Source organism: Cetorhinus maximus, chromosome 2 (assembly GCF_964194155.1).
Source record: "Cetorhinus maximus chromosome 2, sCetMax3.hap1.1, whole genome shotgun sequence".
Classification (NCBI taxonomy): domain Eukaryota; kingdom Metazoa; phylum Chordata; class Chondrichthyes; order Lamniformes; family Cetorhinidae; genus Cetorhinus; species Cetorhinus maximus.
The window spans coordinates 3,234,778-3,523,135 of NC_135880.1; the positions used below are offsets into that span (position 1 = coordinate 3,234,778).

At 44.9% G+C, this 288,358-nt stretch overlaps 1 protein-coding gene across 2 annotated transcripts; it reads right to left on the reverse strand.

The window, feature by feature from the left end:
* Nucleotides 1-34,071: 34,071 nt before the first annotated feature.
* LOC144691754 (growth hormone receptor-like) lies at nt 34,072-233,851 on the reverse strand. Of its 2 annotated transcripts, none has more exons than XM_078560196.1 (13): nt 233,758-233,851; nt 166,217-166,304; nt 96,118-96,235; nt 93,386-93,540; nt 92,362-92,540; nt 85,023-85,185; nt 82,090-82,219; nt 67,085-67,254; nt 54,508-54,701; nt 53,596-53,749; nt 51,329-51,419; nt 38,184-38,253; nt 34,072-35,885 (listed from the first exon to the last, which is right to left on the reverse strand). In XM_078560196.1, the coding sequence occupies exons 2-13, from the start codon at nt 166,284-166,286 to the stop codon at nt 34,911-34,913; spliced, it is 2,469 nt and encodes an 822-aa protein (XP_078416322.1). In that variant the 5' UTR covers nt 166,287-166,304; nt 233,758-233,851; the 3' UTR covers nt 34,072-34,910. The 2 variants fall into 2 exon arrangements, with proteins under 2 accessions (XP_078416322.1, XP_078416312.1); XM_078560186.1 differs by lacking the exon at nt 233,758-233,851 and adding an exon at nt 232,687-233,031.
* Nucleotides 233,852-288,358: the final 54,507 nt, after the last annotated feature.

Genomic DNA, 288,358 nt, shown 5'->3' on the forward strand with positions numbered 1-288,358 from the left:
GTGTCCAAGCCATTTTTCTCATTCGATTTTGGATAACAAACAGGCTATTCCAGCACTGAAGCATCACAGTCAGTGAAGTTTTCATCACCTGGCATCCACACACGAACACTTTACAAATCAGGGACAGGTCCTCACTAATCCTGGGGCCATGAGACCAATTTTAACACAAACAGCTGCTACCCTGGTTTATATGATTGAAATCAAACCTTTGATCTTCTGGTCCTTTTGTGACTCACTTCCGTGTAGCTGTTACCAACTAAACCAATGGGCTGGATTTTGGTGAGCGGATGCACTGGGAATGGGGGAGATCAATAACATGAGAGACCAAAAAATATGTAAAGTGGGCCTGTCTATGGCTTTTTAATACAGCTATGTTATTAACATCTGATTTCTGGGTTTCCCATCCAAGCGGGGTCATCACGTGTGATGCGAACCACAAGGCTCAATCTCCACTTCAATATTAATAATAAGGGTTACTATAAAAACAGAAAATTCTGGAAAAACTCAGCATGTCTGACAGCATCTGTGGAGAAACAGAGTTAACATTTTGAGTCTGTACGACCCTTCTTCAGAGCTCTGAAGACTCGAAACATTAACCCTGCTTCTCTCTCCACAGATGCTGTGAGACCTGCTGAGTTTTTCCAGCATTTTCTGTTTTTATTTCAGATTTCCAGCATCTGCAGTATTTTGCTTTTATCTTAATAATAAGGGCAGTCACTCTCACCTCATCTATTTAAATAGGTGAGGTGAGAGTGACTGCCCTTGATATCATAAGAACATAAGAAATAGGAACAGGAGTAGGCTAGTCGACCCCTCAAGCCTGCCCCGCCATTCAATAAGATCATGGATGATCAGCCTGAGACCTCAACTCCTCCTTCGTGCCAGCTCCTCATAGCTCTCAACTCCCCGATATTTCAAAAATCTATCTACCTCCTCTTTAAATACTTCCAGTGACCTAGCCTCCACAACTCTCTGGGGATGAGAATTCCAGGCATTCACTACCCTCTGAGAGAAGAAATTCCTTCGCATCTCAGTTTTAAATCAGTGCCCCCTTAATCTGCAACTAGGTCCCCTAGTTTAAGATTCCCACACGGCAGCATTTGACCAAGTGTGGCATCAAGGAGCCTTAGCAAATCTGGAGTCAATGGTAATCAAGGGGAAAACTCTCCATTGGTTGGAGTCATGCCTAGCACAAAGGAAGATGGTTGTGATTGTTGGAGGTCAGTCATCTCAGCTTCAGGAAATCACTGCAGGAGTTACTCAGGGTAGTGTCCTCGGCCCAACCATCTTCAGCTGCTTCATCAATGACCTTCCCTCCATCATAAGGTCAGAAGTGGGAATATTCGCTGATGCTTGCACAATGTTCAGCACCATTCGCGATTCCTCAGATACTGAAGCACTCCATGTCCAAATGCAACAAGACCTGGAAAATATCCAGGCTTGGGCTGAAAAGTGGCAAGTAACATTTGTGGTACACAAGTGCCAGGCAATGACCACTTCCAACAGGAGAGAATCTAACCATCTCCCCTTAAACTTCAATGGCATTACCTTCACTGAATCCCCAACAATCAACATCCTGAGGGTTACCATTGACCAGAAACTGAACTGGACTAGCCATATAAATACTGTGGCTACAAGAGCAGGTCAGAGGCTAGGAATCCTGCAGCGAGTAACTCACTTCCTGACTCCCCAAAGCCTGTCCACCATCTACAAGGCACAAGTCAGGAGTGTGATGGAATACTCTGCACTTGCCTGGATGAATGCAGCTCCAACAACACTCAAGAAGCTTGACACCATCCAGGACAAAACAGCCTGTTTGATTGGCACCACGTCCACAAATATTCACTCCCTCCACCACCGACACACAGTAGCAGCAGTGTTTACCACCTACAAGATGCACTGCAGGAACTCACCAAGCCACCTTAGACAGCACCTTCCCAACCCACCACCACCTAGAAGGACAAAGGCAGCAGACACATGGGAGCACCACCACCTGGAAGTTCCCCTCCAAGCCACTCACCATCCTGACTTGGAAATATATCGCCATTCCTTCACTGTTGCTGGGTCAAAATCTTGGAATTCACTCCCTAGCAGCATTGTGGGTGTACCTACACCACATGATACTGCAATGGTTCAAGGAGGCAGCTCACCACCACCTTCTCAAGGGCAATTAGAGATGGGCAATAAATGCTGACCTAGCCAGCGACACCCACATTCCATGAATGAGTGAATAATAAAAAAATATTTAAGGAGGCACTCCAAAGGTGCAAGTTGAAACAGTTGAAGTTAGAATGGAGAAAGAAGTGTTCCCATAGAAGGCAGACAGTTGAAGGCTGTGCCCCAGTTCACTGACACCTCCCAGGGAGATGTGAGGACCAGAAATAGATACTGTTCCCTAACAATGAGAGGATTAAGCTGCCTGAGAAAATGAAGAAGGCGAGGCTGGAGGTGGCAGTGAGCAGCCGGAGCGTAGCGACATGTTGCCAGATCCAATTCAAGAAGCAATTCAATTGTAAGCACGTCAAGAAAGTTGAACGTGAGGGCTCATTTATTTATATCCTGATGTACATATCATCCTCGCCACCTCACTTTAAAGCCTACTCCAACGCATCACTCCTTGTAACATTTACCTTGAAGATGCGCTCATCCATCTCTGTCTATGCACGTCCTCAAATTCACCACATACACTCACACGTCTTTATGCAAAGTCATGCCTCGAATTCAAGGCCACCCTCAGCAGTTGCTATGCTATCAATCAGGTGAACATATGCCATTGCTCTTACTCACAGGTCTTTATTTTTCTCACTTTATTTTTTCCTGCAATGTGGGAATCACTGCAAGGCCAGCATGTATTGCCCATCCCTAATAGCATCTTGACAAGATGGTGGTAAGCCAGCTTCTTGAACCGCTGCAGTCCATGTGCTGTAAGTACAACCACAGTGCAGCTACATGGACAAATGCAGGTAAATTAAAGAAAGCCAGCATGGATTTCTAAAGAAAAGATCATGTTTTACTAATTTGCTGGAATTTTCGATGAGGGTTAATGAGGGAAATGCTGTTGATGTGTTCTAGTGAGCCACATAACTAGGGAAGTAGAGAGGGCTTTAAACTAAACAAAGAGGGTGAAGGATCAAGCTTGGCTAGATGTTGCAAATCATGGGGTAGAGGTAAAGCAGGAGAGCAAAATAGCGATATGGGAAATGAGGGTCAGAGAATGCTAGGAATGGAAAGAGAGAAAAAGGGCAGGATTTTTGGGTCGTCAGGCGGGCGGGCCCAATGGGTGGGTCATGGAGCGGGTGGGAAATGGTCCGCCACCTGCGATCGGCCCCCTAACACGATTTCACGCTGGCTGGCCAACTAATGGCTCAGCGCTGCTGGGGTGGGGACGAGAGGAGGGCAAGTGCAAAACTCTGCACATGCGCGGTGACGTGTGCACTGAAAGCTTCCTGAAGGCTGGGAGCTGAAGAATTGTAAAAACAAAAATAAAGATTTTGAAAATGTGAAAAAGATGTCCCCACATAGGACTCACTCACATGAACATAAACATAATAAAAATTATGTCAAAACATTTTTACTTTTTAAAATTAATGTTGGAAATCTCACCCCGCCTGTGGGTAGAAACATAGAAACTAGGAGCAGGAGTAGGCCATTTGGCCCTTCGAGCCTGCTCTGCCATTCAATATGATCATGGCTGATCCGCTATCTCAATGCCAAATTCCCGCTTTCTCTCCATGCCCCTTGTGCCCCTAATATCCAAAAAAATTATTAATTTCTTTCTTGAATATATTCAGTGACCCGGTCTCCACAGCCTTCTGTGACAGAGAATTCCACAGGTTGACCACCTTCTGAGTGAAGAAATGTTTCCTCATCTCAGTCCTAAATGGCCTGCCCTGTATCCTGAGACTGTGGCCCCTGGTTCTAGACTCTCCAACTAGGGGAAGCATCCTCCCTGCATCTAGTCTGCCTAGCCCTGTTAGAATTTTATACATTTCAATCAGATCACCAATCATTCTTCTAAACTCTAGTGAATACAGGCCCAGTAAAACCAATCTCTCCTCATGTGACAGTCCTGCCATCCCCGGTATCAGCCGAGTGAGCCTTCACTGCATTCCCTCTATGGCAAGTATATCCTTTCTTAGGTAGGGAGACTAAAACTGCATGCAATACTCCAGGTATGATCTCGCCAAGGCCTTGTATAACTGTAGTAAGACATCACTACTTCTGAACTGAAATCCTCTTGCAATGAAGGCCAACTAATTGCTTGCTGCAGCTGCCTCTTTACTTTCATTGACCGGTGTACAGGGACATCCAGATCCCTTTGTACATCCACATTTCCCAATATATCACCATTTAAATAATACTCTGACTTTCTGTTTTTCACACTGAAGCGTATAGCTTCATATTTATCCATGTTATATTGCATCCAGCAAAACTGGAGTCAATGGGAATCAGGGGGAAAACTCGCCGCTGGTTGGAGTCATACTTAGCACAAAGGAAGGTGGTTGTGGTTGTTGGAGGTCAGCTCTAGGACATCACTGCAGGAGTTCCTCAGAGTAGTGTCCTTGGCCCAACCATCTTCAGCTGCTTCGTCAATGACCTTCCTTCCATCATAAGGTCAGAAGTGGGGATGTTCACTGATGATTGCACAATGTTCAGCATTGTCCACGACTCCTCAGACACTGAAGCAGTCCATATCGAAATTCCGCAAGACCTGGACACTTTTCAGGCTTGGGCTGACAAGTGGCAAGTAACATTCACGCCACACAAGTGTCAGGCAATGACCATCTCCAACAAGAGAGAATCCAACCATCGCCCCGTGATGTTCATTGACATTACCATCACTGAATCTCCCACTATCAACATCCTGGGGGTTACCATTGACCAGAAACTGAACTGGACTAGCCATATAAACACTGTGGTTACAAGAGCAGGTCAGAATCTAGGAATCATGCGACGAGTAACTCACCTCCTGACTCCTCAAAGCCTGTCTACCATCTACAAGGCACAAGTCAGGAATGTGATGGAATACTCCCTGCTTGCCTGGATGAGTGCAGCCCCTACAACACTGAAGAAGCTGGACACCATCCAGGACAAAGCAGTCTGCTTGATTGGCACCACATCCACAAACATTCACTCCCTCCACCACAGTAGCAGCAGTGTGTACCATCTACAAGATGTACTGCAGGAATTCACCAAGGTTCCTTTGACAGCACCTTCCAAATCCATGACCACTACCACCTAGAAGGACAAGAGCAGCAGATAGATGGGAACACCACCACCTGGACGCACCCCTCCAAGTCACTCACCATCCTGACTTGGAAATATATCGCCGTTCCTTCACTGTCGCTGGGTCAAAATCCTGGAACTCCCTCCCTAACAGCACTGTGGGTGTACCTATACCACATGGACTGCAGTGGTTCAAGAAGGCAGCTCACCACTGCCTTCTCCAGGGCAATTAGGGATGGGCAATAAGTGCTGGCCCAGCCAGCAAAGCCCACATCCCATGAATGAATTTTAAAAAAGAAGTTAAAAAACCTGCCATGTGTTTGCCCACACACACAACTACTCTAAATTGCCCTGAAGCCTCCTTACAACTCACAACCCTGCACAGCTTCGTGTCATCAGCAAACTTGGAAATGTTGCATTTGCCTTCCTCTTCCAAGTCATTTATATATATCGTGAATAGCTGGGGCCCAAGCACTAATCCCTGTGGTTCACCACCAGTCACTGCCTGCCACCTGGAAAAAGACCCCTTTATTCCCACTCTCTGTTTCTGGTCTGTCAACCAATTCTCAATCCATGCCAGTATCTTGCCCCCAATCCCATGTGTTTTAATTTTGCCCACTAGCCTCTTAAGTGGGATCTTACCAAAAGCCTTCTTGAAATCCAAATACACCACATTCACTGGCTCTCCCTTATCTATTCTACTAATTGCATCCTCAAAAAACTCCAGTATATTAGTTAAGCTTGATTTCCCTTTCATAAACCCATGCTGACTTTGTTTAATCCCATTAATGCTTTCCAAGTGTTCTGTTACCACATCTTTTATAATAGACTCTAGCATTTTCCCCAATACTGATGTTAGGCTAACTGGTCTGTAATTCTCTGTTTTTCCTCTCCCTCCTTTTTAAATAGTGGGGCTACATTTGCCACCCTCCATTCTGTAGGAACTGCTCCAGAGTCTATAGAATTTTGGAAGATGACCACCAATGCATCCAATATTTCCAGGGCCACTTCCTTTAGTACCCTGGGATGTAGATTATCAGATTATCCTGGGGATTTTTCAACCTTTAACTCCATTAATTTCACCATTTTTTTTACTAATACTGATTTTCTTCAATTCCTCCCTCTCACTAGATCCTTGGTCCCCTAACGTTTCTGGGAAATTATTTGTGTCCTCTTTTGTGAAGACAGAACTAGAATATGTGTTCAATTCTTCTGCCATTTCTTTATTCCCCATTATAATTTCACCCGTTTATGACTGTAAGGGATCTACGTTTGTCTTTGCTAATCTTCTCGTCACATTGTTTAGGTTTCCTAAAAATCCAAAGGCCGCCTGGCTGATTCGCCCACCTGCCAACCATAAAGTTGGATGGGCAACGAAAAAGAGCTTTTATTTAATTGATTGAGGGCCTCAATAGGCCTCTTAATTGTCGGCAGGCACGCTGTCAACTCTCGAGCATGCTCGCCGACCGAAATGTTGCGTGAGAAGAACCTGTCCCCGCTCAAGAGGACATCAAGAACTACAGGGCGCAGATTCAAAATAATTGGCAAAAGGAGTAAATGTGATGTGAGGAAATTTTTTTTTCACCCAGAGGGTGATTGGAGTCTGAAACAAACTTCCTGAAATGGTGGTGGAGGCAGGTTCGATCGAGCTATTCCACAGGGAATTGGATTGGTACCTGAAAAGAGAGAATGTGCAAGGTTATGGGAATAAGGCAGGGGAATGAGATCAGGTCTCATTCTCATGGCCTACTTCTGCGCTGTAAAGATACTGTGACAAAAGTGGTGGCTAATGAGGTAGTAGATGAGATGACGTTAATTTTTCAAAATTCGCTAGATTCTGGAAGGTTCCATCAGATTGGAAAGTAGCAAATATAACCCCTCTATTCAAGAAGGGAGGGAGGCAGAAAACAGGAAACTGTAGACCAGTTAGTTTGACATCTGTCGTGGAGAAGGTGCTAGAATCGATCATTAAAGAGGTTATAGCTGGGCATTTAGAATAGCTCAAGGCAATAGGGAAGAGTCAACATGGTTTTGTGAAAGAGAAATCATGTTTAACCAATTTATTGGTGTCCTTTGAAGGAGTAACTTGCACTGTGGATAAAGGGGATCCTGTAGATGTACTTTACTTGGATTTCCAGAAGGCATTTGATAAGGTGCCACATCAAAGGTTATTGTGTAAAATAAAAGCTCGGTGTAGGGGGTAACATATTAGCATGGATAGGAGATTGGCTGGCTGGCAGAAAACACAGAGTATGCATAAATAGGTTGTTTTCTGATTGGCAGGATGTGATAAGTGTTGTCCCACGGGGGTTTTTAGTGAGGCCTCAATTTTTTACAATTTATATCAATGACTTAGATGAGGGGAGTGAAGGCATGGCAGCTAAATTTGCAAAGGTCACAAAGGTAGGTGGGGAAATATGTTGTGAAGAGGACAGGACATAAGGAGGTTGCAGACGGATATAGATAGATTAAGTGAGTGGGCAAAGATCTGGCAGATGGAGTTTAATATGGAAAAATGTGAAGTTGTTCACTTTGGCAGGGAGAATAAAAAAACAGAGTATTACTTAAAAGGAGAACAATTGCAGAATCCTGAAGTGCAGAGGGATCAAGGTGTTCTAGTACATGAGTCACAAAAAGTTTGTATGCAGGTACAACAAGTAATTAAGAAGGCTAATGGAATGCTGTCCTTTATTATGTGAGGAATTGAACATAAAAGTAAGGATGTTATGCTTCAGTTATACAAGGCATTGGTGAGACCACACCTCGAATACTATGTACAGTTTTGGTTTCCTTATTTAAGGAAGGATGTAAACGCATTGGAAGCGGTTCAGAGGAGGTTTACTCGATTGATACCTGGAATGAGTGGGTTGTCTTATGAGGAAAGGTTAGACTGACTGGGCTTGTTTCCATTGGAGTTTAGAAGAGTGAGGGGTGGCTTGATTGAAGCATATAGGATCCTGAACCGTCTTGACAAGGTGGATGTGGAAATGATGTTTCCTCTTGTGGGTGAGTACAGAACTAGGGGCCACTGTTTTAAAATTAGGGGGCACCCTTTTAGGACTGAGATAAGGAAAAAATTTTCTCTCAGAGGGTTGTGCGACTTTGGAACTCTCTGCCTCAGAAGGTGGTGGAGGCAGGTCATTGAATATTTTTAAGGTGGAGGTAGAAAGATTCTTATTAGGCGGGGGTAGATGGGAATGTGGAATGTGGAAGATTAACAGGTCAGCCATGATATTGCTGAATGGCGGAGCAGGTTCGATTTCGTATGTTCGTATTTGGTGTTCATGGAGTTCCAAATGCATTTGATACAGTACCACACAAAGCCTTGTGAGCAAAGTTTATAGTCATGCAATAAAAGTGACAGCAGCAACATTGATTGGCTGAGTGATAGGAAACAGAGAGTAGTTGTTAATGGGTGTTTTTCGGGCTGGAGGAACGTTTGTAATGGAGTTCCCCAGGCGTCACTGTTGGGACTCTTGTTCTTCCTGATATATATTAATGACCCAGACCTTCGTGTACAGGGAACAATTTCAAAGTTTGTGGATACAAAATTCAGAAGCATTGTGAACTGTGAGGAGGATAGTGTAGAACTTCAGAGTATTTAAAGGGGAATTAGACTGTTATCTGAAATTGAATAATGTGAGGGGTTACAGCGAGTAGGCAGGAAAATGGCATTAAGGGAATTGATCATTCGGAGAGCTGGTGCAGACACAATAGGCCAAATGGCCTTTTTCTGCACTGTAACAATTCTGTGATTCTGTCCTATTGGGAAGGGAGTTCCAGGATTTTGACCAGCGACAGCAATATAGTTCCAAGTCAGGATGGTGTGTTACTTGGAGGAGGACTTGCTCGTGGTGGTGTTCTCATGCTTCTGTTGCCCTTGTCAATCTAGGTGCTGTCGAAGGAGCTTTGCTGAGTTCCTGCAGTGCATCGTGTAGATGATGCACACTACTGCTACTGTACACTGGTGGTGTAGGAGTGAATGCTTAAGGTGGTGGATGGGGTGCCAATCAAGCAGGCTAATTTCTCCTGGACGGTGTCCAGCTTCTTGTGTGTTGTTCAAACTGCACTCATCCAGGCAAGAGGGAAGTTTTGCATCATGCTCCTGACTTGTGCCTTGCAGATGGTGGACAAGCTTTGAAAAGTCAGGAGGTGAATCTCTTGGTGAGCTGGTGGTGTAGTGGTATTGTTGCTGGACTAGTAATCTAGAAATCCAGGTTAATGCTCTGCAAGACCAGGGTTCAAATCCTGCCATGGTGGAGTTTGAATTCAATGAATATCTGGAATTAAAATTCTAATGTCTGTTGCACAAAAACCATCTGTCTCACTAATGCCCTTTAGGGAAGGAAATCTGTCATCCTCACCTGGTTTGCCCTACATGTGATGTCCAGACCCACAGCAATGTGGTTGACTTTTTTTTAAAAAAAAAATGCCCCTCTGAACAAGGACAATTAGGGATGGGCAATAAATGCTGGCCTAGCCAGCAACGCCCACATCCCATGAGTGAATGATAAAACAAAACTTGCTGCATAATTCCTAGCCCCTGGCCTGCTCTTGGAGGCATAGGCATGGTATTTATATGTCTGGTCCAGTTCAGTTTCTGCTCAGTGGTACCCCCAGGATGTTGACAGCAGGGGATTTAGTGATGGTGATGCCATTGAATGTTGAATGTCAAGGGGAGATGGTTAAATTTGCTCTTGTTGTAGATGGTCAAAACCCGACACGTGGTGTGAAGGTTACTTGACACCAAGTTGAATGTTGTTCAGGTCTTGCTGCACACGGGCACAGACTCTTCAGTATCTCAGGAGTCGTGTATATTACTCAACATTGTGCAATCATCAGAGAGCATCCCCACTTCTGACCTTATAATAGAGGGAAGGTCATTGATGTAGATGGCTGGGTCTAGGACATTACCCCAAGGAACCCCTGCAGGATGTCTTAGCATGGAGATGATGGGCCCCCAACAACCACAGCTGGAGAAGATGGTGGTGTAGTGGTAATGTCACTGGACTAGTGATTCAGTTTGATTCTCTGGGAACATGGATTCAAATCCCACCATAGTAACCGGTGGAATTTAAATTCAGTTAATAAATCTTGAATTATAAAGTTAGTCTCGGTAATAATGACCATGAAACCATCATTAATTGTTGTAAAAATCCATCTGGTTCATTAATTCCCTTTAGGGGAGGAAATCTGCCATCGTTACCTGGCCTGGCCTACATGTGACTCTTAAACTGCCCTCTGAAATGGTCTAGTAAACCTCTCAGTTCAAGGGAAATTGGGAATGCAGAAGGAATAAAAAGAAATCTTCCTTTGTGCTAGGTATGACTCCAACCATTGGAGAGTTTTCATTTATACTGAATTACTCAGTTTTCTCGGGCCCCTTAATGCCACATTCACTCAAATGCTGCCTTGATGTCAAAGGCAGTCACTCTCACTGACCACTTGAGTTTAGCTCTTTTGTCCATGCTTGGACCAAGGCCTAGAGAATATGAGCCCAATTTACTCAGCCTCCCATCATAGGACAACCCCTTCATCCCAGGGACCAATCTAGTGAACCTGCACTGTACAGATTCTCTTCTTAAATGTGGAGGCCAAAACTGCACACAGTGTTCCAGATGTGGTCTTACCAAAACTCTGCACAACTGTAATAAGACTTTTTTATTCTTGTACTCCAATCCCTTTGCAATAAAGGCCAACATGCCATTTGACTTTCTAACTGCTTGCTGCATCTGCATGCATTCCTTGTGTAAGCACACCAAAGTCTCTTTGAAAACCTACAGTTACATGTTTCTCACCTTTTAAAAAATATCCTGTTTTTTTGTTCTTACGATCAAAGTGAATAACCTCACTCTTCCCTATATTGTATTCCATCTGCCACCTTGTTGCCTACTTACCTAACCTTTCTATATCTCTGCAGCCTCTCTGTACCCTCCTCACAGCTTACCTTTCCACGATGATCAGCAAACGTAGATATAATACTCCCTGTCTTTTCATCTAAGTCATTAACATGAATTATAAATAGCTGAGGCCCCAGCACTCATCCTTGTGGCACTCCATATTCGCTGCCTGCCAACTTGAAAATGTCTCATTTATGCCTACTCTCTGCTTCCTGTCCATTAACCAGTCCTCTATCCATGCTAATATATTACTGTCCAGGACATACCCTGGGCGATTTTCCACATTGCCAGGCAGATGCCAGTGGTGTAGCTATATTGAAACAGCTTGGCTAGGGATGCAGCTAGCCCTGGAGCACAAGTCTTCAGTACTACTGCCGGAATATTGTCAGGGTCCGTTGTCTTTGGAGTATCTAGTGCCATCAGCCGTTTCTTGATATCACATGGAGTAAATGGAATGGTTGGCATTTATGGTATTGGGGACCTCAGGAAGAAGCCAAGATGGATCCTCCACTTCTGGCTGAAACTGGTTGCAAATCCTTCAGCCTTGTCCTTTGCACTGATGTGCTGGGCATCCCCGTCAATAAGACTGGGCGTGTTTGTGAGCCTTCTCCTCCAATTACTTGCTTAATTGTCCACCAGCAATATGACGAGATATGGCAGGACTTCAGAGATTTTATTTGATTGGTTTGTTGTTCGGTTGCTTAGTTCTGTCTTCTGCATGCTACTTCTGCTGTTCTTTGTTTATTCTTTCACAGGACACGGGCGTCGCTGGTTAGGCCAGCATTTTTATTGCCCACCTATAATTGCCCTTGAGAAGGTGGTGAGCTGCCTTCTTGAACCACTGCAGTCCACGTGGTGTAGGTACAGCCACAGTGCTGTTAGGAAGGGAGTTCCAGGATTTTAACCCAGCGACAGCGAAGGAACATCGCATTAGTTCCAAGTCAGGATGGTGTGTGACTTGGAAGGGAACTTGCACATGGTGGTGTTCCCATGTGTCTGTTGTCCTTGTCCTTCTAGGTGGTAGAGGTTGTGAGTTTGGAATGTGCTATCGAAGGAGCCTTGAAGTTGCTTCAGTGCATCTTATAGATGGCACACACTACTGACACTGTGCCTCACTGGTGGAGGGAATGGATGTTGGAGGTGGTGGATGTGGTGTCCATCAAGCAGGCTGCTTTGTCCTGGATGGTGTCAAGCTTCTTGAATGTTGTGGGAGCTGCAGTTATCCAGGCAAGTGGGGAGTATTCCATCAAACTCCTGACCTGTGCCTTGTAGATGGTAGTCAGGCTTTGGGGAGTTAGGAGGTGAGTTATTTGTCACAGGATTCCTAGCCCCTGACCTGCTCTTGTAGCCACAGTATTTATATGGCGAGTCCAGTTCAGTTTCTATTCAATGGTAACCCCAAGGCTGTTGATAGTGGGGAATTTAGCGCTGGTAATGCCATTGAATGACATGGGGAGACGGTTGGATTTTCTCTGTTGGAGAAGGTCATGTCCTGGCACTTGTGTGGCGTGAATGTTACTTGCCACTTATCAGCCCAAGCCTGGATATTGGGCCGAGGATACTACCCTGAGGAACTCCTGCAGTGATGTCCTGGAATTGGGGTGACTGACTTCCAACAGGCATAACCATCTTCCTTCGTGCTAGGTATGAGTCCAACCAGAGGAGAGTTTTCCCCCTGATTCCCATTGACTCCAGTTTTGCTAGGACTCCTTGATGCCACACTCGGTCAAGTGCTGCCTTGATGTCAAGGGCTGTCACTCTCACCTCACCTCTTGAATTCAGTTTTAATCCATGCTTGAACCAAGGCTGTAATGAGGTCAGGAGCCGAGTGACCCTGTCAGAACCCAAACTGAGCGTCAATGAACAGGTCATTGCAACTTCCCTGTGTTTGTACTCAATACCTCTATTTATGAAACCCAAGATCCCATATGCCTTGCTATTCACTCTCTCAATGTGCCCTGCCACCTTCAAAGATCGATGCACTCTGTCCCTCTGTTCCTTCACACTCTAGAAATGTGCCACTTAGTCTATATTAAATTAATTATCTAAGTAGAGATGGCTGGGCAGGTGATGTGCTGTACCTGTATGATGTGGGAGCTGGCAGATCCAATTTCGAGCCGCAGTGACCACATCTGCAGCAAGTGTTGGTGGCTGGAGGAACTCCGGCTCAGAATTGATGAGCTGGAGTCCGAGCTCCGGTCACTGCGGCACATCCGGGAGGGGGAGAGGTACCTGGACACTTTGTATCAGGAGGCGGTCACACCCGGTAGATTAAGTACCTCAAGTCTGGCCAGTGGTCAGGGTCAGCAGGGTGTGACTGCAAGTGAGGCAGGTAGAGGGATCCTGTGTACAGGAACAGAGGAGCCTCAGCTCTTGACCTTGTCCAACAGTACGAGGTACTTGCTCCCTGTGCGGATGAAGAAGAGGGCTGTAGTGAGGATGAGCCAACTGACCATGGCACCGTGGCACAGGAGGCCATTCAAGAGGGGGGAGCAGAAAGACAAGTGGTAATTGAGCAGTGGGAAACCAGGGGATTGGGAAGCCTACAAAGACCAACAGAGGACAACTAAAAAAGAAATAAGGAGGGAGAAGATTAAATATGAGGGTAAACTAGCCAGTAATATAAAAGAAGATTGCAAGAGTTTATTTAGATATATAAAGGGTAAGAGAGAGGCAAAAGTGGACATTGAGCCGCTGGAAAATGACGCTGGAGAAGTAGTAGTGGGGAACAAAGAAATGGCGGAGGAACTTAATAGGTACTTTGCGTCAGTCTTCAAAGTGGAAGACACGAGTGACATCCCCAAAGTTCAAGAGAGTCGGGGGGGCAGAGGTGAGCATGGTGGCCATTACCAAGGAGAAGGTGCTAAGAAAACTGAAAGGTCTGAAGGTGGATAAATCACCTGGACCAGATGGATTACACCTCAGAGTTCTGAAGGAGATAGCTGAAGAGATAGTGGAGGCGTTAGTGGCGATCTTTCAGGAATCACTGGAGTCAGGGAGGGTCCCAGAGGACTGGAAAATCGCTAATGTAACTCCTCTGTTTAAGAAAGGAGTGAGGCAAAAGACGGGAAATTACAGGCCGATTAGCCTGACCTCGGTCGTTGGTAAGATTTTAGAGTCCATTATTAAGGATGAGATTTCAGAATACTTGGAAGTGCATGGTAAAATCGGGCAAAGTCAGCATGGTTTCATCAAGGGGAGGTCATGCCTGACAAATCTGTTAGAATTCTTTGAGGAGGTAACGAGTAGGTTACACAAATGAGAGCCAGTGGATTTTATCTACTTGGACTTCCAGAAGGCCTTTGACAAGGTGCCACACAGGAGGCTGCTCAGTAAGATAAGAGCCCATGGTGTTAGAGGCAAGGTACTAGCATGGATAGAAGATTGGCTGTCCGGCAGGAGGCAGAGAGTGGGGATAAGGGGGTCCTTCTCAGGATGGCGGCCGGTGACTAGTGGAGTTCTGCAGGGGTCAGTGTTGGGACCACAACTTTTCACTTTATACATTAATGATCTAGATGAAGGAACTGAGTGCATCCTGGCTAAGTTTGCAGATGATACAAAGATAGGTGGAGGGACAGGTAGTATTGAGGAGGCGGGGAGGCTGCAGAAGGATTTGGACAGGTTAGGAGATTGGGCAAAGAAGTGGCAGATGGAATACAACGCGGGGAAGTGTGAGGTCATGCACTTTGATAGGAAGATTAGAGGCATAGACTATTTTCTAAATGGGGAGAGAATTCAGAAATCTGGAGGGCAAAGGGACTTGGGAGTCCTAGTCCAGGATTCTCTTAAGGTTAACTTGCAGGTTGAGTCGGTAGTTAGGAAGGCAAATGCAATGTTGGCATTTATTTCGAGAGGACTAGAATATAAAAGCAGGGATGTGATGCTGAGGCTTTATAAGGCTCTGGTCAGACCACATTTAGAATATTGTGTGCAATTTTGGGCCCCATATCTCAGGAAGGATATGCTGGCCCTGGAGAGGGTGCAGAGGAGGTTCACGAGAACGATTCCAGGAATGAAAGGCTTAACATATGAGGAATGTTTGAGGACTCTGGGTCTATACTCGATGGAGTTTAGAAGGATGAGGGGGATCTGATTGAAACTTACAGAATACTGAAAGGACTGGATAGAGTGGACGTGGGGAAGATGTTTCCATTAATAGGAGAGACTAGGACCCAAGGGCACAGCCTCAGAGTCAAGGGAAGACCTTTTAGAACAGAGATGAGGAGAAACTTCTTTAGCCAGAGAGTGGTGAATCTATGGAATTTATTGCCACAGAAGGCTGTGAAGGCCAGGTCATTGAGTGTATTTAAGACGGAGATAGATAGGTTCTTGATTGGTAAGGGGATCAAAGGTTACGGGGAGAAGGCGGGAGAATGGGGTTGAGAAACTTATCAGCCATGATTGAATGGCGGAGCAGACTCGATGGGCCGAATGGCCTAATTTCTGCTCCTACATCTTATGGTCTTATGGTCTATATTGCCTCTTTCCATTCCTTCTGCAAAAATGTATCACCGCACACTTCCCTGTATTAAAGTTTATCAACCACTTACCTGTCTATTCTACGTTACTCTGCAAGACATTTTTAAAATTGAAGTGTTTGATAGAATGAATAGAAAAAGCTTCTTTCTTCTGGTTGGGTGACTAATGACAAGGTGCCATCAATTTAAAATTCTCACTAGGAGGAAGAAAAAGGAATTTGAGAAAAATGCCTTTACTCAAAGGGTGTTGGAGCATGGAATGCTTTGCCAGAGGAAGTTGCTGAGGCAAGGAACATTGTATTTTTAAAAGGATAAACATTTGAAACAGAGGAAGATACAAGGCATTGAGGAGAGGGCAGGGTAATTGGATCATTTTCACACTGTACTACTCAAAGCAGAGCTGATGGGCTGAATGGTTTGACTGCTAATTGTTCATTGCTTGTTCTTATTTCCACTTCTTGCATTCTTTATCTTTGTTGCCAAGACTTGTTGGTGCTTTATAAAGATGATCCATCGGGCCTGAACTTCGGCAGAGTGGTGATCAGAGTCGGATTGTCACTCCACTCCTAGTTCCTTACCTCGAAATCCAGACAATCCTTTCTCGCCGGACTTTCCGACTCGGGCCAGGCGAGAACTGTGTAGGGCAGCGCACTCCCGGGGCTTTCAGTCGAGGGCTGGAAAGTTGGACTTAAGGAAGCCATGTCCCTTTTTTATGGCGCTAGCTGCCGTAAAGCGGGTACATTTATAGATCCAGCCACTTTCAGAAGTCAGGGAGAATGTAGGTTTGTCAGGAAAGTGAGTGGGATTGGGGTGTGGGGGGTGGCAGTCGGTCAGTTGGATGGGAGAGGTTGGGTGGTCATTGGTGGAAGGGGGGTAAGGTGATCAGTGGGAGGGTCAGTCATAAGGGAGGGAGTCAGTTGGCCATGGGGGAGTCAGGTGGTCAGAGGCGGTAGGGGTCAGTTGGGGGCCTGAGGGTTGGGTGGTCAGTGGGGGGAGTTGGACAGGGATTTTGGGTGGCTAGTGGGGGTGGTCAGGTTGTCAGTCAGGGGGTCATGTGATCAGTGGGGGTGCTGGTTGTTGGGTGTTCGCATGGGTGATCACTGGATGGGTGGTCAGGTGGTCTGGAAGAGTCCCATGGTTGGGGTCAGTGGGGGAGTGGCAGTGCTCAGCATTATAGTTACCCAGGAGTTAGAAGTGCTTTTAATTCTTCTAACTTTTCCTGAGTAATTATTACTGTAAGACAGTCAGAACCATCTGAAGTTTGCGATTTAAATTGGATTTCCGGATGGTTCTGATTGCAGGGCAATTGCCCAGTGGATGTTTCAACTTCCCAGACAATGGTCATACAATCCTTGCCTGGGAGCCTCCTGGGGGCTTCCTCAGCACATCTTTGCTGTAGCCCCAAGTTACACTGTCCTGGAGCCTGGAGGTTATGGGCCATTTGAGTCATCAAGGTAGAGTCTGATGTACAATTTCCAGTGACATTTAAAAGTGTGATGCTTTATGTCATGTCTACGTGACACGAGATGTAGTAGAAACATACTAGAAGCTAGATTTTTATTCTGATACCATCAAACCCAGATTATCTATCATTGCTTATTATAATTATGCAAATATAATAACACTCAAATGCTACTTGTCAGGAAAGACTTGAATTTCTACAGCACCTTTCAAAACTTCAGGATTCCCTAAACCCCTTTCAGCCAATGAAGTACTTTTGAATAAAAGTAAAATACTGCGGATGCTGGAAATCTGAAACAAAATCAGAAAATGCTGGAAAAACTCAGCAGGTCTGACAGCATCTGTGGAGAGAGAAAATCAAAGTTAATGTTTCGAATCCGTATGACCCTTCTTGAAGTCTAGTCACTGTTGTATTGTAGGAAACACGCAGCCTATTTGCGCACAGCAAGATCCCACAGAGAGTTTGCATTCAATTCAAAAAATTTCCAACTGTTCAATAAAACTGTTCAGGTCTGTGCTGAACTCGCTATGTTGAAAGCACTGTATTCATCGCTCAACCCCAAATCTTGATGCATTCCATTCATTCCTGTTAACCCAAATCTGGATTAGAAGGTGAACTTCAACCAAAAAACAAACACTTTGACAGGCTGCTTAAAATTTTGATATGACGTGCTGTTCAAAAGCTAAGCAGCACTGATTGAAAAACTCCAATGAGCTGCCCAGCCTTTCCTCCCCTCTGCAGCACAATCCACACAGTGCACAGAACACACTCGACACTGCGCAGCTACGTCAAAGTAGACATCAGACCTGCCTTATTTGAGAATTTATTGTAAATTATCTTTCTCCTCAGAATGAGAAAGTAAATGCAAGCTGCAGGAACCTGGATCTAATTTGTTGACGTTAAACTTACTTAAGGATCTCTAGAAGCTGCAAATTAACATGGGCATAAATCATTCCCATGCTTCAAATATCTGTTTGCAACAGGATCCACTGGACTTTGAAAAATGTGAAACTTGGCAGTAGATTGCTTGCACTAATTGCACCCAGAACTACAATAATGACATGTGTGGAATGCTTTGTAAAGGGCAGGGCTTAGTACTTAAATTATATATTTGATTACGGAAATTGCCAGCCAACTAGCAAAGTTGTTTACTGATATAGTGAAAATTAATTCAGATTAAATAAATTGAAGCTCTTCACATCAATATTTAGACATAAATGATATAAAGAATAAAAATGAAATTGGTGTGAAATGTTGTCCACATTTTATGTTTAAAAGTGTTTTTCTTCAAGTGAGGTCCCTCGGTCATCTGGTGCTAAAGGGGCAGTCATAGCCTCAAAATGGGGCTAATAGCATAAATGCCCCATTAGCCTTGACAAAAAGCATTTCCCTTCCTTCCTTGAACAATCTTTTTGATTAATCTTCTGTCCTGCAGTCACCGGGACTGTTTTTATCACTCCAACTCTCATTTGGAGTCAATGAAAAATGTGTGACAGCTAAAGAGTAACAGAAATGTTTTCTAAGGGTTTGTAGAAGGTGCATGTACTGAGGGAACGCAGAGGCCCGACATTGACCTCTGCTCTGGTAAGGAGCTTGTGTAGGCACAAGCAGCCTTGGCAGCTTGTGGCTGTTACAGCCAGAGGATTATCAAGCATCGGGCTCCTGGGAGTGTGGCAGTTCTGAACCTAAACAGATTGTAACTACTGTTATGGCAGAATTGATTTTATTGGAAAGTTATGTTGGGCAGAGTGTAAAAGACATGGCTGACCTCTGCTGGGCCATGAAGTCAAGTTAAAATGATCTGCTAAGTGTGATACAGGAGATGTGCGATGATGTCTTCCTAAATAAGGCCAGCTGCACTAGAAGGTTAGTGATAGGGGAGAATTATCACATCTCCAGGAGTTTCTTCATCCCAATCCTGGAGGAGCATCAATGGACCTGTGCCATGTACCACGTGGAAGGAGGATCAGCTTGCTAAACATCATATCTGAATCTTACTGGGGGCTAGGTCTGAAGTTCCTGAAACTTTTGAAGTTGTTTTTGTTCTCTATAAGGGGACTGGTGGGGCATGATTCCCCTGAAATGATCACTGACTGCAGCATTAGACAGGGCAGTGATGTAGGAACCTGCCAAAGACCTCTCCTTGACCCCATTGGCAAGCCAATATTGAGGGGTCATCTATGACCCCTGGCGCTTACACCAACTCAGGACTGTCAGGTTTTCAGGTTAATTAGCCTCATTATTAACCACAAAAATCGAAGGCTGACATCCTAGTGCAGTACCATGGGAGTGCTGCACTGTCTTGCGGATGAGACATGAAACTGAGGCCCCATCTGCCTGCTTGGTTGGATATTGAAGATTGCATGGCACTATTTCTAAGAAGAAAAGGGAGTTATCTCCACTGTCATGGTCAATATTTATCAATCAACATCACAAAACAGATTAGCTAGCCCTTATCACATTGCTGTTTGTGGGAGTTTGCTTTCACAAATTGACTGCCTTTGCCTTACTTTACAACAGTGACTATACTTCAAAAGTGCTTCATTGGCTGTAAAGCGTATTGAGACATCCTGTGGTTGTGAAAAGTGCTATAATCCAAACATGCTATATTTGCACCTGTTGCCATTTTGATGGTGGCAGATCATACGAGTGCAGGACACTTCATTAACATATTTAAATTGCCCACTCGGCAATGAAAAGGACGCGGGAGCTATCGGCACAAGGAAAGCATTCCTTGTGAACCACGTAAAGTAGGAGTGCTTCCCCTAGCCCAGCAAGGAGCTTTCCAGCCTCCCCTCTGCTGATTGTGGGCTCTCTCTCCCAGCCCCAACCCATAATCACCACTCAGCCCGCATCCCTCAAAATCCCAATCTCTCACTCCAACCCTTGATGTCGTCTCTTCCTCGCCCCTCCCCAGAGACTGGCCCCTAGCATTCTGCCTAGCTACTAACCAGCCTGTTAATTTGGCTAGCCACCTGGCGTGAAACTGAAGCAAAAAACTATAATGAGGTCCCCCTGTTGCCTTTAGCTGGGCCATCAAGTTTCCTGATCCTGCATTCCCCATAAATTTCAGGGTTATTATGCCTGATGGTTAAATTTATTTGCTCCTCCCTTCTATTTTCTGCTCCCCTGAAGGTGCTGACCCATGTTCCCAATTACCTCACCAAAGCATCTACTTCTTTACATCTAATCCTAAACTGTGAATGTTAGTGAGCTCATTGCCCACATGCAGGGTAACTGAATTCATGCATGTCCTTATCCAACATCCATAAACTTTGAAGTACCTTCACTGCTTATGAGTGCAAAACAGGCACAAAAATGTTAAAATTGGACCTTGCTGGCTTTCAGATGAGATGTTAATACTGTCTATCTGTCTAATGCTGTCTATCAAAGATCGCAAAGCACTGTTAGAAGAGTAGAGTGTTCTCAGTAAAATTCCTGCCGCAACCAGCACATTTGTTTGACTGTTAGGAGTCTTTTAATGGATTGATTTTGTGTTAAGGACATTGATGTTTAAAATGGGAAGTGGTGATGTCTCTATTGGGAAAGGTAGTGCATTTTCATATTAGCTCAGTCACTGCTTTTTGATCAGCACAGTTTTAGTTTTTAATCATCATTTAGTTACAGCAAATCAGGGCAATGCAATCCAAGAGTTTTACAAAACCAGAAGCTTTACATACATAGAAGGTTCAGCACTTTTAAAAATAGAACATGCAGCTTCTTTGGATTAGAAACTGGTATATAATCCATTAAATATTTCATAAAATTTTGATATTTGTACCCTTGCATCTTCTTTACATTTAATTATTAAAATACAAAATTAGGACAGAGAAAAAATACGTTCCGATTTTTACTTCTGAGCAAACAAAAGCTGATGGTTTGAATTGGTTTAATTTTATCCTCCCCTTGACTTAATAAAATTTAGCAGCTGTTGTCCTCAGTAAAACAAAAGCCTTAAATATTTTGGTCAGAGAGGGAGATGGAAGTTGGCGAGAATGTAGAAGATGATGAAAAGGTGAAGGAAGTAAGGCAGTTGGAAGGAGTCATGTGGTGATAAAAGAAAACATGCAAAGGATTGCTAACATTAACCAGTGTTAGAAACATAAGTGGTGACTGGCTCGCGTTGAATTTGGCCTTAAAGACAAAAATCATGCGTATTTTTTAAATCTACCTCAAATATTTTTCACGTTGTCCAACTTTAAAGAAAACTGTTCATGAGACATAACTTATTTCTATTTATATTCTTATAAATCAGATTCTTTTTGATTCTGTATGGAGCAATCTCAATGTCTGTTGCTAATATTCACCCAGAATCTAAGCTGCAAGAATATTCCATACCACAAGAATCTATTCTGAACTGAAAGTGGAGCTACTGAGCAGTAGCGATGGTGCTACTATTTGCAGCTACCAGAGGCAATGGGGTTCAGAGGTCAGGAAACTATTCATCAGCATTTTATCACAGCCTATCTTTCCAAATTACACAAGATCTCTTATTGATTTGAAGAAGCTATCAGCTAAGTTAGTGGGAGAGGTTCCTGCTCAGCCATATTGCAGAAGGCAATAGCAAACCACTGTAGTACTTTGCCAAACATAATCATGGACCAATCCATTGTAAGTCCATGGTTGCCAACGCCCTGTTAGGGCATGATACCTGAAGGAAGAAGATCGGTTATATTTGCATTGGTTGGGATCAAATTGCTGAGAATTATTTCATATTCTTACTTTCAAACCACAAATAGCAGCATATTAAACCCCCTAACAGATCAGCTTCTTTATTTTTGTAAAGGTGAAGGACATTAGTCCTTGGGACATCTCAGTGTCAACATCAGGCATTCCCAGATGAAGTAAAGCATGAGGAGGCACCAGAAATGTTCCTTTCACAGCCCAGTCATTTTTCTACTGCAGTAACTTATCAGAGTAAAATAGCAGGTTAGTTTCACATTGGAGCAGTTTGTGCTGTGGTCCAGGGATTGTGCTGAAACTCCAAAATTCTTTCATTTCAGATCCTCACAGCCCATGGCTAAGACCACCATCCCCAGTGTGGAGTGATATAAACCCAGAAGATCAGAGACCAGTCTAACCTAGGGCATTACCCAAGTCCCTTTTTTAAAAAATAAGGTGCCCTCTCAAGTCAGGGACTTCCCTGAATCTAAGGGCAGCATTTTCCCTTCCATACGTTAGGTGGGGTGGCAGGCGTGAAAATTGGTGTTTTTCCAGCTGGCCGCGATGGCAGGTTTTCGTGCCATATCGTCCGTTTCCCACCTTTTAAATATACACGCATGGGAAACACACCGGATCCCTGGCAGGTAGCCTCTGATTTGCCCTCCCCACAGTGAGCTCACCGCTTCCTCACTCCGGGCCCCATATTCAACAGCGCATAGCGTTCACAATGTCTGCAGCTCAAGCTCCACTGAAGACATGGCCCCGATAGCCAAGAAAGCAGCAGCCCCCAAAATTCAGTGATGCCTCACTGGAATGCGTTTTGGAGGCAGGGACATCAAGGGTCAGTGGCACTTGGAGGACTGCTGGAGGCCAGGATTCTGCTGAGTCTTTGTCAAATGATGAGCCTCCAGACTCGGTCCTAAATCGGTTGCTGGAGCTGCAGTGACAATTAGGGGACAATCAGAAAGGGATGTCAGCTGCATTCTTCAGATTTCAATGGATGATGAAGGAGTCTGTCCACATTCAATCTGAGGTGATAGTGCTGTCCTGCCAACGCTGGAGACCTTGGTCCAGGCATCGGTCCTGCGCTGGTGCAGGAACTGCACTTCATTGCTGCATCAGTGGCCACATGAGACGAGGGGTAGGGCACCCTGATCTCACTCCAGCTGCTCCTTCTCCTCAAGGAGTCAGCCAAGGGCCCTTGGGCACCCATAGGGAGGAGGATCAACACATGGACACCCCAGGGGTGATTCCAGCCAGTCTATTTTTATTCATTTATGGGATGTGGGTGTTGCTGGTTAGGCCAGCATTTATTGCCCATCCCTAATTCCCCTTGAGAAGGTGGTGGTGAGCTGCCTTCTTAAACCACTGCAGTCCATGTGGTGTAGGTACATCCACAGTGCTGTTAGGAAGGGAGTTCCAGGATTTTGACCCAGCAACAGTGAAGGAACAGCAATCGACAGAGCTGGGTTAAACGTTGCTGTTTTCTGGTGCCTAGGTCAATGCCAGGTGGTCTGCCCAGCTTCATTCATTTTTTAGCAGTTTGATACAACTGATGGGCTTGCTAGGCCATATCAGAGGGCATTTAAGAACCAACCACATTACTGCAGAGTGACTAGGCAAGCACAGCAGATTTCCTTCCTATTAGTGAACCAGATGGGTTTTTACGACAATGGTTTCATAGTCACCATTAGACTTTTAATCCAAATTTTTATTGGATTCAAATTCCACCATGGCGGGATTCAAACATGGGTCTCCAGAGCATTACTCTGGGCCTCAGGACAGGATTACCAGTCTGGTGACAATACCACTTCGCCACCACATCCCCCAACCATCATGCCCAGCTCCACAGCCGAGGACAGTGCATCTGCCCCACAGCAGGACATCCACAACAGGCTGGGGCCCTCCAGGTCTTGGCCCTTCAGAGGACACCCTCTAAAGTCACCACAGGCAATAGGGTGTAGCAGTCACCAGGGTGTCTCCCTTTCCGCTGTTGACATTGGGGACGCACCCAGATGTAGTGGCAGGGTTAGGAAAGGACAACAGTGGCACAGGTGTTCACAACATGTATAAAAAGTTCACAAATGTAAATAGAATTGCACCCATTTCACATCTCCTCCTTGTGTATGCCTCCTTGTTATGATGAGCTGTGTTGCTGTCAATCAGCTGTGACACCATGGTCCCTCCCCTGACTTATCGCAGATGTCATTATCATGGGCCTCTCGTCTTGTGTAGTCTGCTTCCATTTCACCACAGTGTGTGCTCGTTTTCAAATCATTTCCAACATCAGTGATGTCTTGTCCTTAATTTTAAGTGTGCTTGTGGAAAGGATGTCATTCACATGCTTTGCAGGGTTCATGTCATGTTCATTCTTGGCTGTGTAAGAATGAAGCAGAGGTGTTCTCCTATCTCATCTGCATTCTTGAAAGATGAAGGCGTAGTGTAGAAGGAGAGATGTGTTCATGCATGGAGAAGGGTCAAATATCCTGAAACTCCAAGTGATCTCTGTCATCCAGCAGGGTTTTCATGCTATAAGCCCATATTCAGAGCTCGTGTGCACTCCTGTCTGCCGACCATGTTTCTGACTTTCCGAGTATACATCTGCTAAACTCACCAATAAGTGGGAGCACCTTGCCACCTCAAGGTGATGAAGCTCTGCCCCTCTCAGCCACATCACTGTCCTGGCGCTTGAACCTATTAACATGAGCATCTTTCACCCTGTATTTGTCTGTATTGTGGGCACAAAGCTATCGTCACAATGTGGGGATGCAGCGTCGTGCATCCCCTCACCTGAACACTGGCTGAGGTCAGTGATGCTAATTCCGAATAGTGATTTCTGGTGGGCAGTGCAGCCTTTGAGAATGCTCAGGAAGCGCACATCATTGCTTTAGACAATGGTTTAGGAACGAGGATGTACTGCATCTGAATTCTGCTCTTTATTAGCAACGACTCATTGAGGGCTACATGGTGTCTGAGCATTTTGAATTCACAAGGGCCAGGTCTGGCCATGGGGGTACAATGTGTGTCCTTAAAGAGGAGGCAATTTAATGTCTGGCATGCAAGTGGTTGAATATCATCATCCTCAGGTGGTCCACATGCATAGTAAGGTGAGGATAAATGCACTCCAACATCCCGAACTGAGTGTGCCAAATGTTAATGTGATAGAGAAGAAGGTGACACAGCAATGGAGTCATCTCTAAATTGATGCACACCCACGGAACATTCTCGGCTGCCTTGGCCCATGTGTCACCCTGTCAGTTTCACTCTCGAGGTTACACAGAATGAATTGTCCCATTGCAGGAGATGGATCTCCTTGAGGAGCTTTGTCACATTGAAGGCATGCAGGTACAAGCCCACTGAGGTTGCAGTACAGTTCCTGCCTCTTGTAGGCTGCTGCTGTGACTGGGATGCTGGAGAGATGCCAGAAGTGGCAGCACCTTCTGCCACCTGACGCCATTCTCCAGTTAGTTCCTCATCTCAGCAAGGGCACATGCTCCTGAGGCTTCAAAGGATCAGGATAACGTGAGCCTGAGGTGTAACTATTCACTGTCATATTGAAGTGCTTGATTGAAAAGCGAGGAATAGCAATGTTGGTGTTCATGTTAGTCTATGATGGAGGGCACTTGTCCAAGAGGGTACCCACTGCAACTCGTCATCCTCCTTGTCGAATCTGGTGGCAATGAGGGCCTGACTCATCTAGTCTGTGCTATGGCCTCGTCATCTGCAGCCTTAGCTTCCTCGAACTTATTGCTCTCATTCCCTTCGAAGTCCTCCTCATTGGGGGAGACGTGCAGCTCCACCATGTCACCATCTGGAAAGACTTTCCCCTTTGCAGAGCCAGCTTGTTCAGCATGCAGCAAACCATGATGATCCATAAGGCCTTCTGGGGAGTGTACTGGAGTGCTCCGCAAAATCTGCCCAAACATTGGAATTGCGGCATTAAGATGCTCATGGTCTGTGCAGCCAATGCTTTGGTAGGGGCATGAGCATAATTATGCCTTCTCACTGCAGGATTCTGTGGCCCCCACATGGCTGTCATCAGCCATGTCCTTTATGGGCACCCCTTGTCAACGAGGAGTCAACCCTGGATCCTGTGTGGTCCCTTGAAGATATCCGGGATTTGTGATCTCGTGGATGCTTCCTGGGTATCTGGCGCAAACCTGCATGATCACCTCCGTAACAATCTTCTCCTTCTTCTCTCCTGCCTCTATGCGATTATGCAGCAGCAATAAATCCAGGTCCCATCTTCCTGATGCTCTCCTCTCTGCAGCATCAGTGAGAACCAGACATGAATCAGCATCAGCCTGCAAAGATCCTATTTCTGTCAATCACTCGTCAATGAATGTGGGTTCAAGGGCTTTGTTCCAGTGTCAGAAACTAATTGCCCCAAAAATCCAAGCCAGCACAGGGTTCGTTTCAAGGTGTGCCTTCCTCCATCCCCCTGCACCCCCGCCCCCCCACCTTTACATGGCTGACTGCTATGAGATTGCATTGGCCAGGCTGCCTTCAGCCCAGGTGCTTGAATCCTCATTCACTGCACTCTAATAATACACTGTTTGGAATACACATGAGGGAAAATGTCTAGTCAGGAGCTGAGACTAGTTGAGGGGAGCCTGAGGCTTCTCTTCTGTGAATCTGCCAGTGGCACAATTCTAACACACATCTGAAGCCTGTCCAGTCACCCAATTGCTCTGGAGTGTGTTACCACTCAGTGGAATCTTCACGCTGCAAACAAGGGGTTAATACAAGGAGATTGATTAGTGCCACCTTGCAGGATTATTCTCGCATTAGTACATATTATAGCTTCACTTTCCTGATTCCCTGCATTGTTATTGAAAAGCTACTAACATGTCTCAGCTTTGCCTCTCTCCTCATTTGGGAACACACAATTCAGTTTGGTGCCCCTTTAATCACCACACACACCACCCCCCCCACCCCACCCCGGCCCAGTGCATGTACCTGTCCGCCAATCAGCCCTCACCATCAGAGCTTCTCCTTATTTTAATTTTGTAACTGCGCTATCGCTGCAGGTTAGAAGATGGTGGTGCTGAGCTCTCACTGCCACCAGTTTGAACCCTCCCTGTGTGAGTATGGAAACCCTTCCCATCATCCTGGAGGAGTTTAATGTTCAGGTTTGCCTCCCTCCAAGAACCTCTCGATCCTCCCCCATATTCCTTGATCCCATTGTGATTGTGGTGGGTATCCCTTTATTAGCCCCTGGAACATGGTGACGTATATGCGCCTACGCTTTGTGTGGACCTCATCTCCCCCCATCTTGAGGTCACTTGCACAGTCTGACACATAGCCTCCCACTCCCGACACCCCTGAAGGCCCCCACAATATCTTTTCTCCATGTAAAGGCTGCAGATTCCTCCCCTGACTGAATGTGCCATCTGCGGCCCAGTGTGATGCTTGAAACCCCACGGACCAACACGCCCTGCACGCAACATTCTGGGAATGACTGAGACTGGACTGACAGGCCCTCCCCTCCCTGGACTCGGACAAGGACAGTCTTTACAAGCCCAACAGTGAAGTGCTTCTTCACTCAGCGCTTCTCCCATTCTGGCTCAAAGTCACTTGTGTCATTCCGTAACTGACTCTCCCCCAATCCTGGTGCTGAGGAGGCTTCCCTCCCACCCGCCCCCACCAAAGTCATGTGTCTGAGTGTAACCTTCCTCAATCCCCACCTCCCCACCCCCTACCCCCACCCCTCCAGTGGAGGCCTTGCCCTTAGCACATTAAAAGCAATCCCTGCCTTACCGCTGGTCTGCTAGGTTGGGACTTGCATGTGACACCCCCCTGAAAGCGATGTGGTGCTGCCTGCGAAACCTGGCGCTGAGTCCAAGTTGCCGCGAGCGCTGCGTCACACAAGGTAGAATGAACCTCGAAGTCTCAAGCAAAATGCAGCTCGCCAGGTGCACGTCACTTCTATACCGTTGTGAAACACGTCGGTCTAATTGGACGCTGTCTTGATCCAGGATGGTGGGGGGGGTGGGGGGGTGGTGATTGGGGTGGGCAACCCTTATAATGAGATACAAATGTATTAAAATGATGTTCCCGATGTACCACGGTGGGAAACGCGGCCCACCATTGATGGCTGAAACGTACGAGCCTGGGCTGCTTTTACAGCAGCGGTAAAATGATTTTTCCAATTACACGATATTTTCCGCTCCCGCCCACCACAGCGCCCGCCACAGGCAGGAATGGAAAACCCCAGCCTAAGTATTTTCTTGAAAGTAGGTTAGGGGAGAACAAGTTGTTAAATTCTCTGTAACTATCACTGGGCAGCCTGACTACATCTTAGCAACAACAAGAGGTACACTTACTGCAGTTTCCCTTAACCTCAACAATGGTTTGGACACAATATAAAAGCTAAAACATGAGCATGACTTTTACAAACTGGTGAATTACCACATACTGAATTAAAAAAAATATTTTAAGTTATGCTTCATGAAAATATCCCATTTACTGGTGGGATATATTATATATAATCTTGTTATCTGTACATCTCTAAAGGCAAAGATAGAAGATTGATTTCACAAAATGATGAAAATAGAAGACTGATTTCATAAAGTGCTAAAGGTTTTTAAGACAAGGTGAACTGTACGCAGCAAAAATAATACTCTCAGAGTTAGATTCTCTAGACTCTGACATGCGTTGCCATGGCGTCATGGAAACAAGGGCACTTCCTGTTACTAGACAACGAAAAGAGATGCAATTGATAGCTTTGACTTTCCCTGCATTTTGGAACTGATAATGTTATTTTTGTGACTGTTAAAAGTCACAGCCCATCAAATGAAGATTGTTGCCAGATTGCACTATTCTGGTAGAATTTGGAGGTATAGTCATATTGGGAGCAAGCTTCATTTTTAAGTTGCACTTCATCCGTTAGTTATATTGGTGTAGCATAATAAAGATACAATTCATTCGAATGGTATCATGTGGAATGTGTTTGATTGTCCTGCTCTGATGTGATATACTGAAGCAAAGCACCTCCCCAAAGAAAATGGGATAAGCCTGATGCCAGCATTGGCAGTGAGCAATGAGAGGCCCAACCTCTCAAACATAGGGCATGTATGACTTAGGCAGCCCCAGAAGGGGAAATGAGTGGGGGAAGAAGACATGGCAGTAATGGATTGAGGCCTTCTAACCGAAAAACCCATCCATCTTCATAACAGATGACCCTGAGACTACATTGGAGCTCATGCCCATGCTTTGGAAAAAAAATCAACAAATGAATATGTTATGTTTTCAATTCTTGTAAAGTTTGCACCAATTCTAGGCCAGAGGAAAGACTGCAAGACCCACAATTTGGTTTAGTATTTTGCATAGACTATAACATCTTACTCAAAACAGATGGGAAGTGGGTCTCTACCTAGAACACTTTTCAAAAAGCTCAGCTCCCAGAATGAATTGAGACAGTTCACCTCCTTATTCCCCCAGCATTACATTAATAGAAAGGTAACACTGTGCCTTATGAAACAACAATATACGTTGCTACAGCTCCAAAGTACTGGGTATGAAGTCCTGGCTATTTCAGAAAGTACCAGTTTCCACAATCCGTTTTTCAAAAATAATGTTTTCTAGCAACTAAGAACAAGGCCTAGTGAAAACAGGCCTTTTGGCACTCGTGAATAGTTTAATCTTCAGAACTGAAGAATGGCTTTGTACAAAGAAATGAACTGTCATCCCTCAGATCAGCAACTTGGATAGAGAATAAAACTTGTTTCAACTTATTAGAACCCTAAACAAATACTGCAGTGTTGACTAGGACCATGGTATATACATGCTGTACATTGTATGTTTACACCACACAGAGTTTGTGGAGTTCACATACACAACAGAACACAGAACCAAATATATATATTTACTTTTAAGGTAGTGTTTTCAGTTTGACAAAAATGTTGGAATATCTCTGTACTCAAGGGATGGGTGTTGGGTACTAAAGTATCCCCAGGGAGGGATGAAATAAAATCAACCTCGAGGTCCTGATTCATACCCAGAACTGGAATTGTGTATGTTTACAACAGAGCAAGAAGCAGTGGGCTCAGTAGTGACATTCTATATGTCAAATAACCTGCACTCAGTTCGTCCAAATTTTCATTTGAAGAACACCACTTGAATTAGATCGTGGGCCGCTTGCACCCATGAAACTGTACCGAAGCACAAGTCAGTGAGAGTTGAGTTAGGGAGAAAAATTGCACACTGCCTTTTTCTGGTTAGTGTCACACAGAGCCAATTTCAGCAAATACAAATAGAAATGTAATTTGTTTTTGTCACAGTGGTGTATTAAAGTCAGGGTAAGACTACACCCTCCAATCAATATTAGCTACCTGATTTGAGTGCACAGTTCTTTGAACATTTTCGTAATGAACAATCCCAAACCAGGTCAGGCACAACAGTCTCCAAGAAATGACCTCACAGCAGAGTATGGAGAAGAAATAAAACCTAACGTGAAGCAGTAGCTCCCTCCTTTAAAATGTTCCATAGCAGCAGGAAGATAAATGCTCTCGTATATAGCTAGAGAAAATCCCCAGAGGTACAGCCTTGTAGGCAGTGAGAGGCTGCCAAATGTCTCTAGGCCTCCTTCACTTTTAATATTCAACACCAATGTCTAATACGCTGTGGGAATATAGTTCACCATCGTTGTTTATTTTATACATGCTAGTTTCAAGCTTCATGTAATGTGCTCAGGCATATAATGTGCATTCTGCGGTTATCAATTTATTGTGTAGCTCTGACTAACATCTGGATGACTTTTGAGCAAAAGTCTTTGCCTCTGATTAAGGTCATGAACATGTTACTATTGTACATAGACAACGAAAACACTTCTGGTATTTAACGAAAATTAGACACAGAAAGGTATCTACTATAAGTACCTGAAAAATCTGTCATTCTCAATTGCCATAATTTGTCTCCTAGACTGGTTCCACACACCTACTCTCTAGAAGAGCATCAGTAGTTTGTGTGCAATGATAAATACTCAGAAGCTGATAGCGCGATTTCTGCTGAATGACTGAAGTCAGTATTAAATTGGCACATTCAGATGTTAGTTGCTTTGTTCTCAGTGGTCCAACAATTAGAGACTTATGATTGATTAACTGTAACTAAGTTTGGTTTATTTGTATTTTTCACCTTGACTGAGACGGCACCTGGTGCTTCCTGAAAAATGCTCACAGTATTCCTAGTGCACTGTTTGTTCGATTCTTTTGACTGGGAAACAGACACTGCATGATGCATGATGGGTATCCCAGTGAGTGAATGGAGTTGTTCTTTGAAGCCCCCAGAAGCACTGTTACATAATGAAGATATCACAGGTCCAACATGATCAGCAAAAATACGAAGCTGAACTCTAGGGAGGGTATTTACAGCATGTGCCAATTCTGAGTACCACATTAATTGGTGGTGTTAAGCTGTTGCACATTCAGTTTTTTAACATTAAAGGGCAAATGTCTCCAGCCTGCCACTGTTATAATGAGTACCTCAAATAGAACTGAGAAATAGCATCTAGGATTGGGGAGGAAAGCAATCAGTGTCCAACTCAATCCAGCCAACCGGAAAGAGGCTCTTGGTGTGTAGTCCCAGCTGGTACTTTCAAACAGAACTGGTCAATAAGGCTGTTTTCAAATGGATGTTATTGAACAGCTGCCTCCAGACAGCAGATTGATATTTGAAAAGAACCTGTCTCCATCTCAGCTAGGGTCTTTTCTGTTGCTAGTACCTCTCTTCCCTCTCACAGCAAAGAACTGATAGAAAGAACATTTTGAGCTGTGCTGGAGCATTTCTTATGAGCCGTCATTTTTTAATACAGTGCTCAAGCTTTTTTTAAAATTATGTGTTCAAATACAAATTGTATGTTTAAAGATAGGTTTTCTGAATGTGCTCTCCTGGTCTGAAGATTCACCTGCCAGGAGTACTCGTCAAACATACTGCCTACTTCTTAACGACAGGCAGCTGGTAAATCACAGGCAACGTGTCCAGCATTTTCTGAGATTCACTACTGAGAGAGTGAGGTACTGTCAGAATTGTATATTCAAAGAGAACGGTTCCTTAGTTTAAGGATCTGCACATTCAGCCAAGATCTGGGGCCTCTCAACTGTCTTGAATCATGCTGGAAGAGAGCCACTAGTACAGGCTCACTTGTCTGTTGGTTTCCCTGTACATCCTAGGTATTGGTTGTATAGTTATTTCACACTATACTGACACGGTGACAGAATAGTTGGTCACCTCCCAAAAATGATAATAGCCTGCCTAGACTTTAATGTGGTCTGCAGGAAAATGGCGCCAAGATCAAATAACTTAAAGTAACAATTTTTAAAAATATTCATTCATGGGATGTGGGCATCATTGTGGATGTCACTGACAAGGCCAGAATTTACTGTCCATCCCAAAATCATTATAACAAGGGTCATTCTTAGTCTTAAGTTTGATTCACATTTTTCCAGGGAGATAATTATATGCTACATTTGATTTAAAAAAAACCTTTGTTAGAAGTGTTTCACTATAACTGAACTTTGGGAAAAGCACTTCTTACTGTCCCTGAGGATTGTTTAAGCTAAAATATTCAATATTGTAACAGCCCTGATACTTTCTAGTTGGCATCGGATTGTTTGTTACTCAATACAGATATGTGGAATGGAAAGAAAGATATATATATATATATATATATAATATGAGTGTGTGTGTGTGTGTGTGTGTGTGTGTGCGTATTATAGGTTCCCTGCAAAAAGTTAATGCAATATTGACTAATGCAGTAACTAACAGGTTAAGATGGGATTGAAGAGTGTAAGTACCTGGTGCTTATAATGTCACTTCCCTTCAACTGTGCCTGTAACAGGCTTACTGCTCCCTATGACTGTGCATATCCATCCATGGCACACTTGGCTGTCGGATGTTTCTGGATTTACTGTTGTTTCCCCTTGGGAAAGCAAACTAATACGACTGGGGTGGGTGAGATTAGCACAAATTGGGGAAGGGTGGGGGCAATGGCACCATCCAGCAAAGGTGAAAGGGTCACTCCGATGTAGCGCAATTAAAGTTGAAAGCTCCCACATGGACCATATTTTCTCTGTATGTTAGTTTTGTGGTAAGAGGTATTTCCAACACTACTGAAAGTGATGGTCATATCTTGAAATCTGTTGATGAAATTTAGAGAAAATTTTAAAAAAAAACTCCTTTTTCTGGTTTAGGCCCATGAAGGTTTGGTTAAAGGCTAATTAAGATTAAGATCGTGAGGATTTCTGTAACAGGAATATAAACAAAAAGTGAGTCAGTAATTATACAAGCATTTTCATGTGTGTAAGTCCTTTGGGATGTGTGGTTGCTTTGGCTACAGAAACTACAATCTATTCCCAACTTCCAGAGAACAGAAAAAAAATCTCACTAAACTATTCTTCTGTATCATCTATTTGCAAAAGTGCACTTCTTACAATCAATTTGTTACTTAAAAAAAAATCTTACATTGTGCACGTGATTCCAACCCATCCTGAAGATGGTAGAAAGTGTTTGACTCAGTTTGGTGCATTATTTGGCCATGCATCGTATCACCCATGAATACACACTCACCTGTAGTAACTAATTGAAAAAAAAAGCAGGTAATTTTAAACAAAATTCTTATCGTTTATCGTATCCGCTGTTCCCACAAAGTCACAAATTTTGTTTCCTATTCATCAATATCGCTGGACTTTCCCCCTGAATTTTATCAATGTGGCCACAGTTCAAAATGTGGAATCAGCTTGTCAAGATCCTTCCCCACCCCACCTCACTAAAATAGACCAAGCTGTTTCAAAATAATCCTTTAGATTACAATGGTCTGAGAAGATTTATTTTCACATTTCAGTAAAAAATGAGGTTTCTTATCAACACAAAGCCCCTGGAGTAGGGGTCCACCGCACTGCTGGTTTGCTCTGCTAATTGCCCTGATAACCAAAGCTGCCCAATAGTAAATAATAATGGGATCAACTTCCAACAGGTCTGACAATCACTGCACTGTGTTCCAGTTCTATCATGTGGAAACTCTGAATCCCCTGTCTCTAAATTTGGAATGGAGTTACCTGCAATCAGCTCTGTAACATGTGGGTGTGCTCTGTGTATGTGCTCTGTGTGTGTGACTGGTAGGTTTGGAAGGGTGGGGGGACCATTGCCCTCATGAAGGTCAATGCAATGTCCATATTTGTGTTTACGAACATTTTGTGAGTATCTGTTTTACCTGAATCCCATGACTGGCAGGACACAAAGAGTTTCCTCCATTGCTTCTCAATACACAGCATTGGTGGTACATGAGTGATCATGTAAGGGAGGGTTTCTGTGCATTGGAAATTTTAACAAAATTTCAGAGGTGATATTTTGTGATAGCAAATGAATTTGTATTGTAATGTTATTTTCACTTATATTTAACATCCTACATACAAAGCTTAGGTGATGCCAAACGCTATAACTCTCGGTAGTTTGAGACATTCAGAATCTCCCTACCTGTCTGACCACACTGTGTGGCTTTCTATCAGGGAACAGTGAGTGAAAGAGAGTCTTGGAAAGGGCATTTCCTCTCTGTGAAGTGCTCAGTTCTCCCCTCCAAGGAGGGTGCGAATGATTACATTCATTAAAGGTTTTCACAATAGTGAGATTTGTTTGGTTGCTGAAAGCCCCCCTTTAAGGCATGATTTCTGTTTGAAATCCTGCCCATTCTGTCTGACTAAAATGAGGAGAATATTACAGCTCTTCATGAACTGTCATCCCATTTGGCACAAGCGGTGACGGACATTGGGCCTTTCTCAGTTCCTTTTGGACACAGTTTCGAGGAAGCAACACAGTTAACTCTGGAAATTTGCAGAAGTACAGACATTTCCGAGTGTTTCAGAAGATGGTTTGCTGAGGAACAGTGTTTCCAGCCTTATCGACAGAGAGCACTCTTCCAGACATTTTCAGCTCCTTTTAATATGGGGCTGGTTTAATTTTAGAAATTGTTTCCGCTTTTATAAAAATACAGGTTTTTATCTCATGCTAACAAATATAGCTGATATTTAAAATAATTATTAGTCTTAATTTATCAATCATAATATTTCATAACGATTGTACCATCTTGTGTATTTTGGGGAATATTATTCTTAAATCATTGTACGCAAAGTCTATGTGACGCCACTGTCAGAAGCTTACAATGGTGCAGCCTACACTTCGTGGCTGAAGTCAGGGGATGACATTACCAAGTTGTTCAGGCATCAGGTATCCAGCTAAGGCGGGTTGATTCTTGCTAGGCAGCACATTTGGGTTCAACAGTAGGCTCTGCTGAGAGTCCACCATGTGTATTGAAGTATAGTCTGGGACAGGTATTGTTGGCTGCCTTGTGTTTTCTGTTTGTTTACAAGAAGCAACCGTGGCACTTGCAAGGCTTTCTGCGGTGAAATAACTGCTTGTATTAAGGTTTTCGCCTGTATCTGGTAGACTCTCTTTGCTTGAGTTGATGGCACAGAATAGCTTTGCGTCAACCTCAGATGTGTAGGCGCTGTCTGATGGTTTGGTTTTCTGATTTGTCTTGGGATCCAGTGAGGTTTCTTTGGCCAGGGATACCTGCAGTTTATTCTGCTGCCCTGGGGAAAGGAGGACACCCCCTGTGGGGGTGATGTCACTTACCTGTGCGTAAAAGTCCATTCTGCCAAATGAGCTCTGGTTACTGAGTTGACTGTGTAGAGGTGGTTGATTGAGCCCGTTTTTAGTTACTGTTGACAATCCGTTGTCTGTGGTAACCATTTGCACTTTACTGCACTCGCACTCCTCACTGTTTGGTTGCTGGCTCCATTTGGTATCTGCACCTGAAATACCTAAAGGAACTCCAATATCACCCTTGAAGTCTTTTCTTTCATTGGCTTCCAACTGGAGGCTGCTTAATTCACTGACACTTTGTTTGCAAACAGTGACTTCCTCAGAAACATCTGGTTCATAACAGCTGTCGCGGCCAGAGTCATCGTCCTTGACACTCAGGCAGTTGTCGAACTTCAGGTGGTCTTGGCCAAGGAGTCTGTCTGTGTCTGACACCTCTGCCTTCCCATCTGGATCATCAAGATCAACATCAATGAACTCTACCCAGGGGTCATCAACATATAGGTCAGACTTGTAGCTCAGGTGGTTTGCAAAAATTGAGTTCACTTCATCTATTTTACCCTTCTGTAATAAAAAAATAAAAAATATTAGTAAAGATATATAGGAATGTTCAGAACACCAGAAATCAAAATAGAATCAGAAAATGGTGGAAATGGACAGCAGTTCCAGCAGCATCTGAAAAAGGAAAGATTAAAGTTTCCTTTGAAAAGGTTTGCAACAAATGCCATTCACCTGAAACATTGATTAACCTCTTTACAGATGCTAAGGAGCCTGCTTCTCATTCCTACTATTTGTTTTATTTAAATTGTATATTAGTAGGTTTAATTTTTATAATGTTTGGCCTTGCCCCCAGTGAAGGTTGAGCAGTCCAGGTTACATTGAGGTGAGCAAATCAGATTGGGGAAAGCCCAATGCAGGAGATGCTTATAAGGACTCACCTTGCCTCACATGGAAAGCAGATAAAATAAAATTTAACCCTGAATGCTCTGCTCTCCTTTGCTATATGGTGTTAAAATAAGACCAATCCTCTTTGTACCTTTGAGGTGACATCTTTGATTTCTAGCTTTGTGTAACTCATTCCTAACTATGTGCCATCTTCTCTCTAACGCATGCACCATAACGCATGTGTGCATCATTTTGTGTTTACACACTCCCAGTGTGCGTCACCTTGTGTGTTTACACACTCCCAGCCGTACATCATGACTCTGATGCACTCTCAGCATGGATCAAATTGTGTTTGATGTACTCCCAGCGCGCGTCACCATGTGTTTACGCACTTACAGCATGCATCACTGTGTGTTTACGCACTCCCAGCGTGCATCACTGTGTGTTTATGCACTTGCAGCATGCGTCACTGTGTGTGTTTTATACACTCCCAGATGAGGTGAGAGTGACTGCCCTGGACATCAAGGCTGCATTTGGCCGAGTGTGGCATCAAGGAGCCCTAGCAAAACTGAAGTCAATGGAAATCAGGGAAAAAACTCTCCGCTGGTTGGAGTCATACCTAGCACAAAGGAAGATGTGGTTCTTGGGGGTCAATCATCTCTGTTCCAGGGCATCACTGCAGGCGTTCCTCAGGGTAGTGTCCTAGGCCTAACTATCTTCAGCTGCTTCATCAATGACCTTCCTTCCATCATAAGGTCAGAAGTGGGAATGTTCGCTGATGCAATGTTCAGCACCATTCGCGATGATACTGAAACAGTCCATGTCCAAATGCAGCAAGACCTGGACAATATCCAGGCTTGGGCTGACAAATGGCAAGTAATATTCGCGCCACACAAGTATCAGGCAATGACCATCTCCAACAAGAGAGAATCCAACCATTTCCCCTTGACATTCAATGGCATTATCATCGCTGAATCCCCTACTATCAACACCTTGGAGGTTACCAATGACCAGAAACTGAACTGGACTAGCCACATGAATACTGTGGCCACAAGAGCAGGTCAGAGGCTAGGAATCCTGCGGCGAGTAATTTGCCTCCTGACTCCCCAAAGCCTGTCCACCATCTACAAGACACAAGTCAGGAGTGTGATGGAATACTCTGCACTTCCCTGGATGAGTGCAGCTCCCACAACACTCAAGAAGTTTGACACCATCCAGGACAAAGCAACCCACTGATTGACATCCCATCCACAAACATTGACTCCGTCCACCACCAACGAGCAGTGGCAGCAGTGTGTACCATCTACAAGATGCACTGCAGGAATTCACCAAGGCTCCTTATGCAACATCTTCCAAACCCACGACCACTACCATCTAGAAGGACAAGGGCAGCAGACACATGGGAACACCACCATCTGGAAGCTCCCTTCCAAGCCACTCACTATCCTGACTTGGAAATATATCGCCGTTCCTTCACTGTTGCTGGGTGAAAATCCTGGAACTCCCTCCCTAACAGCACTGTGGGTGTACCTACACCACATGGACTGCAGTTCACCACCACCTTCTCAAGGGCAATTAGGGATGGGCAATAAATGCTGGCCTAGCCAGCGAAGCCCATAACCCATGACTGAATAAATAAAGTACACGTCATCATGCGTGTTTATGCAGTGTCACTGTCTGTTTATGCAGTCCCATCACACATCACTATATGTTTGTGCACTCCGAGTGTGCATCACCGCATGTGTTTATACATTCCTAGTTGTGCATCATCTTATGTGTAACGCAGTCCTTGCTGTGCAATTATACACTTACACATTTTAGCCTCTCTATTATCATGTATTATCTTCCATTTCCCTTGTTCTTGATGCAACCTTTGAGATCTGTTTGTTTTGTCAATGGAAAACGGTCCTAAATAGTTAGGGTTCTTTCTTTCTGCTTTTGCTGAGAAATTATTTTGTTCTCAAAGACTCAGGTTACCTTAAGGAGATCTGGGTCAATTCCATTGATTTTGGGCACAGGAACAGGAGGCAGGAAGAACAGCTTCAATCTGAAAAGAAATATATTTAGGACGTCAATTCCGTATTTAAAATGCACTTTAGGGTTAATTCTCTCTTTTCTCTGTTTAATGTCACAGCTATGCATTTCATGTAAAATGGAATCCTTCACTCAGGATTTTACCAATGTCTCTGTTTGGCCGCTAAGAGGCACACGGGACCTCTGTCATTGGAGGATTGATGCTCCTGTATCATGGTTGAAATTGAGAACTCATTGTTTGGTGATTCATGGTGCCAAGTTGCTACACCTTAATAGGGAACTCACTGTTAAAGGGGAAGCATAGTGTAACAGAGAGACAAATGATAGGGGCCCTAACACTGAGCTGGGGAATGAGCACTTGACAGGGAGATAGGGGAAGAATAGATGAATGTTCATGATGAAGAGATGGGCAGCAGTTTAGGTATGATTGAATTATCATTTGTTTAAATACTAAAATGAAGCTCTCCCAACAACTAAAGAGTCTACGGATTCAAAATGTTGACTCTGTCTTTCTCTCCACAAATGCTGTCAGACCTGCTGAGTTTTTCCAGCAATTTTTGTTTTTGTCTCTCCCAACAACTACTGGATAAAGGCAATATCTGTCAGCATCAAGACAAGGAAACTAGGAAGACATCATTTGATTTCCAGCCTATGCCATTACCAATGAAAGGCAGGGCAACAGTTGAGGCTAAGGTGTTCAAACAAGGTTCCCATTCTTTATCATGTGTAGTCAGTATAGTATAATAAATAGGAGCAGAGTAGGCTATTCAGTCTTCCAGCCTTCTCCACCATTCAATACGATCATGCCTCTTTTCAACCTCAACTCCACCTTTGCGTATGATCCTCATATTCCTTAGGTGAAGTAGGTTCAGCTGTTGATAATAATTACATTATTATCCAAGACAATCCTCTCTGGCTACAGGCATAATGCTGGGGGACTGTGAACATTGTACCATGGTTTAGGGATAGCCCAAGTAATTACAGGCCAATCAGCCTAAATTTGGTGGTGGGAAAATTATTAGAAAGAATTCTGAGACGGTGGCCTGGATTTTCATCGATTCAGGAGCCCTTTAAAAATGGCGGGTGGGTCCTGATTCCGGGATTCCTGACCCCATTTCCGGGCTGTGCAATTTTCAGGAGTGCCTTTTAGGGGTGCAGGCTGGCTCCTATCAAATGTCTGCAACCAGCACTCCTGACCCATCTGGCTCCCTTGCAGAGAGGCATTGTCCTATTCCTCCACAATTTTCATGGATTTGGGACAGGTTTTTAAAGAGCTGTGGTTCACAGCCTCTCAGAGGAGTCGTAAGCCATAGTCTGCATGAGGTGACCTTTTAAAAAATGGATTGAAAAGGTCCTCCTCATGCCCTCTATGCCAAGCAATGGAACTTCCATGCTCATTGAACCGCTGTACACTCTATAGAAGCAATGAACCCTATAGTGACACTAGGATGTTAAAAGAAGTCATTCATTCATTTCTTTCCACTTTGTTAAAAAAATTCTACTACAGGGCAATGAAAGTGTCAATCATCCAGACACTTTAAAGTATCAATAACAGAAACTGCAGACAATTGAAACCGCTTAATCTTGTGCATATAAACATTGTGAAGTTTACAGCAGAGATCAGAGAGGGAGAGCAGTCAATCAAGCAATTTTTTTTTCCTGGGGCTCAAGTGTTTCATCAGAGTTATGTGTTCTTGGCTGACAGCCCAGAAATCCATTACTCTTGAGTAAGGGTCTAATATACGCCACTCTCCAATCCTCTGAGAATAACTAGGGAAAGATTGGAAAATTATAGCAAGCCTTTCTTCTTTCTCTATCCCCATTTCCTTTAGTAACCTAGAATGCAAGCCATCCAGACTTGGTGACTTATCCACTCTAAGCATAGCGAGCCTTTCCAGTACACCCTCTCAATCACTTTTCACTGCAAGCATTAGCTTCACAATCCCAACTTCTACTGATATTTTGTCAGTATCCTCTTCCTTAGTAAATACCAACAGAAAGTACTCATTATGAATTCTTTCCTTGCCCTTCACCTTTAAGCATTAATCACCCTCTTTGACCCTGACAGGACCAATCCTGCCTCAGACTACCCACTTACTATTAATATGCTCTTTTATGTTATCTGCCATTCCATTCTCATATTCTCCTTTTGCCAGTCTCATTTTCCTCTTCAAATCCTCTCTCAACATACTGTATTTGGCCTGGTTCTTGCTTGAAGAATTCAGTTAACATGCATCATATCAGAATCACCAAAATATTACATTGCAGAAGGAGGCCATTCAGCCCATCATGTCTGCACCAGCTCTCTGAATGAGCAACTCACCTAGCGCCACTCCCCTGCCTTCTCCCCGTAACCCTGCACATTCTTCCTTTTCAGATAACAGCCGAGTTCTCTTTTGAATGCCTCAATTGAACCTGCCTCCCCCACACTGTCAGGCAGTGCATTTCAGATCCCAACCACTCACTGTGTGAAAAAGTTTTTTTCCTCATATCACTATTGCCTGTTTCACTAATTACTTTAAGTCTGTTTCCTCTCGTTCTCGATCTTTTACAAGTAGTAACAGTTTCTCCCTATCTACTCTGTCCAGACTCTTCATGATTTTGAATACAACTATCAAATCTCCTCCCAGTCTTCTTTGCTCCAAGGAAAGCAATCTCAACTCTTCCAATCTATCTTAAAAACCCTGGAACAATTCTCGTGAATCTTTTCTGCACTCTCTTTTTAACGTCTTAACATCTTTCCTGAAGTGCAGTGCCCAGAACTAGGTGCAATACACCAACTGAAGCCGAACTAGTGCCTTATACAAGCTCAACATAAACTCCTTGCTCTTGTACTCTATGTCCCCATTAATAAAGCCTAGAATTTTATTAACCACTCTCTCAACCTGTTCAGCCACCTTCAATGACTTATGCACAAGTACCCTTTATTTTATATTGCCTCTCCATGCCCTTCCCACTGAAATGAATCTCTTCACATTTCTCGCATTGAATTTCATCTGCCATCTGTCTGACCATTCCACCAGCTTATCTATGTCCTTTTGAAGTTCTACACGATCCTCCTCACCGTTCATAATGCTTCCAAGTTTTGTATCATTTGCAAATTTTGAAAAAATACCTTATACACCAAAGTCTAGGTCATTAATATATATAAGAAAGAGCAAGGGTCCCAACACTGACCCCATGGGGAACTCCATTACAAATTTTCCTCCAGCCCGAAAAACATCCATTTACCATTTCTCCTTGAGATAAAAGCAAAGAACTGCGGATGCTGGAAATCCAAAACAAAAACAGAAACAGAAATACCTGGAAAAACTCAGCAGGTCTGGCAGCATCGGCAGAGAAGAGCACAGTTGACGTTTCGAGTCCTCATGACCCTTCAACAGAACTAAGTAAAAATAGGAAAGGGGTGAAATATAAGCTGGTTGGGGGTGGGGGGTGGGGGTGTGGTTGTTGGGACAAGAAGCCAGTAATAGGTGGAGTTAACCAAAAGATGTCACAGACAAAAGGACAAAGAGGTGTTGAAGATGGTGATATTATCTAAAGGAATGTGCTAATTAAGGGTAGAAAGCAGGACAAGCAAGGTACAGATAGCCCTTGTGGGGGTGGGGTGGGGTGAAGGAATACTAAAAAGGCTAAAAGATAGAGATGGAAATACATTTAAAAATAATGGAAATAGGTGGGAAAAGAAAAATCTATATAAATTATTTGAAAAAACAAAAAGGAGGGGGAAGAAACGGAAAGGGGGTGGGGATGGAGGAGGGAGTTCATGATCTAAAATTGTTGAACTTAATATTCAGTCCGGAAGGCTGTAAAGTGCCTAGTCGGAAGATGAGGTGCTGTTCCTCCAGTTTGCGTTGAGCTTCACTGGAACAATGCAGCAAGCCAAGGACAGACATGCGGGCATGAGAGCAGGGTGGAGTGTTGAAATGGCAAGCGACAGAGAGGTCTGGGTAATGCTTGCGGACAGACCGAAGGTGTTCTGCAAAGCAGTCACCCAGTCTGCGTTTTGTCTCTCCAGTGTAGAGGAAACCGCATTGGGAGCAACGAATGCAGTAGATGAGTTGAGGGAAGTGCAAGTGAAATGCTGCTTCGCTTGAAAGGAGTGTTTGGACCCTTGGACAGTGAGGAGAGAGGAAGTGAAGGGGCAGGTGTTGCATCTTCTGCGGTTGCATGGGAAGGTGCCGTGGGAGGGGGTTGAGGAGTAGGGGGTGATGGAGCAGTGGACCAAGGTGTCACAAAGGGAACAATCCCTACGGAATGCCGCCAGGGTGGGATGAAGGGAAGATGTGTTTGGTGGTGGCCTCATGCTGGAGTTGGCTTTGCAGAACACCTTCAGTCTGTCCGCAAGCATTACCCAAACCTCCCTGTCGCTTGCCATTTAAACACTCCACCCTGCTCTCGTGCCCGCATGTCTGTCCTTGGCTTGCTGCATTGTTCCAGTGAAGCTCAACGCAAACTGGAGGAACAGCACCTCATCTTCCGACTAGGCACTTTACAGCCTTCCGGACTGAATATTGAGTTCAACAATTTTAGATCATGAACTCTCTCCTCCATCCCCACCCCCTTTCCGTTTCTTCCCCCTCCTTTTTGTTTTTTCCAATAATTTATATAGATTTTTCTTTTCCCACCTATTTCCATTATTTTTAAATGTATTTCCATCTCTACCTTTTAGCCTTTTTAGTATTCCTTCACCCCACCCCACCCCCACTAGGGCTATCTGTACCTTGTTTGTCCTGCTTTCTACCCTTAATTAACACATTCCTTTAGATAATATCACCACCTTCAACACCTCTGTCCTTTTGTCTGTGACATCTTTTGATTATCTCCACCTATTACTAGCTTCTTGTCCCAACAACCACCCCCCACCGCCCCCCCACCCCCCCGCCCCACTTAAACCAGCTTATATTTCACCCCTTTCCTATTTTTACTTAGTTCTGTTGAAGGGTCATGAGGACTTGAAGCGTCAACTGTGCTCTTCTCCGCCGATGCTGCCAGACCTGCTGAGTTTTTCCAGGTATTTCTGTTTCTGTTTTTGTTAACCATTTCTCCTTGTTTCCTGTCACTCAGCCAATTTTATATCCATGTTGCTACTGCCCCTTTTATTGCATGAGCTATAACTTTTCTCACAAGTTTGTTGTGCGGCACTGTATCAAATGCCTTTTGGAAGTCCATGTTCACCACATCAATAGCGTTACCCTCATCAACCCTCTCTATTACCTCTTCAAAAACTCCAGCAAGTTAGTTAAACATGATTTTCCCATAGGAAATCCATGCTGGCTTTCCTTAATTAACCCACATTTGTCCATGTGACTATTAATTTTTTACTGAATTATTGTTTATAGAAGCTTCCCACTACCGAAGTTAAACTGACTGACCTGTAGTTGCTGGGCTTATCTTTACACTCTTTTTTGAACAAGGCTGCAATATTTGCAATTCTCCAGTCCTCTGGGAACACCCCTGAGTCAAAGGAAGACTGAAAAATTATGGCCACTGCCTCTGCAATTTCAGCTGTCACTTCCCTCAGTATTCTTGGATGCATCTCATCCGATCCTGGTGCCTAATCAACTTTAAGTACAGGCAGACTACCTAATACTTCCTCCTCTGTCACCATGACCTGGATAGCATCTTTTTCCTTGGTAAAGACAGATGCAAAGTATTAATTTAATACTTCAGCCATGCTTCCTGCCTCCATTTGTAGATCCCCTTTTTGGACCCTAATCAGCCCTACTTCTTTTATCACCATTTTGCTATTTAAATGCCTATAGAAGACTTTTATGTTAGCTGCCTGTCTCTTTTCATACTCCCTCTTTCCTTCTCTTATTTGTTTTTTTCACTTCCCATCTGAACCTTTTATATTCAACCTGGCTCTCAATTGTATTATCCACCCGAATTATCCACCTGACATTTGTAATATGCACACTTTCTTTGCTTCATCTTAACCTCTACCTCTTCTGTCATCCAGGGAGCTCGGGATTTGTTTACCCTACATTTTCCTTTCAAGGGAATAGACCTTGATTGTGCCTGAACAATTTCTTCTTTTGAAGGCAGCCCATTGTTCAGCTACCGTTTTTCCTGACAGCTTTGGACAGGATGGATAGGGAGCGGCTGTTCCCCTTAGTTGAAGGGTCAGTCACGAGGGGGCACAAGTTCAAGGCGAGGGGCAGGAGGTTTAGGAGGGATGTGAGGAAAAACTTTTTTACCCAGAGGGTGGTGACGATCTGGAATGTGCTGCCTGGGAGGGTGGTGGAGGCGGGTTGCCTCACATCCTTTAAAAAGTATCTGGATGAGCACTTGGCACGTCATAACATTCAAGGCTATGGGTCAAGTGCTGGTAAATGGGATTAGGCAGGTAGGTCAGGTGTTTCTCACGTGTCGGTGCAGACTCGATGGACCAAAGGGCCTCTTCTGCACTGTATGATTCTGTGATTCAGCCTTTGATTCCAATTTATTTAGCCCAGAGCCATTCTTACCCCATTGAAGTTGGCCTCCCCCCAAGTTAATTATTCTTATTCTAGATTGTTCTTTGTCCTTTTCCATAGCCAACCTAAGTCTTATGACACAATGATCACTGAGCCCCAAATGTTCTCCGACTGACACTTGATCTACTTTACCCACCTCATTCCCAAGAACCAGGTCTAGTAGTACCTCCTTCCTCATTGGACTGGAAACATACTGCTGAAGAAAATTCTCCTGAACACACTCGAGGAACTCTTGCTCCTCTCTGCCCTTTACACTAATACTATTCCAGTTTATATTTAGATAACTTAAGTCCCCCATTATAATTGCTCTCTACTTTTTGCACCTCTCTGTAATTTCCTTGCAAATTTGTTCCCCTACATCCTTCTCACTAGTTGGCGGTCTATAGACTACATTGAGCAATGTAATTGCATCTTTTTTTAATTCCTTAGCTCTCGCCAAATAGATTCTGTCCTTGACCCCACTGGGACATCCTCTTTCTCCAGCACTGCAATGCTCTTCTTGATCAATATCATTACTCCCACCCCCCATTTTCTTCCTTTTCTATCTTTCCTGAACACCTTGTCTCCAGGAATATTTAACACCCAGTCCTGTCCTTCTTTGAGCCAGGTCTCTGTTACAGGCACGATATTGTAATTCCACATTGCAATCTGCGTCAGTAATTCACCCATCTTATTTACTCCATGCATTCACAACAATGCACAGATTTAGACTGTATGACTTTCTCCCTTACTCAATCCCCGCCTATTAACTTACTATTCCCTATTCTAATGCTATCTATCGGTCCCAGTATTCTGGGCACCTTGGTATTTCTCTCTGATATTCTCTCCTGGTTCCCACACTCCTGCCAAGTTAGTTTAAACCATCCCCAGCAGCATTAGCAAAACACCCCGCAAGGAACTCAGTCCCGGCTATGTTCAGGTGCAACTTGTCCGGCCTGCACAGGTGCCATCTCCCCCAGAGCCAATCCCAATGTCCCAGGAATCTAAAGCCCTCCCTCCTGCACCATCTTTCCAGCCACGCATTCATCTGCCTTATCCTCCTATTTCTATACTCACTTGCATGTGGCACTTGGAGTAATCTGGAGATTACTACTTTTGAGGCCCTGCTTGCTAATTTCCTACCTCGCTCCTAAATTCTGACTGCAGGACCATATTCCTCTTTCCACCTATTTCATTTATATCAATGTGGACCATGACTGCTGGCTGATTACCCTCCCTCCTCATGGTGCCCTGCAGCAGCTCAGTGACATCCTTGATCCTGGCACCAGGGAGGCAACACACCATCCTGGATTCACATCTGCAGCTGTAGAAATGCCTGTCGGTTCCTCTAACTATCGAATCACCTATCACTATTGCTCTTCCAGTCTTCCTTGTACCCCCTGTGCAGCTGAGCCACCCGTGGTGCAATGGATTCGGCTCTGGCTGCATTCCCCAGATGAACCATCACACTCATCAGTATATGAATATGAGTTAGAGAGCAGGATGCACTCAGGGGACTCCTGCACTACCTGCCTGTTTCTATTTGACTGTCTGATGGTCACCCAGTCCTTCTCGAGTTGCATACTCTTAAGCTGCAGGGTGACCACAAATACCCTCTCTTTTTATTTCATCATATTCACCATTTCCCTTGTCAACTGAGGAGCCTGGGTTTGGTTCCTCTACCTGTCGCCCTTGTTGGGGTGTACCTAATCAGTGTCTCAAACATCTCCTCCTTTTCGATTGTTGCGATTTTCCTGTCAGTCTTTGGTTCCATTTTACCCTGGCTAGATCCCTTCTTATGGCATTGAAGTTAGCCCTCCTCCAATTTATAGGTTCCAATTTAGAAGACATGATGGGCCAAACGGCTTCCTTCTGTGCCATTAATCTTCTGTGTTTCTGTAACTTAAATTTATATAGTGCTTTTAATGAACAGAAGCATTCCTGATAAATGTGACTGGTCAGTCTAACAGCAGTAGTGGGCAAGATCCTAGAGGCCACACTACGGGATCAAGGCCAGAATTGTACATTTGGCGTGCAGGCATGCGCCCGACACGCCTGAGCGTAATGTGACACACAATGACGTCGGGCGTGTGTCCCGACGTCGTCACGCGCTCACACGATATTTCGTTCGGCGGGCACATGCCAGTGTCGGCTGCATGCCCGCCGATAATTGAAAGGCCTATTAAGGCCATTAACAGTCTAATTAAATTCAAGTTTACACTTCCCGACTGCCACCACCCACTCCCGTCGAGTCCGCCTGGCAAGGGAAAAATTCTGGCCCAAGTCAACATTTGATTAGAATGGCATAGAGCAATTACGGATGGCCAGACTTTGTGAAAAAAACACTTCCGATAAATTTAATAGCATGCTTTAAGGAAATAACGGCATGTATTGATTGAAGAAATACTGCTTATGGATTTTCAGAAGGTGGTGTACAGGAGGATTCCTGCTAAAATGAAAGATCAAGGGAGCAAATGAAATGTAATAGGAAGCTGATTAAAGGATGCTTGACGGATTTTTTTTGGACTGGTGGCCTCAGAGCTCAATGTTGGGAAGATTTCTCAGTATTCAGGTGACCTGGACTTGGGGGTGGGGGATGAAATCTGCAGATGATAGGGTGTGTTGTTCAATATGAGGTGAACTGCAAGACTTTAAGGGAACACATAGATTAGCAGACAATTGGCAGTTAAAATTTAATGAGGAGAAACTTGGGGTGATAAGTTTTAAGAGGAAGAATTAAGAGGAAATTTACAGTCAATACATATGAAAAGTAAAGGATCAAAGAGTCTTAAGAGCTCAGACATGATAATCACTAAAAGTGAAAAGGTAAGTTGTTTATCAAATGTTTGGGATCATTGAATCAGGAGTAAACACTTCAGTCCTTCTGCCAGCCTATTAGATCATGGTTCATTTATACTGCATCAACCTGCATTTGATCCATAATCCCTAAACACTCTTATCCAACAAAGATTTATGTGTCTCAGTCTTGAAATTTTCAGCAGACTCCTTGTAGCTATAGTCTTTTTGGAAAGATTTTTACAAGACATGGTGTAGAAAAAGGGAATCTGGGGCAGAATATTACGCTTGACGCTCACCTGACACGCCTAAGCATCAAAATGACGCGCGATAATGTCAGGCGTGCGTCCCATCGTCATCGCGCAGTCTCATGATATTTCATTCGGCAGGCGCACGCAGGAGTTGGCTGCGTGCCCGCCAATATATTAAAAGGCCTATTAAGGCCATTAACAATCTAATTAAATTCAAATCTACGCTGCCCGTCGAACCTAACGGTTGGCGGGCAGGCGAAAAGGCCAAATGGCCTTTACATTTTTTAGAAAACTTCATCCACGGGCAGGATGAGGTTTCCTAAGCAAATAAACATCAAATAAAAACTTTATTTTTGAATTAAAAACATGTCCCAGCTCATGTGACCGAGTCACATGAGGGGACATGTTTTATTAAATTTTTATTCTCTTCATTTTTTTACATAATGCTTCAATGTCCCTGAAGCAGCTCTGTGCATCAGGGAGATTGAAGCACTCTTTTGAGCGCATGCGCGAACTGTACGCTAGACCTGGCTCTCCCCGCCCCCCCCCTCCTCCTCCCTCGTCACAGGCAGTGCTTAGCGCTGCCGCTTGTGATCCACGCTTTAATTGGCCCGCCCGCATGAAATTGCAGTGCAGAGCTGATCGCTTCCCGACCCCCCCAGCTGCCCCCACCGGGCACCCCTGCCAATGGCAAAATCCTGCCCCTGATGTCACTCCTCTTCTGCTTTTAAGGTTGTGCCCCCTTGACCTGGATTCCTCTGCCAGCGAAAATAGTTTCTCAGTATCTAATCAATCAAACACTTTTATCATTTTAAACACCTCAATTAGTTCACCACTCAATTTTCTCTCCAAGGGAATACAAGCCAAATTTACAGCCATTACTTAACCCTTTAAGTCTTTGTATTATTCTGAAAACCTGCACTGAGACTCTTCCAAGGCCAATATATCTTAAGTGCAGTGTTCAGAGCTGAACTCAATCCTCCAGAGTGCCCTTGCTTTGGAAATGTAGAAATTAAGTACAAAGAAGAGATGCATATTCACACAAATTATTGGCTCAGCCACAATTAGAAGATCATGTCCCATTTTGAGTGGCCTATTTTAGGAAGGATGTTGAATCCCTCGCAGGGTTGTAGGATCTCCAAAACACTTCCATAAATGAAAGTTTTTGGTCATGAGGAAAAACTAAAGAAATTAGGGCTCTTTAATGTGCACAAGGTGAAGATATCATTGTGGTGTTTAAATGATGAGAGATTTTGGTCAAATAAATAGGGAAAATTATTTCCATTGATCAATGAATCAGTAATCACACTGAATAAATTTATTATCATCACCAAAGAAAAAGGGCAAGGTTAGGTGAATTTTCTTATTAGTTATGTAATAATTTTATACAAATGGTTGTTTGCCAGTACAGGGTTAGAAATTTGGACAAACCGATTCATGGTGCACACAAGGGGAAGGAAACTCATGGCCCATTCCCTGCACCTGAACTGTGGAGCCTGAGGAGCCCCTGATGTTTGGTCTCAGGCCTGAGTTCAATTGAGTTGGTGTGGTATGAAGATACAGGAGAGTAATTCAGGATCGGGCCACAGATACTTGAACTCATAGGCTGCAATATACTACAAGAAGCCATGATAACATTTAAAATATAACTGGATAAATATTTGTAAGTTAACATTTAAAAGCTGACAGGAAAAGGACAGGAGAATGGGTGAACTGGAGAGCTGCTTCAGTCAGCATACACACATGGATCAAATGGAGAAAGGTAGGGAATGGACTGAGTGGAAAGCTCTTTCAGAGAATCAGCGATGATCTTATCGAATGGCAGAGAAGGCTCGAGGGGCCGAATGGCCAACTCCTGCTCCTAATTCATATGTTCTTATGACAGGCCAAAATGCCTATAAGATCGTAAGACCATAAGACGTAGGAGCAGAAGTAGACCATTTGGCCCATCGAGTCTGCTCTGCCATTCAATGAGATCATGGCTGATCTGATAATCCTTAACTCCACTTTCCTGCCTTTTCCCACAACCCTTGATTCCCTTACAGATTAAAAATCTGTCTATCTCAGCCTTGAATAGACTTAACGACCCAGCCTCTACAGCCCTCTGCAGAAAAGAATTCCACAGATTGACTATTCTCTGAGAGAAGAAATTCCTCTTCATCTCTGTTTTAAACGGATGATCCCTTACTCTGAGATTATGCCCTCTGGTCCTAGACTCTCCTACAAAGAGTAAACAACCTCTCAGCATCTACCCTGTCAAGCCCCCTAAGAATCTTTTATGTTTCAATAAGGTCATCTCTCATTCTTCTAAACTCCAATGAGTACAAGCCCAACCTACTCAACCTCTCCTCATAACAAAATCCCCCCATACCTGGGATCAACCTAGTGAACCTTCTCTGGACTGCCTCCAATGCCAGTATATCTTTCTTTAGATAAGGGGGCCAAAATTGTTCACAGTATTCTAGGTGTGGCCTAACTAGTGCCTTGTATAGTTAGCAAGACTTTCCTATGTTTATACTCAATTCCCTTTGAAATAAAGCCCAACATTCCATTTGCTTTCCCTATTACCTGCTGAACTTGTATGTTAGCTTTTTGGGATTCATGCACAAGGACTCCCAAATCCCTCTGTGCAGCAGCTTTCTGCGTCTTTCTCCATTTCAATAATATTCAGCTCCTCTATTCTTCCTGTCAAAGTGCATAACCTCACATTTTCCCACATTATATTCCATTGGCCAAGTTTTTGCCCACTCACTTAACCTGTCTATATCCCTCTGTAGACTCTTTGTGTCATCCTCAGCACTTGCCTTCCCAGCTATTTTTGTGTCATCCGCAAATTTGGCGATAGTACATTTGCTTCCCTCATCCAAGCCATTTATATTGTAAATAATTGTGGTCCCAGCACTGTTCCCTGTGGCACTCCACTAGTTACATGTTGCCATCCTGAAAATCCCCCCCTTAGCCAATCATCTATCCATGCTAATATTCTACACCCAACACCATAGGCTCTTATCTTATTAAGTAGCCTTATGTGCGGTACCTTTTCGAACGCCTTTTGGAAATCCAAATGTACTTCATCTACTGCTTCCCCTTTATCTATCCTGCTTGTTACCCCCTCAAAGAATTCTAATAAATTTGTCAGGCATGATTTCCCCTTCATGAAGCCATGCTGACTCTGCTTGATTATATTATGCATTTCTAAATGCTCTGCTATTACATCCTTTATAATAGACTCCAACATTTTCCCAATGACAGATGTTAAGCTAACTGGCCTATAGTTACCTGTTTTTTTGTCTCCCTCCCTTTTTGAATAAGGGTGTTACATTGGTAGTTTTCCAATCCTCTGGGACTTTTCCAGGATCTAAGAATTCTTGGAAGATTACTACCAGTGCATCCACCAGTGTAGCTACTTCCTTTAACATCCTAGGATGCAACCCATCAGGTCCAGGGGACTTAACGGCCTTTGGCCCCATTAGTTTCCCAAGTAATTTTTGTCTAGTTGTTCCTGTAAGATTCTATGAGTGGATAGATTGAACAGGAAGGTCTGATGATTGTGTGTAATTGATGATATTTGTGTTACACCTACCGCTGGCTCTTGGTGAATAGGATCAACAGCAGCATCAAGGACATGCCCAGCAAAACAAAAACCAGGATCAGCCTGAACAACAGTCCTGCTTCTGTAAGAAACAACAAACAGAAATCCAACTTTATAAAATTGTGTGGAGCCATATGAAAAGGGCAATGTAGAATACTAAGGGACATTATTCAAGTAGCATCTTATTTAACAAACTATCAATCTGCTGTGGTGATATTCATGATGATTTTATAAAAACCGGACTTTATGCAAAGTAGTTTTATCAAGGACATACATTTATCAGTGATGCAGTGGTCTAGAACATGGAATAAGCTGAGAGGGCAGTGGAAGCAGATTCAATAATAACTTTCAAAAGAGAATTGGATAAATACACGAAAAGGGAAAATTTGCAGGGTTGTGGGAAAAAGGCAGGCGAGTGGGTTTAATTGGTTCTTTCAAAGAGCTGGTACTAGCACGAGGAGCCAATTGGCCTCTTTTTGTGTTGTACCATTCTACAAAGGAGGTAATGGGATGGAGTCTCAGCAGTTAATGGCATTTCAAAGTGAGCCCAGTCTCTCAGATCTGTGCACTGGCAAAAGGCTACTATGTGTTGGTGGTGAAGGGAGTGAATGTTGAAGGTAGTTGATGGGGTGCCAATAAAGCAGGTTGCTTTGTCCTGGATGGTGTCAAGCTTCTTGAATGTTGTTGGAGCTGCACTCATCCAGGCAAGTGGAGAGTATTCCATCACACTCCTGACTTGTGCCTTGTAGATGGTGGACAGGCCTTGGGGAGACAGGAGGTGAGTTACTCGTCGCACGATTCCGAGCCTCTGACCTGCTCTTGTAGCCACAGTATTTATATGGCTAGTCCAGTCAGTTTCTGGTCAATGGTAGCCCCCAGGATGTTGATAGTGGACGAATCAGCGATGGTAATGCCATTGGTGTCAAGGGCCAATGGTTAGATTCTCTCTTGTTGGAGATGGTTATTGCTTGGCACTTGTGTGGCATGAGTGTTAATTGCCACTTATCAGCCCAAGCCTGAATGTTGGCCAGGTCTTGCTGCACATGGGCTCAGACTGCTTCAGTATCTGAGGAGTTACGAATGGTGCTGAACATTGTGCAATCATCCCCACTTCTGACCTTATGATGGAAGAAAGGTCACTGATGAAGCAGCTGAAGATGGTTGGGCCTAGGGCACTACCCTGAGGAACTCCTGCAGTGATTTCATGGGGCTGAAATGATTGTCCTCCAACAACCGCAACCATCTTCCTTTGTGCTAGGTATGACCAGCGGAGAGTTTACACCCTGATTCCCATTGACTTCAGTTTTGCTAGGGCTCCTTGATGCCAGTCAGGCAAATGCTGCATTGATGTCCAGGGCAGTCACTTTCACCTCACCTCTTGAGTTCAACTTGTTTGTCCATGTTCTGACTAAGGCTGAAATGAGGTCAGGAGCTGAGTGGCCCTGGCGGAACCCAACTGGGCATCAGTGAGCAGGTTATTGTTTTGCAAGTGCTGCTTGATAGCACTGTTGATGACCCCTCCCGATACTTTACTGATGATCGATGGGGCGGTAATTGGTCGGGTTTAGATTTGTCCTGCTTTTTGTGGACAGGATATACCTGTGTAATTTTCCGTATTTCCGCCTAGATGCTGATGATTCCTTTCTAACTGGCAAGTTCCAGGCTTCCACCTCAGACCAGCCTTAATCACATTCCTAATGTACTCCTAGCCTATTTGCAGTGTCAAGCAACCCATGTCGTCAGTCGATTCCTGTCTTTACAGTCTACCATAAAAGTTGATAGACCATCAGTGGATATGATTATACACTCTTTAATAAACAAAAGTTACCTCATAAACCTTGCATTAGCTCCATGTTTAATATTTTAAAACAATGTATGCTTAGCACCCTATAATAGTTTAGAAGCAAAAGTGTTTTGAACTGAACTTTCAACATTTTGATCAAGCAAAATAAATGGTTTTGCAGTAAACATGTCACACACCATCCTGACTGGGAAATATATTACCGTTCTTTCACTGTTGCTGGGTCAAAATCCTGGAACTCCCTCCCTAACAGCACTGTGGGTGTACCTGCACCACAGGAACTGCAGCAGTTCAAGAAGGCAGCTCACCACCACCTTCTCAAGGGCAATTAGGGATGGTCAATAAATGCTGGTCCAGCCATTCAGTTCAGTAATAAATTTACAAATACATTAGTTACAAATTGTTCAGCACGGCTGTCAGAGAACATATACAGTTGTTCACAGCTTGTTCCTCTTACCTTCTACTGATCGTGGTGCAGGAATGAAGATGTACATCAAGTCACTGAACTCACTAAAATCCCCATTGGCAATCTGTTTACATCGGAGCCTGATTTCATAACTCTTGCCAGTACTAAGTGCATAAACTGGATGGGAGGTTGAAAAAGCCTCAATCTGTCATATGAGGGAAAAGCAATTCAATTAAGAATGATCCAATGAAAAAGTCAAAACGGTCATGTGGCATCGCACAGGGTGGAGAGCAGAGGACACCTGCTCTGCAAGGAAGGTAAATGTAGGTTACAGAGTAAAGCTCCCTCTACACTATCCCCATCAAATACTCCCAGGGCAGGTACAGCACAGGGTTAGATACAGAGTAAAGCTCCCTCTACACTGTCCCCATCAAACACTCCCAGGGCAGGTACAGCACGGGGTTAGATACAGAGTAAAGCTCCCTCTACACTGTCCCCATCAAACACTCCCAGGACAGATACAGCACAGGGTGAGACACAGAGTAAAGCTCCCTCTACACTGTCCCCATCAAACACTCCCAGGGCTGGTACAGCACAGGGTTAGACACAGAGTAAAGCTCCCTCTACACTGTCCCCATCAAACACTCCCAGGACAGGTACAGCACGGGGTTAGATACAGAGTAAAACTTCTTCTACACTGTCCCCATCAAACACTCCCAGGACAGGTACAGCACAGGGTTAGATACAGAGTAAAGCTCCCTCAAGATATCTATCGATTATAGCTGGAACTTTTTGTCGCTGAGGGCAAACAAAACCCCTCGCAACAAAAATGCTGCACACTTTTCAGCTGAAATGCATCAACTGTTTTGAAGTATTTCTTCTTGTGCGTTATCACAGGACTCACTCAGTTCTACAAAGCAGTGAAATTTCACTGAGCTGCAAAGAAAAAACACAATTGCTGACCTTGTTTGAATGTATCGAGTCCCAGTGGCTATTCTCGCTAGCTTTATATTGGATCTCATACTTGAGAGATATCCATCCATTCCTGATATCAGCAGTTGGTGGTGCCTCCCAGAACACCTGAATGTCAGCGAGCAGTCCTGATTGGCTGATATTCAGCAGCGTCCAGTTCAGTGCTATCGGAGGATCAGGTTTCACTGTGATGAGGAACAAGAAAAATTGAAAAAACGGATTCAGTTTATGATAGGCCAGCCATTTCCAGTGGCACAGTGAGGCCAGCAATGTTCAATGACACAGCGAGACCAGCAGTGTCCAGTGACACAGCGAGACCAACAGCGTCCAGTGACACAGCGAGGCCCGCAACATTCTGTGACACAGCGAGGCTAGCAGCATCCAGTGTTACAGCGAGACCAACAGCGTCCAGTGACAGGTTGGGCCTGTATTCATTGGAGTTTAGAAAAATTACAGGTGATATTATTGGAACACACATTATCCTGAGGGGACTTGGCAGGGTGGATGCTGAAAGGATGTTTCCCCTTGTGGGAGAGACTAGAACTAGGGGACACAGTTTAAAAATAAGGGGTCTCCTATTTAAGACAGAGATGAGGGATTTTTTTTTCTCTGAGAGGGTTGAGACTCTGTGGAACTCTCTTCCTCAGAGAGCACTGAAGGCAGGGTCATGGAATATTTTTAAGGTTGAGTTAGATAGGTTCTGCTGAAGGGTCATGAGGACTCGAAATGTCAACTCTTTTCTTCTCCGCCGATGCTGCCAGACCTGCTGAGTTTTTCCAGGTAATTCTGTTTTTGTTTTGGATTTCCAGCATCCGCAGTAGTTTTTTGTTTTTATTTAGATGGATTCTTGATCAACAAATCCATCGAGCGCACCTTTGGAACTGAGACCAGACCTGGGAGTTTGGTGAGTGGGGCAGTTTAAAGTGTTACTCTTGTTCTTGAAAAATCTAGTCTTGTCTGCAACGAGCAGTAACTGGAAAGTGCTGTGTAAGTAGACAAATTTTCTTTCTTTCTTCCAGCCTTAGGCAGGGTAAACACACTCTGCTGAGTGAGCTGAGTAGTTAATCAGCTAACTGGTTGAATCTGGTTTCTGCAGCTACAGTTCGGTTTACTCTAAATTGAGGGTTTTTTAGTGCAAATGTGCAGCTTGGAATTGAGTACATGCCTGGGAATTTAGTGAGCGGGAGAGTTGGGGAAGGAGGTGTTCCTTTCCTTTTGCTTTCTCTAACTTTTTCACCCTGTAGGATTTGGTTCTTGCTCCAATACAGGGAAAGCTAGCTAGCTGTTTGGTGAGTATCTGGTGAGTAGTTAATGTCTATTCTATTCCTAAGTTTTAAAATAGTACAGAAACTGGTGGCAAGGTTAATAAAATATATAAAGAAAGGAAATAAATAATTAATAAAAACACATTAAGGATGGCATACAGATTAGGAGCAGGAGTCGGCCACTCAGCCCCTTGAGCCACTCCGCCATTCAATAACATCATGGTTGATCTGATTGTAACCTTAACTCTACGTTCCCGCCTCCCCGATAACCTTTCACCCCTTTGCTTATCAAAAATCTATCTATCTCTGCCTTAAAAATATTCAGACTCCACTTTCACTGCCATTTGAGGAAGAGAGTTCCAAAGACTCATGACCCACTGAGAGAAAAACTTTCTCATCTCTGTCTTAAATGAGCGACTCCTTATTTTTAATCAGTGACCCCTAATTCTAGATTCTCCCACAAGAGGAAACATCCTTTCCACATCTACCATGTCAAGACCCCTCAGGATCTTGGAGGTTTCAATCAAGTTGCCTCTTACTCTTCTAAACTCCAGTGGGTACAACCTAGCCTGTCCAACCTCTCCTCATCAGATAACCTGCCTATTCCTGGTATTAATCTCGTAAACTTTCTCTGAACTGCTTCCTTCCTTAAATAAGGAGACCAATACTGTACACAGTATGCAAGATGTTCTCTATACAGCTGAAACTCTTTCGAGTTATCAACAGTCACAGATTGCAACTCTTTCGAGTACAATCACAGTTCTTGGTTTCCGGGAGTGGGACATGAACCCACAACCTTCTGATTCAAAGGCGAGGGTGCTATGGACTGAGCCACAGCTGACACCTCCTCTATACAACTGAAACTCTTTCGAGTTATCAACAGTCACAGATTGCAACTCTTTTGAGTACAATCACAGTTCTTGGTTTCCGGGAGTGGGACATGAACCCACAACCCTCTGATTCAAAGGCGAGGGTGCTATGAACTGAGCCACAGCTGACACCTCAAAAATTCTTTCGAGTTATCAACAGTCACAGATTGCAACTCTTTCGAGTACAATCACAGTTCTTGGTTTCCAGGAGTGGGACATGAACCCACAACCCTCTGATTCAAAGGCGAGGGTGCTATGGACTGAGCCACAGCTGACACCTCCTCTATACAACTGAAGCATGACCTCCCTACTGTTGTATTCAATTACCCTTGAACTAAACAATAACACTCTATTAGCTTTCCTAATTACTTGCTGCACCTGCATACTATCCTTTTGTGATTAATGCACTAGGACATCCTGATCCCTCTGAACCTCAGAGCTCAGCCATCTCTCGCCATTTAGATAATATGCTTTTTTTTTTATTCTTCCTGCCAAAATGGACAATTTCACATTTGCCCACATTATACTCCATCTGCCAGATCTTTGCCCACTTATTTAACCCATCTATGTCCTCTGTCTTCACAATAGAGGATACAAAAAACATTCCAGTGATATCTGTAAATGAGGAAGTGGAAGGGAAAGGGGAATTTGGTGAAATTACAATCACTAAGACAGTGGTACTGAGCAAACTGATGGAGCTGCGGGCTGACAGATGGACTTCATACTAAGGTCTTAGAAGAGATGGGTAATGAGGGAGTAGACGTGTTGGTGTTAATTTTCCAAAATTCCTTAGATTCTGGAAAGGTTCCATCAGACTGGAAAGTAGCAAATATAATCCCTCTATTCAAGGGAGGCAGTAAACATGAAACTTTAGGCCAGTTAGCTTGACGTCTGACATGGGGAAGGTGTTAGAATTGATCAATAAGGAGGTTATAGCTGGGCACTTAGAGAAACTCACAGTAATTGAGAAGGGTCAGCAAACTTTTGTGAAAGGGAAATCATGTTTAACCAATTTATTGGAGTTCTTTGAAGGAGTAACATGCGCTATGGATAAAGGGGAGCCTGTAGACATGCTGTACTTGGATTTCCAGAAAGTATTTGATAAGGAGCCACATCAAAGGTTATTGCAGAAAATAAAAGTTCATGGTGTAGGGGCTAACTTATTAGCCTGGACAAAAGATTGTCTGGCTGGCAGAAAACAAAGAGTATGCATCAATGGGTCTTTTTCTGATTGATAGGATGTGATGAGTGTATGATGATTGTGTGATGAGTGGAGTCCTGCAGGGGTCTGTGCTGGGGCCTCAACTTTTTATAATTTATATCAAGGACTTAAATGAGGGGAGTGAAAGCATGATAGCTAACTTTGCAGTTGACACAATGATAGGTAGGAAAGTATGTTGTGAAGAAGACATAAGGGGGTTGCAGAGGGATATAGATAAGTTGAGTGAGTGGGCAAAAATATGGCAGATGGGGTATAATGTGGGAAAATGTGAAGTTATTCACTTTGGCAGGAAGAATAAATAAGCAGGGTATTACTTAAACTGAGAACAGCTGCAGAATTCCGAGCTGTAGAAGGATCTAGGTGCTCTAGTGCATGAGTTACAACAAGCCAGTATGCAGGTACAGCAACTAGTTAAGAAGGCTAATGAAATTCTATCCTTTATTACGAGAGGAATTGAACATAAAAGTAAAGATGTTATGCTTCAGTTATATAGAATATTAGTGAGACCGCACCTCGAATACTGTGTGTAGTTTTGGTCTCCTTATTTAAGGAAGGATGTAAATGCATTGGAGGTGGTTCAGAGGAGGTTTACTAGATTGATGCCTGGAATGAGCGGGTTGTCGTTTGAGGAAAGGTTAGAGAGATTGGACTGGAGTTTAGAAGAGTGAGGAGTGACTTGTTTGAAGTATATAAGATGCTGAACGATATTGACAAGGTGGACGTGGAAAGGATGTTTCCTCTTGTGAGTGAGTCCAGAACTAGGGGGCACTGTTTTAAACTTAGGGGTCGCCCTTTTAGGACAGAGATAAGGAGAAGTTTTTTCTCTCTGAGGGTTGTGCGACTTTGGAACTCTCTGCCTCAGAAGGTGGTGGAGGCAGGGTCATTGAATATTTTTAAGGCGGAGGTAGTTAGATTCTTGTTAGACAAGGGAATCAAAGGTCATCAGGGGTAGATGGGAATGTGGAACTCGAAACACAAGAAGATCAGCCCTGATCTTATGGAATGGCAGAGCAGACTTGAGGAGCCAAATGGCCTACTTCTGCTCATATTTTGTACGTTCGTACGTCCCCTTGTAGCCTCCTTACATCCTCCTCACAACTTACTTTCCTCCCTATCCATTTTCTATCCATGCCAATATGTTACCCCCTACACCATGAGCTTTTATTTTCTGCTATAACCTTTGATGTGGCACCTTATCAAATGCCTTCTGGAAATCTAAGTACAGTACATCCACCTGGTTCCCCTTTATGCACAGCACGTGTCTCCTTCAAAGAATTCCAATAAATTGATTAAACATAATTTCCTTTTCACAAAACCATGCTGATTCTGCCTGATTACCCTGAATTTTTCTAAGTGCCCTGCTATAGCATCTTTAATAATAGCTTTTAACATTTTCTTTTGACAGATGTTAAGCTAACTGGCTCATTTGCCAGTTCACTTTAGCTAGCTCTGCTTACATGCACTCATAATTGCCCTTATTTAAGCTTGAGTTTCATGTCTTGGACCCACTCTGCTCTCCCTCAAACTAAATGGAAACTTCAAAAATATAATCACTGCTACCTAGGGGTGCCTTCATTATGAGGTTATCAATTAATCCATTAATTCATTGCTCAATACCAGGTCTGGGACAGCTGCTCTTCGGTTGGCTCCAGATGTGCTGTTCTAACAAACTATCCCGAAAACATTCTATGAACTCCCCATTAATGCTATCTTTGCCTTTCTGATTTCTCCAGTCCATATGTAGATTAAACCACGCCCCCCTCCCCCCCCCCCACCGTGATTATCGCTGTACCTTTCTGAAAAGGTACATGATCTCTCCCTTCATACTCTGTCCTACTGTGAAGTTTTTGCTTTATTAATTTACGGGATGTGGGCTTCGCTGGCTGGGCCAGCGTTTAATGCCCATCCCTAAATGCCCTTGAAAAGCTGGTGGTCAGCTGCCTTCTTGAACCGCTGCAGTCCCTGTGGTGTAGGTACACCCACATTGCTGTTCAGAAGGGAGTTCCAGGATTTTGACCCAGCCACAGTGAAGGAACGGCGATATATTTCCAAGTCAGGATGGTGAGTGTCTTGGAGGGGAACTTCCAGGTGGTGGGTTTGGAAGGTGCTGTCTAAGGAGCCTTGGTGAATTCCTACAATGCATCTTGTAGATGGTACACAATGCTGCCACTGGTGGTGGAGGGAGTGAATGTTTGTGGAAGGGTGCCAATGGCTGCTTTGTCCTCGATGGGTCAAGCTTCTTCAGTGTTGTTGGAGCTGCACTCATCTAGGCAAGCCACTTGTCAGCCCAAGCCTGGATATTGTCCAGGTCTTGCTGCATTTAGATATGGACTGCTTCAGTATCTCAGGAGTCGCGAATGGTGCTGAACATTGTGTAATCATCAGCGAACATCCCCACTTCTGACCTTATGATGGAAGGAAGGTCATTGATGAAGCAGCTGAAGATGGTTGGGCCTCGGACACTATCCTGAGGAACTCCTGCAGTGATGTCCTAGAGCTGAGATTACTGACCTCCAACAACCACAACAATCTTCCTTTGTGCTAGGTATGACTCCAACCAGAGATGAGGCTGCAGGGTAACATAGATTGGGACCTGACTATTGAAGGGTATATGATAGGAAGGACAGGAGGCTATGAAAAGGTGGTGGGGTGGCTCTGTTAATTAATGATGGTATTAGCACAATAGAGAGTGATGACCTAAGTTCAGGAAACCAGGATAAAGAAGTGGTTTGAGTTGAGATGAGAAATGATATAGGCGAAGAAGTCACTTGTGAGAGCGATATGCAGGCCCCTAAATTGTAACTGAGGTGAGGTGAGAGTGACTGCCCTTGACATCAAGGACAGTCTACTGTGCGTCGGTGGTGGAGGGAGTGAATGTTTGTGGATGTGGTGCCAATCAAGCGGGCTGCTTTTTCCTGGACGGTGTCCAGCTTCTTGAGTGTTGTTGGAGCTGCACTCATCCAGGCAAGTGGGGAGTATTCCATCACACTCCTGACTTGTGCCTTGTAGATGGTGGACAGGCTTTGGGGAGTCAGGAGATGAGTTACTCGTCGCATAATTCCTAGCCTCTAACCTGCTCTTGTAGTCACAGTATTTATATGGCTAGCCCAGTTCAGCTTCTGGTCAATGATAACCCCCGGAATGTTGATAGTGGGGGATTCAGTGATGGTAATGCCATTGTATATCAATGAACGTCAGATGGTTGGATTCCATCTACAAGATGCACTGCAGGAATTCACCAAGGCTCCTTAGACAGCACCTTCCAAACCCACGACCACTACCATCTAGAAGGACAAGGGCAGCAGATAGATGGGAACGCCACCACCTGGAAGTTCCCCTCCAAGTCACTCACCATCCTGACTTGGAAATATATTGCTGTTCCTTCACTGTTGCTGGGTCAAAATCCTGGAACTCCCTTCCTAACAGCACTGTGGGTATACTTACACCACATGGACTGCAGCAGTTCAAGAAGACAGCTCAGCACGATCTTCTTAAGGGCAACTGGGGATGGGCAATAAATACTGGCCCATGAATGAATAAAAGAAAATGGCTATCAGATCGTACTTATTGATTTCTATTTGCACTATTAGTTCATCTGTTTTGTTTCGAATGCCATGTGCTTTTAGATACAGAGCCTTTAGTTTTTTCCTTTTATTATTTTTGTAATGTCTAACCTTATCTGCTGATTTACTCTTAGACCTGTACTCTTTGTCCCTTCCTCTCATGGTCTGTTTATCATTGCTCACATTAGTACCTTTCTCTCTTGCCTTTTCTCTACTCTTTGGTTTATCGCATCTTCCCAAAGTTGATCCCTTGCCTGCACTATTTAGTTTAAAACCCTCTCTACTTCCCCAGTGATGCAGCTTGCTAGAACACCAGTCCCTAGCACAGTTCAGGTGATGTCTGTCCGATTGGTACAGATCCCGCTTTCCCCAGTATTGTTGTCAGTGTCCCACAAACTGGAACCTACTTCTCTCAAACCAGTCTTTGAGCCACACATTAATTTCTCTAATCTTATTTGCCCTCTGCCAATTTGCATGTGGCTCAGGTAATAATCCATATATTATCACCTTTGAGGCTCTGCTTCTTAATTTGGTGCCTAGCTCGTCATACTAACTATGCAGAACCTCCTTCCTCATCCTGTCTATGTCATTAGTGCCCACATGGATACAACTGGATTCTCACCTTCCCACTGCAACTTCCTCTCCAGCCCTGGGACAGAATTTTCTGTTCATCGGCCAGGCGCATTCCCGACCCAAATGAGCGTAAAATGACGCGCGATGACGTTGGGCGAGCATTGCAACGTCGTTGCACTCTCGTGCGATATTTTAGTTGGCAGGAGCACGCGGGAGTTGGCAACGTGCCCGCCGACCATTAACACGCCTATTAAGGCCATTAAAGCACCAATTGAATTAAATTTTTTACTGCCCGTCCAACCTTACAGTTGACGGGCAGGCGAAAAGGCCAAGCGGCCTTTGGATATTTTAGGAAGCTTCATCCATGTGCGAATGAGGTTTCCAACAGCTATTAAAAATTACATAAAAATGTTAACATTTCATTCATAACATTTCCCTGCTCATGTGACAGAGTCACTTGAGGGGACATTTTTTTTTAACATTTTAAAATTCTTTATTTTTCATTTGTTAAATCCTCAGCTTCGTGAGGCAGCTCTGTGCCTCAGGCAGCTTTCATTGCGTGTGCTCATTCTCCTCCTGCCCGGACCAAGGCAGCATTGAGCACTGCAGCACACATTTCACGCTGGGTAGGCCTTAATTGGTGGTCGGGGCCCAATCACGGATGATGGTCGCTTTCGCGGCCGCTCCCACTTACCCCACCGAACCCAACAAGGGCAAAATCCTGGCCCTGAAGAAATGCCCCAAACCCTGGCACCGGGCAGACAACACAGCCGTCTGGACTCTCGCTCTTTGCTGTAGAGAACAGTGTCAACCATCCTCACTATATTATGCCCTACTACCGCTACATTACTTTTTGCTCCCCCCACCACTTGAATAGTTTCCTGCACCATGGTGCTGTGGTCAGCTTGTTCATCCACTCTGCAGCCCCCACTCTCATCCAAACAAGCTGAAAAAACCTCTAACCTGTTGGACAATTGCAGTGGTTCACACTCCTGCATTCCTGCCCTCTGGGTCCTCTTACCTGCCTCACTCACAGTTACACCTTCCTGTCCCTGGCCACTAGCCAAATCAGAAGACCCTATGCTAAGGGGTGTGACTGCCTCCTGATATAAAGCATCCAGGCTTGTCCAATCTAATTGAATTTTTTAATGAAGTAACAGAGAAGGCTGATGATGGAAATGCAGTGGATGTTGCTTATGCAGGTTTTAACAAAGTTCCACATAAATGACCAGTTAACAAATTGAGATTCATGGAATAGAACGGTCAGTGTCAACTTGGTCAACGGCGATAAAACAGCGAGTAATGGTTGGTTGTTTTTCAAACTGGGTGATGGTAGACAGTGGTGTTCCCCCCACTATCAACATCCTGAGGTAGCCATTGACCAGAAGCTGAACTGGACTAGCCATACAAATACTGTGGCTACAAGAGCAAGTCAGAGGCTAAGAATCCTGCAGTGAGTAACTCACCTCCTGACTTCCAAAGCCTGTCCACCATCTACAAGGCACAAGTCAGGAGTGTGATGGAATACTCTCCACTTGCCTGCATGAGTGCAGCTCCAACAACACTCAAGAAGCTTGACACAAATCAGCCCGCTTGATTGGCACCATATCCACAAACATTCACTCCCTCTACCACCAACGCACAGTAGCAGCAGTGTTACCATCTACAAGATGCACTGCAGGAATTCACCAAGGCTCCTTTGACATGAAGCCACCCTACCCAGCTATACTTTCCACCACTTGCCCCGTCAAGACCGACGATGTGAAGGGGTCTCTCTATCACCAAATCGCACCTTGGCCTAATCCTCTACTCCTCTGGCACTTTCTTCTCCTTTGATCATCTTACCTTGTTCCACTCCCTCACCTCTCATTTTAAAGTCATCATTCTCCACAACAGTCCCACATAGGATAAAAAATTTCTTGCCGAGATACTTTCACTATCTTTCTTTCTCAGCCTCCGCACAAAGCCACTTCACATCCTTGGTGATTTCAACCTCTAACTCAACTTATCACACACTCTCTCCTCTGAGTTCACTAGCCTCTTATCCTCCCCAAATTTTTCCCTCCATGTAAACACTCCAACCCATATTCGCAGCTACCTCCTTGACTTTGCCATCTCATGTTGTCTTGCTAGCCCCATCATATCAATCTAAGGCCATCTCCAATCACTTCCCTGTATAACTCGCCACCCACACCCCTTTCCACATCCCATCCCTACCTCCTTCTCTTTCACTCACATCTCCAACAGTAAGTGTGAGGAGCTCATGGACTTCTTTGTCAGTAAGATTGAAACCATCCGATCAGCTGCCTCTGCCACATTAGGGAATCAAAGGATATGGGGAACAGCTGGAAGAGTGGAGTTGGGGTCCAAGATAGGCCCACAATGATACTTAATGGCCTGTGGGCTCGATGTGCTGTATGGTCTTCTCTTTCGCTTATTTCTTAGGCTCTTATCCCTCCCTTCCAGTAGCCCACTGGGCAAAACCTTCTCTAAAGCTCCCCCTGCCCTTTCCCTGATCTTGCATCTTTTTCTACTTTTTCTCTCTCTCTCTTATCTCCGCTCACGTCCTCTCTGAGCTCATCTTGTCCATGTCTCAATCCTATTACCACTAAACTGCTGCCCACGCAACTTCCCTTCCTGGTTTCCAGGTTAATCGAGATTGTAAACAGTTCCCTCCTTTCAAGTGTTGTACTCTCTCTAAATCTGCTGTTATCACCCCTCTCCTCAAAAAACCAAACCATGACCCCACCATCCTTGCAAACTACCACCCCCATCTTGGAGCTCACTTCTCTCTCCAAAGTCCTTGAACATGCTATCACCTCCAAATCCATTCCCTCTTCCTTGGAACTCCATGTTTGAATCCTCCAATCAGGGTTCTGACCCTACCTCAGGACTGAAACAGCTCTTTACAACGTCCCAAATGACATCCTTTGTGCCTGTGGCTAAAGTAAACATTCCCTCCTCATCCTTCTCGACCTGTCTGCAGCCTTTGACATGGCTGACCACACCATCCTCCTCCAACGTCTCTGCACTGTCGTCCAGCTGAGCTGGACTACTCTCACCAAGTTCCATTCTTATCTACCTTATCTACTTTTAGGATGGGAATAGAGGGATACGGACCCCAGAAGTGCAAAATGTTTTAGTTGACGGGCAATATGATCGGCGCAGGCATGGAGGGCCGAAGGGCCTGTTCCTGTGCTGTACTTTTCTTTGTTCTTATCATAGCAAGAGAATCACTTGTAATGGCTTCTCTTCCTGTTCCTGCACCATTACCTCTGGTGTACCCCCAGAATCTACCCTTGGCCCTTCCTATTTCGCGCTGCCCCTCGGCGACATCATCCGAAAGCACAGCATTAATTTTCACACATACACTGACAACACCCAGCTCTACCTCACCACCGCCTCTCTCGATGCCTCCATTGTTGCTAAATTGTTGCTTATCTGACATCCAGTACTGGATGAGCAGAAATTTCCTCCAATTAAATATTGGAAAGACTGAAGACATTATTTTCAGACCTCACTCCAAACTCCGTTCCGTAGCTACTGATTCCACCCGTCTCCCCAACAACAGACTGAGGTCAAACCAGTCTGTCCACAATATTTGACTCTGAGCTGAGCACCCGACCACACATTCATGCCATCACTAAGACTGCCAGTTTCAACTTTCTTAATGTCGCTCCTGTCTCAGCTCACCCTCATCCATGTTGTCATTACCTCTACACTCGACCATTCCAATGCACTACTGGCTGCTCTCCCACATTCTATCACCCATAAACTTGAGGTCATCAAAATTCTGCTGCCTGTGCTTAACCCTCACCAAGTCCCGCTCCCCTATCGCCACACTCACTGACAAGTCAAGCAACACCTTGATTTCAAAATTTTCATTCTTGTTTTCAAATCCCTCCATGGCCCTGACCCTCCTGTCTCTGTAATCTCCTCCAGGCCCAAAACACTCCGAGTTATCTACGCTCATCTAATTCTGGCCTCTTCAGCATCCCCAATTTTAATCGCTCCACCTTTGGAGGTTGTGCCTTCAGCTGTCTAGGCCCCAGGCTCTGGAATTCCCTTCCTACACCTCTCCACATGCCTCGCCTTCATCCCTGAATATACCTCTTTCACCAAGCTTTTGGTCATCTGACCTAACATCTCCTTTTGTAGCTCAGTGTCATATTTTGTTTTATAATGCTCCTGTGAAGCACCTTGGGGCATTCAATTCTGATAAAGGTTCTATACAAACATAATTGTTGTTGTTGTAATGCCAGAAAACCAGATATTGTGCATTTGAGTGTTCCCACTTCATCTCGTAGGGATTAATGTCTTGTTTAAAGGTGTGGTATTTTACAATAAACATAGGCGAAAATGGCATTCATGATGTGACTCAAACAGGTTCCAACGCTTCCCCAAATTGAGAAAAGTGTGCGTGAAGAGACAAAACAAACAAGAGAAAACATTGGACATTTACACCATCTTTCCCGAACTTTGGGACAGATTCTTCCGTAACACAGCAACAGAGGCCACATCCACAGGACACACCGACATGACATTTGTAGCTGACACTGAGAGTTCTACATTTAATTTAATGGGTCCTGAGAAACCAGAGGAATGAATCTGTCTTGGACAAACATAAAGAATTGTTCAGAGTTAGAGAATAAATCATAATCCCAGTCCTTTTATCTTGTTGAGGTTGTTCAATTCAAATTGTTCAATGTGGTGAAGGGTACAAATTCTAGGGACATGAAATTAAAAATTAAGTTAGGAACAATAAGAGAAGTCAAAGGGAACCTGTTCACCCAAGGGCAATGAAATTGTGAAATAAATAACAAGGAGTAAATGACATTGAAGTGAACAATGTCAATGGGTTCAAGAGATAGTTTGTCTTGTTTCTGGAGGGAGAAAGGATTGAGGGAGACACTGAGAAGGTTTGTAAATGAGGTTGATCTCTGACAAAGGGCCCAATAACTTTCTCCCATTTCTGAAGATGTTTGTGTTCTGTGTTCAAACTCTGCTGATGTAATAATTCCAACCTGTTCCATCACTACTCTCTCAAAGAACAAGAAGTAACTGTTTTGTTTTTACCGATGTTATCGATGGAGAAACAGCGTTTATCGAAAGTGATGTTCTGATCCTGAAAGTCAGATTTCAGCTGCACACAGTATGAAATCCAGATGGAGGTGTAGGTTTGGTTGAAGTAGCAGGAGTTTTCGTTGTGCATGTATTTGGGACATTCCTTCCAGTCAGCATCATTCCTGAAGGAACATTAATTTGTTAGTGTCTCTGATAAGCAGGAGTGCAAAACATTACACAACCTCGCATTAATCAAGTTCAATGTGGGTCTGGACTGATCATTGACTGTATTTTCTTAGAGACTGCTTTCAATACGAGATCAGTACTTTAACAGAGAGAATTATTAATGCAAAGAACATCGGTTTCAGTATAGCAGTCAGCCAGCACCAAACCTCGGCTCTCTGTATAAAATGCCAATCAAACTAAAACTGCTGGTGTTTGCTCCTGTATGTCAGACTCAACATTTAAATCTTCCTTCTATGTAATTCTAATTTTTTTAGGGGTTGTCGCTGGATTCACTGGTTGTCAGGGTTGTCTTACTTTGAATCAATATTTTGGATTTGCCCCATCTATACTCTAGCCAAGCTGTTCCAGTGCAGCTACAACACAGGCAACTCCCCAGAAATGTGGAAAATTTCCTAGGTGTGTCCTGTACACAAAAAGCAGGACAAATCCCACCCGGCCAATTACCGCCCGATCAGTCTACTCTCAATCATCAGCAAAGTGATAGAAGGTGTCGTCGACAGTGCTATCAAGCAGCACTTACTCAGCAATAACCTGCTCACTAACGCTCAGTTTGGGTTCCACCAGGGCCGCTCAGCTCCTGCCTCATTACAGCCTTGGTCCAAACATGAACAAAAGAGCTCAACTCAAGAGGTGAGGTGAGAGTGACTGCTCTTGACATCAAGGCAGCTTTTGACTAAGTGTGGCATCAAGGAGCCCTGACAGAACTGGAATCAATAGGAAACAGGGGGAAGTCTCTCTGCAGGTTCAAGTCATACCTAGCTCAAATGAAGATGTAGTGAGCACTGGAGCTCAAACATCTGAGTCCCAGAGTATCACTACAGGAGTTCCTCAGGGTAGTGTCCTAGACCCAACCATCGTCAGCTGCTTCATCAATGACCTTCGTTCCATCATAAGGTCAGAAGTGGGGATGTTCACTGATGACTACACGATGTTCAGCACTATTCACAACTCCTCAGATACTGAAGCAGTCCATGTCCAAATCCAGCAGACCTGGGCAATATCCAGGCTTGGGCTGGCAAGTGGCAAGTAACGCTCATGCAATATAAGTGCCAGGTAATGTCCAACAAGAGAGAATCTAACCATCGCCCCTTGATATTCATTGGCATTACCATCGCTGAATCCCCCACTATCAACATCCTGGGAGTTATCATTGACCGGAAACTGAACTGGACTAGCCATATAAATACTGTGGCTACAAGAGCAGGTCAGAGGCTGGGAATCCTGAGGCAAATAACTCAACCTCCTTACTCCCCAAAACCTGTCCACCATCTACAAGACACAAGGTCAGGAATCTGATGGAATACTCCCCACTTGCCTGGATGAGTGCAGCTCAAGCAACACTGAAGAAGCTTGACTCCATCCAGGACAAAGCAATCCACTGATTGACACCCCGCCCACCACCTCAAACATTCACTCCCTCCACCACCGACGCACAGTAGCAGCAGTGTGTATCATCTGCAAGATGCACTGCAACAATGCACCAAATCTATTTCAACAGCACCTTCCAAACCCACAACCACTACCATCTAGAAGGTCAGTGGCAGCAGATAGATGGGAACACCACCACCTGGAAGTTCCCCTCCAAGTCACTCACCATTCTGACTTGGAAATATATCGCCGTTCCTTCACTGTTGCTGGGTCAAAATCCTGGAACTATCTTCCTAACACCACTGTGGGTGTACCTACACCACATGAACTTCAGTAGTTCAAGAAGGCAGCTCACCACCACCTTCTCAAGGGCAATTAGGGATGGGCAGTTACTGCTGACCTAGCCAGTGAAGCCCACATCCAAGAAAATAAAAAAAAGTAAAGTCTTTGTCATATTCAATGTCCTGTACACTGCCTGACTAACATGGGTCAGGCACAGAACAGGTTAGATAGAGAGTAACGTTCCCTTTACACTGTCCCATCAAACACTCCCAAGTTAAATAATGGGTCCAGTGCACAATAAGGCTCTTTGTGCCCCAGGAATGGACTCTCAGAGACAGCCTTCTCTTCAATGTTCTCATTGACACTGTCAATTGTCCTTCCAGTCTTTCTGAATAATTGTCCACTTAGAGATCCAGTCCAAAAAGAAAGGAGGCACTGCTAGACCTGGTTCTTGGGAATGAGGTGGGCCAAGTAGATCAAGAGACAGTAGGGGAACAGTTAGGGTACAGTGATCATTGTATCATAAGGTTTAGGATTATGGTAGAAAAAGATATCAGTCAATCCAGAGTAAGAATAATCAACTGGCAGAGAGTGGACTTCAATGGGGCAAGAATGGAGCTGGGCCGGATAGACTGGTACCAAAGGTTGGCAGGAAAAACAGTAGCTGAACAATGGGCAACCTTCAAAGGGGAGATGGTTTGGGCACAGTCCAGGTATGTTCCCTCGAAAGGGAAGGGTAGGACAAACAAATCCAGAGCTCCCTGGATGACAAAGGAGATTGACATTAAGTCAAAGAACAAAAAGTGCTTATGACAGGTGTCTGGTAGCAAATAAAACTGAGAACTAAGCTGAATATAGAACATTCAGAAGGGATGTGAAAAAGCAAATTCAGGAAGCAAAGAGAGATTATAAAAAAAGACTGACAGCTAACATAAAAGGAAATCCCAAAGTATCCTATAAGCACATCAATAGTAAAAGGGTGGCAAAAGGAGGAGTAGGTTCGATTAGGGACCAAAAAGGGGATTTTCACATCGAGGCAAGAGGCATGGCTGAGGTGTTAAATGAATATTTTGGATCTGTCTTTACCTACGAGGCAGATGTTGCCCAGCCAATGGTGACAGAGGAGGAAACTCAGTCACTAGAAGTGTTTAAAATTGATAACGAGGAGGTATTGGATAAACTGTCGGTACTTAAAGTTGATAAGGCACTAAAACTGGATGAGGTGCATCTGAGAATGTTGAAGGAAGTGAGAATGGAAATTGCAGAGGCACTGGCAATAATCTTTCAATGTTTCTTGGATTCGGGGGAGGTGCCGGAGGACTGGAGAATTGCAAACATTATGCCCTTGTTCAAAAAAGGTTGTAAAGATCTGCCATGCAATACAGACCAGTCAGTTTAACTTCGGTTGTGGGGAAACTTCTAGAAACAATTATTTGGGATAGAAGTAGTAGTCACATGGAAAAATTTGGATTGATTCAGAAGAGTCAGCATGGATTTGTTAAAGGAAAATCATGTCTAACTAACTTGCTGGAGTTTTTTGAAGAGGTAACAGAGATGGTTGATGAGGGCAAGGCCATTGATGTGGTGTATATGGACTTCCAAAAGGCGTTTGATACAGTGCCACACGACAGACTTGTAAGGAAAGTTATAGGTCATGGAATAAAAGGGGCATGGATACAAAATTGACTGAGGCATAGGAAACAGAGAGTAATGGTTAATCGGTATTTTTCGGGCTGGAAGAAGGTTTGTAGTGGAGTTCCCCAGGGGTCGGTCTTGGGACCCTTGCTCCTCCTGATATATGTAAATGATCTAGGTCTTGGTGTGTAGGGGACAATTTCAAGTTTGTGGATGACACAAAACTTGGGAGAATTGTAAACTGTGAGAAGGACAGTGTAGAACTTCAAAAGAACATTGACACATTGGTGGGGCGGGCAGATAGGTGGCAGATGAAGTTCAATGTGGAGAAGTGTGAGGTGATACGTTTTGGTACAAAGAACATGGAGAGACAGTATAAAATAAAGGATACTATTCTAAAGGGTGTGCAGGAGCAGAGAGACCTGGTTGTATATGCACATAAATTAGTAAAGGTGGCAGGACAGGTAGAGAAAGCTGTTTCTAAAGCATACAATATTCTGTGCTTCATTAATAGGGGCATAGAGTACCAGAGCAGGGAGGTTATGATGAACTTATATAAGACACTGGTTAGACCTCAGCTTGAGTAGTGTTACAGTTCTGGGCACCACATTAAGGAAGGATGTGAACGTATTGGAGAGAGTGCAGAAGAGGTTTACAAGAATGGTCCCAGGGATGAGACACTTTAGTTATGAGGAAAGATTGGAGAAGTTGGGACAGTTCTCCTTGGAGAGGAGAAGGCTTAGAGGAGACTTGATAGAAGTTTTCAAAATCATGAGGGGCCTGGACAGAGTAGATGGGGAGAAACTGTTCCCGCTTGTAAACAGATCGAGAACCAGAGGGCATAGTTTTAAAGTGTTTTGCAAAAGAAGCAAATGCGACGTGAGAAAAAGCTTTTTCACACAGCGAGTAGTTAGGGTTTGGAATGCACTGCCTGGAAGTGTGGTGGAGGCAGGCTCAATTGAGGCATTCAAGAGGGCATTGGATGATTATCTAAATAGAAATAATGTGCAGGGGTACGAGGAAAAGGCAGGAGATTGGCACTAAGTTAAAATGCTCAGAGAGCCGGTGCAGACATGATGGGCTGAATGGCCTCCTTCTACACCATAACAATTCTGTGATTCTATGAGAGATGTTTACTTGCATCAACAAGTAATTCAAAGCTGTTGACTCAGAAAAGAAATTTTACCTTATTTGGTAAAGGCCCCAGGTCTTGATTAGAAAGGTCACTCTAACTCAAATTGTTCTTCATCCCTTAATAGTACCATCTATTACCTATAATCTGTGGTAGTGATTAAATCACCGTTTATTGGGTTATCTGTTTTGTTCACCTAGACCGCACAGCATTTAGAACAATTACGTATAGTTGTACATTTTTGCTACTAGTCATAGCTACAAAGGCAGAATGGCACAAGTGGTAATCAGATGGCAATATTAAGGATCACAGATTATTCCTGTGACTAAGAATTTGATTTTATAAAACAGAAAGGAGGCAGTGAATGAAGGTGCCAATCACCAGATAAGAAATAAACTGTCATCCAAGGAGAAGACGGCTCGATTTGGGAGCCGGAGAGGAGTGAAGTGATGGGGACCATGGTAATGTCAACTGATCAGACTTGGTTCATTAGTTGTTTCTCAAAGTTGAAAACAAAACTATAAAAGAACTAGTACATCACTTGTTAGCAAAATATTTTCTTGTAATGGAGAGAATCTGTCTTTTTTCTATCTGTCTATAGTTTTTTCTCTCTCTTTCTATCAGCCCATTGCACCTGCTGTCTCTTTTCCCCTGGGTCAGTCTTTCTCATGGGTAGCCATGTACACGGAAAATTTCCACTTAATTAATTTATTACTCACTTTGAGAAAAAAAAAGCAACATTTTATCTGAAGAGCAGCTTCTCAGGTTTGTAATGCATATTATTCTTAATTTCTCTGCTGCTGCGGGAACATTTCAATGTCCTTAAACATAAAGGATTGGTAGGATATGTTCATTTTTAAGAAGCATTTCACCAAGTCAGTCTATTCAAAGCAATAATAACTTGACTTTACAATAGCACCTTTAATGTAGAAAAATTAGCAAAAGTTCTTCACAGGAGCATTTTCGGACAAAAGTTAACACCGAGCCACAGCAGGAGATATTTTTGCTTAAAGGCCTGAGTTGTAAGAAGAATCTTAAAAATGGAGAGAGAGTGGAGGAAGGGAAAGGATTGGCGAGGTAGCTCAATTCACGGCCACCATTGATGTGCAAATGGAGTGGATATGGATGAGAGACCAGAGATGGATGGAATAGCACAAGTGTTGGAGGGTTGTAGGGCTGGAGAAGATTACAGAGATAAGATGGGGATGATACATTTGAACACATAAGATAATCAAATTGGAGGGGTTTGAATGACTGGGAACCAATGTTGGTTGAGCCCAGGGACGCCGAGGGAACAGGACTTGGTATGGTGAGGATATGGAAACATAGGGTAGAATTTCTCAGGCTCCTGCCAGCGGATCTGCAGTGGCACTAACTGGCTAGCTCCTTCACGGAACCAGCACAGTCATGATAGGCCAAATGGCCTCTTTCGATGCAGTAAGAGTGCACTATATAACCAAGCCTTTCGTAGTTTTAAACATGTCTATCGTGTCTTCTTTCAGTCTTCACTTTTCAGGAGAGAAAAGATACAAGAAAAAAGACACAAGGTTGTTAATCTCTCCTCATACGTCCTTCCCTTAACTGGAGGACAATGTGCTATGTTAAAGGCTACGAAGACATTGAGAAGGACAAAGAGGGACATTCATCACAGTCACAATCACAGAGGATGTCATTTGTTACTTTGATTAGAGTTGTTTAAATACTGTGACAAGGTGGAATCCTGCTGGGGAGAGATTCATTGAGTTCTAGAAAAGAGAAGCACAGGTTTGGGAAGTGACAACGTATTCAAGGGCTTGAGAGTAAAATGAGGTGGGAGGTGGGGCAGTTTATTCCAAAATGAGTGGGGTCAAGGCCAATGTTCCTCTAGGGTGTGCACATGCGCAGATGCGCAGGAACCCAGAAGGTACTGCGAAGATCGTTCACAAGTCGTCCTGCTTAAGATAATTCACATGCGCAGCTGTGAAAAAAAATTTAAAGGTACAGCATAATGAAATGAAAAGGCTGTGAGAACACAGAAAAAATTAGAGGGAAGATTGGTCAAGGGTTTTTTTTATCAGCTAGCATAGGGAGCAGGAAAAGAAGTTGGGCGGTCAGCAGATAGAGCTCTTATATCAACCCGCCCTGGCCATATACTCCAAGACCCCACAGTCACTATCAACATCACACTCCTATGTTCAGTACAGAAGTTTTGCTATCTTGGGTGTATCTTCTTCAATAACAAACACTGGATGACAAAATCAATCATTGTCTGGCAAAAACAAGCCCTCTGTTTTGCTGGCTCATTCGCAGACTTTGGAAAGAGCATGGAGTTTGTCTCAGAATAAAGGTCAAAGTCTACCAGGCAGCGGTTCTTATATCATTTCTTTATGAGTGCAAGACTTGGGCAACATGCAGGCATCACAAAAAGCAACTAAAGGCTGTATCCCAACACGTGGGTGAAAAAACAACCTTGGAGAGACCCAAATTAAAATGTCTGTGTCATCATGCAATTTCAATATTTGAGGAGAACAGAGTCAAGTACCTTCAGGACCAGTGAGCGCGGCACAAAGCCAATGCCTCCGTCCATCTCTCCAACACTGACTTCATATGTGGTATTTGCAATCAGTTAAGCAAATTGAGACATGGCGTCATGAGACACATCGATCCAGACTATAAATTGGTCTTTTATTTTACTTGCTGAGACTCATCCATCAAAGTGACAGGATAATCCATTTATGGTCAACAGTTTAGTGAGAACGGGGTCAAGAGAACAGAAGTTGGATTTCGTGTGCAAGTAGATCTTTCACAGAAATAAGAGGAAATAGGAGAAAAACTAATGAAAAATGTGGGTTGAGGGGTCAGCGCCAGGACCGCACTGGTGGGCAGGATGCAGGACAAGCAGTAGAGGCAGCTGAACAGATGGTCTCGATCTTAGTGAAGTCCATAAGTTCCTCGCATTTGTTGTTGAAAATGAAGGTTTAGGGTTGGGGGAGAGGTAGTTAAGGAAAAGGTTGATAGAGTGGAAAAGAAGCAGAGAGTTATCTTTCCATTTTAGTATGATCCTGGAGCAGAAGACATTTTTGGCAAAGCCTGATAATGTTTTTTGTGGCCCAGCCAGATCAAACAATGGGCAGCTAAACAAGTGCTGGATACATTCGTATCTCTGCTCCTTTGAGTTAAGTATTGAAATTGGAATTGACACCAGGATTAATGACCATGGTGAGAGAGAGTAAGAGCTTTACTGAAGATGTAGATACAGAGAGTGGATGGTGAGTGAGTAACTGAGCTACTGAAGTAATTCAGCAAATGGAAGTCTAAAGGCACTTGGGAGTTTGATGAGGTAACAAAGAGGGTTGATGAGGATAGCTTGTTTGATATGGTCTACATGGATTTTAGCAAGGCTTTTGATCAAGTCCCATGTAGCAGATTGGTCAGAAAATTAAAAGCTCATAAGATCTAAGCTAAATTGGATTCACAATTGATTAATTGGCAGGAACAAAGGGTAATGGTTGATGGGTGTTTTTTGACTAGAAAGCTGTTTCTAGTGAGGTTCCACAGGGCTCAGTACTGGGTCCCTTGCTGTTTGTGATATATATCAGTGACTTAGACTTAAATAGGCATGACAAAGAAGTTTGCAGATGATACGAGAATTGGCCGCGTGGTTAATATTGAGGGAGAAGGCTGGAGGAAGATATCATCGGACTGGCCAAATGGGCAGAAAAGTGACAAATGGAATTCAATCGGAGAAGTGTAAGGTAATGCATTTGGGGAGGACAAAAAAGGAACACATAATAAATGGTAGGATACTGAGAAGTGTAGAGGAACAGAGGGGCAGAATCCCTGAGATAGCAGGATAGATAGATAAGATGGTTAAGAAAGCATATGGAATTCTTTATTGGCTGAAGCAAGGAGTATAAGAGCAGGGAGGTTATGCTGAAACTGTATAAAGTGCTAATTAGACTGCAGACAGAGTACTGTGTACAGTTCTGGTCACCAGATTACAGGAAGGATGTGATTGTACCAGAGAGGGTATAGAGGAGATTTATGAACATGCTGCCAGGAATGGAGAAGTTTAGCTCTGAGGAAAGATTGGTTGTTTTCTTTGGAACAAAGGAGACTGAGGAAAGATTTAATTGAGGTGGATAAAATGATGAGAGGCATAAGTAGTGCTTTTAAAAAATTATTTCATGTCTCTACCTTCCTTTCAGGCAGTGAATTCCAGATACCCCCCCCCACCCCGTCCTCTGGGTTTAAAAAAAAAATTCCTCAAATCCCCGCTAAACCTCCTGCCCCTTATCTTAAATCTATGCCCCCTGGCTATTGACCCCTCCACTAAGGGGAAAAGTTTCTTCCTATCTACCCTATCTATGCCCCTCATAATTTTGTATACCTCTAACAGGTCCCCCCTCAGCCTTCTCTGCTCAAAGGAAAACAACCCTAGCCTATCTAGTCTCTCTTCATAGCTGAAACGCTCCAGCCCAGGCAGCGTCCTGGTGAATCTCCTCTGCACCCTCTCCAGTGCAATCATATACTTCCTATAGTGTGGCAACCAGAACTGCACACAGTACTCCAGCTGTGGCCTATCTAATGCTTTATACAGCTCCATCATAACCTCCCTGCTCTTGTATTCAATGCCTCGACTAATAAAGGCAAGTATCCCATATGTCTTTTTAACCACCTTATTACCTGTGCTGCTGCCTTCAGGGATCTATGGGCATGTAAACCAAGGCCGCTCTGATCCTCTGTACTTCCTAGAGTCCTACCATTCATCGTATACTCCCTTGCCTTGTTATTCCTCCCAAAATGCCTCACACTTTTCAGGATTAAATTCCATTTGCCACTGTTCTGCCCATCTTACGAGCCCATCTATATCATCCTGTAGTGTAAGGCTTTCCTCCTCACTATTTACCACACCACCAATTTTCAAATCATCTGCAAAATTACTGATCATGCCTTCTACATTCATGTCTAGATCATTAATGTACACTATAAACAGCAAGGGACCCAGCACCGAACCCTGCGATATGCCACTGGATACAGCCTTCCAGTCGCAAAAACAATCTTCGACCATCACCCTCTGACTCCTGCCACTAAGCCAATTTTGGATCCAATTTGCCAAATTGCCCTGTATCCCATGGGCTCTTACCTTCTGGACCATTCTCCCATGCGAGACCTTGTCAAAAACCTTACTGAAGTCCATGTAGACTACATCAACTGCACTAACCTAATCTACACTCTTAGGCCAGAATTTTTACCTTGATGGGTGGGCGGGCAGCCGAACTCCACCGCCAAAGCGAGCCCCGCCGCCATTTTAAGTGGGCGGGCCAATTAAGGCCTGCCCAACAGGAAGTACTATGCGCTTCCTGTGCAGGGGGGGAGGGATTCCCCATCTGTCAAAGTGCGTTCTTTTGTGCATGCGTGCGAAGGAGCGCACATCTCCCTGAGACTAAGTGCTGTCTCAGGGAGATTACTGACAGTATAAAAACCTTTAAAAATAGAAAAATATTAAAATTATTAACATGTCCCCCTCATGTGACAATGTCACACGAGATGGGACATCTTAATAAGAAGCACATAAACTTTATTGAAGTTTTTAAAAATGGACATGAAACCTCATCCCACCAGTGGATGAGGTTTCATGTATTATCAGAAGCCCGCTGGGGCTCCTGGCCTGCCCGCCAGCCTTAAGGTTGGATGGGCAGTGCATTTAACAAGCTTAATTATCATGTCAATGGCCTTAATTGGCCATTGACAGGTTGGCGGTGGGACAGCTGATTTCGCTGTCTTCCCGACTTCCTCAATATTTAAATGGACCGGGATGATGTCGGGGGTTCCTGCCAACATCATCCCGCCTCATTTTCCCGTTGGCGAGTGGGCCCCGCCCCCAAATCGCCGACAGAAAAATTCTGCCCTTAGTTACCTCCTCGGATAATTCAATCAAATTTGTTAGACGTTATCTCCCCCTGACAAAGCCATGCTGAGTATCCTTGATTAATCCTTTCCTCTCCAAATGGAGATTCATTCTGTGCCTCAGAATTTTTTCCAAAAGTTTCCTTACCACTGATGTTAGACTCACTGGCCTATAGTTCCCTGGTTTATCCCTACCACCCTTCTTGAATAATGGTACCACATTCACTGTCTTCCAGTCTTCTGACACCTCTCCTGTAGCCAGAGAGAATTTGAAAATTAATGTCAGGGCCCCTTCAATCTCCCCCCTTGCCTCTCACAGCAGCCTGGGATACATCTCATCTGGGCCTGGGGATTTATCCACTTTTAAACTCGCTAAAACTACTAATACCTCCTCCCTCTCAATGCGAATTTGTTCAAGTATATCATAGTCCCCCTCCCTGATTTCTGTACCTCCATCGTCCTTCTCTGCAGTGAATACAGGTGAAATGTAATCATTTAAAACCTCACCTATGTCTTCCAGCTCCTCACACAGATTGCCATTTTGGTCCCTAATGGGCCCTACTCTTTCCCTGGTTATCCTCTTGCCCCTAATGTACTTATAAAACGTCTTCAGATTTTCCTTTATTTTACCTGCCAATATTTTTTCATGCCCCCTCTTCGCTCTCCTAATTTCTTTTTTAAGTAACCCCTTGTACTTTCTATACTCCTCTAGGACCTCCGCTGTTTTGAGCGCTTGGTATCTACCATAAGCTTCCCTTTTTTTCCTTATCTAATCCTGTATATTCCTCGACATGCAGGGTTCTCTGGACTTGTTGGTCCCATCCATTTACAGGAACATGTTGGCCCTGAACTCTCACTATTTCCTTTTTGAATGACTCCCACTGCCCTGATGTAGATTTTCCTACAAGTGGCTGCTCCCAGTCCACTTTGGCCAGATCCTGTCTTATCATATTAAAATCGTCCTTCCCCCAACTCAGAACCTTTATTTCTGTCCTTTTCCATAACTACCTTAAACCTTGCTGAGTTATGGTCGCTATCACCAAAATGCTCCTCCACTGACGCAGGTTTTGTTCCCTAAAACTAGGTCCAGCACCTCCCTTGTAGGACTTTTTACGTGCTGGCTTAAAATCTCTCCTGGATAAATTTTGAGAATTCCGCCCTCTCTGAGCCTTTCACACTTTGTCTATCCCAGTTAATATTGGGGAAGTTGAAATCCCCTATTATTATTACCCGATTATTTTTACACTTCTCTGAGATTTGCCTACATATCTGCCCTTCCATCTCTCCCTGACTGGGGGTCTATAGTACACTCCTAGCAATGTGATTGTCCCTTTTTTGTTTTTATGTTCTTTCCATATGGCCTCATTTGGGGAACCTTCTAAGATACCATCCCTCCTTACTGCAGTAATTGACTCCTTGGTCAATAATGCAATGCCACCTCCTCTTTTACACCCACCCCCTATCAAGCCTGAAGATTCTATACCCCGGAATATTGAGCTGCAGTTCTGCCCCTCCCTCAACCATGTCTCTGTGATGGCAATGATATCATATTCCCATGTGTTGATCAACACTCAGCTCATCTGCCTTACCCGCAAGACTCCTTGCATTAAAATAAATGCCATTCAGCCTTGCAATGTTCTCTTGTGCCTTAACTTGACTACATATGCTCTGCCTTCCAGACTGACTTGGCTTTTCTTCTATATTTGTCTGTACATCATTCCCTACTATACCTCCACTCCGCATCCATTGACAGATTGACTGCCCTTGACATCAAGGCCGCATTTGACCAACTATGGGATCAAGGAGCCTGAGAAAAATTAGAGCCAATGAAAATCAAGGAGAAATCTCTCAGCTCATTGGAGTCATACCTACCACAAAGGAAGATGGTTGTAGTTGTTGGAGGTCAATCATCTTAGTTTCAGGACATCACTGCAGGACTTCCACAGAGTAGTGTCCTCGGCCCAACCATCTTCGGCTGCTTCATCATAACCTTCCCTCCGTCATAAGGTCAATAGTGGGGATATTTGCTAATGATTGCACAATGTTCAGCACCATTCACAACTCCTGAGATACTGAAGAACTCCATGTCCATATACAGCAAGACCTGGACAATATCCAGGATTGGGTTGATAAGTGGAAAGCAACATTCGTGCCACACAAGTGTCAGGCAATGACCATCTCCAACAAGAGAGAATCTAATCTTCTCCCCTTGACATTCAATGACATTACCATCGCTGAATACCCCACCATCAACTTCCTGAGGGTTAACATTGACCAGAAACTGAACTGAACTAGCCATAATAATACTGTGGCTACAAGAGCAGGTCAGAGGCTGGGAATTCTGCAGCGAGTAACTCCTGACTCTCCAGAGCCTGTCCACCATCTACAAGATGCAAGTCAGGAGTATGATGGAATACTCTCCACTTGCCTGGATCAGTGCAGCTCCAACAACACTCAAGAAGCTTGACACCATCCAGGACAAAGCAGCCGCATGATTGGCACCAAATCCACATACATTCACTCCCTCCATCACCGACACACAGTAGCAGCAGTGTGCACCATTTACAAGATGCACTGCAGGAACTCACCAAGGCTCCTTCAACAGCACCTTCCAAACCCATGATCACTACTATATAGAAGGACAAGGGCAGCAGATATATGTGAACATGACCACCTGCAAGTTTCCCCTCCAAGCCACTCACCATCCTGACTTGGAACTACATCGCCGTTCCTTCACTGTCGCTGGGCCAAAATCCTGGAACACCCTCCCTAACAGCACTGTGGGTGTACCTACACCACAGGAACTGCAGCAGTTCAAGAAGGCAGCTCACCATCACCTTCTCAAGGGCAATTAGGGGTGGGCAATAAATGTTGGCCCAGCCAGCGACACCCACATCCCGTGAATGAATAAAGAAAAACCAAGGACATGGGTTTAAGGTAATTTGTAGAACAATTAGAGGGGAGCTGAGGAGAAATTCTTTCCCCCAGAGGGTGGTGGGGATCTGGAGCTCATTGCCTGAAAGGGTGATAGAGGCAGAAACCCTCATAATATTTAAAAAAAAAACACATGGATATGCAGTTGACATGCCAGATCCTACAGGACTGAAAACTATGAACTGGAAAGTGGATTAGGCTGGATTGCTCTTTCTCAGTTGTCAAGAAACCCCAACTTTCCTGATTCCAGAAGTTGGGAACTACAAGTCCCGACAGGCCTCGGGAGTTTCCGCGTATTCATGGATTGGAAGCGGGCAGTGCATACAAGTACAGTACTTACTGTTTTTCGGGCTGGGGACAAGGGCCCAGTGCACCTGCGTTTGAAAGAAAACAGTGCGAAACACGATCATGGGACCCAAGAGTGGAGCGCCATACCAGAGAAAAATCCCAGACAGGGGACAGGGAGAGGTCCCAAAGGGGGAGCCCAGGCCGAGGTCCCAGAGGGAGGAAGAGAGAACCGGGGAAGGGGCCACCAGGAGGAGCAGACCACCGGTAGGAGGAGACCACTAGGGAGAGAGGCAAAGAAAGAAGCTCCAAACAGTAAAAGTGCTGCAGTTGGTAGGCTTCAGGTAGTGAGGGTTCGAGAGAAGCCCTGGAGATCTGAAAAGGCAGCAGAAGGTTGATGACTCCGTCCTACAAACCACTGGGGCAAAGGTAACCTCTTGGAGTAGTGTTCTGTTCTTTGGCTGCACAGAGCAGAAGTTGTGCTTGTGAGTTGATGCTGGAGTGCAGACTCGGATATCTGAGGGAACGGAGTCTTGGGAGACGAGACTGAAACCCTACGAAGTGGGCCATTGTTGAGGCAGTCTGAGTCGGAGCGACTTTTGGAGAGAATTCCAAGGATAGATCTTTGAAAGGGAAGAGTGAAGACTTGCAATTCCTCAAAGGGGAGACAGAGTTTTAAAGAGATTGTGTAACTCAATGAACATGGACATCTGGGTGGGTTGCTTAGATATCCTTGGAATCTGTCTTGGTCATATCTGCCATTTAATGTGTTGTGTGGGTGTTAGACCCCTGTTTGCCTGTTAATTCACATTTAACTTATATTAATCCTCAACATTAGAGTATAAGTTAGATATTGTAAATTGTTTTATCTTTCTGACCTTGTATTGTAAAGTTTATTTTGTTTCTTCAAGCCCGTGGAATCTTGTGGCTTTATTATCTTAGCAAGTATCTTGAATCCCAAACTTTGTATACTTTAAACAAAAGGTTATTGGACCCTAACTGGTTCGTACCAAAAACTTAGAGGTCTGGACCAGGGTCATAACACTGTCAATATGGACACAATGGCAAAATGGCCTCCTTCTGCAACATAAATTTTCTGAGAAAGTAAATGCAGGACTCCATGGTCCTCTCACACGTTTGTTAAGAGTACCTACACTTACTTCTCCTGAACACAAAAACATCACTCGTACAGCAAAAACGAATACAACAAAATGCAGAAATACATCATCATCATCATCAAACTTACCCCTTTGTGTAAAAGAACCTCAACCGCCTTCGTTCTGTCAGGTTCTGATAGTTTCCAACACTCCACCTGCATGTGAAGGTCTCCTGCTCTGGTGAGCGGCATTCTGTGATCCTAGGTCTTTCCAAAGGAACTGTAGCAGAGGAGAGAGATATTCAGGCACTAGTACATTAAACGGCACTGTAGCCATGTCCCAGGAAGGTAACCTGTTTTCTGAGACATTTGACAGTGCACAACTAACAGAACAGTACTGGAACCCTGTACCTCTTTTACCCTGAAAAGCAAGATCCTGCCATTGTACCATCTGCTTTATGATGAACCAATCAATAATGTGCCAATGCCAATACACGAGTCCTCAAAACAACAGTCAGGTTTAGCTTCTTCCCTACCTGAGTCAATCCCCTCTATTCTCCCAGTATCTGACCCATGCCAGGATAAGTTAATACACAATCACGCATTCTTCAAGTACAGGCCTTGGCATGGGCAGGGGAATGGAGAAAAAGTTGCCTTGCCCTGTTGCTCTTTCCTAGATCTTCTGAAAGCCTCTTTCAGACCAAGTCTCTGGGAAGAGATTTCCTGCTGTCAGGCAGGGAGAGTGTATGGTGCAGATGGGGGTTTACAATACAAGATTCCATTCAGAATGGTAATCCAGGGATTCTCCAGGGATCAATGGTTACTGATGGCATTTTTCACCTAAGAGTTTTCACTGCCCTTCTTCCTCTGTTGAGGATGTTGATTTCTTATTGTGCTACGATGCCACATGGATAAATCACTTTCTAAGCCTTAACAAGACTGACTATCATTCCCTTGTTATCTCAACATAAAGGGCCAAATTTTCAGGAAAACTCCCAATTTAGCAAACCCTACTCAGGAAAAAGTACCCCAAATAGGAACATAGGAACAGGAGTAGGCCATTCAGCCTGTCAAGCCTGCTCCACCATTCAATTTGATCATGCGTTTTTCAAGGGGTAGGTGCTAACTGGAGTTGGGCCCGCCAACCCCAGAAAGAGATTGGAGGCAGCCACAGCATTGCCGGGTGCTGAGTCAGGCTGTTTAAAAGGCTCGCCTCAGTGCATCCCAGTTACAATAAAACCAGCAAAACCAAAAACAGCCCCCTAGCCCTCACACCCCCTCACCCCCCACACACTCCCCATGCCCCATTCATGCCAGCTCATACTCACCGCCCAGCCCCCCAAGGCCCCTCATACCCTCCATGCCATTCTATGCCCTTCTACCATGGCCCCATACCCTACATGTAAACCCATGCCCCCAACTCATCTCCACAGCCCTTTATATCCCCAATGGCAACTTAGTGCTAACTCATGCCAACCCAAATAAAATAAAGTTCTAAGTGTCAATTGCAGACTTCGCTATATTAAAAATAAACTCTCATTGATACCATTTAATTCCCTTCAAATATTTAATCTGTTATAAACAAACATTTCCTTCAAGTACTTAATCCCTCATAAAACAAACATGTCATTCAAATACTTAATCTCTTATGAAACATGCATTTGTATTCATAGCCCTTCATCAAAGACAGCTAATCTCTTTATAACCATTTGGAGCTGCCAATCAAACAGTGAACTTTCAACCCCCACCCTCACTGTGATAATGGTAGGTTGTGGAAGCCGTCAAGCAGCACTAGTCTTTAGGTGACAATGAAATCGCAAGCACCATTTTTTTTCAACTGCAGGCTGGATTTTTTTTTCCAAAAATTTAAAGGGCTTGAGGATTTAAGTGACTTGACAGCTTGTCTACTTTTTATGCATATTCATGCCTACTCTTAACAATCCCAAAGAGGTACCTGCCTCCCAAGAAGGGTTTCTTAGCTCTCAAAGGGGCACCTTACCTCTCCAAATAACTCCAGCAGTTTTAGATCTTTTCCTCAAAGGTCTAAAGCCCACAAGTCATGTTTTGGAAATCCCACTAATGAAAATTCAATCTGTTTGAAGGCAGCTGCACTTTTACATGTGCAACTCCCTCTGTGAAATGGGGTGTGCAAAGCACCAGCCAGCCTGGATCCACCCCCCCACCCCCCACCCCCGACCAGTGAAAGTGACGGTTTCCCGGTTTTTGGGGGAGGACTTTTGGAATTGGGCCTCCATTTTGGCTAAGGTGCAGAGCCCTTACATCCCTGCAAAATTTTGCTGTCTGAAGACTATTCAACAATCAGGTCAACAATGGAAACTGCAATCCTGTTCTCATCTGACAGTGACAGAGAATGCCCTTTTCAGCCTGGGTCAGGAAGGCTGGTAGAAGGTGCAAACTCTATCCCAACTCCATCCCAACCTGTTGACATCAATATAAATCATAGTGCCCCTAACATCGTTACAGATGAAATCAGCTTAACTCAGTACAAACAGGGGATTTTCAACATATCTATTTATTACCTTAACCGTCAGTCAGTCACAATGGCGAGTTGAGAGTTAGTGAAAGTCAAACTTATTTTTAACTTTTTAAAACATTCTTTCATGGGGTGTGGGCACTGTTGGCAAGGCCAGCATTTGTTGCCCATCCCTAATTGCCCTTGAACTGGCGCTGCCTTGCTGGGCTATTTCAGAGGGCAGTTAAGATTCAACTACATTGCTATGGGTCTGGAGTCACATGTGGGCCAGACCAGGTGAGGATGGCAGATTTCCTTCCCTAAAGGGGAATTAGTGAACCAGATGGGTTTTGACAACAATCAATGATAGTTTCATGGTCACCATTACTGAGGCTAGCTTTATATTTAAATTTCACCAGCTGCTGTGGTGGGATTTGAACCCAAGAGCATTGGCCTGGGCCTCTGGATTACTAGTCTAGTGACATTACCACTACACCACCACCTCCCTCTCAGCTTGTTACTTAAGGGGAGTCTCTAAAAAATTGAAGAATACTGTATGTGCTCTCTCATGTTATCAGTTATCATGCTTCATTTTTAAAACTCAACTCACCTTCTACTGATTGCGACGTTGGAAGGAACACTTTTAAAATGTTGCTGAATTCACTGAAATTGCCAATGTTGGGATATGTACATCGGAGTCGGACAACGTACTCCTTCCCTGTTGCAAAGTTGTAGAGTGGCTGTGGTGGATGCTGGTTTGGCAAGGTTTCAATCTGTTAAGACAGGGAAACTCAGCAAAAGGCACAGTCCCAGTTTTATTGCACACAACAGGGTGAAACAAAGAGACAGTAAGGGCAGGGATTAAAAATTATTTGCTTTTGAGTACTTGCCTCTATTGCCTTTCGTTTAATTTTATTGACAGCAAAGCAAAACGTAAACGGTTAAATATCCGCCGTGTATAATGTACACATGGATTGCTGCAGATGCAGTGTTATTTTATATATTCATTCACGGGATGTGGGCTCGCTGGCTAGGCCAGTATTTATTGCCCATCCCTAATTGCCCATGAGAAGGTGGTGGTGAACTGCCTTCTTGAACCTCTGCAGTCTCTGTGGTGTAGGTACACCCACAGTGCTGTTAGGGAGGGAGTTCCAGGATTTTGACCCAGCAGCAGTGAAGGAACAGTGATATATTTCCAAGTCAGGATAGTGTGTGGCTTGGAGGGGAATTTGCAGGTAGTGGTGTCCTTGTCCTTCTAGATGGCAGTAGTCGTGGGTTTGGAAGTTGCTGTCTGAGGAGTCTTGATGAATTCCTACAGTGCATTCTGTAAATGGTACCCGCTGCTGCTACTGTGCGTCGGTTGTGAAGGGAGTGAATGTTTGTGGTTGGGTGCCAATCAAGTGAGCTGCTTCATCCTGGTTAATGTTGAGCTTCTTGAGTGTTGTGGGAGCTGCACTCATCCAGGCAAGTGTATTCCATCACACCCCTGACTTGTGCCTTGTAGATGATGAACAGGCTTTCGGGAATTGGGAGGTCAGTTACTCACCGCAGAATTCCAAGCCTCTGACCTGTTCTCGTAGCCACAGTATTCATATGTCTAGTCCAGTTCAGTTTCTGGTGAATGGTAACCTCCAGGGTGTTGATAGTGGGGGATTTAGTGATGGTAATGCCACTGAATGTCAAGAGGCGATGGCTGGATTCTCTCTTGTTGGAGATGGTGATTGCCTGACACTTGTGTGGCGCGAATGTTACTTGCCACTTGTCAGCCCAAGCCTGGATATTGTCCAGATCTTGCTGCATTTGGACATGGACTACCTCAGTATCTGAGGAGTCGCAAATGGTGTTGAACATTGTGCAATCAGTTCATTATGCAGTTGTGAATGATCAGGTCCCCACTCCACATCAGCAAATGTGAAATGAGAAAGTGCCATTCAGCCCATCACATCCACTTCTTTGAGCAATCCAAGTGCAGTTTCCACTATGACTTCCCCATCTACTTAATCTCCTGAAGTACATGAATCAAGGTGGAAGACCCTGAAATTACATTTGAAATTATCTCCGGAAAGTACCTCCGATCTCTCCACTGTCAACTGAAATTAAAAATAAAATGAAAGTTGACATTACAATTTTTGCAGGATCTTAGCCTGATGAGACCTGCTGTGTGGTTCCAATATTTATAATTTTTTTCTCTAAAATAAGAACCTACTCTATTCAGCCATATCCAGGCACATTCCATACAGAACAACCTAAATCTACACAGATCCTTGAGAAATGTTCCAAGCTGTCTTCACATAATGCAATGGAAACCATACTAAGGACAAAGTGATTTTAAAAATTGGCTGATGAAGTGGAGGAGGAGAAGGAGACGTTTTAGGGAGAGAATTCCGGAGCATTGGTCCACGACTACACACCACCTAAAGACCAAAGCCAGATGACCGGAGAGTTTGGGGAAATCGGAGAGGGTGCAGTAGAGTTGGGGACGGTTAGAGAAAGGGAGGGTCAAGGTCATGAATGGAATTAATGATGTTTTAAATTTGAAGCATTTGGTGACTGGTAGCTAATATAAGCGAGTGTAACCTAGAATATGGGTAAAATGATTTACGTTCACAGATGGTGGGGAGTGGGGGGCCAGTCAGGTGCAATCCTTTGATATTACAAATCATTACCTTAAGTCCCAGGATCCTGATACTGTAATATTACAAATTACCACGTCTCAGGGAGCTGATACCATGTTATAAATTACTCTCCCATGTACCGGGAAACTGATACCGTAATATAGCCGTTAATAGCCTCAGGTCACTGATACTGGAATATTACAAATTTCCATGTCCCAGAGAGCTCATATTATAATCCAAATTACTGTCGTAAGGGCTAATATTGTAATATTACAAATTACAAATCAGCAAGGATCACAACATTTACTGAAAATGGCTAACGCTCTGATACCTGGTCACATGTCTGAATGAGAAACTGAATCAAACATTGTTCGTGTTTATGACTGATAGGAAAAATGTCTTACATATTGTTACAAACAAGAGGCCCTTCAAACACTCCATGGCATGTTACTGAATCACACAAGCCAGAACCCCTGGTTTGTCTGTAATTTTTAGCAGTTGGGACATTATTTTTGGCTTCAGTTTGCCTTAGCTGGTGAGGATATGCCAGAGTTCCTGTTAAAGACTACATTCCAGTAACTGGAAAGTGTGAGTGCTGATGTTAAACAAACACAAAATCACATTGAATTATCTTACAACCTGCTAACCATCACTGTGAAGGTTTGAAGAATGATGATTGAAGCCCATCACTAGAGGACTGCTCGTGCCTAAGCACATCAGTGGGGGAGAGAAATAAAACAGAAAAGAGAATATCTTTCCCGTTAAACAAGTCTCTAGTAACACTTACTTCAAAACTGGACAGAGAATTACAGCTGGACCACATGACTACTCTAGCCTCTGTTCAGTTTGTTCTTGTAAAAGCAAACTTGAATGAGAGGTGGATTTGCTTATCTGTTACTTCAAGTACCACTCAACATACACGAGCCTCTTACTGAGCTGCCTCCCTGATGTAGCTCAACTGGCAGGAAATGCAGTTAACAGAATGAGTTCTCCCTTCAACAAGGCCTCAATAATTAGAGAACGGAGGATCCTCCAGCTGTTCATTAAAAGCCCTGCTTTATGCTTTTTTCAAGCCTCTTAGTGTCTCAACATTTGCTAACGCATGAACGTTAGTACATCGCATGGAGAAGATGAAATAAAACCAGGATGTTCTGAAGACACCCAGCAGATCAGTCAGCATCCGTGGCAAGAAGAGAGAGATGAACGTTGATGAGGGCATTTCTTCAGGTCACCAGTATTTGTTTATTTATGCTGCAAAGTCAGCAGAACTCAGTTCTGCTGAAGGGTCATGAGGACTCGAAACGTCAACTCTTTCTTCTCCGCCAATGCTGCCAGACCTGCTGAGTTTTTCCAGGTAATTCTGTTTTTGTTTTGGATTTCCAGCATCCGCAGTAGTTTTTTGTTTTTATATTTGAGCTAACCAGCCCCCTCCATCTTGTTACACGCATGCAATTAGAATAGATTCAATTCCGTAGGTGCCAATGCCTTACCTGTGAGGATCATAAGATAATTTCACAGCCGAGTTTAATCTGCCAAGCCCATTACCACACTCCCATCACTGCCCAAACCAAGATTAACTACCTCAGCAACCGAGCAAGGATGATGCTAAGATCTGGCTGATCCGCATGATTCAGCTCTCCATCAGTTGGAACATTTAACAACAGCTCATTGAGGGAGCCCTCCAGCTTTTTTTTGCATCTGAAATTCATAGTATTGCAGAATAATACAGGAAGCCATTCAGCCCATCGACCCCATACCAACTCTCTGCAAGAGCAATCCAGCTAGTCCCACTGCTCCACTCTTTTCCTCTTCAATCTTCTCTCTTCAATTGCTTATCCAATTCCCTTTTGAAAGCCACTATTGATCCTGCCTCCCCCACACTTTCAGGCCGTGCATTCCAGATCCTAACCACTTGCTGTGTGATAAAGTTTTTCCTCATGTCGCCATTGCTTCCTTTGCCAATTACCTTAATTCTGTGCCCTCTCATTCTCGATCCTTTCACGAGTGGAAAAAGTTTCTCCTTAACTACTCTGCCCAGACCCCTCATGATTTTTAACACCTCTCGCAAATCTCTAAGAACAATCAAAGTTTTTCTAATCTATCCAAATAACTGAAGTCCCTCCTCCCAGAACCATTCTTGTGAATCTTTTCTGCTCCCTCTCTAATACATTCACATCCTTCCGTATAGTGTGGTGCCCTGATATGGACGCTATACTCCAGGTGAGGCTGAACCAGTGTTTTGCACAGGTGCAACATAACCTCCATGTGCTCTATGCCTCAATTCATAAAATCTATGGCCTAGGTTTCCGCTGAGTCAGGTTGACATGGGAGGCCTTTAAAAATGGCGGGTGTGTCCCAATTCCGGGATTCCCGACCTCATTCCCAGGCTGTCTGATTTTTGGGAGTGCTTTTAAAGGGTGCGGGCTGGTTCCCCGACATTGCTGGCTCCATTCCGTAGATAGCCATACTCTACTCCTCCGCAATTTGAATGGAGCTTGGCCAGGTTTTTACAGAGTCGTAGTTCACCACCCCTCAGAGTGCTGAACCCTAGCCTGACTGACTTTTGAAAAGGTAAGTTAATGCCCCGTCCTACCCCCCATGGCCCCTCATGTCCCCTATGCCAAGCTCTGCCCTTCCACTGACCCCCTATGGCCCCTCATGACCCCCATGCCAAGCTAAGTCCTTCCATCTACCCCCTAGTGCCTCCCATGCCAGATTATAGCACTTCCAAGCCCATTGACCCACTATACACTGTCTAGGACCAATGAACCCTGTAGTGACAGTTGGATGTGTAAAAAAACATGCTTTACTAAAAGTAATTCATTCATAACTTTCTTTTATTTTGAAAAAGGAGTTATTTCACTGAAGGCTAATAAAAGTGACAAGCATCAAGTCGCTTTAAAGTATCAAAAACAAAAGTCACAAAACCTTCAAACCACTTAATGTTGTATAAACAAACATTGTGAAATTGACAGCAGAGATCAGAGTCCGAGCTGTCAATCAGACAATTTTTTTTCTGGGCTCAGGTATTTCAGTACTCTAATGGATGTCTGGGCTCTCAGCCAAGCATACATAAAGGGTCTGGACGATTGACATTTTTATTAGCTCGTAAGGAAATGACTTGTTTTTCAACATCGGAGAACCTTATAATGAATTGCTTTTTTAAAAGCCTTTTTTTTACATATCCTACTGTCACTGCAGGGTTCATTGGTTCTAGACATTGTAGAGTGGGCCGATGGGCATGGAAGTGCCATGGCTTTGCATAGAGGTCATGATGGATCATGGGGGATGGTTGGCAACTCAGAGCTTGTCACCAGGGCATGAGGGGCCATAGGGGGTGAGTGGAAGAGCTGAGCTTGGTATGGGGGCTTGAGGGACCAGAGGAAGTGGATGGGGGCATGAGGTGTTTGGAGGGTGAGGATGTCTGAGGGCTGGAGGGCCTTTGTGCTTTTAATTTAATTGTAACAAAGTCCCAAGGCACCATGGCGGGCCATTTAAAAAGCCCACCCCCACATCTGGCAGCCCCTGTAGCTGCCTCTGCATTTTTGCTGGGTCAGCTGGCCCGACTCTAGCCCATACCCGGCCCCCAGCGATGAAGATACCACCTTTGCGGGCACTTTCTCCTGAGGCGGGCTGGGAATTTTCCCAACTCCCCCTATCACCTCGAGGGTGAAAATCTGTGCCAATGATTCTATATGGTTTTTTTAAACCACTTTCCCAAACTGCCACCTTCAATGATTTATGCCCCCTGGTCCCTCCACTCCTGCACCCCCTTTAAGGTTGTACCCTTTATTTTGCTTTGTCTTTCCTCTTTTGTTTCTGACCAAAATGTATCCATTCACAATTCTCTGCATTAAATTTTATCTGTCACGCGTTCAGTATTCCACCAGCCTGTCTACATCCTCCTGAAGACTATCACTATCCTCCTCATAGTTCACAATACTTCCAAGTTTGGTGCAAATTTTGAAATTGTGTCCTGTACACCCAAATCGAAATAATTACTATAGATCAGGAAAAGCAGTACTGACTCCTGCAGAAACCCACTATAAACTTTCCTCCAGTCCAAAAAACAGCTGTTCAACATTACTCTCCATTTCCTGTCATTCAGCCCATTTTGTATCCATGTTGCCACGGTCCCTTTCATTCCATGAAGTCTAACTTTGCTCACAAAAATATAAGGTAGCAATTTATCAAACACCCTGTGGAAGTTCGGTGTCAGCTGTGGCTCAGTTCATAGCACCCTCACCTTTGAGTCAGAAGGTTGTGGGTTCATGTCCCACTCCCGGAAAAAAAAAGTCAAGAACTGTGAATGTACTCAAAAGAGTTACACCATTCAAGACAAAGCAGCCAGCTTGATTGGCACCCCCACCTACAAGATGCACTGCAGGAATTCACCAAGGCTCCTTAGATAGCACATTCCGAACCCACGACCACCACCATGTAGAAGGACAAGGGCAGCAGATAGATGGGAACAACAACACCACCTGGAAGTTCCCCTCCAAGCTACTCACCATCCTGACTTGGAAATATATCGCCGTTCCTTCACTGTCACTGGGTCAAAATCCTGGACCTCCCTCCCTAACAGCACTGTGGGTGTATCTACACCACTTGGACTGCAGCGGTTCAAGAAGGCAGCTCACCACCACCTTGTCAAGGGCAACTAGGGATGGGCAATAAACGTTGGCCTAGTCAGTGATGCCCACATCCCATGAACAAATATTTAAAAAAAGCACATCAACCAGATTGCCCTCAACCCTCTCTGTTACCTCAAAAGACTCAATCAATTTTGTTAAATCATGTTTCGCTTTTAACAATCCATGCTGGTTTTCCTTAATTAATCCATACCTGTCCAAGTGACTGTTAATTTTGTCCTGGATTATCGTTTCTAACAACTTTTCCAACACTGATATTAAACTGACTGTCTTTGCTTTACTCTTTTTTGAACAAAGGTGTAACATTTGCAGTTGCCCAGTCCTCTGGCATGCCCCGAGTCTAAGGAGGATTGGGAGATTATGGCCAGTGCCTCCGCAGTTTCCACCCTTACTGCCCTCAGGATCCTCAGTTGCATCTCAACCTGATCAACTGATATCTGCACTTCCAAGTACAACCAACTTTTCTAATACCTCTTAAATTTTTCCCACTGCTTCCTGTTTTACTGTGACTTTGGTAGCATCCTCTTCCAGTGAAGACAGCTTCACAGGACTCGTATGATTATTGCTGCTCTGAGGGAAAGATCACAGCCATGAGGCTGTGGAACCTGGTCAAAAGTTAAACAATCTGCTACCTCACAGAAGGAGAGCGGCTGTCTGTTTCACTGGTGCCTGGAGAACCTACCGATTCCCAGAGTTCAGCCTCTCGGGGTTTATACTGAATTTCATATTTGCGTGGGTTCCATCCTGAGCTGATGTCGGAATTGGCCATGTCCTCCCACCACAACTGAATGTCCATGAATAATCCTGATTGGCTGATGTTCAGGAGAGCCCAGTTCAAGGAGATTGGAGCATCTGGTTTGACTAACAAAAGGAAAAAGAGATTAAAAGATCTGATACAGCAAGGCATGCAACAGCAAGAAGCTGACACAGCGAGGGCGGGTAGGGGGAAATTGACACAGCAAGGGCAGGTAGGGAGTATTGACATGGCGAGGAACGGCGGGGGTGCAAGGTGTTGTCACAGCAAGGGGTACAGGGGTGTTGACACAGCGAAGGATGGGGTAATGGGTTGCTGATGCAGTGAGGGTGCAGGTAGGGGGTTCAGACACAGTGAGGAGGAAGGGGGAGCTGACAGTGAGCGGAGTGGAGGGGTGGGCAGATGCTGAAACAGTGAGAGGGGGTAGGGAGGTAGAGGGGTGCTGACACAGCAAGTGGGTGGGTGGGGGGTTGCTGATGGAGTGAGGGGGGCGGAGGAGGTAATAAAGTGAGGGGTGATAAACTGAGCGCTGAAGGGGAGATGACACAGCGATGTAATGATAGCTGAGCATTAATTGCCTCCTCACTTTTTAAAAAACTTATTCCTTCATGGGATGTGGGCATCACTGGCAAGGCCAGCATTTGTTGCCCATCCCTAATTTCCCTTGAACTGTGTGGCTTGCTAGGCCATTTCAGAGGGCAGTTAAGAGTCAATTACATTGCTGTGGGTCTGGAGTCAACCATAGGCCAGACCAGGTAAGGACAGCAGATTTCCTTCCCTAAAGAACATTAGCGAACCAGATGGCTTTTTTTACAACATTCGATGAAAGTTTCATGGTCAGTTGCCACAATGGGATCTAAACCCATGCCCCAAGAGCATCAGCCTGGGCCTCTGGATTACTCGTCCAGTGGCTTTACCACTACACACCGTCTCTGAACAGCTGTTTATTTACCAATATCATCGAGTGTAAAGCATCGTTGCTCATGTGTGATGTTGTCAGATTTCAGTTGCACACAGTACTCAGTCTCCGTAGTGTACGTTTGATTGAAGTAACAGGTGCTTTCTCTATTGATGTATGTTGGACATTCCCTCCAGTTGGGATTTTTTCTGGACAGAAATAGCATTCATTCAATAATTACCACACATGTTGGCACACAATTATTTCCTGTGTTAGGTGCATCATGGGTTAGATAGAGGAGTGGGATGTTTTAGTAATGATTACATACTAAAAAGAGTTTCAGTAATTAAGTTGGTAAGTCACCTGGCTGAATCCTAGGTTGCTGAAAGAAGCAAATGATAGAAATAGCAGAGGCATTGGTCACAACCTTTTACTTTGCATTGGATACAGCAATGATGGAGGATTGGAAGGAAGGCTGTTAATGTTATACCATACTCAAGAAAGCAGAGACTGATAAACATAGAAAACTACAAGCCTAACAATGGTGATGGGTACGTTATATAACACCACTATCAGAAACAATAAAAACATGCCTGGAAAGGGTTAATCAAGGAAAGCCAGCATGGATTTGTTAACGGTAAATTGTGTCTAACTTGATTGAATACTTTGAAGGGGTAACAGAGGAAGTTGACTAAGATGGTGCAGTAGATGTTCAGAAAGCTTCCTACAAAGTGCAATGTAGATGGCTGGGTAAGATGGAACCTCGTAGAATCAAGGGGAAAGTGACAAAATGGGTATAGTAGGTGTGGTGGTGAATGGATGTTTTTCAGACTGGGAGGTGCTTTGTAGGAGTGTTCTGCAAGGGTCAAGTTTGGGTCCATTACTCATTATTACAACTTACAATTTGCATAATCACCCTAGGCTCAGGTGTAGGTAGCAACATTATGAAGTTTCCAAATGATGCGAAATTGGGCAAGTAGATAATCATGTTGACGACAGCTATAGCATTCAGGATGACTTAGGCAATGATGAAAAGGGCAGATGAATGGTATTTGGTGCTCGGTGTAGCGAAACGTGAAGAGATGTACTTTGGGGGAAATAATGTAGAAAGACAGGATACTAGAAATGGTAAGATTTTGAAAAGTTGTAAAAGAGCAGAGAAGCCTTGCTGTCCACAAAATTACTAAGAAACTGTTTCTCTTTATTTATTATATCAAAACATTTCATAATTTTGATTGGCTCTACTAAACTCCTCTTAAACTTCTCCGCTCCCAAAAGAACACTTCCCAACATGTCCAATCTTTCTATGTAACCGAAGTTATTCTCATAAATAATGTTGGGCTCATTTTAGGGAGGCTGTCCAGCTCTTGAGGAGATTTCATAGAAGGCCCCTGGGGATAGGGGCTTTGGTTTCTGTCTTCCCAGTGTTGAGTTGAAGGAGGTCAAGATTTATCCAAGGCTGGATGTCGAAGAAGCTGTCTAAAAGCATGGAGCTGGAGATGATGGTGTGGGGAGTGGGAAGGGAATACATTGCTGAGGTCATTTCAACTCATAGACTTGACCCAAAGTCAAAAGTCCAGTTCAAAAATGAAAGTACAGTCTGCTATCCCACTGAACCACTGAGTCTGTGGCTATATTTTCTTTGTGTGTTGGGGATTGGGGATATCTTCTGCTTGTGTTAGCATGAAGGTTTTTTTAACACTCAATTCTCTTTCCTTTTCTCCTAAGGATTAACTATTTCCGCATGCAGTGTCCCGGCTGCCAAGTCCTTTCATCATATTTGCACCCAGAGAGTTATTTGACTGTCGGACTTCTATTTACATTGCACAGCCACCAAAACTGATCATTGGACAGCCATCAGGAGCTCTGACTTCGAAATTAAGGTCATTAAGGTTGAGATAATGCCTTTTGCTATCATAGAGTCATAGAGTAGAACAGCACAAAAGCAGACCATTTAGCCTATTGAGTCTGTGTCGGCTCTTTTGAAAAACATTTAATCGTCACATTCCTCTTATCCCTGCAATTTCTTTCCCTGCAAATATTTGTCTAATTGCCTTTTGAAAGCTGATATTGAATCTGTATCTACCAGCCTATCAGGCAACGCATTCCAAACACTCAACTGTGTTAAAAAGCTATTCCTCATACTGCCTCTGGTTCTTTTGTCAATTACCTTAAATCATTGGTTATCGACCTTTGACCCAGTGGAAACAGTTTTCCTTTATTAATTCTATATAATCCCTTCATTATTTTGATCAACTCTCTCAAATCTCCTCTTAGCCTTCTCTGCTCGAAGCAGAACCTCAGCTTCTCTAGTCTATCCACATAACTATCCTCAGCCCCAGAACGATTCTGGTCAATCTCCTGTGTGTCCTCTCTGAAGTTTCACATCCTTCCCAAAGTGCATTGCCCAGATTTAGGCACAATAATCTTAGCTGTTATTAGCACACAACCTGGAACCTCCCTGGTCTATAAGATTCAGTACTCTGTCTCACATCAGGGCGAATGCTACAAATCTCAAGATTTGCTCAATGTTGACAATTGGGGGATCTGTTGGAGCTGTGAATATAAGAACTTCCTACTTAATGTTACTGGCTCTGAAAGATTTAATCAGCATAACTGCTGCAAACGATGGGCTGTGCTTTGAAACTAACCTAGTTGTTGGATATTTCTAGAATTCCAGGTCTCCATTAGGAGAGGCTTTGCTGTGTGGGACATAGACACATCACTGGTATCAAATAGATTATAAAGACTGAAAAGTGCAGCAGTTGATTAGTGTTAAACCTTACCCCGTTGTATAAAAGAATTTTAGTTGGCTATGTTCTGTCAAGTTCTGGTAGTTTCCCACACTCCATCTGCACGTGAAGGTTTCCACCTCCAGTGAGCGACATTCTGTAATTTTAGGCCCTTTAAGAGGAAATAAGAGATGAAAGATTCACAGGGCAGAGATACAAGGTGCGAGATTTACAGCATTCCTGCTTTTTCTGTACTACAGTGTTTGTTGTGAACAAAACAGATTCCAGCAGAGTTCAAGGAACACACACTGTCCCCTTACAATGAAATCGGCACAGCATGGGTGCAGTCGCCAAAGGATTAACAAGTACCTTCCACAATCAAGTGATGCTGCCATTATCTCTCTCATCCCACAACACTGGACATCACCGACATCTTTCTCATCACTGATCTCTGCAGCAGTCATTCCTCCTTTTAATGCGTCAGCAGGGCCAGAATTGACAGCTTCAGTTTTTTTTTAAACTCTTTCACCAAATGTAGGCCTCACTGACAGGGCCAGCATTTGTTGCCCATCCCTAATTGCTCTTGAACTGAGTGGCTTGTTAGGCTAGTTCAGAGGGCAGTTAAGAGTCAACAACATTGTTGTGGGTCTGGAGTCCCATGTAAGGACGGTAGATTTCCTTCCCTAAAGAGCATTAGTGAACCTGATGGGTTTTTACAACAATCAATGATAGTTTCAAGGTCACCATTATTGAGACTGGCTTTTTATTCCAGAGTGATTAATTGAATTCAAATCCCACCAGCTGCCGTGGTAGGATTAGAAACTAAAAGGGAGAATCAGAGGGAAAACTGCTGACAGCCAAACCTCAGGAAACACATTTAGGTCCAGATTTTCACTCGGATCCACCTTGGTAAAAAGTGCTGCAAAACATGTAATTTTCACTTCCAGGGGATGGGTGCAGGATAGTCAGACACACCCACCTGGAAACAGATCCTAGGCAAATATGAGGATGAGCAAGTGCTGACACGGACTAGTTAGATGGCCCACCTCGGTTCTCTGGGACTTCATACCAGTTGTTTTAGGCCCTCTAATCCTCACCCCTCACCCTCCCGCCCACCAACCTATGCCATCCCATATCCTCCATGTCACCTCCATAGCCACTCATCAGTATCCACCATATATAGACCTCAGGAGCCATGTAGAGATGAAAAAATAAATTTCTAACAATCTAATACAGCTCTCACTCCTACAGACTTGATAATGAAAAAAATCCCATTCTTAAAATCCATTCAAAGCTTTTCATCTCAAGTGGTTAATCTCTTATAAAAACAAACAAACCGCTTCAGACCCCATATCAAAGGCAACTAATCCTTTAATAGCCTCTTTGAACTGTCAATCAAACTAAACTCAGAACCCATGCTGAGATAATTGTAGCTTTTGAAACTCAACCAAGCATTCATAATGACAATAATAATAATAATAATAATGTCAACAAAGAACTCTATTGAAATTGCATGACCAGATGCTACTGTTCTTTTCTAACCTGCAATAGATGGCCTGTCAATGAAAGCAGTCCAGTAGAGGTTTTTTTTTCTAAATATAAGAGGCTGCAGCTGTCACTGAGAGTGAAAATTTAAAGAGCAGGGGATTTAAAAATAAAAATCAGATCATGACAATTATACAGACCATCTCCACCCTTCAGGAAATTCACATCTATTCTACCACTTTGTGGCTGCTACACTGTAGGTTAAGGCTCTTGTAACAGCCAAAATGGGGACAGTTTGAGCTCAGCATTGAGTTCAAATGGCCCTTCTGAGTTCAGGTTTTGCTCCTGTGTGACTAACGCCTCTCCCCCTTTCCCCTAACGGCAAATGGGGACAGAGCATCTGCATCCAAGTCCTGCCCGCCATTCTTAAAGGTTCGTGGAGGCTTCTGGACTCCACAGAAATCCGGCCCCTAAGGGTTGGTTTCATCTCAGAGAAGGACTAATAAAAGTGAAGAGCTGCAATACTGTTTTTACCTTTCATCAAGTCTTTATCATCAATCCCAGAAGAAACAGTCTGTGCATTTAACCATATTAGAGGGGAACTGAAGGGTTTTAAAATTAGGGGTCGCCCTTATAGGGCAGAGATGAGGAGAAATTTTTTCTTTCAGAGGGTTCTGCGATTTTGGAGCTCTCTGTCTCAGAAGTTGGTGGAGACGGGGTCATTGACTATTTTTAAGGCAGAGGCAGATAGATTCTTGTTAGGCAAGGGAACCAAAGGTTATTGGGGGTAGATGGGAATGTGGAATTCAAAACACAAACAGATCAGCCATGATCTTATTGAATGGTGGAGCTAGCCTGAGGGGCTGAATGGCCTACTTTAGCTGCTATTTCGTATGTTCATGTGTTTTGGGATTTTCAGCCTTGAAAGGAGGCATCTAAGAGAAAATCTTATAAAGGGATATAAGAAAGTAAGGAGAGGTTAACCTGGATTAGTACTTTAAACAGTGGGAATTGAACTGGACATAGGTTCTTGTTAATGAGGGGTAACTTTAGAACTGCTCATGGAGGTCCCTCATGCAGAGTGTCAAAGAGAGAGATCAGCACTTAGAATGCACCTGGATAGTGGAACCGTTTAAGAAACAATTAGATGCAAAAATAAGGAGAGTAGGGTTAATCTGGTTGGATAAATTAAGATGGGCCAAATGGCCTTCCCTCATCTGTGAATAGCTTTTGATCTTGTGACAAGACAGCTGCTGGCCCTTAAACAGGCCTTGGATCCCTTTCTGCTGTCGTTCACTTGTTGATCAGAGGTGTCACTCTAGAACAGTGTAGAGAGATGAGTGTTACTGGCAGCAAAGTTGTAAAACGAGTTGGCTCACATCGAAGGTGACTGCAGATATAATCAGCTGCAGCTTACACACACGCTTAAAGAGGCACTATATATTCAAAATTCTGCTTGCCAAAAAGGATTGGCGTTTATTGCAAGGGGACTGGAGTATCGGAATAAAGAAGTCTTGTTACAGTCGTACAGGGTTTTGATGAGACCACATCTGGAACACTGTGTGCAGTTTTAGTCTCCATATTTAAGAAAGGATTTACTTACATTGGAGGTGGTACAGCGAAGGTTGTTCAGATTGGGATGAGAGGGTTGAATAAATTGGGTTTATATTCTCTGGCGTTTAGAAGATTGAGAGGCGACGTCATTGAAACACACAAGATCCTGAAGGGGTTTGATAGTGTGGAAGCTGAGAGATTGTTTCCACTGGTCGGGGAATCTAAAACCCAGGGCCACAGTCTGAGGATAAGGGGCTGATCATTTAGGACTGAGATGAGGAGAAACTACTTCACTCAAAGGATTGTGAATCTTTGGATTTCTCTACCCCAGAGGGTTGTGGATGCTCCATCGTTGAATATATTTAAGGCCGGGATAGACAGATTTTTGGCCTCGCAGGGAATGAAGGGATATGGTAAGCAAGCAGGAAAATGGATTTGAAACCCAAGATCAGCCATGATGGTATTGAATGGCAGAGCAGGCTCGACAGTCCGTATGGTCTATCCCTGCTCCTATTTCTTGTGTTGTTGAGTTCAAGCATTTTCCTGTTTGTTTACAAACACAACAATGTAATAATGACAATGCATCATTATGCCACTCAAAAAATAATTAAAAATTCCAACAAAGTACTAAGATAAAAAGGCAGAAAAGTTGAGTATACATCTACTGGAGTTATGTATAGTTTCATGAGGCACTGATCAGACCCACTTGGAATGACATGAGTAGTTCTGGTCACCATGCCACAAAAAGGTGTACCTATCTTCCAATAGATATCGACTGCAGCAACAAGACTAATTGCTGAAAGAAGAGACCATAAGACATAGGAGCAGAAATTAGGCCATTCGGCCCATTGAGTCTGCTCCGCCATTCAATCATGGCTGATAAGTTTCTCAACCCCATTCTCCCGCCTTCTCCCCATAACCTTTGATCCCCTTACCAATCAAGAACCTATCTATCTCCGTCTTAAATACACTCAATGACCTGGCCTCCACAGCCTTCTGTGGCAATGAATTCCATAGATTCTCCACTCTCTGGCTAAAGAAGTTTCTCCTCATCTCTGTTCTAAAAGGTCTTCCCTTTACTCTGAGGCTGTGCCCTCGGGTCCTAGTCTCTTCTACTAATGGAAACATCTTCTCCACGTCCACTCTATCCAGGCCTTTCAATATTCTGTAAGTTTCAATCAGATCCCCCCTCATCCTTCTAAACTCCATCGAGTATAGACCCAGAGTCCTCAAACGTTCCTCATATGTTAAGCTTTTCATTCCTGGGATCATTCTCATGAACCTCCTCTGGACCCTCTTCAGGGCCAGCACATCCTTCCTGAGATACGGGGCCCAAAATTGCTCACAATATTCTAAATGTGGTCTGACCAGAGCCTTATAAAGCCTCAGCAGCACATCCCTGCTTTTATATTCTAGTCCTCTCAAAATAAATGCCAACATTGCATTTGCCTTCCTAACTACCGACTCAACCTGCAAGTTAACCTTAAGAGAATCCTGGACTAGGACTCCCAAGTCCCTTTGCACTCCAGATTTCTGAATTCTCTCCCCATTTAGAAAATAGTCCGTGCCTCTATTCTTCCTACCAAAGTGCATGACCTCACACTTCCCCACGTTGTATTCCATCTGCCACTTCTTTGCCCATTCTCCTAACCTGTCCAAATCCTTCTACAGCCTCCCCACCTCCTCAATACTACCTGTCCCTCCACCTATCTTTGTATCATCTGCAAACTTAGCCAGGATGCCCTCAGTTCCTTCATCTAGATAATTAATGTATAAAGTGAAAAGTTGTGGTCCCAACACTGAGCCCTGCGGAACTCCACTAGTCACTGGCCACCATCCTGAGAAGGACCCCCTTATCCCCACTCTCTGCCTCCTGCCAGACAGCCAATCTTCTATCCATGCTAGTACCTTGCCTCTAACACCATGGGCTCTTATCTTACTGAGCAGCCTCCTCTGCGGCACCTTGTCAAAGGCCTTCTGGAAGTCCAAGTAGATAACATCCATTGGCTCTCCTTTGTCTAACCTACTCGTTACCTCCTCAAAGAGTTCTAACAGATTTGTCAGGCATGACCTCCCCTTGATGAAACCATGCTGACTTTGCCCTATTTTATAATGCACTTCCAAGTATTCTGAGATCTCATCCTTAATAATGGACTCTAAAATCTTACCAACGACCGAGGTCAGGCTAATCGGCCTGTAATTTCCTGTCTTTTGCCTCACTCCCTTCTTAAACAGGGGGGTTACATTAGCGATTTTCCAGTCCTCTGGGACCCTCCCTGACTCCAGTGATTCCTGAAAGATCACCACTAACCCCTCCACTATCTCTTCAGCTATCTCCTTCAGAACTCTGGGGTGTAATCCATCTGGCCCAGGTGATTTATCCACCTTGCGACCTTTCAGTTTTCCTAGCACCTTCTTCTTGGCAATGGCCACCATACTCACCTCTGCCCCCGGCTCTCTTGAACTTTGGGGATGTTACTTGTGGTCTTCCACCGTGAAGACTGACGCAGATGCTTTGAATTTTTTTGTCTTGTACTCATCAGGACAGATTTACATGAATACCACCATCTACAAGGCACAAGTCAGGAGTGCGATGGAATACTCCCCACTTGCCTGGATGAGTGCCATTCCCACAACACTCAAGAAGCTGGACACCGTCTAGGACAAAGCAGCCCACTTCATTGGCACCACATCCACAAACATTCACTCCCTCCACCACCGACACACAGTAGCAGCAGTGTGTACCATCTACAAGATGCACTGCAGGAATTCACCAAGGCTCCTTAGACAGCACCTTCCAAACTCACAACCACTATGATCTAGAAGAACAAGGGCAACAGATAAATGGGAACACTACCACCTGGAAGTTCCCCTCCAAGTCACTCATCCTGAGATGGTGCATGAGAGGAGGGTGCTGATTGGTGAGCAAGTGGACTCTGATTTTTTTTTATTCGTTCAGCATTTATTGCCCATCCCTAGTTGCCCTTATTCAGAGGGCATTTAAGAGTCAACCACATTGCTGTGGGTCTAGAGTCACATGTAGGCCAGACCAGGTAAGGACAGCAGATTTCTTTCTCTGAAGGACATTAGTCATCAAATCATTTACAACAATGATTTCATGGTCATCATTAGACTTTTAATTCCAGATTTTTATTGAATTCAAATTCCATCATCTGCCATGGTGGGATTCAAACCCAGGTCCCAGAGCATTACCTTGGGTCTCTTGATTACTAGTCCAGCAACAATACCACAACACCATGGCCTCTTGTAGATGATACACACTGCTGCCACTGTGTGTCGATGCTGGAGGGAGTGAATGTTTGTGGATGTGGTGCCAATCAAGTGGGATGCTTTGTCTTGGATGGTGTCTAGCTTCTTGAGTGTTGTTGGAGCTGCACTCATCCAGGGAAGTGGGAAGTATTCCATCACACTCCTGATTAGTGCCTTGTAGATTGTTGATAGGTTTTGGGGAATCAGGAGATGGGTTACTCGCCACAGGATTCATAGCCTCTGACCTGCTCTTGTAACCACAGTATTTATATGTCTAGTCCAGTTCAGTTTCTAGTCAATGGTAACTCCCAGGATGTTGATAGTGGTGAATTCAGTGATGGCAATGCCATTGAATGTCATGGGGAAATGGTTAGATTCCCTCGTGTTGGAGTTGGTTATTGCCTGGCACTTATGTGACACGAATGTTACTTTTGTCACTTGTCAGCAGCCCAGGCCTGGATGTTGTCCAGGTCTTGCTGCATTTGGACAGGGACGGCTTCAGTATCTCAGGAGTTGCAAATGGTGCTGAACATTGTGTAATCGTCAGTGAACATTCCCACTTCTGACCTTCTGATGGAAGGAAGGTCATTGATGAAGCAGCTGAAGATGGTCAGCCTTGGACACCACCCTGAGGAATTCCTGTAGTGATGTCCTGGACCTGAGATGACTGACCTCCAACAATCACAACCATCTTCCTTTGTGCTAGGTATGACTCCAACCAGCAGAGAGTTTTCCCTCTGATTCCCATTGACTCCAGTTTTGCTAGGGCTCTTTGATGCCACACTCGGCCAAATGCTGCCTTGATGTCAAGGGCAGTGACGCTCACCTCACCTCTATTTCAGTTCTTTTGTCAATGTTTGGAACAAGGGTGTAATGAGGTCAGGAGCTGAGTGGCCCTGGTGGAACCAAGATTGGTAGAGGTGTTGCCATAGAGAATGCACCAGGGAACAGTTAACTGACAAGCGTTTGTTTAAATTTGAACCTGGCAGGTCCACTCTTGATTGGTCAAAGCATTGCCATGGTCATTCTCCATGACAATGCCTCTACCAATTCTTTCTTATTGCTTAAATGTTGAGAGTTTGGGAAGTGTTGATGTGCAAAGCGACCAGGGTGTCCTTGTTCATGAGTCACTAAAAGGTAACATACATGTGCACCAATCAATAAGAAGCATAAAGTATATAATAAATAAGGTATGTTGGCCTTCATTGCAAGGGGATTTGAGTACAGGAGTAAAGATTTTTTGCTGCAATTGTATAGAACCTTGGCGAGACCACACCAGGAGTATTGTGTACGGTTTTGGTCTCCTTATCTAAGAAAGGATACACTTGCCATAGAGGGATCCAAAGGAGGTTCACCAGATTAATGCCTGGGATGGCGGGATTATTTTATGTGGAGAGATTGAGGAAACTGGGCCTGTCATCTCTCTAGTTTTAAAGAATGAGAGGTGATCTCAATTGAAACTTACAAAATTCTTACAGGTCGTGACAGGGTGGATGTGGATAGGACATTTGCCCTGGCTGGTGAGTCTAGAACCAGGGGACAAACTCTCAGGATCAGGGGTAAACCATTTAAGACTGAGATGAGGAGGAATTTCTTCACTCAGAGGGTGGTGAATCTTTGGAATTCTCTACCCCAGAGGGCTGTGGATGCTCAGTCATTGAGCATATTCAACATAGAAATCGATAGATATCTAGGTACTAATGACATCAAGGAATAGTGGGGAAAATGACGTAGAGGTAGATGATCAGCCATTATCTGTTAGAATGGTGGCGCAGGCTCAATGGGCCAAATGGTCCACTTCCACTCTTATTTCCTATGTTCCCTTCCTGGTCCCATGACAACTGATATTATTAATGGTTCCCTCTCCTCAGGTACTGTCCCTTTTCCCTTCACTCACCTCAAAATCTCCACCCTTGATACCCTGTGTCCTTGCAAACTACCATCCCACCTTCAACCTCCATTTCCTTTCCAAAATCTTCCCAAATCTGGACGCATTTTCCTGGACCTTCATGTTTGAATCCTTTCAATTAATTTTCCGCCCTGCCGTAGTATTGAAATGGCCTTATCAAAGTCCCAGGTCACATTTTATGTGACCATAACATAGGTACTCTATCCTTCCTCACCCATCTCAACTTGTTTGCAGCTTTTGACAAGGTTGACCACACCATCCTCTTCCAACTACCATTGTCCAGCTAGGTGGGACTGTGCTTACCTGGCCAGATGTAACCACTTGCAATGGCTCCTCTTCCTGCTTCCATTACCTCTGGCTTCCCCCAAGGCTCTATCCTTGACCCCTTCCTATTTCTTAACCAAACCCTACCCCTTAGCAACATCATCCCAAAAATACACCTGAATCCAGAAGTCTCTCTGCACCTTCACTCAAAGTTTTACTAGTTAGTGTATAAAGTAAATCAGAAAATAGTGTTAAGGATAAAGAAAGGAATTTTAAAAGTCCTTGAAATGTGTAGAATGTGTTCAGGGAACAGACTATCAGGCTTTTTTTTTGAGCCTCAATCTTGATGCAGTTCCTTGATCTTGTGGATTATGATACAATTGTTAAACTGAGCCCAAAAAAGCCAGACAAACCAGTCTCTGGGATTTACTGATAACATCCTGTATGTGTCTCTTTTATTCACTGTGTTGGATTCTGTTTACCTGTCCTTAGCTATCCACTTTTGGCTCCATGTGAAAATTGAGAACATTCCTGTGAAGCACCCAGAGATGTTTAACGATCTGAAAGGCACTGTTAAAATGGCAGTTGTTGCTGATATTTTGCCTCTGTTTTGTGGTTATGCTGGATTGCTCCCCTGGGATCCCAGAACTCTGCTCTGTCCAAATTGCTCTAATTGTGGCTCTTAATGACCTTTATTTGTCTGCTCTCCAGCTCGTGCTGCAGATTTGCAGAACAGTCTGTACCCAGCTGTGATCAATAGGTAATTAGAGAAATTGAGATAAATTAGTTGCGTCATGTTGATCCATCATGTATGATAATCAAGGAGCTTTGTGCTCTCAGGATTCTATAATCACAGTCCTGCAATAATCAGGGAACTTTGACCATCGCTCAGGGCCTTGCAACTACACAGTCCAGTGGGGAGTCTTGAGTGCTCTGGGCTCCGTGCTTCTGTCCTGCCGTCATGCCAAATAATTAAAATGAAAGCTCCCTGCTAGGCAGAAAGTGGAGGAGGCACATGTAGCAGTACAGACACAATTATCATTGTGCGATGGGTCATGGTGCTACCTGACTTTTAGCCCTGCTGAGCCTCTGATTAGGATTGTCAACTCAGCTTGGAGGTTTTCCTTGGCATTTGATCATGTGATGTTTGACCATGTATCTTTAGATGAGGTAGGGCAAGTGTTGGTTGTTGGAGGTTGGAGGGTTAGTGGTTGGTGGTGAGTAAATCTCAAATACTGCAGTAATTGATATCCAACTACAGACTGTGTAGACCCTATTTATCAGTTGATAGATATTACCATAAACCCACCAAGACAAGTAAGGAATCCGACTGATTACAAGAGACCTCAGAGACAGGGCAACAAAAGACTCCAAAGAGAGGGCAACAAAAGACCCCAGGGAGAGGGCAACAAAAGACCCCAGAGGGTGAGGTAACTTAAAAGAAGCAAAATGTGCAAAAAGTAAATGAACTTGTTCTACTGGAAAATGTTGGCATCAGAGTTGAACTGGAAGATTTGAAGTGTAAGATTCAAGCTGAGTATATACCTTTGAAAATGCACGATAAGCTGGTCTTCAATGAACAAGCTGTTCGAGATCTGAACAAACAAATTTCAGAGACCACACAAAAATATCAGGAGGAGATAATGATCCACAATTCCACAGTTGGCAAATCAAATCAAGAGTTGGGAAAACTCAACCAGGGATACAGCCAGGCAACACAGCAGGCAGAAAAGGCACACAAAGAAGTTGTGGCCCTGAAAAACCCCTTGAGGAATGAATATATAACCATGGGAAAACATGAGGGGGCTACATAGGATGTTGAATATTACTTCAGAAAAAGCTGTGTTGGAACTATCAGTAGCAATGAAATAATGCACTGACACCCACAGTGAGTTGGCAAGAGGTCAACAAGAAAATGAACAGTTGAAAGAACAACTGTTTGTCCTTCAAGATCAAATGCAAAAGGAATGCGTAACCATTCAGCAACATGAAGAAATGAAGACTGTCTTAAACAGTAGAATGGAAGAACAACAGAAGAAATGCGACAAAGCTAGCGAGCTTCGCAAAGGAAAGGAAAACCCTTTGAAGATTATTCACACGCTAGAAGGACACCATTGGTCAAAGTTTATTCCTCTGGAAAACTAACAAGAGAAGCAAAATGACTTTAACGTCACTCTGAACAAACTGAAGAGCCAGTTGGCAGAGAAGACTCAGCAATGTTCAATATTCCAGGAAGAAGCCGAAAGCTACAAGAAACAGATCAAAGAGCCAAAGAAGCAGTCAAATGACAATGAGGAGGCATTGAGAGGGAAAGCCGAAGAACTTCCAAACTGTGAGCGGATAATGAAGCCATGAGTAGCATAATTACAGAACTGAAACAATTTCAGGTTTCGCTGGAGACCAACCTGGCCAACAATGAAATCATAGTGAAGATCAAGGACAAAGTTCTGTTGCAGACAGGGAAAGAGAAGACGGAAATAAGATTGGAAAATATAAATCTGACACTGAAGCGCCAGGAACTAGAAGAAGAAAAAGCTGAGCTGAATAAAAAGATTCATTAGCTTGCAAATCGATTTGAAAATAAAACAGCAAATAAATGTTTGGCTGAGATCGTCAACCAAATGGAAATGAAGATTCCAGTTGCGAAATGTCAACATTCAGCAAGAACATGGCAGACACCACAGAAAATGAAAGTCGAAGTCCACTTTAGGAATAAACGGAGTGCACATTCCCCTTGGAAGGAATGGGACAAGCCCATGGTATCTGAAAAAAGCAGACAGGTTGTTAATAAAGAGAAATGCAACTCGAAGGAGTGCAAAAAGTGAATCAAATGGAGATAACCATGTACCAGAAACATAGAATACTGCTACCATTCCTCCACATGTGACAGACTGAGATGTGGAAGAACTGTCAAGCCTCAAGACCATCTGAATTTATCAAGTCAGAGACTTGAGTTGGGGAGCAGGGATAGCAAGTAAAGATTATATTACAAAACAAAAATAAAAATACCTGGAAAAACTCAGCAGTTCTGACAGCATCTGCGGAGAGGAACACAGTTAACGTTTCGAGTCCTAATGACTCTTCATCAGAACTAAGGAAAAATAGAAAAGAGGTGAAATATAAGCTGGTTTAAAGGGGGGTGGGACAGGTAGAGCTGGATAGAGGGCCAGTGGAGATTGCCTAAAGATGTCATAGACAAAAGGACAAAGAGGTGTTGACGGTGGTGATATTAGCTAAGAAGTGTGCTAATGGGGACATTAAGGGTGGAAAGCAGGACGAGCAAAGGACAGATAGCCCTAGTAGGGGTGGGGTGGGGAGGAATCGAAATAGGTTAAAAGGTAGAGATAAAACAATGGATGGAAATACCCCACCCCCACTAGGGCTATCTGTCCCTTGCTCATCCTGCTTTCCACCCGTAAAGTCCCCATTAGCACATTCCTTAGCTAATATCACCACTGTCAACACCTCTTTGTCCTTTTGTCTATGACATCTTTTGGCAATCTCCGCCTATCACTGGCCCTCTATCCAGCTCCACCTGTCCCACCCCACCTTAAACCAGCTTATATTTCACCTCTTTTCTATTTTTCCTTAGTTCTGATGAAGAGTCATTCAGACGCGAAACGTTAACTGTGTTCCTCTCCACAGATGCTGTCAAACCTTTTGAGTTTTTCCAGGTATTTTCATTTTTGTTTTTGTTTTGGATTTCCAGCATCCGCAGTTTTTTGCTTTTATCTTAAGATTATATTACAAGTAGTTACACTCCATTGGAAAGGAAAGTTTTCTCTGGAGAAGAAAGGGGGATGTTGTATAATGTGCCTGCAGGCTATTGTAATGTAAAGATGCTTGGCAGAGCAAGGGTTAATGTGGGATTGGCGAATAGTACCACTCACTGTATGATGCATGGAGTTACATGGTAATAGGCTGAGAGAGAACAGTCTAGAAAGTCTAGAAAGAACGCTCTGGAACCAGTCTGCATGGTGGTAACAGCACCATGCATGACAGTAACCTGCGATCTATAAAGAGTTAAACATTAACAATAAAGGGTTCATGTTTAAATATACAATTCTAAAGAACCCATAGTACAACACAGTGACAGCAGTGGGAGCTCCTAAAAGATATCACATCAGAGATAGTGCCATAATCCGACACGATGATCCACAGTGATATGAAAGGTGGCAGTTAAATGCATGAATCCAGAACTGCATCCCAAGTTATGAAAAATTGAAAGCAACTAAAGCCTAACTAGAGAGACGTGCACCCAGGAAGAAAACATGAAGAAAAAGTTGAAGAAGCTTCAAGGCATACAGTTATCCTCCGTAAATACTAAACATGTCTTGCTTTTTAAAAATTCTCATGGGAAACCTGGGCGAGCAAACAATCTTCAATTCAGAGATCCCAGGATTGAAATCCTTTGGTGTCCAGTTTCAGAGTGTAAAGGGAGCATTTCAGCCCTAACTCTCACCTGGAACTGACTCAGGCCCAGGGTTTGGCCTGAATTCAGACCTCAGTCTCAACTCAATAATTTATCGAGCTGCCTGTTGACATATGACTGGTGTAGCAACTATTTTCCAGCCGCCTGCCTTGCTGGTAGAAACTTCAGGAAAGTGTTGTGAGGCTTTGGTGGGGGTTGCGGGGGTGAGGAGGGTGTCATCAGGATTGCAGGAGGAATGGAGTCAATTATAAGATGGCAGCAGTGCTGTAGAAGTGTTAGGAGCATTCCTTTGGAAAAAAAAACTCATTTGTCATTGGCAGGGCCTTTTTCTCTTTTATTCTTAGTGGGCATCACTGCCAAGGCCAGCATTTATTCACCATCCCTAATTGCCCTTGACCTGAGTGGCTAGTTACACCATTTCAGAGGGCAGTTAAAGGTAAATCACATCACTGTAGGCCAGACCAGTTAAGGACAGCAGATTTCCTTTCCTAAAGGACATTTGGGAAACAGACAGGATTTTGTGACAATTAATGATAGCTGTCCTGGTTACTATTACTGAGACTAGCTTTATATTCCAGATTTATTAATTGAATTCAGCTGCTGTGGTGGGATTTGAACCCATGTCCCTAGTGTATGCACCTGAGTCTCTGGATTACAAGTCCAGTGACATTACTCCTACACCACCATCACCCTATAATAGATACAGTTTCTTCCCACTCAGTGAGCAGAAATAAAATGCAATAATCTAAAAAAAACTATATTCACAGTGTTGTACAGAAAATCTGCACCAATTTAGGGGAAGAGGGCCTTCAATATCAGCAAGAGGAGCTCAAATATTCAATCAATAAAAAGAAACGGGAAGTTATTGAGAGAGGTTGAGGAAGCGAGAGACCTTGGAGTGCATGTCCACACGTCCTTGAAGGATAGGACAAGTGGATGAGGTGGTAAAGAAAGCATATGGAATGCTCTCCTTTATTGGACGAGGTATTGAATACAAAAGCAGGGATGTAATGATGGAACTGTATAAAACGCTGGTTAGGCCACAGCTGGAATTTTGTGTACAGTTCTGGTCATCACATTACAGGTAGGATATAATTACTCTGGAGAGAGTACAGAGGAGATTTACAAGAATGTTGCCAGAGTTGGAAAATTGCAGCTATGAGGAGAGATTGGATAGGCTGGGGTTGTTTTCCTTAGAACAGAGGAGGCTGAGGGGGGACCTAACAGATGTACAAAATTATAAGGGGCCTAGATAGAGTAGACAGGAAAGACCTGTTTCCCCGAGCTGAGGGGTCAATTACCAGAAGGCATAGAGTTAAGGTGATTGGTAGAAGGATTAGAGAGGGCATGAGGAAAAACTTTTTCACCCAGAGTGTGGTGGGTGTCTGGAATTCACTGCCTAAGTGAGGCTGAAATGTTCTACTCATTTAAAAGGTACCTGGATCTGCATCTGAAGCACTGTAGCCTGCAAGGCTACGGACCAGGTGCTGGGAAGTGGGATTAAAATGAGTAAAAAGTTTCTTTTTAATCTTTTTCTGGCTGGCACAGACACGATGGGCTGAATGGCCTCTTTCTGCACTGTAACTTTTCCATGATTCTATGGTTCTAAACTGCACAAGAAAGGAACATCAAACCTGATCTGTAATTCAACTAAACAGGACTAGGATTAAGTGTTTTTCACTTGTGCAGCTCCATCTGAAAGGAGAGTTAATTTTATGCCAGTAATGAGTCTAACAAGTTAACCCTCTGTTGACCAATTCAAATGTCTGTCCTCATCCTCACAGGTTAGACTGAGAAAGGACAGAGTTAAAATGTTGAGGTAGGCCATTTCCTTATGGCTAGGTCTGGTGCCACCCTACAATGGCATCAGATGGACAAGGCCATGGAGAGGGGTCGTTTACGAAGAAATTCAAGGAATCTATTGAGAGAGAATGAACGACTGATTTAGCCTCAGAGCCTCACTGAGCAAGGTCAAGGGATTTATCTGGAACTGCATCACAATACAAGTCAAAACCCACAGGAGAAAAGGGATGGGGAGAAATTGGGAAGGGAAAGAACAGATGAAGTTTAGGAAGTTAGTCCTGTATGAAACAGGGACCAGAGGTAAATTATTTTGATCTCAGAGAATAATGGGATCATCTAGCACAAAATGTATCCATTTGGCCCATCATGCCTGTGCTGGCTCTTTGTACAGCTATCCAATTAATCCCACTCCTCTGCACTTTCCCCACAGTCCTGTAAACATTTCCTTTTCAATTATTTATTAAATTCTTTTTTGAAAGTTATTACTGAATCTGCTTCCACCACCCTTTCAGGCAGCACATTCCAGATCACAACAACTCGCTGTGTAAAAAAAATGTTATCTCATGTCACCTCTGGTTTTTTTTGCCAATCACCTTAAATCTGTGTCCTCTGGTTATCAACCCTTCTCCCAGTAGAAACAGTTTCTCCTTACTTACTCTATCAAAAACCCTTCATGATTTTGAACACCTCTATTAAATCACAGCAAGAGGTCTATCTGGCTGCTACAAGTGGTCTCATCCATCACTCCTCCAGTATGCTTTGTTAAATGCAATCAAATATTTTTCCTCTTTATGATCAGGACTGATGAAGAACATTTTCAACTGCATTTGTAAAATCAGTTTTTGTAAACTCCTAATCTTCTTTCCAACTGTACCATTTTGGGAGACCCCTTAAATCATGAACCCTTTTCATATCGACCTCAAAACAAACTTCTCTACTCGGGAGAGGATAGATTAACACAAGCACAAAGGCAGGAACACATGCCTGTCAAGCACGGTGAACCAACAAAGTGAGTTCAGTGGAGAGGGTAACACCGCGCACTGACTATTCTCTCCTTCATTGTCTGATTGTCTGTTAAAGTTTTGAACTAATATGTGCAATGGTTAGTGGGTGTATCTAAAACAACGGTAAGGAGCAACTTTAAATGTACTTAAGAATCCAGCTGATACTGGAAGAGATGGATACCAGACTGGTTGTGCTCGTCAAACCTCCTCTTGGCTTATCTTTAAATTTTCTACTTAAACTTGCCAATAAAAGATTATTTGTTTGTGGTTAGCTTGCCAATCTCATGTGGCCATATTCTGGCATCAATTATTCTGAATTGTTTAAACAGGGCCACATGACAAAATGATGTTGCATGTTTTTTTAAAGATTTTCCTTCCAATTTTTACATTTCTGCCCACTCCCCTATGGCAGGTTCTGATATGACTACAGACTTTGAAGCTATATTCTGGAGTTAGTGCCAAAATGTGCCCACTGGGAATCTCTGCTACTGACTCCGCCACACACAGCAATGACTACATTACAAAGTACTAGCTGCAAAATGCTGTCGGGCATCCCGGCATTGTGAAAGGTGCTGATTTGGAAATGTATCGCTGTTCCTTCACAGTCACTGGGTCAAAATCCTGGAACTCAACTTCCTAACAGCACTGCCGATGTACCGACAGGGACTGCAGCGGTTCAAGAAGGCAGTTCACCACCACCTTCTCAAGGGCAATTAGGGATGGGCAATAAATACTGGCCCAGCCAGCGATGCCCACATCCTGTGAATGAATATAAAAAAATACACAACTATGTTATTTTCTTTTTTATCTTGTTGCTTTATTTCAAGCTTTGCTGGAACCCTTCCCTGTGGGTGCAGAATCTGTTCTGAATAGAACAAAAATGACTCCAATCCAGCTTCAGGAGGTGAGAGTGATATGTTCCAACGCAACCTGAAGTCTGTGCCTTGTTTAGAGAGAAATTTGCAACATTACTCGGCAAAAGATCAGCTGTGAAGCCTTGTGATAGAAGCAATTATTTCGGCACATTTTAACGTTGGATTCATGCTCTGTTGTGATCTGCTGGGTCAAAGTCTTGAAGGTTGCTAAGCAACCAGGCGATCAGATTACAGAGTGTGTTATATGATGTTTATCTACGGATAGTGTTGTGGCCGCAGTTTGGTAGCCTGCCATCGCTCTCTACTCTCTACTTTAATACGCGCTCGTCTCTTAGAGTGTTACCAACTCTGGTTGGACATATCTCTGGAGGTTTACCACATGACTTTTTGCCCTGCCCAACTGCCTATCCTCACCAACACGAGTATTTTTTAGAGCCAATAAGCAAAAGTTTTCAAAGAAAGTGAAAAATGACACTTTTTTAAAAAAAAAATTCTCCTAGGTTGCTCACAGGAGTGTGTCCTGAAAATAAATGTTTAATTCCAGGATACGCCAAAGCAATGCTCTGAAGCATTGACAAATATTATGGTCTTTATTGGCTAGGTGATGGTGTAGTGGTAATATCACTGGATGATTAATCCAGAGGCCTAGGCTCATGCTCTGAGGACAAGGGTTCAAATCCCACCACAGCAGCTGGTGGAATTTAAATTCAATTAATAAAAAACTTAGAATTGAAAGCCAACCTCAGTGATGGTGACCATGAAATTGTTGACATTAAAAAGCCATCTGGTTTCCCAGTGTCCTTTAGGGAAGAAAATCTGGTGTCCTTACCTGGTCTGGCTGACATGTGACTCCAGACCTTGACTCTTAACTGTCTTCAAGGGTAATTAGGGATGGGCAACAAATGCTGGCCTTGCCAGTGATGCCCAAATCCAATGAAAGAATAAAATAAATTTGGATCACTAGAGTGTGTTTTTCTCACACTTCAAAAAGTATAACTCTCAGGTGAAAGGGAATACTGAAGATGGGGTATGTACACCTCTTATACTGATGAATACACCAGCTGAAATAAACTGTGCTTCCTTGTGACGGGAGATTATCAAAACACAGTTGCTAACCATATGCTTTTTAAATGGACATCAGCATTTTACTCTCATTCATGCAATCCAACCTCTGTTCACATGCATCATTTTATAAATTCATGGGATGTGGGCTTCGCTGGCTGGTCCAGCATTTATTGCCTATCCCTAGCTGTCCTTGAGAAGCTGGTCTCATTAAAACGTATAAAATTCTGACAGGGATGGACAGACTGGATGCAGTGATGATGTTTCCTCTGGCTGGGGGTCTAGAACAAGGGCTCACAGTCTCAGGATATGGGGTAGACCATTTAGGACTGAGATGAGGAGAAACTTCTTCACTCAGAGGGTGGTGAACCTGTGCAACTCTCTACCACAGAGGGCTGTGGAGGCCAAGTCACTGAATATATTTAGGAAGGAAATAGATTTCTAAACTCTAACAGCATCAAGAGGTATGGGGAGAGAGTGAGAATATGGCATTGAGATAGTCTGTGGGAGAGACTCCCCATACCCTTTGACGCCTTTAGAGTTCAGAAATATATCTATTTCCTTAAATATATTCAGTGACTTGGTCTCCACAGCCTTCTGTGGTTGAGATAGAGGATCAGCCATGATCATATTGAATGGCAGAGCAGGCTCGAATGGCTGAATGACCTACTCCTGCTCCTATTTTCTACGCGTCTATGTTTCAGTAACAATAAACATGAAACTACCGTATTGTTGTAAAAATCCACCTGGTTCACTAATGCCCTTTAGGGAAGGAAATCTGCCATCCTTACCTGGCCTGGCCTACATGTGGCTCCAAGCCCACAGCAATGTGGTTGACTCTTAACTGCCCTCTGAAATGGCCTCGCAAGCAGCTTGGCAAGGGAAATTAGGGATGAACAATAAACACTGGCTTTGCCAGCGATTCTTTTAGGAAATAGAGATAGTTTAAATAAGTTTAATTTGTATTTTTGGGTGTTAGGAATGAGTTTCAACTGTAAAGGTTAAAGCTTGATTTGTATTTCTGTATCTGTGTATTAAGAAAGATCAAATTGGGTTTTAGTTTCACTTTAAAAAGGTGCCTGCATTTCTACTGAGTTTTATGACTCCTAAAGTCCTAAAGAAAAAGTAAACAAACAAGGGTGGAAGAATTGGACTGTTGCCCAGCAACAGGGGGCCAGAGAAGCAGCCCCTCCCACAGACACACACAGAAGAAGAAAGAGAGCAGTTTGTTTTGGAAACTGTTGAAGTTCAGTTGGTTTGAAGACAGCTGTGAAGCAGAAGCAACCTAGAAGGGGTCAGATAGCCAGTCCCAAGCTAAGGAAAACCCAAAAATCTAGGGGAGTGGAAGAGGTGAAAGTCTCAAGAAAGCCTTCTAGTCTAAGGAAGGACAGAAACCTGAAAAAGGTCCAGATAATGAAGTTAAGAGTGAGGGGTAGAGGAAAAGGCTCCAAGCTTCAGATTTAAAGTAACAAAAGCTGCAGAAAGCAGATTTAAAGCGAGAACAGCTTGCAAGAGGCAAAAAGGTCCAAAGAGATGGCTGATGGTCTGTAACTCTTTGCTATGAGAATGTGAAGTAGTGGTACTGTTGACAGCTGACTCAGTGAGAGAGCGTGCACGGAGAAAAGCTTGAGTACATGTGGTGACCCGGGGGCAGGAACATCGGAAGGAGTGTTCGAAACCCTGGAGGTGGACCCTTGTGGAAGGCGTCTGAGAGGAAGTACCGGTTTGGGAGAAGATTCCAAAGCGAGTTATTGGAGAGTGGAGATTGGAAACCCTCGGTGAAAGATGGAATTCAGTGAGACTGGTTGGCTCATGGCGTGACAAGCATCTCGGGGGAGTTGAGGAATGATCCATAGCATCTGGTTGAGGTGGCATCTGTCACTTGGTTTCAGAGTGTGGTGTGTCTGACCACAGAGTACCATAGATTTACATGGACTGTGTACTTACTGTGGACATTAAAGCATAAAATAGCTTTTGTAACTTGTGTTATCCTTACAAATCTGTATATATCTATAAAGGTATAGTTGTGGGTGAAGGAGTATTGTAATGTTGTTCATCTTTTCTTGCTCAATAAATGTTTTATTCTTTTGTTAAAAGTTAATCAGCAGACTCCTGTGACTCTGTTCAGTAGCTACTCTCCACGTATCTAAACAAACAAATAAAAGTTAGGATCTATGAAGCTGGGCTCCACTCTGGGATCTGGCTTGACCAGTGGTAACCTCAGCTGGGATCATAACAATACCCACATCCCAAAGATGAAAAAATACCTTACACATTGTGAGTATTATAGTTGTAATTTGGATGGAGGGGGAATGCCTGTGATTGAAAATTCATTTGAACATGAGTTTTTCAACCAAAAATGTTTGACAACCACTCTCTTAAACTATCCTGGGATATAAATGTTACACCCAGAGCTCATTTTTCCTTTCAACAAATTCTAAATCCACCGCAATGTAAAATTTACACTTCACAGTTTTTTCCCTATAAAGCAACTGAAAGAATATTGATTGTAGATGCAGTTTAAAGTCTTGACAAGTTCAAGCCCCACTGCACTCTCATTTTAAATACTTCTTTTCACGTGTGCTGTCAGAGGTGGCCGAGTTGGTACTATTGATAGAGTTGATCAGCAGATACTTCTTAGGTGGAAAACATCTAGTTTATTTACAAAGGTACTCAGCAGCAACTACATGTGTGCTTTTACTTCAAACTCTATCTCTACACTCCACTAACTACTGACTACTGTACACTCCTATTGGGTATTAAAGATTATGTGATCTTCCTTAATAAACATTCTTCTTAAAGGTATATTACACTTTAGATAAAACCATAATTATCACACCCCTCCCCCTTTACTCGGATATAAATTTTACATTTACTAGTACAATTTTCTCAAGATAACAAAATATTTACATAAGTAAGTAATTTACAAATTCAGTCTTTCTGGGGGTTTCCTTAGGCATGTAGAGCGTCTCAGTTCCACAACTTCAGATTCTTTGACAGGAACCTCCTCTTCTGGAGTTACCTGAACATCAATTGCTTTGGGGGGCACCTGCAGTTCTGTATCCTCAACTCTTATAGGAACATCAGACATGTCTGTACTGGGTTGAGTTCTCTCAACAGGAAATGCTGACCTGGTCATGAACACTGGTGGGATTAATTCTTGATAATTTGTTTCTCTCTTCCTTAGATGATCCACATGTCTCTGTATGACTCTGCCTTCCACCTCCAGTTGGTAAGATAGAGGTCCAGTCACTGCACTTATTTCACCTGGTAACCACTTTGGTCCTTCTCCAAAGTTCTTCACGTATACCGTCTCTCCCACGGTAAACCTCCTGTCATGACTATGCCAGTCATGTCTAGTTTTCTGGCTTCCCTGACTCTGTTCCACCTTCCCCTCTAAATTCGGCATTATTAAGCTCAATCTCAACCTGAGATGGAGTTTCATCAATGATTCCGCAGGTGTAACACCTGTTGTTGTGTGAGGGGTGGTTCTATAATGAAAAAAAAGCTTGGTTGCTAAGGAGTCTCCAGTTATCTTCTTCATGCCTGCCTTGAAATTTTGGACCCCCCTTTCGGCCAGTCCATTTGAGGAAGGGTGGTATGGTGAAGTTTTTACATGAGTGATACTGTTGAGGCTGATAAACCGCTGAAACTCAACACTTGTAAATGCCGTATCGTTATCAGAAACGACTATTTCTGGTAGTCCGTGAATAGCAAAACGTCGACTTAGCTTCTCAATTGTAGCAGAAGATGTTGGTGACTTCACCTCATATATGTCCATCCATTTTGAATGGGCATCAACAATGAGCAGAAACGTTGTTCGCATGAAAATACCCACATAGTCAATGTGTAATCGTACCCATAGTCTTCCTGGCCATTCCCATGGGTGTAATGGAGCTGTTGAAGGCAACTTTTGTAATTGCTGACATTGCACACAATTCTTCACTAAACTCTCTATTTCACCATCCATCCCAGGCCACCATAGATAGCTGTGTGCTGTGGTCTTCATTCGGGGTATTCCTGGATGTGTACTTTGTCGTTCAATTAGAAGTGGCTCCCTTCCTTTTGGAGGAACTATCACTCGTGCTCCCCACAATAAGATGCCATCCTGGCTGGTTATTTCATTTCTTCTGTTAAAGAACGGTTTCATTTCATCGGATACAGGCTCCTGTGACCAACCATGATGCACTTGTTCTCGTACTTGTGATAGGACTTGGTCCCGACTTGTTCAGTCTCTGATTTGTCGACCACATACCAGCGAGGAATCTAAGAAATTTAACAACAAAACAAGTTCCTGTGGAACTGGGATGTCCTCATCATTTTCTTGTAAAGGCAAATGACTCAGTGCATCAGTGTTTGCGATTGACTGCCAGGCCTATGTACAAACGTATACTCGTAGGCTGCCAGGATTAAAGCCCATTGTTAAATTCTTGCCGAGGCTATGGGTAGTATAGCCTTGGCCTCACTGAACAATCCTAGCATTGGCTTGAGGTCTGAAATGATTGTAAAATGGCAGCCATGTACGCACAGGTGAAATTTCTTGACACCAAAGGTGATTGACAGGCCTTTTTCTATCTGTGAGTTTCCATTTTCTGCTGTGGTGAGCGTTCTTGATACGTAACCTATAGGCCATTCCGTGCCATCATCCATCCAATGGGAGAGCACTGATCCCACTCCATAGGGGGATGTGTCACATGTCAACACCAATTCTTTCCTCTGGTCATAGGTTGTACTAATAGGTTGGATGAGTGCAACAAATCACCCATTTGTGTTTCACCTTTATGAAAGCTTCTTTCTGGAGTGCCTGCCAAGACCACCATTGGTTCTTTTTGAGTAGAGAATGTAGGGGGACCAGTCTTGTAACAAATGTAGATATCTGTAGACAAGATGCACTGCAGGGATTCACCAAGGCTCCTTCAACATCACCTTCCCAAACCCATGACCACTACCATCTAGAAGGACAAGGGCAGCAGGTAGATGGGAGCACCACCACTTGGAAGTTCCCCTCCAAGTCACTCACCATCCTGACATGGAAATGTAACCGTTCCTTCACTGTCACTGGATCAAAATCCTGGAATTCCCTTCCTAACAGCACTGTGGGTGTACCTACACCACATGGACTGCAGCAGTTCAAGAAGGCAGCTCATCACCACCTTCTCAAGGGCAACTAGGGATGGGCAATAAATGCTGGCCTAGCCAGCGAAGCCCACATCCCGTGATTGAATTAAAAATAAAATTGGCTAAGAACCACCCACAATAGTTGATCATTCCTAGGAATGATTTGAGCCCTGAGGTGTTCTATGGTGCAGGTGCCTCTCTTATGGCTTTCACTTTCTCCTCAACCGGGTGCAGGCCCTGTGAATCTACCCAGTGGCCCAAATAGATTATCTCCCTCGCTTGGAATGTGCACTTTTCTTTTTTTTAAATGCACTCCAGCTTGCAAGAAATAATTTTAGGACTTCTTCGAAGTTTGCCAAATGCTTTTTTCAGTGAATCCTGTCACCAATACAATGTCTAAATAGACCACAACCTGGGGCAGTCCCTGCGGTAAGATTTCCATTGTTCTCTGGAAGATGGCACAAGCTGAGGAGACACTGAAAGGCTTTCGAATATATTGGTACAACCCTTTGTGGGTATTAATTGTGACAAATTCCCCGGAGGCATTATCTAACTCTAGCTGTTGATAAGCATGACTCATGTCAAGCTTCGTGTAAGTTTGATTTTTGGTATGGGGTGTCTGTCTATCTTAGCTACTTTATTAACTGTCAATTTGTAGTCTCCACAAATTCGGTCGCTTTGGTCGGGTTTAAGGACGGGGACTATGGGCACTGCCCATTCTGAGAACTGCACAGGTTGTATAACGCCCAGCTTCTCTAGTCTGTCCAGTTCAGTGCGTAAGATACTGGTCCCGCCTTCATGAATCAGTGGGGAGGGGGGATGTCTCTGGATCCACATGAATTTTTGCCAGCAGCCCACGGTTCTTCCCAAGTTCGGCCTTGAGGACAGTGGCGTATTTTCAAAGTAACTCTGGTAGCCCACTTGCTCTCAACTGGAAAATTTCAGCCCATTCAAACTTAATCTCCTTTAACCAGTCTCACCCCAGGAGGCTTGGCCCCTCTTCTACTACCACCATCAAGGGTAGCTTTATCGATTGGAGAGTTACTCTACTTATGCCTCTGATTTGGATGTCTTCACCTATATATGTTTTTAATTGGGCAGCTGTTTTTTCTAAATTTAATTGATGTTCCCCATTATTCAGATATCTGAAGGTATGTTCCCCAATTACTGTGGTGGAAGCTCCTGTGTCCACTTCCATTCTAACAGGTCTGCCATTCACTTTCACTGTTACAAATATTGGTTCTGCCTTTCCAACTTTCAAATTAAACAAGAAGTAAATATCTGAATTTGTTGTTTCAGGCTCATCCACAATGTAGATCTCACTGGGTTTTTTCTTCTGTTTAAAAGTTTGCTTGACTCTTTTCTTCCACTGTCTGTTCCATTTCTGTGACAATAAAAGGATTCTATTTTTTTAAACTGCCAATTGTTAAAAGTCTGCTTGTTTCCAACTCTATTGAAATTATTCTTTGTTTTCGCTGCTAAGTCATTTTTTCTCATTTTCTGGCTAGATGTTTCCCGCTTCTTGGTAGAGTCTTACATGTTCGCACCCTTTTTGACAGGGGTTTCCCACCTGATGTGGAGGATGGCACCATTCTATGTGCCCTGTATGGCTTTAGAATCCCTTACCCCTTACTGCACTCTCCATGACCAGTGCTACCTCCAGCGCCTTCTTGAAATCCATGTTTGCTTTGGATAACAATCTCTACTGAATGGTGTCCTCATTCACACCGCACACTAAACGATCTCTGAACATGTTGTTTAGAGATGTACCAAACTCACAACGTTCCAGTAACTGCTTCAAACTTGCTACATAGCAGCAACTCTCTCCCCCAGGGTTCTATTTCTCCAGTTAAACTTGAACCTTTGCATCGTTACTGAGGGCTTTGGTCTTGACAAGTTCAAGCCCCACTGCACTGTCATTTTAAATACTTATTTTCACGTGTGCTGTGAGAGGAGGCCGAGATGGTACAATTGATAGAGTTGATCAGCAGACACTTCTTAGGTAGAAAAGATTTACTTTATTTACAAAGGTGCTCAGCAGCAACTACATGTGTGCTTTCACTTCAAACTCTATCTCTACACTCTACTGACTACTGAGGTAGCCAACGGTACCTATTGGGCATTAAAGATCATGTGATCTTCCTTAACAAACATTCTTCTTAAAGGTATATTACACTTTAGATTAAACCATAATTACCACAACGTGTCATATATAAGACTACTGAGTTCTCGATTTCACACAGAGATAAACTGAAAAAAAATCCTGTAATCCAATGGAACAAAAGCAAACTGAGCACTGTTGAGTTAATAAGAAACATCAGCTTGATATAGTTGGTATCACACAACATTTCCCTCCTGTCACACTACCAACAGAACTTTCTAAATCACCCAAATCCAAGTCACAGAATTATGGAATAGTTACAGCACCAAAGGAGGCCATTTGGCCCATTTTGTGCCACTGGCTCTCTAAAGGAGCAACTCACCTGGTGCCACCCCCATGCCTTTTCCCTGTAGATGAGAAATCTTTCCTTTTCAGATAATGATTCAATTCCCTTTTGAAAGCCATGATTGATTCTCAGAGAGTGCATTCCATCTAACCACTTATAACCAAATAAAACGTCCCACGGTATTTCACACAAGATTTCACGCCAAACCATACAAGGAGATATTATCACAGATGACCAAAAGCTTGGTCAAAGCGATAGGTTTTAAAGAGGGTCTTAAAGGAGAAAAGAGAGGGAGAGAGGTTCAGGGAGGAAATTCCCGATCTTAGGCCCTAACAGCTAAAGGCACAGCCACTAGTGGTGGAACAATTAAAATTGGGAATCCTCAAAAGCCAGAATTAAAGGTGTGCATATATCTCAGAGGGGGCTGCAGGAGATTACAGAGATAGGAAAGAGTGCCAGGACATGTGGAGGGATTTAGAAACAAGGATGAGAATTTAAAACTTGAGCCATTACTTAACCAGAAGCCAATGTAGGTCAGCGAGCAGATGGACAACGGGTGAATAAGACTTGGTGCAAGTAAGCACATGGGCAGCAGGGGTTTGGATGCCCTCAACTTTATGATTTATTCTGTAGGAAAATAATGGTGAGGCATTTAGCACTGACAGTTATTAAAGTGTAATTTCGACAGAAACCTCCAGCGATTATACACACTCTTGCAGAGAGCTGGCACAGCCATGATGGGCTGAAAGGCCTCCTTCTATGTTGTAACCATTCTATGATTCTATGCACAGATAAACACAGAAATCAGGAAGTTACTGTCCAAGTTACCTATTCCTTCAGAAGCTTCACTATCCAGTATTTTACCAAGATACTTGCCAATGAAACGTGCTCAACTCACATGATAGATACACGTTAAATAAAAAGTTAAGGTTTGCCCATTCTAATGTGTCCTGCCCAGCATATCCCTTATTCCCAGCTAACCATCCATACATCACACTCCCAAATCTTCAAAACAGCACATTTATTCCTATAAGCATGTCTCCACCATTGAACTTGATCACAGCTGATGCGTAACTCCATTTACTTGCCTTTGCTTCATGTTGACATCTACCCATAGCTAATAAACATCTATTGATCACAGCCTTCAAAATGTCTCTGTCTCCACGCAATGGATGCTGGAACTACAGAGCTCCACATTCCCATTATCAGGTATGTGTAGGAACTTGTGCTAATTTCACCAAAATGGTCTAGCTCCAATTTCAACACTGCGTCCCCTTGTTCCCGAGTTCCCCACCATAGGAAGCATCTTCTCCCTCCTTATCCTATCTACTCCTTATATCATTTTAAACACTGTGATTAAATCACTCCTGAACCCTCTACAATCTCAAGGGAACATCAATCAAATTCAGGCAATCTATCCCCAGAATCTGCTCCAGTATCATTCTGTTGAATCTGCACTGCACACTTTCCAACACCAATATATCTTTCCTGAGGCTCGATTGCCAATACTGAAGGCAGTGCTCCAGATGGGATCTGTTCCAGTCTCAATTCTATTGGAGACTAGGGGCGAGAGCTGAGCTAGCCCAGCGGGGACGCACAGTGCAGAGGCAGCAGCTGAGACACGAGACCAGGAACAAGATTGCCGGTGACTAACTGAGAGGCGGCAGAGTAGGCAGGAAACCAGGAACGAGGTTGCTGGGAATTAACCAAGAGGTGGTAGAGGAGACAGGAAACCAAGAATGAGATTGCTGGGAATTAACCTCAGCTGGAATATTGTGTGCAATTCTGGGTGCCACATTATAGGAAGGATGTGAACACATTAGAGAGAGTGCAGAAGAGGTTTACAAGAATGGTTCCAGGGATGAGGAACTTCAGTTACAAAGAGAGATTGGAGAGTTAAGACTGTTCTCCTTGGAGAGAAGAAGGCTGAGAGGAGATTTGATAGAAATATTCAAAACCATGAGGGGGCTGGACAGAGTAGATAGGGAGAAACTGTTCCCACTCATAAAAGGATCAAGAACGAGAGGGCACAGATTGAAAGTGATTTGCAAAAGAAGCAAATGCAAAGTGAGAAAAATTTTTTTCACACAACAAGTGGTTTGGGTCTGGAATGTGCTGCCTGAAAGTATGGTGGAGGCAGGTTCAACTGAAGCATTCAAGAGGGCATTAGATGATTATTTGAATAGAAACAATGTGCAGGGATATGGGGAAAAGGCAGGGCAATGGCACTCGGTCATAATGCTCAATTGGAGAGCCGGTGCAGACATGATGTGCCAAATGGCCTCCTTCTGAAATTAACACAAGTTCCCACACGTACCTGATAATGGGAATGTAGAACTCTGTAGTTCCAGCATCCACAGGGCGGAGACAGGGACATTTTGAAGATTGTGATCAATAGGTGCTTGTTAAAATTCTGTGATTCTGAGGTGGCAGAGCAGGCCTGAGACCAGCAGACTAATCGTTTGGGATTAGAGGTGGGTGGGAAGGGTAAATGAGATTGTGAAAACATGGCAAGCATCGTTCTCACTGGCAACTGTCTGAGGCTGAACCACAGAGTTCACAATCTCGGCGTCACATTTGGCACTGAGATGAGCTCCTGACCACATACTCATACAGTCACTGAGACTGCCTATTTCCAACTCCATAACATCACTCCTCACTGCCCCTGCCTTAGTTCATTGGCTGCTGGAGCCTTCATCTGTGTCTTTGTTACGTCCAGATTTATCTATTCCAAAGTACTGCTGGCTGGCTTCCCACATTCTACCCTCCGTAAACACAAGTTTTATCTAAAACTCTCCTGCTCGTGCCTAATTCACAACAAATCCCATCCATCCATCACCTGTGCTCGCTGACCTACATTAGGCTCCTGATTAAACAACACCTCGATCTTAAAATTCGCATCCTTGTTTTCAAATCATGGCCTCGCCCCTCCCTAACTCTGTAATTTTCTCATGCCCCGCAACCCTCTGAGATTTCTGCGCTCCTCTAATTCTGGCCTCCAGCATCCGCAATTTTAAATCATTCCACCATTTGACAATGCCTTCAACGGCCAACACACTAAGTTCCGGAATTCTCTCCCTAAACCGCTCCGTCTCTCTTCTTTTAAGACGATCCTTAAAATCTACCACTTTGGGCAAACCTTTGGTTGTGTGCCAAATGTTGTTTGATAATGCTCTGGTGATTCACCTCGAGACATTTTATTACTTTAAGGATTCTGTATCAATAAAACTTATTGCTGTTGCTGAACGTGAGCCTGGCCATTCCAGCCTTTCCCTCTTCAGGCTGCAACACCTGGCAATTCCTTCAAGTCACCATCCAACTAGAGCAGACTATCCTACTCAGGGCAATGAAAGCACACGGGTGAAAAAGCTTTCTGCTTCTTTTACAAACTCCACCCACCACTTGTGCCCTTCAGTCTGAGGAGTCAGACCCTTCCCTGATGGAGTGCAGGGATTGGACAGCTTGAACTTCTGGGATCTTTTTACAATGCTGCCAAGCCAGCCAGTGGAATTGGGTCCAAAACACTTACCCCCAGAGGAAGGTGAATATGTGCACTTTTGCCAATAGTTAGCAAAACGTGTGAGATGTAGAAAGTGATTGCATAATAAGTCATTCCCCAGCAATGTGGCTGCTCTCAGGCTGTACAGTCCAGGTTCATATCGCACACTCATTGCACTTGTTTACAGGGGCTCAAATAATCCGATTGCGACATCAGTTCTGTGTGGGCCTTCTGTTTATTGTGAAACCCACGTGAAGGGCATAACTACAGTGTAAAGAATGAAAAAGCTGCTTCAAATGAAGAACTAGTGCAAATGAGTTTGAGTGGGAAATGGTGTAATGAGGTTTGCAGTGTGACACTGGGTACAGAGGTATAGAATGTATGCTGAATTCTGTGTCAGTGTTGAAGAAAGTGTATAGCCTGCACTCACACGCCTGTAACAAGTGCAACTTGCAACTGACCATCACCGGACAGACTGACACCTAAACAGAAACAAAGGAGTAATTGGGATCACTCCAAAAACATACTATCCATACATGCTCCTTTCCTGCTGATTCCCGACTGCTGACACCTTTACTGGTCCATTTTTTTCAGGTGGTTAATATGCACACTTGACTCAGGTGGGAGTCTTACTAATACATGCAAATTAGGATCCTGCATATAATTTAAGCAGGGCATCCACTACAGGGAACCTATTCAATGAAGTCTGCTCTGCTGGAAGAAGAGGCCATCTTAGTTAAACTTTTCTTTGTGGGGTTGAGGAATCAGAGTGCTACTCTGATTCCCCCCCAGACACCTTTGGGCTTCTCCTGTCCACCCACACCCATCTTCTGAAACACCAACCCCATCTGAGTGCTGCCAGTGAGGAGATCGAGTTGGGGGGAGGGGGATGTGGGGGTCAGGGAGGGGGATGTGGGGGTCAGGGAGGCCCCTGACTTGCCCAATCTTCAGCTTGCTCATGGGATACAAATGAGGTCCCGGGTTTAAAGATGCCCCGAGCCTCAAATTAATGTGTTGGAGACGGAAAGGGTTTAATGTTCACCCTGTCTTCCCCAGTAAAACGTACCCAAAATGAATGGTTTATGAATGCTGACAACTCCGCTCCATTCAGCAGTGAGGCTCAGAAATACATTTTATCTTAGCAGCAGTTTCAAACAGTTACTGCCAAGGAAAACACCTCGGCTGTTCGGTAATGCCAATTCCCTTTGACCAACACCACACAGTCAGATCCAACATCACATCACAGCCCCATCAGCTAACTTTAAAGTTTTGTGTAAAATATGAGTAATTGCTTCATCAAACACAAGCACTTCACCACAGATTAAAACAACTTTCACTTATATAACACCCGAAAAAGGCAAGAGGGCAAATAATCAAAAAAATGGCCAGGCCAGGGAGGTGGGAACACAGAAGCGTATTGGTAGGTTGGGGTAAGATAAAGATGGGTAATGAAAGGAACATTGGGTTGTCTCTGTCCCTCAGTCTTCAATCCTTCAGTCTCTCTATCCCATGTCTCCAATTTCAGTCTCTCTATCCCTCTGATTCCCAGCCTCTATCTCTCTATCCCTCTGCATCCCAGGATTATCTCCATCCCCACTTCCTTTAGCAATCCCTCTGTCTCCCAGCCTTCAGTCTCTCTACCCCTCCGCCTCCAATCCCTCAATTCTCTATCCCTCTGTCTCCAGCTTCAGTCTCTCTATCCCTCAGTCTCCAGCTTCAGTCTCTCTATCCCTCCACCTCCAATCCCTCACTTCTCAATCCCTCTGTCCCCAGCTTCAGTCTTTCTACCTCCCATCTCCAATCCCTCACTATCTCTCTATCCCTCCCTCTCCCAACTTCAGTTCCTCAATTCTCTCAAGTCTCTCTATCCCTGTCCAGTTGGCCCACCCCATTTCCCAGCATCAGATCCAGCAATGCCTCCTTTCTAGTTGAACTGAAAGTATACAGGTCAAGGAAGTTCTCCTGAACACATTTCGAAAGCTCCTCTCCCGCCCTTACCCTTTACTTTAACACTATCCCAATTGATCTTTGGGTAATTAAAGTCCCCCAGTATCACCACTCTATAACTCTTGCACATTTGAAGGAGTAATTTAACAAGGAAGTATTCAATGAACAGCATGGCAATAGGGAGTTCTGAGGAACAAAGGGACCTTGGCGTGTGTGTCCATAGATCTCTGAAGGCGGAGGGGCATGTTAGTGGGGTGCTGAAAAAGGCATATGGGACACTTGCCTTTATCAATCGAGGCATAGATTACAAAAGTAGGGAGGTCACGTTGGAGTTGTATAGAACCTTGGTGAGGCCACAGCTGGAGTACTGTGTGCAGTTCTGGTCGCCACATTATAGGAAGGATGTGATTGCACTGGAGGGGGTGCAGAGGAGATTCACCAGGATGTTGCCTGGGATGAAACATTTAAGTTATGAAGAGAGGTTGGATAGACTTGGGTTGTTTTCGTTGGAGCAGAGAAGACTGAGGGGAGACCTGATCGAGGTATACAAGATTATGAGGGGCATGGACAGGGTGGATAGGGAGCAGCTGTTCCCCTCAATTGAAGGGTCAGTCACAAGGGGGCATAAGTTCAAGGTGAGGGGCAGGAGGTTTAGGGGGGATGTGAGGAAAAACGTTTTTACCTAGAGGGTGGAATGCTCTGGAATGCACTGACTGGGAGGGTGGTGGAGGTGGGTTGCCTCACATCCTTTATAAAGTACCTGGATGAGCACTTGGCACGTCATAACATTCAAGGCTATGGGCCAAGTGCTGGTAAATGGGATTAGGTAGGTAGATATGGTGTTTCCCACGTGTCAGTGCAGACTCAATAGGCCGAAGGGCCTCTTCTGCACCGTGTGATTCTGTGATTTCTGTGATTTCCCTGCAGATTGGTTCCTCAATCTCTCTCTCTCTCATTATTTGGAAGTGTATAGAATACCCCCAGTAGCGTGAACATACCTTTTGCTTGCTTCTCAACTTGAACAAAATAGATTCTGTCCTTCCACTCAAGGACATCCTCTCTTGGCAACACTAATCAGTCCTGGTGTCTCACTTCCCTTTTATCCTTCCTTATGTTTTCCGAAATCTTTGAATATTATCGCGCCCATTTCTCAAGCCACGTTGCAATTATTGTCACTACATCATATTCCAACATGGCTATTCCCCAATCCTTCAGCAGAGTGTGCATGAGCACTGAATAACCCCACTAACCAAACTTGCTTTCACTTATCAGCATGTTATTTGCTGTTTTTTTAATTGCTCTTGTAATGGGCCTGCAGGATCTGAGGAGAATCTCTACGTGGATTTTGACCCATGCTGTCTCAGCGCGACTGTTAAGTTTTATGAATAAATTACTACATCAAGGAAAGAAACACAAATAGCGTTTTGTTGGGAGAGCTCTGAAGCAGCTGTGTCTTGGAAGAGCTGCAAGGCCTTTCCCACATGTTGGCAGAGACACTGTAAATGACACAATCCTCAAAAATGTGCAGGGTGAGCCAAAACCTGAATATAGTTCCATACTGTGATACGCTTCTTACCTGAATAAAGACAAGGGATTTGATATTTTTCAATTTTCCCAGATATGAATATTTTCTTTTTCACTTTATTAAAAAGACAATGCAATTGCAGTCAATTGGGCAACTTGCAGTGGAATTTTGCACCGGCGAGATTTTATGGTCCTGCCGAAGTCAATGGAGTTTTAAGTGGCTTGCTGCATTTTACGGCCCTGGTCCCACCACAATGAGGCTGTAAAATTCCTCCCCTTGTTGTGACAGACGTAACTGGATAATGAATAGCCTAACACACCCATTCAACCCATTCCTTTCGCTCAAAGTGCTGGAAGCGCTCTTCAATCACAGCGGTTCAGCTCCAAGATTTGGTAAACATTCTTGTGTTGAGGAGCGAGAGTGCTCAGAAACTCTAAAGCCCTATTTCATTGCTCTTAAAGGTAATACTGATAGAAAATTGTCACCCAGTCTGATAGCCTAGGGAAGGAAGGGCAAGGTGTGCTGAGAGGAGTAGACCTCAAACCCAGTGCAGCCGAAATCAGACTCAGTGAAAGTGGGCTGGCTCCAGGCTAGAGCTCACCACTTTCTCAACAAAGACCGATGATGGCGAAAGTCAGTGCTATATCAAACTATAACCACCACATTGCCACAGGATCATTAGTAAACACCTCATGTGCTTGTGCTAGGAGCAACATTGAGGCTCAGTTGGCAACAATCTCACATCTAAGTTAACGAATTCAAGTCTCAAACCAAAGGCTGGCGACATAGTCTAGGCTGACACTCCGGTGCAGCATTGTCAGAGATGCTATCTTTTGCATAAGAGGCTAAACTACATACAAACATACAGATTAGGAGCAGGAGTGGGCCATTTGGCCCCTCGAGCCTGCCCCACCATTCAATAAGATCATGGCTGATTTGAATGCAGCCTCAGCTCCACTTTCCTGCCTAACCCTGATAGACTCTTGCTTGATAAGAGGGTCAAAGCCTTAAAATACTCAATGACCCGCTGCCTCCACTACTCTCTGGGGAAGAGAGTTCCATAGACTCACGACCCTCTGAGAGAAAAAAAAGATTCTCCTTATCTCCATCTTAAGTGGGAGACTTATTTTTTTTTTAAATGTGCCCCCTAGTGCTAGATTCCCCCACAAGAGGAAACATCCTCTCCATCCACCCTGTCAAGTCCCCTTAGGATCTTATATGTTTCAATAAAATCCCCTCTCATTGTCCTAAACTCCAATGGGTACAGGCCCAGCCTATCCAACCTTTCTTCATAGGATAACCCCCTCATCCCAGTAATAAGTCGAGTGAAGCTTCTATGAACTGCTCCTAATGCAAGTGTGTCCTTTCTTAAATAAGGAGACCAAAACAGTACACAGTACAGTTAACTCAGGCCCATCTGCTCTTGTTAAAGATCCAATGGCACTACTGAAAGAGCAGAGATTTCTCCAGGTGTCCCTGTCAAAAATATTAATCTCATTTGATGTGTGTGGGGTCTTACTTTGCAATATTTTGCGCCATTGTTGCTTGAAAGGCACTTAGTGACTGGTCATTACATATGAGGCACTTTGGAACATTTTGAGACATGAAGGGCGCTATGTAAATGAAACGTCCTTTCTCTGTACTTCTAGGTTGAATCAAAAGGAGGCAGTACATGCTTCGGAGTAAAGCTGCTGCTGTAGAAAATCTGTCTTATGTGGCTTATGTTTGGAGTGAGTTGCTAGAGACCAGCTTACTTATTGGTTTCACTAATTGTTCCTTTGTAATCTGGGTTTTCCACATTGCTGCTCTGAATGGGGCAATCCATAAATTTCTCAGAACAAGGCAGAGGCTCCATGAGGATCGAGTAAAGCAATCAAGGAAACCTCTCCCTTTGGTAGATACATACGATGCATGTGTCACAGGAAAGACTGATGTAGCCTATAGCATGGGACCAAAGATTGTTTGTGGTACAAGCCCAAGTTGGCAGCTTGCAGGAAACTACAGCAAGTCGGACTAATGATAGTGACCTGTCTAAGGGCAGCTCCTCTGCTCATTCCCCCATGCCTCGTCATCTTGCAGTTTCCTCTTTAGTTTTTCTTTATTCTTTCATGGGATGTGGGCATCGCTGGCAAGGCCAGCATTTGTTGCCCATCCCTATTTGCCCTTGAACTGAGTGGCTTGCTGGGCCATTTCAGGCAGCAGTTAGGAGTCAGCCACATTGCTGTGGGTTTGGAGTCACATGTCGGCCAGACCAGGTAAGGATGGCAGATTTCCTTCCCTAAAGGGCATTAGTGAACCAGATGGGTTTTTACAACAATCAACGATAGTTTCATGGGCCAGAAGTTCTCGCTCGGCGTGCAGGTGTGTGCCCGACATGCCTGAGCGTAAAATGACGTGCAATGACGTCAGGCGAGTGTCCCGGCGTCATTGCTCATTCACACAATATTTCGGTTGGCGGGTGTGCGTGGGAGTCAGCAGCACGCTCGCCGACAATTAAGCGGTTTATTAAGGCCCTTAATCAACTAATTGAATGGAATTTTTCACTGTCTGTCCAACCGTTCGGTCGGCGGACGGGCAAAAAGGCCAAGCGGCCTTTGCATTTTTGGCGAAACTTCATCCACAGGCGGGATGAGGTTTCAACCAGTGATTTAAAAAAAACTTTTTGCAGTCAAAGGGCAGAATATTACGCACAGCGTGCGGGTTTGCGCCTGATGTGCCGAGCATAAAATGACGCGCGATTATGTCAAGCGAGCATCCCGACGTCATCGCGCAGTCTCACGATATTTCATTTGGCGGGCGCGCGGCGTAGTCGGTTGCGTGCCCGCCAACAGTTAAAAGGCCTGTTAAGACCATTCAGAAGCAAATTAAATTCAAATTTACGCTGCCCGTCTAGCCTAACGGTTGGCGGGCAGGCGAAAAGGCCAAGCAGCCTTCGTAATTTTTAGGAAACCTCATCCACAAGCGGGATGAGGTTTCCTAAAGCAAATAAACATCAAATAAAAATTTTATTTTTGAATTAAAAACATGTCCCAGCTCATGTGACAGAGTCACATGAGGGGACATTTTCTATGACAATGTTATTTCCTTTTTTTTTAAACAGCGCTTCAACTCCCTGAGGCAGCTCCATGGCTCAGGGAGATTGAAGCGCTCTTTCACGCGCATGCGTGAAGATCGTGCTAGGCCCTCCTCCCCCTACCCGCGCAGGTAGCGCTGAGCGCTGCCGCTCGCATTCCATGCTGGGCAGGCCTTAATTGGGCCTTAATCACTTCTCGTACGCCCCCGCCCACCCCGGCCAAGGGCAAAATCCTGCCCATATTTAACATGTCCCTGCTCATGTGACAGAGCCACATGAGGAGACATGTTTTCATTATTTTAAAAACCTTTATTTTTATTGATAAAAATCTTTAGCTCCCTAAGGCAGCTCTGTGTATGCTGAAAACGAGGGCCAACCCACTGATCCCAGATGCATAGAATTACAATAACACTTTTGGGATTTTAGAAATTAAAAGATTTATTAACAAGAAGAAAACTTAAACACACAATATTAAAGCTACACAGTTAAAACAATATTACAAAACCTCCCCAAATGAACCCACTTGGTCAGAACACACAAGTATACACCTTCTTGGCAACACTCCCTTATAAATTTTTAACTCTAAAAATCCAGTAATTTACCAAAGGCAAAATTGCTGTTACTTTAGTAAAGTTATACCACACAACCTCTCACTGTCTTCCACTCTGCTGTGGAAATCCAAGCGTATTCAGAAACAAGGCTGATTTCTGAAACAATGACTTTCCTGGCTTCTGGATGGCGGCTTCAGAATTCGCACCTTTTCCTAGCACAGAGCTGGTCCCAGGATATCTACCCCACACAGCCAACCCAACTCAGCTCAACATCTTTCCTTAAATATCCTTTTTCCCTTTCATCTTCGATTCCATTGTCATCAGCACCTCTTTGAACTCAACTTATCCAACATATAAAAATCTTTCATGTTTTCCTATTGCCTCCCCTTTCGGGTCAAATAAAATTTGACAGCCTTCCCTCATTTACTTATGAAACCTTTGCAAGTTGTAAAAGTCCCTTAAACTCCTTTGAAATTTAATTTAATAAAATTGAAAAGCCATGTCCCTGCTAATCTTATAATGCAAATTTCAAATTCACCCTATTTACTTGAAATCCATAGGAACATAGGAACAGGAGAAGGCCATTCAGCCCATCAAGCCTGCTCCGCCATTCAATACAATCATGGCTGATCGAATATTCAATTTTACCCACACTATCCCCATAATCCTTTACGTTATTGTTAATCAGAAATCTACCTTAAACTTACTCAATGACTGACCTTCCACGGCCCTCTGGGATAGAGAATTCCAAAGATTCACAACCCTCTGAGTAAAGAAATTTCTCCTCATCTTGATCCTAAGTGGCTTCCCCCTTATTTTCCTTTCAAAGGCTGCGAATCATGGCCAGTGGAGGGGCTCCCCAGAGCGCTGCTGATGAGCAGGCCAGGCTGGAGGGTAGGGCAGAGAGGCACTGTGCCCCTTATTTTCTGATGATTGCCTTGCTGCCCTCCTCGAGGATCACAATTACACTTTGTTTTCAGTAGTCAGAGCCTTTAAGAAGACTTCCTCTTACCGCTTCATAAAATCCTCCAGTATTATCGCCAAAGCAACCATATTCACACACAAACTAGCAGTTTAGATGTGTTTGAGGATGATTTAAAACTCAAGAAAAGAAAGGAGCCAGAGTTTCAACTGTTACCAGGGAGACAGTGCAAAGACATTGTTGAAATTTTTACATTCTTTACTGGCCAAATGTTATGATTAGATAGGAGAGTGGATGATCTTTGGCAGTTTTTCCACTACATTTTTAATAAAGAAGGGAATGATTCTCAGATGACTGGTTATACTTAGACCATATCTAGCACCACAGTAGGGCACCTTGTTTCATATCCCTCCTGAGGACACATGAATACAACTGAGCAGTGTCTGATCTCGAAGCAGCGTGGAGTCTGTGGCTGAACACATGCTGCTGGAAGATACTCACACATGCATGATTGTTATTTTCTCTTCGTCTAACTTTCTTTTCATCTCATCTTTTCTCTTCATCTCACCTTTTCTCTTTCATTGTCTCTTGTGTCTTCCCATCCTCTGTCGATATTCTTTTTCTGTCTAGCCTTCTGCCTCACTTTCTTCCTTCCTTGCACTCTCTCTGTTTCTCAACAACAGCTTATATTTTTGTGGCACCTTTAACATAATGAAATGCCCCAAGGTGCTTCACAGGAGCATTATAAAACAAAATATGACACTGAGCCACATAAGGAGATGTTAGGTCAGATAACCAAAAGCTTGGTTAGAGAAGTACATTCAAGGAGGAAGGTGAGGCAGATAGAGAGGTATAGGGAGGGAATTCCAGAGTCTGGGGCCTAGACAGCTGAAGGCACAGCCACCAATAATGGAGCAGTTATAATTGGGGATGCACAAGAGGCCAGAAGTAGATGAGCGCAGATATCTCGGAGGATTGTGGAGCTGGAGGAGATTACGGAGATAGTGAGGGATGAGACCATGGGAGAATTTGAAAACAAGGATACAGATTTTAAAATTAAGATATTGTTTAAGCAGTTTCTCTTTCGCTTTCGCTAAACCACATTCTCTGTTTGGTTCATTCTCTCATGCTCCTTCCATTGTATTTCGTCTTTCTCGTTTTCTCTCTGGCCATTCATGTTTCTCTTGATTTTTAACATTTTCTCCAAAAAAAATCACAGTCCATTTACACATCATCAGCTAATTTATCTGGTCAGCGCAATTAATTCCTCAATGTCCAATGTGTTGGCAGGAGATGCATTAACCATGATGACATCAATCAGATCAGGCCTTTGGTTGCTATTTGTTGATGTTCTGGGAGCTGCTCAACCTAACAGTGAAGAGTTCAAGCTTCCCTGGGTTTTGCTCATGTCTTGATTCACAGACATGAACAATCAGTGTCATTGGCCTTAAATGCACCAACTCCAGCACTGGAATGTCTTCTTTATAAATAAAACTGGCATCACACTCAAAGCCTGAGCAGAGCATCATGCAGCTTAAACATGGTTTTCTCCATCTGTATGAAGTTGAGGCTTAATAGGCCGGCTGGTTGATTGCTGCTTTGCAAAATCTGCATCCGTGACACGCCGAGTCTCTCTCTCAACTTCATCCTTAGCTAGTTCAACAGCATTCAGAGAAGGTATGTTCTCCCGTTTTTCTTCCAGAGTACATTTAAATCAGTGCTAAATTTAATCTGCTACTGTTGGCTCATTTTCAGGTTTTATTTAGCTCACCTTGTATCTCCTTGGGTGCCTCAGCAATCTCTGAAGATTTGCCAGATTCTGAATCCAAGTTATTGCACGTTAGAAACAATACTGGTACCATCAAGTTCAGATGCCCTCCACTTAGTACTTCCAGCATTCCAACAACATTCCCCAAACAAGTACCTGTTTTTCTTTTCCTTAAACTAATTCCCTATCCATTTGTGAGTTCATTGTGAATTTCAACTGCTTTAAGCTTACAGAATAGCCTTTCCTGTGGGACTCCGTCACAAACACTTCACTATACAACCAGGACAGGTACAGCACAGGGTTAGATATAGAGTAAAGCTCCCTCTACACTGTCCCCATCAAACACTCCCAGGGCAGGTACAGCATGGGGTTAGATACAAAGTAAAGCTCCCTCCACACTGTCCCCATCAAACACTCCCAGGACAGGGACAGCACGGGGTTAGATACAGGGTAAAGCTCCCTCTACACTGTCCCCATCAAACACTCCCAGGGCAGGTACAGCATGGGGTTAGATACAGAGTAAAGCTCCCTCCACACTGTCCCCATCAAACACTCCCAGGACAGGTACAGCACGGGGTTAGATACAGAGTAAAGCTCCCTCTACACTGTCCGCATCAAACATTCCCAGGACAGGTACAGCACGGGTTTAGATACAGAGTAAAGCACCCTCTGCACTGTCCCCATTAAACACTCCCAGGACAGGTATAGCATGGGATTAGATACAGAGTAAAGCTCCCTCTACACTGTCCCCACCAAACACTCCCAGGACAGGTACAGCACGGGGTTAGATACAGAGTAAAGCTCCCTCTACACTGTCCCCGTCAAACACTCCCAGGACAGGTACAGCACGGGGTTAGATACAGAGTAAAGCTCCCTCTACACTGTCCCCACCAAACACTCCCAGGACAGGTACAGCACGGGTTTAGATACAGAGTAAAGCACCCTCTGCACTGTCCCCATTAAACACTCCCAGGACAGGTATAGCATGGGATTAGATACAGAGTAAAGCTCCCTCTACACTGTCCCCACCAAACACTCCCAGGGCAGGTACAGCATGGCTTAGATTAAAGATATATCTACACTGCCCCAAAAATGTTCTTGTGCCTTAATTTCTGAACTGCGTCTTTTAATGCACTGTTAATGATGGTTATTCATTTCCCACAGCTTGACCAAATCTCATCAGCTCTAAAAATGCTCAGGCATCGAAAATCTTTCTAGGTCTTGACCCTGCACGAATCAGAGATACACTGGCAGAGAAGGCAGTTAAGAGGCTAACTTTGTATTTGCTGTCCAATTAAGGCTGGTGGATGGGTTTCTGATGCAGGAACTCTTAACGTCGGAGACCACTCTAATGGATCTGGCACCCCCCCACCCCCCCCCCCTCCCGCCCCCGACTGTGAGGTCAGTGGGAATGCTGCTGAGTGCCAGTCTGATGGAGTGGCAGGGAGCTGCCATCAGTGTCTGTGCAATGGCTGAAACGTATGATGGATATGGTCATCAGATACTGTCACCTCCACTATGTCAGACCTCAATGACAAGGCTACAATACGACTAGTCAGGAGTGAGCTCTTATTCAGACCGAAAGGTCTGTGACCTCTCGCTGTGAAGCCCTCACCCCCTGGGGTGCCACTGGTACTTTTATCCTGTTTCCAGCAAGATGCCCTCTCAGCCCTGCTCCTAGCGGGGCAAATGAGATTCCACCCATACTGTCTGCTGGAGAATGAGTGAGAATGACAATGAGCAAATGTATTAATACCCATTGGAAACTGGATTGAGGATGTCTCAAACTGAACTCCACATGGGGGGAGGTGGTGGTATAATGGCAATGTCACTGGTCTCACAATCTAAAGGCTGTGACTAATGCTATAGGCAAGTGAGTTCAAATCCCACCATAGGTGGTGGAATTTAAATTTAATTAATTAATTAATTCAAATAAGGAAAATAATAATCTGGAATATAAAGCTAGTCTCAGTGTTGTGACCATGACAACCATTATCAATTGTTGTAAAAACCCATCTGGTTCACTGATGCCCTTTAGGGAAGAAAATCTGCCTACATGTGACTCCAGACCTACAGCTATGTGGTTGACTCTTAAATGCTCTCAAGGGCAACTAGGGATGAGCAACAAATGCTGGCCGAGCCAGCAACACCCACATCCCATGAAAAAATAAAAATAAGGGTATTTTTGAACAATAGTGAAATGCCTGGTCATAAAATTCAAAAATCACAGCATGATGTTTTCCACTTTCAACCCAATAAAATAGCACAAAGTGTTGGTAATGCACACATGGAAGTGAACAGGGAGGGCAATTCCTTCACTGAAATGACAATGTGCAGAGATTGGAAACTTTGCAGTCAGAGCAAGTGAATGACCAGTTGATGGACCATTTGCTCCTCAATCTGTTATCAATTCAATTCACTGTGTCCCTGGATGCTAATTTAGCAGTCTGTGGAGATTGTATCATTTAAGGTGCAGGATGTTCCAATGCTTGTTACATTGGTTCCTGCCTAGTAACAAGGGTGGGACCCACAGGGAGAGTTTTGATAGGTTCCCAGATCAGTTAAGGGTCAGTGAACAACAGTTGGCAGTCACTCAGTTTCGGAAGAGTGAGGCTCCAAGCAGGCAAAGTGCTGCTGTTAGACCTGAGGAGCTGAGAAGAGGGCTCAGGGGAAGGTCTGGTAATCAACGAGGGCTCAGGGGAAGGTCTGGTAATCAACGAGGGCTCAGGGGAAGGTCTGGTAATCAACGAGGGCTCAGGGGAAGGTCTGGTAATCAACGAGGGCTCAGGGGAAGGTCTGGTAATCAACGAGGGCTCAGGGGAAGGTCTGGTAATCAACGAGGGCTCAGGGGAAGGTCTGGTAATCAACGAGGGCTCAGGGGAAGGTCTGGTAATCAACGAGGGCTCAGGGGAAGGTCTGGTAATCAACGAGGGCTCAGGGGAAGGTCTGGTAATCAACGAGGGCTCAGGGGAAGGTCTGGTAATCAAGAGGGCTCAGGGGAAGGTCTGGTAATCAAAGAGAGCTCAGGAGAAGGTCTGGTAATCAAAGAGAGCTCAGGAGAAGGTCTGGTAATCAAAGAGAGCTCAGGAGAAGGTCTGGTAATCAATGAGGGCTTGGTGGAAGGTCTGGTAATTGAACAGAAGAAGCTCTGAAGTTCCAAGAAGGCAGTCAGTTTGAGGCAGTGTGCCAGCCAACAAGTGTCACAGAGACAAATGGGACAGAAACAGGTCCCAGTTAAGTCAAGTTAAAGAAAGAGCTGCGGAGAACAGACTTTAAATAAAGAGGGCCATTGGGGCAAAGGTACTTCAATGGAGCAGTGGTGTTCTGCTTGGCACGGCCATGGTTCTGAAAGTGTGCTTGTAAGCTAGTGTTTGAGTGTACTCAGGAATCCAGGGAGAGGGAATCTCGGAAGGCGAGAGTGAAACCCTGTGAGGTGGCCATTGTTCAAGATGACCAAGTGGGGGCAACTTTTGGAGAGAATTCCAAGGAGCGATCTTCGAAGGTGAAACTGGGAATCCCTCTTGAGAGAGAGTTTCAATGAGATTATTTGACTTGGTGTTTACTGACGTCTGGGTGGGCTCTTGAGAAGTCCATGGACTCTGTCTTGGTTGCATCTGTCATTTAGTCTGTCGTGTGGTGTGTTCAACCACAGCTTATCTGTTAATTCACATGTACCTCAAAGCTTACCCTGAATGTTTAATATAAGACAGATTTGTAAATTGTTTTATCTTTCTGAACTTGTGCAGTAAAATTGGTTTTTGTTTATTCAAAACCTGTGGAATCTATTAGCTTTATTCCAAAAGCAGGAGTCTCGAATCTCAACCTTTAACTACTTTAAACAAAATGTTATTGGTCCCTAATTGGACCTCCCCCCACGTCCCGGGGTCTGGCCAAGGATCGTAACAAACCACAGTGCTTTGATGTGCTGAAGGCAGATTACACTTTGTGGAAAGGAGCAGGCAAGAGACAAGAGGTTAACTGAGTAATACAACAGGGCAATCTGCAACCACACAAACACAAATACTGATAAAACCACAAACACAGAAATGTTTCAGTCACCACAGCCATTCAGAGAAACTTTCTCAGGTCAAACACTTAGCCAATTAGCTCTCAGATGAATCAAACACCTAGTGTCAGCCAGCACAAGGGGCCTGCAGTCTCATAGATTTTCCTTCCCCATTAGCCTCCCACTACTTGATCTATATCTTTACCTTTCGCAAATTCATCAGCCCTATTTTCTGTTCACAAGGTGACACATGAACTTGTGCAGTTCAAACACCACACCCAGGAGTGAGATAGAATGGAGATTTCAAATGGGTTAAAATAATTAGTGGTTCAGAATGTATCTTTGATTAATTATGAAAAATGTAATGAATATTGCTGAAAAAAGAGACATGCTGTCAAAGCCTTTTGTCTTGCACTCACCAGGACAGATGCATGAATACCAAATTTCAAAGTCCATGTGGTGTAGGTACACCCACAGTGCTGTTAGGGAGGGAGCTCCAGGATTTTGACCCAGCGACAGTGAAGGAATGGCGATATATTTCCAAGTCAGGATGGTGAGTGGCTTGGAGGGGAACTTCCAGGTGGTGGTGTTCCCATTTATCTGCTGCCCTTGTCCTTCTAGATGGTAGAAGTCGTGGGTTTGGATGGTGCTGTCTAAGGAGTCTTGGTGAAATCCTGCAGTGCATCCTGTAGATGGTACACACTGCTGCTACTGTGCGTCGGTGGTGGAGGGAGTGAATGTTGAAGTGCTGGGTGGGGTGCCAATCAAACAAACACCCCCACTTCTGACCTGATGATGGAAGGTCAGTGATGAAGCAGTTGAAGATGGCCTTCAACACTACCCTGAGGAACCCCTGCAGTGATATCCTGGGGCTGAGATGATTGGCCTCCAACAACCACAATCATCTTTCTTTGTGCCTGATATCACAGAATCACACAGTGCAGAAGAGGCCCTTCAGCCCATCAAGTCTTCACCAACACGTGAGAAACACAATATGACCCCAACCAGCAGAGAGTTTCCCCCTAATTCCTATTGACTCCAGTTTTGTTAGGGCTCCTTGATGCTGCACTCAGTCAAATGCGACCTTTATGTCAAGAGCAGTCACTCTCACCTCACCTTGGGAATTCACCTCTTTTGTCCATGTTTGAACCATGGACAAAACCAATGTTTGTAATGAAGTCAGGAGCTGAGTGGCCCTGGCAGAACTCAAATTGGGCATCAATGAGCAGGTTATTGCTGAGTAACTGCCACTTGATAGCACTGTTGATAACACCATCCAGCACTCTACCAAGAGTAGACTGATGGGCCAGTAATTGGTTAGGTTGCATCTGTCCTGTGCAGAGAGACCTCAAACATTATCTCTGTTTCTCTCTCCACAGATACTGCCAGGCCTGCTGAATATTCCCAACATTTTCTGCTTTTATTTCAGATTTTCAGCATCTGCAGTATTTTGCTTTTGGATTTGTCCTGCTTTATGTGTACAGGACATACTTGGGCAATTTTCCACATAGCTGGATAGATGCCAGTGTTGTAGTTGAACTGGAACATCTTGGCTAGGGGTGCGGCAAGTTCTGGACCACAAGTCTTCAGCACTATTGTTGAAATATTTTCAGAGCCCATAGCCTTTGCAGTATCCAGTGTCTACAGCTGTTTCTTGATATCAAGCGGAGTGAATCGAATTGGCTGAAGACTGGCATCCATGATGCTGGGAACCTCCGGAGGAGGCTGAGATGGATCATCCACTTGGCACTTCTGGCTGAAGATTGTTGCAAATGCTTCAGCCTTATCTTTAGCACTGATGTGCTGGGCTCCCCCATCATTGAGGATGGGGATATTTGTGGAGCCTCCTCTTCCAGTGAGTTGTTTAATTGTCCACCACCATTCACGATGGGATGTGGCAGGACTGCAGAACATAGACGTGGTATGTTGGTTGTGGGATCACTTAGCTCTGTTTATTGCATGCTCCTTCCGCAGTTAGGCATGCAAGTAGTCCTGTGTTGTAGCTTCACCAAGTTAGGACCTAATTTTTAGTTATGCCTGGTGCTGCCTCTCACTGAACCAGGGTTGATCATCTGGTATGATCGTAATGGTAGAGTGGGGTATATACCAGGCCATGAGGTTACAGATTGTGGTTGTGTACAGTTCTGATGCTGATGGCCCATAGCATCACCTGGATGCCCAGTTTTGAGTTATGAGGTGTGTCTGAATCTAACCAATTTAGCACAACACAATGGGGTGTGTCCTCAGTGTGAAGACGGGACTTTGTCTCCACAAGGACTGTAGTGGCCACTAAGAGTTATTACAGCACAGAGGAGGCCATTCAGCCCATTGAGTTCAGCCAGCCTTCCGTAGCACAATCCAATCATACCCATTCCTCTGCTCTATCTCCATGGCCCTTCAGTTGATTTCTCTCAAGTGCTGATCCAATTTCTTTTTGAAATAATGGATTGTCTCCATTTTCACCACTCTCATAGGCAGCAAGCTCCAGGTTACCACTTACTGCATTAAAAAATGTCCTCCTCACATCCCCTTGCATTTCTTGGCCGAGACCTTAAATTTGTGTCTCGACCATCACTGAGTCCCCCACTATCAACATCCTGGGGTTTACCATTGACCAGAAACTGAACTGGACTAGCCATATAAATACTGTGGCTACAAGAGGAGGTCAGAGGCTAGGAATCCTGCGATGAGTAACTCATCTCCTGGCTCCCCAAAGCCTGTCCACCATCTACAAGGCACAAGTCAGGAGTGCAATGGAATACTCCCCACTTGCCTGGATCACAACACTCAAGAAGCTGGACACTGTCCAGGACAAAGCAGCCCACTTGATTGGCACCACATCCACAAACATTCTACTCCCTCCACCACCAACGCACAGTAGCAGCAGTGTGTACCACCTACAAGATGCACTGCAGGAATTCACCAAGGCTCCTTAGACAGCACCTTCCAAACCCATGACCACTACCATCTAGAGGGACAAGAGCAGCAGATAGATGGGAACACCGCCACCTGGAAGTTCCCCTCCAAGTCACTCAGCATCCTGACTTGGAAATATATCACTGTTCCTTCACTGTCGCTGGGTCAAAATCCTGGAACTCCCTTCCTAACAGCACTGTGGATGTACCTATACCACATGGACTGTAGTGGTTCAAGAAGGCAGCTCATCACCACCTTCTCAAGCGTAACTAGGGATGGATAATAAATGCTGGCCCAGCCAGCGATGCCCACATATCCGTGAATGAATAAAAAAAGTGTTTTGCAAGGCCACCGGACCAGAAGTAAAGTTGAGGTCACAACCAGATCAGTGATGATCTTATTGAATGGCAGAGCAGGTTCAAGGGGCTGAATGACCTACTCCTGTTCTTAATTCTTTTATTTTTGTGGTAAAATTGCTTTATAGCAAATGAAATACTTTTAAAGTGTAGTCATGCTTGTGAGTATGTCACTTCAGCCAATCTTTGTGCAGCAAACTCCCTCAAATATCAATGTGACAATAACTGGATGATCTGCTTTCATTATGTTGAGGGGTAAATATTGGCACCAATGATACCTCCCCTGCTGTTCAAAATAGGGTCCGCCTGAGGGTTGATGGGGCCTCGGTTTAACAGCCCATCCAAGCAAAGCATCTTTGACAGTGCAACACTGGAGTTTCAGCCTTGATTTTTGTGTTGAAATTCTGAAGTGTGCCCTGAATCCAAAACTTTGAAACTCCGAAGCACGACTAAGACCAACTGAGGCAGAACAAGGCAGAATCCCTCCATTATAAGGACAAAATATTGCGGATGCTGGAAATCTGAAATAAAAACAGAAAATGCTGGAAACACTCAGCAGGTCTGGTAGCATCTGTGGAGAGAGAAACAGAGTTACCTTTCTGAATCAAAGGTGAGTCTTCTTCAGAACTGAAGGAGGGTATAAATGTCATGGGTTATTTACCATCAAAAAGGGTGAGGGGGGAGAACAAAAGGGGAGTGCTAGGATAGGGTAGTGGGCAGGAGAGAGTAAATAACAAAGATATCATGATACAAAAGGCAAAGGGAGTGGTAATGGTTGTCATAAAGAAACAAAACATTGGTCCAGAGTGGGTGTGAATGGCTGAATAATGAACAACTCTGTCCAAAAGCAAAAACTTGTAAAACAAGGTTCAGACTGGCACATGGCAAAATAACAGAATCATGAGGGTCTGAAGTTGTTGAACTCAATGTTGTGTTCAGAAGGCTGTAAATAGCCTAATCAGAAGACAAGGTTCTGTTCATCCAGCTTGTGGTGCGCTTCACTGGAACATTGTAGCGGGCCGAAGACAGGCAGGATGGGGCGTTGAAATGGCAAGCGACAGGAAGGTCGGGGTCACGCTTCTGGACTCAGTGGAGGGGTTCCTCCGCATAGCGGTTACTCAATCTGATGTCAGTCTCCCTCTGTTATATTATTATTCCAAAATGATTTAAAAGCTGTATTGTTATGCACATATGTACATACAAATCCTAGTGTCACAGAATCACACAGTGCAGAAGAGGCTGTTCGGCCCATCGAGTCTGCACCGACACGTGAGAAACACCTGACCTACCTAATCCCATTTACCAGCACTTGGCCCATAGCCTTGAAGGTTATTACGTGCCAAGTGCTCATCCAGGTACTTTTTAAAGGATGTGAGGCAACCCACCTCCACCACCCTCAGATCACTCATTACTGCACTACAGTCAGGGTATCGAGCAACAGCTTATCATCTGCAGACATGGTGTGATCTGAGAAATACAATCGGTAAAGCTCCAGCATTTGAGTTTAAAAGTTTGATCATTTCAAGCTTCCAGGAACCATAAGGCATAATGCCCTTATTGCATTTCAGAACAAAAGCAAAATACTGTGGCTGCTGGAAATCTGAAATGAAACAGAAAATCCTCAGCAGGTCAAGCAGCATCGGTGTTCATGTTTTGTTAACTCTGTTTCTGTCTCCACAGATGCTGTCAGACCTGAAATTTCCAGTATTTTCTGCTTTTATTATATTTAAAGACACTTGGATGTGTACTGAAGTGTCGTCAGCTACAGGGCTTTGGGCCTAGAGCTGGAGGGTAGGATAGTTCTCCTTCAGCCGCTACGAATGTGATGGGCCAAATGGTCCTCTTCTGTGCCATAAATCTTGCTCTATTGCAGTATTTCACATCCCCTCCTCCCCACTCACCCTCTTTTTCTCCCTAGCTCTGCAATTCTTTCCTTGATCAAATATATATCCAATTCTGTGGGGAGAGGAGGCCAGTCGCAATTCCCTTCTCTGCCTCAGTGATGAAACCAATGACCCTGCACCTCCTAAACCTCCAGTGCAGCGTCAAAACTACCTCATAAACAGGCTCACCTTTCAGATGTAAATGTTCTGTCAGCATTAGTAGCTCCTCATTTGACTTTACAATTGATTTACAAGTTCAGAACTTTTTAGCTCTATAAAATAGCCCGTTCACAGTAAATAAACCTGTAAAATTGACACTGATAATAGCACTCAAACAGCTGAGAACGCCACTCCCCTGAGTCCATTTTATTTAATGCTTCTCTCCCGGTTTCCAAACATGAGGAAAGTTTTTATACTCAAAACATTATCTGACTTTTTGGGCTGGGGTTTTCTGTTCCTGCCTGTGGCGGGCGCTGTGGTGGGCGGGAGCGGAAAATATCGTGTAATTGGAAAAATCATTTTACCGCTGCTGTAAAAGCAGCCCAGGCTCGTACGTTTCAGCCATCAATGGTGGGCCGCGTTTCCCACCGTGGTACATCGGGAACATCATTTTAATACATTTGTATCTCATTATAAGGGTTGCCCACCCCAATCACCACCCCCCCACCCCCCCCACCATCCTGGATCAAGACAGCGTCCAATTAGACCGACGTGTTTCACAACGGTATAGAAGTGACGTGCACCTGGCGAGCTGCATTTTGCTCGAGACTTCGAGGTTCATTCTACCTTGTGTGACGCAGCGCTCGCGGCAACTTGGACTCAGCGCCAGGTTTCGCAGGCAGCACCACATCGCTTTCAGGGGGGTGTCACATGCAAGTCCCAACCTAGCAGACCAGCGGTAAGGCAGGGATTGCTTTTAATGTGCTGAGGGCAAGGCCTCCACTGGAGGGGTGGGGGTAGGGGGTGGGGAGGTGGGGAGTGAGGAAGGTTACACTCAGACACATGACTTTGGTGGGGGCGGGTGGGAGGGAAGCCTCCTCAGCACCAGGATTGGGGGAGAGTCGGTTACGGAATGACACAAGTGACTTTGAGCCAGGATGGGAGAAGCGCTGAGTGAAGAAGCACTTCACTGTTGGGCTTGTAAAGACTGTCCTTGTCCGAGTCCAGGGAGGGGAGGGCCTGTCAGTCCAGTCTCAGTCATTCCCAGAATGTTGCGTGCAGGGCGTGTTGGTCCGTGGGGTTTCAAGCATCACACTGGGCCGCAGATGGCATATTCAGTCAGGGGGGGAATCTGCAGCCTTTACATGGAGAAAAGATATTGTGGGGGCCTTCAGGGGTGTCGGGAGTGGGAGGCTATGTGTCAGACTGTGCAAGTGACCTCAAGATGGGGAGAGATGAGGTCCACACAAGGCGTAAGCGCATGTATGTCACCATGTTCCAGGGGCTAATAAAGGGATACCCACCACAATCACAATGGGATCAAGGAATATGGGGGAGAATCGAGAGCTTCTTGGAGGGAGGCAAACCTGAACATTAAACTCCTCCAGGATGATGGGAAGGGTTTCCATACTCACACAGGGAGGGTTCAAACTGGTGGCAGTGAGAGCTCAGCACCACCATCTTGTAACCTGCAGCGATAGCGCAGTTACAAAATTAAAATAAGGAGAAGCTCTGATGGTGAGGGCTGATTGGCGGACAGGTACATGCACTGGGCCGGGGTGGGGTGGGGGGGGGTGGTGTGTGTGGTGATTAAAGGGGCACCAAACTGAATTGTGTGTTCCCAAATGAGGAGAGAGGCAAAGCTGAGACATGTTAGTAGCTTTTCAATAACAATGCAGGGAATCAGGAAAGTGAAGCTATGATATGTATTCATGCGAGACTAATCCTGCAAGGTGGCACTAAGAAGGGCAACTAGGGATGGGCAATAAATTCTGGTGCAGCCAGTGAAGCTCACATCCTGGGAGTGAATAAAAAAATATATATTTTAAGAAGCTCCTTAAAACTACATCTGTAACCAAGCTTCATGTCATCTGTCCTAATATATCTTTATGTTGCTCAGTAGCTGATTTTAAATGATAATGCTCTTGTTAAGCACTTGGGTATTAACGTGTTAAAGGTACTATATCAATTTAAAAAATAATAAATACAGAAAATACAGTTTTCCTGATCACTGGGACACTGCGAGTGCAGGGAAAGATAAATGGTTCTTTGAGGAACTCGAATCCTAACAACCCTCAATGGCTATAGGTTCTTTGGCATTTTACATCGATGACACGTCACAGCACATGGATGGAATTTTCAATGCCAACAGCACATAAGCAGAAAGGAGGAATATATGTCAACAATACCCATGACCTGAATTTACCTGGTTCCCAACAGTAGGTACTGGAGGACATGAGAATATGCGGCACTGTTGTATTGGACTCCATAGGCCACACTTTTTGGGGTTGAGGGTTAGGGTTCGTAACGAAAAAAGCCTGGCTTTCATTCCAATGCCCCCATCTTATTAACAACTTAAAAGTGCCTTAATTCCCTCTCCAGTACACGCTAATTATGTAACCCACGCAAGCAGCTCTCTGCCAGCTGTGGTGTATGAATGGGTTCATCCCACCAACATGCTCGCTCTGACATATCAAGTGGCTGCTTTCACGCTGTAGTGGGCTGAAAGGCATACTCCTGTTCTGATGCACCAGTAGCTGATATTTGCAAATTACTTTCCGATTAATCTCCCCATCTCAGCCAGAAGGGGAATGAAGAAGGAACACTCCACACTACTGCTGCCCTTCACCCCATCAGGCCCCCATTGGAAAACAATCAGCCAGTTGGCTAAATTATGACACTTTATCAGTTACTGGCAAAGGAACCGACACAGTCTGTGCTGAAGAGTCAGTTAATAATTAAAAAGGTGGTTGCTCCATAAGAATTCTATCGATCAGCTCGATCGCAGTTTATTTATTGCTGAGTGTTCTAGCTGACATCATAAATGAGACACCCAATCGAAAGCCTGATCTTCAAGCTGAAATGGGGGTTGTGGGGGGACTTCAGGAGTGACAGTACGGTTAAAGGGGGGGGCAGGTGGGGTGGGGCGGGTTTTCTGTCTTGGGTAAATGAGTTTGTTGGTCAACCAAACTCTAACTACATGCCTTCCTATGTTCTCCTCAATTGCTGCTTGCAATGAATAACAGGGAGAGGCTGATGTAAAAATAAACAGTGATGGTTTATTGAGAGAAAGGGCAGAGCACCAGATCATACGTGCTCACTCAGAAACCTCCAGAATTAGACTTACAGTTCCCAATTGCCCACGCTGTACAGTGATTCATCAGTGCTGTCACACGATCAGTACACTTGCGTTCTGTTAAGAGGACAGGTTACCTCACTTTACCACAGTGGGGCAGGGAGGAGATGCAGCAGGTGGGGGGGCAGAAGGGAGACTGCGACAGGTGGGGGGGGCAGGAGGGAGAGCGGGGCAGGTGGGGGGGCAGGAGGGAGAGTGCGGAAGGTGGGGGGGCAGGAGGGAGAATGCAGAAGGCCGGGGGGTGTGCAGGAAGGAGAGTGGGGAAGGCGGGTGGGGGGGCAGGAGGGAGAATGCAGAAGGCCGGGGGGGGGGTGCAGGAGGGAGAGTGCAGAAGGCCGGCGGAGGGGGCAGGAGGGAGAGTGCGGAAGGTGGGGTGGCAGGAGGGAGAGTGTGGAAGGTGGGGAGGCAGGAGGGAGAGTGCGGAAGGTGGGGAGGCAGGAGGGAGAGTGCGGAAGGTGGGGGGGCAGGAGGGAGAGTGCAGAAGGTCGGGGGCAGGAGGAGAGTGCAGAAGGTCGGGGAGGCAGGAGGGAGAATGGGGGAGGCGGGGCGGGGGGCAGGAGGGAGAATGCGGAAGGCGGGGGGGCAGGAGGGAGAGTGGGGAAGGCGGGGGGGCAGGAGGGAGAGTGCGACAGGTGGGGGGGCAGGAGGGAGAGTGGGGAAGGTGGGAGGGGGCAGGAGGGAGAGTGGGGCAGGTGAGAGGGGGCAGGAGGGAGAGTGGGGCAGGTGGGAGGGGGCAGGAGGGAGAGTGGGGCAGGTGGGAAGGGGCAGGAGGGAGAATGGGGCAGGAGGGAGAGTGGGGCAGGTGGGAGGGGGCAGGAGGGAGAGTGGGGCAGGAGGGAGTGTGGGGCAGGTGGGAGGGGTCAGGAGGAGAGTGGGGCAGGTGGGAGGGGGCAGGAGGGAGAGTGCGACAGGTGGGAGGGGGCAGGAGGGAGAGTGGGGCAGTTGGGAGGGGGCAGGAGGGAGAGTGCGGCAGGTGGGAGGGGGCAGGAGGGAGAGTGCGATAGGTGGGAGGGGGCAGGAGGGAGAATGGGGCAGTTGGGAGGGGGCAGGAGGGAGAGTGGGGCAGGTGGGAAGGGGGCAGGAGGGAGAGTGGGGCAGGTGGGAGGGGGCAGGAGGGAGAGTGGGGAAGGTGAGAGGGGGCAGGAGGGAGAGTGGGGCAGGTGGGAGGGGGCAGGAGGGAGAGTTGGGCAGGAGGGAGAGTGGGGCAGGTGGGAGGGGGCAGGAGGGAGAGTGGGGCAGGAGGGAGTGTGGGGCAGGTGGGAGGGGGCAGGAGAGAGAGTGGGGCAGGACCAAATCAGTCACGTCAGGGTGTCTTTCATGTCAGAGTGAATTATTGAGCTCACTATCAACAATGTGGATGATGTGTATGAGTGGCCCGGTTCTGCTCAGACAGCATCCAGTTCAGCAGCAAAGGTGATAAAATCAGGCTTAACATTTCAGCCTTCTAACACGTCACCTTTTCAAATGGACAGAATCTATTTTGAATAGCAGCTATATGGAGCCTAACTATTCATTCACGGGATGTGGGCTTTACTGGCAAAGTCAGCATTTATCGCCATCCCTAACGGCGCTCAAGCAGGTGCTGGTGAGCACTTCAATACAATCGAGGTTTGCTGGACCTCTCAATCAGATCAGCCATGATCTTATTGAATGGCGAAGCAGGCTCGAGGGGCTGAGTGGCCTACTCCTGCTCCTAATTCGTATGTTCATATATTCTTGGGCCAGTTAATAGGCATGGTTGTGGATCTAGAGTGATATATCAGATCAGCATCATTACTGAACCAGATGGGACTTTACATCATCGTCACCATTAAATGATACTAGCTCTTTACCCCAGGTTTATTGAATTAATTAGATTTAAATCCCCCAGCTGCTGTGATGGGATTTGAGCTCATGCTCCCAATCATTAGTCCGACCTCTGAACTACGAGTCCAGTAACATACTCTCTTTGCTGCTGTGTCATGATGTTCATTTGAAATGTGCGTTTTCTTTTTTGTGATTAGATGTTAACTTACTGTCCTCTCCACAACGCTCTCTGATCTGCTGAATGCTTTCAGAATATTCTTTCAGATTTCCAGCAACTCGGCGTCTTTCTGTCCTTTCGTAAGATTTGAGGGTTTCAAGGTGTAAAACTCTTCTAATTAAATCTCTAAATTCCAAATTGTTAATTTCTAACACTCAGATCCACAGTTGTGCTGACCTAACAAGGTACAAGTATTTATGAATCAAGTAGAATTTATGAAGCAAGATTTTACATGTACTTAACAAAAAAAAAGTGAAGACAACTTGGAAGGATCTTATTCCTCAAGTTGCTAGGGTTCCTTGAGCATTGCCAACTCAGGCAATGTTTTTCTCTTCTTCTGTCTCTGAAGTGACGTTGAACTGTATCCAGGAGAATCAAACCCCAGAGCCCATGGTAACATGGAGCTAACACAACCCCAATTTTACAATTTTTATCCCTCTTCTCATTATTCTGGAATCCCTTATTTAGAAATAGTCCACATTCACCCTTTCCATTGGGTAGAATTTTCCCCCCCGTCCAGGGGTTGGGGGGGGTTTGTGCGGGGGCGGACCTGGTCAGCACCCCTGATCGGGTCCGCACCGCCATTTGACGTGGGCGGGCCAATTAAGGCCCACCCAGTGTGACATGCACCCAGAAGCGCTGAGCAGACCCTGTGCGGGGGGGGAATTCCCTGAGTCGGGGCTTGCGCTCTTTCGGGCATGCGCAGAGCTGCCTCAGGGGGATTAGTTTAAGTTCCAAAAATTTTAATAAAGAAAAAAAAATTTTAAGACATGTCCCCTCATGTGACAGTGTCACATGAGCTGGGACATGTCAATGAACTTTAATGAAAAATTAAATCGCACGTGGATGAGGTTCTATGAAAAATGTGAAGGTTGGACGGGCAGCTTTCTGAATAGGCTTAATTAGTTCATTAATGGCCTTAACAGGCCTTTGACAGTTCGGCAGGCGTGCAGCCGAGACAGCTGCGCACCCACCAAACTGAAAATCTAAATGGCGTGCAGTGATGTCAGGATGCACGCCTGACGCCACCCTGCGTCATTTTACACCTCGGCCCTGCCCCCGCTTGCCGAGCTGAAGATTCAGCTCATTGGCTTAGGCTGAGAGTCATCTCATGTCACCCCACCTCTGTAACTGGAGCCATGCGGACTGACAACAAATGTCCATCCTTTGTTTCCTGGCCCCGAGAGTTTACATTTCATTGTGAGCAAATAATGCATTTCCTTCCGATACAGAGCACTTACCAAGTCACACTCTCTTGTCAATAATGCACCTGTCATAACCATTCACATGGCCATATTCTAACCCATTGCTGCAAATACTAAAACCATTAAGTACAAATCTTAGCAACCCTTCCTATCTTAATGTCAAAACAGAAAGAAAAGTCTTCCTCTCAGACAGATGTTCTGGTCCTACAAATATAGGTAATCAGTTAAATCAATGCAAGGGTTTGGTTTAAAGACAAAGTCATCCAAAGTTCAAACTACTTTTTAACCATTCCTTCAAAGTTGATAAAAAAAGCCTCTCAATTACAACACAGGACTTCTGAATCCACACTCTCAAGAAACTTAGTCATAAAACAATTAAACGCAGTTTCTCACAAACAACTGCCTTGATTACCCATTGTCTCAGTAGCAGAAATTCAAGCAGAACCATTTAATTTAAAATGTGGTTAAAAAGTAAAATCCATAGGTGTTACAGACCAACAACAAACCCTAAAAATTAGCAGTATTATCAAAATCGTACACTTTGGTGACACTGTAAAGTAGGTACTGCCCTGAGCGAAAGCAATACAGCAGATCCCCGAGGTGCAGAAAAAGCAGGAGGAGGGAATAGAGGAAGAGAGTGAAGCAGCAGCTTCCTTGGCTTTTGGACGCATACTCTCAGTTTACCGTGTCCATTCTTTGGGCAGAATCTTGTTGAGGCGTTGGGGGTCTCGCTTACCACTGGAGAGCCAGTGAGAGATCTGTGCTGCCTCTTTTTGGGAAGGCACGGAGAACCACCAGCTTATCAGGCAGTGGCAAAGCCAGCAGCGGGCCTTTTCCCTGGGATTAAGACCCCGGAGGCGGAAATCTGGCCTAGTGAGAGCTGCCGGCCAATCAGAGGCCAGCAGCCCTTGTGCTCAGCAATGCCGCTGGGGAGGCTGTGGCTGCTGTTGAAGGACAGGCAGCAGAGTCCCAGGATAAGGGTAGGTGATGTGGGAGGGTTGAGGTGGGCGGTGGGGGAGGGGGCGGTTCTCGTGGGATGGGGGTTGTGGGGAGAGGGAGCAAGGGGTCAAAAGGAAGGGCAGGGTGGGGTGGCTCTCAGCCTGTTCCTTCTTTCCGATGTCCAGTCCCTCCACCAGGCACCAATGGCCTTTGATTGATTGACCCTCCTCCCCAGGTGACAAGTGGCCCACATGGGTTCACCTCCTGTGGACACCGCTTGCTGAACAGCCCCACTTACAGCCGGGTTGCTACCAGTGGCGTTGGGATGAGGCCCTTATGTGTTCATTAATTAGCCACTTAAGGGCCTCAATCGGCAGAGGGATGGAGGATCAACCACAGGCCTTCCCATCCATAACTTCATTCTGTTGAAGGTGCGAAGGTGGCAGGATTCAGCTATGCCACCACCCGCTTAATTAAATGCCCTTCCCACACCCAAGCTCGTCACCAGAGAGAGCAGAAGATTCTGTCCATAAACTCTAACCTTTTACCCCAGGGAGGGTGTGAGTCAAAGGGGAGAAAGACAGCAGGAACTGGAAACAGAGACTAGGGTCATAATTTAATCACAGATGCCACTCCCCCCCCCACCCCTCGCAGTGGTGAGTTTGGTAATGGGGGACATTTAATCAGGCGGGTGGAGACCCTTCCTGCCTCTGCCCAATTAAGTCCAGGCAGGAAAGGTTGTGGTCGGCCTACCCACACAGGGTAATTAATTCCCACTTAAAGGCTCGTCCCACTGCCACTGGTGTTCAACTAGTGGCAGCCGGGGGGAGTCTCCACACGGCATGAAAACATGAGGCATGAAAACCAAACCCTTGTCGGGTTTGCTTGTGGGCTCCTTATGGGAGGAAGGGTGGGGGGAGAAATTGCTGTTCAAAGCTAACCCCCTGCCCTTTGCCTCTGACCATCACCTCCCCCATCTCCCATGACCCCTATCCCACCCTCCCTCACCTTTGGCCTCAGCTTCCCCCACTGATCCTGGGCCTCTGGTGGATGCATTAAGTGCCAACAGCTATCATCATTCCCCTGGTGGCAATGGAGAGCTTCCAGCCTCTGATTAATTGGCAGTTCTCGGCCAGGGTTGGGGGGGGTTGGGATTTCTGCCCCCAGGGTCCTTAACCCTGTGGGAGGCACGATGGTGACCATATAAGTGCCTAACCGGCGCTTAACATGGTGGGCCTTCCCCACAGGAGCTGACCTGGGCCTCTCGCTGGCTCCCCAACTGCAGAACGATACCCCCGTCACCTAGATTAAATTCTGCTCTAGGAGAATTACCCAGAAAAAGAGAGAGAAAGAAAAAGAACGAAAGAGAAAAAGAGAGCGAGAAAGAGCGAGAAAGAAAGAAAAAAGAGAGTGATAGAGAAAAAGAGAGCGAGAAAGAAACGGAGAGCGAGAGAGAAAAAAGAGCGAGAAAGAGTGAAAGAGAAAGTAAAAGAGAGAAAGACAGAAGGGGAGAGAGATGCAGAAAGGCAGAGAGATAAAGAGCAAGAGAAAAAGAGAGAGGAAAAGAGAGACAGAAAAGGAGAGAGATAGAGAGAGAAATACATCAGAGCACTCTGCCAATCCTGAGTGAAAGAATAACTTGTGTTTATGTGCTGTCTTTCACAATCTCTTGATGTTCCAAAACATTTCACAGCCAATGAATTACTCTGGAAGTGTTGCCAGTTATTTTTTACATGGAGGGAATCTATGGGGCTGAAGGCCGCAGCAAAAACAAATAAAAAGCAATCACGTTATTCTGGTGTTGGTTTGAGGGACACTGGGAGACTTCATTCCTCCTCTTGAATAGCCTTTGTGTCCAGCTGAAGACAGATAGGACGCTGATTGAACAACTCCCTCAGTATTTCACTGAAGAGTCACCTAGATTATGTGCTCCAGCCCTTTCAGGCTTGGAGGTGAGACTGTCATCACTGAGTCAATGGTGATACTTTAGCTATAGAGACAGCTGCTGTTGATTGAAAAGCTCAGCAGCTCCAGCTCATGGCGAACACGGTGTTCATTCAAAAACTGTCAAGAAGGCAGCTCACTACTCCCATCTCAAGGAAATTAGAGATGAGCAATAAATGCTAACATTCTGGTGGAGCCCACATTCCAAAAATTAATTTAAGAAGTCAGGTTAATGAAGCAATACCAGAGACGAGCCAGGCCATCTTAGCATTGTCCACCTTACAGGATCTACATGCTGACTGTCGTTGTAACATCTTTCCCTGGAGCTCTGTCTCGTGGAGCTACCATTCATTCGCACAGCTTCGGAGGAGCTGCGTTTACTGCAAATCCAACTGGAGGAACCAAGATCCAGTGCCAAGGACTCTCACAGATTGCAGCAGGGCTGCACATTCCATCCATACCCTGTCATTTGCCACACATCACATGGAGGTTATTTTTGGCCTCTCCCATGTGTCTGATGCTCTGCCAACAGCCATCTCTTCACGGTGGGAGTTATGTGCTCCGCAGCTAGGGTCGCACAGATCTTATGCTTTCAGTCAGAATCAACAGGGCCTCACAAATGTTTCTCCTTTCTTCTCCACAACAGGCTTCTTGGTTTCTCCTTTATACCCCACTTCTTTAGCTGGCTGTGCATACAGGATGTGAAGCCAGTACCCAGTTTCTGAGAGTAATTGTCCCGCACTAACATGAAATCAACAGGATTTTGACCCAGCGACAGTGAAGGAACAGCGATATATTTCCAAGTCAGGATGGTGAGTGACTTGGAGGGGAACTTCCAGGTGGTGGTGTTCCCATCCATCTGCTGCCCTTGTCCTTCTAGATGGTAATGGGTTTGGAAGGTGCTGTCAAAGGAGCCTTGGTGAGTTCCTGAAGTGCATCTGGTAGATGGTACACACTGCTGTTAACGTGCGTCAGTGGTGGAGGGAGTGAATGTTTGTGGATGTGGTGCCAATCAAGTGGGCTGTTTTGTCCTGGATGGTGTCAAGCTTCTTGAGTGTTGTTGGAGCTGCACTCATATGAGCATACGAACAAGGAGCAGGAGTAGGCCATTCGGCCACTCAAGCCTACTCCTACCACCCTCTTGCTTACCAAGAGTCGATCCATCTCTGCCTTAAAACTATTCAAAGACTCTGCTTCCAACTTTTCAGTTCCAAAGACTCACGACCCTCAGAGAAAAAATTCTCCTAATCTCTCTTCTAAATGGGCGACCCCTTATTTTTAAACAGTGACCCCTAGCCTAGATTCTCCCATAAGAGGAAACATCTTCTCCACATCCACCCTGTCAAGACCCCTCAGGATCTTAAAGGTTTCAATCAAGTCGCCTCTTACTCTTCTTAATTCCAGTGGATACAAGCCTAACCTGTCCAGCTTTTGCTCATAAGGCAACCTGCCCATTCCAGGTATTAGTCTGGTAAACCTTCTCTGAACTGCTTCTGACGCATTTACATCCTTCCTTAAATAAGGTGACCAATACTGAATACTGTACTCTGGATGTGGTCTCACTAATGCTCTATATAACTGAGGCATAACCTCCCTACTTTTGTATTCAATCCCCCTCGCAATAAATGGTAACATTCTATTAGCTTTCCTAATTATTTGCTGTACCTGCATTCTAGCCTTTTCCAATTCATGCACTAGGACACCCAGATCCCTCTGCACCTCAGAGCTCTGCAATCTCTCACCATTTAGATAATATGCCTCTCTTTTATTCTTCCTGCCAAAATGGACAATTTCACATGATTTTACTCCATTTGCCAGATCTTTGCCCACTCACTTCACCTATCCATATCTTTTTGTAGTTTCCTTATGTCCTCTTGACAACTTACTTTCCTACCTATCTTTGTGTCGTCAGCAAATTTCCCACCCATCCCTTCTTCCAAGTCATTTATATAAATTGTAAATATTTGAGGTCCCAGCACTGATCCCTGTGACACACCACTTGTTACATCCTGCCTACCTGACAAAGACCCATTTATGCCCACTGTCTGCTTCCTGTTAGCCAGCCAATCTTCTGTCCATGCCAATGTGTTACCCCCTACACCATGAGCTTTTATTTTCCGCAATAACCTTTGATGTGGCACTTTATCAAATGCTTTCAGGAAATCTAAGTACACAACATCCACCAGTTCCCCTTTATCCACAGAGCATGTTACTTCCTCAAAGAACTTCAATAAGTTGGTTAAACATTATTTCCCTTTCACAGAACCATGTTGACTCTGCCTGACTACCCTGAACTTACCCAAATGCCCAGCTATAACTCCTTTAATACTAGCCTCTAACATTTTCCCTATGACAGATGTTAAGCTAACTGGCCTGTAGTTTCATCCAGGCAAGTGGAGAGTATTCCATCACACTCCTGAGCGAACCAGTTGTCTTTTTAAAATAACCCAGCAGTTTTCAGTGTCATATTTCCTAGTTCTAGGGGATAAATTACAAGGTTGATTTAACTCAATTTCACACTTTACCATGGTGGGATTTGAACTCAGTCTCAGATTCGTTAGTTCATCATTGTTACGAGGACACTGTCTCTCTTCGACCAGTTAGAGCGGGAGCTGGTGTAATAAATCTTGATTTCAATGTGTGAAAAAAGGAGAAATGTATGTGCATGATGGGCTAGTTTGAGATTAGGAGGAATGTCATAAATGATCATATATGGTCTCATTTAACCCAGCTATTTACATGCTCTAGACACCGGAGGGGGAGATACCATCTTATTTCACTGCAGGCATTTGATTTATACACTGCAGGTATATGTGGAAGAGACTGAGAAACAAAAGCAATTTAAAATAAATATTAGTTTCAGAAAAAGTACATTTGGACCAGCCACTCGCATTCTTTGCACAGATTGATCTCATCTTCTCTACCTAGGTTCACGTCTAATTGCCTATGATTCTGTCCACTTCAATGGTCTTTCTGGTAAAATTGCACAACTCCGTTACTATTTGGGTGAGAAGAGTTCTTCCTGATATCCCATCTTGCTCTGAACTTCCTAATGGTTAACACGGCCTTGAGAGTTAACAGTTTGCTGAGTTTGGTTCCATCATTCTCCAAATAATCTAACAAATTTCAACTAGATCAGCTCAAATTCTCTTTTCTAAGGAAATCTAACTCAACTCCCTTCACATTTCCATGTAACTTAATTCCTGAAACTAGGGACCATCTTTGCTACTTTCTTGTGGAGTCAATTAAAGTGAAAAACATATCCCAGTGAAGGCTGGAATTCTGTGGGTGTGTTAACAATACTACTGAGCCGTGGTGATATGCTCAACTTTTGACAGTCAGTATTTCTGATTTGTTTCTTCGTTATGTTCTTCACTTGTATCTGTCCTGGTTCATTGTATCATTTACTTCTCTGAATTCAAATGTTCAATTCAGTCCCAACATCTCAAGGCGATAGCAAAAAGAAACTAACAATGAAGAATGCCAAACAGTTATTTATCAAGTAAAAAAAATTGCACTCTGGAATTGCCAAGTCAGCTCTGTGCTACAGTCTTACATCCGCTGAATTTACTTAACCCAATGTTTTGAAGGTGCCTCGATGGCGTTGGCCAGATTATGGTGGCTGGCTGGATAGCCAGAGCGACGGCAAGCACCTGAACGTACCTTTATACAAGTCACACAATGGGAGTTGAGGCACGGATCTGTAAAGAGTTCTCTAAAGTTCACAGAAAGCTGGTTTTCCCAGAGCGCCTGACCAAAGTAACAGAGCTCACTTGTCTTTTATGTCTTTGGCCAGGGTTTCCTGCCCCCATTGCGGCTGGAGCCGTCGTGGGAGCTTTGGAGCACTTGGAGTGGGGGACCATTGACTTTCGGCGGGACCGGACGATCCTGACGGTGGGCAAGGCTGGAAAATCCCGCCCCTTGTCCCTCCAACTGATCAATCAGTCAGTCTGTGGAGAGAGGAGCATCAACAATACAACTTCTGTGTGCTTTGGTGTTGGGATTTCACAACATGCGGTGGATTTGGAAATGTTTTTGGTGCCCGGTTAAAAAAGAAGAAAGTCAATTCCACGATGAGACCAATACCCTGGTGAATCTCGAGCTGGGCATGATGCAGTTAACAGTGGCATTGTGCCTGCCTGTGCAGTACAGGTACAGATCTCAAATCCAGCTATCAGAAAACTGACGATGGCTGAAAACTGGGCATGTTTTAAGCTGCCATGCATGAATTCTAATGCTTATTAGATGAGTAAAATAACTTACTGGCTTCTTTGGCTAGGTGCTGCAATGGCATGGTGCTGTGCCGACTAGTTATTGGCTCCGCCTGCCTGCTTTCCCGCACTCCACGTGGTCCGAGCGACCCTGGGCCCCACTTGACCCGGCTTGGCCCGATCTGTTCGAACTCCCTATTCACTGAATTAAGGTTCTGACTTTTTTCTCCAAAAACCGGCAAGGTCCAAAATCCAGAACGGATTCGATGCCAAGGGTGCTGACCATACAAACATATGAATTAGGAGCAGGATTAGGCCACTCGGCTCCTCGAGCCTGCTCCACCATTCAATAATAACATGGCTGATCTGAATGTAACCTCAACCTCACATTCCTACCCTCCTCTGATAACCTTTCACCCCCTTGTTAATCAAGAATCTATCTAGCTCTGCCTTAAAAATATTCAAAGACTCCGCTTCCACCACCTTTTCAGGAAGAGAGTTCCAAAGACTCACAACCCTCAGAGAAAAAAATTCTCCTCGTCTCTGTCTTAAATGAGCGACCCCTTATTTTTAAACAGTGACCCCTAGTTCTAGATTCTCCCACAAGAGGAAACATCCTCTTCACATCCACCCTGTCAAGACCCCTCAGGGTCTTAATGGTTTCAATTAAGTTGCCTCTTACTCTTCTAAACTCCAGTGGATACAAACCTAGCCTGTTCAACCTTTCCTCATAAGACAACCCGCCCAATCCTGGTATTAGTCTGGTAAACCTTCTCTGAACTGTTCTGATGCATTTACATCCTTCCTTAAATAAGGAGACCAATACTGTACACAATACTCCAGATGTGGTCTTGCCAGGTCTCAACATACAAATTACAAGCAGGAATAGGCCACTCAGCCCCTCGAGCCTGCTCCGCCGTTCAATAATATCATGGCTGGTCTGAATGGAACCTCAACCCCACATTTCTGCCCTCCCCTGATAACCTTTCACCCCCTTGTTAATCAAGAATCTATCAACTGGAGCATAACCCCCCTCTTTTTGTAATAATTTCTCCTCGCAATAAACAATAACATTCTGTTAGCTTTCCCAATTACTTGCTGTGGCACCTGCATACTAGCCTTTTGTGATTCATGCACTAGGACACCCAGATCCCTCTGAATCTCAGAGATCTGCAATCTTTCACCATTCAGGTAATAAGCTTCCTTTTTATTCTTCCTGCCAAAATGAACGAATAAAAAGGAGATACTGTACCTGTATTTGTTCGTAAACCTGCACTTGTTCAGCCGGTGGAACAAATGCATCAATAAAAATGAACAATCTTGGGTATTAGGTTCCCAGCCAAATCAGTCTTGTAACATGATATTCTCCACAAGACAAGTTAACATTCATGTAGCACTTATCATCATAACTCTCCGAAATATCCCGAAGAGCTTCACGTACAAATTACTTTGAGGTGCAGTGATTGTTGTCATGGGGGTGCGAGGCATAAATGTTAGTCCAATTACCCAAACTTTATTCAAACTTGGCTAATGATTCCCTGATGCCCGGAGCTAAGGTCTCACTCTATATTTTTAAAAAATATATATTCAGCATGGCAAATTGATAAAATCTTTAAAACTGTACGAAGGCTTTAAAATGACTGAAGCCATGACTGGTTATGAATCACACAAAAGGAATTTCTTGCCTTCAGAACAGCAGCAGCCTCATTATCTCTAAAGAGGCTCTAATGCCTCTATGACTGCAGAGGTCAAATGCTAAGGAATTGTACGAAGGCCATTTATATTCCTTAGGCAACGAAGATGATCCGCCTAGGAGGACAAAAGGACCCTGAAACCTCTGTTAAATTTATTAATGATTGAAACATTAACCATCTCAAGATCCAGACTGAGAATAAGAAAAAAGCAAAAGTGTTTTTCTCTCCACAGGTGCTGTTAGACCTGCTGAGTTTTTCCAGTATTTTCTGTTTTTGTTCCAGGAATACATATCCTTTGTCCAAACCAAGGTGCAGAAGTGGGAGTCATGTCACATGACATCCCTGACAACACCTCCCCCCAACCCCCCAAGACCCCCAAGCTGCAAACCAGTTATTATGCCTTGTGCAGCCGCAAAGGCAGCCATTTTCCACCAGCAGGCATCAGCAGAGAAAGGGCTCTGTCCAGGTTTTTGAATGCCTGGCTCCCCAACTTCACTGTTTTCTACTGGAACTTTTGAATTTCTGTACCAACGCCTACAAGACTAATTCAGCCCTACAGGCCAAACTCATTGTGGAAGCCATCTCTACTGGAAAAGTGAATTATACAGCATCAGTCTTCAGCCTGCTGACTGTGAAAGAATACACCATTGGACTTTGATTCTGGACTCTGGACTCACGTGAAACAATAATTCTCGTCTTCTCTGCGGTCCTTGCCCTGTATCAATTTCTCCCCTTATCTCTCTTTTATTCTGTGAATGTACCAGGGGATACGTAGCGACATCCTCTCCCACATTTTGAGTGTGTGTAAAATAAACTAACCCTTTTAGCTAATCCTATCTCGAGTTTGCTGTGGGGCTATTAATAAAGGATTGGATCACACCAAAACTGAAGAGTTGGGAAAAATACACCATCATTTATAAAGGGGGAAATCAAATATTTTTAAAAAACACCATTGTGTTTACGGACATGTGGTAAGAGGAGAAATCAGGGCTGTTTAAATTAACCCCCTCCTGTGTGTAACACTGAATACTCTAAGTGTATCTATATCATAGAATCATGGAAATTCCAGCACTAAGGGAGGTCACTCATTCCATCTTGGCTACGGCCATGTTTTCAACCAAAGCTACTCATTTTAAAATCTCATTTTCGCACTTTTTCATTAATCACTTTTAAATTTCTCCTTTTCAACCAGCCAATACCTCTATTGCAATGCAGACTTATGGGAAAGCGTTATATGCTCGAATCAGCCTCTGTGTGAAAAGATTTCTTTAACTCATCCCTTAGTTCTTTCATTGACAAGAAACAAAGTAACATTTGCAGAAACACATTTCGTGACCTCATGACACCCAAAACCGGTTTGCAGCCAAGTTAAGTGAGTGTTGTATGTAGGAAGCTCAGCAACCAATTTACTCACAGCAAAGTCACACAAACAACAACGAGATAAGTGGCCAGACAATCTGTTTAAGTGATGTCGGTTGAAGGATACGTTTTGGCCTGAATTCCAGAAGAACTCGCATGTTCTTCCTTGAATAGTCCCATGGAATTTTCTATATCCTCTTGAGAGAACAGACAGGACCTTGATTATAATGTTGCAACTGACTCAGCACCTCGGAGACTGCAGCACTCCCTCAGTGCTGCACTGATATGTCAACCTGGGTGATGTGCTCAAGCCTCTGGAGTGGGACTTGACCCCACATCTTCTGACTCAGAGGGCAAGAGTGCCAGCATTGAACTGGGATAGAAATCCAGAGAGCCAACTAATGCCCTGGACATGGGTTCAAATCCCACCCTGGCAGCTGGGATTAATTAGAAAGCTTCAGTGATGGCTGATACTTGATAATCCTGAAGAGGTGTCAGCTGTGGCTCAGTTCATAGCACCCTCGCCTTTGAATCAGAGGGTTGTGGGTTCATGTCCCACTCCCGGAAACCAAGAACTGTGATTGTACTCGAAAGAGTTGCAATCTGTGACTGTTGATAACTCGAAAGAGTTTGATAATCCTGAATCTTTGACCTCTCATTACTGTTCTGACGAAAACACTGCCTGTTGTCAGGTCTGACGATCTGTATTAGGTCTTTCTTTAACATTCGCTATTCCAGTGGTTAAAGCACCAAAGTTTTGACTGTTTCCTCATAACTCACAGCTCTTGTTCTACAGATCATTGAACCCTTACAATGGTTCTCATAGCTTACTGATAATGAAGATTTCAAGCTGTATGTAACACAAACTGCAGCTGAACTAATGTCTGTTACAAATATTCAGTGCTCCTTGAAAGAAAGGAGGAACTTGCATTTGCATAGCACCTTATGGCCTCAGGATATACCAAAGCATTTCGCAGCAAATGTAGTATTTTTATGTATGAAAGCCTGAATCTATACAGACAAAAGTCTTGCATCAAGTACATCTGTCAGGTGTCAATGTCATATTTGCCCTTGCAGTGTCACACCTGCATAGTGTACGGCATCCGTATCACATTGAGTCTACAAATCAGAACTGAACATGTTTTAACAAAGAAAGTCATGGTGATCTGATGGGGAGATGGTGGCACAGTGGTATTGTCACTGGGCTAGTAATCCAGAGACTCCAGGCTGATGCTATGGGGACATGGGTTCAAATTCCAACACTGCAGCTGGGATTAATTAATAATTTTCAGTAATGATGACCATGAAACTATCATCGGTTGTTGTAAAAACCCATCTGGTTCACTAATGCCAGTTAGGGAAGGAAACTTGTTGTCCTTACCTGGTCTGGCCGACATGTGACCCCAGATCCACAGTAATGTAGTTGACTCTTAAAATGTCCTCTGAAATAGGGCAACTAGAGAAGGGCAATAAATGCTGGCCTAGCCAGCAACGCCCATATCCCATGAACAAATAAACAAAACCATCCGGGTCAAAGCAACCTGCTTGATTGGCACCCTATCCACAACCGTTCACTCCCTCCACCACCAAAGCACAGTGGCAGCAGTGTGTACCATCTACAAGATACACTACAGGAACTCACTGAGCCTCCTTAGACAGCATCTTCCAAGCTCACAACCTCTACCACCTAGAAGGACAAGGGCAGCAGATACATGGGAACACCACCACCTGGAAGTTCACCTCCAAGCCACACACCATCCTGACTTGGAAATATATCGCCGTTCCTTCACTGTTACTGGGTCAAAATCCTGGAACTCCCTCCCTAACAACACTGTACCTACACCACATGGACCGCAGCGGTTCAAGAAGGCAGCTCACCACCACCTTCTCAAGGGCAACTAGGGATGGGCAACAAATGCTGGCCCAGCCAGTATCGCTCACATCCCATGAATGAATGAAGAAACAACTATTTAGTGAGGTATGCACACACCATGGTATCCACACTCAGATTGAATGGTGAGGGTACAAAAGTATTGATGATTATAACAGATCGCTGCCACACAATCAAGTACATACTAAGATTATGCTCTGGGCACCCCATCTGATTTGGGAGGTTTCACTGTAAGCTGAGCCGATCCCCAAGTGTATCGCTTCAACAAGGAACCCCAACAAATCCATAAAGCTTTCCAAATCAGGGAACCTTCTTGGCTCCATCAGGTTGTGTAACACCTGGTTAAAAACAAAATACTGCGGGTGCTGGAAATCTGAAATAAATACAGAAAATGCTGGAAAAACTCAGCAGGTCTGAAGGCCTCTGCGGAGAGAGAAACAGAATTAATGTTTTGAGTCCGTACGACTCAAAACTATGAGGGGCATGGAGAGGGTGGATAGGGAGCAGCTGTTCCCCTTAGTTGAAGGGTCAGTCACGAGGAGACATAAGTTCAAGGTGAGGAGCAGGAGGTTTCGGGGGGATGTGAGGAAAAACTTTTTTACCCAAAGCGTGGTGACGGTCCGGAATGCACTGCCTGGGAGGGTGGTGGAGGCGGGTTGCCTCACATCCTTTAAAAAGTACCTAGATGAGCACTTGGCACATCATAACATTCAAGGCTATGGGCTAAGTGCTGGAAAATACCGTTACATCTGATTCCAGCTTTTTCCTCTCAAATTGCAGGGTAAATTCTATCATATTATGGTCACTTCCTCCTAAGGGTTCCTTCACCTTAAGCTCCCTTATCAAATCTGCCTCATTACACATTGCTAAATCTAGAATTGCCTGTTCCCTAGTGGGCTCCACCACAAGCTGCTCCAAAAAGCCATCTCGTAGACATTCCACAAATTCCTTTTCTTGGGATCCACTACCAACCTGATTTTCCCAGTCTACCTGCATATTGAAATCCCCCATGATCACTGTAACCTTGCCTTTCTTACATGCCTTTTCTATCTCCTGGTGTATCTTGTGCCCCACATCCTGACTACTGTTCGGAGGCCTGTACATAACTCCCATATGGGTTTTTTCCCTTTGCAGTTCCTCAACTCTACCCACACAGATTCTACATCATCTGACCCTACGTCGTTTCTTGCTATCGATTTAATTTCATTTCTTACTAACAAAGCAATCCCACCCCCTCTGCCAACCTGCCTATCTTTTCGATAGGATGCATATCCTTGGATATTTAGCTCCCAGTCCTGATCCCCTTGCAGCCATGTCTCCGCAATGCCCACCACATCATACCTGCCAATTTCAATCTGCACCACAAGCTCATTTACCTTATTTCGTATACTGCGCGCACTCAGATACAAAACCTTCAGTCCTGTATTTCCCGTCCCCCTTCTCATTGTCATCCCTTTATCTGATGTGCTTGAAGTTGGATTCCTAGCCTTTTCCAAACACTCTGTCCTATTTTGTGTTCTGGAGACTTTAATAGCCTCTCCTGGGCTCTCCTTCCTTTTCAGTTTTTTCATAATTTTCCATGAAGTTGAATCCACCCCCCCACACACTAACCTGCTACTTTGTTTCCCATTAGTCATACTTCTTGGAGTTGTACCCTTCCCTCCCCCCCCACTTTCTAGTTTAAAGTCCTATTGACCACCTTATTTATCCTTTTCGCTAGAACATTGGTCCCAGATCGGTTCAGGTGGAGACCGTCCCAACGGTACAGATCCCTCCTGTTCCAATACTGATGCCAGTGCCCCACAAAATGGAACCCCTCTTTGCCGCACCACTCCTTTAGCCACGTGTTTACTTCCCTTATTCTCGCGTCCCTATGCCAATTTGCATGTGGCTCAGGTAGTAATCCGGAGATGATAACTCTTGAGGACCTGTTCTTTAATTTAGTTCCTAGTTCCTGATAATCCCCAAACAGGTCCTCTTTCCTAGTCTTACCTATGTTATTTGTCCCGACGTGGACCATAACAACTGGATCCTCCCCCTCCCTCTCCAATATCCTTTCAAGCCGGTCAGAGATGTCCCTCACCCTGGCACCGGGAGGCAACATACCATGCAGGACTCTCGATCCTGCTTACAAAGGAAGCTATCAATTCCCCTAATTATAGAATCTCCTACACTTGTCTTTTTGCTCCCCCCTCTTGAATGGCCTCCTGTGCCACTTGTCTTTTTGCTCCCCCCTCTTGAATGGCCTCCTGTGCCACGGTGCCGTGGTCAGCTGGCTCATCCTCCCTACAGACCTGTTCCTCATTCACACAGGGAGCAAGTACCTCGTACCTGTTGGACTCGATGGGCCGAAGGGCCTCTTCTGCACTGTGTGATTCTGTGACTCTTCTTCAGAGCAACAACAACTAGTGTTTGGCCTCAAGCCAACATTTAATAGACTAGTTATAGCCGTCCCCCTACAGTTTACGTGCAGAAATCATCGATTATTTTTCTTGGCCTTTAGCATCCTTCCCGCATTGCTACTCCCATAGCTTTTAGCTGGACAATCACTACACTGAATTACTACTCTCGGGAACATTAAAATGGGTGGTTGTTTGTTACAAAATGCTATCCTCAGAGTTTGAAATTATGGCATTGAAGTCAGTCAGAACACAACCTTTTCAAATTGTGAACACATTTGGGAAGATGAGCAGGTGATTCAGCATTGCAATTTGACCATCTCAGTCTTTATAACCTTCAATTTCATCCCTGACCAACTCCTTTTAGCAGCTGTTCATCAGCACTGTGACCATCAGGACTGACATAGTGCTCACTGTGATTCTGGGCCATAGATCAATCTCTGGGGGAAATAAATTAACCCAAGCTGAGAAGTGATCCTGATTTTTCATTCTTTCAATCCTACATAGAATTGCATTAGAATTGCATACATGGAACTTACAGCACAGAACCAGGCCATTTGGCTCAACTGGTCTATACTGGTGTTAATGCTTCACACAAGCCATCTCACACCCTTCTTCATCGCACTCTAACACCACACAATTGTAGAATGATAATGCACAGGAAACCATTTGGCCCATTGCAGAAAGAGCTATTAAATTAGCCCCACACACCTGTACTTTCTTCAAAGTCCTGCAAAATTTTCATCTTCAAGTATTGATCCAGTTCTCTTTTTGCCATTACTACTGAATCAGACAGTTCATTCCAGGTTATAATAACTCGCAGCATTAAAAAAACAGAAATCATCTCCTTTTGCCTTTGATCCTTCTCCCAATTATTTTTAATGCATGTTCCCTGGTTACTGACCCTTCTGCCACTGTAAATAGTTTCTCCTTATTTAAACTGTTCATGGTTCTCAACACCTCTGACCAAATTTGTCTTTAATCTATTCTGTTTGAAGGAGAATAACCCCAGTCTCTCCATCTTCCAGTTATCCTGAGTCCCGACTGGTTTGTCTCAGAGAATTATCACTTCCAATCTCCCAGCTTGTTTCTGATGCTGCGTACATTGACGTGCACACACTTTAAACTCAATGTTTCACCTCATCTGTTCCTTGGCCATTTACACTTCCCTTGTTCCTTTCTTTGGTTTGACGTCCTATTTCCTCTATTTTCATACAACTGTCACCTGTATCTGAGGGGGAAATTGGGCGTATAAACAGAAGGGGAAAAAGGAAACTCAGATGTGTGGATAACATTGAGCCGTGGGCTGAGGGAGGCTTGAAGAAAACCAAAGAGGAAGCAAGACAATGCTGATGGCCCCACCAAGGCTATGGTCACAACAAATGAATGAATGTTATTTCCTTCAGATCATTCTCCCCATCCCCCACTTTACTAGATTAAGAACTAGATTCTCAGCCAATTTTCTTCCGATCCTTACTCCTTTCCTCATAGACCTGCAAACATCAATGATATAAACTAACTTACCATCTGCGGAATAAACAGGGTCACTGAAAGCCACAGCCAATGAACACCAGATGACCCAGTGCGGAGCCATAATTCAATCCAGAATGACCTGTAAGAAGAAAAAATTCAATGACTAACGTTAATATTACATTGCTCTATTTTTTTTCTCCTCTCTTCCAACCTGGATGTTCTTTGTTGTACAATGGTCCCATAGATTCATCCAGTTCAATTCTGGCCCTGCACAGAGAGTGTGGACATGCTTTCTTACCCAGGGGAACTGCACGACTAAGACCCATCATATTATCACCAACATTCGTACATTTATAGGTAGTTTAGTCACTGGAATGGCGCCAGGAGCACAACTATTCCTGATTTCCAGTTTCTCAAATACCAAGACGATTTACACTGTCCCCATCAAACACCCCCAGGACAAGTACAGCATGGGGTTAGATACAGAGTAAAGCTCCCTCTACACTGTCCCCATCAAACACTCCCAGGACAGGTACTGCACAGGGTTAAATACAGGGTAAAGCTCCCTCTACACTGTCCCCGTCAAACACTCCCAGGACAGGTACTGCACAGGTTTAAATACAGGGTAAAGCTCCCTCTACACTGTCCCCGTCAAACACTCCCAGGACAGATACAGCATGGGGTTAGATACAGAGTAAAGCTCCCTCTACACTGTCCCCATCAAACACTCCCAGGACAGGTACAGCACGAGGTTAGATACAGAGTAAACCTCCCTCTACACTGTCCCCATCAACAGTCCCAGGACAGGGTCAGCATGGGGTTAGATACAGAGTAAAGCTCAAATACCAGCTCAGTAAAGTACCTTAATTCAAGACTCAGGTGAACAAATGTCCCTCCAAATATGCACATCACAACCCATCCATCCATCTTTCCAAGCGAGTGCAGAAGATACAACATCTCCTTTCACCTCCTCCCTCCTCACTGTCCAAACACTCCCTCCAAGTGAAACAGCAGAAATGAAGGAATAATGATATGGTTCCAAGTCAAGATGGGCCATGACTTGGAAGGTAATTGGCAGTGTTCCCATGTGCCTGTTGGCCTTGCTTTCCTAAGCAGTAGAGATTGCACATTTGAAAGGTATCTTGGGGAGTTGCTGCAGTGTATCTTGTAGATTGGACACACTGCTGCTACTCTGCGTTAACCGCTAACTGGAGGGAGTGAATGTGACTTGATCGAAACTTTAAGATCCTGAGGGGTCTTCACAGGGTGGATGTGGAGAAGATGTTTCCTCTTGTGGGAGAATCTAGAACCAGAGGCCACTGTTTAACAATAAGGAGTCGCTATTTAAAACAGAAATGAGGAGAATTTTTTTCTCTCAGAGTGTTGTCAGTCGTGATAGATTCTTGATTAAAAAGGGGTGAAAGGTTATCGGGGGGTAGACGGGAGGTTACAATCAGATCAGCCATGATCTTATTGAACAGTGCAACAGACTCGAGAGGCCGAGTGGCCTACTCCTGCTCCTCACTCATATGTTTGTGTGATAAGAAGTAGGAACAGAAGTAGATCATACAGCACCTCGAGCCTGATCCACCAATCAATAACATAATGGCTGATCTTTGACCTCAATTCCACTTTCCTACCCAATCCCCATAATCCTTGATTTCCACCGAGTTAAAGGTGGTGGATGTGGTGCCAGTCAAGTGGGCTGCTTTGTCCTGGATGCTGTCAAGCTTCTTGAGTGTTGTGGGAGCTGTACTCACTCAGGCAAGTGGGGAGTATTCCATCACACTCCTGACTTGTGCCTTGTAGATGGTGGACAGGCTTTGGGGAGTCAGGAGGTGAGTTACTAACCACAGGATTCCCAGCCTCCGACCTGCTCTTGTAGCCACAGTATTTATATGGATAGTCCAGTTCAGTTTCTGGTCAGTGGTAACCCCCAAGATAGTGGGTGAGTCAGTGATGTTAATGCTGCTAAATGGCAAGGGGGAATGGTTAGATTCTCTCTTGCTGGAGATCATAAGAACACGAGAAATAAGAGCAGGAAAAGGCCATTTGGCCCTTTGAGCCTCTTCCGCCATTCGACATGATCATGGCTGATCTGACTGTCACGTTAACTCCACTTTCCTGCCTGTCCCCCATAACCCTTCGACTCCCTTTGATGATCAAAGAATATGTCTAACTCAAAGCTTGAATATATCCAATGACCCAGCCTCCAGTGTTCTCTGGGGAAGAAACTTCCAAAGGCTATTAACCCTCAGAGAAAAAGAATCCATCTTAAAAACTTTATTTTGAAACTGTGTCCCCTAGTTCTAGATTTCCTATTAGGGGACTCATCCCATCAGCATCTACCCTGTCGAGTCTGCTCAGAACTTAAACGTTTCAATAGGCTTGCCTCTCATTCTTCTAAGCTCTAACCTGCTCAACCTTTTCTCATAAGACAACCCCTTCACCCCAGGAATTAGCCGAGTCAGCCTTCTCCGAACTGTTTTCAACGCAAGAACATAAGAACTAGGAACCGAAGTAGGCAATTCAGCCCCTCGAGCCTGACCCACCATTCAATACAATCATGCCTGATCTCATTTCGGCCTCAACTCCAATTTCTGCCCTCTCCCCATAACCTTTCAACCCATTACTAATTAAAAATCTGTCTATCTCCTCCTTAAATTTATTCAGCATCCCGGCATCCACTGCATTCTGAGGTAGTGAATTCCACAGATTCATGACCCTTTGAGAAAAGTAATTCCTCCTCATCTCTGATTTAAACCTACCACCCCTTAGCCTAAAACTATGGCCTCTCATTCTAAAATGCCCCACAAGGGGAAACATCCGCTTCACATCTACTTTGTCTATCCCCTTTAGCATCTTATATACCTCAATTAGATCTCCTCTCATCCTTCTAAACTCCAGCGAGTATAGGCCTAAACTGCTCAATCTCTCCTCATAAGACAAGCCCCGCATCTCTGGAATCAATCTAGTGAACCTCCTCTGAACCGCTTCCAATGCAACTGCATCCTTCCTCAAGTAAAAGGACCAAAACTGTGCACAGTACTCCAGGTGCGGTCTCACCGATGCCTTGTACAGTTGCAACAACACTTCCCTATTTTTATACTCCATTCCTTTTTCAATAAATGCCAAAATTCCATTTGCCTTCCTTCTTACCTGCTGTACCTGCATACTAGCTTTCAGCGATTCATGCACGAGGACACCCAGATCCCTCTGCACTGAAGCAGTCTGAAGTTTCTCTCCATTTGAACAATAAGTCACCTTTTTATTCTTCCGACCAAAATGGATAACCTCACACTCATCCACGTTAAACTCCATCTGCCAAATTTTGGCCCATTCACCTAATCTGTCCATATCCATTTGTAAATTTCTTATTTCTTCATTGCAACTTACTTTCCCACCTATTTTGGTGTCATCTGCAAATTTAGCTATAGTACCTTCTTTCCCTGAATCCAAGTCATTAATATAGATTGTAAATAGTTGGGGCCCAAGGACCGAACCCTGTGGCACCTCACTAGTTACAGCTTACCATCCAGAAAAAGACCCATTTATCCCAACTCTCTGCTTTCTGTTGGTTAGCCAATCCTCTATCCAAGCTAATATATTACCCCTAACTCTATATGATCTTATCTTGTGTATTAATCTTTTGTGGGACACCTTATCAAAGGCCTTCTGGAAGTCCCGATATACTATATCTACAGGATCCCCATTATCCACTTTGCTTGTCACATCTTCAAAGAACTCTAGCAAATTAGTCAAACACGATTTACTCTTCATAAAACCATGCTGACTCTTATGGATTGCATTTTGACTTTCCAAATGCCCCATTACTACTTCCTTAATAATGGATTCTAACAATTTCCCAACGACAGACGTTAAACTAACTGGTCTATAGTTTCCTACTTTCTGCCTCCCCCCTTTTTGAATAAGGGCGTTGTATTAGCATTTTTCCAATCCACTGGAACCTTTCCAGAATCCAGGGAATTTTGGAATATTATAGCCAATGCATCCACTATCTCCGCTGCCACTTCCTTTAAGACCCTGGGGTGTAGGCCATCAGGTCCTGGGGACTTGTCACCCTTTAATCCCAATAGTTTGCTCAGTGTTTTTTCTCTAGCGATGGTGATTGTTCTAAGTTCCTCCTTCTCTAGACCCTCTGCGCTATCTGTTACTATTGGGGTGGTAGTAGTGTCCTCTACCATGAAAACTGAGGCAAAATGTTGATTAAGCATCTCTGCCATTTCTGCTATTGAAAGAATATCCCTCCTTAAGTAAGGGGACCAAATCAGCACATGGTACTCCAGGTGCGGTCTCACCGAAACCCTGTACACCTGTAGTAAGACTTCCCTACCTTTATACTCCATCTCTTTTGCTATCGAGATGAACATTATGTTTGCCTTCCTAATTACTTGTGCACCTGCGTGCTAACTGTTTTGTGGTTCATGTCATGGAGATGGTCATTGCCTGGCACTTGCCACTTTGTCAGCCGAAGCCATGTGTTGTCCAGATCCTGCTGTATGTTGGCACTGACTCCATCATTAACCGAGGAGTTGTGAATGGTGCTGAACATTGTGCAATCACCAGTGAACATCCCCACTTCTGACCTTATGATAGAAGGAAGGTCGTTGATGAAGCAGCTGAAGATGGTTGGGCCGAGGATCCCAACCTGAGGAACTCCTGCAGCAAGGAACCATATATATATATAGAAACTCCAACTTCATGATGAATGACGGAGCAGGCTCGAAGGGCCAAATGGCCTACTCCTGCCCCTATTTTCTATGTTTTCTATATTACAGACAAAAACCACCATCATAATACTCCATAGTGTGCACGGGCCGTCCCTGGGACAGTTCCACGGTGACGGGAATGTGTTGGGGAGTCTTCCCGATGTGTCTCCCCACCCCCCCACCCACTATTTCCTCAGACCCCCTCTTCCATGCTCACCGTTAGAGCACTGGGAAAATTCCTCCCTACATTTCCATTCACAGGGCAGACAACTAGAAATGCTGCCAACAGACACTGAGATCACCGATTTCTCTGCTCTGCCTCTCTCCCGGTGCAAAATTCCATGGGAGCTGGGAGTAGAAATATGGAGCCATGTGCCTCAAAACTGGCAAGCAGACAAACACCACCCCGGGCAACAGAACTGGGCCGGCCAACGCCAGAGGAGAAGAGAGAATATGGTCAGCATAGAGTCCATCCAGATTCTCACACCACTTCACTGCATTGACTCCACATTGAAACTGTGGGAGAGAAACCCCCTCCCCCCACCCCACCCCCAAATGAAACTGTGGGAGATAAACCCCCTCCCCCCACCCCACCCCCCACTGAAACTGTGGGAGATAAACCCCCTCCCCCCACCCCACCCCCCACTGAAACTGTGGGAGATAAACTCCCTCCCCCCACCCCACCCCCAACTGAAACTGTGGGAGATAAACCCCCTCCCTCCACCCCACCCCCCACTGAAACTGTGGGAGATAAACCCCCTCCCCCCACCCCACCCCCCACTGAAACTGTGGGAGATAAACTCCCTCCCCCCACCCCACCCCCCACTGAAACTGTGGGAGATAAACCCCCTCTCCCCACCCCACCCCCCACTGAAACTGTGGGAGATAAACCCCCTCTCCCCACCCCACCCCCCACTGAAACTGTGGGAGATAAACCCCCTCCCCCCACCCCACCCCCCACTGAAACTGTGGGAGATAAACCCCCTCCCCCCACCCCACCCCTCTCTCCAGCAAGTATCAACCCAATAGAGTTTGTCATCAGGAGTGAATTCAGGGCCTGACACCCAACTCGGAACATCCCATCCCCACTCCCACCCGTCACTATAACAACTGATTTAAATTTTTCCACCACATCTAAATCAGGAACTGGTTACTTGAAGGAAATGTGCAAATACCCGCTAAAACTCAGCTAAAATACTTTTAAAAAGCACAGCTTTACTCAGTCTCTCAGCTCCACTCACTCTTTCTCACCCTCTCTCTCTCACACACATACACACACTCTCTCTCGCACACACATACACACACTCTCTCTCTCACACACGTACACACACTCTCTCTCGCACACACATACACACACTCTCTCTCGCACACACATACACACACTCTCTCTCGCACACACATACACACACTCTCTCTCGCACATACACACACTCTCTCTCGCACACACATACACACACTCTCTCTCGCACGCACACACTCTCTCTCGCACACACACACTCTCTCTCGCACACACACACACTCTCGTGCACACACTCGTGCACACACACTCTCGTGCACACACACACTCTCGTGCACACACACACTCTCGTGCACACACACACCCAGTCTCTCTCACACGCACACACTCAGTCTCTCTCTCACGCACACACTCAGTCTCTCTCTCACGCACACACTCAGTCTCTCTCTCACGCACACACTCAGTCTCTCTCTCACGCACACACTCAGTCTCTCTCTCACGCACACACTCAGTCTCTCTCTCACGCACACACTCAGTCTCTCTCTCACGCACACACTCAGTCTCTCTCTCACGCACACACTCAGTCTCTCTCTCACGCACACACTCAGTCTCTCTCTCACGCACACACTCAGTCTCTCTCTCACGCACACACTCAGTCTCTCTCTCACGCACACACTCAGTCTCTCTCTCACGCACACACTCAGTCTCTCTCTCACGCACACACTCACACTCTCTCTCACGCACACACTCACACTCTGTCTCACGCACACACTCACACTCTCTCTCACGCACACACGCACACTCTCTCTCACGCACACACTCACACTCTCTCTCACGCACACACTCACACTCTGTCTCACGCACACACTCACACTCTCTCTCACGCACACACGCACACTCTCTCTCACGCACACACTCACACTCTCTCTCACGCACACACTCACACTCTCTCTCACGCACACACTCACTCTCTCACGCACACACTCTCTCTCACACACATACACGCACACTCTCTCACACACACACTCACTCTCTCTCTCTCACACGCACACTCACACACACACTCTCACATGCACACTCACACACACTCTCACACGCACACTCACACACACTCTCTCACACGCACACACACTCTCTCACACGCACACTCACACACTCTCACATGTACACTCACTCTCTCACACGCACACTCACTCACACGCACACTCACACTCTCTCTCTCACATGCACACTCACTCTCTCTCTCACACATGCACACTCTCTCTCTCACACATGCACACTCACTCTCTCTCTCACACACGCACACTCACTCTCTCTCTCACACACTCTCTCTCACACACAGTCTCTCTCTCCCATGCACAGAAACACACACTCTCTTACACACACAAACATACACTCTCTCTCTCACACACACAAACATACAATCTCTCTCTCACACACACTCTCCTTCTCAGATACACATACACAAACACACATACATTCACACGAACTCACACACATACACGCTGTCACACACACACATACTCACACACACACATACACACTGTCACACACACTCTCTCACACACATACACACGCTCACACATATACATACAGACATACACACTGTCACACATACACACTGTCACACATACATATACACACACTCTCTCACACACACCCACACACTGTCACACATACACACACTCACACACACATCCATACTCTCACACACATACACACTCACACACACATACACTGTCACACATACATATACTCACACATATACATACACACACAGTCACACATACACATTCTCACATACTGTCACACATACACATACTCACTGTCACACATACACATACACACTCTCTCACACACACTCTCTCACACACACACACTCTCTCACACACACACACAGTCACACACGCACATACTCACACACACACATACACACTCAGCCACTGAATGCAACAGGTTAAAATCCAATCGCATGGGATTCAATGTCATAATTTATAATCAATATTTTATCTGTCATCATTCCCCATTCCCACTCCACCCACCTGGTTTCCACCAGGTGTTAAGAGTTAAATTCCTCCACACACTCTCAAACAGTCAGATTGACAAGAGAGTCACACCCTCAAAAAAATGTACACTGACACCCACAGACATAGGCGTACAGAAGCAAATGTCTCAAAGCCACCAGCATTGGTGCCAAGTTAATTACATTTAAGTGTAGATATCTCTATTTTTTCTTGTAGGCCATATGTCCCAATGACTTTGACTTTTCGCCGGACTGAAAGATCCTGGTGGCAGGCAAGGCCAGAAAATTCCAGTCAAAACACTGTCCAACGTTAGATGTGACTCCACAATTGGACAACACTTGCTAAATAATCCTGATTGTGCTAATAATTACACTGAAAATCAATTATCAGTTGGGGTCCCAGTGTGGTTCATATATACGTGCTAGAGGCTACAAGCATTCACACAAAGGGCCCTGTCCTTTGTAAACAGAGCCTGTCCACGCATTGCACCTTTTTCAGCTAAACATCAACTTTGGGGGGCAGCCATTTCCTGGTTCATTCCCCATGGCAATGCCTCGACCACAGTCAACGTGCCTGCTTTGAATTTGAACAGAACCTTGGTGGTTAACTGTTCCCTGGTGCATTTTCCATGATAACGCCTCTGCCAATCAGCATTCTCTTCTCAGGCAGTATAAAATGTTGTTCCCTTTAACACTGGTATTCTTGTGAACTGTCCTGATGAGTGTAAGGTGAAATGCTTCAACAGCATGTCTCTTTTTTCAGCAACACTATTTTTTTTTCTTCTTTCATGGGGTGTCACTGGCTAAGCCATCATTTGTTTCCCATCCTTAATTGCCCTTGAGAAGGTGGTGGTGAGCTGCCTTCTTGAACCACTGCAGTCCATGTGGTGTAGTTACACCCACAGTGCTGTTAGGGAGGGAGTTCCAGGATTTTGACCCAGCGACAGTGAAGGAACGGCAATATATTTCCAAGTCAGGGTGGTGTGTGGCTTGGAGGGGAATTTCCAGATGGTGGTGTTCCCATCTATCCTGCTGCCCTTGTCCTTCTAGATGGTAGAGATCACAGGTTTGGAAGGAGCCTTGGTGAGTTGCTACAGTGCATCTTGTAGATGGTACACACTGCTGCTATTGTGTGTTGGTGGTGGAGGGAGTGAATGTCGAATGTGGATGGGGTGCTGATCAAGCAGGTTGCTTTGTCCTGCAATGTTCTGTCACATTATTAGTACATGCTGAAGTTAATCCAGCACCTCATAAGGTTTCACTACTACCAGTGATACACTTCAAACAACATCGTCAGAACTTCAAACTGTGGATCCATTAGCTTTCCAGTCCCAAAATATTCTGATAAGTGTTTAGCATTGTCAGTTAGTACAAGCAGATAACCTTCTCCCCTTGTGTTATAGCTGTGTGACTATAACATTAAGCCCTTCATCCTACTTTCCAAAGTCTTTAAGTCTACTTTTTAATTTAAAAAAAATCTTTACACAACAGATCTTCCATTTGCCTGTATTCAGAAGCCATATGAATTTCAGGCTCCTTTTGAGTTGTTGCTATGCTGTTTACAGGGAGTGCTGCCAGCACTGCATTGATTTATTACCCTATTGACTTACATTTAACATTTAATCCCAGACCAGCTTAACTCTCTTAAAGTCAAACTCAGCATAAAGCCTTTTTGTACTGGGGGATGGCTCTCAAACACAGCACAATTTGATGTAAGTTAACCACGCATGAACGTCTTCCTTCATGCCCACTCCCCACTTGTGTAAATACTGCCCTAAAGGGGCATTTCGACATTGCATTCCACTATACAGGCTCCTTGAATACATGCTCCCCGACTGAAACGCAGAAAAAACTGTCTGCAATTTGCTAGAAAACACTTCAATCCCATCTCCCATTGCCACCCGCTCTTGGCACAACCACACAAAAGCAAATGTGCAATGGAAATAAAGAAAAAAGTCACTATTCCAATATAGAATGAATAGAGTGCAAGGCAGCCCAATCCCCTACTCTATAAAACTCATCAATAATATGTAAATGATTGAGAATTTAATGAACTCAGCCTGACAACATATGATTTATGGACTTTAATACAAAATACAGAGTGCAGTAGACATTTCATATTTATTCAGTAAATTAAGGAAACCCATATTTTGCAAAATATTGAAATTATTTGTATACTGAAATGTTCATAATTATGCAATTCTCTAATTATTTTATACTATATTTTAATGATTTGCCTATATATATCATAATTTGGCACCAGCCACCATGATGATTTTTCAATAAGTCAACTATCTATCCAATTAGAACCTGTCTTGTCACAGTTCCGACAGAGTTCCTGGGTTAAAAACAAAACAAAAAACTGCGGATGCTGGAAATCCAAAACAAAAACAGAAATACCTGGAAAAACTCAGCAGGTCTGGCAGCATCGGCGGAGAGGAACAAAGTTGACGTTTCGAGTCCTCATGACCCTTCAACAGAACTAAGTAAAAATAGGAGAGGGGTGAAATATAAGCTGGTTTAAGGTGGGGGGTTTCTATCCCCCCACCCCCCCAACTTAAACCAGCTTATATTTCACCCCTCTCCTATTTTTACTTAGTTCTGTTGAAGGGTCATGAGGACTCGAAACGTCAACTTTTTTCCTCTCTGCCGATGCTGCCAGACCTGCTGAGTTTTCCAGGTATTTCTGTTTTTGTTTTGGATTTCCAGCATCTGCAGTATTTTGCTTGAATATTATTATTTTTTTTTTTTTTTGCAATGTCGTCACTGTTGTAATTTGGGAAATGCAGCAGCCAATCCGTGCACAGCAAGCTCCTACAAACAGAAATTATGATAGTGACCAGATCATTTGTTTCTATGAGTTGAAGAATAAATACTAGCCCAGTGCACATGGGGAGAATTCCGCTGGTCTTTGAAAAAGTGCCATGGGTTTTTTTTTTTTACACACACCTGAGAGAACCAACTAGTCCTGGTTTAATGTCTCACAGCAGCACCTGCAACAGTGCAGAATTCCCTCAGTACTGTACTGGGACTGTTGGCCTGGCTTTTGCACTGAATAGTTCTTGAAGCCACAATCTTCAGAAGTGAGAACACTACTCACTGAGCCCCAGCTGACACTTAGCAAGTATTTTGTGGAATTATAAGAGGGAGCCAGCATGCACAGAAATACACTATTTCACTCAACTATTGTGTCATTGTTTACCCTCCGCAAAAACTAAGACACTTTATCACATTTCCCCATCCTGCTCCTGTGACCCCATTGGAAACACAAAGATTTTCCAGATGCTTCACCAGCCTCCATTTCAGCCCTGAGAATCTGAGAGTTTCTGCTGTATGACATTGGGTGTATTTTCCAAGGTGTTCCTCAGCAATATCGTACCCAGAATCCCTGTTTGCCTGACATTCAGTTTTGCTTTGGTGTCAGTCGTCTCTTTAAAACCCAAGTACTGAAATCCCTTTATCACTAACTGGACAAGGTTAGTTCCACACCAGCAGCATGACCCCACTGTAGCTAATCTCTACCCTCCCTGCAGTCAGATGTGTGCTTCCTTTGCTGACTCCTTTGTGCTCCTCATACATTCCCTAGTGGATGACTACGGAGAGAAACCTTACCAAGCACCAGGGGAGGCTGCACACAGTATTTCAGGTAATCCTGGAGTTGATAATTAGCCAGAGTCGGGGTGCTTGGATAGTTTCCAAGTACCCGAGATCGCCCCAAGCTTATTTTACGGCAGGTTCTTGCAAGAAAGCACAAGGGAGACTTTCATTTTACCTACACCAAATTCTGTACACATGGGAGGTGGTGTGGGAAGAATAAACCCTTGGCTTTCAGTGGCTGGACTCTCATATTTGTTCATAGTCAAGCAGATATGTTTTACACAAGCTAAACTGGACCCATCCATGTTTGCAGACTTGTTATTTTTAACACTGCCCTGTCACTGACTAGTCCAGAGTAGACGCAATGCTAATCGTCAACCTCAGCCAACCACCCCAATGGATTTGGTTAACATATAGTGTTAACAGATAGTGATCATAATTCCGTTAGATTCAAGGTTGTTATGGCAAAGGACAAGGATGGGCCAGAAATCAGAGTTCTAAACTGGGGGAAGGCCAATTAATAAGATCAGATATGATTTGGCCAGAGTGGACTGGGAGTAGCTACTTTTAGGTAAATCTGCATCTGAGCAGTGGGACTCATGCAAGAAGGAAATAGGGACAGTACAGGGCCAGCATATTCTAGTAAAGATAAAGGGTGGGACCAACAAATCCAGGGAACCCTGGATGTCGAGGGATATACAGGATTGGATAAAGAGAAAAAGGGAGGCTTATGGCAGATACCGAGGGCTCAAAACAGTGGAAGCCCTAGAGGAGTATAGAATGTGTAGGGAGGAACTTAAAAAGGAAATTAGAAGAGCAAAAAAGGGGCATGAAAAACATGGCAGGTAAAATAAAGGAAAATCCAAGGTTATTTTACAAGTACATTAAGAGTAAGAGGGTAACTAGGGAAAGAGTAGGGCACTTTAAGGACCATAGTGGTAATTTGTGTGTGGAGCCGGAAGACGTAGGTAGGGTTCTAAATGAATACTTTGTGTCAGTGTTCACAAGTGAGAAGGACAATGTGGGTATGGAAATCAGGCAGAAGGACTGTGATATAATTAAAGAAATTAGAATAGAAAGGGAGGAAGTTCTAAGTGGTCTAGCAGGCTTAAAAGTAAATAAATCTCCAGGCCCAGATGAAATGTATCCCAGGCGGTTGAGTGAGGCAAGGGAGGAGATAGCAGGGGCGCTGGAAATAACTTTCAATACCTCTCTGGCCACAGGAGAGGTGCCAGAGGACTGGAGGACAGCCAATGTGGTACCGTTATTCAAGAAGGGAGGAAGGGATAAACCAGGGAACTACAGGCCAGTCAGTCTAACCTCAGTGGTGGGGAAACTAATGGAAGCAATTCTGAGGGACAGAATTAATCTTGGAGAGGCAGGGATTAATCAAGGACAGTCAGCATGGTTTTGTTAAGGGAAGGTCATGTCTGACCAATTTGATTGAATTTTTCAAAGAGGTGACCAGCTGTGTAGATGAGGGCAATGCATTTGACGTAGTCTACTTGGACTTCAGCAAGGCTTTTGATAAGGTCCCACATGGGAGACTGATAACGAAGGTTAAGAGCCCATGGGATCCAAGGCAATTTGGAAAATTGGATCCAGAATTGGCTGAGTGGCAGGAAGCAGAGGGTGATGGTCGAGGGGTGTTTTTGTGACTGGATGCCTGTGTCCAGTGGGGTTCCACAGGGATCGGTGTTGGGTCTCTTGCTGTTTGTGGTATATATACATGATTTAGACTTGAATGTAGGAGGGTTGATTATTAAGTTCGCGGATGACACGAAAATTGGTGGGGTGGTAAATAGTGAGGAGGGTAGCCTTAGATTACAGGAAGATATAGACAGGCTGATCAGATGGGTTGATCAGTGGCAAGTGGAATTTAATCCGGATAAGTGTGAGGTGATGCACTTGGGCAGGACACACAAGGTATGGGAATACACGACGAATGGTAGGACCCTGGGAAGTACCGAGGATCAGAGGAACCTTGGTGTGCATGTCCACCGGTCCCTTAAGTTAGTGGGACAGGTAGATAAAATGGTTAAGAAGGCATATGGGATACTTGCCTTTATTAGCCGAGGCATAGAATATAAGAGCAGGGAGGTTATGCTGGAACTGTATAAAATGCTGGTTAGGCCACCGCTAGAGTATTGCAAGCAGTTCTGGAATCTGCATTATAGGAAGGACGTGATTGCACGAGAGAGAGTGCAGAGGAGATTTACCAGGATGTTGCCTGGGCTGGAGAGTTTTAGTTATGAGGAGACATTGGATAGACTGGGGTCATTTTCCTTGGAGCAGAGGAGATTGAGGAGGGACATGATTGAGGTGTATAAAATTATGAGGGGCATAGATAGGGTAGACAGGAAGGAACTTTTCCCCTTGGTGGAGGGATCAATAACCAGGGGACATAGATTTAAGTTAGGGGGCAGGAGGTTTAGAAGGGATGTGAGGAAGAATTTTTTCATCCAGAGGGTGGTGGGAATCTGGACTCACTGCCTGAAAGGGTGGTAGAGACAGAAACCCTCATAACGTTTAAGGAGTATTTAAATGTGCATTTGCGATGCCATGGCATACAAGGCTATGGGCCTAGTGCTGGAAAATGAGATTGGAATAGTGAGGTACTTGTTTGACCAGCACAGACTCGATGGGCTGAAGAGCCTTTTTCTGTGCTGTCGACCTCTATGACTCTATATGCATTATATGACAGTCGCTGCTTGTTTGGTAGGATTAACACTGTCTGAGGGGAGATGATGGCGCAGTAGCACTGTTGCTGGACTAGTAATCCAGAGACCAAGGATAGTGCTCTGGGGACTCCGATTTGAATCCCGCCATGGCAGATGGTGGAATTTGAATTCAATAAAAAACCTGGAATTAAAAGTCTAATGATGACTCTGGTAAAGTGAGGTTCCCTGCCTCTTTAAGAGAATGTAAGTGTACTTGATCATGTGACAGCACTGACAAATCACTGCACAGTGGTCAACTGAGAACTGGAAGTCCAGTTCTGGAGGTTTCTGAGTGAGCACGTATGATCTGGTGCTCTGCCCTATGTCTCAATAAACCATCACTGTTTATTCCTAAATCAGTCTCTCCCCATTATTAATTGCAAGCAGCAGTTGATGAGAACATAGGAAGGCGTGTAGTTAGAGTTTGGTTGGCCAATGAACTCATTATCCAAGACATAAAAATGACCATGAAACCATTGTCAATTGTAGTAAAAACCCATCTAGTTCACTAAAGCCCCTTTAGGGGGGGAAATTTGACGTCCTTACTTGTTCTAGCCTACATGTAACTCCAGACTCACAGCAATGTGGATGACTCTGAAATGGCCTAGCAGGCCACTAAGTTGTACCAAACCGCTACAAAGTCTCAAGAAAGGAATGAAACCGGAAGGACCACTCGGAATCGGAAATGGACAACGGCAAACTCAGCCCTGTCGACCTTGCAAAGTTCTCCTTACTAACATCTCGGGGCTAGTGCCAAAATTGGGGGAGCTGTCTCACAGACTAGTCAAGCAACAGCCTAACAGAGTCATCCTCACAGAATCATACCTTACAGATAATGTCCGTAATACGTAGGAGCAGAGGTAGGAGCAGAGCCATTCAGTCCACCATTCAATAAGATCATGGCTGATCTAATAATTCTCAACTCCACTTTCCTGCCTTTTCCTCATAACAGTTGATTCCCTTAATGATTAAAAACCTGTCTATCTCAGCCTTGAATGTATTTAACGACCCAGCCTCCACAGCCCTCTTGGTAAAGAATTCCACAGATTCACAACTCAGAAGAAAATCCTCCTCATCTCTGTTTTAACCAGGTGACCCCTTAATCTGAGATTATGCCCTCTGGTCCTAGACTCTCCCACAAGGGGAAAAAAACTTCTCAGCATCTACCAGACACCACCATCACCATCCCTGGGTTTGTCCTGTCCCACCGGCAGGACAGACCCAGCGGAGGTGGCAGCACAGTGGTATACAATCAGGAGGGAGTTGCCCTGGGAGTCCTCAACATCAACTCCGGACCCCATGAAGTCTCATGGCATCAGGTCAAACATGGACAAGGAAACCTCCTGCTGATTACCATGTACCAGCCTCCCTCAGCTGATGAATCAGTGCTTCCTCCATGTTGAACACCACTTGGAGGAAGCACTGAAGATGGCAAGGGTGCAGAATGTTCTCTGGGTGGGGGTCTTCAATGTCCATCACCAAGAGTGGCTCAGTAGCACCACTACTGACCGAGCTGGCAGACTCCTAAAGAACATAGCTGTTAGACTGGGTCTGCGGCAGGTGGTGAGGGAACCAACAAGAGGGAAAAAATATACTTGATCTCATCCTCACCAACCTGCCTGTCGCAGATGTATCTGTCTATGACAGTATCAGTAGGAATGACCACCGTGCATTCATTGTGGAGACGAAGTCCCAGCTTCACATTGAGGATACTCTCCATTGTGTTGTGTGGCACTACCACCGTGCTAAGTGGGATAGATTTCAAACAGATCTAGCAACTCAAGACTGAGCATTCATGAGGCGCTGTGGGCCATCAGCAGCAGAATTGTACTTGAACACAATCTGGCCTGTCATATCCCGACTCTACCATTACCATCAAGCCAGGGGATCAACCCTGGTTCAATGAAGAGTGCAGGAAGGCATGCCAGGAGCAGCACCAGGCACACCTAAAAAAAATGAGATGTCAACTTGGTGAAGCTATAACTCAGGACTACTTGGGTGCCAAACAGCATAAGCAGCAAGTGATAGACAGAGCTAAGCAATTCCACAACCAGCGGATCAAATCTAAGCTCTGCAGTCCTGCCACATCCAATCGTGAATGGTCATGGACAATTAAACAGCTCACTGGAGGAGGAGGCTCCACAAATATCCCCATCCTCAATGATGGGGAGCCTAGCACATTAGTGCAAAAGATAAGGCTGAAGCATTTGCTACAATCTTCAGCCAGAAGTGTTGAGCGGATGTTCCATCTTGGCCTCCTCCAGAGGTCACCAGCATCACAGATGCCGGTCTTTAGCCAATTCGATTCACTCCACGTGATATCAAGAAACAGCTGAAGGCACTGGATAGTGCAAAGGCTATGAGCCCTGACAATAAATATCTGGCAATAGTACTGAAGGCTTGTGCTCCAGAACTTGCCGCGCCCCTAGCCAAGCTGTTCCAGTACAGCTACAACACTGGCATCTACCCGGCCATGTGGAAAATTGCCCAGGTATGTCCTGTGCACAAAAAGCAGGACAAATCCAACCCGGCCAATTACCACCCCATCAGTCTGCTCTCCATCATCAGTAAAGTAATGGAAGGGGTCATCAACAGTGCTCTCAAGCGGCACTTGCTTAGCAATGACCTGCTGACTGACACCCAGTTTGGGTTCCACCAGGGTCACTCAGCTCCTGACCCCATTACAGCCTTGGTTCAAACATGGACAAAAGAGCTGAACTCCCGGGGTGAGGTGAGAGTAACAGAAATCATTCCAGAGCCAATCAGCACCTACTGTCAGATGATCAACTCCCTGCAAGAACCACACTGCTCCAGACCCCATAACATTCAGAACTCAAACATGGATGCCATATCTGAAAGGCAGTGGGGAGGCAATAATAGGTGCCCCTGACATCAAGGTAACTGAGCATTGACTGAAATGAAAACTAAAAATGCTGGATAAACTCAGCAGGTCTGGTAGTACCTGTGGAGAGAGAAACAGAGTTAATGTTTCGAGTCCGTATGACCCTTCTTCAGGGCTAAAGAGAAGTAGAAATGTTAGCACTGAAGCCACTGAATTCCAGTGAAGCCCAACGCAAACTGGAGGAACAGCACTTCCGATTAGGCACTTTACAGCCTTCCGGACTTAACATTGAGTTCAACAACTTCAGATCATGAACATCTCTCCTCCATCCTCGCCCCATTTTTAGTCCCTTTTTTTAAAAATTTATTTTTATTTTTTAACTACTTTTTTTTCATCTTTATTTAATTTTATTCATTCATTCATTGTTTTAACCCCTTTTTATATCTCTTTTTGTATCTTTTTTCCCCAACCACTATCTCCTCCCAAATCCCCCAATAGGGCCATCAGCTACTTGTTACTTGTTCCCTCCCAGAACTATGATAGAGTCCCCCTTATCCTCACTTATCACCCCACCAGCCTCCGCATTCAAAGGATCATCCTCCACCATTTCCGCCAACTCCAGCATGATGCCACCACCAAACACATCTTCCCTTCACCCCCCCCAGCGGCATTCCGCAGGGATCATTCTTTCTGGGACACCCTGGTCCACTCCTCCATCACTCCCTACACCTCAAACCCCTCCCACGGCACCTTCCCATGCAACCGTAGAAGGTGCAACACCTGCCCCTTTACTTCCCCTCTCCTCACCGTCCAAGGGCCCAAACACTCCTTTCAAGTGAAGCAGCATTTCACTTGCACTTCCCTCAATTTAGTCTACTGCATTCATTGCTCCCAATGCAGTTTCCTCTACATTGGAGAGACCAAACACAGACTGGGTGACCGCTTTGCAGAACACCTATGGTCTGTCCGCAAGCACGACCCAGACCTCCCTGTCGCTTGCCATTTTAACACTCCACCCTGCTCTCATGCCCACATGTCTGTCCTTGGCCTGCTGCATTGTTCCAGTGAAGCTCAACGCAAACTGGAGGAACAGCACCTCATCTTCCAACTAGGCACTTTACAGCCTTCCGGACTGAATATTGAGCTCAACAATTTTAGATCATGAACTCTCTCCTCCATCCCCACCCCCTTTCTCCAATAATTGATATAGATTTTTCTTTTCCCACCTATTTCCATTATTTTTAAATGTATTTCCATCCATTGTTCTATCTCTACCTTTTAGCCTATTTCGATTCCTTCACCCCACCCCACCCCCACTAGGGCTATCTGTGCCTTGCTTGTCCTGCTTTCTACCCTTAATTAGCACATTCCTTAGATAATATCACCACCTTCAACACCTCTTTGTCCTTTTGTCTATGACATCTTTTGGCTATCTCCACCTATCACTGGCCCTCTATCCAGCTCTCCCCCCCCCTCCCCCCCCCCCCCACCTTAAACCAGCTTATATTTCACCTCTCTTCTATTTTTCCTTAGTTCTGTTGAAGAGTCATACGGACTCAAAACATTAGCTGTGTTCCTCTCCATAGATGCTGTTAGACCTGCTGAGTTTTTCCAGCTATTTTTATACTTGTTCCATGTTGTTCTCGTTGACCCTTGTTCTGCTATTATCACATTCTGCTTTCTTACCTTTATGCCACTATCAGCACCTCGTTTAGCCCCTTACCAACACCATTAACACTCCCTTTGTCTTTTCGTCCATGATATCTTTGTCGATCTCTCTTTTGTCCCCACCTATCGCTGGCCTTCTATCCAGCTTCACCTGCTCCACCCCACTTTAAACAGTATATATTTAATCACATTTCTACTTCTCTGTAGCTCTGATGAAGAGTCATACGGACTCAAAACGTTAACTCTGTCTTTCTCTCCACAGATGCTGTCAGACCTGCTGAGTTTTTCCAGCATTTTCTGTTTTTATTTCAGATTTCCACAGTATTTTGCTTTAACTGAGCATTGACTGAGTTTGGCCAAAGTGAATGTGGGTTAGCCGGAAAATAGTCCAGTGCCTGGGATCGTACTTGACGCAAAGAAAGATGCTAAAAAGATGCCAGTTGCTGCAGGAGTTTGTCGGGGAACCACCAGGCAACAACCCACCACCTGCAACAAGAGAAGTTCAACCATCTCCCCATGAAATTTAAAGAATGCAGTACTGTCATTCCCACGGATCAGTAGTTCAACTGGACCAACCAGATTAGTGCTGTTGCTACAAGAGTGAGAAAGGTGGTTGGCACTTTGCACTGACTGGCTCACACCCTGACTCTGCAAAACATAGAAACATAGAAACTAGGAGCAGGAGTAGGCCATTCGGCCCTTCGAGCCCGCTCTGCCATTCATTATGATCATGGCTGATCATCCAACTCAATATCCTGCTCCCGCTTTCTCCCCCTATCCTTTGATCCCTTTCGCCCCAAGACCTATATCTAACTCCTTCTTGAAAACATATAATGCTTTGGCCTCAATTACTTGGTACGTGTGGTAGTGAATTCCACAGGCTCACCACTCTCTGGGTGAAGAAATTTCTCCTCACCTCAGTCCTAAGTGGTCTACCCCATATCCTCAGACTGTGACCCCTGGTTCTGGACTCCCCCACCATCGGGAACATCCTTCCTGCATCTACCCTGTCTAGTCAAAGCCTACCCACCGTCCGTAAGTCTCAAGTCAGGAGCGTGAAAGAATATTTTTCACTGTTGGCTGGCTACATTACAACAGGCAAAACGTTAAACATCATCAACACAACAGTTTAGCTGATCTGGATTTCTGCCACCGGTCTTAGTATCCAGCTGTCACCTCCTGAGCTAATGAAGATCAGCAAGGACGAGCGAGGTAGGGAGTGGAAGTAGAATTAATGCTGAATAGAACACGGGAACTGGAAGTTTGGACGAGTCGATTTGTGGGAAGTTCAAGTTGGAAGGCTGCTGAAGAGAAAGTCAGAGGAATTGAGACCACAAATGTATTGAGCAGTGGAGAGTTGGGTGTGGAACTTGGAAACGAGTTCCAGGTGGAGATGGGAGCTGTGAAGCTGCAGAGTCATTTGGTCAGACAGTCCTTGTTCATAGATAAAAACAAAAAACTGCGGATGCTGGACTCGAAACGTCAACTTTGTTCTTCTCCGCCGATGCTGCCAGACCTGCTGAGTTTTTCCAGGTATTTCTGTTTTTGTTTTAGTCCTTGTTCATAGTCAGCCCCAAGTATAGGTGAAGATGGGTGATTTGTCAAGTGAAGCAGCATTTCACTTGCATTTCCCCTAACTTAGTCTACTGCATTCGTTGCTCCCAATGCGGTGTCCTCTACATTGGAGAGACCAAACGTAAACTGTGTGACCGCTTTGCAGAACACCTGCGGTCTGTCCGCAAGAAAGACCCAAACCTCCCTGTCGCTTGCCATTTTAACACTCCACCCTGCTCTCATGCCCACATGTCTGTCCTTGGCTTGCTGCATTGTTCCAGTGAAGCCCAACGCAAACTGGAGGAACAGCACCTCATCTTCCGACTGGCCACTTTACATCCTTCCGGACTGAATATTGAATTCAACAACTTTAGATCTTGAACTCCCTCCTCCATCCCCACCCCCTTTCTGTTTCTTCCCCTTCCCTTTTGTTTTTTCCAATAATTTATATAGATTTTTCTTTTCCCACCTATTTCCATTATTTTTAAATCTATACCTTTAATGCCCAGCTAGTCTTTCCACTCCACCCCCACTAGAGCTGTACCTTGAGTGTCCTGCCATCCATTCTTAATTAGCACATTCGTTTAGATAATATCACCACCTTCAACACCTCTTTGATCCTTTGTCTGTGACATCTTTTGATTATCTGCTCCTATCACTGCTTGCTTGTCCCTACAACCACCCCCCACACCCCCAACTTCTCTCCCCCCACCCCCCCCCCACCCCACCTTAAACCAGCTTATATTTCACCCCTCTGCTAATGTTACTCAGTTCTGTTGAAGGGTCACGAGGACTCGAAACATCAACTCTTTTCTTCTTTGCCGATGCTGCCAGACTTGCTGAGTTTTTCCAGGTAATTCTGTTCTTGATTTGTCCAGCGATTTATTACATTCCTCCTCCTGCTCACATCCTCCTGGCTATGTTTAACCTCACATTCCTTCAACAGAACTGAAATCCAGCCCTGGCCTGACAGAGATATCTTTGCAATTAGAGCCTTCTTTAAACATTGATCCTGTCCACAAGCACAGAACAAAACATCGCCAGCGCCCCCAGTTTATATACCAAACCACGGATGGTGTGGGAAATGGAGGAACCAAGAAATCAAAAGAAATGGCAAGAAAATAATTTAAAAAGGGGCCATTCCCTTCAAAAATGACAGCAAACTTTCTTTAATTAAGACAAAGCTGGATATGGCGAACAGAGCAGTCATGTTTGAGGTAGTATTGAGCAACCTGTAAAGGGATATGTGCAAACAAAAAGCTGGTTTGTTTGCTGATTTATGCAGTAGTTTCATGAATGAGTCATTGACACCTCAGGAGGTGTCAAAGGGTTCACACATATTTGCATTTTTAAAAAATGGAAAAATCTGTGTACATTTAAAACCCGTGTACATTTAAAAACCCGTCTACATTTAAAACCCGTGTACATTTAAAAACCCGTCTACATTTAAAACCCGGGTACATTTAAGTCCCGGGTACATTTAAAACCCGGGTACATTTAAATCCCGGGTACATTTAAAACCCGGGTACATTTAAAAACCGGGTACATTTAAAAACCCGTCTACATTTAAAACCTGGGTAGATTTAAATCCCGGGTACATTTAAAACCCGGGTACATTTAAAACCCGGGTACATTTAAAACCCGTCTACATTTAAAAACCCGTCTACATTTAAAAACCCGTCTACATTTAAATCCCGGGTACATTTAAAACCCGGGTACATTTAAAACCCGGGTACATTTAAAACCCGGGTACATTTAAAACCCGTGTACATTTAAAAACCCGTCTACATTTAAAAACCCGTCTACATTTAAATCCCGGGTACATTTAAAACCCGGGTACATTTAAATCCCGGGAACATTTAAAACCCAGGTACATTTAGAAACCGGGTACATTTAAAAACCCGACTACATTTAAAACCCGGGTACATTTAAAACCCGGGTACATTTAACAACCGGAGTGCATTTAAAAACCCGTCAACATTTAAAACCGGTCTACATTTAAAACCCAGGTACATTTAAAACCCAGGTACATTTAAACCCGGGTACATTTAAAACCCGGGTGCATTTGAAACCCGGGTGCATTTGAAACCCGGGTACATTTGAAACCCGGGTGCATTTAAAACCCGGGTGCATTTAAAACCCGAGTGCATTTAAAACCCGTGTACATTTAAAAACTGGAGTACATTTAAAAACCCGTCTACATTTAAAACCCGGGTACATTTAAAACCCGGGTACATTTAAAACCCGGGTACACTTAAAACCCGGGTACACTTAAAACCCGTCTACACTTAAAACCCGGGTATATTTAAAACCCGGGTACATTTAAAACCCGGGTACACTTAAAACCCGGGTACATTTAAAACCCGGGTACATTTAAAACCCATCTACATTTAAAACCCATTTACATTTAAAACCCCGCCTACATTTAAAACCCGGGTACATTTAAAACCCGTCTACGTTTAAAACCTGGGTACAATAAAAACCCGGGTACAATAAAAACCCGGGTACAATAAAAACCCGGGTACATTTAAAAACCCGTCTACATTAAAAACCCGGGTACATTAAAAACCCGTGTACATTTAAAACCCGAGTACATTTAAAACCCGTCTATATTTAAAAACCTGTCTTCATTTAAAACCCGTGTACATTTAAAACCCGGGTACATTTAAAACCGTCTACATTTAAAACCCGGGTACATTTAAAAACCCGTCTACATTTAAAACCCGGGTACATTTAAAACCCGTCTACATTTGTAAACCCGTCTACATTTAAAACCCGGGTACATTTAAAAACCCGTCTACATTTAAAACCCGGGTACATTTAAAACCGTCTACATTTAAAACCCGGGTACATTTAAAAACCCGTCTACATTTAAAACCCGGGTACATTTAAAACCCGTCTACATTTGTAAACCCGTCTACATTTAAAACCCGTCTACATTTAAAACCCGTCTACATTTAAAACCCGGGTACATTTAAAACCCGGGTACATTTAAAACCCATCTACATTTAAAAACCCGTCTACATTTAAAACCTGGGTACATTTAAAACCCGGGTACATTTAAAACCCGTCTACATTTAAAGCAACACCTCCTTTTCTTCTTTCAGCTTCTCCCATTTTACTTTGGATCACCACAACACTGGTTGATCACCCTTCTCCACCCCTCCCTGTCAGTCACCCATTCCTCTTCCAATCCCACTGTGTTTCAATCTCTTCCCCCCACCGCATCTTGCCATCTGCTCTTGGGCCTTCTTCTTCTCCTTCTTCCTATCAGTCCATCTCCATCTTTTGCCTCACTACATTCCCTCCCTCTCTCCGCAACAGGTGACCGTACCATCTCAATCTCTCCTCAGCTACCTTCTGCTTTGCTCTCATAATCTTCACTGACCCCGTGCTGTGCTGGTTCCTGATTTTGTCCTTCCTCATCATTCCACACAACCACCTCAGCATCCTCATCTCATTGGTCATTGTTCCTCTATTCTTGACATTGTTTGAGTTCTGCACTATATAATGAGACCAATCTCAAAACCGTCTTGTGGACTTAAAGGGACACGGTCATCCCAAAACAGGGTGTTGGAATCAATCATCTGTGATTCTGTAATGATATATTGTGCCCTGCATCCCTCAGAGTTGTTAAAGCATAGGAGGCCATTCGGCCCTTTGTGTCTGTTCCAGCTCTCCATACTTTGTGGAGTCTAACCAATATCTGGTACAGCATTTCCTTTACTTTAGTTGAAGAGTGATGGAAGTTCCATTTCACAAAGTGGTGGCGTAGTGGTATTGTCGCTGGGCTAGTAATCCAGAGACCCAGGGTAATGCTCTGGAGACCTGGGTTTGAATCCCACCACGGCAGATGGTGGAATTTGAATTCAATAAAAATCTGTAATTAAAAGTCTAATGATGACCATGAAACCATTGTCGATTGTTGTAAAAACCCATCTGGTTCACTAATGTCCTTTAGGGAAGGAAATCTGCCGTCCTTACCTTGTCTGGCCTACATGTGACTCAAGCCCCACAGCAATGTGGTTGACACTTAAATGCCCTCTGAACAAGGGCAATTAGGGATGGGCAATAAATCCTGGCCTGGCCAGCGATGCCCACATTTCATGAATGAAAGAAAAAAAGTTTCGAGCATTTTGGATGCCTTGAAGGCTGCGTACTGACTTTATACACAACACTTTAAATTATTTTGGATGTAGATTCCTAAGTACGGGCATTCTTTAGTAATTTCATGGGGGGAAATCATGCATTGTGTAGCTGTGTATTGATGGACATCGAGTATTGCTGATTCACATGATGTTACATTTCTCTCTGTTGAATTTCATTCTGCATATATTGACCCACTTGTTGAGATTATTTAGATCTTCCTGAAGGCTAACCTCATCTGCTTCAGTAATGGCTCTATAGACTAGGCAGTCATTTGGAAAAGAGTCTGACTTGGCTTGATATTCCATCCTGGCTGCCATTTATAAAGAGAAGAAACAAATGTTGGCCCAGGACATTACCTTGGGGCACGCTGCTTAAAACTGGTTTGCAGTTTGAGGTTTCTCCACGCGCTGTGACTCTTTGTTGCTGTTTGGTAAGAAATGTTCTTATCCATTGCTTGGCATTTCATAAGACTCCATAATGATCTAATTTGTCCAGTAGCTTTGTCTGTGACACAGTCAAAAACCTTGGAAAAATCAAATAGTTACATTTGTGGTGATGAGATTGTCAAGGTTATAGGTCAGATCGTGGATGGTAAGGATGAGTTGTGATTCTGTTGATCTAGCTTTACAAAAGGTATGCTGCTCATTGACTAAGATACTCTGCCCTTCATTAGCTGACTATCAATAAGTAATTTGATATCAATAATCAATAGTAATTTACAGCAAACACTAGTAAGCAAAATAGGTTGGTAGTTTGCTGAATCGGTAGGGGGTCTTGTAAATTGGAGAGATGTTAACTGATAGCCTGTTGATGGGCAGTTCTCCTGGGTGCATGGATTGTTGTGCTGTAATATTGGGGGAAACTCACTTGCTGCAGTTTTAAGTGCATGGTTTGGGATGTTATCAGGACAACAAGGTTTAGATGGATCAATGTTGTGGAGGAGTTTCTCAACACTTGTAATTCTAACATCAGACACATTTTTATAAGGCTGCCCTTCTTCTACAGATTCATACGCAGGTGCTCTGATGATGCTTTGAAACTCCCAGCTTAGAGCTTCAGTTTTTACCTTGTTACCCAATAGTTACTTATCGCCTACGTGCAGAGTTGGCATTCCAGAATTATCCCTTCTTTTTGATTTAATATACCTCCAGAATTTCCTGGGATTTTCTGTCCAGGCTGAATAGTTTTGCTTGTCGAATCTCCCTGCTGACCAGAGTTTGGTGCTGTTCAAACTGAATCCAGGCTTCCCCTTTCTTTGAAGGATCGTTGTTCCACCAAGAACGTTAAGCACAGATATACAGTTTCTCCTTGCTGCAGATTTTCTTTTTATGATAGCCAGAAAACCATGGAGTACTCCTTTTTCCAGAGTAGATACTGTGAGGAACGTGTAGATTTACAAGATGATTGACACATTCAGTGAACACCTTCCAGCTCTTGTCCACTGAGTTGGTCTCAGGAGAGTTGTTGAAAGCTATTGTCATCTGTACAGCTTGGCTCTTAAAGGTATCAATATTGATACCCACCATTCACTGCATGAAAAACTTTCTCCTCATGTCTCTTTGCCAATTCACAGAATCACAGTGCAGAAGAGGCCCTTCGGCCCATCGAGTCTGCACCGACACGTGAGAAATACCTGATCTACCCACCTAATCCCATTTACCAGCACTTGGCCCATAGCCTTGAATGTTATGACGTGCCAAGTGCTCATCCAGGAACTTTTTAAAAGGATGTGGGGCAACCCACCTCCCAGGCAATGCATTCCAGACCGTCACCACCCTCTGGGTAAAAAAGTTTTTCCTCACATCCCCCTAAACCTCCTGCCCCTCACCTTGAACTTGTGACCCCTCGTGACTGACCCTTCAACTAAGGGGAACAGCTGCTCCCTATCCACCCTGTCCATGCCCTTCATAATCTTGTACACTTCAAGCAGGTCACCCCTCAGTCTTCTCTGCTCCAACGAAAACATCCCAAGTCTATCCAACCTCTCTTTACAATTACCTTAAAGCTGTGTCTTCTGGTTCTCAATTCTTCCACCAATGGGAACAGTTTCTCTCTATCCACTCTGTCCAGGCCCCTCATGATTTTGAACACCTCTATCAAATCTCCTTTCAGACTTCTCTTCTCCAAGGAAAACAGTCCCAACTTCTCCAATCTATCTTCTTTACCGAAGTTCCTCATCCCTGGAACTATTCTCGTGAATCTTTTCTGCGTTCTCTCTAATGCCTTAACATCCTTCCTAAAGTGCGGTGCCCAGAACTAGCACAATAGTCCAGCTGAGGCTGGACCAGTGTTTTATACAAGTTTAACATAGCCTCATAACACCAAAGATAAAAAGCAAACTTGGCAACACTTCAGCCAAGTGACTCCAGCAATTCAAGATAGCAGCTCACCACCACCTTTTCAAGGGCAATTAGGGATGAACAATTGATGCTGGTCTTGCCAGCAATACCCACATCCCATGAATGAATGTAAAAAAAAAATCCTAGAACAATGTAGAAACATAGAATGTAGGAGCAGGAGTAGGTCATTTGGCCCTTCGAGCCTGCTCCGACATTCAGTATGATCATGGCTGATCTTCTATCTCAGTGCTGTACTCCCGCGCTCTCCCCATACCGCTTGATGTTTTTAGAGCCCAGAAAAGTGTCTATTTCCTTCTTAATTATATTCAGTGACTTGGCCTCCACAGCCCTCTGTGGGAGAGAATTCCACAGGTTCACCACCCTCTGAGTGAAGAAGTTTCTCCTCATCTCAGTTCTAAATGGCCTACCCTGTATCCTGAGACTGTGACTCCTTGTTCTAGACCCTCCAGCCAGAGGAAATATCATCCCTGCATCCAGTCTGACCAGCCCTGTCAGAATGTTATATTTTCAATGAGATCTCCCTCTCATTCTTCTAAACTCCAGTGAATACAGGCCTAGTTGGCCCAATCTCTCCTCATACGACAATCCTGCCATCCCAGGAATCAGTCTGGTGAACCTTCGCTGCACTCCCTTTATGGCAAGTATATCCTTTCTTAGGTAACAAGACCAAAACTGCACACAATACTCCAGGTGTGATCTCACCAAGACCCTGTACAGCTGCAGTAAGACACCCTTGCTCCTGTACTCAAGTCCTCTCTCAATGAAGGCCAACGTACCATTTGCCTTCTTAACTGCTTGCTGCACCTACATGCTGGCTTTCAGTGATTGGTGCACAAGGACACCCAGATCCCTTTGTACATCAACATTTCCCAATCTATCACCATTTAAATAATACTCTGCCATTCTGTTTTTCCTACCAAAGTGGATAACTTCACACTTATCCACGTTATACTGCATCTGCCATGTATTTGCCCACTCACTCAACTTGTCTAAATCACCTTGAAGCCTCTTAACATCCTCCTCACCACTCACATTCTCACCAAGTTTCATGTCATCAGCAAACTTGGAAATATTACATTTGGTTCTCTAATCCAAATCATTGATATATATTGTGAATAGCTGGGGCCCAAGCACTGACCCCTGAGGGTACCCCACTAGTCACAGCCTGCCATTCCGAAAAAGACCCATTTATTCCTACTCTCTGTTTCTTGTCTATTAACCAATTCTCAATCCATGGCAGTATATTACCCCCAATCTCATGTGCTTTAATTTTACACACTAACCTCTTTTGTGGAACTTTATCAAAAGCTTTCTGAAAATCCAAATACACCACATCCACTGGTTCTCCCTTATCTATTCTGCTAGTTACGTCCTCAAAGAACCCCAGTAGGCTTGTCAAACATGATTTCCTTTTAATAAATCACATCTGCCTGGCACACCAAACATGGCTCCACAAAATAATGGGGGAAGCAGCACCCACACTATTGTCTCTCTCTCTGGTTTAATTAATGAGACCCCCCCTCCCCCCCACCCCCCCACCAAGTCCCCTTCAGTCCGGGACAGGAAATGGCAGCAACAGCTGGGCCTGAGGTTACAGCGTTCCACAGGGTCAGCGGTACTAAAGTAGAGGGATGGGCCGCACCATTGGAAAATGTCATGCTGTTTGGTTCTGTCTTCACAAAAGAGGACACAAATAATTTCCCAGAAATGTTAGGGAACCAAGGGTCTAGTGAGAGGAAGGAATTGAAGAAAATCAGTATTAGTAAAAAAATGGTGCTAGAGAAATTAATAGGGCTAAAGGCTGAAAAATCCCCAGGGCCTGATAATCTACATCCCAGGGTACTAAAGGAAGTGGCCCTGGAAATATTGGATGCATTGATGGTCATCTTCCAAAATTCTATAGACTCTGGAACAGTTCCTACAGATTGGAGGGTGGCAAATGTAACCCCACTATTTAAAAAAGGAGGAACAGAAAGAAACAGAGAATTACAGACCAGTTAGCCTAACATCAATAGTGGGGAAAATGCTAGAGTCAATTATAAAAATTGTGGGAACAGAACACTTGGAAAGCATTTACGGAATTAGATAAAGTCAGCATGGGTTTATGAAAGGGAAATCATGCTTAACTAATCTACTGGAGATTTTTGAGTGGAAGTGGTGTATTTGGATTTCAAGAAAGCTTTTGATCCCACATAAGAGGCTCGTGGGCAAAATTAAAGCACATGGGATTGGGGGTAATATACTGGCATGGATTGAGAATTGGCTGACAGACCGGAAACAGCGAGTGGGAATAAATTTTTCCGGGTGACAGGCGGTGACTATTGGTGTACCACAGGGATCGGTGCTTGGGCCCCAGTTATTCACAATATATATAAACGACTTAGATGAGGGAACCAAATGCAATATTTCCAAGTTTGCTGACAACACAAAACTGGGCGGGGTTGTGAGTTGTGAGGAGGATGCAAGGAGGCTTCAGGGCGACTTAGACAAGTTGTGTGTGTGGGCAAACCCATGGCAGATGCAGTATAACGTGGATAAATGTGAAGTTATACGCTTCAGTGTGAAAAACAGAAAGACAGGGTATTATTTAAATGGTGATATATTGGGAAATGTGGATGTACAAAGGGATCTGGATGTCCTTGTACACCAGTCACTGAAAGTAAACAAGCAGCTGCAGCAAGTAGTTAGGAAGGCAAATGGTATGTTGGCCTTCATTACAAGAAGATTTGAGTTCAGAAGTAGGGATGTCTTACTACAGTTATACAGGGCCTTGGTGAGACCACACCTGGAGTATTGTGTGCAATTTTGGTCTCCCTACCTCAGAAAGGATATACTTGTCATAGAGGGAATGCAGCGAAGGTTCACTAAGCTGATACTGGGGATGGCAGGACTGTCGTATGAGAAGAGATTGGTTTCGACTGGGCCTGTATTCACTAGAGTTTAGAAGAATGAGAGGGGATCTGATTGAAACGTATAAAGTTCTAACAGGGCTGGACAGACAAGATGCAGGGAGGATGTTTCCCCTGGTTGGGGAGTCTAGAACCAGGGGCCACAGTCTCAGGATACAGGGCAGGCCATTTAGGACTAAGATGAGGAAAAATGTCTTCACTCAGAGGGTGGTCAACCTGTGGAATTCTCTCCCACAGAGGCTGTGGAGGCTGGGTAACTGAGTGTATTCAAGAAGGAAATTGATAATTTTTTGGATATTAGGGGCATCAAGGGGTATGGAGAGAAAGCAGGAATATGGCATTGAGATAGAGGATCAGCCACGATCATATTGAATGGCGGAGCAGGCTTGAAGGGCTGAATGGCCTACTCCTGCTCCTAGTTTCTATGTTTCTATGTTTATTGATTTAAACCTCACTCTGGAAGTTGGCGCCTGCAACCTGTGAGTGACAACTTTAAAAAAACTCCCAACAGTTTTGTCAAATGCTATTTCTTTTGCATAAATCCATGTTTACTCTGCTTAATCATATTACCATACCCGTAACAATAGATTCTAGCATTTTCCCTACAACTGATGTCAGGCTAATTGGCCTATTGTTCCCTGCTTTCTCTCTGTCTCCTTTTTTTGAATAGCGTAATTATGCTTGCTACTTTCTAATCTGTGGGGCGGAGGGGGTGGGCATTCAAAAATCAAGGAAATTTTAAAAAGATTAAAACCATTACATCCACTATCTCTTTTAAAATCATAGAATATAGGTCATCAGAACCAGGGGTTTTGTCAGCTTTCAGTCTCGCTGTGAGATAAAGCAGTTTGAGCTCTTTGCAGAGGAATGTTGACCGGACATTAAAGGAATTCTGTGCATGGTATTTCCTGCTGGAGGTCTTGTGGCGCAGTGGGTAGTGTTCCCCCACCTCTGGGCCAGAAGTTCCAGATTCAAATCACACTTCAGGACTTGATGGCCAGAGAAGGTGTGTTCATAACGTGGCCAAACAGGCTGGTTATCAGCCTGTAAATCCTTCCAATATGCCTGATGGCAGGCGGTAAGAGTGGGAGAGTTTCCTGGTCAGCCATGCTGCAGGAGACAACGGCAAACCACTGCAGTACTCTACCAAGCATCATCATGGACCAACTCATTGGAAGTTCATGGTCACCAACACCCTCTTAGGGCTTGGTACCTGAAGGAGGAGGAGGTTCATAATATAGGCCCTTGGGATCTTTGGCATTCACCTAAACAGAATAACAGTGCCTACATAGAAAAGGCAATGCTGCACGTGTTAAAAGCAAAATACTGCGGATGTTGGAAATCTCAAACAAAAAACGAACATGCTGGAAAAGCTCAGCAGGTCTGACAGCATCTATGGAGAGAAAGACAGAGTTAATGTTTCAAGTCCGTATGACTCATACGGACTCGAAAGGTTGACTCTGTTTCTCTCTCCACAGATTAATGCTGCACGTACGTTGGCTGACACTATGTATTCAAAGGCCCAGGTTTCCGTCCCTGGGTCGGGTTCATAGAGTTGGGAGATTTCCCACCTCCTATGGCCCCTCATACCCCCCATGTCAACTTAGTCCCAACTCATGCCATCCTATACTCCCCCCACCCACTACCCTTTACCCTTACCCACTCCATGTTAACTCAATTAGTATCCTTGGACTGTTCCTGGACAACTTTGATACTTTTGACAATTCCTGGACAGCTCTTTGACAGCTTTGACAGATCCAATGCATTTGCATAAAAAGTGCATAATCGTGCTTAATTCGAACAATCCCAAAGGGTGCCTTACCTGTCCCAAAAGTGTCCTGAGACCCTATCCAAAAGGGGTAACTTACCTCTCCAGAGGGTACCCTAGCTGTTCAAAGAATCCACCAAGTTCAGACCTCCTCTGACCTGGTCTGCTCTGTGTATTCCTGGATGCGCGCAGCCAGAGTTCAAAACTTGGAAGTCAGTGGAGGCAGCTGGTGATTTAAATGACCAGCTGCCTCCAGCGAATCGCGCATGCTCAAAGATAAAAACAAAAAGCTAAAAGCTACTGCGGATGCTGGAAATCCAAAATAAAAACAGAATTACCTGGAAAAACTCAGCAGGTCTGGCAGCATCGGTGGAGAAGAACTGCCGAAGGGCCGTGAAGGCTCGAAACGTTAACTGATTTCTTCTCCACCGATGCTGCCAGACCTGCTGAGTTTTTCCAGGTAATTCTGTTTTTGTTCGTGCATGCTCAAACCCTGGCCCGACTCCAGCCCCGCTCCTGTGAAGTAGGGAAATGCTGGGCTCAGGGTTGGAGCTTAGAAATTTCATCCATTTCTGGGATTTTTGCCATGACAGAGAGCCTCTCTGTTGTGGGGAAGGTCTGGGCCAAAGCTAAATTAGGGCTTGTACTGGTAGCTTTATGACTTACAACTGAGCCCAATTTACTCTTACCTTGCAAAACTTTCAACATGAGGAAAAATGTTATGGCTACGATACAATGGGATGTGACTGGGATACAGTGGGATGTAAAGTTTGAAAATATAATAGAAGAAATATAACATTTTAAAATAATTTGAGGAAAAGAGAAAGAGAACAAGCCTAAAGCAAGAGGCAGGTAATGGAGAGGCTGAAGAAAAATGTGAAAACACACAGCAGTGAGGTTGGAAGGGTGACATGTATATGTTAGGGTAATTTTTAACAATTTGCATTCGAAGCTTGAAGCTTTGCATGCTCAGGACATGTATCAGCAATTTGAACATGGGCGTTAGTGTGTCTTGAAGGATCGTTTACCCATGGATATTAACTCATTATTGGTATGAATTTGGAACATCTGTGCTCTGGCACCAAGCTGAATGCAACATTAGGAAATGGTATGCAGATGAGACGAAGAGGGAATTGGATACAAATATCCTTTGAATTAGGAAAAGTGGGGAGAAGGAGGGTTAGAATGGCTCAGAAAATATGTATTCATTCAATTTTTTTTCACAAAGTCTGTAAGTTCTAAAGCTCGTCATTATTTCTCAGGTGCCCCAACAGCCACAAAATCCAAACATGAAGCAGTGAAAATCCAAAGTCAGCGGCTGGAATTGTCTGGTCCCATTGGCGGTGGGCGTCATGGTGGACAGGGGGGGACAATTCGGCGTGAGGGGAAGAAATCGGTTTCACGCCAGGGTGGAAGCACAGCGGGATCATCCAATGGCGCTTGGCGGAATGTGAGTCCCGCTGGGGGCCGGCGTGAATCTGATCGGCATCCCGGCGGGAAAACACACCGGCCCAGAACACACCTGGACAAGGGTGACGTGCAGAAGTCGGGACTCACCGTTAGGGCCTTGCTCAGATAGCAGGACGTCTGAGGAACAGAAGATTCTGGAGCTCGACAGCTACCGGACCCGGGGGGAACACATGCATCACCTGCTGGGTGGATTCTCATGGACATGGCTCCATCGCAAAGCAGCTCACCGAGGGTGGGAGGCCTCTGTTGATGCTTCGGGTCTGCTTCAGAACATCACAGTCATTGCCATGGGCCACAACGGAAGATCGGTGAGGGGGGTGGGGGGCGAGGGGCAGGGGTGGGCCAGGAAGGTCCAGCTGTGAGTAGGGCTGGGGGGGCGGGGGGTGGGGGGGGGGGGGGGGCGCGGCTGTGGGTGGGGGGGTGGGGGTGGTGCGGGAGAGGAAGGGGAAGATGAGGTTGTGGACGGGTCAAACCAACGTGTCAGCGGGAAGGGAGAGGAGGGCATACCAAGGGAGGAGGGTGTAACGGGAGAGAATGTGACAATTGGGAGAGGAAGTTGTATAGATGAGGAATGCGAGGAATGTAAGGGAGGGAGTTCAGAGGGGGGATGGAGTTTGGAGGGGCACGATGTCCAGGGAGAGGAAGGTGTCCAGGGGGAGGAGAGAGTTTGGAGTGGGGAAAGTGTCCCGGGGGAGGAAGTGTCGCAGGCTTGGGGGTGGGGGGGTGGGGTGGGGAGTAAGGGTGGAGGAGGGAGGAAGTGGCAGGGGACATCCAGGAGAACGTGCAAGGGAGGGGTCTGTGGAGTCACTGAGTGCCTCCTGGGGAGCGAACTGAGGGTGGGTGTGGTAGGAGGGAATGGTGAGTATGAGAAGGGGCAGAGGGAGACGTTAAGGTGCAAGGGTGAGGCTGCGTCGGTAAGGGTAGAAGGGACAGCGAGGGTGATTGGTGGGGACTCAGAAGCAGACACAGACCCTCGGGGTGGGAAGGAGGAGGTCGGGGAGGTCAATGTGGATGGGGGTGGGATTCTCGGGAAGATAGGGAATGTGCATGTTCACCTGGACATCCTGAAAAAGACAAGGGTTTAGGTTGGTAGGTGATAGTGGGGAGGTGGGAGGTGATGTTAGGAGGTCAACAGTGATGGGGGAAAGGACATGGGTGACTGGGGGAGGGGGAAGGATAAGGGAGCTGAGCAGAAATGTAACTACTGCCATTGTTGTTGAAATCGAAAGTGAGCGGAGCCTCATATTGGACAGACAGAGGGTGCTGCATGCGAGTGTGGTCAGTGGGTGGGCGGAGGTGCAGGTCGGCTCAGATGGACAACTGAAAGAGAAGCCTGGCAGGCAGCAGTGAAAATGCTCGGGACAGAGAAGTGAGTGTGATGGAGGAAGGATCTGTGTGTGTGGGACCACTTGTTGCAGCAATTATAGTTCTGTACTGTATACTGTAGCTTTAAGAATAATCCTGTGCTGTAAGATCACATGATCTGCATAAACTAATGGGTTAGCAGTGCAGGGAACCCATAGGAGGGTGTTCTCCTTTAGTTAGAGAGTTTGATACACACATGTAGCTGCATCTCTACAACATTCGTGGTCTGGCTGCGTGCAAGCTGAACTGCTATTGGAGCGGGAGGGGTTGGATGCAGTGGGGGGATGCAGTGGGGGGACTCGCGAAGCTGTCAATGAAGCTGAAAGCCAGCATTACACATTGTTCAGTGAAAGTGAATATATCTTCAGATTATAAAGTGACAAAATGTGTTCACCCATGCAATTTCATAACTTTTCTTGGCCAAACACTTCTTCTAGGTGCAAACGCAAACTGGGCGACCGCTTTGCACAACACCTGCGGTCTGTCCGCAAGAAAGACCCAAACCTCCCTGTCGCTTGCCATTTTAACACTCCACCCTGCTCTCTTGCCCACATGTCTGTCCTTGGCTTGTTGCATTGTTCCAGTGAAGCCCAACGCAAACTGGAGGAACAGCACCTCATCTTCCGACTAGGCACTTTACAGCCTTCTGGGCTGAATATTGAATTCAACAACTTTAGATCTTAAACTCCCTCCCCCCCATCCCCATCCCGTTTCTTCCCCCTCCCCTTTTTTTTCAATAATGTATATAGATTCTTCTTTTCCCACCTATTTCCATTATTTTTAAATCTACAACTAATACCTTGCCAGTCTTCCCACCCCATCCCCACTAGAGCTGTACCTTGAGTGTCCTGCCATCCATTCTTAATTAGCACTTTTCTTAGATAATATCACCACCTTCAACACCTCTTTGATCCTTTTGTCTGTGATATCTTTTGATTATCTGCTCCTATCAATGCTTGCTTGTCCCTACAACCACCCCACCCTCAACTTCTCTCCCCCCGCCCCCCACCTTAAACCAGCTTATATTTCACCCCTCTCCCAACTATACTTCAGTTCTGTTGAAGGGTCATGTTGGACTCGAAACATCAACTCTTTTCTTCTCCACCGACGCTACCAGACCTGCTGAGTTTTTCCAGGTAATTCTGTTTTTGTTTTTCTTCTAGATGCTTCCCTGACATCCGCAGTAGGGGTGGAGTCAGCCTGTGCAATGGTCGGCCCTGTTGTCTCTGAAGGCTTCGGCATGCATCCTCTGGAGATCCGAGGCCTTGAGGGCCCCAGCTTGCTTTGGCTGTCCTCCAGAGGGCCAGCTCCCGTGGGTCCTCACCAGTCAGCACAATGGCACACTGCTCAAAGTGAGTGAGGGGTCTAATGTGGGCCACTCCACCCCCCCGGTCTGGGACCTCTCCCTGCTGCTGTGAACCAGCTTCTCCTGCATGAAAACAGATGGAGAGAGTGTGAGCAGGACACATGGCACTGTGTGGAATGTTTGTGTGGTGAGCGGAGCCGTGGACAGGATGGGGATGTGAGCTCCAGAGAATATGAGCCTGATGGAGATGTGAAGGTGTGTGTGAGAGTTAGTGGTGTTGTCCCTTGAGGTGTGAGATCCCTGTGCATGTGTGACGGGTTTGAGAGTGTGAGAGTTGAGAGTGTTGACTTATCCTGGAGGAAGGGGTGAGACCATTCATCCTCTTCCTGCACTGGATGGGTGACCTCCTCTTTGCTCCGGTGGTGCTGACCACCACTGCCACCACCTCCCAGGCCGGATTGGTGACTCTGCTGGACGTCCTGCGGCCAGAGCCGGGATAGAGGACATCATGATGGCCTTCCACTGTGTCCAGCAGGCGCCCAGAGAGGCGTCACTAAATTTGGGGGCTGGCGTCTTCTTTGCTCTCAAGGCCATTTGTCACCTGGAGGAGTCCTGGTCTGGAGACATGAAGCAGGCTGAGCTCTGGGGGGCTTTAAAAATGGCGCCCGGAGTGAGGAAGCCTTGAAGTCATGGCGTGGGGGGCAAACCCAAGCCCACCCACCAGCCACCTGGCGTGTACCCCGTGAATGCATCATTAATGAGGCCTGGAATGAGACGATATGACACGAAAATTCACCACTGTGGCCAGCGGGTAAAAGGTCCTTTTTCCTGCCTGCTACCGCACTTAGCACAAAGCTGGGACAATTCCGCCCAATGTCTGTACGTTTTGATCAATGGTTTTGAGAAGGGCACTGTGTTTTGATCTTTTCAGCAGTGTGTTCTGTTTGTGATATAAACAGCAGGGCAGTTATGGACATAAAATGGGATGGACGACGTGCGGGCGACTGTCTACTGCAGTTTTGGACATGAGAAAGCGTACTTCACATTTGAAAGTATCCGAAACACAAAATGGGTAATTTGAGCTAGTTCCCATTTATGGCCCATTTCATTTTGGGTTCTCCCACGGGAGGAAACATTGGTCTGGATTTTATGGTCAACAGTGAAGGAATGGGCTTGCTGTTCATTACACTTACAGGAATCTCCGTCGGCTTTTTGCACACCAATGTGTGGTTATTGGGAGTCTGAAACGGTGAGGTGTCCTTGTCAGAGAATCTGGCATCTCAGTCAAAGAATGAAAGCAGCAGTCTGCCTCTTCAACCAATCAGATTGAAGAATGTTTACCAAGACAGGCAGCCTAAACCAGGGAGTGCTCATTAGAATGTTTAATTCAATGTATAATCAAATGTAGAAAGAAAAGTACAGAGAGGGAGTGAAAGGTGAGATTAAGAGAGATAAAAGTCAAAGAAAAAGTATTCTTTTTTAAATCCCCAACACTTGCAATAATCTTCTTCAACTACGTGTCCACCATCAATTTTTGAGTGTTCCCATGGAATCAGCTTCCATGACTCTTTCAGATGGTGCATTCCAAATCTTAACAACCTTCTGTTTGAACAAAAGTCTCATTTTCCCTCTAATTCTTCTGTCAGTTATTTTTAAATCTGTGAAGTTCGGCCAGTAACTCACTTTTCAGTGGAAACAGTTTTTTTTCTCTATCAAAGCCCCTCATCATTTTACTATCATCCTTCTCTGTCAACCTCTCCCCAAGGCCTTGATTCCTGCTCCTAATTCACATGTTTGTATGTTTTGCAAAGCCAAGGATCCCCATTGCTTTCTTACTTACCATATCAACTTCCTTGCCATCTCCAATGATCTTTAACATGCATGCCAAGGTCCCTCCATTCTTGCACCATTTTCAAAACTGTGCAGTTTAGATTATACTCCCTCCCCGTGTTGGTGCCTCACAAAGTTAATTATTTCACACTCAGCTGCATTAAACTGCATCTACCATATGTTTACCATCTTAACAGTATATCTGGACTTTACTGAATTCTTCTACCATCCTGCCCACTGTTTATTATGTTTCCAAGTCTTGTATCACTCTCAAATTTTGAAACCGTACATCTTGTATCCAAGTCTATATCATTTCTAGATAACAGGAAATATATTAGCTAATACTGACCCATGTTATTCAAGTTAAACAAACATTCATTCATCACTGTGCCTGTCTTCTATCCCTTACACAATTACATACTCAAGTTACCACTACCCCTTTAATATCTTGTGCTGTTATTCTCTGAATAATAGCTGACACCTCACTGGAACGATTGGAATGTCATGTTGTGAAAGGTATGGTATGTATCTAGGTTCTTTTGCCCTTTCACTTGGTCTGAACTAGATTTAATCCAGTCCCACGCGATATATTGATAAGCCTAGCAAGCTACACGTTTATCAAGATTATGGCCCATCACCACTTTCTCTGGCCAATTTGGGTTCTGTTGAAGGGTCATGAGGACTCGAAACGTCAACTCTTTTCTTCTCCGCCGATGCTGACAGACCTGCTGAGTTTTTCCAGGTAATTCTGTTTTTGTAATAGATACAGTCTCACCGCTGTTGACTACATCTTGGGAACAAAGGGCAAAAGAATGTATTATTTTTCCTGGGATTCCTGTTCTCCCTAAACAAACAGGGTGGAGACCAGATCAAGAGGGTCCACGACAAATACATTATCCCATTCCTGTCGATAAAAAAACTATGTTGCACCTTTCAATTCAACAGCCTTGATACCTGAGCATCTGCCTGTGAAAACTGGTATCAGTCTTACCAATGAAGGGAGATATATAGTGTGTGTACAATTTGTGATTATACTCATTATATATATATATAACACATATATATAACAAACTCGCACTAAATGAAAAGCAGCCTTTCAACCCATCAAGCTCATTCCTTGCACAGGACAAACTATCCCTGTACTTTAAGAACTCAGTGTAAAGTGTTTCAAGAAGCTTCCAGTGCAGCATTGTACTGTATAATTCAGATCTGTATTTTCAAATGGTTATAAAATATTTATTTATTAAGTATTTATGTACCATATGAAAAAAAGGTTGAACAGGTTGGGCCTATACCCTTTGGCGTTTAGAGGGATGAGGGGTGATCTTATTGAAACATTTAATATCTTGAGGGGACTGGATAGGGTGTATACCTGGAGGATGTTCCTCTTGTGGGGGACACAATAATTAGGGGACATTAAGAATAAGAGGACTCCCTTTTAAGACAGAAATAAAAAGTATTTTTTTCTCTCAGAAGGTCGTTAGTCTGTGGAATTCTCTTCCCCAGAGAGCAGCGGAGGCTGGGTCATTGAATATATTCAAGGCTGAGTTAGATAGATTTTTGTTAGATGAGGGAGTCAAGAGTTACGGGGGGCAGACAAGAAAGTGGAGTTAAGACCACAGCCAGATCAGCAGTGATCTTATTGAACGGTGGAGCAGGCTTGAAGGGCTGAATGGCCTACTCCTGCTCCTAAGTCCTATGTTGTTTATTATGTTCCCATGATTTGCTCAGTATTGGAAAAATTCCCTCAGCACAGCAACAGACCTAATAGATCCCCTGGTATGATTAACATCTTCAAGTCCCACCCCAGAACCTAAAATAATTCTGTAAAATTAATTCTCAGGATGGGGCATCATTGGCAAGGCCAGCATTTATCACCCATCCCTAATTGCTCATGAGAAGACGTTGGTGAGAGATAATCTATGCTCACATTTTAGTGCAGTATTTGCTACATTGTCAGAGGGGCAGATCTTCAGAAGAGAGAGTAAACTGAAGCCCCATTTCCTAAACTGAACAAACAATGAATTAGTTGTATTTGCTGAGGGAGCTATGTTGAGAACCTCTGCACTTCCTCAAGTACTGCTCCCTTCCTGTTATCCAGCTGAGCAGCCAGTCTTAACTTTAACTGAATGTCTCACTGGAATGATGTCTTCGCTAATATTGTAGTACCCCTCAGTGAGGAATCACAGTATCAGCCTAGATTGTGTAATCAAATCATGCAGCAGGACTTGACAGGACTTTTCATTCACAGGCAGGAATGCTACAAACTGATTCAAGCTAACATTAACATTAAAACAATATCAATATCAATAACAATATTCTTCTTTCCCCACCTATTTCCATTATTTTTAAATCTAAAACTAAAACCTTGTTAGTCTTTTCCACCCCACCCCCACTAGAGCTGTACTTTGAGTATCCTGTCTTCCATTCTTAATTAGCACTTTTCTTAGACAAATATCACCACCTTCAACACCTCTTTGATCCTTTTGTCTGTGACATCTTTTGATTATCTGCTCCTATCACTGCTTATCTCCACAATCACCACACCCTCAACTTCTTTCTCCCCCCCCCCCACCCGCCCCCCCCCCCCCCCCCCCTACCTTAAGCCAGCTTATATTTCACCCCTCTCCTAACTATGCTTCAGTTCTGCCGAAGGGCCGTGAAGGCTCGAAACATTAACTGATTTCTTCTCCACCGATGCTGCCAGACCTGCTGAGTTTTTCCAGGTAATTCTGTTTTTGTTTTGGATTTCCAGCATCCGCAATAGCTTTTAGCTTTTTGTTTTTAAAACAATATCAGTGTTGACTATAAGTGTTAGCTTATGTATTTCTGTCTTATCAGTTTTCCAAAGACAACATATGCCGTTAAGAGCCAGAGTATTTACCCAGGCTGTGCTGTAGTTGAACTTACAGAAACATTTAAATGAAGCCTGCTTTACCTGATTCTCAATTCATACCCGGGGATCCCTTTCTTAATTTCAGATTTCATCCTGTAACTCCGGCAGTTTCATCCTGTAACGTCAGTGTTAACACTAGAAACAAATCTACGCCTTTGACATCATAAAATATCCTGAGGTGCTTTATAAAAAGCAAAGTATGACACCTTGTCACATTAGGGCAGATGATCAATAGTTTGGCAATTAGCTAGGTTTTAAGAAGTGGCTTAAAAGAAGGAAAGCAATGTAGATAGGCAGAGGAATTCAGGGAGGGAATTCCAGAGTTTAGGATGTGTGCAACTGAAGGCATGGTCATCAAGAGTGAAGTGATTAAAATCGAGGAAGCTCAAGCAGTTGGAATTAGAGGAGCACAGATATCTGGAGGGTTGTGATCTGGAGGAGATTAGAGAGACAGGGAGGGGTGAGGCCATGGGGGAATTTGAAAACAAGGATGAGAATTTTAAAATCAAGATGTTGCTTAACTGGGAGCCAATGTAGGTCAGTGAGCAGAAAGGTAATGTGTGAATGGGACTTGCTGCAAGTTAGCAGAGAATTTTGAAGGACCGAGTTTACAGTGGGGCGGGGGTGGGGGGGGGGAGGTAGAGTGTGGGAGGCAGGTCAGGACTGCACTGGAATAGTCAAGCCTAGGGGTAACAACGGTACAGACAAGGGTGATATTAGAGAGGCTCTTTGTGACGGTACAGATGTGCGATTGAAAGCTCATCTCAGAGGAAACTATGACACCAAGGTTGTAAACAGTCTGGTTCAGCCCCAAACCATTGCTAGGGAAAGGAAGGTAGCCAATGGCGAGGGGGCCCAATTGTGGCAGGGATTTAAGCCAATGGCCTCAGTCTTCATATATTTAATTGGAGGAAATTTCTGCTCATCCAGTATTGGATGTTGAACAAGCAGTCTGACAACTTCTGACACCTTAAAGACAATGGAGGGGTTGAGAGAGGTGGTGGTGAAGTAGAGCTGGATGTCATCAGCATCAATGTGGAAACTGATATTGTGTTTTTGGACACTGTTTCTAAGAAAATAATAACATAGGAGATGGGTGCAGGAGTGGACCATTCAGTCACTTGAGACTGCTCCATCATTCATTACAATCATGGCTGCTTTTCTACCTCAACCTCACTCACTCCCCCTGCGTCTTGATTCCCTGAGAGATCATAAATCTATCCCTTGAATATATTCAATGATGGAGCATCCACAACCCTATGGGGCAGAGGATCCCAAAGGCTCTCAACCCTCTGAATGAAGAAATTTCTCCTCATCTCAGTCCTAAATGATTGTCACCTTATCCTGAAACTATGCTCCCCGTGTTATAGATTCCACAGCCGGGGGAAACAACCTCTCAGCATCTACCCTCTCAAGCCCCTTCAGAATCTTGTATGTTTCAATGTGATTGCCTCTCATTTGTCTAAACTCCAGAGAATATAAACCCCATTTACTCAGCATCACATCATAGGACAATCCCCACATCTCAGGGATCAATTTAGTGAACATTCGCTGTACTGCCTCCAATGTAATTGCATGCTTCCTTAGATGTGGAGACTAAAACTGCACATAGTATTCCAGATGTGGTCTCACCAAAACCCTACACAATTGTAGCAAGACTTCTTTTTCCTGTACTCCAATCCCCTTGCAATAAAGACCGACATGCCATTTGCCTTCCTAATCACTTACTGCACCTGCAAGCTAACTTTCTGTGTTCCTTGTGCGAGCAAACCCAAGCCTCTTGCCTCTTTGAACATCAACATTTACAAGTTTCACAATTTTTAAAATTTTAAAAAATATTCTGCTTTTCTATTCTTACAACCAAAGTGAATAATCTCACACTTCCCCACATTATACTCCATATTCCCACTTGTTGCCCACTCACTCAGGATTATAGGAGCAGGAGTCGGCTATTTGGCCCCGTGAGCCTGCTCTGTCATTCAACAATCTGTCTAAACTCCTGCCTGTCCTCCATAACCCTTAACTCCTATCTAACTCAGCCTTGAATATATTCAATGACCCAGCCTCCGCTGCTGTCTGTGGAAGAGAATTCCTCTGAGAAGAAATTTCTCCTCATCTCTATCTTAAATGGGAGATCCCTTATTTTTAAACTGTGTCCCCTAATTCTAGATTCCCCCATGAGGGGGAAACATCCTCTCAGCATCCACCCTGTCAAGCCCCCTCAGAATCTTATATGTTTCCATAAGATCAACTCTCATTCTTCTAAACTCCAATGAGTATAGGCGCAACTTGCTCAACGTTTCCTCATAAAACAACCCCTTCATCCTGGGAATCAGAACTAGTGAACCTTCTCTGAACTGCTTCCAATGCAAGTATATACCTCCTTAACTAAGGAGGCCAAAACTGTACACAGTACTCCAGGTGTGGTCTCACCAATGCACTGTACAGCTGTCAACTACCTTTATATTCCATCTCCCTTGCAATAAAGGCCAACATCCCATTTGCTTTCCTAATTACTTGCTGCACCTGCGTGCTGACTATGTATGATTTATATACAAGGACACCCAGATCCCTCTGTACCTCAGCTTTCTGCAGTCTCTCACCATTCACATAATATTCTGATTTTCTATTCTTCCTGCCAAAGTGGGCGATCTCACATTTTCTCACATTATACTCCATCTGCCAAATTTCTGCCGACTCGCTTAACCTATGTACATCCCGGCCTAAATAACCTATTAACCTGTCTATGTCTCTTTGCAGCATCTTTGCGTCCTCCTCACAGCTTCCTTTCCATCCTAACTTTCTATCATTGGCAAACCTGGACACATTATTTTCTGTCTCTTCATCTAAACCATTAACATAGAATGTAAATAGCTGAGGCTCCAGCACTGATCCTTGCAGCACTCTCCTAGTTACAACTGATCTTTACAACATGCTAGTTACAGCCTGACAACTTAAAAATGCCCCATTTATCCCTACCCTCTGCGTCCTGTCCATAAATCCTCCATCCACGCTGACATATTACACCCAAATTCATGAGCCCTTTTCTTGGATGTTAACCTTCTGAGCGTCAGCTTATCAAATGCATAATGGCAATCCAGGTATAATACATAAGACCATAAGACTATAAGACATAGGAGCAGAAATTAGGCCATTCGGCCCATCGAGTCTGCTCCACCATTCAATCATGGCTGATAAGTTTCTCAACCCCAAACAAAAACAGAAATACCTGGAAAAACTCAGCAGGTCTGGCGGCTTCAGCGGAAAAGAACAAAGCTGACGTTTCGAGTCCTCATGACCCTTCAACAGAACTAAGTAAAAATAGGAGAGGGGTGAAATATAAGCTGGTTTAAGGTGGGGGGAGATAAGTGGGGGGGGTGGTGATTGTAGGGACAAGCAAGCAGTGATAGGAGCAGATAAATTTTTGATTATCTGCTCCTATCACTGCTTGCTTGTCCCTACAACCACTCCCCCTCAACTTCTCTCCCCCCACCCCCCCCACCTTAAACCAGCTTATATTTCACCCCTCTCCTATTTTTACCTAGTTCTGTTGAAGGGTCATGAGGACTCGAAACGTCAACGTTGTTCTTCTCCGCCAATGCTGCCAGACCTGCTGAGTTTTTCCAGGTATTTCTGTTTTTGTTTTGGATTTCCAGCATCCGCAGTTTTTTGTTTTTTATCTTAGTTTCTCAACCCCATTCTCCCGCCTTCTCCCCGTAACCTTTGATCCCCTTACCAATCAAGAACCTATCTATCTCGGTCTTAAATACACTCAATGACCTGGCCTCCACAGCCTTCTGTGGCAATGAATTCCATAGATTCACCACTCTCTGGCTAAAGAAGTTTCTCCTCATCTCTGTTCTAAAAGGTCTTCCCTTTACTCTGAGGCTGTGCCCTCGGGTCCTAGTCTCTCCTACTAATGGAAAAATCTTCCCCACGTCCACTCTATCCAGGCCTTTCAGTATTCTGTAAGTTTCAATCAGATCCCCCCTCATCCTTCTAAACTCCATCGAGTATAGACCCAGAGTCCTCAAACGTTCCTCATATGTTAAGCCTTTCGTTCCTGGGATCATTCTCGTGAACCTCCTCTGGACCGTCTCCAGGGCCAGCATATCCTTCCTGAGATACGGGGCCCAAAATTGCTCACAATATTCTAAATGTGGTCTGACCAGAGCCTTATAAAGCCTCAGCAGCACATCCCTGCTTTTATATTCTAGTCCTCTCAAAATAAATGCCAACATTGCATTTGCCTTCCTAACTACCGACTCAACCTGCAAGTTAACCTTAAGAGAATCCTGGACTAGGACTCCCAAGTCCCTTTGCACTCCAGATTTCTGAATTCTCTCCCCATTTAGAAAATAGTCCATGCCTCTATTCTTCCTACCAAAGTGCATGACCTCACACTTCCCCACGTTGTATTCCATCTGCCGCTTCTTTGCCCATTCTCCTAACCTGTCCAAATCATTCAGCAGCCTCCCCGCCTCCTCAATACAACATGTCCCTCCACCTATCTTTGTATCATCTGCAAACTTAGCCAGGATGCCCTCAGTTCCTTCATCTAGATAATTAATGTATAAAGTGAAAAGTTGCGGTCCCAACACTGACCCCTGCAGAACTCCACTAGTCACCGGCCGCCATCCTGAGAAGGACCCCCTTATTCCCACTCTCTGCCTCCTGCCAGAAAGCCAATCTTCTATCCATGCTAGTACCTTGCCTCTAACACCATGGGCTCTTATCTTACTGAGCAGCCTCCTGTGCGGCATCTTGTCAAAGACCTTCTGGAAGTCCAAATAGATAACATCCATTGGCTCTCCTTTGTCTAACCTACTCGTTACCTCCTCAAAGAATTCTAACAGATTTGTCAGGCATGACCTCCCCTTGATGAAACCATGCTGACTTTGCCCGATTTTACCATGCACTTCCAAGTATTCTGAAATCTCATCCTTAATAATGGACTCTAAAATCTTACCAACGACCGAGGTCAGGCTAATCGGCCTGTAATTTCCTGTCTTTTGCCTCACTCCCTTCTTGAACAGGTGGGTTACATTAGCGATTTTCCAGTCCTCTGGGACCCACCCTGACTCCAGTGATTCCTGAAAGATCACCACTAACGCCTCCACTATCTCTTCAGCTATCTCCTTATGAACTCTGGGGTGTAATCCATCTGGTCTAGGTGATTTATCCACCTAGATTTTCCTAGTACCTTCTCCTTGGTAATGGCCACCATACTCACCTATGCCCCCCGACTCTCTTGAACTTTGGGGATGTCACTCGTGTCTTCCACTGTGAAGACTGAAACAAAGTACCTATTCAGCTCCTCCGCCATTTCTTTGTTCCCCACTACTACTTCTCCAGCGTCATTTTCCAGTGGCCCAATGTCTACTTTTGCCTCTCTTTTACCCTTTATATATCTAAAAAAAACTCTTGCAATCTTCTTTTATATTACTGGCTAGTTTACCCTCCTATTTAATCTTCTTTCTCCTTATTTCTTTTTTAGTTGTCCTCTGTTGGTCTTTGTAGGCTTCCCAATCCCCTGGTTTCCCACTGCTCTTTGCCGCATTGTATGCTTTCTCTTTAGCTTTTATGCCATCCCTGACTTCCCTTGTCAGCCATGGTTGCCTCGTCCTCCCTTTAGTATGCTTCTTCTTCCTAGGGATGAATTTTTGCTGTCTCCCCCAAATTACTCCCAGAAACTCCTGCCATTGCTATTCCACTGTCTTTCCTGCTAGGCTCATCTCCCAGTCAATTCTGGCCAGCTCCTCCCTCATGCCTCTGTAGTTACCTTTATTCAACTGTAATACCGTTACATCTGATTCCAGCTTTTTCCTCTCAAATTGCAGGGTAAATTCTATCATATTATGGTCACTTCCTCCTAAGGGTTCCTTCACCTTAAGCTCCCTTATCAAATCTGCCTCATTACACATCACTAAATCTAGAATTGCCTGTTCCCTAGTGGGCTCCACCACAAGCTGCTCCAAAAAGCCATCTCATAGACATGCCACAAATTCCTTTTCTTGGGATCCACTACCAACCTGATTTTCCCAGTCTACCTGCATATTGAAATCCCCCATGATCATTGTAACCTTGCCTTTCTTACACGCCTTTTCTATCTCCTGGTGTATCTTGTGTTCCACATCTACTGGCTCCCCTTTATCTACCTCATTGGTTACATTCTGAAGAAACTCTTCATAAATTTGTCAGATACTATGATTTCCTGAGGCAAAAGAAATTGTATGATCGGACAAAGTGCATTGTTAAGACTTCCTTCATAATAGATTCCAGCATTTTTATGACCACTGATGTCAAGCTAACTGTCCCTTTAGTTCCCTATTTTCTCCATCTCTCCTTCTTTGACTAGTGATGTTACATTTGCTAACTGTCAATCTTCTAGAACCTAGGAAATTCTGGAAAATCATAATCATAGCATCTATTATCTCCACAGCTATCTTTTGTAGAGCCCTAGGATATAGGCCATCAGGTCCAGGGATTTGTTGGCTTTTAATCCCTAAAGTTTCTTGAATATTTTTTCTCTGCTGATATTAATTACATTCAAGCTCCTCACTCTTATTAGTCCCTTCATTAACCTTTATTTCTGGTATGTAATTTGTGTTTTCTATTGTGAAGACAAATGCAAAATATTTGTTCATCGTCTGTGCCATTTCCTTATTCCCCATGATTATTTTTCCTGTCTCTGTCTCTAAAGGGACCAACATTTACTTTAGATACTCTTCTTTTCATATACTTGTAAAAACTCTTACAACCTGTTTTTTATATTCTCTCATATTCTAACTTTTCCCTGAGGCTTACTACTATTCATTATTCATTATTCCTGATTCATTACGCAATACTAGATCTAAAATAGCTTTATCCAAAAATAGCTCCACAATGTATTGTTCTAGAAGCTCTAATGAAAGCATCCTACAAACTCATCTTTCAGATTACCTTTGCCAATTTGATTTGACTATTCTATTTGAAGATTAAAGTCCCCTACAATCTTAAAATTATCTTTGTTACAAACTCCAATTATTTCTTCCTTAACGCTTTGCCCAATGATATAACTACTGTTAGGGGGCCTATAAACTACTCCCACTAGGGTTTTATGACACTTGCTATTTGTAATCTGCACCCATATTGATTCTACTTCATGATCTCTGTGCCAAGATTCTTTCTTACCAATTTCCTTATCTTTTACGATCTGGGAAACCCTCCTTCCTTTTCTATTCTGTCTGTCCTTTCGAAATGTTTTGTAGCTTGGAATATTTATTTTCCCACCTTGGTTACCTTGTAACCATGTCTCTGTAATGGTGCTTAGATCCAGACCATTTATCTCTATTTGTGCTGCTAATGCATCTATCTCATCCGAATGCTTTGTGCATTCAGACAAAGAGCCTTTTAATTGTTTTTTTAACTATTATTCTCTGCATGGACCTTATTTATTGGTGCACTATTACCATTAAACTCTTTATCCCTTCCTGCTCGTCTTTACCCCTATTGCTACACTGTTCTATTGCCTTGACTTCTCGTTTTTTCTAAATCTCCCTTCACTTGACCCTTCCCTGTCTCTTTTAGTTTAAAGCTCTATCCACAGCCCTAGTTATATGATTTGCCAGGACATTGACTCCAGCCTGGTTTAAGCAGACCCCATCCCTTTGGACCAGCCCCCTCTTACCCAAGTACTGGTGCTAGTTTCAAACCCCTTTTTCCCCACACCACTCAGTCATGCATTTAATTCTCTAATCTGCTTGACCCTATGCAATTGGCGTGTGGCTCAGGTAACAATCTGGAGATTATCACCTTTTAATTTGGAGACCAACTCCTCCAGCTCTCTGAGCTGGGCATCATTCCTAGTTCTACCTATGTCACTAGTTCCTACTTGGACCACGATAGCTGGATCTCCCCATCCGACTCCAAATTTGTCTCAAGGACCAAGGAGGTGGCCTTAACCCTGGAACCAGGCAGGCACCTTTAGAACTACACCCCTGCCCCTGCTGATACTGCCCCCTATCACTACCACATTCCCTTTCACTCCCCTCCTTGAATGGCCTTCTGCACCATGGAGCTATGGTCAATTTGTTGCAATCCTTGTTCTCATCCATACAGGAAGCACGTACCTCTTACCTGTTGGTCAATGCCAAAGGTTGAGGTTCCTCCATCATTACAACCTGGATCCCCATACCTGCCTGACTCACTGTCCCTGACCATACAGCAACTCTAAAGTTCTACCTTGTCTAAGGGGTGTGACCATCCCTTGGAACCAAATTCCCACTGGCACCAAGTTTCCAACATCAGCACTTGGTCTTTTTTTTAATTCATTCATGGGATGCCAGCATCGCTGGCTAGGCCAGTGTTTATTGCCCAGCCCTAATTGCTCTTGTTCAGAGGGCAGTGAAGAGTCAAACACATTGCTGCGGGTCTGTAGGCCAGACCAGATAAGGACAGTAGATTTCATTCTCTAAAGGACATTAGTGAACCAGATGGGTTTTTATGACAATTGGCAATGGTTTTGCAGTCATCATTAGATTTTTAATCCCAGATTTTAAGTAGATTCAAATTTCACCATCTGCTATGGTGGGATTTGAACCTGAATTCCCCAGGGAATTACTCTGGGTCCCTGGATTACTAGGTCCAGTGATAATACCACTACGCCACCGCCTCCGCCTCCCCCCCCCTCCTCCCCCCCCCTCCTCCCCCCCCTCCTCCCCCCCCCTCCTCCCCCCCCTCCTCCCCCCCCCCTCCTCCCCCCCCCCTCCTCCCCCCCCTCCTCCCCCTCCCTCCTCCCCCCCTCCTCCTCCCCCCCCTCCCCCCCTCCTCCCCCCCCTCCTCCTCCCCCCCCCTCCTCCTCCCCCCCCTCCTCCTCCCCCCCCTCCTCCCCCCCCTCCTCCCCCCCCCTCCTCCCCCCCCTCCCCCCCTCCCCCCCTCACATACTTGGTCTCTGATCACTGTGGTTGTTTTCCTGCCTGTGAAACTCCCTCTGTCCAAATAACTCTCACCCTCTCTGATGCCCCACTATGTCTGCAACTTGGGCTCCAGCTCAACAACATTGAGTCAAAGTTGCTCAAGCTGCAGATATGGTTGTCCGGGATTGCAATGTTTTCCATAAACCCCAAATGTTGCCCTTACAGCACACCATCATGTCTGTCTAGTCTTATTTATTTGATTCGTTAACAAGTTGTTAAAGTGACAGCAATTTACAGTCTCCTAGCTCGGAGACAAAAGAGAAACACCACTGGAGGCAAGACAAAAAGAATTGAAAAAGCATTACCTCCTTCCCCCTCTGCACCAAATTCCCTCTGTCAGTGAACCTTCATACATCGCTTCTCCTGCCTGTGCGAGTTTCACGCAATTTACAGTACAGAATGGAAGCTACTCCCTGCTACAACTTCTATGCTCCCAGCAAGTCCAAAGACCAATCAATGAGCTATTTGTCTTCATGACAGTTTATTTCAGTTACACTGTGGTTATAATACATGTACAAATCTGGGGAGCCGATCCTGTTCTTAAACAGAAATGTGGAAAACGTAACCTCGCCTGGATGGTATTGTTCTGAAAGCCATAAGGTAATATTTGTATTGTTACCAAAGTTGAACTTGATAAGATTTTTAAAAATTCTTGCACAGGACATGGGCATCGTTGGCTAGGCCAGCATTTTTATTGCCCATCCCTAATTGCCCTTGAGAAGGTGGTGGTGAGCTGCCTTCTTGAGCCGCTGCAGTCCATGTGGTGTAGGTACACCCACAGTGCTGTTAGGGAGGAAGTTCCAGGATTTTGACCCGGTGACAGTGAAGGAACGGCGATATATTTCCAAGTCAGGATGGTGAGTGGCTTGGAGGGGAACCTCCAGCTGGTGTTATTCCCACGTATCTGTTTCCCTTGTCGTTCTAGAGATCGCAGGTTTGGAAGGTGTTGGCAAAGGAGACTTGGTGAGTTCCTGCAGTGCATCTTGTAGGTGGTACACACTGCTGCCACTGTGCCTCGGTGATGGGGGGAGTGGGTGTTTAAGGTGGTGGATGAAATGCAGTCAAATGGTTTGCTTTGTCCTGGATGGTATCCAGCTTCTTGAGTGTTGTTGGAGCTGCACTCACCCAGGCAAATGGAGAGTATTGCATCACATTCCTGACTTGTGCCTTGTAGATGGTAGAAAGGCTGATCATACTAAACGTCTGCCCAGAGACAGGATCATGTGATCTGACTGGCATCAGAAAAGAAACCCAAATTGAAGCCTACTGAAATTCAAGTGACATCTTTTACGCCTTGACACAGAAGGAGTGACAGCTACTTTTTGGACACAGAGAGAAAGACAGGGAGAGACCGAGAGAAAAGGAATCATTGGTGTGTGGAGAAGCAGCAGCTACTGCTATGAAGAACTGGTTGAACTGTTTTTGTCATAACTGCTAAGCAGAATGCTTGTAAAAGTTGAAAGGGGACAGGACCGATGGAATTCTTGTAGGTTCAAGGACCAAGGAGTCTCTGAGGTGGGTCTAACAGGTGGAAGTCAGATCTGGGAAAATCAGGTTGAATGGAATAATTTCTGTTTTGAGGACACCAGAAGATTTGAGCTGGCGGGGCATGGAGAAGTGAGCCTGCTGGATATCTGGATTAACTTGTGACTTAAACTTGATTTGCCACACATCTGCCTGAAACATAGTGTAAAGTAAAAACATTCCATAATGCATATTGCGGAAGCATTAATTAATCTGAAAGTACCTTTTTTTTAGTGTGGCATATTAGTTGCCTATTGAGTAATGTTTAGCCTGAGTTGGTTTGTTACAGTAAAAGTCTTAACGTGTGAAATTTTGTCCTTTGGTTAATTCTGTTGGATGCTGGGAAATTCATCTTTTTGTGAAAGTTATTGATCTCTACGGGGATCGTAACAGTATTAGTTGAGTTAGTTTATACCTTGTATATCAAGCAATTCAAGAATTTTTGGATGCGGTGGTTTCACAGGTTCCACATAACATGAAAAATTAAGCACGTTAAACCTGGTGAGGTTCATAGCTGAAGATTAAGTTGCAGTGGGCTCAGAAACAGAACTGTTACCTTGCACAGCCCCTAATATTTCAAAATGGGACAGCCTGGCTGGAGCCATGCCCTGCTCAAAATTAATTTTAAGAAAATTGGCACCTTCAACTTAGCACAACGTCAGAGATAAAACTTTAATGTTAGTAATGCTGCTGATGCCGGTGCCTGATTCAGGAACGCTGCCTGTACCTTCAACACAGTCTCATTCTCCATGCATAAATCAAGCAGTCTGGGCTTCAGACAAAGCCCGGCTTAGCACCAGTTATCCGAGCGTCAAGCCTGCAAACTAACAGCTCTTTACATTGAGCAGATCCCCACGGCACTAAATATTTACCATATTTTCTTTTAAAGGGAAAGGTGTTGCTGGTAAAAATATTTGCATTTACATTGTGTCTTTCAAAAGGTCAGCAACGTGTATTTATGCAGTACCTCTAGTGTAAAAGAATGTCCCAAGGAACGTCACAGGGGCATTAAAACCAAAGTTCCACACTGAGTCATGTGACATAGGCACAGAATTTACAGCACAGAATCAGGCCATTCAACCCAACTAGCCTGTGCTGGTGTACATGCTCCTTGCGGTATCTTCAAGAATGTTGTTACTACCTCAAAGGGTGCTTCCTCTGTCAATACGCACGACAGGAATGATCCAGTTGGGCTCACTAAAGCAAGCAAAGGGCTCCAACTGCTGGGCTTAGAGGACTGGTAAAGACTGCAGCCCGATTAGTCAAAATAAACCACTTGGAGAGAAGATAAAAGCTAAATACTGCGGATGCTGGAAATCTGACACAAAAACAGAAAATGTTGGAAAAACTCAGCAGGTCCAACAGCATCTGTCCGTACAGACTCGAAAAGTCAACTCTGTTTCTCTTGCCACAGATGCTGCTATACCTGCTGTGTTTTTCCAGCATTTCCTGTTTCAATCAGGGAGAAAGCTTGTTCCAGTCCTCCAGGCCTAGGAACTTCAAGCAGCTCAGAGGACTGAAGTGTTTTATCACCATCACTGGCAAGAGCTTCACAAGCTGAACCAATGAAACTTGTGGGCTGGTTTTTGGCATGTAACTGTCCCTTAGGCATCTTTGTATTATAATTAACATTAATGATAATGAAGCCATGGCTAGAAAAGAGAAAGCTGAGGAGTGAGCCAATATGGATCTTTAAAATTATAAAAACCCACCATCAACATCCTGAGGGTTACCATTGACCAGAAACTGAACTGGACTATCCATATAAATACTGTGGCTACAAGAGCAGGTCAGAGGCTAGGAATCGTGTGATGAGTAACTCACCTCCTCTCCCCCAAGTCGGTCCCCCATCTATAAGACACAAGTCAGGAGTGTGATAGAATTCTCCCCACTTGCTTGGATGAATGCAGCTCCAACAACACTCAAGAAGCTCGATACCATCCAGGATAAAGCAGCTTACTTGACTGGCACCACATCCACAAACATTCACTCCCTCCAGCACCGACGCACAGTAGCAGCAGTGTGTATCATCTACAAGATGCACTGCAGGAACTTACCAAGGCTCCTTCAATGGCATTTTCCAAACCCATGACCACTACCACCTAGAAGGACAAGGGCAGCAGATAGATGGGAACACCACCAACTGGAAATTCCCCTCCAAGTCACTCACCATCCTGACTTGGAAATATATCATTGTTCCTTCACTGTCGCTGGGTCAAAATCCTGGAACTCCCTTCCTAACAGCACTGTGGGTGTACCCGCACCACATGGACTGCAGCGGTTCAAGAAGGCAGCTCACCACCACCTTCTCAAGGGCAACTAGGAATGAGCAATAAATGCTGGTCTAGCCAGCGAAGTCCACATCCTGTGAATGAATAAAAAATATATAGATGGGTTTGATAGGCCAGATGTATTGAAGATGTTTCCATTTCTGAGGAAGCCAAACTAAAATCCATAAATACAAGATTGTTCCTAATAATTTCTTAGTGACTATGTATAACTTTAGGTTTATTTCATATTTATATTTTTGTGTTTTGTGTTAAGGTGCAGCATGATGCTAGTTTCATTTTGTTTGTGAGTTTGATGCCGGGAAATCTGGAGCGCCTCCGAACAAAACGCTCAGGTTTTCTGGATTTGTATACATGGATTTTTAATGAGGTTTTATGACCCTTGAAGTGAAGAGATGGGTTAAAAAGGGGCTAGAGGTTTAATGATTTTGGGGAAAAAACACAAAGTGGAAAAAACTGTGCTGTTGCCTAGCGACAGGGGTCCAGTGAGATACAAAAAGACAGAAAAGAAGTTGAGAGTGTGTATATCAGAGAGTAAAGATAGGAATTCTAAGCTCTCTGATAAGAAATACTACAAGGCTGCTGGCGTACTGAGTTTAGGGAACTTGTGTTTGCTCTGCAGTTGAAGTAATAGTGAGTTTAGAGTGCGGTTTTGGGTGTCTCAAGAAGAGACACCAGCTGGGGGGAAAAGCATCTAATAAATGCTCTTAAATCCATCAGAAGAAAGCCATTTGCAACTGGGCTAGCCTAAGCAAGAAGCCTTGGTGTTAAGATAGTGGTAAATCTTCACTGGGTTTTGTGTCTGCAAGGGTTATTGCTGGGATAAAAAGGAATGGGGTGTGAGTTTGAATCATTTTCTTGTGTTTGTATTGAGACTTTTCCAACCTTTTTGTCTGGTGTAATATAGCTTTTCTCCCTGTTTAAGAAATGTTTTATTCTTTATGTTAAAAATTCATCAAGCAGACTCCTGTGAATTTGTTCAGTAACTTTTCTCTCTGTGGCGTTTTAAAAAGCAGTTAGAATCTATCAAGTTAGGTTTCACTTTGGGGTCTGATTTGTCCAGTATTAACATCAGCTCGGATCGGAACAAAATCCAAGAAGGTGTTCAAGGGAAAAAACCCCTTTACACAGTGAGCGGCTTGGATGTGGAACTTGCTATAAGGAGTAGTTGAGGTGAATAGCAGATATGTAATAAACACGTGGGAAAGAAAGAAATAGAAGGTAATGCCGTTAGCATTAGATAAGGAAATATTAGGCTAGAAGGCGAATAGTTTGCTAATGAGCTAGGTGGTAAAGAGAATCTTAAAGAGGCTAGAGAGGTACAGAGTTCTAGGGAGGGAATTACAGAGCACAGGATTGAGGCAGCAGAGTGATTAAAATCAGTTTTGCTCAAGAGGCCAGATTTAGAGGATCATAAATATCTCAGAGGATTGCAGAGTAGGTGGAGATTACAGAGGGACTAGGACATGGAAGAATTTGAAAACAAAGGTGAGAATTTTAAATCCAAGATGTTGCTTAACCAGGAGCCAACTAAGTCAGGATTGATGCTGAGTAGCATCTGGTGTGAGTCAGGATGTGGGTAGTAACATTTTGGATGATCTCAAGTTTATTGAAGGCAGAGAATAGGAGGCTGACTCAAAATATACTGGAATAGTCAAGCCTGGAGATAACAAAGATATGGATAAGGGCTTTAGCAGCAGAACAGCTGAGGCAGGGGTGGAGTGCAGTGATGTTTCAGAGGTGGAAATGTGCAGTCTTAATGACATCGCAAATATGTGATTGAAAGCTCATCTTGGCGTGGTTTGTGACACAAAGGGCTGGATCTTTGCAATGACAAAGAGCCTCCCCCATCATTGCAAAATGGCAGAAGAGGCTGAAAATCACAAGTCCCACCCCCAAATATGGCATCTACGATTCTCACAGGTGTAGGAATGAGCCAGGCTCAGGATTTGTGCATTCAAATTTCGCTGAGCCAGCTGCCTCCACCCATGTCTAATATTGGTGGCCCAGGTGCATGAAACACAATGTTTGCAGGTTGGACCATGTAGGAGCAGGTCTGAAGTTTGTACCGTCCTTTGGAGAGGTGGACTACCCTTTTGGACAGGTAGGGTACCCCTTTGGATATGGTCCCTGGACACCTTTGTGGGGAGGTTAGTGATTTGCCCCTGCGAATTCTGAAAGACATATATCCACAGACATGGAAGGCCAAAGCAAAACCTACTGCTAGGCAACCTTTGGCCTACAATGACTCACTAATTCCATGTGCAGGTTCCATAGTCCTGGACTCCAAGTACAATCTGGGTGTCACAGATGTTCTACATTGTAAAGACTTCATACCCAACAATTATAGGCCTGCTGGAATGCCATGACCTCAACCTAGTAACAATCCAGAGAACCAGTCAGGCATTATAAGGCAACTGAAGTGCTGCAGCCCTCATGGCTACAGACCAGGTGCTGCAAGAATGGATTAGAATGGGCAGCTACTTTTTTTTCAATTTGCACAGACACAATGGGCTGAATGGTCTCCTTCCATGTCGTAATTTTCCTATGGTTCTATGGTCTCTTGATAAACATTCAAGGTTACAACTATAACATTTGATACAAGCCAGATAACTTGGTGGTGTCATGGTGAGAGTGACTGCCCTTGACATCAAGGCAGCATTTGACGGAGTGTGGCATCAAGGAGCCCTAGCAAAACTGGAGTCAATGGCAATCAGGGGGAAAACTCTCCACTGGTTGGAGTCATGCCTAGCACAAAGAAAGATGGTTGTGGTTGTTGGAGGTCAGTCATCTCAGCTCCAGGACACCACTGCAAAATTCCTCAGGGTAGTGCCCTCAGCCCAACCACCTTTAGCTACTTCATCAATGACCTTCCTTCCATCATAAGGTCAGAAGTGGGGATGTTTGCTGATGATTGCACAATGTTCAGCACCATTCACGAGTCCTCAGACACTGAAGCAGTCCATGTCCAAATGCAGCAAGACCTGGACAGTATCCAGGCTTGGGTTGACAAGTGGCAAGTAACATTCGCACCACACGAGTGTCAGGCAATGACCATCTCCAACAAGAGAGAATCTAACCATCGCCCCTTGATGTTCAATAGCATTATCATCACTGGATCCTCCACTATAAAGATCCTCAGGGTTATCATTGACCAGAAACTGAACTGGATGAGCCATATAAATACTGTGGATACAAGAGCAGGTCAGAGGCTAGGAATTGGTCTTATTGAGTGCTGTCTTGGACTTTGGTGAGTGAGGGAGTTCCCTGAAGAGGGAAGGAGGTGATCCTTTAATTTTCTACCTTTCCTCAGAAAGAAGAAGAGCAGCGGCCTTGGTGAGTAGGGTTGGTGAGTCCTTAATATTCCCCAAACTAGAGGAAGTAAAAGTAAAGGGAATAATTTAAAGGTAAGATATGGCAGGGCAGCTCAGTCACGTGGAATGCTCCTCCTGTGCAACGTGGGAAGTCAGAGACACTTTCAGTGCCCAGGGCGACCACGTGTGCAGGAAGTGTTTCCAGCTGCAGCTACTCGAAATCCACATTTCGGGTCTGGAGCTGCACCTGGGGTCACTGTGGAGCATCCACAGGGCTGGGATCTTCATGGATAGCACGTACAGTGAGGTGGTCACACCGCAGGTAACAAGTGCACAGGCAGAGGGGGAACGGGTGACCGCCAGACAGAGTTAAGGCACTAGGTGGGTGGTGCAGGAGTCCCCTGGGGAAATCTCCCTCTCCAACAGATTTTCCATTTTGGATACTGCTGGGGAAGATGGGTTCTCAGGGGAATGCAGCAAGGGCCAAGTCCGTGGCACCACGAGTGGCTCAGCTGCGGGGTTGGGGGCGGGGGGGGGGAGGTGGGCAGAAAAGAGTGGGAGAGCAACAGTGATAGGGGGTCCTATTGCAAGGGGATCAGATAGATGTTCCTGTGGCCATTGACGTGACTCCAGGATGGTATGTTGCCTCCCTGGTGCCAGGGTCAAGGATGTCGCTGAGTAGCTTCAGGGCATTCTGACGCTGGGGGGGTTGTGCAGTGAACAGCCAGAGGTCATGGTCCATATCGGTGCCAACGACGTAGATAAAAAGAGGGGTGAGGTCCTGCAAGCAGAATATAAATATAAATGAATTACCAAGCAGGACATCAAGCAATCTCAGGATTACTCCCAGTGCCACTTGCTAGTGATCAGGAATAGGAGAATAGACCAGTTGAATTCCTGGCTGGAGAGATGGTGCAGGAGGGAGGGGTTTAGACTCCAGAGGCATTGGGACCGATTCTGGGGATGATGCGACCTGTACAAGCTGGACAGGTTGCACCCCAGCAGGACCGGGACCAATATCCTCACAGAGCTATTGCTAGTACTGTGGGTGAGGGTTTAAACTAGACTGGCAGGGGGATGGGAACCTGAGCGAGGAGGCACAAGAGAGGAAAACAAAGATAGAAACGATAAACAGAAAAGTAAAAAGCAAAAGGGGAAGGCAGAGGAAACAAGGGCTAGTGGAAAATTGGGCCATAGTACAAAAAAAAATGTCTAAAAATGTTAAGAGGACAAGTCTAAAGGCATTATCTCTGAATGCATGGAGCATTCGCAATAAGGTAGATGAATTAACAGCACAAATAGATGTAAACGGGTACAATATGATTACGAGTGTGGAGACATGGCTGCAGGGCAACTGAATATCCAAGGATATTCAATATTTTGGAAAGACAGGCAAAAAAGAAAAGGAGATGGGGTGGCATTGTTAGTTAAGGATGAAATCAGGATGATAGTGAGAGAGGATATTGGCTCAGAAAATCTAGATGTAGAATCAGTCTGGGTGGAGCTAAGAAGCAACAAGATGTGGAAAACATTAGTAGGAGTTGTCTATAGGCCTCCAAACAGTAGTGATAAGGTAGGGGACAGTATTAAACAGGAAATTAGACAGGTATATAACAAGGGAACTACAGTAATCATGGGTGACTTTGATCTACATATAGACTGGGCAAATCAAATTAGCAATAATACTGTGGCGGATGAATTCCTGGAGTGAGAACGAGATGGTTTTTTTAGACCAGTATGTCAAGGAACCGACTAGGGAACAGGCTATCCTAGGTTTGGTTTTGTGCAATGAGGAGGGGTTAATTAATAATCTTGTGTGTGGGGTCCTTTAGGGAACAGTGACCATAACATGATAGAATTCCTCATTAGGCTGGAGAATGAAGTAGTCCAATCAGAAACTAGGATCCTAAGTCTAAACAAAGGAAACAATGAAGGTTTGAGGCATGGGCTGGCTAAGATAGATTGGGGGACTTTATTAAAAGGGCAATGGATAGACAACAGCTAATATTTAAGGACAAATGTTTGCATTGCAACAGTTACACATTCCTTTCTGGCACGAAAACACAACAGGAAAACTGGCCCAACCATGGCTAACAGAAGAAATTAAGGATAGTATTAGATCCAAAGAGGAGTCATATATAGTTGCTAGAAAAATTAGCAAGCCTGAGGATTGGGAACAGTTTAGAATTCAGCAAAGGAGGATCAAGAGATTGATTAAGAGAGGAAACGTAGAGTATGAAAGTAAACTTGCAAGGAACATAAAAGCGGACTGTAAAAGCTTTGATAAGTATGTAAAAAGAAAAGGGTTGGTGAAGACAAATATAGGCCCCTTACAGTCTAAAGAGGGAGAATTTAAAATATAGAACAAGAAAATGGCAGAGCAATTAAACAGCTACTTTACTTCTGTCTTCACGGAGGAAGACACAAATAGCTTAAATACAAGGAAATGCAAGGAAATCAAGGGTCTAGTGAGAAGGAGGAATTGAAGGAAATTATTAATACTAAAAAATCAGTACTGGAGAAATTAATGGGACTGAAAGCCGATAAATCCCCAGGGCCTGATAATCTACATCCCAGGGTACAAAAGGAGGTTGTCATGGAAATAATGGATGTGTTGGTTGTAATTTTCCAAAATTCTGTAGATTCTGGAACAGTCCCAGCAGATTGGAGGGTGGCAAAGGTAACCCCACTATTTAAAAAAGGAGGGAGGGGGAAAAAACAGAATTACAGACCGGTTAGCCTAACATCAGTAGTAGGGAAATGCTAGAGTCTATTATAAAGCATGTGATAACAGGACACTTAGAAAATATCAACGGGATTAGACAAAGTCAACATGGATTTATGAAAGGGAAATCATATTTGACAAACCTACTGGAGTTTTTGAGGATGTAACTAGCAGAATAGATAAGGGGGAACCAGTGGATGTGGTGTATTTGGATTTTCAGAAAGCTTTTGAATAAGAGGTTAGTGTGTAGAATTAAAGTACATGGGATTGGGGGTAATATATTGGCATGGATTGAGAATTGGTTAGCATACAGGGAACAGAAGAATAAATGGGTCTTTTTCAAAATGGCAGGCAGTGACTAGTGGTGTACCCCTCAGGGATCAGTGCTTGGGCCCCAGCTATTCATAATATATATCAATGATTTGGATGAAGGAACCAAATGTAATATTTCCAAGTTTGCTGATGACATTAAACTAGGTGGGAATGAGAGCGGTGAGGAGGATGTTAAGAGGCTTCAAGGTGATTTAGACAAGTTGAGTGAATGGGAAAACACATGGCAGATGGGGTATAATGTGGGTAAATGTGGAGTTATCCACTTTGGTAGGAAAAACAGAATGGCAGAGTATTATTCAAGTAGTGATAGATTGGGAAATGTTGATGTACGAAGGGACCTGGGTGTCCTTGTACACTAATGAAAGCAAGCATGCAGATGCAGCAAGTAGTTAAGAAGGCAAATGGTATGTTGGCCTTCACTGCAAGAGGCCTTGAGTACAGGAGCAAGGATGTCTTAGCGCAGCTGTACAGGGCCTTGGTGAGACCACACCTGGAGTATTGCGTACAGCTTTGGTCTCCTTATGTAAGAAGATATGCTTGTATAGAGAGAGTGCAGTGAAGGTTCACCAGACTGATTCCTGGGATGGCAGGATTGTCATATGAGGCGAGATTGGGCTGACTTAGGCCTGTATTCACTGCAGCGTAGAAGAATGAGAGAGGAACTCATTGAAATGTATAAATTTCTGACAGGGATGGACAGACTTGATATAGGGATGATGTTTCCTCAGGCTCGATGGTCAGTGGTCAAGTGGTCAGTCTCAGGATACAGGGTAGGCCATTTAGGGCTGTGATGAGTTAAAACCTGTGGAATTCTCTACCACAGAAGGCTGTGGAGGCCAAGTCACTGAATATATTTAAGGAGGAAATAGATTTCTAGACTCAAGGGTTATGGGGAAAGAATGGGAGTGTGGCGTTGAGATATCAGAGGATGAGAGGGTCAGCCATGATCATATTGAATAGTGGAGCAGGCTCGAAGGGCCAAATGACCTACTCCTGCTCCTATTTTCTATGTTTCTCATTCTGTGGTGAGTAACTCACCACCTGACTCCCCAAAGCTTGTCCCCCATCTACAAGGCACAAGTCAGGAGTGTGATTGAATACTCCCCACTTTGTTTAGAACCAAGGTCTTATGAAGTCATCGCACACAAAGTTGCAACGGTGATGCGTAACCGAAGGAAAATCTGATCCATTCCACTCCTCAACCAGCATACAGCCCTATTGCATCCAGGAGAAGATTACAAATGCAACCAGGAACAACATCCAAGAATGACAATCCCGCAGATCACTGTGAGCAATTAAAGACACCACCAGACAAGGTTACCATTACAAGATCTGGGTGTACCACCAGATTACCTTTACGCTTTAGAGACTCATAGATTCATCAGTTCGATGCACTAATGTAATGGTAATTAAACATTAGTGTAACATTTGTGTAACTGTTGCAATGCAAACATTTGTCCTCAAATATTAGCTGTTGTCTATCCATTGCCCTTTTAATAAAGTCCCCCAATCTATCTTAGCCAGCCCATGCCTCAAACCTTCATCGTTTCCTTTGTTTAGACTTAGGATCCTAGTTTTGGATTGGACTACTTCATTCTCCAGCCTAATGAGGAATTCTATGTATTGAAAATAGTTATATTTCTTTGGAAGGGGGAAAGTGCCTTTAAAAAGAAAGGAGGATGTTGTGATATGCCTTTAAGGATTGCAGCATGACATCACGAGAAAGGAAGTGTGTCATGCAATCCACTTTCACTTTTGTTTTCAGCAGAGCACACACACACAGCTCTGCAGGTCTGATGTCTTCATGCTTTATATCCATATATATACCTGCTCACATGTGCCTAGTCTCAATACATGAACCCACAATGTGTTTACCATATCCCTTATGAATGGTTGGTGTCTTTATATCATATAAAAACATGACAGTCAGCTGTGCCTTGGGGTTGTCAACAGTAAGCACGAATGTATATAAAAGTGCATAAACTCATTCACTGTCAAGCTCATTGGAGCTGTCAAAAGTGCCAAAATGAATTGTCAAAGGCAACCGTCAACAGTGTCAAAATGAACTTCAAAGGCAACTGTCACGCTGGCAAGGCATTTAAAATTCCTGCCCTTTAAAATGTTTGAAAAAAAATGTCTGCAGTGTTTTTTAAAAAGTCATTGCTCACTATCTTGCTCAGTCTTTTGATAGAAGCTTGTGGGCTGCAATTACTAGATTAGTGCCACATGACTGATTTTACAACTTTCTCGCATTGCAGTAGGGTGATTGACAGACAAGTGGGCATGCACTCTTTGAAATAGGACTATGAATTTTAGAATTCAACAACTTTAGATCTTAAACTCCCCCTCCCCCCATCCCCACCCCGTTTCCTCCCCCTCCCTTTTGTTTTTTTTTGTTTTCAATAATTTATATAGATTTTTCTTTTCCCACCTATTTCCATTATTTTTACAACTAATACCTTGTCAATCTTTCCACCCCACCCCCACTAGAGCTGTACCTTGAGTGTCCTGCCATCCATTCTTAATTAGCACTTTTCTTAGATAATATCACCACCTTCAACACCTCTTTGATCCTTTTGTCTGTGACATCTTTTGATTATCTGCTCCTATCACTGCTTGCTTGTCCCTACAACCACCCCACCCTCAACATCTCTCCCCCCGTCCCCCACCTTAAACCAGCTTATATTTCACCCCTCTCCTAACTATACTTCAGTTCTGTAGAAGGGTTGTGTGGACCCGAAACGTCAACTCTTTTCTTCTCCACCGATGCTGCCAGACCTGCTGAGTTTTTCCAGGTAATTCTGTTTTTGTTGTGAATTTTAATGTTTGTTTCTATAAGGGATTAAAGCATTGGAATGAAATATTTTTAATTGATGTAGTTGATGTAGGAATGTAAATGTAATGAATGCATTTTTTATGAATGAGAGTGCTTTTTTAAAATAATGTCTGGAATAGACACATGGGACTTTATTTTATTAAATCTTAGTATGGTGCCTGAGGCCTGCCCATGGTGGATGGTTGGTGAGTGGGCATGGTAGGGTGTAAGGGCAAAGGGTGATGGATGGGTGGAGGGCATGGGTTGGCATGAGTTGGCACTAAGTTAGCATAGGAGCTATAAAAGGGCCATTCAGGTGGGTAGAGGGGCATGTATGGAGGGCATGAAGTGGCATGGGCAGTATGTGGGGGGCATGGGAGGGGTAAGGCTGGAGGGCTGTTTTGCTGTTTTGTTCCTTTCTTTAAAAATCTTGCACACGGTGACAGAGCACAGAGGGCAGTCCTTCTGCCCAGCCCCATCTCCACACCCTGCAGCCTCCGCACTCTTCCAGAGGGCAGCAGGCCTGACTCCCAGAGAAACTCCCCCCCCACCCCTCACCACCCCAAAATGAAAATCTGACCTTATCATGCACTCTCTCTCAGGTTGGGTTTGCAGAGCCAACTCCCAACTCTGTACGCCCAATTTGGGAGCAAAAATCTAGCCCCAAACTTGCAAACAATCTGCCTGAGACAGTTGTCGAGCTGGTGGCGGGGGGGGGGGGGGGGGGGGGGAGGAGGAGGGATGGGGGGGGTGGCGGATGGGGATGGAGGTGGTGAGGGTTATGGTGGTGATGCCCCAAAGCATTTTACAGCCAATAAAATATGTCTAAGTGTAGTCAACAGCTAATGTGCGCACAGCAAGGACCTGCAAACAGCAATGAGTTAATGACCAGAGAATCTGTTTTTAGGGAAACAAGTTGAGGGATAAATATTGTTCAGGACACCAGAGAAAGGCCTCCCTGCTCTTACTTGAAATAGTGGCCATGGGATTTTTACATCTACCCGACAAGGAAGGCAAGGCTTCAGTTTGAAGATTCATGTCAGTGAGGCCCAAGGCTCGGCTGGTACTGATAAAGGAGACTCCGAGAGGAGTCCTTTGGTTAGTGTAGCAGCGACAGAAAGCTGATTGCAATGATTCAATCTTGAAGTTCCGCAAAAGATGGGCACCAGTTTGGGATGTAAGAACATGATCCAGGACCTTGGTGAAGCAAAAAATGAGGTTGTAGACTGGGTGGTAGGTTGTTAGGAAGGAGTGATCGAGTGTTAAGCTTTTTTTGGGAAGAGGGGCGACGAAAGCAGGTTTGAAGGAGAACGGTACAGAACCTGGACAAAGAAGTATTATCAGCTAACATGGGTACCAGGAGGGAAGCTGGGTGGTCAGTTTACCGGGAATAGGGAATTGAATAGTCTTTAAGTTATCTTCCCTTATCTCTCTAAGCATACTGTTTCATTCTCTGGACCAGCCATATAAATACTGTAGCTACAAAAGCAAGTCACAATTAGTGAAAGTAACTCACCTCCTGATTCCCCAAAGCCTGTCCACCATCTACAAGGCACAAGTCAGGAGTGTGATGGAATACTCCCCACTTGCCTGGATGAGTGCAGCTTCCACAACTCTCAGGAATATTGACACCATCCAGGACAAAGCAACCCACTTGATTGGCACCCCTTCCACCATTGGTGCAGCGGGTCTGCAGGGTGCATCATCTACAAGGCACACTGCAGCAACTCACCAAGGCTCCTTCAACAGCACCTTCCAAATCCCGAGCTCTACCACCTAGAAGGACAAGGGCAGCAGACACATGGGAACACCACCACCTGCAAGTTCCCTCCAAGCCACTCACCATCCTGACTTGGAAATATATCACCGTTCCTTCACTGTCGCTGGGTCAAAATCCTGGAACTCCCTCCCTAACAACACAGAGTTTAGCTATGCCACATTGACACAGTTCAAGAGAGCAGATCACCACCTTGAGGGCAAATTAGGGATGGGCAATAAATACTGGGTATTGCCAGTGATGCTCACATCCATTGAAAGAAATTAACAAGAGCTCTACTCCTTCACTAGTCTCTTGACATAGGATGCATCTATATTTTAAGACTGTTGATTCAATGTTCACTTCTAAATGAATCTCAACTTACTTTAGTCCAACGCTGGGAAGACTACTGTGTCCTCCAGCCCCTATACAAACTTCACACCCCTAGCATTGATTCCAAATTCCTCCTTGGCCACTGTCTTACACGGAGATTCACAACCCGAATTCTGTCCATCTATGAAATGTGCTTCAGATACCAGTTCCTCAATCACATCATCTTAATGCAGCCCTGCCAACACCGAAAGCCATCGTCAGCTCCACAGGGGTCATTTCAAATATGGCGACCTGGAGTGGAAGCCCCTGGGTGCTACATACACTGAGTGATACATTCCAGGAGGTTACTGTCCAGACAGATAGACTTACAAATATCTCTCCAATTTCAGCACCTCTTCAATCAATCTTCTGGTCCCACTCACTCCGTGCACATGTCTCAAGGAAATATAGATTTTACTGTTAGCTAATGTTGGCAGCAAAACTTATTTTGTTCACTTACCAACGAAATTGGGGCAGGAGCCACACAAAAAACAACATTGCATCACATGTTATGACCACTGCAACTGGAAGGTAACTCTCCTCCAGACACCCTCTCCCCACACTCCCTCACCCTCCCCTCTGCCTCCTTTCCTTCCCCCCACACCCATCTCCTCAACCTCCTGCCTCTCCCCTCACCCCCTCTCCCAAACACCCGCCTCCCTCTCACCCCACCTCTCTCCTCCCCCACCCCTACCCTCCCTATCCCTCACTCCCTACCCTCCCTATCCCTCACTCCCCACCCTCCCCCGCCCCACCTCCCAGCCTCCCTACCTCTCTCCCCACCACCTTCCCCTCCCTCCCCACATCCCCACCCCCTGCCCATCTCCCTCTCCACCTCCCCCACCCCATCCACACCACTCTGCACTCCCCACCCCTCCCATCTCTCCCTATCTCTCCCTTCACCCACGTCCCCACCACCCCCAACCCCTCACCACCAACCCAACGCCACTTCCCCCACCCCCCTCCCAGACACAGAAAAGAAGCAAACTCCAGCAATGCAGCCCCCGCACAGACAGAACTCCCTTTAAACTGACTCTGCCGAGCTCCCCCAGGGTCACACCAAAATTATAGCTTTTTCTAAAAGCCACGCAAGTTGTAAATAAAAACACACACTTGAAAAGAAATGGCGACGGGGGGTGGGTAAAGAGGTCTGGGGGTTTCAGACAGATGTACAGAGCAGCCGAGTCTGGCTCCCAGTCCGGCTGCACTGTTTTCAATGCAGAATAAGCCAGTTTTCTCTGTGAGTTTAACTATTAAAATGCTCCCTGACAGGCGCTAGGGTTTGTTCCACAGACACAGATCAGCCAGACAGGGAGAGGAGACACATTCAGAAAGCTTCTCCCTGGGGGAGGCAGGGGGGGCTCTTCCTACCTGGCTGTACCCGGGCTGGGCTGTACCCGGACAGTACCCGGGCTGGGCTGTACCCGGACAGTACCCGGGCTGGGCTGTACCCGGACAGTACCCGGGCTGGGCTGTACCCGGGCTGGGCTGTACCCGGGCTGGGCTGTACCCGGACAGTACCCGAGCTGCGCTGTACCCGGACAGTACCCGAGCTGCGCTGTACCCGGACAGTACCCGGGCTGGGCTGTACCCGGACAGTACCCGGGCTGGGCTGTACCCGGGCTGGGCTGTACCCGGGCTGGGCTGTACCCGGACAGTACCCGAGCTGCGCTGTACCCGGACAGTACCCGAGCTGCGCTGTACCCGGACAGTACCCGGGCTGGGCTGTACCCGGACAGTACCCGGGCTGGGCTGTACCCGGACAGTACCCGGGCTGGGCTGTACCCGGACAGTACCCGGGCTGGGCTGTACCCGGACAGTACCCGGGCTGGGCTGTACCCGGACAGTACCCGGGCTGGGCTGTACCCGGGCTGGGCTGTACCCGGGCTGGGCTGTACCCGGACAGTACCCGGGCTGGGCTGTACCCGGACAGTACCCGGGCTGGGCTGTACCCGGACAGTACCCGGGCTGGGCTTGGCGCTCTCGGGCGGACGGAGCTGGGTTTTTTCTCACCTTTTTTCCCTCTGGTGCCTAGAACCGTCTCCGCTTTTCATCGAGAAGACGCCGAGCTCTCCCTCCGGCAGTGCGGAACCTGGAGATGAGGTTTCGAGCTGCTGCCCAGGCTCTGTCCCTCTCGGCTGGGGCGTCCATGGGTGGGAGCCGCAGCCGGAGCTGAGCTGAGCTTGTTGCCTGTCTGTGATCTCTCTCCACAATGCCGCAGCAAATCCGCTCCTCTCCTCTCCTCTCCCTGCCTCTGTGACCCCGCTGGAAACTGCGGGTCAGAGCCAAGTCTCAAACTTAAAAAGCCCAACCTCCCGTGCTCGGCTTGTGGAAATGCGCCCTCTGTAAAACTACCTTGTCCTGCAAAAGGGAAAACCATGGAGAACATATATATATATATATATCCCAGCACACCCAGCATTTAATAACTTGGGCACAGTCACCCCATAAATCAGGAGTCAGCTCTCGGCTTTTTCAAATCACAACAGACACACACAGGGATGAATAGTCGCGAGAAATTAAACCCAGGCACAACCCGGAACTAACACAACTTGGGAGAAACCACCTCACTGACAGTCCTAGTCACCGAGTCTCCTCACCCTTCAGAGTGAAGGAGGTTTGTTACCAAGAGTCCAGTTAGACACACTGGCCATGCGGACACCTGCCTCTGAAACTCCTGCTGAAGGAGTTAAACTCCTGGACTAATCTCCATGGCTCTGTCTGGAATGGCAATTTGGAAAAGTGACGCCAGTACAAGAGGCACTTTGGGGCATTTACCAAAAAAAAACCAAAATCTGAGCCGTTTTATTGTGGCAAGGGGGCAAATTGCGAATCTGACATTGACAATAGTTTGTGCAACTTGAGACAGTGACTGGCTGGACACAGTCACTAACTGAAATCTGGTAACGTTCAACTCATAAAATCACTACACGTGATTTTTTTTCAACAAATATTAATGCAAAGCGATGCCTTTACTTCGGATATACAGAGAATCCACCAATTGAGTCCATTTGTTTGCTCACTCGCGACCATATGTAACTCCATTACAGCTAACATTCAACTCCAGTTACAACTGGAACTCACCCTGTACTGCTGCCGTTCCCAGTGTTGACTGTCTGTCTTCTTCCTGGCTGATAATGCCAGCATGGACTGATGTTGTCCGAAGCTGCACATGTCTCCAGTGCTTTCCATGCTGATTGGCTGAGATAACAGTTGGAAACTGCCCTTCAGGCCTAGCATTAGTTCTTGGCAGAAATATCAACGATTAAATAGAAATAGATAAAAGTTGCAACACAGAATCACACCATGTGCCCCAATGTCAGTGTTCACCCTCCACATCCCAAATGTTCTGAATCACATATCCCACCCACCCCGTTCCCATACCCCTTCACCCGTTTCTCCAATCTGACCTTGAGTATCGACACTTACTGCTTCAACCACTGGCTCCCAAAGTGAATTCCACAGCCTCACGACTCTGTGAGGGATTTCCTTTTTTAATTCTTTCATGGGATGTGGGTGTCACCGGCAAGGCCAGCATTTGTTGCCCATCTCTAATTGTCCTTGAACTGAGTGGCTTGCTAGAGCATTTCAGAGGGCAGTTAAGAGTCAGCCACATTGCTGTGGGTCTGGAGCCACAAGTAGGCCAGACCAGGTAAGGATGGCAGATTTCCTTCCTTAAAGGGTATTAGTGAACCAGATGGGTTTTTCTGACAATCAACAATGGTTTCATGGTCATCATTAGACTTTAATTTCAGGTTTTTTATTGAATTCAAACTTTATCATATACTGTGGTGGGGTTTGAACCCAAATACCCAGCTCTGAAGAAGAGTCATACGGACTCGAAACATTAATTCTATTTCTCTCTCCACAGATGCTGCCAAGCCTGCTGAGTTTTTCCAGCATTTTCTGTTTTTATTCCCCAGAACATTACTCTGGGTCTCTGGATTGCTAGCCCAGTGACAATACCACTAGGCCACCACCACTCTCTTGCTCTTTGTTCTAAATCTCTAATTTTAATGTGTATCCACAGCCCTTTGTTCTACACCCAATAGGTAATGGAAACAGCCTGCTCCTACACACTCTCCCATTCGTTTATAACTTTAAACGTTTCTATCTTATCACACTCATTATTGAAAAAAAAAATCAAGTCTCCCTTTGTATCGGCATTTCTTCATACTCCATACAAACACCCAGTATTCCAGAGACCCAGGGTAATGGCCTGGGGAACCTGCTTTCAAACCCCTCCACTCAGTTGGAATTAAAAGTGATGACCATGAAACCACTGCCGATTGCTGCAAAAACCTCATCTGGTTCACTAATGCCCTTTAGGGAAGGAAATCTGCCATCCTTACCTGGTCTGGCCTACATGTGACTCCAGACCCACAGCAATGTGGTTGACTCTTAAATGCCCTCTGAAATAGCCTAGCAAGGTCCCCACTCAGTTATATAAAACTCCTACAAAGTCTCAAGAAAGTAATGAAACCAGACGAACCACCAGCATCGATCTAGGCACCGGAAATAACAAGGGCAAACTCAGCCCTGTCGACTCTGCAAAGTTCTCCTTATGAACATCTCAGTGCTAGTGCCAAAATTGGGAGAGTTGTCTCACAGACTAGTCAAGCAATTGCCTGACATAGTCATCCTCACAGAATCATATCTTACAGATAATTTCCCAGACTCCGTTAACACCATCCCTGTCCTACTAGTGGGTCGGGACAGATCCAGTAGAGGTGGCAGCACAGTGGTATACAGTCAGGAGGGAGTTGCCCTGGGAGTCCTCAACATCGACTCTGGACCCCATGAAGTCTCATGGCATCAGGTCAAACATGGACAAGGAAGCCTCCTGATGATTACCACGTACCGCCCTCCCTCAGCTGATGAATCAGTGCTCCTCCATGATGAACACCACTTGGCGGAAGCACTGAGGGTGGCAAGGGCAGAGAATGTACTCTGGATGGGGACTTCAATGTCCATCACCAAGAGTGGTTCGGTAGCACCACTACAGATCGAGCTGGCCGAGTCCTAAATGACATAGCTGCTAGACTGGGTCTGCAGCAGGTGGTGAGGGAACCAGAAAAAGGGAAAAATACTCTTGGCCTCATCCTCACCAACCTGCCTGCCGCAGATGCACCTGTCCATGAGAGTATCGCTAGGAGTGACCGCCGCACAGTCATTGTGGGGACGAAGGATACCCTCCATCGTGTTGGGTGGCATTACCTCCGTGCTAAGTGGAAAACAAAAACAAAAATACCTGGAGAAACTCAGCAGGTCTGGCAGCATCTGCGGAGAGGAGCACAGTTAACGTTTCGAGTCCGAATGACCCTTCAACAGAACTGAACTAAGTGGGATAGATTTCAAACAGGTCTAGCAACTCAAGACTAGGCATCCATGAGGTGCTGTGGGCCATCAGCAGCAGCAGAATTGTACTCGAACACAATCTGTAACCTCATGGCCTGGCATATCCCCTATTCTGTCATTACCATCAAGCCATGGGATCAACCCTGGTTCAATGAAGAGTGCAGGAGGGTATCCCAGGAGCTGCACCATTCATGGCTCCTCAGATAGTGAAGCAGTCCATGTCCAAATGCAGCAAGACCTGGACAATATCCAGGCTTGGGCTAACAAGCAGCAAGTAACATTCACACCACATTAGTATCAGGCAATAACCATCTCCAACAAGAGAGAATCCAACCATCGTTCCTTGATGTTCAATGGCATTACCATCACTGAATCCCCCACTATAACATCTTGGGAGTTACCATTGACCAGGAAATGATCTGGACTAAGCCATATAAATACTGTGGCTACAAGAGCAGGTCAGAGGCTAGGAATCCTGTGATGAGTAACTCACCTCCTGACTCCCCAAAGCCTGTCCACCATCTACAAGGCACAAGTCAGGAGTGTGATGGAATACTCCCCACTTGCCTGGATGAGTGCAGCTCCCACAACACTCAAGAAGCTGGACACTGTCCAGGTCAACGCAACCCGCTTGATTGGCACCACGTCCACAAACATTCACCCGCTCCACCACCGACACACAGAAGCAGCAGTGTGTACCATCTACAAAATGCACTGCAGGAATTCACCAAGGCTCCTTAGGCAGCACCTTCCAAACCCACAACCACTACCATCTAGAAGAAGAAGGGCAGCAGATGGATGGGAACAACACCAATTGGAATTTGCCCTCCAAGTCACTCACCATCCTAACTTGGAAATATATCGCCGTTCCTTCACTGTCGCTTGGTCAAAATCCTGGAACTCCCTTCCTAACAGCACTGTGGGTGTACTTATGCCACATGGATTGCAGCAGCTCAAGAAGACAGCTCACCACCACCTTCTCAAAGGCAATTAGGGATGGGCAATAAATGCTGGCCCAGCCAGCGAAGCCCACATCCCGTGAATGAATAAATAAATAAAAGTGTGGAGCCGAATACAGCACACAATACTCTAACTGAAGTCTAATTGAGGTTTTACAATCAGCTATTGCTTTCTGTAACTCTTATGATAAAATCAACAAATCCATCAGCTCTTTCACAACCCCAAGCCTACTTCACAGTGTAATTACTCTAGATGTTATTTTTTTACTTAACAGCGCTTTCTCTCAGATGCCTTCCACAAAGGTTTCTATCTCTCCTTGCGATGTTCCTCTCCTGTAGATTGCCATGTGTATTCAAGCTTTGCCTTCCGTGCACTCTCTCTCAGATACTCAGTCATGCCAACAGAACACCATTGCCTCACATGCCCATAGTAAGAAGTCACCAATCTTTGGCTGTCTCTTTCGATCTTCTGGCTTCTCGCAAGCCTATTTTGCTTTAAGTCTGCATCCTGCATCTTTCTCCCTTTAAGCTTTGAGCCTTCCTCTGCTACTCACTCTTGACTTCACTTAACAGGCCTTTTTCAGGTTCCTATTCTGCCTTTGACTAGAAGGTCTTCTTCAGACCTTTCTCCTGTTCCACTCCCTGGTTTTGGCTTCTTCTTTAGTTTGGGGCATGCTACCTCTCTCCTATGCTGCTTCTTCTGGTGACTCCTTTCAGCTGAGCTGAAACTACTTTTTCTGTTTTTCTCTGTCTCTGTGGGTCCCTCTCTCTGGACCCCTATTGCTAGGCAACAGCACAGTTTTTTCTACCTTGTGTCTGTTTTAACTCCCCTTCAAGAGTCGTAAACCTCATTAAAATGCAGGCATCTTTTAAAGTGAAACTAAAACTCAAGTTCCCACTTCCTTAACACACCAGTACAGAAATACAAATTAAACTTAAACCTTAAGCTAAAACTCATTCCTAACACCTGCAAATACAAATACAACTGACTTAAAACTATTTCTATTTCCTAACAGTGGGGAAATGCAAATCATTCATTTTGGATCCAAGAAAGGCAAGTATTCAAGTATTTTCTTAATAGTGAAAGAGAGGGGGAGATTGAGGTGTCCCTGTATACAAATCACTAAAATCAAGGGTACACCGTTACAAACATAATCACCAAGACAAATGGAATGTGGCCCTTCATCTCAAGAGCGCTGAAGCACAAATGAGACTAAGTGATGCTTCCGCTGTGCAAAGCCTTGCTCAGACTCTGTCTGGGGAAGGTTCAGTTCTGGCTACCGAACCTCATGGTGGACATAGTGGGGTTGGAGGGAGGGCAAAGTTTGATTGATCAGAAAAATGCCAGGGTTTAAAGATTTAAATTATGAAGATATGCTGTACAAACTTAGTGTTAGGAAACCCAGATACTTACCTTTATTTTAAATCAAAGTCGCAGATCGGGAATTACAGTTCTGAGCGGGTCTCGAGACCTCGGCCCATGTGCCAGCTGGAAAAGTGTAGTTCATCCATTTTCATGTCTCCAGGCCAGGAGCTGGCTCTGTGCGCACACGCAGGAGAAAAGGGAGAACAGAAGTGAAACAACACGAAACTGCAGGTCAGCTGACCGGGAACCAAAGCGTCATTTGAGAGAAGGTGTCTCAGGAAGAAGGACAAGGGGACTGGCGCAGGGAGAAAGCCCCAAACCAAGAAGCAGGTCCCAAATCAGGGCGTGGGACAGAAAGACATCCCAGCCAAAAGTCCCTGGCAGGGGCAAAGATAGGGATCAGAGATAGATCCCATTGAGTCAAAATAAAAATGAGGAGCAGAGTAGAAGGCTTCTGGTTGAAGAAAGAGCTGTAGGGAGCAGACTTGAAGAAAAGCAGGCTTGAGAGAAGCCCAGAAGACCCAAGAATGCAGCCGAAGGTTGGTGCCTCCATTTTGTGGGCCATATGGTCTGTGACATTTTACTTGGCATGACCAAAGATCTGAAATTGTTCTTGGAAGGTGAAGCTTGAGTGTACTCGAAGATCCAGGGGAAAGGAATCTCAGAAGGCGAGATTGAAACCCTGGAGGTGGATCCTTGTTGAAATTGTCCAAGTGGGAGCAACATTTGGAGAAAATTCCAAGGTGGGTTCTTCAAATGTGGAGATTGGAAACCCTTGTGATAAAGAAAGAGTTTCAATGAGATCGGTTGGCTTACAGTGTAACAAGTATCTGGTGGCTTGTTGAGAAATCCATGGCATCTGCTTTGGTTGCACCTGTCATTTATTTTGGAATATGGCGTGTCTGTCCACAGTTTTCCAGTTGGTTCACATGTACCACATACTTACCCTGAATATTAGAGTTTAAGATAGATATGGTAAATTGTTTTCTCTTTCCAAAATTGTATATGTCTGTAAAGATATAGCTGGAGTGAGGGAATAGTGAATATTTGAATCATTTTCTTTATTTGTATTGATATCTTTCCAACCTTTTTGTTTGTTGTCATACAGTTCATTTCTCTTGTTTAATAAATGTTTTATTCTTTGTGCTAATTCACAGCAGACTCCTGTGAATTTGCTCAGTAACTTTCCTCCATGGTTTCTGAAAAAAGTTAGGATCCATCAAGCCAGGTTCCACTCTGGGACCAGACTTTTTCAGTATTAACATCAGGTGGGATTCTAACACTTAGCTCGACACACTTGATTTTAGAAGGTTGGGGGGGTGGGGGGGCGGTGATCTAATTGGAGAGCTTAACACGATAAAAGGATTCAATAGAATTGATACAGGAAAGCTCCTTGTGAGGGAAGTCCAACAAGGGGACAGAAACTTAAAATTAGAACAATGTTGTTGAGGGATGAAATCAGGAAGTATCTCTTTACACAAACTGTGCTGAAAATCTGGAGTTCTCTCCCTCAAAGGCACGTGGATGCTGGGGGGTCAATTAGAGCTTTTGAAACTCAATCAGCAGATTTTTGCCAAGTCACGGGTGCTGAGCGATATGTAGCTAAAGTGGGAAAATGGAACTGAGGTACAAGTCAGCTGTGATTTAATTGAATGGCAGAGCAGGTTTGAGGGGCTGAATGGTCTCCTCCTTAAATGAGAGGATATTTTAAATAAGACCATAAGATGTAGGAGCAGAAGTAGGCCATTTGGCCCTTCGAGTCTGCTCCGCCATTCAATGAGATCATGGCTGACCTGATAATCCTCAACTCTACTTTCCTGCCTTTTCCCCATAACCCTTGATTCCCTTACTGATTAAAAATCTGTCTATCTCAGCCTTGAACAGACTTAACGACCCAGCCCCTACAGCCCTCTGCGGTAAAGAATTCCATAGATTCACTACCCTCTGAGAGAAGAAATTCCTCCTCATCTCTGTTTTAAATGGACACTCCCTTACTCTGAGATTATGCCCTCTGGTCCTAGACTCTCCCAGAGGAGGAAACAACCTCTCAGCATCTACCCTGTCAAGCCCCCTAAGAACCTTATCATTTTCAATGTGCTGTCTATTTTAGGCTATGATCCAGTTTTGTGGCGTAATGCATAAACTATGATGGCTATATTTACTGAATGGTAATGTTTAACAGATAATTGAATGCATGTAATTGTCAGATGTATATGCCAATAATTATAGTCAGACTTGAATATTTCTCAGCTGAGACATTCTAAGCTCTCTCTTCTGTCGTTCTATACAAGTTCACATCCATGTTCATCCTTTTCCTTTGAGTTCTATTTGCAACACATCCCTGGGTCAGCTATTTCAAATGTATGATGACATCTAAGCAAACACACCTGTGGTCTACTTGGATTGACATCAATCATTTTACTGCATACGTCTTCCTGTGGATGGCAGGTTCACACTTATGGTGATTATATCAGATTGTTAGGAACTAGAATTAGTTTTAAGTAAGTTATATTTGTATTGATGGGATCAGCTATAGCTTTAAGTTTAAGTTTTAGCTTTAGGTTTAAGTTTAATTTATTTGTTCTATTTGTGGGTTAAAAAGGTGAAATGTGGGTCTAGTCTTATTTAGAGATTTCCTCTGTGAGATGGAGTCAGCAAGACTGTGGGGTTTGCTTGTATACCTGCATTTTAATGAGGTTTTATGACCTTGAAGTGGAGAGCTGTGTTTCAAGGGTGGGGGTAGTGGTTTAGGGAAGTTAAAACAAAGTAGGAAAAACTGTAATGTTGGCAGGAGATTGACAGAGGGAAAAAGAAACAGAAAGCAGTTTGAGGTCAGTTGGTGATTATGCTGTAAGGTGGAGGAAGCAATTTAAGTCTCTCTCTCTAGCTGGACATACTAGCTGATTGCTGAGGAAAATAAGTCTAAGAATCTTAGGTGAGTTGCTCTAAAGTTAAAGTAACAGTGAGTGTTAAGTGAGTTCTGGATCTCAAGTGAGATACCATGTTGTCAGGAGCCTACTGGGAGAGGGAACTGCAGGGAGCAGGTCATAAAGGAAAAGGAGAAAAGTCCCAAGAAGACCATTAAGTTAAGCCAAATGAACAAGAACAGGAATCAGTAACAGGCCCTGTTCAGTGGAGGTGAAAGCAAGGAGCAGAGGCAAAGGCTGCGAATTAAAGAGAGAAAGCTGCAGGAAGCAGACTCAAGGCAAAGTGGGCCTGCGAGAAGCCAGAAAATCCGAGGAGACAGCCAAAGGTTTGGTGACTCCTTACAAGGGGCCTGTGCAGCAACGGTATCCTGTTGGCATGGCTGAATATCTGAGAGAGAGTGTGGAAAGCAGAAGCTTGAATGTACGTGGCGATCCAGGGGAGGGGAACATCAGAAGGAGAGGTTGAAACCCTGAAGATGGACACTGGGGAAGGCATCACTTGGGAGAAGATTCTAAGACAAGTTCTTTGAGAGGGGAAATTGTAATTAAAGCAAAATGCTGCAGATTCTGGAGATCCAAAATAAAAACAGAAAATGCTGGAAAAACTCAACAGGTCAGAAACTGAGTAAATGTTTGGAGTCCAATATGATTTTTCATTGGAACTGAAGAGAGGTGGGAGTATGATGGGCTTTATGCTGTTGAGAAAGGGGTTGCGGGGCAGGTGGAACAAAAGTGAAGGTTAGGGATAGGTTAGAGGGTGGAGAGATTAAATTACAAAGATATCAACGAATGCAAGACAAAGGGAGTAGTAATGATAGTATTAAAGACTAAAGCTGGCATTAATAGTGGAATAAATGTCAGCATTGTCTGAAAGCAAAGCAGCAGAAAGTGTTAATAGCAAGAAAAGGGGTCAGTGCTGTCTGAAAGCAAAACATGAAATCAATATACAGGCTGGTACTGGGAGGAAATCAAAATCAAAATGGGGTTCATGGTCTGAATTTGTTGAACTCAATGTTGGGTCCAGAAGGCCCAATAAGAAGATGAGGTGCTGTTCCTCCAGCTTGCAGTGGGCTTCATTGGGTTATTGCAGCAGGCCGAGGACAGGAATGTGGGCATGAGAGCAGGATGGTGAACTGAAATTGCGAACAGACCGAAGGTGTTCTGCAGAGCGGTCACCCAGTTTGCGTTTGGCCTCTCCAGTGTAGAGACCACCACATTGTGAACAGCGAATGCTGTAGACATAATTGAAAGAAGAACAAGTAAATCACTGTTTCACCTGAAAGGAGTGTTTGGGCCCTTGGACGGTGAGGAGGGGGGAAGTAAAAGGGCAGGTGTGCACCTTCTGCGGTTGCATGGGAAGGTGCCATAGGAGGGGGATGAGGTGTTGGGGATGATGGAGGAGCAGACCAGGCTGTCACGAAGGGTATGGTTCCTTCGGAATGCCAACAGGGGTGGTGAAGGGAAGATGTGTTTGGTGGTGGCATCATGCTGGAGTTGGTGGAAATGGCGGAGGATGATCCTTTGAATGTGGAGGCTGGTAGGGTGATAAGTGAGGACAAGGGGGACCCTATCATGTTTCTGGGAGGGAGGAGAAGGTGTGAGGGCAGAGGCACGGGAGATGGGCCAGACACGGTTGAGGGCCCTGTCAACCACCGTGGGTGGAAAACCTCGGTTAAGGAAGAAGGAAGACATGTCAGAGGAACTATTTTTGTAAGTGGCATCATTAGAACAGATGCAACGGAGGCGAAGGAACTGAGAGAATGGAATGGAGCCCTTACAGGAAGCGGGGTGTGAGGAGCTGTAGTCGAGGTAGCTGTGGGAGTCGGTAGGCTTGTAATGAATATTGGTGGACAGTCTATCATCAGAAATTGAGACAGGGGTCAAGGAAGGGAAGGGAAGTGTCAGAGATGGACCATGTGAAGGTGATGGAGGGGTGGAAATTTGAAGCAAAATTGATAAATTTTTCCAGGTCCAGACGAGAGCATGAAGCGGCACTGAAACAGTCATCGATGTACCGGAGAAAGAGTTGTGGGAGGGGGCCGGAGTAGGACTGGAACAAGGAATGTTCCACATTCCCCATAAAGAGACAGGCATAGCTGGGGCCCATGCGGATACCCAGAGCCACACCTTTTATTTGGAGGAAGTGAGAGGAGTTTAAGGAGAAATTGTTCAGTGAGGGAACAAGTTCAGCCAGACGGAGGAGAGTAGTGGTGGATGGGGATTGTTCAGGCCTCTATTCAAGGAAGAAGCGGAGAGCCATCAGACCATCCCGGTGGGGGATGGAGGTGTAGAGGGATTGGATGTCCATGGTGAAGAGGAGGTGGTTAGGGCCAGGGAACTGGAAATTGTTGAAATGACATAAGGCATCAGAAGAATCACAGGTGTAGGTGGGAAGAGGCTGGACAAGGAGGGAGAGAACGGAGTCAAGATAGGAAGAAATTAGTTCTGTGGGGCAGGAACAGGCAGAAATGATGGGTCTACCAGGACAGTCCTGTTTGTAGATTTTGGGAAGGAGGTGACATAGTAATATTGTCACTGGACTAGTAATCCAGAGACCCAGGGTAATGCTCTGGAGACCCGGGTTTGAATCCTACCACGGTAGAAGGTGGAATTTTAATTCAATAAAAATCTGGAATTAAAAGTCAAATGATGACCTTAAAACCATTGTTGTAACAACCCATCTGGTTCATTACCTGCTGTCCTCACCTGGTCTGGCCTACATGTGACTCCAGACCCCACAACCATGTGGTTGACCCTGAGCAAGGGCAAATAGGGATGGGCAATAAATGCTGGCCAGCTATGCCCACATCCCATGAGCAAATTAAAAAACAATGGTAGAAGTGGGATGTTTGGGGCCTCTAAAGTGGAAGATCTCCAGAGGAGATGAGGTCAGTGACAGTCCTGGAAACAAAGGTTTGATGTTTGGTGGAGGGGGGCAGGTAGGATGAAGTGTTTGAAAGTTGGTGATCAGCTTCTACAAAGTATATTTTGGTACACCAGACAACAACAGTGCCCCCACTTGTCAGTGGCACTTACTTTACATTGGGTGGGATTTTCTAGTCCTGCCCATTGCATGACTGGAAATTCCCGCCTGAAGTCAACGGGCCTTTTGCTGGTCCATTAAAATTCCTGTCCCGCCCATGACAATTCCCGCAGTGGGTGGGATCAGAAAATCCCAACCATTGTGATGTCTCTTTGTGATTCCCCCTCCTCGCTAGAAAGGGCACTTTAGCCTGGCCCCATGCTATCTGCCATCAGCTAAATTTCTCTGCATTGGGTTTCTACATCCAGGAGGAGGCGCTGGTTTGTGTTTGATAAGAGTCACCATTTGCTGAGTTCTGAACTCTATCACTTCTAAATTATAATAAGTAACCTGGATATTGAAATCAAATACAGACTTGTAAAATAAAGTAGGAAGTGGTGACAAAGGATAGAGTTACAGAAAGGTTTATGTCGACAAAGCAGTCAAATAGACAATGATATATGCAAAGTCTTGCTCATTGGGTAAAAATGGTGATTCATGGGTGCACAAAGAATGAATATAATCATAAGAAATAGGAGTAGGAGTAGGCCATTCAGCCCCTCGATGAGTCTGCCCTGCCATTCAATCAGATCATGGCTGATCTGACCGTGGTCTCAGCTCCACTATCCTCTCTGTTCCATTTATTCAGCCTCCAAAACTCTTGGGCGGACCAAGTGTTTCCAGTTTCTCAAGGGATGGGCAATAAATGCTGCCCTATCCAGCAACACCCACCACCCATGCACAAACAGTAAAAAAAAACTGTTTTGATGTGTGAAATGTCTAACAAGGCCAGTGTCTCTCCAGAAAGCTCGATATTGGCATTTGACTTTACCAGAGATATGACCCAGCTATACGAAGGGACTCAGTGGTAGAAAACAACACCTCCCAGAATATATTTATTTTATGACTGACAGCAATTGGTATTTCTATGATTTATTTAGAATAACAGAACATCCCAAAGCAATGTTTCCTGTAACCTGTGCTGTTGCCCATGTGCAGGGAGTATATAAGTTGGCCCCTTTAAGTTACCGGGTGTATGCAGCCATATAAAAATACTTAAAAGGGCCGTGCACTTAAATAAATCACCCGCGCACCCCAAAAATTAGAAGGTGCATTGACCTCAAGGTGCAACACAAAGGAGAGAAGAGGCTGACAACTCTGATTGATGCCCAGGGCTGCATGAGAAAACTTTTAAAGCTGCTGAGGCAATTAGTTAGGCAGGAGTTTAAGGGAATTCCTGAAAGTAAAATAGCTGAAGGTTCCAGGACCATTGAAAATGCAGCGTGAGAGATTGGGGATCAGAGGATCGATAGGATCGGCGCAAAAGTAGGTGGAGGTTGCAGAGCTAGAATGGGATTCGGTATAGTGAGGATCTCAAGGCATTGGGACGATCTTTGCTGAATACTTCAGGTGCCAAAGGGGGACCAAGATAGTATCTTAAACTGGAACGTCAGTTTACCCCTCACTTAGTGGAAAACCCATCTTGATGAAGGAGCCACCAGCACCCAGAGGTTTGTTAAGTAACACTGATTGCCACGCAAGAGACCAGCTATCACTTTTATAGGGCGTGCACAGCATTTTGGGGGATAGTTGCTTGAAAAAACATCCCTCTCCTAACAGTGATCAGCTGTTTGGCAGTAAACACAGTATTAATATCGATTTGAGCGCTCCTTAAAGGGATGCTCACCACTTCATGATCATTGCTATTGGAGCTGCGAATTGGACCTTTGAAACACATCGTGAGTATTTCTGGGACACCTTGTCAAGACTTCAGCAACACCTGAGCAACATTTATTCTGGAAATTCTCTGAGGACTTCACCGAAAAGACTGAGGGCAGAATTTCGCACTTGTTGTGTGGCCACAATCGGTGGGCCCAGAAGCGGACGTGATCTGCGCCTCTGGCCATGATCACACCCCAAACACGATTTCACGCTGGCTGGCCAATTAACTGGTAGCCAGTATGAAATGCAGATTGAGAGAGGCTCAGTGCTGCCGGGGGGAGGGACGGGGTACACAGGAAGAGGGCCAGAGCCCAGAGAAGTCAGGGTGCAGGTGGGTGGTTTACAACGCACTCCCTGAAGGCTGACCACTGCTGTGGAGTTGCCTCAGGGTACAGCAGCATTCTTCCAATGCAGTTTGCCCAAAAAAATGCCGCAACTCTCTCTGTAATACAAATTCAAGCAGGTAACAGCAGAACTCATAACGCCTCAAACCTCAAACATTTTCTTTTATTTCATCCCAGGCATTTCATCCTTTCCCAGATCGAGTATGAAGTGAAAATGTGAAGGCTGCCTGACTTAACTCTATTAATATCTTGAATAATTGAAAATCTCTATTAATTGCCTCCTTAATGGGCTTAATTGCCTGCTTAATTGTCGGCAGGCACACGTCCAACTCCCGTGTGTGGCCACCGACTGTAACATGGTCTGATAGCGAGATGACGTCCGGACTCACACCCGACGCTCTCTCGCACGATATCACGTGAGGTCAGGTTGGGCGTGTGCCCGCTGGAGCTCAGTAAAATTCTGGCCTCAGTGTTGTGTTACCCTGTTTTATTGGGCACTCGACCAGGAGAAAAGAAGTGATTGCACGTGACATCTTGCCAGGGGTCTCCATTGGCCTTCAGGAGGAATTGGAGGAGGGCGTAATACCAGCACAAGCTGCTGCAGGAGCAAGGGACAGGACAGTAGAGTATAGTGGTGATGTTAATATGCTAGCAACCTAGCATCCAGACTAATGCTCTAGGGACATGAATTCAAATCTCACCACGGCAACAGGAGGAATTTAAAATTCAATTCATTAATCAACCTGGAATAAAATGCTCGTCTCATTAATTCTGCTATAATTGTGAAACTACCAGATTATCATAAACACACATCTGGCTCACTAATGTCCTTCTGGGAAATTGTTGGAATCCATTATTAAGGAAGTAGTAATGGGGCATATGGAAAGTCAAAATGCAATCCATCAGCGTCAGCATGGTTTTATGAAGAGCAAATCGTGTTTGACTAATTTGCTAGAGTTCTTTGAGGATGTGACAAGCAAAGTGGATAATGGGGATCCTGTAGATGTTGTATATCTGGACTTCCAGAAGGCCTTTGATGGGATGCCGCACAAAAGATTAATACACAAGATAAGATCACACGAGTGAGGGGTAATATATTAGCTTGGATAGAGGATTGGCTAACCAACAGAAAGCAGACAGTTGGGATAAATGGGTCTTTTTCTGGATGGCAAGCTGTAACTAGTGGGGTGCCACAGGGTTCGGTCCTTGGGCACCAACTATTTACAATCTATATTAATGATTTGGATTCAGGGATAGAAGGTACTATAGCTAAATTTGCAGATGACACCAAAATTGGTGGGGAGAGTAAGTTGCAATGAAGAAATAAGAAATTTACATATGGATATGGACAGGTTAGGTGAATGGGCCAAAATGTGGCAGATGGAGTTTAACGTAGTTAAGTGTGAGGTTATCCATTTTGGTCGGAAGAATAAAAAGGCGACTTATTATTTAAATGGAGAGAAACTTCAGACTGCTTCAGTGCAGAGGGATCTGGGTGTCCTCGTGCATGAATCGCTGAAAGCTAGTATGCAGGTATAGCAGGTAATAAGAAGGCAAATGGAATATTGGCATTTATTGCTAAAGGAATAGAGTATAAAAATAGGGAAGTGTTGTTGCAACTGTACAAGGCATTGGTGAGACCGCACCTGGAGTACTGTGTACAGTTTTGATCCCCTTACTTGAGGAAGGATGTAGTTGCACTGGAGGTGGTTCAGAGGAGGTTCACTAGATTGATTCCAGAGATGCAGGGCTTGTCTTATGAGGAGAGATTGAGCAGTTTAGGCCTATACTCGCTGGAGTTTAGAAGGATGAGAGGAGATCAAATTGAGGTATATAAGATGCTAAAGGGGATAGACAAAGTAGACGTGGTTCCCCTTTTGGGGCATTCCAGAATGAGAGCCATAGTTTTAGGCTAAGGGATGATAGGTTTAAATCAGAGATGAGGAGGAATTACTTTTCTCAAAGGGTCGTGAATCTGTGGAATTCACTACCTCACAGTGCAGTGGATGCCGGGACGCTGAATAAATTTAAGGAGGAGATAGACAGATTTTTAATTAGTTAAGGGTTGAAAGGTTATGGGGAGAGGGCAGGAAATTGGAGTTGAGGCCGAAATGAGATCAGCCATGATCATAATGAATAGCGGGGCAGGCTCGAGGGGCTGAATTGCCTACTCCTGCTCTTAGTTCTTATGTTCTTATGTTATGTTCTTATATTCAGGGAACGAAACCTGCTGGCCTACCTGTGACTCCTGACCCACACCAAAGTGGTTGATCCTTAAAGCTGGCCGAGCCAGCCATGCAGTTGTAAGTGGCTCACCACCATCTTCTCAAGGGCAATTAGGGATGGGCAATAAATGCTGGCCTTGCCAGTGACACTCACATCCCAAGAAAGGATTTAGAAAACTCCTTCCCTCCTGTGAGTACAGGAAATACATATTCTATCAGGACCTCTGGTACTTCATTCAAGAAGCTGAACGCTCAGCCCTCCAGCAATGTTCTGCTGTGTGCCAACCAGAGCACACTACACTTACAGTAGAAGTGGGTGTGAGGAGCCTATATTACTGCTGCACAAAAATTGCATCTAATCAGCACTTGCCTGCTAAACCAGCAAATGTCTGTTTAGCGCCTCCAAGCAAATTGAAGTTATGGTAATCAGAAAATTGCACCAAAATTGTGTGCTAAACCCACACTTTCAAACATTTTGCCCTTTGGCTGACATGACCCTGAGGGATAAGGATTTTGAATTCATCATTGTCCATTGAGGTAATGGAACTCAGTGAAGAATGGCATGAAAGCCAAATAGAAGGGGTACAGGTAAGGGAGAGGTCAAGGAGGTCAGTGAGGACGGTATCTGAGAAATTAAGTTGGTGTAAGACAATGTTACAGAGGTAAAATAGGCTCTCAGGGTGATGAAGAGTCTGTGGAAACAGACATCGAGGTGACCCAGTTTCTGCTCCAGTGAAATGACTATCGTTAGAGGGCTGGAGTCGGAACAATGGTCCAAGGTTGTGGTGGAGTGAAATGTGATGGATTCAGTTCTCCCAGTGTTCAACCTGGAAAAAGTTCTGGCTGATTATGACTTGAAACAGATAAGCGACATGACAACACTGAGATGGGCATCTGATCAAGATAGTGGCAGGATAGAATGTCTGCATCCAGATGAGAATTGACCTAACGCTTGTGAATATTGGGATGATTCTGCAGCTCTTTCAGAGTGTGGTCAATGCCACTACTCCTCACACAGACCAACAAACTGACCTCACTCTGCCTCAGCTCAGATACCTGCTTCTGCAACATTCCCTGCTCAGATCCCCTATGTACATCGGCAACATCTCCGACAGGAGCTGCTGTCACCTGCTTAAAGCACCGATGTATTCTGCAACTTACACAAACCAAATCAACTATGTCAGCAAGGAGGGGGCTGCTTTTTTTTGGGCTTTATTCAATAAGATGCTGGAAGAAAAGGGTGCCCCCTTTGGATCTTGGGCAGTCTCCAAAACTGGTGAATGCATATCGTGCCTGGAAGTGGCAATGAGTGAGGAGGTTGCTTTACTGACAGATCAAGTACAGCGGCAGAGGGGAAAGAAATTTCAGGACTCAGGGTGTCGATCAGCTAAATATCTTCACATTTTGTTGACAAAGAGTTGAGTGGTGTCATGAAAGTGGGCTACAATTTCACCAGCTACCTACGGGCATATTGAACTTTTTAAGGAAGGCCTGCGTTTTTAAAAGAAAGATAAGTGAAGGGATTGGTCAAAAGAGGCTGATACTGTAAAGGGACCGCTTTCTGGAAAAATCCCTACCTGGATTATAGTGACAGACCTGCCCTGAGAACATGAAATTTCACTCCTGAAAAGGTGTCGAGGCCCATTTCAAACAGAGACACTTGAAGAAAGGTAATGGAAATGCAAAAGGCTGGGCTGTAATCTCCTGTGTTCATGGAGACAGTGGACTGTTTCCTGTACAGTTCATCAAATTTCCAAATAAGCCACCCCCTGTTGATATGTATCTCAGAATGTCTCAAAAAAAAGTTCCGATATGAAAGCAAAAGGGACCGTGGATGCAAGATGTGCCTATTCCCCCCTCCGGGAATACACAGAGAAAATGGGTTAAAACTGGCTGAAGATCAGTGAATGACAGAGCAGGAGGACAAAGGGCGGAGTCGTCCCAGATATGCACTAAAGTGCGGGAGCGGGTGGGGAAAGGACATTTTACCCACCGGCCGCAATGGCAGGTTTTTACTCCGGAACGTCCCAAACCTGCCTCATTAATCATGCATTCCCAGGATACAGGCCGTTTCGATGGAGGGCGGGCTCCCATTCGCCTGCCATGCTGTCACCTCTCCGGGCACTATATTTAAAGTGCAGTCATGTGCACACCTCTCAGCGCTCCCAGCCCAGGACTGCTGCACAGGACACATGGCCCCGATAAACAAGAAGACTGCAGCCCCCCACCCAAATCAGTTACACTTCCCTGAGATGCCTTTTGGACACTGTGGAGGCCCCCATGGCGTCCTCTAACCCCGCTCTGGCCACAGGAGGGGCAGCAGCATCATCAATCCGGCTTAGGGGTCGGTGGCAGCTGTGGTCAGCACCAACGCCCCGCAAAAGAGGACAGCCACCCAGTGCCGTAAGAGGATGAATGATCTCCTTCGTTCCACCATGGTTAGTCACTCTTCTCACACTGTCAACTCACACACTCTCAAACCCATCACACACCCACAGGGCCCGCACTCACTGCCAGTTCAAGGGACATCACCATTCACTCTCTCTCACACTCACCGTCATTGTCCTCACCCCGTCCATGACACCACTCACCACCCACACATGCCAGGCATACTTATCATCTGGCCTAGCAGGCATCCTGCTTACACTCTCTCCATCTCTATCCATGCAGCACAAGCTGGCACAAAACAAGAGGGAGAGGTCACAGGCCGGTGAGGAATGCCCGAAATTAAGGTCCTCGCAGACTTTGAAACCAGAGCCATCCAGCTGGTCGGCGATGACCGGGACCGGTCCTGTGCCGACGTTGAGGTCAGCGCTGCTCTACTAAGTAAGGGTCCAGCAGTGCAACATCCATCAGACGACCATGCTGTGAGTGATGTGCCCTCTTTCACAGGCCACTGCCATGCACTCATTATCTCTCCTTACTATTTCAGGCATACCTGGGAAACAGCCGATGGAGCCCATGACCCAGGGCCTTGACTGGTAGTGGTGATGTTGGGAATGGTATTAAACAGGAAATTAGAGATGCATGTAATAAAGGAACATCTGTAATTATGGGTGACTTTAATATGCATATAGATTGGGCAAATCAAATTAGGAACAATACTGTGGAGGAGGAATTCCTGGAGTGTATACGGGATGTTTTTCTGGACCAATACATTGAGGAACCAACAAGAGAACAGGCCATCCTCGACTGGGTATTGTGTAATGATAAAGGAATAATTGGCAATCTAGTTGTGCGAGGCCCCTTGGGTATGAGCGACCATAATATGATAGAATTCTTCATCAAGATGGAGGGTGACGTAGTTGCTTCTGAGACTTGGGTCCTGAATCTTAATAAAGGAAACTACGATGGTATGAGGCACGAGTTGGCTATGATGGATTGGGAAACATTACTTAAAGGGATGACGGTGGATAGGCAATGGCAAACATTCAAAGAGTGCATGGGTGAACTGCAACAATTGTTTATTCCTGTCTGGCGCAAAAGTAAAACAGGAAAAGTGGCCAAACCATGGCTTACAAGAGAAATTAGAGATAGTATTAGATGCAAGGAAGAGCTATACAAATTGGCCAGAAAAACCAACAGACCTGAGGAATGGGAGCAGTTTACAATTCAGCAAAGGAGGACCAAGGGATTGATTAAGAAGGGGAAAATAGAGTATGAGAGTAAGCTTTCAGGGAACATAAAAACTGACTGTTAAAGGTTCTAAAGGTATGTGCAGAGAAAAAGATTGGTGAAGACAAATGTAGGTCCCTTACAGTCAGAAACAGGGGAATTAATAATGTGGAACAAAGAAATGGCTGACCAACTAAATACATACTTTGGTTCTGTCTTCACAAAGGAGGACACAAATAACATCCCAGAAATGTTGGGGAACACAGGGTTTAGTGAGAGGGAGGAACTGAAAGAAATCAGTATTAGTAAGGAAATGATGTTGGGGAAATTGATGGAATTGAAGGCCAATAAATCCCCAGGGCCTGATAATCTACATCCCAGAGTACTTAAGGAAGTGGCCCTCGAAATATTGGATGCATTGGTGGTCATCTTCCGAGATTCTATAGACTCTGGAACGGTTCCTACAGATTGGAGGGTAGCTAATGTAACCCCACTATTTAAAAAGGGAGGCAGAGAGAAAACAGGGAGTTATAGATCAGTCAGCCTGACGTCGGTAGTGGGGAAAATTCTAGAGTCCATTATAAAAGATTTAATAGTTGAAAAACAGTGGAAAACAGTGGCAGAATCGGACAGAGTCAGCATGGATTTATGAAAGGGAAATCATGCTTGACAAATCTACTGGAAACTTTTGAGGATGTAACTAGTAGAGTTGATGAGGGGGAGCCAGTGAATGTGGTTTATTTGGACTTTCAAAAGGCTTTTGACAAAGTCCCACTTAAGAGGTTAGCGTGTAAAATTAAAGCGCATGGGATTGGGGGTAGTCTATTGAGATGGATAGAAAACTGGTTGGCAGACAGGAAACAAAGAGTAGGAATAAACAGATCTTTTTCCGAATGGCAGGCAGTGATTAGTGGGGTACCATAGGGATTGGTGCTGGGACCCCAGTTATTCACAATATATATTAATGATTTAGATGAGGGAATTAAATGTAATATCTCCAAATTTGCAGATGACACAAAGCTGGGTGGGAGGATGAACTGTGAGGAGGATGCAGAGATGTTTCAGTGTGATTTGGACAAGCTAAGTGAGTGGGCAAACGCATGGCAGATGCAGTATAAAATGGATAAATGTGAGGTTATCCATTTTGGTAGCAAAAAAAGGAAGGCAGATTATTATCTGAACGGCTATAAATTGAGAGAGCGGAATGTGCAACGAGACCTGGGTATCCTTGTACACCAGTTGCTGAAGGTAAGCATGCAGGTGCAGCAGGCGGTGAAGAAGGCAAATGCTATGTTGGCCTTCATAGCCAGAGGATTCGAGTACAGGAACAGGGATGTCTTGCTGCAATTGTACAGGGTCTTGGTGAGACCACACCTGGAATATTGTGTGCAGTTTTGGTCTCCTTATCTAAGGAAGGATGTACTTGCTATAGAGGGAGTGCAGCGAACGTTTACCCGACTGATTCCTGAGATGGCGGGACTTACATATGAGGAGAGATTGAGTCGATTAGGATTATATTCGTTAGAGGTCAGACGAATGAGGGGGAATCTCATAGAAACCTATAAAATTCTAACAGGACTAGACAGGGTAGATGCAGGAAGGATGTTCCCGATGGTGGGGGAGTCCAGAACCAGGGGTCACAGTCTGAGGATATGGGGTAGACCATTTAGGACTGAGATGAGGAGAAATTTCTTCACCCAGAGAGTGGTGAGCCTGTGGAATTTGTTACCACAGAAAGTAGTTGAGACCAAAACATTGTATGTTTTCAAGGAGTTAGATATAGCTCTTGGGGCGAAAGGGATCAAAGGTTATGGGGAGAAAGCAGGAGCAGGCTATTGCGTGGGATGATCAGCCATGATCATAATGAATGGTGGAGCAGGCTCGAAGGGCTGATTGGCCTACTCCTGCTCCTAGTTTCTATGTTTCTATGACTCAAGCCACGAAGAAACCTCTGAAGAGGATTCTGAAGGCACCCTTCCTGAAGTCCCATCACAGCCTCACCCACACTCTCCACCAGCACAGGGACACACACCTCGGTAGGACCTAGTTCTAGAATAGCCTTGGGGTCACAATCTGGTGAGCACATGACAATGTCTGATCCACAGCAGGGACATCCTAGGTACCCGCCACTCGGAGGACTGCTGGAGGCCAGAAATCTACTGAGTCTGTGTCAGATAATGGGCCTCTGGACTCGGTCATGTCACAGTTGCTGGAGCTGCAAAGGCAACTTGGGAGCACCAGGAAGGAATGTCCGCTGCACTCCTCAGATTGCAAGGCACGATGGAGGAGTCTGTCTGCCTTCAGGCTGAGGTGATAGCGCCGGCATTGCAACGCACCGAGGTCAACACTGGTAGGATGGCAGCCGCCATGGAGACCTTGGTCCAGGGCATCGGTCCTGCTGTGCTGCGCGGGCTGGAGGATCAGCAGGTACATGCCCTGGTGCCATCCACCCAGGTGACTCCAGGAGGATCCATCCCATCTGAATCCGCTCTTCTAGTGACCTCAGCAGCTCCAGCTCCACAGGCCGAGGAGGGTGCCACTGCCACACAGAAGGACCCTGAAAGCAGGCCTGGACCCTCCAGGTCTCGGCCCTCCAGAGGACACCCACCGAAGGCATCACAGACAGAGCGTAGCAGTCAACAGGCTGCCTCCACCTCCACTGTGGATGTCCAGGGAGCACCAAGATGTAGTGGCAGGATAGGAAGTTAAGACGACGTAGTTTCACAGCCTGGGCACGGGTGTTAATCACTTATACATACTGTTCACTATTGTCAATAAACTCCCAGGAATGTCTCTCTGCCTATGGCTCCTTGTTCTGATGAGCAGTGTTCATGTCACTCAGATGTGAAACCTTTCTGCACCTGTGGGAAACCCGAGATCTGGGCAAACCCAATAGTTCTTGCGTCCTGGCTTCCCTGATCCTGGGAAAAATGCACAGAGTTGTGTGCCCTCACGAAGGTGGCATCCATGACCTCATGGATGCATTTATGGGTGAAGACTTGTGAGATCCCACAGAGGTCACCTGTGGAGCCCTGAAAGGAGCCACTGGCATAGAAATTGAGCACCACTGTCACTTTCACAGCCAATGGCAGTGGATGCCCTCCATGTCCCCGTGGTGCCAAATCCTGCCGTAACTGGCAGTGTGACCCACCAATTCCCTAGACATGCACAGTCTTCGATGACACTGGTTCTCAGTCATCTGCAGGAATGAAAGGCGGTGTCTATAGACCCAGTGTCTAGCTGGGCACCAACCAGCGATGGCTCGCTGTGGATCTTCAGGGGCGTGTGCAGGAGCCCCAGTCACCCCTTCTTCCTGAGGTTGCTGCTCCTCCCTCTGCTCAGCCAGGCACCTCAGTCGTTCTCTTCTCCATTGTTTTTGGTCTCTGTAAACCATGAGGCATACAACTAGTTCACCAGGCTCCATGATCCTGATGTACTCCTCTTGCAGGGATGAAAGAGAGAGACACGTGGGTTAGCTTGGGTGTGCTAAGAACCTCTCTTGATTAAGTGTGAAAGCCCCTTAACGCTTCGCAGAGAGTGCTGGACACCACTTGGATGGCCAGAGTTTAGTGCGCTGCATGGCTGCCTGAAACCCCACCCACCTCTGCCCCACTCCACCTGACTGATTGGCAGCAGCTTTACTCATTGGACTGCAGGCTGTGCTCTCAGCTCAGGCACAGGCATTCTCCTAACCCAAACTGCAAGGCTGCCCTGTTAGCTTGAACCATGGGGGAGACTGGTCCAAACCAGGGTGATGACATTGCAAGGGGCTGTGAGCACCTCCACCAGTGACTGCGCCATGGCCAGCTTTAGCAAGGAGATTGTACAACGTGTGCAGTCATCCAACTGTTCTGCAGTCCACTAAAACACTCATTCGTTTGCTGTCCGTGCCTGAGGAGTGAAAAGCTCTGGAGCACTTGGTGGCACTTTCATGCCTCTGTGTTACTTGAGTGGGTAGATACGCTAGAGGCCTGACTCCAATCATATCAATGTGGCTGCACCTGAACTGTCTCAGCTGCAGAGGAACGGTCACTTTATACAAGGTTTCCTTTGCCCATCCCTCCTCCCCCAACTTGCCTCAACCTCTGGAGTCTAGGTTGCTTCCCCAGTAGTATCCAACCACCGAAGCTTTGGTAGTATTAGTGTAAATTTGGTGGTTTTGGTGTAACTTTACAAGGGCTGCCCCTTAAATCTAGCAAACTTACATTCCCATTACTACTCAGCTATTCTGGTATTCTTTCAGTTATCACTCCACAACAACAGGAGAAATTCAAGAAAGGTGGCTATTTGATTTGAAATCCCAACCTAAATGGAACATATATCATTCTATGCCTCTATGCAACATTCCTTGGTAAATAATTGATGAATTTATCAAGAATGTGGCCTCCACACTAGTTTGGTGAAGATGACAGTGCACAGGTTCACAGGGGTTACTGCAAGACGATTTGTCAGGGTTTAACTGTGTGTGTTCAGTTAGAGTCACCATCAACTTTGACAACATCACTTTCGGTTACTCATTTTTAACATCTTGTTCCCTGGCCAAAGGGCAAAGCTGCTTCTGACTCCAGAATCTTGGCAAATTTCCCTCCTTAACCATTGGAAAGATAAGAAATCTGGTTTTTGTGCTGCTTCTTGTGGGAGAAATGTTGGCCAGAATACTGGGAGAATTCCTTAATCTTCTGTTAATAATGCTATTTAATCTTTAGCATCCACATGAAATGCCGGAATAGGCAGTTGGGATCTCGATTTAATGTCTCTTCTAAAACTCTCCTCGGACAATGCAGTATTCTCTCAGTTGTTATGATACAGCAGGTGGTATTTGCCAGGCTGACCAAATCCACAAAGGAAACTTGGCCATGCTCTCACAACGATTTTGCAATTTGTATTTATTACGAGAGGGTTTGTGCACTGAAGTCAGAAGTAATGAGTTCACTACCACCTTTAGATATTTTAAAGATTAAATTAAAACATTTATTAACAAAAGAAGAAAACACTTAAACACACACACAAGATTATAGTTGCATAGTTATAACATTTCCCAAAATTTTTACTGAACCAGACTCCCAAATACACACCCCCTTTAAGCAACAGTCCAAATAGATTCCAAATTTATAAAGTCATCCAGCAATATTACCACAAACATCCACTGGACGATGGACTTCCAAAGGCTTTTTACACAACTTTGGTTACTGGAACAGCAAACTTCTGCAGGGTGGCTAGAGGCTTTTCCCCCAAGTCTGTTTCGCACAGTCAGCTGTCAAGATCTTACATGGCCACACCTCACACAGCCTTCCTCCCTTCTTTAAATATATTTCTCCCTTTTTGACCTGTATATCCCATTGTTTTCACTTGTCTTAAGAAGTTACTCTCCCCAGAATATTACAATCTTCATGTTATCATTATGGACAGCATTTTTAGGAAAACACAACGTAATAACCTTGCCTTATTTATCTTGCCAATTGTAAATATTTTCCATGTCCCTTTGAAAATCAAACACCTTTCCTACTTACCTCAAAATGCAAATTTCATTCACACTGTATCTACTGACCTCACCCTAGCTTTACCCATCTCCATTTCAAATGCCTGTCTTACCTAACTTCTTTGATAATTTCAATCTTGCAGTCTAATCGTCTCTAGTTTAATTAAGTTAGCCCCACACACACAACATTAACACACACACACACAAACAGAAGTCTGCTTTGAAGAATCCCACAGTAATATTAGGAAAAATATGATAGTTCCTTGACACCTCCATCCTTATGGAAAAATGAACCGTCATAATTTTAAAAGATGGTTTCATTTTCTCAATCCCTCTTATATTGCTTACCATACTTATCTATATGCACAAACTATTACATTACCAAGCACACGCATTAAAATAACAATATATGCAAATCCTTTGATACACTACAGAGGACATTTCAGTCCAGTGTCTACATTTCAAATGTCCAATCTCCCTTGAACTTTAAACTCTTGACAACACAACTGCAACTATACTTTTTTGTCCAACTACATGTATAACTTGTAAATTAAACATTTGCAGTAAAAAACTCCACCTGAACAGACTTGCACTTTGGTTTCAAAATTTGTCCAGAAATTTTGAAGGACTGTGGTCTGTATAAACAATTGTTTCTGAAGAATTGCTTGCAACATAAACCTCGATATGCTGCAATGCTAACACCTGACCTAGAGTCTCTTTTTCAATGGTTGAGCATCTTTTCTGACCTACATTCACCTTCCGTGAAAAAATATCCTATCCCTTTTCAATCCTTGTTTCATCTTCTCGTCACAAAGTAGCACCAATACCCAAATCGCTGGAAAATGCTTGGCATAATTAGATGCCACCAAAACTGGTGTAGCAGTCAGTACAGTTTTTTAACGTGTCAGATGCATTCTGACAATCCTGTGTCCATTGAAACTTCTTATTCTCTTTTAGTAGCTCAGCCAGTGGAGCAACCACTCGGCTAAAGTTTGGTACAAACTCCAGTAAAACCCACTCACGCCCAGAAATCTCAAAACTTCTTGTTTTTTTGTAGGCCCCGGGAAATTCACAATAGCCTTGACTTTCATACCTCTCGGAGCCCCCTAACCATGTCCAATGGAATGGCTCAGATATGTAACTTGCACTTTTGCAAATTTGCTCTTAACCAAGTTCACCACCAAATTAGCTGCTTGCAGTCGATCCAACAGTTCTTTCAGATGTTGTAAATGCTCTACCCACGTTTGACTGAAAACTATCAAGTTGTCAATATAGGTCTCTGAAGGCGGAGGGGCACGTTCGTGGGTGAAAAAGGCATATGGGACACTTGCCTTTATCAATCAAGGCATAGATTACAAAACAAAAACAGAAATACCTGGAAAAACTCAGCAGGTCTGGCAGCATCGGCAGAGAAGAACAAAGTTGATGTTTCGAGTACTCATGACCCTTCAACAGACTTCTATTGAAGAGTCATGAGGACTCGAAACGTCATCTTTGTTCTTCTCCGCTGATGCTGCCAGACCTGCTGAGTTTTTCCAGGTATTTCTGTTTTTGTTTTGGATTTCCAGCATCCGCAGTTTTTTGTTTTTATCTTAGATTACAAAAGTAGGGAGGTCATGTTGCAGTTGTATAGAACCTTGGTGAGGCCACAGCTGGAGTACTGTGTGCAGTTCTGGTCGCCACATTATAGGAAGGATGTAATTACACTGGAGGGGATGCAGAGGAGATTCACCAGGATGCTGCCTGGGATGAAACATTTAAGTTATGAAGAGAGGTTGGATAGACTTGGGTTGTTTTCATTGGAGCAGAGAAGACTGAGGGGCGACCTGAGGGAGGTGTACAAGATTATGAGGGGCATGGACAGGGTGGATAGGGAGCAGCTGTTCCCCTTAGTTGAAGGGTCAGTCACGAGGGGACATAAGTTCAAGATGAAGGGCAGGAGGTTTGGGGGATGTGAGGAAAATCTTTTTTACCCAGAGGGTGGTGACAGTCTGGAATGCACTGCCTGGGAGGGTGGTGGAGACGGGTTGCCTCACATCCTTTAAAAAGTACCTGGATGAGTACTTGGCACATCATAACGTTCAAGGCTATGAGCCAAGTGCTGGTAAATGGGATTAGGTAGGTAGGTCAGGTGTTTCTCACGTGTCGGTGCAGACTCGATGGGCCAAAGGGCCTCTTCTGCACTGTAATTCTGTGATAAATCATTCAAAGCCTCAACTAGATTCCATTTTTTGGGTGTCCATAATTTGACTTTACTGGCAGTACAAAAACTCGATGCATTTTTAAAAATTCACTCCTGGGTGTCGCTGGCTAGGCCAGCATTTATTGCCCATCTCCAGAGGGTAGTTAAGAATCAACCACATTGCTCTAGGTCTGGAGTCACATGTGGGCCAGACCAGGTAAGGACGGCGGATTTCCTTCTCTAAAGGACATTAATGACCCAGATGGGTTTTTACAACAATAATTTTGAGGTCATCATCAGACTTTCACTGAACTCAAATTTCACCATTTTCTACGTTGGGATTTGAACTCATGCCCCCAGAACATTAGCCTGGGTCCCTGGAATACTAATCCAGTGACAATATCACCATGCCACTGCCTCCTCATGTACATGTAAATCCCAAACTGGACTTAAAGTGCTAATGCAATATTCATGTGTCAAAGAAATTGGTGACCAGTGTCAGCCTCAGAAATTCATGAATTTCCCACCCATTCCAGCACTCACCACACCAGTGTTAAATGTAACGTGTGTCAAGAGGAGCCCAGCAACTACAGGTCAACGAGTTTAACCTCGGTGATCAGGAAATTTCTGGAAATGATAATTCAGGACAAAATAGTCACTTGGGCAAATGCAAGTTAATTAAGGAAAGCCAGCGCCTATTTGTTAGGGGAAATTCGTGTTTAACGAACTTGTTTGAGTTTTTAAAAGAGATAACAGAGAGAGCTGATGAGGGCAATGTGGTTGATGTGGTGTACCTGGGCTTCCAAAAGGCATCTGGTAAAGTGCCTCAGAACAGACTTGTGAGCAAAGTTATAGCTCATGGAATAAAAGTGAGAGTAGCAGGAGTTCCTCGGAGGTTGCTGTTAGGATCCTAGCTCTTCCTGATATATATTAATTACTTAGACCTTGGTGTACAGGGCACAATTTCAAAATTTGTGGATGATACAAAACTTGGAAGTATTGTGAACTGTGAGGAGGATAGTGTAGAACTTCAAAAGTACAAGGACAGGTTGGTGGAGTGGGCAGACAAGTGGCAGATGAAATTTAATGCAGAGAAATGTGAGGTGATTCATTTTGGTAGGAAGAACAAGGAGAGGCAGCATAAAATAAAGGATATTGCACTAAAGGGGTGCAGGAGCCCCACTGGGTGTATATTTGCAAAAATCATTGAAGGTGGCAGGGCAGGTTGAGAGCGCGGTTAATAAAACATACAGTATCCTGGGCTTTATTAATAAGGGCACAGAGGACAAGAGCAAGGAGATTATGTTAAACCTGTATAAGCCTGGTCCAGCCTCAGCTGGAATATTGTGTCCAGTTCCGGGCACCGTACTTTAGGAAAGATGTGAAGGCATTAGAGAGAGTGTAGAAAAGATTCATGAGAATGGTTCTAGGGATGAGGAATTTCACTTATGTAGATAGATTGAAGAAGTTGGGACTGTTCTGGGAGAAGGTTGAGAGGAGATTTGATAGAAGTGTTCAAAATCCTGAGGCGTCTGGATAGAGTGGATAGGGAGAAACTGTCCCCATTGGTGGAAGGATTGAGAACCAGGGGGCACAGATTTAAGTTAATTGGCAAAAGAAGCAATGGAGACATGGAGAAAATTCTTTTTCACACAGTGAGTGGTTAGGATCTGGAATGCACTGTCTGAGACTGTGGGGGAGGAAGGGGCTTTCAAAAGGGAATTGGATCATTATCTGAAAAAGGAAAATGTGCAGGTCTTCAAGGAAAAGGTGGGGGAATGGGACTAGATGAGTTACTCCTTCAGAGAGCTAGCACATGGGCTGAATGGCCTCCTTCTGAGCGGCAACCGCTCTGTGACCCATAGGGCAGAATTCTATGCTGATCGGGTGGGCACACACCCACCCCGATTGAGCGTGAAATCGCACGAGGTGATGTTGGGTGAGTGACCCAATGTCAACCCGCACTTGCGCGATGTTTCAGTCAGTGGGTGCACGCAAAAGTTGGAAGCGCGCCCGCTGACAATTAAGAGGGCAATTAAGCCCGTTAACGGCGCAATTATCTGTAATTTTACATAGCCTGTTCAACCTTACGGTTGGCGGATGGGTGAGTCGGCCAGGTAGACTTTGCATTTTTCAATGCACCTCATCCATGGACAGGATGAAAGTTCCACGTTGAGATAAATTCCTGTGGACAGCATTTTCATGAGCTAAATTTTCAGGCGACTGATTATGATGCACGGACGCTTCTTTCAGCTTTTGAGACTTTTTCTGTTGCGGTTTCAGGTCTTCAGCCCCTGAGGCAGCTCTCTGCCTTCAGGGAGCTTCCTGTCAGCGCTGGGTCCGCGCTCGTGCTGAACTCATCGCCCGTCCTCTTCCCACCCCCACCCCGGCAGCGCTGAGCTCTCCCCTGAATTGACCAGCTAGTGTGGAATTGCGGGTGGGGGCCAATCGCCTTGGCAGCCCCTTTCCCAGCCGATCCTGGGCCCATCGATCGGGCCTGCTCACCGAGCTAAAAATTCAGGCCTATAAACCTAAGCATATGACTCATTCATCAGCGATCAAACTTGGATTAATAAAATAAGGTTTCTATAGCAACAGTGATCCTAAAATTGTGGACTTCTTTCAACAAGCATGTTGCTCCTGTGTCAGTTGGAAATATCAGATAAAGCACATCGTTTCTGTATAAGGCCTTGCGTGCGATTCTCTGCTCCCGCTGAAAATGGGTCTCCTGCCAGGTGGGAGCACAACATTTGGCAAAGACCAGTTACAGAATCACAGAATCAGACAGTGTAGAAGAGGCCCTTTGGCCCATCGAGTCTGCACCGACACGTGAGAAACACCTGACCTACCTACCTAATCCCATTTACCAGCACTTCGCCCATAGCCTTGAATGTTATGACGTGCCAAGTGCTCATCCAGGTAATTTATAAAGGATGTGAGGCAACCCACCTCCACCACCCTCCCAGGCAGCGCATTCCAGACCGTCACCACCCTCTGGGTAAAAAAGATTTTCCTCACATCCCCCCTAGATCCCCTGCCCCTGACCTTGAATTTATGTCCCCTCGTGACTGACCCTTCAAGTAAGGGGAACAGCTGCTCCCTGTCCACCCTGTCCATGCCCCTCATAATCTTGTACACCTCGATCAGGTCGCCCCTCAGTCTTCTCTGCTCCAACAAAAACAACCCAAGTCTATCCAACCTCTCTTCATAACTTAAATGTTTCATCCCAGGCAACATCCTGGTGAATCTCCTCTGCACCGCCTCCAGTGCAATCACATCCTTCCTATAATGTGGCGACCAGAACTGCACACAGTACTCCAGCTGTGGCCTCACCAAGGTTCTATATAACTCTAACATGACCTCCCTACTTTTGTAATCTATGCCTCGATTGATAAAGGCAAGTGTCCCATATGCCTTTTTCACCACCCCACTAACATGCCCCTCCGCCTTCAGAGATCTATGGACACACACGCCAAGGTCCCTTTGTTCCTCAGAACTTCCTAGTGTCATGCCGTTCATTGAATACTTCCTTGTCAAATTACTCCTTCTAAAGCGCTGGCGGGAAATGAGTTTGGAATTTTGTTGTCCTAACTTTAAGGCTTTCACAGAATCAGAATCACAGATTTTAATGGAACAGAAAGAGGCCATTCAGCCCAACATGTCTGCACCAGCTGATTGATGATCGGTGCCAGGAACCACATCATTCGCATCACTTTACATCTCATGAATGCACCACAATCACATTCTCCCTCCAAGTTTAGGTGTCCCACCAGCAGATAATTCGAACGATCTGTTTCACGACTGTATATAAGTGGCGTGCACCTAGGCGACCTTCACTCGACCAGCGGCCCTGAGGTGCGCTCACGCTGCTTTCACCCACCTCTAACAGCGGTGCTGTGAGACCTTGGTGCCTACCAGGAGCTGCACCAAAGCTGGTACGTGGGAGGCAATACCAGTGGGGAAAGGGGAGGCATGTCTGTGGTGGGGAGTGAGTGGAGCACGGGAGGAAAGAGTGGAACACAGGCGCATGACTGCGGGGGTGGGGTGCGGTGAGGGTTGTCAAATGTCCAGAGGGTAATGTGACACAGGCCTGGGCCTGAGGCTACATTGTTGAGGGCAGAATCAGGAGGCAATCCTGGTGCTGAATGGGCCAGGCTAGAGGGCTCTGCAGGGCATGCATGTCCTGGTCCTGGCGGGGGGGAGGCCACTCTGGGCAGTGAAGGTCAAGCACAACTTGGCGTGTAGGGCGTGGTCAGTCGGTGCAAGATGTTGGCTCTGGAGGCTGGAGGATTTGTGCTGGGCAACAGATGGGCACAGTCACAGGCATCTGCACCCTGTAAAGTTGGAGTTGGTAATTCATTGGTGGGTATTGGATGGTCTCATGTGGGTCGTGAGGGGGCTGGCTACAGTCTCTGAAAGTCACGGTGAATGTGGCCCCAAAAAGGGGAGGGGTCAGGTCAATAAAAGGTACGGGGGCATCTACATTAAATGGTTCGGGGGGAGGGCAGGAATATCAACATGTATAAAGGTTGGCTCCAGGGTGACTGGGAGAGGCAGGAGAGTGATCGGAGGGGGAAGGGGAATATGGATGTGGTGAGGCTGGAGGAGGATAGGAGGGGTTTGGAGGGTAAGGAGAGAGGGGTTGAAAGCTGGTCGCTCTGACAAATCGCAGCATCACCATGATGACAAGACCTTGGAATGACACAGCTGAAAAATAACGCTTGGAAAACATTGCCCGGGGAGGGGCCTGAGGGTGTGTGGGGGGTGTCACTGATGTCAATTTTGGGCCGATTGAAAGGACACCCTAATAATTATCGGCTGAAAGCTTGTAGAACAAGGCTCAGCTGAGAACTGTTAAACACGTGTCAATTGTCAATTCAAGACGTTTGGCAGTTTAACTCATGGAGTGACTTCATGTGAGAATCCGGTGAGGCTCGGGGAAACATTTGATCTGGCCTGATTGTCCAGATGTCTGTCACAGAAGCAGGTAAAGAGGGAAGGGGGTTCCTTCCCTCAGCCACAAGCATGAGACAAGGCTCCACATTATTGTTTGAATGGTTATGTTTTCCAGGCCACAATGTTTGCAGTCATGAAACTGGAGCGAGGCTGGGCTAGTGTCTCGGCTGAAGGAGGCAGGCTGACAGTAGCTTGGCTGAGGGTGCGAGCACATAGCTGTATTCAGCCTGGTTAAAGCCTCTTTGTGAATGTGCTGTCATGCCGGAGGAGGCTGCTCAGCCAGCTATGAACCTTCATTATGTGCTTCAGCTGCAAGGGGTAGCCCAGGGATGCCGCGTATGGAATAAGGCTGGGGCTATGGCTCCACACTGGCTTCCTGGCTTGGCGATGGAGGAAGGGCATTCCAGGGCAAGGTGCAGTCATGTCTCTGTCCTATTTGACCACAGAGGCAAGGTGGAATGCAGAATGCAGGCTGCAAGCAATACTGCCTTAGAAACATAGAAACTAGGAGCAGGAGTAGGCCATTCGGCCCTTCAAGCCTGCTCCACCATTCATTATGATCATGGCTGATCATCCAACTCAATAGCCTGCCCCTGCTTTCTCCCCATATCCTTTGATCCCTTTCGCCCCAAGAGCTCTATCTAACTCCTTGAAAACTTACAATGTTTTGGTCTCAACTACTTTCTGTGGTAGCAAATTCCACTGGCTCACCACTCTCTGGGTGAAGAAATTTCTCCTCATCTCAGTCCTAAATGGTCTATCCCATATCCCCAGACTGTCATCCCTGGTTCTGGACTCCCTCACCATTGGTAGCATCCATCCTGGATCCACCCTGTCTAATCCTGTTAGAATTTTTTAGGTTTCTATGAGATCCCCCCTAATTCTTCTGAACTCCAGCGAATATAATCCTAACCGACTCAATCTCTCCTCGTATGTCAGTCCCACCATCCCAGGAATCAGTCGGGTAAACCTTCGCTGCACTCCCTCTATAGCAAGTACATCCTTCCTCAGATAAGGAGACCAAAACTGCACACAATATTCCAGGTGTGGTCTCACCAAGGCCCTGTACAATTGCAACAAGACATCCCTGCTCCTGTACTTGAACCCTCAGGCCATGAAGGCCAACATAGCATTTGCCTTCTTTACCGCCTGCTGCACCTGCATGCTTACCTTCAGCAACTGGTGTACAAGGACACCCAGGTCTCGTTGCACATTCCCCTCTCTCAATTTATAGCCATTCGGATAATAATCTGCCTTCCTGTTTTTGCTACCAAAGTGAATAATCTCACATTTATCCACATTATACTGCATCTGCCATGCATTTGCCCACTCACTCAGCTTGTCCAAATCACACTGAAGCATCTCTGCATCCTCCTCACAGCTCACCCTCCCACCCAGCTTTGTGTCATCTGCAAATTTGGAGATATTACATTTAATTCCCTCATCTAAATCATTAATATATATTGTGAATAACTGGGGTCCCAGCACCAATCCCTATGGTACCCCACTAGTCACTGCCTGCCATTCGGAAAAAGATCTGTTTATTCCTGCTCTTTGTTTCCTGTCTGCCAACCAGTTTTCTATCCATCCCAATAGACTACCCCCAATCCCACGCGCTTTAATTTTACACGCTAATCTCTTATGTGGGACTTTGTCAAAAGCCTTTTGAAAGTCCAAATAAACCACATCCACTGGCTCCCCCTCATCAACTCCACTAGTTACATCCTTGATATGTTAGATGTGAGTGAGGAGTAGGGCCCATTGCTGTATGGGAGAGTTCAGGGAAGAGCATCGCCTTGAGAAACAAGAGCCACTAGGGACCCAGGAAGACCCAGATGCTGAGGAGGAGAGACAAAGCCCACGGAGGGATTCGACGTGGCAAAGGGTCTAGAGAAGACACCTTTCATACATGGATATGTGTGAGAGACAGTGCTGCAGATGCCTTTGCTTGCCTGGGGATGTGATGTCAAGCTTAAGGTAGCCACCACATTCAACTCTTTTGTCAGCAGATCGTTCCAGGGCTCCACTGGGGACCTCTGAGGAATCTCACAATCGTCTACTCGTAAATGTGTAAGGGAGGTGGCTGCTGCCCTTTTCAATAATATTGGTGAAAAAAGAGACATGTCGAATGTTTTCGTCTTGCACTCATCAGGTCACTTTCAAGAAAATCAATATAAGGTGAAAACAACAATTTTTACTGTCTGAGAAGAGAGTGCTGATCAGTTGACAAGTGGATTCTGATTGGTAGAATGCACCAGTGATGGTGAATGACTATTAATTGCCAAGCATTGCTTGAAATTTAAACCAGGTGGCTTGACCTTCATTGGTCAAGGCATTGCCCTGAGGAATGAGTCAGTCAATGGCTGTCACTTATTTTGTTTAGCTAAAACAGGCACAATGTGTGTACATGTTCTTTCTGTCTGCAAAAACAGGGTTTATATATTTATGTATTTATATATGTAGTTTCCAGTATATGCAAATGCATCACACTGTGAGCCCAACTGACAATCTTAATTTGGTTGTCAGTGTAATTCTTAGTGCACTGAGGATTATTTAGCAAATGTTGTTCAATCGCGGATTCACATCTAATGTTGGACACTGTGTTTTGAGTTTTGCAAGCATGGGTTGGTTGGGTACAGTCTGTACCGTGCCCATTGCGAACAGCGGAAGGGACATGCTGTTTGATACAATCCACCAGTCCTTGGGACGTACGGCCTAGCATCACACTGGCACTGAAATTCATACACCACGTTACTCATTGTGTGATGGGCAGAATGTCTTTTTGGCTTGACGGCAGCATCCTGTTAGTGGCAAATACCACTCATGTTGCTACTGCATAGTGGCAACTTCACTTGTTGCTCAAATTTTTGAGATACCTTACCCTTCCAGGGTAATCTGAAGTAGACTGGGCACTTTTCAGGGCCAAATATGATGGCCTTAGGCCTGTTCATGAGATTGCAATAAAGCACACCATTACGTGCAGTTTAACTATGGATGAAACAAGCCAGGCTGCCAGGCCAGTGGAATTTGCAGTAATTACCAGCTTCCCAGAAGTGCAGGGCACCATCGGTTGCACACATGTGGCCTTAAGAGCGCTCTGGAAACAGCCAGTAAGATTTATCAATAGGTAAACTCTCTCACTATACAGCTGATCAGTGATCACCAAAAGCAGATTATGCAGGCCTGTGCAAGGTACCCTGGGAGCTCGCACAACTTTGAGTCACTTGCAAGTGCCACAGATGTTTGAGGGCCCTCAATGCATTCAGGATTGGCTCCTCAGTGATAATGTGTACCCCCAAAAGACGTGGCTAATTATGCCTGTTCGTTGTCCATCTGAGGAGAGATACAATGCCTTCTGCACCAAGGTCCCTAATAGAGCAGACCATTGGCATGTTGAAGATGTGTTTCAGGTGTTTGAACTGATTAATACTCTCCCCAGAGGGTGTCCCACATCTTCATTGTTTGCTGAGCCCTATAAAACCCAGCACTGCAAAGAGGGGGTGAGTTGCCACATGGAGACATGGAGGAGGTACACGTCTCCTCGGATGAGGAGGACATGGAATGGGATGATTTTGAAAGAGGGTAAGGATTCTGACATGCCACAGGGAGAGACTATTACACAGGCACGATACAGAAGATGTGTCCATGAGACCCTCATAGCGACAAGGTTCCAGGATGAATAACATGACAACAAGCTGGTACGAGCATGGTTCTCCCCTCTCTTCAATATAGGGTAGACATTAATACCTTCTTTGTTATCCTCAACATGTCAATGAACGACATCAACTTCAGAATGAAAGGTCACATTCATGTATAACAATTGCCTCATCCCTGGAAGGCTAAGCACCCTAGGGAGCATGTGTCCGTTCTGTAATGGGATAAGCAAACCATTAGCACTCAAGCTGAAGCAAGTGCACATTGTCCACTCCTTTGAACCATGGCCCTAACATTTCACCGGCCAAGGCAGCCTTCAAGAGGCAGAAACGCCACTGCAAACATCAAAGTGCTCATGGCAGTATGATGGGAGCTTAGCAAGGCAGCTCAAGGAGGGAACTCATCAGTCACTGGTTATTGTTTGACTGGCTGAGGATGGATTTAAATCTGGACAGCAGCATCTCTCCAAATTCTGTCTCTCATGCATGATTAATGGTGAGGCCACATCTCGATACTGAGCCCCAGGGTGACCTCGCTCTTCAGGACGCTGTGATCTGTCACTCTGCAACATGGATGTGAACCTGTAAGTTGGGTTACCTCTGTAATCACAGAGTGTGCTTCAAAAGGATCATCACGTGATTGTTGACAAGCTCTCGTAACCCTGCCTTTGTCAGAAGCTTCCCAAGTTCACACCCAGCATTGCTTTGGCATCTGGGAGAGACATGGCCCGGTCAGTAATGGCACAGCATTTAATAATAACTTAGTAACCTTGTAAATACTGAAGAGGGCCCAGGGGATGTTCAGGGATATTGCTGTCATCCCATTACAGTCCTTTACATTTTCAATCTTCCAGAGTGAGATATGTACGAGGAAGACCAAGACACTGATTGCACTGTCACATTGAGAGACCCATGTTGGTTGTCCTTCTGAGGCCTAATGCAGGGATTCCATCAAGCCGCACTAGCCAGGCCTTCAGGTACAAACCAGCATCCTCACATGTCATAAGCTGGCATCAGCAGGCTAGGCACACGCCTCTGACATCACAGACACATTGCTGTCCAGCAGACATTTCAAATGCCACCCAGTGCAAACCACTTCCATTGCTCTGCATCCTGCATGTGAAGAGTGGGAACTAATAAAAGAGCAATGTTCAACTGTAAACACAGTAACGAGACAACACTGCAGGCAGGCCTGGAAGGCTATGGTCCTCTACAATTAATTAAACTGTAATCTAAACCTGACAGTCATAACATGAAGGCCACTGTAATGTGCACTTGGTTACAATAACTCTACTGCAGGTCGTGAGAAATAGCTGTAACATACACAGAAGACAAACTGCAGTGCAGCTACATCAGAATAATCAATAACTTTCCAAGAACTGCACTCATGAGGCCACATTATATGATCCTCTGATGCAAGGTTTACATGTGAATTGTCCAACCATCATGGTCATGAAGGAACTGCCTTTATTCACGTAGCTTATGTGGAACTAAAGGTGACTGACTGAGCTGACTGAGATGGAGTGGGACTTGGAACTGAGGGACACAATGGGAGATACTTGAAGAGGGGGGGGGGGCATCTGTTACCCTTGGATGAATGTGGGGCATTGCATCACATGGAAGAGCCATTCAGTACCTGAGACTTTGAGGGAGAGAAGCAAAATATATTTACAAAGGGGCAAAGTATATACAATGATTGAACACCCGAGCCACCATTGTGCATTCACAACTTCCTAATTTTCCTTATTCCACTGTTATGTCTTGGTGCATCCCCTACATCTGCAGCAGAGGTGGAGGCAGTCTGCTGGCTGCCTTGCCCTGTTGTCTGAGATGGCTTTGGCGGGTGTCATCAGGAGGCTCAAGGCATGGATGACTCCAGCCTGTTAAGGGTCTCCTGCCCCAGGGCAGGTGCACCGTCCTTGGCTTGACCAGCTGGACTTGATGGGGTCACAGGTAGAGGGGATTTAGAGCAGTTGGGCACCTTTGGAGTGTCCTGGATGGACACCCCTGGTGTGTCTGGTGTGAAAATGAATGTTAGTTTTTAATAATTTTGGGAATATGGTAGTATTCTGTAAAGGAGGCTGTGTTTGTACGTCTGTGTAGTGTGTGTGTGCATGTGTGTGTGTTTGTGTCTGTGTGTGTGTCTTTGTGTCTGTGTTTGTGGTGTGTGTCCATGATTAATTAAACTGGGGGAAAGTTAGTAAAGACAGCTTGTCTGTTGGAACTGAGCGATGAAAGGTAAAGGCACTAGATGCATGCATTTGTAACGAGAGGCTATGGTGAAGTTGGAAATACAAGTAAATAGGTTGGGTTTTAAGATTTGCATTAGGTGATAGGTAAAGACCTGACTTTTAAGCTGCTAAATTTCAAAGGAGTTTAAGGGACTTTTACAACTTACAAAGATTTCATAAGTGAACAAGGGAAGGTTATGAAATATTATTTGACCTGAAAATGGAGGCAATAGGAAAACATGAAAGATTTTTACATTTCAAAAAGTTGAGTGAAAAGTGGTGCTGAGGACAATAGAATCTAAGATGAAAGGGAAAAGAGATATTTGAGGAAAGACATTTAGTTGAGTTGTGGTGGCTGTGTGCTGGAGATGTCCCTGATGCCAGCTCAAATCTGAAACAGCCATCCAGTCAAACTAAAAAAGTCTTGTCTGAGAAAGCGGTTTGTTTTCTGAACTCCCATGGATTTCCACAGCAGAGTGGAAGAGAGTGAGAAGTTGTGTGGTATATCTTTACTAAAGTGACAGCAGTTTTTGCCTTGGGTATAATAACTCGATTATTATGGTAAAAAATCTATCAGGGAATGGTGCCAAGTAGTTTACCTGTGTGTTCTGACCAAATGGGTTTTTTGGGGTTTTGTTTTGTAAAACTGTTTTAACTGTGTAACTTTAATCTTGTGTTTTTGCTTCTTGTTAATAAATCTTTTAATTTTAAAATCCTAGAAGTGTGACTGGGATTCTATGCTTCTGGGGTCAGTAGTTTTCCCTCATTTTCAAAATACAAAAAAAAAGTTATAATCATTGAGACAAGTTTCTCTCTGGGAATTGTCTTGCTCAGTGAATAACATTGGCTGCGGTCGTAACACTGGCTGACGCTCCTCCTCCCTACGAGTGCACAAGGGACCCTCCCTGAATCCTTGAAGAGTGGGAGAACCTAGAGGGAGGTCGAGGTGCCCCGTAACCCTCTCACCCAGCCACTGCTGGAATACACCCATGGCTAGAGCGATGGTGCGAAGGTTTGAGCACAAATCTGGCAGAAACTGTGCAAACTGCCTCCGCCTCCCTTCCCAGGGAGACCTCGATGCCGGGGTCATGACTTCAGACAGAATCAGCTCTGAGGGCTGATTCCAGAGGCTCGTCATCGGACTCAGACTCAGCAGCAGGCTGGCCTCCAGCAGTCCTCCGAGTGTCGGTGACCTTGGCTGTCACTGCCTCTGCCTGCTGTGGACCAGAACCTGTGCCCTGCTCACCAGATGGTGACCCCAAGCCTGCTGTATAACTAGCTCCCACCGAGGTGTGTGTACCTGTGCTGGTGGAGAGTGTGGGTGAGCGCAGTGACGGGTCTTCCTCGAGTGCTGCCTCAGGATCCTCATCCGAGGTGCTCTGGGGCCTGGGGCTGATGGGCTGGCTAGTGGTGCCCCTCCACCTTTTCTTGCTGGTGACTGGAATAGAGAAAACAGATCATTAGTGATTGGCTACACAGGTATCCCTATTATAGGTAACTCACAATATTTGTTCATACGTGGCCAATTTATAGTGGATGGGCCCTCGCTGACTTGTTGGGGGAGACTGACCTCAACTTCTGCACATGAATGATCTTTCTCCTCTCCAGCGAACTCTGCTGCCTGTTCCTCGTAGTGGGAGAGTGCCATTAACTCGCAATCCCCCCTGTTGTCCAGGATCTCTCCATCCACCACAAGAATGGTTCCAGGTTCCTTCAGCTATGAGGATAGATTGCAGAGGTTGGGACTGTTCTCCTTGGAGAGGAGAAGGCTGAGAGGAGATATGATAGAGATGTTCAAAATCATGAGGGGGCTGGACAGGGTAGATAGGGAGAGACTGTTCCCGCTCGTACAAGGCTGAAGAACGAGAGGGCACAGGTTTAAAGTGATTCGCAAAAGAAGCAAGTGTGACATGAAAAAAAACTTATTCACGCAACCAATGGTTCAGGTCTGGAATGCACGGCCTGAAAGTGTGATGGAGGCAGATTCAATCGAGGCTTTCAAGAGGACATTAGGTGATTATTTGAATAGAAACAATGTGCAAGTGTACAGGGAAAAGGCAGGGCAATGGCACTAGGTCAGAATGCTCATTTGGTGAGCCGGTGCAGACATGATGGGCAGAATGGCCTCCTTCTGTGCCGCTAAGATTCTGTGATTCTGACCTTGTTGTGAGGAAGACAGATAGATTTACTGTGAGCACCATGGATGACAGAGCAGTTCAGAAGCATGCCTGCCTGCTGTGTGTGCTCAATCTTCCCCAGTAAGGGATGAAGATGGTGTTTGTGCAGGGTCTTACAGGAGATGGTGGTGTAATGTAGATGGCAGTTATTCAATGCTGCTGTCCTATCTGCTGGTGGTGTCTGACATCCCTGTGGACTGTAACCCTTAGACTGCCTGATGTCCTTATGAGCGTGTGAGACTGGAGTGAGGAGAATGTTCACTCACCCACCCTGGCGGAGCAGATCAGATCCTGTATCCTTTCTCAGTCCTCCCAGGCGACCTGGTTTTGGGGGGTTCACAGGTGTTGACCTCTCTGGCGGCCTCCTACCAGGCACGTGTGGTCAGGTGGGAGGATATCCTGCTCCCATCTCGAGGAAAGAGGACCTCCTGCCTCTCTTGGACACCCTGGAGGAGTCTCTCCAGGGAGACATGGCTGAACTGTGGAGCAGAGGGCTTGGCTTTTTTTAGGTGCCATGGGGAATCTGAACAACACCACCCATCCTGCAGCGAGTGATTGTGTGTGAGGTGCCGTTTAAACATGGTGCCAGGAACCTTCGACCCCATGAGGTAACGGCGGGGAGGACGAATCACTGCCTGTCCCACCAGGAGATTCGACAAGCTCCTCGTTGATGCATAAATAATGAGCTGAAGAAGTGGAAGATCTGGTGCGAGAGCCTGCCCCACTGCCCAGCAGGTGAGCACCGATATTGGCCACCGGACTTAGTCTCTGGGGCAGAAAATTCTGCCCCTTCACTTTTGAAACATACCCAGGGGTATGATAGCTTTGAGGTTATAAAAAGAAAAAAGCTGGAAATGCTCAAGTTAGGCAGCATCTGTGGAGAGAAATAGTTGTGATCGTTTGAAATGTGTCATTATTGTGTTTATCCTGATGAGTAAAAGATAAGAACATAAGAAATAGAAGCAGGAGTAGGCCATTCAGCCCCTCAGGCCTGCTCCGTCATTCAATAAGATCATGGCTGATCTGCCCCAGGCCTTAACTCCTCTTTCGTGCCAGCTCCTCATAGCCCTCAACTCCCCGATATTTCAAAAATCTACCTACCTCCTCTTTAAATACTTTCAGTAATCTCGCCTCCACAGCTCTCTAGGGTAGAGAATTCCAGACATTCACTTCCCTCTGAGAGAAGAAATTCCTTTGTATCTCAGTTTTAAATGAGTGTCCCCTTATTCTGTAACTAGGACCAGGATTTTCCGGCCCTGTCATGGGTGGGACCCATCATGGGTGAGGCGGTGCCCCAGCCAGAAGCCCACTGACTTGTGGCAGGACCAGAAGATTCTGGCGGTGGGAGGGTGTGGAAAATCCCACCATATATCTCCTAGTTCGAGATTCCTACACTCATGGAAACATCTACTCAACATCTACCCTGTCAAGCCCCCTCAGAATCTCAGAATCACCCCTCATTCTTCTAAACTCTAATGAATAAAGGTCTAACCTGTTTAGCCATTCTTGATAACTCAACCCCTTCATCCCAGGAATCAGCTTAGTGAATCTCTTTTGAACTGCCTCCAATGCCAGTATATCCTTTCTTAAATACGGGGACCAAAACTGTACACAGTGCTCCAGGTGCGGCCTCACTAACACCCTGTACAGTTGTAACAAGACTTCCCTATTTTTAAACGCCAACCCCCTAGCAATACAGGCTAAATTCCATTTACCTTCTTAACTACTTGCTGCACCTACATGCTAACTTTTTGTGTTTCATGCACAGGAACACCCAGATTCCTCTGTGCTGCACATTTTTGGAGTCTCTCTCTATTTAAATAATAGTCAGCCTTTTGATTCTTTCTACCAAAGTGCATGACCTCACACTTTCCTACATTAAACTCCATCTGCCAGGTTTTTGCCCACTCACTCAACCTGTCTATATCCCTCTGCAGATTCCTCATGTCCTCATCACAACATGCCCTCCCACCTATTTTTGAATCATCAATAAAATTTGGATTCATTACATTCTGCCCCCTCCTCCAAGTCATTAATATAGATAGTAAATAATATGAAAAGATTCAGCAACATGTCTCTCTTTTAAACAAAATGGTATAATGTTAATGATCAGATAACGGATAACAGATATTGATCAGGGCTCCTGGGAGAACGACCTGATTCTACTTTGAAATAGTGCTGTGAAAGGGCAGGCAGGGCCTCAACTTAACATGTAACATTCCCTTAGTGCTCCGCTGGAATATCAGCCTTCATTTCTGGGTGTGACTTCTGTGGGATTTGAACCCACAATTTTCTGATTCAGAGGTGAGAGGTTTTTTTATTCATTCATGGGATGTGGGCTTCGCTGGCTGGGCCAGCATTTATTGCCCATCCCTAATTGCCCTTGAGAAGGTGGTGGTGAGCTGCCTTCTTGAACCGCTGCAGTCCATGTGGTGTAGGTACACCCACCGTGCTGTTAGGGAGGGAGTTCCAGGATTTTGACCCAGTGACAGTGAAGGAACGGTGATATATTTCCAAGTCATGATGGTGAGTGACTTGGAGGGGAACTTCCAGGTGGTGGTGTTCCCATCTATCTGCTGCCCTTATCCTTCTAGATGGTAGTGGTCATGGGTTTGGAAGGTGCTGCCTAAGGAGCCTTGATGAATTCCTGCAGTGCATCTTGTAGATGGTACACACTGCTGCTACTGTGTGTCGGTGGTGGAGGGGGTGAGTGTTTATGGATGTGGTGTCAGTCAAGTGGGCTGCTTTGTCCTGGATGGTGTCAAGCTTCTTGAGTGTTGTGGGAGCTGCTCTCATCCAGGCAAGTGGGGAGTATTCCATCACACTCCTGACTTGTGCCTTGTAGATGGTGGACAGGCTTTGGGGTGTCAGGAGGTGAGTTACTCATCGCAGGATTCCTAGCCTCTGACCTGCTCTTGTAGCCACAGTATTTATATGGTTAGTCCAGTTCAGTTTCTGGACCATGGTAACCCCCATGGTGTTGATGGTGCTACTAGCTGAGCCATCGTTGACCCCACAAGTTAGTGGAATGGGGAAAGGACAGGGAGCTGGCCATTGAAGGTGGGGCTGACTGGTCAGCACTGCTTGTTCCTTTTATAGAACACAAGTTGACAATACAGATTTAGACCCCCGTCTCCCACTTTACATTCTCAAAGAGTTGGGTGAAAAAAAGAGAGTGTTCCTTTGCTAGCTTTGATTAGATATTTATATTGAGTCTGTACGCTCTGTACTCTTTGTATTTGTCTTTTCAGTTCAATATTCCTCGGGCTATGTAAACAAGTCCAGCAAAGACGAAAACTGGTAATTGAGTTGGTCCCTGACTTTTTCAGAAGCAGCTTTTCCAGCTGGAAGCAGTAACACCAACACCTGGAGTTACAGTCCAGTGAAAAGCCCGTGTCAGTGAGGGAAATCAGTCAGGCAGCAACACCAAAAGTAGCTGCTGAAATCAGTGAGACAGTAAGACCAACACATTGATACTAAACATCAGTGAGACAGTAAGACCAACGCATTGATACTAAACATCAGTGAGACAGTAAGACCAACACATTGATACTAAACATCAGTGAGACAGTAAGACCAACGCATTGATACTAAACATCAGTGAGACAGTAAGACCAATGCATTGATACTAAACATCAGTGAGACAGTAAGACCAACACATTGATACTAAACATCAGTGAGACAGTAAGACCAACACATTGATACTAAACATCAGTGAGACAGTAAGACCAACGCATTGATACTAAACATCAGTGAGACAGTAAGACGAACGCATTGATACTAAACATCAGTGAGACAGTAAGACCAACGTATGAGGCAGGATTTTGAAGCCAGCGGGCCCGGGTGCAGCTAGAAAATGGTCCTCCACCTGCGATTGGCCCCCATCCATGATTTCATGCTTGCCGGCCAATTAAAACTTGCCCAGTATGAAACGCGGCTCCGCACTGGTCGGGAAGGGCTGAGTAGGGGCAGGAACCCGTCAGCTGCCGGGTCCAATGGCGACCCTGTGTTGGTTTAAAATTGGCCCAAGCAGCCCATGGAAGAACATCTGCTCTGCGTCTTCATCATTCAAGTGATGGAGTCGAGTGCGGCTGGACACGGCAAGCGGGAGGGCTGGTCGGGCGGGAATTCAGCCCCTCGCTTTTCGGAAGAGCGCCTCGCAGTCCTCCTGGAGGAGGTGGCTGCCAGGATGGACACCCCATGTTCCCAGAAATGGAGGAGGAGGCCACCGCACCTCACAAAGGGCATGGGAGGAAGTGGCAGCGCCGGTGAGCAGCCATGATGTTGTGCAGCGCACATGGGTGCAGTGCCGAAAGTTGTTCAATGACTTGCTGCGCTCAAGAAGCATGATTACCATGTTGGCATGGATCAGTGTGCAGAAGTGCCAAGGTGTGGCCAAACCCCATGGGCCTCAGGGGTGCTAGAGTCTGAATGCCAACTGTCAGTGACGCCGGACCTGGCCAAGGGGGTGAGTCCTGGCTGCTTGGACTGAGTGCCTTGCGGCTCATGGGCCACGACTCAGATGTGCCCTGTGAGATGCTCCTCAGGGGGGTTGGCCAATGGTGCTGCAGGTAGAGAGTGGACTAAGCAATGCTCCTCTGTTCTTTCAGTAGAATAAAGCCATAACCAAGTTGAGAGGGTGTCAGAAAGATATAATAATTCCCATAATGTTATTGGAGTTTCAAAGGAGGGGGTGTAATGTATACCTAGCTAGCAGAAGTAGTAAGAAATAGTGCGTTCATTTGTTTTTCCCAAAAATTACTGGTGGAATTGGTACTGTGATAGATTTTTTAGGAGTAGAGAGATAAGGTTCAAAAGACATGATGAAACAATGGGAATTTGCATTCAAAGTGGAAAATATGTATAAAGGAGAGAAGGCTGTTTGTAAGGGGGCCAGTTTCAAGATCCAACAAGTGAGAAACGCCTTCAGCCTGTATGTATGTACCAAACTGCCACCTCCAGGGACTGAAGTTAAGAGAACTCACCTTGAATCTGACTGTTCAGGGTATCATTTACTTTGCCTGGGTCTTTTAAAATGGATGTGCCTTACTGTTGCCTGAACGAAAGAGTAACTGGGAGTTAAATTAATTAGGGGCTTTAGAAGTTATTGTAGTAGTAATTTGTAGACATACTTATGTGCTTACAATCTTTTCTTTTATTTATAAATGTTTAATTAGCTTTATAAAAACCTCTTAAAACTCAGTGGTCTTATTACTGAATTCAAAGTCCACATCTCAAAACGTACAAATTGAAAATTAGTTGTGACAGTTGTTTCAAATTTCCCTCTAGGATTTGAACTGATCAGCATTTACCATCTGCTATGGCATATCAAAAATTGGGGGATATATTTGAAATTCCTTGATTGGTTTGGAGTTGGTGAATCTTAAGGTTTTAGTACAAGAAGCAATTTGAATTCAGGAGTTGGTGTGAGGTTTTTTTTGTAGTAGTGAGACTGCAACATGGCTTTAGGAATTGCTAGAATACTTAATGTTATTGCAATTTATTGTCTGGGAGTTCACAAAAGGTAAGTAAAGCAAAGTTAATGGAATTGGCAGACCGGTTACAATTAGGATGACCTGCAGGGGTGAGGGCATCAGGCATACTTGAAGGTTTAGCACAGCACCTGAAATTAGAAGGAATACCTGAGGGACTCAGTTCCCCAAGGGGTGGGTCATTAGAATAGGCTCAAATCCAGTTGCAAATGAAAAAATGGAACTAGAGGCAGCAGAAAAAGAAAGGGTATTTCAAAGGAAACAGGTAGAAAGACAGGAGGGAGAAAGAAAACAAGAGAGGGAATTAGAAATGGCGAGGTTAGAAAAGGAGGAAAGAGAAAAAGAGAGGGAGAATTCCAGCTTAAAATACAGGCAACTAAAAAAGAGACGCCATTAGGTGAAGAAGGGGTAATTTCCAGGTCAGAACCCAGTGGGGAGATATTTAAATTTGTATGAGCTGTTCCAAAGTTTGAGGAAAGAGATGTTGAACCATTCTTTATTTCATTTGAGAAGATAGCTAAACAGAGAAAATGGCCACAGGAAAACTGGACATTGTTGTTACAATCCAAGTTGGGGGGTAGAGCACATGAGGTTTACGCTTTGCTGTCATAAGAGGTATCAGGGAACTATGAGGTGGTAAAAAAAGGTTATTTTGATTGCATATCAGTTGGTTCCTGAAGCAAGCAGGCAGAAATTTAGAAATATGAGAAAACAGCCTGGGCAAACTTATATTGACTTTGAGAGAGTAAAACAAAAATAATTTTGACCACTGGAAATGGGCATTAAAGATAGAGATGGCATATTCAGCTCTTAGAGAAGTAATTCTTTTGGAAGAATTTAAAGTAGTGAGAACACATGTAGAGGAACAGAGGGTTGAATCTGTAAGGCAAACAGCAGAGATAGTTGATGATTATGAGTCTGTTCATAGAGATAAATCTTTTTTCGTTCACCCTTTAAAATCAGAAAAGGATAGGAAATGGGAAGATGAAAGGAAGGTGAATAATCAGGGAAGAGAAGGAATAAGTGGAATTTCGAAGGAAGTTTTTTCTCAGAATAAAAAGGAAGATGCTGAGGGTAGAGGCGACATTCAAAAATTGATGTGTTTTTATTGGGATAAAGTTGGACACACAAAATCAGTGTGCTGAAAATTGCAGGGAAAACCTGTAGGAATTATAGGGGTACAGAAAAGTTCTAGAAGTAAAAGTAGTGTGGGTTCTGTGGTTCAGGCACGTGAAAAACCAATGGATTGTGTACAGGTGAAACAGAGAGAATCAGTGATAAGTAAAAAAGTGAGATTGTGTTCATAATTTACTCAGGATAATTCTGAGGAGCAGGTCGCAGAGATGTTTAAAGGTTTTGCATGTGAAGGGAAAGTCTTTCCATGTATACAGGGTGAGTAGGTAGATATACTTAAATTTTAAGAGACACAAGGGCTAGTCAATCTTTAATGTTGTGTTATAGTGATATTTGTTGTTCAGAGGAAGGGTTGCAGGAACAGATGATAATAAGTGGGATTCATGGAGATGCTAAACCTATCCCCTCATGGAAGGTAAATTTAAACAGTAAGTGGAAAACAGGCGAAGTGACTGTTGGAGTGGTGGAAAAGTTGCCCATTGCAGGAATTCAATTTATCTTGGGTAATGATATAGCTGGATCACAAATGTGAGTGATGCCCAGTGGTTGAGCAGCCTGTAGAGGTGTCTTCAACAGTAGTGTTGCAGAGAGATCCTCCTGGATTGTTTCCAGATTGTGTGATAACAAGATCATAGGCTCATAGGTTGAAACAAAGAAGAACAGGAAGTTCAAAGGCAAGGAGAAGGAGTTGAAGCCCAATTAGCTGACACTGTTTGATAACATTGTTCAGGAGGAAAGACTACAGGACAATTCAGCTGAAATGTTTAACTCAAGGAGGTTAGTGGAGTTACAGAAAAAGGATTTGCAAATACAACATTTATATCAAACAGCTTACTCACAAACAGAGGCAACATGTATTCCAGGATGTTATTACCTTAAGGGTAATGTTTTAATGGTAATATGGAGGCCTTATCATGCTTCAGCAAATGAAAGCTGGAGGGAGGTACATCAGATTGTTATCCCATTAGGGTATAGAAATGAGATCCCGAGGATAGCTCATGAAATCCCAATGGGGGGGACAAAGTCAACAGCTTAGCATCCAGAGTCACAAGGAGCTTTGGAAAGATGGCATCAAACTATAAAATCTATGATGAGAGCATACAGCCAGGATACAGGAATTCACAGCAAGTGATGAAAGTGAAAGCAGCAGGAAAGTTACAGCTCAGGATTGCATTGCTGGAGAGAAAGTGCTAGTTCTGTTACGAGGACTGGGTGACTCATTAAAGGCAAGGTTTAGTGGGCCTTACAGGATTGAAAAGAAACTGAGTGAAGTAAATTATTTAATAAATATTCCAGATAGAAAAAACAGATCGTGTGTCATGTAAATATGCTTAAAAAGTACTTTGACAGAGAAGGGGACCAAAGGAGGTATTAAAAAGTACTTTGACAGAGAATGGGACCAAAGGAGGTATTAATGGTGGTAGATAATGAGAAAGAAATAGAAATGCAGGATTCTGAAATTGATTTTCGTCTTATAAAATTGGATAATGAGGGGGTACCTGAAAGTATAAATGTAATATTTAATTATCTCCCAGACAAGTGTCAAAGTGATTTGGAAAAGTTATTGCAGTCACACAAAGCTATTTGTGGGAATAAGTTGGGGAGGACAGATTTAGCTACACATGATGTGTCTGCAGAAGTTTCATCTTCGGTAAGGCAAACTCCTTATAGACTAAATCCAGAAAAGTTGTCACAAGTACAGGAAAGAATTGACTTCATGCTTTAAAATGATATCAAGCCTGGTTGCAATAACTGGAGTTCGTCTATTATACTGGTACCGAAAGCAGATGGAACAAAAAGACTGTGTGTGGACTATCGAAAGGTGATGCAGTGACAGAAGTGGATTCATATCCTATACCAAGACTGGAAGATTGCATTGAAAAAGTGGGACAATCAAAACTTTTCACAAAGAGTGACTTGCTGAGAGGATATTGGCAGGTACCATTATCGGAGAGAGCAAAGGAGATATCGGCTTTTATGACACCAAGTGGACTATATCAGTTTAACGTCATGCCATTTGGTATGAAGAATGCACCTGCAACATTTCAAAGGCTGACAAACAAATTAATTGCAGGTCTAAGCGATTGTGCTGTTTATATTGACAACTTGATATTTTCCAGTCCTACATGGGAGGAGCATTTGCAACATCTGGAAGAATTATTTACTCGATTACAAGAAGCTAATATGGTGATGACCTTGGTGATGATGGAATTTTAATTCAAGAAAAATCTGTAATTAAAGGTCTAATGATGACCATGAAACCATTGTCGATTGTCTTTAAAAACCAATCTGGTTCACTAATGCCCTTTAAGTTAGAAAATCTGCTGTCCTTACCTGGTCTGGCCTACATGTGACTCCAGACCCACAGCAATGTAATTGACACTTAGATGCCGTCCGAAATAGCCCAGCAAGACACTCAGTTGAAACAAACCGCTACAAAGTCTCAAGAAAGGAATGAAAGTGGACGAAACACCCGGCATCGACCTAGACACCAAAAACGACAACGGCAATCTCAGCCTTGTCAACCCTGAAAAGTCTTCCTTACTAACATCTGGGCCAAAATTTGGAGAGCTGTCTCACAGACTAGTCAAGCAACAGCCTGACATTGTCATCCTCACGGAATCATACCTTACAGATAATGTCCCAGACATCACCATCACCATCCCTGGGTATGTCCTGTCCCACCGGCAGGACAGACTCAGCAGAGGTGGCAGCACAGTGGTATACAGTCGAGAGGGAGTTGCCCTGGGAGTCCTCAACATTCACTCCGGACGTCTCATGGCATCAGGTCAAACATGGACAAGGAAACCTCCTGCTGATTACCTCGTACCGCCCTCCTTCAGCTGATGAATCCGTGCTCCTCCATGTTGAACTCCATTTGGAGGAAGCACTGAGGGTGGCAAGAGTGCAGAATGTACTCTGGGTGAGGGATTTCAATAACTATCACCAAGAGTGGCTTGGTAACATCACTACAGACTGAGTTGGCCGAGTCCTAAAGGACATAGCTGCTAGACTGGGTCTGCAGCAGGTGGTGAGGGAACCAACAAGAGCGAAAAACATACTTCACTTCATCCTCACCAACCTGCCTGCCACAGATGCATCTGTCCATGACAGTATCAGTAGGAGTGACCACCGCACAGTCTTTGTGGAGATGAAGTCCCACCTTCACATTGAGGATACCCTCCATCGTGCTGTCTGGCACTACCACTGTACTAAATGGGATAGATATTGAACAGATCTAGCAACTCAAGACTGGGCATCCATGAGGCGCTGTGGGCCATCAGCAGCAGCAGAATTGTACTTGAACACAACCTGTAACCTCATGGCCCGGCATATCTCCCATTCTACCATTACCATCAAGCCAGGGGACCAACCCTGGTTCAATGAAGAGTGCAGGAGGGCATGCCAGGAGCAGCACCAGGCATACAGAAAAATGAGGTGTCAACCTGGTGAAGCTATAACACAGGACTACTTGGTGCCAAACAGCATAAGTAGCAAGTGATAGACAGAGCTAAGCGATCCCACAACCAACGGATCAGATCTAAGCTCTGCAGTCCTGCTACATCCAGTCGTGAATGGTGGTGGACAATTAAACAACTCACTGGTGGAGGTGGCTCCACAAGTATCCCCATCCTCAGTGATGGGGGAGCCCAGTACAGCAGTGCAAAAGATAAGGCTGAAGCAATTGCTACAACCTTCAGCCAGAAGTGTCGAGTGGATGATCCATCTCGGCCTCCTCTGGAGGTCCCCAGCATCACAGATGCCAGTCTTCAGCCAATTTGATTCACACCACGTGATATCAAGAAACGGCTGAAGGCATTGGATAGTGCAAAGGATAAGAGCCCAGGCAATATTCCGGCAATGGAACTGAAGGCTTGTGCTCCAGAACTTGCTGCGTCCCTAGCCAAGCTGTTCCAGTACAGCTACAACACTGGCATCTACTCGACTATGTGGAAAATTGCCCAGGTATGTCCTGTACACAAAAAGCAGGACAAATCCAACTTGGCCAATTACTGGCCCATTTGCCTACTCTCAATCATGAGCAAAGTAATGGAAGGGCTATCAAGCGGCACTTGCTCAGCAACAAGCTGCTCACTGACACCCAGTTTGGGTTCCACCAGAGCCACTGAGCTGCTGACCCCATTACAGCCTTGGTTCAGCATAGACAAAAGAGCTGAACTCCCGAGGTGGGGTGAGAGTGACTGCCCTTGTTGGAGGACAGTCATCTCAGTTTCAGGACATCTCTGCAGGAGTTCCTCAGGGTAGTGACCTCGGCCCAACCACCTTCAGCTGCTTCATCATTGAACTCCCTTCCTTCTTAAGGTCAGAAGTGGGGATGTTCACTGATGATTGCACAATGTTCAGCGCCATTTGCAACTCCTCAGATACTGACACAGTCCATGTCCAAATGCAGCAAGACCTGGACAATATCCAGGCTTGGGGTGACAAGCAACATTCATGCCACACAAGTGCCCGGCAATGACCATCTCCAACAAGAGAGAATCTAACCACTGCACCATGACATTCAATGGCATTACCATCACTGAATCCCCCATTAACAACATCCTTGGGGGTTACCATTGACCAGAAACTGAACTGGACTAGCCATATAAATACTGTGGCTACAAGAGCAGGTCAGAGGCTAGGAATCCTGCGATGAGTAACTCACCTCTTGACTCCCCAAAGCCTGTCCACCATCTACAAGGCACAAGTTGGGGGTGTGATGCAATACCCCCCACTTGCCTGGATGTGTGCAGCTCTCACAACACTCAAGAAGCTTGACACCATCCAGGACAAAGCAGCCCACTTGATTGGCACCACATCCACAAACATTCACTCCCACCGCCACTGACGCACAGTAACAGCAGTGTGTACCATCTACAAGATGCACTGCAGAAACTCACAAAGCCTCCTCAGACAGCACCTTCCAAATACACGAGCACAACATCTGGAAGGACAAGGGCAGCAGATAGATGGGGACACTGCCATCTGGAAGTTCCCCTCCAAGTCACCCACCATCCTGACTTGGAAATATATCGCTGTTCCTTCACTGTCGCTGGGTCAAAATTCTGGAACTCCCTCCCTAACAGCACTGTGGGTGTACCTACACCACATGGACTGCAGCGGTTCAAGAAGGCAGCTCACCACCACCTTCTCAAGGGCAACTAGGGATGGCCCAGCCAGCAAAGCCCACATCCCGTGAAAGAATTGCTGTGGAGAAAAGGAGCCTCTGATAATATTCTTGTAGCCAAATGTGCAGGAGTAGGACTGATAAATGATTATTGTAGTCACTTAATATATGATGCCCAATCATCACATGTAGGCCAGGGCAGATTAGGATGGCAGATTTCCTTCCCTAAAGGACATAGTGAACCAGATGGGTCTTGATTGTTTCCATCACTGAGACTAGCTTCATATTCCAGATTTATTAATTGAATTTAAATTCCACCAGTTACTGTGGTGGGATTTGAACCTGTGTTCTCTGAGTATCAGCTTGGGTCTCTGGGTCCTGTGACATTACCACAACACCACAATATCCCCTATGATTTTACTGTGCAGCTACAGGAGGTTACAGAATAGGGAGGAGTAAGGCCATAGAAGGATTTGAAAGCTGGGATGAGAATTTTAAAATCAAGATGTTGCTTGACTCACAGCGCTGCTACATGCCAGCCACCTTGATAGTCTAGGAATCCGAGTGTGACTCTGTGTCCCCAGGTTTACTCATTCACAAATACTTGTGAATGGCTGTGACAATTCTAGTTTTAGTGAACAGTTGTGAGGCTCAATCTCCTTTCAGTCATTCAGTGACGGGTGGATGTAGGAGGAGCCCATTCTCCTTGCAACCTTTTTGCCACAAATCTACCTTGCAACTGACCTGGGAATTTCTTGAATTGTGTGTCTCCGGGCGGAATTTTCCACGCCTGCTGGTGTTGGGTGTCATGGCGGGCATGAGCGGCAATATGGCAGGGAGGCCAAAAATTGGTTTCATGATGTTGTGAAACCAGTTTGCAATCATCTGCTCTGCCCATCAATAGCGGGGCCACGTTTCCCGCCGCTGCACATCAGGAACTTCATTGTAATACACCTGCATATCATTGTAATACATCTGCATATCATTGTAATACACCTGCATATCATTGTAATATCTGCATATCATTGTAATACACCTGCATATCATTGTAATACATCTGCACATCATTATAAGCCCTTTTCTCCAGAATTGTTCCATCGCTGGATCACCTGGGCATGCCAACGTGTTTCACAACTGAACATAAGTGACGTGAACCTGGTGAGCTGCATTTCACTCAAGACTTCGAGGTTTGTTTGCCTACCTTGCTCAGGCAGCACTCGCAGCCATCAGCTCCAGACTTCGCAGGCAACTTTAGGGGAGGCTCATGGGCAGGTCTCTACCCACCAGACCAGCAAGGCGGGGGTGGCTTTTCAATGGCTGCAGGGGGAGGGAAGGGGAGAGGCTGCAGGATGAGGGCTGTACTGGGGAAGCGGGGTATCCCAGGGTGTGTGTGGGGCACATGTTGATCTGTGCTAGTGGCCTGAAGCTGGTGAGGGCTGAGGAGGCAGTCTCCAGAGGAGATGAGGCCAGATGGAGATGTGAGGGTGTGTGTGAGAGAGTGAGTGGTGATGTCCCTTGAGCTGGCAGTGAGTGAGATGCCAGTGAATATGTGATGGGCTTGTGAGTGTGTGAGTTTAGAGTGATGAGATGGTTGCCTTACCCTGGCAGCACAGATGAGATCATTCACCCTCTTTCTGCACTGGATGACCAACCTCTTCTGTGCAGCGTTGGCACTGACCACCACTGCCACCACCTCCCAAGCCTCCTGCAGCGAGAGCAGATTAGAGGACATTGTGGTGGGCTCCAACAGTATCCAGAAAGCATCCCAGGATGCGCCACTGATCCAGGGGGGGTGCAGTCTTCTTGCCTTTAGGGGAGGTGAAGCGTTGTGGAATTGACGCTGGACTAGTAATCCAGACACCCAGGTCTGGGGACTAGGGTTTGAATCCCTCCATGACAGAATTCGAATTCAATAAAAATCTGGAATTCAAATTCTAATGATGACCATGAAATCATTGTCGATTGTTGTAAAAACCCATCTGGCTCACTAATGTCCTTTAGGGAAGGAAATCTGTTGTCCTTAACTGGTTTGGCCTACATGTGACTCCAGACCCACAGCAATGTGGTTGACTCTTAAATTCCCCCTGAACAAGGGCAATTAGGGATGGGCAATAAATGCTGGCCTAGCCAGCGACGCCCACATCCCATGAACGAATTTTAAAAATGTCTTCTGTGCAGCAGTCCTGGGCTGGAAGCACTGAGAGATGTGCCCGTGGCTGCCCTCCACATATGATGCCTGGTGTGAGGAAGAGATGTGGTGATGGAGTGGTGGACAAACGAGAGCCCGCCTGCCATGGAAACAGCGTGTTTCCTGGGAATGCATGATTAATGCGGCGGGATTGGGATGATAAGGCGTGAGAAGCCGCCATTGCGGCCGGCAAGTAAAACACTCTTTTTCTCACCCGCTAAAGCACTTAGTGCAAATCTGGGATGATTCCGCCCCAGGTGTTCAGAACTATGAAGGAGAGCAGTTGGAGGATGCCTCAAATGACACAAAATTAACTTGCACTAGGACTCGCTGTCAGTGAAGAAAGGGAAATGAAAGTCAGGTCGCTTCACCACAGGACGGGTTTCCAGGTTTAAGGGAGGATACACCCAAATCACTGAAAGGATAGCAGTGCCCAAGGTGGAAAAAAACTGGAAGGAAATAAGTAAAATGAAGGATATTTTGTGGAGCAGCGTCCCTACCTCTGAGCCAGAAGCTCAGGGTTTGAGTCCCATTCCAGGACTTGACGGCCATGGAGGGTGTGTTCATAACGTGGCCGAACATGTTGACTATCAACCTGAAAATCCTTCCAACACACGCCAATGGCAGGCGGTGAGAGCAGGGGAGATTCCTGGTCTGCCCATGTGATGGAGAGAACGTTGGAGCCCCTCCCATCACTATCCATGGCTCCAGACTACAACATGCTTGTAAAAGTGTATATTGCCACAGCAACTTAGGCTCCTCAGGGGCTAGGCCCTGTTGGCTCAGTTGACTGGATGGTCGATGTGGGCTGCATCAGTGCCAACAGCACAAGGCCCAATGCTGGGGTGGATTTGGGACCTGCCTCCTTGCCCTTCCCATGGTGAAGGCTGCATCACTGTGGATCGGACCTGCCTTCAGGCAGAGAATTCAAAAAGTAAAATGAAGTGTGCGGCATTGATACTCTAGACAGTATGCACAAAGCAGAGATTGCCAATGCCTCTGGAACTTTGTCCAAATAATGTTTCCTCTGCTTTTAGCTTGAATACAATCTGATGTGCCAGGAACCAGCTCCACAAAGATTACAGGGGAAACAATTGAGTATCATATATAAAGTGACCACAGTAATCTTTTATCAGTACAGCTCCCTGTTTCTGCACAGTTGGTTACAAGAATATTATCAGATGCTCCTTTTCTCCACAGCTGACACTTTTTAAAAAATTCATTCTCGGGATGTGGGCTTCGCTGGCTGGTCCAGCATTTATTGCCCAGTCCTAATTACAGAGAAACATAGAAACTAGGAGCAGGAATAGGCAATTAGGCCCTTCAAGCCTGCTCCGCCATTCATTATGATCATGGCTGATCATCCAACTCAATAGCCTGCCCCTGCTTTCTCCCCATACCCTTTGATCCCTTGCACCCCAAGAGCTATATCTAACTCCTTGAAAACTTACAATGTTTTGTCCTCAACTACTTTCTGTGGTAGTGAATTCCACAGGCTCACCACTCTCTGGGTGAAGAAATTTC

Bases quoted from the DNA above. Each gene is read 5' to 3' on its own strand.
- LOC144691754 (XM_078560196.1), bottom strand. From the start codon at position 166,286: ATGGCTCCGCACTGGGTCATCTGGTGTTCATTGGCTGTGGCTTTCAGT. The intron at 51,420-53,595 runs GTAAGAGGAACA...TGTTTCTTACAG, and splicing joins TGCACCACGATCAGTAGAAG to AAGCAGGACTGTTGTTCAGG. The intron at 35,886-38,183 runs GTAACCTGAGTC...TTTTTATTACAG, and splicing joins TTGACCCAGATCTCCTTAAG to AAGGGTAAAATAGATGAAGT.